Source organism: Camelus dromedarius, chromosome 1, assembly GCF_036321535.1.
Source record: "Camelus dromedarius isolate mCamDro1 chromosome 1, mCamDro1.pat, whole genome shotgun sequence".
Classification (NCBI taxonomy): Eukaryota; Metazoa; Chordata; class Mammalia; order Artiodactyla; family Camelidae; genus Camelus; species Camelus dromedarius.
The window spans coordinates 103,854,988-104,143,345 of NC_087436.1; the positions used below are offsets into that span (position 1 = coordinate 103,854,988).

Genomic DNA, 288,358 nt, shown 5'->3' on the forward strand with positions numbered 1-288,358 from the left:
ACAGACAGAAAGATAGCTAGATTGCTACCCTATCAGATTTGTTTCTCTAGAGAACTCAGACTAATACATCTTGTATGTTTAGCTTGGATGGCTTTGGGCAAGTGGTGAGAATTAGGGAAACAATTATGCCCCTTACCCAAAGTCACCCTTGGAGCTACCAGTGGCTGAAACTAAGTCCTGTTCATTGTCATATTTCACAGAGCACCTGGCACAGTCCACGCAGGAGTGGCAACATTTAGCTGTAGAATGACACCTGCGATGGAGGTTTGATCCAGAGAAGGACACAGCAGAGCAAAGCTGGAGAAGGCACAGCCCCGCATAGCTGGATCTCATGTAGGTTCAGTCCATACTATTACAGCAGGGCAATGCCCAAGACAGCCACTTGGTGGCCGGCAGAAATATTGGAGAAGAAAAGGAAATCAGCCTAGTGGTAACAGCAATTCCACTGATCCCCAGGAAACACACGACGGGTCACCCTTAGGCAAGCACTCCAAAAATTAAGGTAGAAATGTCAGTGTTATACCCAGTGGTGGTCAGACAGCAGAGCAAATTTAAGTTCTTCACCTCTCGAGCGCCAAGCTCTGTCCAAAGGCATCTCACCCATTAGCCTGCTGGTGTCTTGATCCGATACCCTTGAGATCTCTAAACAGCAGCTTTACAAGGGTAATTGAAAGGGTATTACTGGCCGTCTATTTACCATCTCTTGATCACCTAACACCATGGTACCTATTAGGATGAGCTAGTAGGTGCTGTACTAAAGGTGCCTCCGCTGGAAGCTTGGTGGCTGCTTGTCCAACAGGAGACAAACAGAGCAAGATTTCGTTCAAATCCTCTCATTTTGGACCAATCTTGTGTGCTAATTAATCATGATTACTCCATACAGTAAGCATATTTAAGGAGATTAATCTGCACTAGCCTCGGGCAGTGTCCTAATTAACAATATGCTGAAGCAGCGTTCTCCTTGTAAGTGTAAATACAGCACTGATGCCATTTGCGAGATAACAATATGACTATTAGGCATCCGTGCTAATGGATGCTGTACTGGCATATTAAAAAAGCTTTTTGTCCTTTGACCTCTATGCTTCATTGTCTTGGCTGGACGTCATGTACTGTCAAGGAATGGCAGAATATGTGCCTCAGCTTCTTGGGATGTCTTAATAAAAAAAAAAATTTTAAAAACATGAGTGTGGCCAGGAAAATATCACAGTCAGGAAGTCTTAAAGATCAATTATTCATCTGCCTCCACCAGGCCTTAAGATCTGAAATGTCATCATTGGTCCAGAGTTAAGATGGATGTGTAGATAATGTAGCTAATACATTTCCTTGAGACAGGGAACAACAAATCTGATTCCATATTGGATCTGTTTCTTTCACTTTAACCTTCGTATTCTGTTGCTTGTTAGTCACTAAAGGGCTGTTGCCTGTAAGTTTAAATTATACATAATGACCCATCTCTGGGAGCCCTGCCTCCCAGGTAATGAGCGTTAAGCTAAACTACCTTTGTTAGCTCACAAGAAACATCCTGACCAAGCCCATCAGTGAATGAGTGCAGGAAGGAAGAAATTAACCCATCCCTTCTGGAGGCTGACCAGAGCCAGGAAATGTTTGACTTTACTCCCTCCCTTTTTAATATAAAAGAAGCCTGAATTCTAACTCAGGGAAGATGGTTCTTTGGGACATTAGTCCACCATCTTCTCATTTGGCTTTCCAAATAAAGTCTCTATTCCTTGCCACAACAATTCATCTCTCAGTTTATTGGCCTGTCGTGCAATGAGCAGTATAAGCTTGGACTCAGTGACATCCTTATCTACTTTGTGTGTTTAATAGGGAAATGACATAGAGGCATTGCTAAGAATGAATGACCACCCACTCCTGTCCATCCAAGCTGCATGCAGCCTTGGCCTTCCTTTAGCACTATCCTAACTCCCAAACCTCCCTCTGTGGTTCACCTTCGCTACACCCCAGCAGTTTCTATTTGATCTATGATTCCTTCATCATAGAGAAAGAAGAGGAAATCAGGGAGTGCAGAAAGTCAGTGTGATCTCTTCACAAATCCGTCTCAGATTTGGCTTCATTTTCCCGCAGCTTCTGACCCTGATTCCATGCAAGAAGGAATCCTTTGCAAGGATTAAGCTGCAAAAAGGGAATAGGGCTGATAGTGACTTATGATTATTGCTTGTAGGTAAAGGCCAGAACGCTGATAATGGAAGAAAGCATCTGCCTCCTGATTCCTCCAAATCTAATGGGCAGAATGGATGTGAGATAAAGGAATACATTCCCGGGGCCTCATGTCTGTGGACAGGAAGAGAAGGAAAGAGAATTAGGCAGAGAAAAAAGTTGGTTTATGCTACCGTCTCAACCAAAGTCTCAGCTGACCCCACACGGAACTCTGGGGATAAGATGGTCCTTCAGATCAACGACTGGAAAATTACTGCCCTTCATATTTTAAAAAGATTCTTTATATATGTGTGTACATGTTGTTTTAGGGCAAGTTCCCAGGAAAGCAAATGCTGAGATGCAGGAAGCTCATTAGGGAGTGGTCTCAGGACCAACAAGGGGGAAAGGATGCGGAAGGAAGCACCATTTTCTAAGCCAATATTATAGATTTATTCACAGAAATCTCACGGAAAGCCTAGCAGGTGCCAGGACTATCCACTGAGGATACAAAAGTGAACAAATCTCCCTGAATCCCTGCCATCATGAAGCTTTAGCTTTACTAGAATTGAACCTATGAACTCTCTTTAAAATATATTTTGCATTCATGAAAATAAAATAATAAAGACATTATTAAATTAGTAATAATGGGTCCTATAATATTAATTTTCATTGAACTTTCTTGAAATTTTGGAGAGTTTCTTAAAATTTCTTTGAAGTGCTTGTAAATTCTATTTATTTTTTTCTTTGTCTGGTTCTCCATTCAAATGGTCAATGCCTTCCTGATTACGTGACTCAGAAGATTCTTTCTACCTCCTCCCTAGATCACATGCCTGTCAAATCTCTCCCACATTTTGGCTTTCGATTCCTCAGCTCCTGCTCACAGATGTCACCTGAATATCCTTCTGAGTTTGCCGGGCTTCATTTTCCTTTGTCTTCCCCAAGGACTTGCTGCAAAAACCTCCATCCTTCCTGTGCCATCTGCTTTACCTCCCCTTTCTGTTCCCAACTCCCAATTTCCTCCCTTTCTGATTATCCCCAGCAGAAGTGACTCACAATTCACACAGTTCTGCTTTTCTAGAACCGAAATTTCAAACAGTTACCAAACAGGTGTGCAGAAGTAGATTTAATTCCATTTTAGTGTATTTTCAAGTTAGAGAAAGATTATCGCTCTTGAATTTAGTTCAAAAAAAATCACAGGCACTAGTATGGAAGTAGTAGTCTTGTTTAATAACTGTTCATGTAAAAGTTATCTATGGCTATTAGTTTTATACAAGTTTGAGCTAAAAAAATTATAATAGCAGCAGAAATGGAAAAAATAATCTCTCCATCAATAGAAAAAGACATCCAGACCAGGACTCAGTCCTCGCGCAGCAGCAGTAGAGGGTGGGGGAAGGATCTTCCTCAATCTCCATCTTCCTAAACCACTCATAGCCAAATAGAATAGCATCAACAAGATGGGCTTAAACCAAACTGATTCTCCACCCTAGGCTGGGACCAGAGCTGAGTGAGACAGCATTCCTGAAGCACCTGGTCATGGAGGAGAGTAGAGATTGAAAATATGACAGGCTGATAGAAAATATAAGGAAGAATATTTGTTTCCCATGCCTCATGTTTCATTCCATGTTGTAAGGAGCTCCCTGAGGATAAATCTCCTGGGTCCTCTCTACTCCCAAATCCATTCTCAAAATGATGGGACAGGGAATGGGATGATGTATCTGACTGGTAAGTTTGGGACAATAAACTGGCCGGCAGATTCTAACACCCCTTCCCCCAACCCCTCCTTGTAATTTGAGAAGCATGCAATCTCCTCTATGCCTTCCTCCTCTATATCTGACAGGAGCAGGACCCCATGCAGGAAAGTCCTATATTTCAGTAGGGGGATACATTCAATTCAGGGGACAGTCAACTTCTGGTGCAGGAGCCAGGAACACTGGGAAATAGATAAGGTATAACATAAGGGGCAACAAAGCCTTCATGGACCTGCTGATGCTTCCGATGTTAAAGGGCACCCAACTTGGGGCCTTCGATGTGAGTTGTGCAGACAGAGTGGTATGGTCTTGTTGGTTCCTAAATGCTTATTTGGATTCACACAACTCTTTCTGTACAGTTGTGCAGTAGGCTTTAACCACTAAGGCCAGACAAGAGGCTCTAAGCCTCTTGGCAGCACAGATTATTATTGCTCAAGGTGGCCTCTTCCACATGGCAGATTCTACATGGAAATCTAAAGCAAAGTCATCTGGGTCTCATCAAAGGCCTGGGAGCCATGGACCTCAGAAAGGCAGAGGCCGTCGGGTCCCAGCCAGGAAGGGGGCTCACCCAGCATGGGCCATAAGGGGGTTAGGAAAAGAGAACCCCTTCCTTCTCCCCTCAGCAAATGCTTGTGTCTTCACCAGGCACAGAGGCTGCCTTAGGATGCAGGTTCCTCATGCTTGACCTTGAACCTTGCCTCAGCTGTCCCTGAGCAGGCATGATCTTAGGTCAGGCTCCCCAGGAGCAGACCCGAACACCAGGTTTCATGTACAAGCAATTAATGATGACAGTGCTTCCAGGAGACTGGTTAGGGATTCCGAGAGGGGAAGAGCCAAGCTAACGGGCCGTTTCAGGCTAGGTCCCAGCCTCAGTCTGAACCCTCAGTGCTGTTCTGGAGTGTAAATTATCCCGCAGAATTTGTCCTGGCTCAAAGCAAGGATGCTGGGCAACCACACTCCCCAGCACAAGTATGAAAGTTAGCACTTTTATAGTTCTGTGGGGATGAGCTGTGTCTCATGGAGGACCTGGCTCAGTTCTATGTAACTTCTGAGACCCATGTTGAAACTCTATTCTACTCAGGCCTTGAAAACTCCTCTGGGTAAAACTGAACAGAATAAGAAGCTGACAATATGAATTTGGGTGGGATGCAGACATACTAGCTGGATCTCCAGCAGCCCTGTGGTAACCTTGACAATGGAAGCCACACACTAAGGATGGATTGGACAGAAAGACAAAAAAAAAAAGTCTGGAGCTTCATGAAGCTGCTCCACCTGGTATGGACTCCCTAACTTTGGATTTTATTTCACAGGATAAAACTAACCCCCAATGCATTTAAACCCTGATAGTCAGCTCTCTCTTCCTAGCCATCAAACAAAATTCCTGCCTAATACAGCTGATGAACTACTTAAGGAATTCTTAAATCCAAACTTAACAGAAATGTTAGAAATCAAAATACTGTTTTACATTTTGATTTTGGTGTTTTGGGTGTTCAGGGATTGTTGCATGTTTAATTCCCAAAATTATGTTCAACATGTTAGGTATATATTCATTATTTCATTCACACATGTATTCACTCATTCCTTTGGCAAATATTTACTGAGCATCTGGAGCCTGCCAAGAACTGTGCTAGGCTCTGGGGATGTTACACAAACAGGACAGAGTCCCTTCCTCTAAAAAGTGCAGATTTAGGGGGAGAGGCAAAGCAGGGAGACAGATAATACAGCGCCAAGTGTCAAACATGGTGATAAATGTCTGAACAAAGAGGCTGTGGTCTCCCGGAGGAGATGGGTTGTTTCTCTGGTAGCTGGAGGGAAATATACAAACAGCAGCATCCTCGGCAAAAAGCCACGGAGGGGAAAACCACCATGTCTGTCCTCACTCAGCTCTGAGAGGCTTCCGAGTCATCAGCTGGGTGTTGCAGCTGCCCCTTCTGTTAGGAAAGGGACTCCAGGAGCGATCACACCTGTACGCACAAACAGTGAATAAGCTGAAGGCTGGAGGTGGGTGAGGGATGTGTCAGAGCCACCAGCCACACACGATCTTTCCCGTAGCCTCAGCTTCAAGTCCCTTAAAGGAACTGCAGACAATAGTTGTCCTTGAGAAGCCTTTGTAGTCTCCTTTTTCCTCTGGCTTAGTTTTACTGCGTCACGGTGGTATGGGCTTTTCATTTTTCCCCACGAAGATGCCCTGGGGAAATTTACCCCATACGATTAAACTTTACCCTCTAGCCACATTTAAGGTTTTCAAACCCATGGTGAGTTTGTATTCAAATGACAGTACAGTTAGGCCCTATGGTGAAGATTTTTTTCTGCATCACAGAAAGAATGTTCTTCTCTTGCCATGTTTCCTCTTTAAGTTCTTTGTTGCAAGAACTAGTTGTGGATGGTGAAGGCTGAGAAGTAGACTGTTGGAATAGACTTACCCAGGATGCAAGGAGGAGAGGAGAGGGAACGAGCCACGCTGTTTTTCCAGCCAGATCTTCTCCCCAGGTGGGTCCACTCCCCAACCAGTAGGTGGAAGATGGGCTTGTAGGGGTGCTGGTGGTGGGTCACACCATCCTGGTCACCAGTTAACATCATTGCATCATTACCCGCAAGGAGCAACCACACAGAGACTTCAAGCAGCTCTTTACTCAAACATTTCAGTAATAAAATCCTGATTCTCAGAATAGAGAGGGACAGCAAGGAGCATCGACAGTCATCTCTTTTATTTTATTAAAACGACGGAGAGCACAGGCTCTCGCACCAATTTTCAGAACGTCCCACTTGGTCATTCCCTGCACCAGCCAGAGCAGACCCCTCCCTAAGCTCATACTTTCTTTTTTCTTACCCTCCCTACTCCCTCACCCTTTCAGCTCTTCCTCGCCTACTGAAGTCTCCTGCCTTCATTCAAGTGAGGTTGATGGGAGTCAAAGCAAATGAAACAGCTGCCAGAAGTGAGATGCAAAGGACAGAGAGAATTCAGCAGAAACATGAAATGAGAGCAAGAGGTGAGTGGAAGACAAGGTAAGTTTCCCAAGAGTATGTTGGGGTATTAGGAGGCAATTTGGGTCTCCCACCCTCTAGGCTACTGGGATTCTGACTAATTTAACTTAATGGAAAAGCAGGCTGGGGATCTTGAGAATACCCAGGCAATTCACATCAGTGATACTCATAAAACTCACTAAAAAGACTAGTGCTTCTGGTTATGGTGTAGACAGTTGTCAGAGAGTATCACACCCACTTTAAGCTATTTAAAAAAAGGGCAAAATAAGCTATATGTAATATAATTTTGAAAAAAATGCTAAGAGCTGAAAATTCAAAGAAATCTAACTGAACTAAACTTTACACAGTGGAAAGCCCTTCCTCAGAGAAAAGACACCACAGTTGGTTTCATTCCTGGTAGAGCAATGAGAGGGGAGGAATTGGCAATAGATGAAGATGAAAAGAAACCAGACGAACTTTCTACAAACTTTTAATGGTCATACATGAGCCAAGGTTATGCATTAAAATCCTGAGGGGCCGAGTGATGGAATAAGTCTGCATCCATTTGCCAAAACTTCCTCGAGGCCCTTTTCTGAGTACATGAATGTACACACGAAAGTCACAGAGCAGAGCAGGAGACATCCCCTGTAGGGACAATCTCTGTTGTTCATCCCATCCAGTTTTAGGAATGGAAATTCGAGGCTCAGGGAAATGAGATTATTTCCCTAGCATCACACATCTAGGAAATAACAAAACCAGGATTCAGACACTAGTCATTCCTCTAGTGCTCCTTCCCCAACATTTTACCTGATACCTGAACCCCTCCATGCCTATAGGAGTGTTAAATTATTCAAAATTTAACAGAACTAAAATATGAAAATCTATAATCATGGTTGGATATTTTCATACTCAGTATGAAAAGAAAGGAGTACGGTCAGTAAATTCTAAGTAATTGGCTTAAAATACAACCCAAAACTCAGTAACGGATTGCTTCATAAAAAGTGACTCACTTAAATTACCTGAATAAATCATTTTCCCATCCATCATTGTAGCAGTTTAAGTTAACACAAGCTGCTCTAAAACTAAATGCCACGATCTCAGTGATTTTACTGAAGAGATGTTTGTTTTTCATTCCTGTGAAATCCAAAACGGTGTTCCTAATTGGTAAGCAATCTTTTCTGCAAATGACGATGCAGTGACCCATCTGCATCAAGCCAGGAAGGAGAAAAAACCTGAAGTATCACACACGGGAAATCTTTAAGGAGCAAATTGATGTGCTTGACATCACAGCCTCCCAAACTGTAACATGCATCGGAATGGCCTGGAGAGCAAGTGTGCAGACTTCCGGTCCCCGCCCCCAGAGATCCTGATTCAGTACGTCTAGGATGGGGCTCAAGAATCTGCATTTCCAACAAGCTCCCTAGTGACGCTGGCCCTGCTGGTCTTTGGACCACACACTGAGAAGCACTGGCATGATTACCTCTGCTGATATGTTGTTGGCTAGAACTCAGTATTGTGGCTACACTAAGCTGTGAGGGAGCATGGTAAATATGATCTAAACATATGCTAAGAAAGAAGACAAAATGGGTTTGATGGACAGCTAGAGTCCCTTCCACATGCCTCTTTTTAAAAACAGTGCTAACTTCCTATCCAGGCAACCAAGAAACCAGAAAATCAAAAGAGAGAGAGATTTATAATTGAAATTGCAAATCCTTCTCCTGGTCAGTCCTCTACCCAAGTAAGATTTCTCATTTAAGGAATCACAGTCAATTAAGAAAAGATCAATGGCTGTATTTTGAAACTCTGTTACTATATCCTAACAAATTGAGGCCAAGAATGAGAAAGGGAAATAAAAGCCAAGCAAAACATACACACACGCACACGCGTACGTGCACAAACACACACACACACACACACACACACACACATACACACACACACACACACACACAATATTAGCCAAGAAGACTACATTTGCGTACCAGGATCTGGCAAACCTACTCTTGCAAATAGAATGCTAATGCATCCTTAACTCTTGATAAAATATTAGCAGTGCTGTAGGTACATTCACTCATCTCCAGGAAACTGCGCTTAATGGATATAACTCCCTGACCTTTAAGCTTTTACTTATATTTTTCAAGCTGCCCCTGAGAGTCCTTATTCTGTTCCCATTTAGCCATTGGTCATGGGATAACAATGCTCTGTGATGTTAAGTAATTGCTCGCAACAGTCATCGCCCTCCAGGGTTTCTTTCTTCTCTAGAAAGATTGTGTCTCCAGGGTCAGAGGGACTGAGAGAGATCTTTAGTCTCTTCTGGCCTTCAGGCTGGAATGTACTTAAAAGCTGTCCCAAAGAAATAGAAATTTGAACTTCACTCAGTAACCCTTTCCAGTTTTCATCCACTACCCCTAGAAAGGAACTCTGCCTTTGTTTAATCAAAGGATGTTTCATTGCGCTTAATTTACTTTCCTCTCCTTTTGTCTTCGGGGAAATGAGATATTTAGCCACCATGATTTTAAGTTCAAGAGCCTTTTGAAAACATGGAGATCCAATGCATAAACTCACTTTATTGAGCACCACATATATGACTGACACAGCGCTGGGAGTATAAAAGTGGACAAGTCTATTAGCTGGAAAGTAGAAACTTATTTGTCAGTAATAACAAAATACCAACGTTTTCAAACAATATTTCTTGGCAAGAAATGCATTCCATAGTTTGTCTTTGAATCAACCTCAGAATAGTAGAGAAAATGATGTGTGACTGTGAAGTACCTCCTACTAGAAATCAACCAAAATTGAACCATCAGGGTCTGGAGGGACATTTTCACAGCCGTCTGTCAACTGGTTGTGATTGGCTGGACTAGATGGTTTGGAAGCCATCCTCAGCACCCTCCCAACCCAGTGCCACTGACAACAATTCCCTGGGTGACATCTTGGGTCAAGAACTGAGCTAAGCGCTACAGCAGGAACAAAGAAGGGCAAGACTTGGTTTCAGGCTTCTGGAAACTAAAAGAGAGGCAGTCTCTTTCAGGAATGGTGATTACGTCTCCCCCACACGTCACATCTTTTTGACTGATGGTGGCTGTGCTAAGTGCTATGTTGAGAATTATACAGCTTGGTCTAAGGTCAGTGAGAAATTACCAGGACTAATTAGCCATTTCTGCCAGGACACAGACTATGGGGGTGACAGTATGTTTTCCAGGTGTTTTCTTTCCCCATCTAGTATAGTAGACTGAGACTCTACCCAGATGGGGGAAAATTACTTCTCTGCCTACCACTTTCCATTATCGAAGTTTCCTGGTCCAGAGATCAACTAGCAATGGCTGCCAGGGGCATGGGCAGTTCATTGGCATTATCCAGACATATTTACCAACCCCAACTCCAACTGCATAACAGCTGTAACACCAATCCAGAGTTAGCAAATAAGAAGAGGCCTTTCTTTCCTGGTTGCCTGGATCAAGAAGCATTTACTTAGTCTGCAGGAGAAAACAGATACAGCACCCACGGAGGAGCGTAATGCTAATTTTATAGACTGATAATTAATCTACTTCTCTGATTAGCTCTGGGCAATTTTCATCACTCCTTTCTACTTTCAACCAAAAAGTAGATCTCCTTAAAGAGAACTTGTATTTGTCCACACAATGCTTATATTCATCCTCTGTTGCATGGATATGTTGAATGGATGTGGACACTCACAAAGCCAAGTTGGAAATTTGGATAGCTTTCTTTAATACAAAAGGTGATACCAGCCAACTTCCTGGGTCATCTAGCCCTCTAGATTCTGAGTAAGATTTTCTAAAAGGTTGTTTGGTTGCAGAACCAAACTGAACTCCATCACCAATTAATCTCCTGATTGAAAAAGCTATGTTCAAGATCCAGCCTGATCACAATGTTGTTGATTAAAACAAGGACGAGTGATTTTGCTCTATTAACAAATATCCAGGATTTTAGATGCAAACATTCTCACAATGAGTATAAAATAAAAGCTAAGGATCCTCTTCCTAGTGCAGGCTTCTGCTCCTAACTTTGGCTCCTACATAATACGAAGTAGGAAAAAACAGTAGTCTTGGTATTTTTCAAAGCCAGAGGCAACTATATCAAAAAGATTGTAAGAAACAAGAAAAACATTAGCAGTAGAGAGGAAAAGGCAAAAAGTTAACCGACATATTGTTAAAACTCTCTGGTAGAAACAGAGAATATGAAAAAAGTGAAGAAAGGATATATATTCTCCAGTACTTCATGCATACATCAATACCTTGTTAAGAATCTCAAGGTTTCTAGAATGTGGAAAAAAAAAAAAGCCCATTAAATCTACATGATGGAAGATGGGTTAAGAACAAAGTGATGGAGGAAAGTAGCTACAAGGTAGAAGTTCATCTCACTATTGAGGGAAATTCTTGATACAGTTAGTAATTGGGGTTCTGGTGAGGAAGCGTCAAAGAATTTATAAATAAGGAAAATAGGATTGGAGTTATGACTTTAAGACTAATGAAAAGGGGTCAGCGAAGAGGTAAGCAAAGTCAACCTAAGGAAATAGAATAACTATGCAACTTACTCCCTTTATTCAGAGGCAAATTGAACAAGAAACATTTTGATTGTGATTTAATTTCCTAAGTAGTCTCTAGCGGGTTGAATTGTGTCCCCCAAAAAGATATATCCAAGTCCTAACAGCCAGTCCCTGTAAATGTGACCCTATTTGGAAACAGAGTTTTTGTAGATGCAATTAAATTAAGGGTCTCAAGATGAAATCATCCTGGATTTAGAGTCATTGGATTTAATGTGTAGAATTTTGGACTCTACTGACTAGTCTCACTGGATTTATAATGGAAAGGAAGGAGAAATTTGAGGCACTGAGACACAAAAAGAAGGCCATGTAAAGATGGAGGCAGAGACTGGAGCCATACTGCCATGAACCAAGAAACACCAGGAGCCACCAAAAGCTGGAAGAGACAAGGAATGAGTGCCATGGGCCTCAGAGGGAATATGGTCTGGCCAAGACTTTGATTTTGGATTTCTGATCTCCAGAACTATGAGAGAAGAAACTTCTATTGTTTGAAGCCATCAGTTTGTGCTCATTTGTTGCAGCAGTCCTGGGAAACTAAAACATGGTCTGCTTTAAGGAAAGAATGAAGTGACCTAGGGACTCAGATGTGCAGCCCTTTAACAGTTACATACACCGCCACACATTTAAAAATTAGCGTTTGATTTCTGTACAGCAGTCTCATGCACTGGGTATATTAGGTGCAATTATGCTACAGTGATAAACAACCCCAAAATCTAAGTGCCTTAACATGCTACAAGTCCATCCAGGGCTGGTGGGGGATAGAGCTCTATAAATTCACTCAAGAGCTGAAAATTCACCCTGTTGTAGCTGTACTGTGTGGAATACAAGACCTCCTGAGCTGCAGCAGAAAAAGTGTGTATAGGAATTTCCCACCCTGAAGAGAAAAATACAACTTCTGTTCAGAGCCCACTAGCGAAAACTAGGCACATGGCCTTGCCTTACTGCAAGGACAATGGAAAATGTAGGCGAATAAATGAAATATTTTGTGAATATTACTTTTACTGCCACACTTTTGTAATGTAAATCCACATGGGTTAAAAAAAAGACTCTTCTTTTAGTAGACTCAACAAGGGAAACTACTAAGTTTATGAGATTGAAGGTTAGTTTTTAAACTGTAGAGAATTTCTCTTATGTTTCTTAGGGGTATACCAGATAGCTTTCTCTGGCCATATAACTATCCTTCTATTTTAGTACTGTGTGCAAATAAAATATTTTAAAATTATTTCTAATTCCCATAGTCCAAAAATACTGAAGAAGCTCCACAAGTTTCATCCCAAGTCTAGCACTGGGATGAGGTTAATTCCCAACATGCCACAGCTTCTGGCATCATGGAGCATGTGTGCAAGCCATCCCACCTGCCCTCTCCTCCCAAGTACTGTAAAATTTTCATTCCCTGGGATTCTCAAGAAAGAAGGTATGCTGGGATGCTGAAATTCTTGTCAATTGCAGGACCAAGACCAAGAAAAATTTTACGTCAAAACTTTACTACAAATTCTTTATGGAGTCTCTATTGTGACTTACTAAATGGAGTCAAATAAACAGAAAAGAATGTTTGGTATTCTGAATCATATAGTACCTAAGGGTCATCATTCTTAAGACGCACTACTCAGAGGGGGAAGCAAGAGAGAAAGACCATTCAGAGGGGCACAAACCATGGAAACTCTTCCAGATCTGTTCTCTCCTTCCAGAAATCACTTGGAGTCCCACCTTGCCTATTTTATCCAGATCTCAAGAGCCTGAACCCAATCCAAGTTTACTTCCCACAAATTTCAAACAATAACAACAAAATCTGGATCCCAATAATTACCACTGAGTATGATTTAGAAGAAAAAAGTCAACACTCTTCAAATTATGATCTGTTGCAATTTCCAGCTGAGGTAAACAAGCTACACAAACACAGACGTTTGCAGAAAATTCTTCCTGTGCTGGTAAAAATGGGTTTTAATCTGATGCAGGAGGTCCTGGTGAGACTCCAGTATAACATTTGGGTATTCCCTTAAGGGCAAACTTCCTTCTTGTTACTTAACTGTTATTTTTGTCTACAAATTGATAGGCACAGTCAACCTGAAGTTGGGATATAATGGGTGAATGGGGAATTGGGACCTCAGAGGCTGGTGCACAAAGGAGGGAAGCCAGGTCAGTTCCAGAAGGCACTGTCAGTTCCCTGTATTGATGCCTTAAGGTCAGAAATAAATGTCTTGCTTTGCAAGGGAATTGGCCTAAAGGAAAAGCAAAGGAAATTTCATTTAACTTACAGAAAACCATCCCAAAGTGGTGGATCATATTAGAAGAAATGCCATATGAAAACAGGAACTCTAGACACCTCTGCTTACTACCGTCATTCCATAGCGTCATTCGACACCACCATGATCAAGGTTCCAAATACTACTGCACAAAGCAGAGGAAACCAAACTCTGCTCCCCAAAGCCTGGCTAAACAGGTGACACTGACCTATATAATTGCTTAAACAGAACCATGAGTACTCCATGCATCAGTGGGTAACCTTCTCATGGTTAATTTAGACTTGAAAACAAGGCTCTTAATACTAAAGGTTCTGAACAGCCCTACATTAATAGGCATTCTTACTCAATATTGACTTAATGGAAATAAATGTGTTGATTTGTCTTCTCAGCAAATTCTGATGAGGGTTTGAGAAATCCAAATGATAATCCAAATTTAAATGACCCAGATTCATCTATTAGTAAATGATTACCAACTATCTATTGTGATAGACCAACCAGTGTCCCTCACTCTTATGTAGAAACAAGAGCCAAATCCTTTCGCTTTCATTTGATGATGTTAAGATTATATTAGTCTCACACCTGGACTGGCTAATGAGAACATTACATCCTCAGCTACCATGATGGGTCAGGGATGGATGGATAAGCAATCCAAGTAAAACCAATGACTTTCGCAGGAAACACAGGGCGAGACAGAGACAGAGAAACGGAGAGAGAGGCTCTCTTGTCTTCTCACCTTCTGGCCCAGATTAGTCGGAGCCAGATCGCCACCAGGAAGAGAGGCCTGAGCTAGCAACCATAAAAACAAACCTTGGGAAGCAGAACTGAAGGATGGAGAAATATCAGGACCTGAAAATCACCTGTGACATCAGTTGAGCCGGAATCCAGCCATACCCGAAGGTGACAACCATTAAACTTTTCAGGTACTTAAATCAATAAATTCCCTTTTTTGTTTTTTGTTTAAATGATTTGCTAGGGATTTTTCTTATTCCATACTGAAATAATAAGACTTACATAATTATGTTTCTAACACTGAAACTATCTTTAAAACACAAAACACATAGGCTTTTCCCACAAGAAATTTATAGATAAAATAGCATACATGGTACCCAAGAGCAGACAATCATTGTTATGAATTAAACAACCTGCCACTCTGATAAGTTTTCATGAAAATTAGGAAAATAGAGCCTGGCACATTATCGTAGTTCCATGGGAAAAGGAAATGGGGTTACCCAAGGTCCCATTTTTAATTCTGGCTACTGAGCACAAAAAGGACCTGTTCCAATGATGACTTGAGAATCTTGCAAGAGCAGATTTAGAGACCTTGAAACCTCCACACACCACCATCACTTCTTGCTTTATTGTTCCTAGTGCATGGAGCTTTAGGTTCTGAATTCTAAGCTCTTCAGAGTGAAGACCTTGGCATCTCAGCTACACAAAGCACAAAGAATGCCAGAGATGCTATATAAATTATACACAGCAGCAGTGATGAGAGGAAAGGCATTATGAAGAAATTGTACTCCTCAGAGTTTTATGAATGTAATATTTCAAAGTAAAACTAGAAAATCTGGGAAACAATGTGCACTACATAAGAGTGGGAATACCGGGGAGTCAAGATCTGTGTTTCTAACATGTTATGATTAACCTAGGCGTGGAAACCGAAATTTTATGATCTGGATCATTCTCCCTCCGTGGAAAAATGTCTTGTACTTATTTTTGTAAACTATATAGGAACTAATCTTCAGATTACAAGCCCAAATCTTTTCATGGAGCCATTTCTTCTATGTTCTCTATATTTAGAGAACTGGCATGTAAACGAATAAGATGAAAACTATACAACATTTTGAAAAGTACTCACAGTTTTGATGTTGTTTTTCAAAAAGTTGCAAAGATGTCATGTTACTTTTCAAAGTCTAACAAATAGAAAATGGCACAAGAGAAAACAGATCATTAGAGATATTTATAAAAGATAATAAAAAAGAGAGGTGTAGACATAAATTAATTGACTTTGCTATCCTCTGTCAAAAATTATTTGACATTTTCTCCTTCTATGTTCCTCCAGACCAGAGGAAAAAAAAAAGAGAGAGAGAGAGATTGAAATGAAATAATACAGATACTCAAAGGGTTGATATCTGTAACCTGTAAAATGCCCAAGTTACCACTCACTCCTTGTAACATTTAAGAAAGAAGGAAATTAGACTTTTCTTAAATAATAGCTTTGTTAAGATAAAATTCACATGTAACTGAAGTTCACCCTTTTAAACTGTACAACTCAGTGGTTTATAGTGTATTCACAAACTACTGAAACTTCAGGAAAATCTGTTTAGACATTAGCAATTTTTCCAATTCATTTAGGTTATCTGATTTGTTCGGCTTGCAAGTGTTCATAGTATTCCCTTATAAACTTTTTTTACTTCTATAAATCAGTAGTGATTTTCTCTCTCTATTGTTACTGATTTTAATAATTTGAATCTTCTCTCTCTTTTTGCTTTGTCAGTTAGCTTTAAGGTTTGTCAGTTTGGCAGGACTTTTCAAAGAATAAACTTTTTGTTTTATAGATTTTCTCTAATGTTCTTATATTCTTTATTTCGTTTATTTCTTTCTTAGTTCTTATTGTTTTCTTCCTTCTGTTTGCTTTGAGTTAGTTGCTGTCTTTTTGCTTTTGTTTCTTAAGGTAGAATTTAGGAAATTGATTTGAGATCTTTTTATATTTTTAATATAGATGGTTTAATATAGGTGATTTCATATACATGGCTAAAACTATCAAGCTAAGCAGTGATTTAGCTGTATCTCCTCTGTTTTGTTATGTGCATTTTAATTTTCATTCATCTCAAAGTATTTTCCAATTTTCTTTGTGATTTCTTCTTTGGCCCGTTGGTTATTTTGGAGTATGTTGTTTAATTTCCACATATTTATAAACCTCCCAAACTTCTTTCTATTATGGATTTCTAATTCCATTCCATTGTGGTCACAGAACTTATTTTATATGATTTAAATTCTTTTAAATTTATTGAGGTTTGTTTTATGGCTTAACACATAGTCTATTCTAGATACTGTTGGGTGCAGTATTTCATAAATGTCTGTTAGGTCTAGTTGGGTTAGAGCATTTTTCAAGTCTTCTTCTGTTTCCCTATTGATCTTAAGTCAGGTTGTTCTACCCATTATTAATAGTGAGTTAGTAAACCCTCTAATTATTATTATTAGATTGTCTGTTTCTCCTTTCAATGCTGTCTGCGTTTGCTTCATGTATTTGGGGGCTTTTTTCTTAGGTACATGTATGTTTATAATTATTATGTCATCCTGATGGGTTTACACTTTTATCATTATAAAATGTTCTTTTCCTTTAGTAACAATTTTTGTCTTAAAGTCTATTTTGTCTGATAATATAACTACTTTAGCTCTCGTTTAAGTACTGTGTGAATGGTACATAATTTCCACTCTTCTACTTTCAAACTATTTGTGTCTTTGAACCTAAGTTTGTCTCTTTTACACAGCATATACTTGGATCATAGTTTTTTAATCCATTTTGCAAATATCTGCCTTTTAATTGGAAGATATAATCCATTTACATTTAGGGCAATTATTGATAAAGTAGGATGCATGTCCACCATTTTGCTGGAATTTCTTCCTGTGTATTTTATGTCTTTTTTGTTCCTCTCTTTCTTTTTTGTGTGTTAGAGAGATATTTCTTGTATACTGTTTTAATTCATTAGTTGTTTCTTTTACTATATGTTGTGAATTATTTCCTTAATAATTGAGGATTGTGTTCATGAGGATTACAATTAATATCTTAACTTAAATCACCTCACACCAGTCAGAATGGCCATCATTAAAAAGTCCACAATGATAAATGCTAGCGAGCGTGTGAAGAAAAGGGAACCCTCCTGCACCACTGATGAGAATGTAATTTGGTGCAGACATTATGGAAAACAATATGAAGATGCCTTTAAAAACTAAAAACAGACCTACCATATGATCCAGCAATCCCACTCCTGGACACATATCCAGAGAAAATTCTAACTGGTAAAGATACATGCACCCCAATGTTCATACCAGACAGAGAAAGAAAAATACCATATAATATCACTTATATGTAGAATCTAAAAAAAAAAAAAAAAAGACACAAATGAACTTACTTACAAAACAGAACCAGACTCACAGACATAGAAAACAAACTTACAGTTACCAAAGGAGAAGCAGGTAAAGATAAATTAGGAGTTTGGAATTAGCATGTAAAAACTATTATATATAAAATAGATAAACGAGGTCCTACTGCATAGCACATGGAACTATATTTAATATCTTGTAATAATCTATAATGAAAAAGAATACATATAAATGTATAACTGAATCACTATGCTGTATACCATAAACTAAAACAACATTGCAAATCAACAATACTTCAATTAAAAAAAATCTCAACTAAATACAGTCTGGTTACACTAATACCAATTTAATTTCAGTAGTATGCAAAAACTTTGCCCCAATACAGTTCTATTCCCTCTGCCCTCCTCTGTACTATTATTGCCACACAAATCACATCTTTATACATTATGAGCTCACCAACACAGTTTTATAATTATTGTTTTATTCCATTGTCTCTTAAATCAAGAGAATAGTTACAAATGAAAATACACTTAAAATGTCTTTTAATGTAGTACATATATACAGTGGAATACTATGCAGCCATAAAAAGGAATGAAATAATGTCATTTGTAGAAACATGGATGGACTTGGAGGGCATTATGCTAAATGAAATAAGTCAGACAGGGTGGGGGAGGGTATAGCTCAGTGGTACAGCACATACATAGCATGCATAAGGTCCTGGGTTCAATCCTCAGTACCTCCTCTAAAAATAAATAAATAAATAAATAAATAAATAAATAAATAAATAAATAAATAAATAAACAAACAAACCTAATTACCTCTCCCCACCAAAAAAAGAAAAAAGTAAGCCAATAAAAATAAATAAATAAATTATTTTTAAAAATGAAATGTCAGACAGAAAGATATATACTGTATGGTATTGCTCATATGTGGAATCTAAAAAATACAAACTAGTGAATATAACATAAAAGAAGCAGACTCACAGATAGGACAAACTAGTAGTTACCAGTGCGGACAGGGAAAAGGGGTGGGGCAGTATAGGGGTGAGAGGTGGGAGGTACAAACTGTTGGGTGTAGGACCTACACCCAAGGATGTATTGTACAACATGGGGAATTTAGCCAATATTTTATAGTAAATGGTAAGTAGTCTTTAAAAATTGTATTAAAATTTAAAAAAAATTAAATTAAAAAAACAAAATGCCTTTTATATTTACCTAAATAGTTACCGTTATCAGTACTCTTTTTATTTATTCATGTGGATTCAAGTTAATGTATAATGCCCTTTATTTTGGCTCAAAGGACTTCATTTAGCGTTTCTTTTAAGTTGAAAATTAAATTGTAGAAATAAGACAACAGAATTGAATAGAAAAATAATAGAAATCACATTACATAACAAAATACAATCGAGATAGGTAAGTATTAGTACATAGTTGCCACTGTTTGCTTACTTCAGCATTTCTGATTTTTGATCTCTAGCAACGGGCCAGATATTTAGGTGGTGCCTCGTGTCACACGCCGCAGGTAACTGACAGATGTTGTCCCTGCGATTCCCAAATATGAGCAAATATGATTCTAACAGTCGGTAAGAGAGATTATATTACAATAGCATAGTAAAACCAAAATCTCAATGGCTTAACCTTAATCTTAATTCACACTACCTATCCGGTAGTAGAGTGAGGTGGGAGGATATGCAGCCGTCACAGAGGCCCAGGCTGCTGGAGGCTTCGTCCTGACAGGTGATTTCATGATCAACACCACCTGGGAAAGTAAATCTCTCATTGGCTCTTAAAGTTTCTACGCAGAAGCAATATCACTTCCACTCAGATTTCATTGGCTAAAACAAGTAACAAAGCCATCAGAGAGGTATAATCCTGTTACATATAGGAAGGAGAGAAGAGCCAGATATTTGTGACCAGCTGGACTGTCTACTGCGCTGAGTCTTATCGCTTTATTCTTTATCATGATCATCCTTAATTTGATAAAGACTACTGAGAGCTTTATATATATATATGTTAGTTTTCAGAAGGCTGCTTAGCAAGTAAATACAGGAAAACCCACCTGGGAGTGTATTAAATTCTAATCATACTCTGTTTATTTCCCTAAAGAAATTCTAGTCAAATAAATTCCAGTAGGAGAATTCTGAGTTCTTCTGTTAAAGGTGGCAATGACAATAACCCTGGGGGTATTGTAGCCTATAATATCATTTGGTAAAAAGGGTTTAAGAGGCTGAGATTCAGTGTATACAGGGAAAGGCAACCACCCCTCACTTCATCGGCATTCCCAGGAACAGGAGGCCTGGAGAAGTACCCGTAAAACCCCCAGCAGCTCACCCCCTTCTCTGCTCTGTGACCCTCTTCAACCAGCAGAACCACCCAAGTCACCCTCACCCTGCGAAGAACGTGAGTGGCACTCCCATTCTCCCTCTCCCCTCACAATCTAATCGGCCCCTAAGCAAGGAAGCTGACGATGCCTGAGGCAGGGCTTTAAAGAGAGCCCGGAACTGGGCAAACAGGACTGTTCTACCCAGAAAGTAGCAGAGCCAGATGGTGCCAGGCTCCTGGAATGCAGTTTCCTGCCCAGAGTTTGCTCCGGTCCGCAGTCGCCTCATCTGTTCTCCAGATCCTGCTCTAGGATCCCATCTTCCCATCTGTTGTTGATGCCTGCTCTATATGACCTTTACCTTCTCAGCCAGGGGCCAAGCCCCCTGGATGCATTTCTGGCACTGATACCTGGTTTCAGTCTCCTTAGGTCTCATGTCGAGGAAGGTACACCAGCTCCTCCCTCTGCAGTAATACAGAGTCCTTAATTCATTTTATCGCATGCAGGTAACAACTAGGTACAGTGCTCCTACTGAGTGTCACACACTGTTCTGAGCACTGGGGACACAGGTGCACAAGACAGAGAGGATTCCCACTCTCAGGTAGCATGTGTGCTGTAAACAGAGGAAATGTCAATAGGAGACAGGTGGCTGGTGGGGTGTCTGACCACTTAAGACAGGTGGTCAAGGAAGACCTCTTGGAAGAGGTGATACTTGAAAGAGGAGAAAGAGCCAACCAGGCAGCAATGTGGGGGAAGAGAGTGAGAGTGGCACACTGCGGGAGAACAGCCAGTTCAAAGGCCCTGGGGCAGGATTGAGCTGTCTGTGAAAAGCAGAGGGATCTTGTGTGGCTGGAGCAGAGGGAAAGGGGGACTGGCAGGGGATGAGATCAGAGAAGTTCCTCAGGCACCAGATGTTCTAAGGGTTATGATTTATATGTGAAATTGGAAGACACTCAAAGCTTCGAGCAAGGAGAGTCATTTGCACTGATTTGGACAGATGTATTTTGAAAGATCGCTGTGGCTGCTGTGTAGAGGGCACTGGTGGAAATAGAGACCTAGCAGGGGGCAGCCGGATGGGAGGAGCTGAGGGCTTAGGTGGGGTGCCCCATGAAGATGGTGGTCCTCCCTGTAGTTGACTCACCCTCGTGGAGATCCTCCTCGCTTTTGCCCAGGCTGCCACAGCAGCCTGTCTACTCTCCAGTCACCCCTACATCAAATCAGCTCTAAATCCCGCCTGGTGATGCATCCTGAACCACAGCTGTGAAGACACTGATAAATATCTGTCCATCCCCAGGCTCACTTCACCTTATTCACACATCCCCATCACCCAGTTTGAACTGATGAAATGCATCTGCTGGAGCGTCCAGAAAACCATTGCTTTTCTGATACAGATAATAAGATTCAAGCTGACACAAGATCTTTCCCGATTTTCACCTGTGGTACAGACACCATGCCCAGAGGTGGAACCACATGTTAAGGAAGGTGAAGCACGGAGCTAGAAGGGGTCTGGTTCCCGATGGCACCTTTGAGCCCCCAAGCAACCCAGACAGCCTACCTCTGAACTCTGCCAGCCAAGGAAAATAAACCTCTATTTGGTTACAGCACTGTGGTTGGAGTTTTGTTAGGAGCAGCAGACCGCGTGTCCTCACCAAAGCAAGGAGCTCAGGGAATTAATTCACCTGTAGCAAGAAGAGGCTTTAGTTCCAAGTGTATTGACCCTAAAACCAAAGGAGAATCAGGTTCTGGGGGAGAGATAAGTAACTACCCCGTGAGCGTTTTCAGGGACACAAACTCCTGACTTTCGGGAGGTAACTGCTAGGACCAGCACACACAGGCAGTTGCGCTGGTTGGAGCAGAGCACTGGACCAGAGCCCAAGGACGCAGCTCACCAGAGGGCTTCACTCTGGATGCCTGGCTTCCCTCCCTTAAGTCAGTGCATCACGGGAGCGCCTAGAGAAGTCTCCAAGCGTAAGCTCCAGAGCAGGCTCCCAAAGACAAACCCCATCTGTCAGCTGCCATGTATCAGAAGGGAAGCAGGTCTGGAACCCAGAGACAAGACTCGCCCTCCAGGATCCAAAAGACCCTTCGAGGTGAGACTGCAAGCGGTGATGGAGGCTGCGGGTCAGGCCGAAACAATGTTACAGACGTAGGGTGCTGGCCGAGATGCGCAGGCAGCATCCGAGAGGCCCAGCAGGTGGAGAAGGGAAGGTTTCTCAGCAGGGAGAGAGCAGCGTGCGTGCATCGGTAGGGGTCATGTTCAAATACAGATCCAGGTCAGCTGGTCTGGGGGAGGCCAAGGACCCTGCATTTCTAACAAACTTAGAGGATGCCGAGGCTGCTGGGCATGTGACCACACTTTGACTAATAGGAGGGGGAACCCAGGGTTAGGAATTGGAGCCCCACGGGGGCAATGAGGAAGCTCCTGGGAGATGTGTGTGTGTCTGTGTGTCTGTCTGTGTCTGTGTGTCTGTCTGTAGCTGTGTGTGTCTGTGTGTGTGTGTGTGCTGTGTGTATGCCTGTGTGTGTCTGTGTCTGTATGTGTCTGTGTGTCTGTGCATGTGTCTGTGTGTATGTCTGTGTATATTTGTCTGTGTGTGTCTGCATTTGTGTGTCTGCATGGATATGTGTGTGTGTCTGTGTGTCCGTATGTGTGTGTCTACATACATGCAGGCTCATATTTTGACAGTAAGGATCAGTTTGTAACTGGATAGGAATCAGATGAGTGAGAAATAAAGAAGGTCTAGTGTGAGTGGACACTCTAGCAATGGGCAGGTTGTCTAGGTAGAAACTTAAGAAATTCCTGAGAAAAGAGACTCCCTTAGGAGCCCTGCCAGCCTTCCTCACTGCAGCTCACAACTGAGCTCGGACCCTGGTGATGGCCTTGGTCTGGGGGCGCCAATGCACGGGCTCAACTCCCCCGACACCAGGCAGCTGTAACCAGGACTGACTGCTGGGACTGAGTAAGTTCCTGGGGTCCTTGGACTTGACACATGGGGGAAATAGACCCCAGAAAGGTCAACACATTCCTGCAGTAACAAAGCTGGTGCCCAAGCCATTTTACTGAAATACAAAAAGTGATTTGACCTCAGTCTGAATTCTGAGCTGGTAAACCACACAGATTGCTTACCTTTCTGATCAGTGAAAACAATAAAGCTATTTTCATTTGAAAGAAAGTAAAAGTGCAGAAAGGGCCTGGCATTCTGAAAATTGTTCCCAATTGACTGCAAAACCAAGCATGCCCATGTTCCTCCAAAATGTAACCTGGACCGGCAGCTTCAATACTCAAGAGTCACAAGAATGTTTTTGTTATTTGTTCTTAACTGTGGACAGGAAAAAAAAAATGAGTACGAGAAGAGGAAATGTAAAAGCTGGAGTGGGTTTGTCATCTGCTTTTTCAAGCCTGCCTGAGACTAAAGAAAACACCCTGGTCTGTTCTATCCGCCCTCCTGTTGCTCTAAGCTGCGCGGAGATAGTATTTGAATAAACAGAGCACAGAGAAGTGCTCCTGGAAGGGCCGTGTGTGCTGCAGGCAACGCGTGATGAGCCCAAAGCAGAGATATTTCGGGGTCAGAATCAAATCTGAGTGTCCTTTGAAGCCTGTATTTCCCTTCTCAAGAGTTTTACTTTTCTTCTTGTCCTTAATGCTGGCATCTTCATGGCTTGAGCCCCAGGAAGGAGCCCGCAGCTGCCCTTGACTCCAGCTGCTGGGGGGTCAAGCCCAGGTGGGGAGGCGCACCTGCTTCCTTCCCCATCTTCATCCAATGTGCTTCTGACTGTGGACTTAGCTCTGGGATTCCAGAGGTCCTGGCTGGTTCTCAGGAGGCATGTGTAAGAGTTTCTTCACAAGCAGAAGAAATTCCCTTCTTATTACTGGCGTAAATCCATCTACCATCCTGTCAGCAGAGAGCGTGTGCACGTCAGTCTCTGTGAAGGAGGGGGAAAAATTAAACTTTGGAACTTTGGTACGATATAGATAAGGAAAGGTTGTGGGAACGCTGGAGGTTTTCAAAGCAAATGTACTGAAAAGTGAAATGAGGTATTTTCAAACATTATTTCTTATCAAACTTGTAAACAGAACTGCTGTGAATCAAGGACGTGTTGGGAAAGCAGAGGTTAAGGAACTAGGGACTTGCAAAGTTTTCAATCCATTTGCTCTGAAGTTGCCTTCACCGAGCAACCAGAGCCTTGCCGCCTGGGGCTCTGGGGTGTCAACTGCAGGTCCTGTTAAGTACACTTCCTGGTCAGTCACAGCCTGGAGAAACCTGAGGAGGGCAGAGGGGCCTTCCAGGTGAGCAAGTCCGATAAGAACCAAAGGAACAGATCTGTTTTCGTATTTCCAAAGAATGTATAAAAGTGTTTGATGTTCAGCCCTTCTGACAATTAAAAAATTCAGGAACTCACCAGAAACATGTGCCCCAAAATGAAACCTAGAAAGAAAAAGTTAAAAGTGAAAAAGTGATACATGAAACGAAAGAATAATGAAGAGAAGGCACATGGAACAAGACTAGATTAGGAAGTCCTTCGGGCTGGAGAAGACGATGGGCCTGATGGAACCGGGAAGAAATCTCAGGGAAAAAAAGCTAATGGGGTAGGGTCCGTGCTCTGAGTTTAGCTCATGGTAGATGTCATTTCTCCAGGTTCCTTTGGGAGAGGCTGGTGGGGGCTCCAGGTACAGTAGGGTTGTGCTGTAGTGAAAAGAAAACTGGGTGGGAGGCTGGGGAGCCAGCCTCTAGTCCTGGGTGGTGAAACTTCTCAAACAGTGTCTATTCTAGAAACACTTACCGAGGGTCTGCTCTGTGCTGAGGACCATGACGGACATTAGGGTGCAGTGATGAACAGGACAGCCCCAGACCTTCCACTTACAGAGCTGAAGATTTAGAAGAATGATTTAAAATTTATATTTTTAAATACACACACACACACACAATTGCAGACAGAGTTGGAAAGGCAGCACTAGGAAAATATTTATCAAGGAGACCTGACCTGACCTAGGGTTTAAGGACAGTCTCCCTGAGGAAGTGAAGAAGAAGAATGGAGGATGAGTAAAAGAAAACGGAGGAGGACTTTTTTAAGTCTCTCCCATTAGGATATAAAAGCCATGAGGACAGAGGCAGGGTCTGCCATTGACCCATGTGTTCCTAATGCCCAGAACAGAACTGGCTTCTAAGAAATAGTCAATAACCATCTCTGCATGAATGACGGGGCCAACCTGGGTCATCCGCTTGTCCAGGGGGGTTGGTTTTAATTTTAGAGAGATACTGAGGGCGAGTGAGATGCAGTGTGTATCTGTCAAGATGACAATAAGAAACAGATTGTGCACTCAGTGGGACAACAGAGGAGAGTTAAATAAAGGGGCTGTTTACAAAGGCGCGGACCAGGGAGGGGAAACTGATGAGGGCTGACGCAGGGCCCCAGGTGTGGCCAGAAGCTGTCACTTCCCAGGCAGAGGGCATAAGGAAAGACAGTTTCCAGATTTTCTCACCAGTGTAAATTGAGGGCACGTGTAGGAGCAGAGCTGGGAGTTTTGGTGAGGAATGAACCCAGGAAAGGGGGAGCCCAAGGAGTCACCTCACTCTCCCAGCTCCCATCTCCTCTCAGTGCCTCCCATTGGATGAATCTAATCAGATGCCTTAGAGAAGGGAGCCCAGGTGATGAGAGTTCTGCAGCTCAGCCTCCCAGGCAGAGAGGCTGAGAAGGGCGCAGTATGGCTCTGGGGTGGTGGGAGGTGGGGTAAAGGGAAGTTACCTGTGCATGGTTTTTTTCACACCTTCAGAAACATACAGTAGCAGAGGAGTGATGCACCAGAGTGACACTGGGCAAACAAAACAACGTATTTCCACTGTGCATACAGATTTACAGAAAGGAGAGTCTCGTTTCCCATAACCTCCCTCTGGTCCCTTTGGAGCCCCGCCTTTCCTTTCTTCCCGCTGCCCCCGCCGCAGCCTCTCACTGCCCTCGGCTTGTCAGACATGGGAAACAGCATGGTGGCTACAATCTGCGGAATCATCCTTTACATGTTGGTGCTGCCTCGGGTTGTGATGCAGAATAAACTGGAGGCATGAAAAAGAATGGCGTTCTGAAATTCTTACTGAGCTCAAAAGCAGCAGGAGATGGTAGAACAAGAGATTTGAATTTCATGCCCTCCTTCACCTGGGTTGCAAGTTTTGAAAATGCAGAATTCCTGAAGTGCTGACCTTGGAAATGACAGGACTCAAGCTCAGAAGTTTCTAAAGGATTCGGGCTGCTCTGTATTTTCCCCACAGATTTGGGTGTCTGCTTTCTCAACACAGAGCCTGCAGACGTGGATGCACACATGCCAAAGATTCATGGAAGTTTTTTGTGTATTTGTCTCTTTGGCGTCTAATTCAGTGCTTTGCCCCAGGCTTCATATCACAGGCACAATCAAGTATTATCTCATAAAATTTTAAATATAGTCAGTGCTTAAAGTACTTTTCTTAGCATAATAGAAACTTGGGGTAGGAGAGACGAGGGGAAAAAATTCCCATTCAACCTTCACTGAGCTCAAGTGAGCAACAGCACTGAGCAAACCTGGCCCCCAAAGTTCCAGGCACCCCAAAGTTGTCATTTGCTGCAGCCTTTCCCATCATCATTGAAGACATTTCCCCATTGTGGACCACCCCTGCTGAAGGAGTTCTCTGTTCTACAATGTACATCATTAAAATCAAAGATCAATGCTGGGTCCTGGGAGGAATTTTGCAGGGCCAGTTCTGGTGCCCCTGAAAAATTACATGGCAGCAACTTAGAATCTCAAAGGTTTCTTTTTGCAGAGTTCACCCTCAGATTTCAGTAATAGCCCTCCACATAGGGTCTGAAAGAGCTGTCTGCAGGAACTAGCCACATGCTGGGCTCTGATAGAGGCTGCAAATGGCATTATTTTATTCTTTTTTATGGCAGAGTAGTATTCCATTGTATTAATATCCCACAACTTCTTTATCCAGTCATCTATCAATGGATATTTAGGTTGTTTCCATGTCTTGGCTATTGCAAATATTGCTGCTATAAATATCAGGGTGCAAGTATCTTTTCAAATTAGAGTTCCCTCTAGATATATTGGGCAGCAAATTTAAGAAGGCATAAAAAGCTCAGGAATCAAGATACATTATACATCAATGCATTATTTTAAAAAAAAAAAATCAAAACTGAGACCAAAAGGTCTATGATGAGCAAAATACCAAAAATTTAAATAAAGACAGGATCTGACCCTGCACTTTATGACTCCCCTCTCCTTACCTGTGTCCCAGGCCTGGTCCACAGTACACACCTACATGTTTTCTGCCAGTGGCTGCCACCCCCAGCCCTGCCATGTTGCCCAGGTGATAAGAACACGTCTACGTTACTCACTTCAGTGGAGTTTCCACCTTTTGTGATAGTTATGATGTCATCATTCAAGATTATATATATTGGATTAAATTTCCACTCCAGACACTGTGCTAAGTGCTCTACACCAGTGATTCATCTAATTCTAGAAGGTGAGGTAAGTGTTAGAGTCCACAAGTATAGAATCCAGGGCTCAGAGAGGTTCAGTAATTTGCCCCGCTCACTGTCAGTGAAAAGCCAGGGTTCCCACCCTGCCCAACTGATTTTGAGGCCATTCCTCCACTGTTGTACCACACTCCAACTCCAGCATGAGCCAGGCTCCAGTTGGGAACAGCTTAGGGGCCACCACGGAGTCTAAGCAGAATTCACCATGACTGTCCTCTTATCAATACAGGGCTGTGTACACTCTGCTCAGACCTCTCAACAATGGAGAATTTCTTGTTGTCAAAAAGACACCTGCACCCCAATATTTATAGCAGCACATTTACAATAGCCAAGACATGGAAACAGACTAAATGTCCATTAACAGATGACTGGATAAAGAAGTTGTGGTATACATATACACAATGGAATACTACTCAGCCATAAAACATAATAAAATAATGCCATTTGCAGCAACATGGATGGACCTAGAGAATGTCATTCTAAGTAAAGTAAGCGAGAAAGATAAAGAAAAATACCATAGCATATCACTTACACGCGGGATCTAAAAAAAAAGACACACGTGAACTTATTTATAAAACAGAAACAGAGTCACAGACACAGAAAACAAACTTATGGTTACAGGAGGAAATGGGATGGGAAGGGATAAATTGGAAGTCAGAAATTTGCAGATACTAACTACTATATATAAAATAGATTAACAAGTTTCTACTGTATAGCTCAGGGAAATACATTCTGCATCTTGTAATAACCTATAATGAGAAAGAATACAAAAACAACTATATGTATGTATATGTATGACTGAAAAACTATGCTGTACACCAGAAATTGACACAACACTAAACTGACAATACTTCTAATAAATTAATTAATTAATTTGGTGCCCAAGCGAATTGCTCACTCTTCCTCCCAAGCCCCGCGGCCGTTCCTGCAGCTTTCCACCCTGAGCCCCACTTAAGCAGGCCTCATGGGCTCCAATCTTTTCCTTAAGATCTTTCTCCCCAGGACCCCTCTGCCTGAGCTGAGACCCCCAAGACTCCAAACAAAACAGCTCCTGGCTTGGTGATACTTCACTTGATTTCTCTTCTGCCATCTTTTCTTTTTCTTTTTTCCTTTCCTCTTTGCCTGCTCTATTATGACTTTTACAAAATAAAAAAATAAAAAGCAAACTTTGGAATTGGAAGGCTGAGCGCTCTCCACTTGAAAATCAGCCCAAATTGTGTCATTACCCTGAGGAACCAGAGGAGTGAATGGAAACGAATACGGCAAATTCGCAATGAGTCGTCTTAATGCAGTAAGAGCCTTGCTCAAAGGGCCTGTTTTCCAGGTGTAGAGTGCAGCTGGCTGCCACTAAGCGACCACCAGGCGTGTTTGCAAAGTGCAGAAGCCTTAATCAGCATTACCATTAGCGTCTTCCTCGAGCCCTGGTCCCGCTGACTCCTCTCCCTCTGCAGCAGCCCTAAACGATGCTGTTAAGTAATTCAGGTTGAAGTACCATCATGGAGACCAATTTTACTAATGCACACACAGCAAACAGAGGCTGGGCTACTGTAGAGAGAGGGAGCTCTCTTTTCTTTTAAATCAGAGAACAAGAATGAGAATTACCAGTTAGGTTGGAGCCGCGGCCTCGCCATGGCTTCCCTGTGGATTAACATTTTCTGACTTGGCACTTTGCAGAAAGGTTACAGCTATTTGTTATGTGCAAGCCATGCATAGCGATTAGAACTGCTAAATCGCTTAAACCGGGACACTTGTGGGGATTTCAGTGCAGACATCATTGTCCTTGGATTTCTGATGACAGCTGTCACTCAGAATTGGCTGCAAAGGCCTAGATTTTGCATATATATGTATATATTTTCTGTTATTTCTTACCATATACAGTATTCTTGATTCCTTTCCCAATTAACGCTTCTGTTATAAATGTTTTCATTCTGAAAGTGAACAGTTACCTTGTGAAGTCTGTAACTTAGCAACTATCCAGCAAGATGGAGACCTAGTTCAAAGACAACACTTGGTCCTGTGTAAAGACTTATTCAAAACATGCAGAGTTAACAGGAGTCAGGAATCAACAAATGGCAATCCACGTAAGAACAAAGAAAGCATTTAAAAGGTAGGGGGCTAGAATATTCTAGAAACTGGTCAAGGGATCACTTTGGATAAAGCACCTGTGAAGTTCACACATGTTAAATCCAACAGTTTCTGATTAGAGCCAGCAACTGAGTTCCTAAGACACTATAAACCCCAGGACTGGCATTCTCTATAAAAGCTGTTCTCTTAAAACTATGACTTCCCAGTAAGAGCCCCCCATTTAGATGTCTCTGTGATTCAGATTTCCCAATATCATTTTGGTTATATATTAAGCAGACTCGGCTTGAGACCACGGAAAAGTAGGACATCAGAGAAGCATTAGATCACCCAGGCTACTTAGAAGATTAGTAATCTAAAAGGGCACACAAAACCTGCTTTAAAATGTCTTTGGCTTCCAGCATCTAACTTGAAACAGGCTTCCAGGAAGAAAAGATAAGGAGCTGGGAGGGAAGACATTAACACTGATGGGGGACCGCTATGTGTCAGATGCCACACCAGGCACGTCACAGAACTTCTCGCTTAAACTGGTTCAGAATGATGTGAAATCATCAATCCTCTTGCCCCTTTCCCTTAATTTTCAGAGAAGCTCATTCACTGCAAAGTACCTTACGTATCCAATTTTAATTACTCTTTTATTAGTTTGGATGCAACTGACAGAATCTCCATTCAAAGCAGTTTTGGCAAAAAGAGATTTGCTAGCTCAACTCCAAAGAAAAACGGAGAAACCAGACTGTGGGATGGGCAGAGATGCAGCCCAGTTTCAGGACGGCTGGAGCCTGGGGAGTGATACACCAGGATTATCTTCCTAAAACTTATCTCTTTCTCACTGGGTGTTGGTTTATTCGTCTTCAGTGCATTTGAGGGAAACGTGGCTCTCCCCCAAGCACTTGAGCTTGACATCACAGAGCCCCTTGATCAGGAGAGGAGCTGCCCAGCGTCTCTTACCTCAAGACTGAAACTCCCACCAAGAAAACAGTTCATGACAGACACAAGGCGCCGGTGGTCGCCACGCCAACAGGAGGAGAGCACTTTCTGGAAGAAGGGGACGGCGGGCAGCAGTCCTCTTAAAGTTCCCTACACCCATCCGGAGCGTCCTTCTCTCCCTAGTGAATGCCTAGTTTAATTCCCAGCACATGGCAGGCCTTCAGTGAATAAATACTGAATGTCAAGTATGAAAAAGGGGAAGTAAAAGGAAGGGAAGTGAGCAGAATAGACAAAAGGCCAGACTGACCATGACTCCAGTTCAAAGTGACATACCCTCCCTGCAGGTGAGCTCACTACCTACAAAACACATCGAGAGCCCAGGAGAAAGCCGCTGGTGTGTGTTCAGAAGCCAGGGAGCCTTTACCCTCAGCTGGTGCAGAGCTCTGACCACCCCAGTAAGGCTCTCTAGCCACCAGTGTTTCCAGGCTTATTTTATCTTCCCCTGCCATAATATTAGCTTTTTCTTTTAGCAGCTGGTCTGAGAATCTCTCCTCCAGGGAGAGACCCACTTTCGTCAGGCAAATTCTTTGATAAACGCACTCAGGGGCTCAGGTCAGTTGGTGCTGTGATTAGAGAATCAGGTGGGGCTGCTCTGCATGAGATAAGAAAAGTGACTGCTCTGCTTCTGAGAGGAGGGGAGGTGAGAAGGGAGGAGGGTGGGAAGGAAGGTGGGGAGGAAGTGGAGTGGGGGAGAGACTCTAAGTCAAGGGCACATTCAAAGAAGCCTGGGAAGAAAAGAGACGCGTGTCTCAGGGTGTGCGGCGCTCTGGGCTCTGCTATGTGAGCCCCTCTGTGACCCCAGCATCCTTTACAAAACACCAGCAGTCCCCACTCACTCACGGGGGTGGCCTTCCTGGAGAAGCCTGAGAAGGGAGGAGATTTCGTGTCAAGGTCAGCAGGGCACGCAAAGAGCCTGACCACGCGGGCAAAGGGGCAACCTCTGGCCTGGGCTCCCAGTGCCCACGTGTGACATGACCCGCACGTCGTGCCTTAGTCCGCACCTGCGAGGAGCCCGGCAGGGCACAGCGCAAGTGTCCAAGGTGAGGACTGCTGCCCTTCCCTCCCTACTCCTTAAGGGAGCAAGTCCAAGTTCTAAGTCCAAGTTCTAACAATTCCGCCTGGTAAGTCTAGCTTTGAACAGCTCCCAAGTTCCTGTCCCGTGGCTGGTTTTTCTGGCCTGAGGTCTCATGTGCTCCCCTCCCTGTCTTCTTCCTCCCTCCTCCAAACCACCGTGCTGTGCTTCCCCCTCCACCTCCCGCCCTGCATCTGGCAAGCTCCTCTTTATCCCTCAGATCTCACCCTCCCTGTGCCTTTTCCTAGGGAGCCTCCCCCTAATCTCCAAAGCTAGAGCCATGTGCCTTTCATGTGACCATGACTCCCTGACTTATTTCGAGCACCACCCTGAGCCCATTGAATCAGAACTACTTGCCACGTTTCTGCCTGTCTCTCCCACTAGACTGTAAACTCAGCGAGGCCCTGCTGTGTTGTTTTACTCACCACGGCTTCCCTGGCACAAAGCACAGCACCTGCCCCACAGCAGGTGCTCAATAAATTTCTGCTGAATGTGTTGAATAAATGATTGGATGAATAAGGCCCCCTCCCCAGTCCCTCCCCATCAAAGGCATGCAGAGCCTGCAGCCACAACTCTGCCATTAACAAGTGACTCTTATGATGTACCTGATGGTGGCCTCCATGGAGCAGAATACCTGCCCAGAGTCTGGGGACCCCCATCTCAGGTGAGTGAGGCTGGGAGAAAGAGGAGACTGAGAAAACTTACCAATCTGCCTCCTGCTACAGTCCACCTGGCCACCATGTCCAGAAAACATACATGGATCCCATGGGCACCAAAACTGTCCTCTCCCCGGGGCTGCTGGGTGACCACAGAGACAGGAGCAGGACCTTCTAGAAGCCTCTCAGATGTCCTGGGTCTCTGAACACATGAAACAAACAGCACGGTCCCCATTCTCAGTGAGCCTGAAGTCTAGTTGAGGAGACCGGACATCACAGAGAGCCACGGTCTGCAGAAGACGGCAGCAGGGAGAAGGCAGTGAGTGGTCAAAGCCCACGGGGGAGGGTCCTTCGGAGAAGGGCAGCGACGATCCCCCAGAGGACTCAGAAAACGGACAGCATCTGAGGAGACGGACAGAAGCAGGGACGTGTTGGGGACAGGAAGAACGGAAGGCAGAAGTGCAGACGTGGGGAAACCAGAGGACCCTCAGAGGCAGGGAGGAAACCATGGTGGCTGGAGCGGGAGACTGATTTCTAAAGAGGAGGAGAACCAGGAGCCCGGAGGGCTCGGATTGTGGGTGTCTGAGCTCCAGGTCATAGAATTTGAACCCTGACCCCCTAAAGATTTAGGCTCAGGTTCCCAGTGAGACAGAGCTTGGGGACAGTAATCCCGTCAAGGTGAAGGCTGTGCTGGGAGAGCGAGGCTGTGAGGGATGATGAGCGAAGCTCACGTGAGGCTCTTGTGGGAAGAAGGGCCCCTTCCCTCCTCTAAGGACCCGGCAGGGGAGACAAAGGTGAGGAGAGGAGTGGGGGGTGCGGAGAGGACAGGCTTAGGGCTGCAGCCTGAGCTAAGGAGAATTTAGCTTTATAGGAAATAGTTCTATTTTTCACAAGGAAAACTGTTTTTGTCGCACTTGAGTGATTAGAGGTAATAAAATTATTTAAAAGACATGAAAGAAAGCAGGAGCAAGAGATGAAGAGAGAAAGAAGAGATGAAAGATGAAAAAGGAAGACTGAGGCAGAGAAGGGAGCGAGGAAGAGGGGACAAAGGAAAAACAGGGCGACTGTTCTGTGCCAAGTGCTCTTAAAGGCATGAAGATAAAAAACAGACAAGATAGAGAAGTTTCCCTCCCCCACGGAACTTAACTTTAATGGAGCAGATAGATAATAAACAAGTTAGTAAATAAACAATTTCACTCCAAATAGTAAGAAGTAAGAAAAATAATAAGCTATCAGCGTGAGCAGACAGGGTTCCAGGTATCTTTCTCGGTATAAAAACCAACTGCCAAATAATATCTTTAAAGAGTAGTAATCATTTGTTTTTATGCCTAATAGTCATTTGGTTTGCACCAGCCTGGCCAGGACTCAGTGGGGACAGCCCATGTCTGCTGCAGGCAGTGTCACTGGGGCAGCTCGGGGGTGCAGGCTGGTCACCCAAGCTGTTCTCTCACATCTGGAGATGACGCCGTCTGGCAGCTGGCACCTTGGCTGGGTCGACTGGCTGCGGCAGCTTCACATGGCTTCTCTTCTTGGTTTCTCTCACAAAACGGTGGAAAGATTCCAAAAGCAAGGGTTCTGAGAGAGAGAGGTTGACACTATATTATCGTTTCTAATCTAGCCTCAGAGTTCATATAGTATCTTTTCCATTGCATTCTATTCGCAGAAGCAAGTCACACAGGGGGTCCCGTACTTGAGGGGAGAGGAATTAGTCTCCACGTTTCCAACGGAGTAGTGTCAAAAAGATGATGTAAGAGGCCAGCCTCTTACACCAGATGGTTAAGAAAGGGCATTCCAGAATCAGTCAGGGTTCTCCAGAGAAACAGAACCAAGAGGAGATTTTATATATATATATGTGTTTATATTTATATTTATATTTGGTGTACACACACATATATACATACATAAGAAGAGATGTTTGTTTCAAGGATTGGCATATGCAACCGTGCTAATTCTGCCAATTATGAGAAGTGGCAAGTCTAAAATCCATCAGGCAGTCTGCAGCTGGAAACTCAGGCAGGAGTTAGAGGAAATCCTGGAAGGTTCTGAGCAGAGTGGCATGATCTGACTCACACCATGTAAAGACGGCACCGGCTGCTGGTGGAGGGAGCATGCCTCCGGAAGGGCTACCCAGAGTTAGCAGCTCCCTGGATCAGGAGTCTGGAAGGAGGGGATGAAGGGGGCCGAGGTAGGACAGCTGATGCCTTCCAGGTCAGCTGACTGAGCAGTGTCAGCCGTGGAACAGGAATGAAGAAATCAAATTGGGGCTCCAATTCGAAGAAAGTCAGGTGTGAGATGAAAACTTCTCAGCTGTCTTGAATCCAAAAGCAATGGGAAGTTCAGGACAAGGGCTGGCTGGCTGGTTCGGGACTGCAACACTGTCTGGAAGGCTTTGCTTGGAAGTGATGGCTGAAACCATGGCACGAGGGGCTGACCAGGGGAGACAGGAGAGCCCGCAGTATCTTCCAGCGGCCAGCTCCTCACGATTATCTATTCATGACCCCACAGGGGATTCAAGGAGCTGAAGAAAGAAAAAGGAAACAGTTTGAAGAGAATACCTCTCCGTTCTCTGTCTCCCAAAAAGGCCACGTATGTGCTGAGATGTTAAAGGCAGTCCAGGAGAGGCTGGGAGGTGAGCGGCATGCATTACTTATAAGACTCCACTGAAATGTAAATTGAGGTGAGTTTATTGGCTCCCTTGGTCTTAAATGGAATCATGAAGTATTCATTGGGTCCAGCCAAGGCCTTTCAGATCTGGAGCTCCGCGAGAAATAAGCGGCATGCTAAGATTACGTTAATAAAAAATAAATAAATCCGTGTCCAGGAAACTCGTGCTTGTGCACTATAAAACTGCCCATTCTGTACATATTAATGTTTAATGTGTTTGTAAAAAGCAGTCGGCTTTGCCGAGCACAGCAACAAACCTGTCCCGCAACCCTCACTACTTAACATCTCAGCACGGCGCCTAAGTGCTCCGGGGGAGACCGGGCCAGCCGGGCCAGCCGGGCGGGGAAGAGGTGCTCTGAGCAGCACCTCATCTTCCAGATACATTGAAAAGTTGCTTGGCTCGGAGGAAACACGCTGGCCTGCTGCTGATGCGAGTTAGAGTCAAACTTTCAGCCACCTTCCTGTTCCATCGGCTGGCCCCACTCAGGGAAAAGGCCAGAGAAGTGCATGTCTTCAGAACAGAATACACAATGACTGGAAATCTGTTGAAAGAAGGACACTCTTTAAGGAAAGGTAACCACATCCAGATAAACAAAGTGTGTTTTAAGGGAGAAAAAAATACTATAAACACTCAACTCAGAGAAGCAAGAGTACTTTTTGGTTTAAGACCACGTATACCACCCCAGGTGTTTCCCCAGAAATTTCTAGAAAAAGTGCACCAATCGATCTGAACCATCGCTTTCCTAGGCTGCTGGGCAGCAGGCTGCACATCAGAGAGGCTGCACTTGGTAGCCGGTATGTTTTGCTTTGGGTCCCAAGTCAGTGCAGAGAAATCTCTGCTTCCCCTAAGCTGATTTGCAGTCAGAAAACACCTCTGAGCCCCATGGACCAAACCTCAGCCTTCCCACATGCCTCTGGGTTACTTTTCATCCTGAGGCACCACTTGGAACCAAACAGTGAAACGAGAAAAGACAGGTGCAGAGAACAGAGCTGACCACTCAGGGATGGGAATACAGGCTCAAATCCAGCATCAGGTACCCGCCTCGCTGCTAACTGCCCAGCAAACCTAGCGGGTCTGCAAAACTGGAGTGTGGACAACCGAGAGGGACCAGCTTTCAAGCTGCCTCGCGCTCCACGTCCTGGCAGTCAGCAGACCCAGTTTCCCTTCTGCCTGGACTGCAGGGCCATCCACGATGTCCTTGAAGTCAGGGACCAAGCTCTGGCAGAGAGAACGTAGGGGCCATAACAGCTGGGAGACACTCGGAGCTCGGCTTATGTGAAGCACAGGAGGCTGGCTTACCACCTTCCCACAGAAGCTTTGCTTCTCACACTCGGTGTTGGGGGTCGAATTGTATCCCCTCAAAAAGATACACTGAAGCCCTAACCCCTGGTACTTGGACATACTGGCAACTTTGACTTGAGGGTAAGAGTAATGATGTTAATGATAATGGTCTCTTCATCTGATTGAACTTGGACACTTTGCTTCCAACGGTGTTTTAGCGCAACTGTGGATTTGAAGCTTTTACTCAGAAATTTACATTTAGGAAATGTCTTTTTTCTCGAGGAGACGTTGGAAAGGTCACGGAGAGCATTAATGTGGAGCAAGCTGGTCCCTGCTGCAGGATTAAGGACGATCATCTGCAGAGGAGCGGGGACGGGCTGCAGGTGCTTCAGGTTGTGGACCTGGACTCTTTCTTTCCTGAAGTCTGACCTTCTCTCCCTCCCTTCCTCCTCTCCTGCTTTGTGACCGTCATTTCCAACTGCCCACACTGGCTTTGCTATTCAGGCCTCCAGGCCCGTGCCCATGCTCTTCACTGAGCCTGGAACACCTTGTCACTTGTCATTCTCCAAAGACACTGTTTGTCACCCTTCCTCCAGGAAGCTTTCCTGGATAGTCCCATCTAAGTGTCTTACCTCACACCCTTTGCATCTTGTGCGTAACCCACAATACTGTCATCACCTGCATGCCTGCGAGGGCTCCCTCTTGAGCCCGCCTCTGCAGCCACAGCTCTGGTGCAAGAGAAATTCCAGGTGAATGTTTACCTGGACTAGGGTGGGGATGGAGTGAGCGGTGTGGGAAGAGACAGAAGGATGAGGATGAGGACGGAGAGGACTCAGAGGAGAAGGACCAGAGCAGGACTGAGTTGGGCTCCTCAGGGATGAGCCTGGAATGAGCCTGGTTTTGAGTCATCTGACAATGACCTTTAGAACAGGGTAGGAGCACGTTTATTTAGGGAAGAAGCTGGAGATGTGTGATAACTAAGTGTTTCACTCTCATGAACTCATAGTTTGGCTTCGGAGATCTGCTTTTCCCAAACCACCTCACTCTGGCCTGCAGCAGTGAAAAATATTCTGGACCGTTAACCTCAACCATTCTAGAAATACCACGACTTCATGGAGCTGAGTCTGTCTTTGACTCTCTGGGATGGACCCCACTCCATGTCTTTCTGTGTCTGAACAAGATGAATGAATGAATGAGGTTCACCATGCAGGATGAACAACACCTGGCCCTAACCGTGAGCATAGCTGGGCATAACGAGCAGAGATTTTGGAGTCAGGCCAGTTTGCAGCTAACACTTCTAGCTGTGACCTTCAGCAAATGATAGCCTCTGGGAGCCCCCATTCCCTCAGCAGCAAAATGGTTGTTAGCAAGAACTGAAGAAAAATACCTAAAATTCCTTTCCCCTAACAGGTCCTTAATTCCAGGAGTCTCCTTCCTCATCCCTCCGTCCTCCCCTTCCTCCTTCCTTCATTCCTTCTTTGTAACTAGCATCTGCAGAACGCCAGCTGCCAGGCCCCGTGTGCTAGAGGCTCTCCTGTCTATCATCTCCATTAATCTCCTCCTTCCAGGTGAACTGTCCTCCGGGATGGGTTTGCTAGGGCTGCCACTGTCAGATCAAGGTGTGGGCGGGGCTGGTCCCTCCCACAGGCTGGGAGGGAGCCTGTCCCGGGCCTCTCTCCCAGCTCCTGGAGGATCGCTGGAGTTCTTCCGGTGCTCCTTGGCTTGTAAAGCACCACCCCATCCCTGCCTTCATCTTCACGCAGTGCCCTCCCTCTCTGTGTCTCTGTGCTCCAATTTCCCCTTTTTATAAGGACACCAGTCATACTGGATTAAAGCCCACCCTGGTGACCTCACCTTAACTTGATCCTGTTTAAATAGTGCATAGACCCCATCTCCAAGTAAGGGCACAGGCACAGCACTGCCCTTCATTCCCAGGGACTGGGGATTCAACACGATTCAACCCACTCACCTCCTAAAGATGGCCAGTGAGTATAGCCCTGGGACCCACACCCCTCCTCAGTCTCTGTCTTTCTCCCAGGAGCTGCCGTTGGTTAACTGTTCATGCTGAAGTTCAGGAGCAATGCAGTGTGAACAATCCAACCACAAGGAGACAGCCTGGGAGATTCTTATAGCATGTTTGGTTGGAAAGGGATCTTAAATATCTCCTTCTCTGATACTGCCATTTTACAAATTAGGATGTTGACATCCAAAGAGGAGCAGTGACTTCCTCAAGGTCAGACCACTGGATAGGAGTCCAGGTCCAAAACTCAGGCTCTGAAGCACCTGCAGCCTTTCCCCGCTTCTCTGCAGACAATCCTTAATCCTGCAGCAGGGAGCGGATCGCTCCACATTAATGCTCTCCGTGAATGTTGAGAAAGATGGTGTTTCTCAAACACAAATTTGGGTAAAAACTTTAAACACTCAGCTGCACTAAAGCACAGCAGTGAGCATAGTGTCCATCTGAAATCATATAAAGGGACTATTATTATTATTATTATTATTATTATTATTTCTAATAGTCAAGTCAAAATTACCAGGAAGTCCAAGAATGCCACTTTCCTCCCATGTCCAGTTTCAAGAAAACAACCCACAGAAATTGAGTCACAGTTTCGACCAAATACATATTTAATTCCTTACGTATTTTTTATATTTTGTTCTGTGCAGGACTGTTTACCTCGCTAATGATGAAATGAAATCTATTGTCACCAACTTGCTGGGGTTTTTTTTTTTTTTCTTTCTTTCTTACTCAGTCCTGAAGCGCCCCCTAGTGAAATGTTTTTATATTTATGAAGCTGAAAAATAAGCTAAAAAGATTTTCCTAGAGCTGAAGAGAATTTTGAAAAGAAACGGGGGCAACAGTGGGGATGGGAGAAATTGTTTCAAGGGGATTTGAACATGATTCTTTTAAAATCTATTTCAAAACCCTTTTCTATATGCTCGCTCACGCGGAATGCCTAGCAGGTTCGTCCATGAGACAGGACGTTTTCACCCACAGAGCATCTACCAGAGGAATCCTGCAAGCCTGCTTCAGCCAGGTAGAAGGAACAGCCAGCACAGCCTGACGCTGTGGCCACAGAGAAGCTAGGGATTCAGCCATTCACTCAAGCGGGTGCCCTGAAACTTCTGCCAACACTAGGGCTGTGCCTGAGCTAAAAACTTGAAGGAGCATCTTTCCAAGAGAGGAAATCTGAGAGTTATCCTTTGGTTATTTCAAGTTATGCAAACTTGGATTGAAAAGAGCATTTGATGGGGGTTGTGTGTGTGTGTGGAGGGGGGTATATGGGATTTCTCTGCAATAAAAAAAAATAATTAAGTTTATCAGCTAAATTTTTTTTTAATTTAACCCACAGGACTTGATAAAGCAAAGAAAACTCAAAGGAATAAATAGCACTAAATATTAGCTTCCTGCAGTCAGTAGTTTGCAACCCAGCCCCTGCATCAGTCACCCACAGAGCTTTTTAAAAATACCCATTTCCTTTCGCTACCCTCAGAGATTTGCATTTGATTAGTTTGGGGTGCAGCAGGCATTCGTCTTCTTTCAAAAGTTCCCCCAAAGCCAGCCTATGTGCAGCCAGGGCTGACGGACACTGACCAAGATGAAGGCCGTGGCTCAGACTCACCAATGCCCCTTCTGGGTGGTATCTGGGTCTCCTCGGGGTCCCCCTACAGACAGGAGGATAGGAGACAAGATGTGCAGAAGGGATGGGAGTGCCCCGTGCCCCAGACCCTTGTGAAAAGTCAATAAAGTGGCTTCTCTTTATGGGCTGGCTTCCCAGGGGAGTGGCTCTTGGGGGATTCAGATTCCCACAACAACTCAAATGATCTGGGGGATCTCATTCACTGGAAGGGGCCACATGACAACGCTGCAGGGCAGCCTGCATGCCAACCAGAATGTGATGCTGCTGGAAGGGGACTGCACGGGGACACCTGATGAGACAGCAGGAACAGCTGAGGGGCTGCAGCAGCACCAGGCAGGAAGGCTTCTAGAAAATGCAGGTTCCCAGGAATCTGTATCCAGAGGTAGGGCTGAGGGCCTCTGGATTTTATAAATGCTCCCCAGGGGGTTATTCAGCTGTGTTTTCAGGTATGCAAGCTGCCAGCATAGGAGAAAGAGGAGCCCAAACTTTTAATTCCAGCCGGTCAGGGTCCAAGCCCCAGCTCTGCCACTTATGAGCTGTGTGGCTGAGCATCAGTTGTTTGACCTCTCTGAGCCTCAGTTTCTCCATCTGTCAAAGTGAAATGCATATGCTTTCCTTATAGATGTGGGGTGAGGCTTAAATTTAAGAATGTGTGCAGGTGTCTGGCACGGGCCCCACGTGCAGTTGGGCTCAGTCAACAGCAAATTACATTGTTATGCTTCAGCCCGGACCAAGCTTCCAGTAGCTCAGAATAAGGCTCTGGACCTACTCCCTTGGGCGAACTACCTAACTTCTCTGAAACTCTGTTTCCTCATCATAAAATGGGGTAATAAAGATAATGATAAATGACACAGTTCTTTTCAGAACTTAATGAGTCAATTCATGGAGAACAAAGCTCTTGGAACTCTCCGGGCGCATAGTAAGTGCTCTCCGCTCTTTCCATGATGTCCAGCTTCGGGGCGTTTGCTCCTTTCATTAACCTGCTTTTTAAGGCCTCGGGAATATCCCACCTCCGCTTGTTGCCCCAGTCAACTGTAAGAAGCCATCAGAATGCAGTGGGATAACCCGAGCCTCTGCAAGTCAGTAGTCCCGGCTTCAAATCTCAGCTCCTGGCTTTAGTAGCATGTGTCCTTGGTTGTTTTCTAACATCTCTGAACCTCAGTTTTCTCATCAGTAAAATGGGTAGATAAGGGTCTCCAGACTTCAGAGATCACAGTTAGATACCCATCCAATGTAATCCGAGCCCCCATGCTATGGCTTCTATGGGATTCTCCTCTCTTCAGATTTCTTCACAAGCATCCCTCTGCTGCAAAAGACAAGCTACAGCTTAGCAGCCCCCATGCTCTGAGCAGGCGTCTCTTCTACTCCCCTTCTGCTATCCTGTAACCAAGCCATCACCCTCTCTCCTTTCCACTATGCTCCAAGCAGGGGACACACCCTCTTCCTAGTTCTCCTCCAAGCACAGGAGACACAGACTGTGGTGTCTGGTAAGTCTGGACTGAAGGTCTGAACAAAACATCAAGAAGTTTCAGTATTAAAAAGGACAGTTTCAAACAAGGCTATTAGATGTCTCTACTCCCAAAGTCTGCTCGCCTTGCCCCTTCTTGATGGGCTCCACTGAGAAAGAAAAGAGGGAAATTGCTTCTTGAAGGATGAAGGAACCAGGCAGATGCTGGGCCAGGTCCCAGGAGAGCTCCAGCGGTACCACAGCAACCCCACAACTGTGCACCTTGGTGGCTGGTCCCAGAACGTTGCCCTAGAAAAAAGCGGAGCCTCTGCCCAGGACAAGCAGAGTGAGGTGGCCCAGGGAAGGACCACTGCAGAGGGTTTGTCAAGGCCCAGCAGCCACGTGAAGCTGAGTCCTCATGGCTAGTGATGACCACTGCCTCCATGGGACCCGTGGTTCTGGTCAGTGTAGCAGAGGGCCAGCTCCTCGGCCACTAACTGCCCAGCCGGAGTAACACCTGTCCATGCAACAGGACTGCTTGGCATCATCAAACAGCCCCATGTGAATACATACACACCCTCCCAACACCCAAAGGAACTGTGAACCCAAAGGTTGGTAGGCAGGGTTATCTGGCCAGGAGATGGAGATGCAGGCAGCATCCTCACCTGTTTCAGAACAAACCTCTTTTAGGGGTTAGTGATCTTGCCTTTTGTCTGAGACCAGCTCTTCTTTCCCCATTGGACAGGGACGAGCAACACTGTTCTCAGAAAGCCTGGCAATCGTGTCCCCTTCGCCAGCCCACAAGGGCTCCACCAGAGTCTAGGCACTGCTTGGAGGAGCAGTGGGCACTCCCAGGAGGGCACCATTGCTCCAGGGAAAGGTGATTCCTCTTGAAAGATGCTGTAATGGTCAATAGAGGACACTGCGCATCTGACAAAACCTATAGAACTTTACAGCGTGGTGAACCCGGGTGTAAACCATGGACTTCAGTAGTAACAGTGTATCGGTATCAGTTCACCAACTGTAACAAATGCACATTAATGCAAGAAGTGCATAATAGGGGAAACTGGTGGAGGTGGGACCAGGAGTGCCATCTGTGAGAACTTGCTATACTTTTCTGTGCAATTTTTTCTACAAACTGAAAACTGCTCTGAGAAATAAAGTCCATTAATTAAAAAAAAAAAAACGTACTCAGATCTGTGAACCTCCCTTAGAATGAAAAGTATGGCCTTACCCATCAGAGTGAGAATCAGTTCAAATGTCACCCCAGCAAATCTAATCAGCCCTGCACCTCCCAGGACCCGGTGCAGTGGCCTCACCACCAAGACACCTGCCCCACGTACAAAGTCCCCTGGCAGTGCCACCAGCACTCCTTCCCTGTCATCAGAGAGCCCCTCCTTAATCGCTGCGAGCTTGCAATCCTCCCCCAAAGCTCGTGTTCAAGGGTAAATAAATCAGCCCAGTGGAGATTCCTGGTGGGGACTTTGATATTACATCCAGGCTGCTCCAGGGGCTGAGAATTATTTCCTCACAAAGGTGAATACTTTCTCCTGGGCTGCTTCTGCCAGCCACATTCCCCCTGCCTGCTCCCTGATGAATGTGTGCAGAAGACCACAGCCGGAAATTCTGCACGCCTCGTTGGGCGAGCCACCGGGAAATCTATCCAGGGCTGATGAGAGCTACATCCGCCCACCCCAACTTAGCCAATTTGTCTGACCAGGAAAAAACAAAAACAAAAAAACAAAAAAAGTTGAAAAGAATGTCCAAGTTTAAGGCAGAAGTTTTTCATATTATTGTGAAACGTTTAGTATCAAGAGTTATTTATCACCCTTTGTTTACTGCATTCTACTCTGGTTGCTAAAAATAGAGAGCCCAGTGCTCCCATTACCCTGAAGGTGGTTAAACTAGTGTTAGCAAAGCTACCAGGGGACTGAGTAGCAACCAAGGGTGTACCAGTAGCACAGCCAGGTGAAATGTTTATCCAGAGCCCCCAACAGGAGCATTAACAAAAACAAAACAACAACCACAGATCGTGACAATGAAGGAGGAAGGAAGACAAAATGTTTTTTTTTTTTAAAGCATCCCTAATATAAACACTTCCCTCTGTGCAGGACAGCAGGAGGAACATTCCCAGGAGATTAAACCCCTCTTTCACCTTTTGGGTTATCCCCTCACCTACTCCTTTCCCTCTGCCCTCAGACAATCTGGGTGGGTATAGGATTCTGCACTTTCTCGGCTTAGATGCATTTCGTGACAAGAGAATTCCAGCGAGGTACTTACTACCATTTCTTCCCATCATTCACAACCCAACTCAGGGCCTGGCCTGAGCAAAGAAAGATGGACATCACTGGGCACATTCCCAGATAGGGAGAGAGCAGCTCCTGCCATGTTGGTCCAAAACCTCTGGAGCATCTTTGGTAACATCTGAAACTGGCTCCCCATATACGGAGAGCAAGGAGGGACCCGAGAAAGAGGCAGCCACTCCAGAGTGGCAGGTGGAGATTTAATAAGTAAGAGGACTTATATATGAGACTTGAGCGCTGTAAGATGAATAGATCTCTGCACACTCCAGTCAGAATCTTATAAGTTTATCTAGAGTCTTTAATGGGGTTCAAGCACATGTGCTACCCAGGTGTTCTCTACAACACATTGCTCTTTGCAGTCTGTGTCCTTGCAAAGGATTTCCACTGTGGAAACAGTGAGCAGAAAGTCCATTCCAAGGATAGGTCTAGCTCATGGGGTCAACCTGCAGTCTTTTCCTCCCAGTGACCTCCTCCAGTACTCCATACATGATCCAGCTGTGGTAACAACCCAGGAAAGTGAAAGAAAGAGACAGATACAAGCAAGATGACTGATCTAGCTCTCCATCCCACCACCCTGTCCCAGTGTGGCTCTGCTCCTAGTGGCTGGGGAGGCCGATAACTCAGCTCATTGCCTGATGCATGGAGATCAGTCTAGACTAGCCTGTGTTTAACAGGCCTTCAGCCTTATTACAATTCCTCATATGCATATATTAAAGGAAAGTTTCTCAATTTGCAAAGAACCTCAAAACTAGGAAAGAGTGTTGATGATGCTTGCACATCGTGAATGTATAAATACTGCTAAATGTACACTTTAAAATAGTTTAAATGCTTGATTTTCTGTTATGTATATTTTGCCACAGTTTCTCTGTAAAAAAAAAGCATGACATGCATTAACTTCTAGCAGCTTTTGATTCCCTTCCAAGTCCCTTTTTGCCCTGTAATTCTTCCCCAGTCGCCTCCTTTGCCTGAGAAGAGGTATTTCTGAAGGAGAAGCAGTTGGCTTCTTACCAGGGGTGCTCGTACACTATTAAGAAGTCACCAAGACTCTAAAAGGCTGGGTTGAACTGGGCTGGACAAATGGGCATGATAGTAGCCCCTGGCTTTCTCTTAAAAATACTTGTAAACTGCTTCTTCATTTAACATACATGAAATTTTCTTCCTATCCCTTCAATATGATCTTCAGTATTTGCATAATATTCCATTTCTGGCTGGTTCGCCAAGGCCCCCAGGAATTCACCTTGGCTCACTCTACCCAGCTGAAGATCCTGAGAGTTCACCCTAGAAATTCCCCTCTGACTGGATCTTCACTGGCAAACATATTCATCCCTTTAGAGGGCATTGGTGGCTCCTTGTTTGCAACTTTAACCACTTGTTCAGGAAGCATTTATAGACATTGTTCCAGGACGTGGGCGTTAAACCAGAGCTTGGGCAAGGTAGGTACACCCAATATTTAATCAAAGAATAAAAGGGGAAAACCCTCAGAGGAAGCTGTCTCAGCACGCTGGACAGTTCTTTCCTTTGCAATAAATTCATCTGAGAATTGTACTTACTTAGCTCGAGCCATTTTTAAAGCTCATTCTCTTTTAAAAAGAAAGCGGTAAGGGACGTGTGTTTTATGCCATGAGACAGCTGCAGAAGTTTGTGTTTCCTTTTGCTCGGTGTTAATCTCCACATGCAAGCCGACGCTGCTTTCGCTGAGTCAGCGCCGTTCCTTTAAGTGACCTGATTCTGTAATTCCATTATTAATATTATGAAAATGGCTTTGCTCTACACTATTTTGTGCTATCAATGGAAAACCACAGTTCCAAAATGCATTAGCCTTTGCCGGCTCCGGCAGGATTATTTGCATCAATATAAACCGAGTTAATCATCGGCCTATTTGAATAATCGGTCACGTGGCTCCGCGCACCTCGCCGGGGTCTCAGCCGCGCCTCGCCCGCCCGGAGCCGCGGAATTTCATTTGGGCCCCGCGTTCTCCTAAGCACTGCAGATTTCCTGCTCGCTTTCGTGGCAACATCTTGCCATTTACTTTGCCACATTTCCTCTTCTTCCCTGACAGTGATGTAAGCCCGTGCCCAGCCCCCTAATCAGCAGGTCGGAGGTGGTAAATGGCACGTGTTAGACCCGATAAGCGGAAGGAGAGAAAGACACGTTCATTAGGAAAAATAACGAGCCCGGGCAGAATAAATGTCAGAACAGCAAAGACGCCCCTTACTTTTCACAACATTAAATTGCCTTTGGTATCTTAGGCCTTGAGGTAATATTTTACCGATTTACAATTTGCAGAAAGAAAATTAAGGCAGATGGGGATGTGGGGGGAGGGCGTGAAAATCAGATGCTACTAAGGGGCTTTTGACGCGTCGCCACCTGTGCACCGACCCGCACCTCGGCCTCCCGGGACTGTCAGGGGTCTCCCACTGCTGTTGTCAGCCATCAGCAGAAAAGTAGGGAGAAAAGAGAGGAGAGCCAAGAAATCTTTTAAAAATGCAAATCAGATCACTTTCTTCCAGGTAAAAACAAAAACAAAAACAGAAGTCAGCTGGGGGCTCACCAGAACTCACCTGTGTCTCCAGCCTAGTCCCGATGCTCAGCCTCTCCCCACAGACACACACTCTCCCTTCCCAGCCCCACTGCCCCTCCTTCTGCCCTGGGATGGGCCTCCTCTCTTAGAGCTCCCTCTTCCTTTGTAAGGCTTCACCCCTCTGGAATGCTTTTCCTTCCGTTTCAGATGATGTCACTTCCTCTGATAAGCCTTCCCTGATCCCTCCAAGAAGAGGTTGCTGCACCATTTTCTTGAGCACCTACAAATTCCCTTTGGAACACGCTTATTAATTTCCAGTGGGGGAAGCTTGGTCTGGGCTGAACATCAGAAAAGCAGGCCCTCTCCAAAACCTAAACAGGAGTCAAGCTAAGCTCTTGTGTCCAGTCACATTTTGCATGTCTGGGGGTCAAGGCTGCGAGTGTGGAGGTGACAGAGGAATATGCCGCCGGGCCCTATCCCATCTCGTTTTGCACAGATATTCAGCACAGTTGGGCCTTAAGTGCACAAAACAGGAAGTTGCCATCAGCGTTTTGTCAGGTGCTCTGGAAAGAGCCATCTTGCTCCAATATTCTGCCTCTAAATTCCTGGGCCCCATCCCACTGACAACTTCTTTTAATTAAAGACTGAAGCATATTATGAAAATTCTTAGCCCTGAAAGAGAGAGGACCACAAGGGAAAGAGAAACGAAACAGATGTATCTTGATGGACAAAGAGAGGAAGGGCCAGAGAAAGGAGGCCAGCGGCCAGAGAGGGTGAGCCCACAAAAGTGTGGGAGAAGACAGGGCACCGGGAGTGACGTCACCCCAAGGCAGATGGAAGAGTCCGGGTGTCAGAAGTCCTCTTCTGTGCTGTGTTGAATGGAGGTGACCATGTCTAGTGATGCTGGAAGGACCACCCCCAGGTGAAGAGGTACACAGAATATGACAATTACTAGGAGCCTCCAACTCTCCACAGCCTCTCTGTGACAAGGAACCACAGCCGGAGCTGACACTGCTTGGTGATTTCCATACCCACCCCTTCATCCTGTTTTCCCTGCAATCTGGTGACCAGGGCTAATGTTATCCCCACTTGAGAGACAGAAAATAGTGTCAAGAGAGCTTGATAGTTTTCAATCCCATTGATTTCAAGTGTTCAAGGTCCTATTTTTACAAGGGAAAAACACTTTCACTTTCTTACAATCCACAATAAGAAAACAGAAGATGCTTTTCGAAGGGCCATAAAAACTCTAGGCCAGGTTCCAGCAGCCACGATCCAGGACTATGATGTCATCTTCTTCCTTTCTGACTGTGCCCAGGCCAGCCCATTAGTCCCAGATCTCCAGTCTGATGGTGAATCTTCCAAAGACTCTGTTGGCACTCACTGCTGGCCTTGGTTGGAATTGCCCCATCCTAATGTCAACTTTTGTGCCTCTCATTTTGGGGCACGGGTTCTCTCAAATTCATTGGAGTTTCTTAGCACTCCAAGGGAAAGGCTACATTTGCCAAACCCACCAAACAAGAGTCACACTCTCTTCCCAAATGGGAACCTCCTTGCCTTACTGATTCTATGACTTCTGGACAAGTTTTTTAAGTCTGTTTTCTGAAAAATGAAAATAATACTAGTACCAGCCTCTTAGGATTTTTATAAATGAGATCACGCATGTAAAGCACTGCACATTCATATTCTGGAGAAATAATCCGTATGTGAAATGCTGCTGTCATCATCATTCACTTACCTTTGCAAAAATAAGGGTTTTCAAATAACCTTCTGCAGAATGAAAATCTGCTTCCAACAGTCTTTCTGCCTCTGTCTCCTCCTGTTGCAGCTGGAATCTTCTCTCAGCCAAGGCCTGCCCCCTCTACATTTGCACCAGTTAATAGTCCCAGCGCCGTGACTACATAAGAACCTACTGCTGACCTTTCAGTGTATTAAAGTGTCAAGGTTATTCCGCATATTGATGCTCCTCGTCTGTCATTTCTCTCCAACGCCCCTCCACCTTCACACATATACACCAGCTACTTACAAAAGAAAAAGGCTTTCAGAAGACAGAAAAAACATTTAATGTAATCCCTGTTCTATTCTCATGATTGCTGATACAGAGAAGTGCACTGGAGCAAATGTTTAAACCTATCAAAATTAAATAACGCGTTGCCTTTGTCTCTGTATTACCTGGCACTCAGGGGTCTCTGTCTAATAATAAAGGTTGCCCGCACTTTCGTAGTTCAAGTCCTGGGAAAGCAATCACTTCGTCAGTGCCCAGCGCCACCTGTGCATTCATTTATCTCCTAGAAATAAGTCCTTAGCAATTGTCACTTAAACCTGATTAGGATTGGGAGACAAAAGGAAACCAGGACTTAAATAGGTGGTGAGCTGAAATGTGATTCTATCGAACACACGAAATCATGAGCTGATGTGAATGTGAATAATGGAATATCGCATCAAGAGCTGTTAAGAAAAGGACTGACTTTGCAATGTTTATTTCTGGGAGGCCATTCAAACTCCTCTTTCCTCATACCTCTCCTCCTCAATTACCCACTTCTGTACTTGATTTGTTTTCCCTCTAAGATATAGATATAGGCAGGCATCATTCATTCTACCCAGCCTCTGTTGGGTCCCTCTGCTGTACCTGGAACTGTCAGCCACTGGAGACACAGAGATGAGGACGCCATAGTCCTGCCTTAAGGGACTCGTGGAACGTGCAGCCACACGTGGTGAGGATAACATATAGAGAGAGAGTGCTGGGGTCACAGAGAAGGAAGATTGCTGTTAACTTGGGCTCTCTGGGAAAGCGTTACAGAGAACACGTTTCAGAAGAGCTTTTCGGGCTGAGGAGTTCACCAGGACACAAGGGGCCCTGAACGTGGAAGAAAGAGTAGAGATTTGAAGGACGGAAAGTGCTTAGTGTTTTCATAGAGTGGCAAGCCCAACACTGAGGTTAAAAGGAAAAGGATTCACTGGGTTTTATATCAAGAAGGTTTTTCCACAAGTAACAGAAAGCCAGATCACCAGCAGCTTGAGCCATGAAGACAATTATTGTTTATTTCACAGTCTGTGGGCTCTAGATGGTTCCAGGGGTCATTCCGTGGCTCAATTAACGTCATCAGATAGTCCAACTCTGACAACTCTTCCCTTACCATCCTCAGAGCACTGGTCTTCCGCCCTGGTGCTTGTCGCCCCACGATGATGGCTGGTGCAGTAGCAGACATCTCACCCTCATCAGTGGTCCATGAAGGGAAGGAGAGGTGCGGGCTGAAAGGATTCTTGCATCAGAAAAGAGGAACTTTCCAGAACCATGCCCCACAGCTGACTTCTTCATAGGTCATGTGCCCAGTCCCATACCTAAGGGAGAATCTGAGTATTCAGGAAAAGTGACTATCTGGCAAAGGGAAATGGAATGGCCATGCCTGGATTAGATCAATCCTGATTCACCCCTGGGGAAGGATACATGGTTGGGTCCATAACTAACAGGGCTATGACTTTTTATTATTAACGCTTGAGACACAAACAGCATGAAGAGTTAACAACTCACCACTCAGCTTAAAAGAAGAATTCGTTGCCAACATGCCCCTTAATAGGATCCTCCCCAAGACTCCACCCCTCCCTTCTTTCTACCTGGGAGGAACCTCTGTATAGATTTTCCAGGTTTTTCATTTATTTGCATTTCTTCTTTCCTCTCCATGTATATACATATCCCTGTTCAATTAATAGAATTGTGACAGGTATTGAACGTTCATGTAGATATCATACTGCAAATATTCATTTGCAAATTGCTTTCTTTTGATCAATGTTATGTTTGTGGAATTAATCCATATTGATTCCTGTAGCTCCAGTTCATTCCTTTTCACTGCTATGTGAATTCCATTACAGATATGACACAATTTATTTCTCCTCTGGATGGACACTGTGAAGTTGTCAATATTTTACTATTATAAACAATACTTCTATGACCGTTATTTTTCATGTCTTCTAATGTATGTGTGTATGTGCAGGTGTGTGGGCATATATAGGTACACGTGTGTATATGTGTGTATACCTGCATGTGTATATATGTGTGTGCATATAGATGTAGGCATGTATATGTGTATATATTGATTCATTTCAGGTATATGTTGAGAAGTATCCTTCTGAGCAATAGCATTTACGTGTCTTTAACTTTACTGTTGCCGATTTCCAACAGCCGTGGATAAGAGGTCCCATCACGCCACATCCTAACAAAACTTGGTCCTATCAGACTTTTAATTTTTGCCAATCTGAAACAGCATCTCATTTTAGTTTTAATTTGTATTTCCTTCATTAATAATGAAGTTAAGCTTATTTTCATGTGTTTATTGGCAATTGGTGTTTCCACTTCAGTAAAATGTATCTTAACTATTTTGCCCACTTTTACTCACTTGTGTGTCTTTTTCTCTTTGATTTAGAGAAATGCTTTATGTATGCTGGGTATTCTTTATTTCTGCCTAACTTTTCTTAAAGGTATTTTTTGGGTGGACAGAAACATTTTTGTTTTGATGCAAATTGAATTTTTCAATTTTTGGTGTGGTTTCTGAGGATGGAGCATCATGAAATTCTTTTCTCCTTCAAGTTCATAAAGATGTCTTATTTCCTTATGAAATTTTTTAGATTTTTATGTTTAAGTCTTTCCACAGTGAGGGTCTTAACCCACATGATTCTAAGGATGTATTTTTCCCCATGGTATAAACAATTACCCATAAACAAATAATGTTAATTGAATGGTGGTGTTTTTTTTCCACTGAGCTGCAGCACCAGCCAGATACACATGGAGTGTGTCCTGGACTCTGATCCTTTGCCAGCTCTGTCCTGATACCACACTGTTCTTCCTACAGCTTCACAGTCTGTCTGGGAGCTGCAGGGACCCTTCCAGAGACGTCTGTTAGCAGAGCGTGAAGGGTGGAGGGGCCTCATTACCGTCGGCCCGCCCCAGACGGGCCGCACACCACGGGCTGCTTGCCCTGTGCGGCGGCCCACCAGCAGCGTCTGTCCGCTGTTCACGTGCACCGCCAGCAAAGGGCGGGATGTTTTGTGCTTCTTCGAGCTGAAAGAGTCACTTCCCGTTTGAAACCCCATCTGAAAGCAGGCACCCCCCTCAACAGAATGCATTCCGGGGATAATTCCAGGGTCAGAACTAGACATCACCCGACGGCTGCACGCCCCCCAGGAAGCTGTAAACCACGCTAAAGCCAAGGAGAGCCGCCGTGTGCTCGGGCTCCGGGCTCCGGGGCGCTGGTGTCAGGGAAGCAGCCAGAAGCGATGGGGGCTGGAGAGGAGCTTTAACCCGGCTCTGGTGTCCCCTCCTCCTTTCATGGGCCACCCAAGCCCACCTGCGCTCCGGACCCACGCTCATCCACCTCTTTCTTTTACCTGATCGTGCGACAAAGAACTTGTGGTTCTGCCTCTTCTGGGCCTCCCGGGCTGTCCGAACTCTCAGACTCTAATTTATTATTCGGATTTTCCCTTTCCAGGCGCTTACTGCTAATCTCGGTTCAGTTCTCCTAAGGAATTCCTGAATTCTGTTTATGTGTTTCTAACTGCTGTTTTACATGCCCTTCTATTTATGAGTATCTTCAAAACTGTTTTAGGGAAAGGGAAAAATCTAAATATAGATCTGATTTTACAGCTAAGGAGCTGCATCGCAGGGAGATGAAGCAATGTGTTCAAGATTTGGGGTGAATCTGGGGCTAGAAGTCAGACCACCAAAGCCCTTCCCACTTCTTTAGTCTTCCCAGCCTCCCAGGGGACATCTGGCTCAGGAAACAAAATCTCCAGTGGCCAGTTGGGCTAATGAGGACTTACTGTGTTCCATTTTGCTGAAGGCTGTCTAGGAAACCATGATAAAGCAGAACCTGGCTTCAAGGAACATGATACCCTGGTTCGTGTGCGTGTGTGTGTGTGTGTGTGTGTGTGTGTGTGTATGTGTATGAGTGAGAGAGAGAGTGAGAGAGAAAGAGGGGGAGAGAGAGGGGGAGAGAGAGAGAGAGAGATGCTGTGTATACCTGCTTTAATCATTCAGTGTGCATCTGAAACTCTGCAGGAATGGTGACCCCCTCGGGCCAATTCCTTTTTAATTCCTAACCCTCAGTGCTCCACCCAAGGCATGGGATTTTAAAAGCTGCTCAGGAATGGGGGAGAAAATCTTGACCCCAACTTAAAAGCTGTTTGCTCAGCAGGAACTCTCATTTTTCTATCAGCACAGAGACCTTGCCTGACAAGCAGGGCCAGAGGCCCCGTCCAGAACGCAGAAGAAAGAATTTCAGCAAATTGCGAACATGTTAGCTCAGGTGAGGATGGTCCCAAGGACGGGCCCGCTCAAAGAGCTCCGGAGCCCCAGGAAGACACTGACTGATGGAGGGCAGGTGGGTCAGGCCTGATGGGGACCAAGGCCTGGGTGGGCCCTCTTCACTCACGTGTGCAGATGCCCAGGGTCCCTACTCACAGGTATGTAACAGCTCTGACCTGGCAGCTCTCACGCTTGAGGGAGCATCGGAACCACCTGGAGAGCTGGATAAAGCAGCCTGTTGCCCCCACCCGAGAGTCTCTGGTTCAGTGCGCTCAGAGTGAGGTGGAAATTTGCATTCCTAACGTGTTCTCAAGAAAACGATGCTTCTGGAACACAACCCACGTGAGAATCATGGCTCCACTCAGTTCAATTAAACATGGAAAGATTCTCAAGTACATCAGAGGTGCCAGACACTGTGGGGACCGAGAACTAAATCAGGCACAGTCTATCCCGACAAGGGCCTAGGAGTCAAACACCTCCCCTGCCTCCTGCCAAGATGCTTCTTATGCTTTTGTGAGAAGGCTGTGTTTCCAAAACCTGGTTATTAAAAACAAAAACAAAAACAAAAACAAAAACAAAAACAAAAACAGAAAACCACCCAGGAAGCTTGAAAATATACAGGCTCCTAAGCTCCTCCCAGAAAATGTGGATTTAGGACATCTCTGATGGGATCCAGGGATCTGCATTTTCAATAAGCTCCCCAGGTAATTCTTATGATCGTGGAAGTTTGAGACAGACTTGATCTAACACCCAGTTTTCCAAAAAGCCCAGAACTTCTACTACAAGAAAGGCCTCAGTGTAACCCCTCGGTGTTCCCACTTCTGTTACTTATTATCTAGTACAAATAATTCTAAAATAAACTAGCTCTTTCCCACAAAAGGTCTCAAATACAGAGCCCTGGAATAACCAGGGGGAAGATTAAAAAAGGAGTGAGACCCAGGACAGGTGAATTTGAGCAGGCCTGGGTGGAAGGCATGAGATGCCGAGAGGGGTCCAGAGGTAATGGGGTAGACCACCCAGTGGCCACCATGCTTTGTAGCTCCTCCCACAAAGTAGAATCAATTTCTCGACTTCTTGAATCTGAGCTGGCCTGTGACCTGCTTTGATCAATCGAATGTGGCAGACTCATTCTAGAATGTGTCGAGGAGGTGGCATGACACGGTCAGAAGCTACTCTAGTCCTTCACAAGCCAGTAAGCCCCAGCCCACAAATGCCCGAGCAAGATGGGTCAGACCAGAACCGGCCTGCGGAGCCCGATCCAAACTCCCTGTGGGCTCCTGAGCTAAGTGGCTGGCTGTTCTTTTAGGCCACTAAGTTTGGGGTGGTTTGTTATGCAGCAAAAATTAACTGAGACAAGAAGAAGGCCAGGAAATGTCCAGGGACCCTGAAAGTCAATTCCATCATTGGAGCATTTTTGCCTTAGGCCAGATCTAAGTATTGTGTTCCAACAGTGTAATAAGGCCGCCTTCCGGCTTCCCCACTCCCCAGCCCCGCACCTCAAATTCAAAGATTTTCACTGAGTAGTGAAGGGGAAAATTCAGTCCTTCTAACATCTCAGATGTGCCCATTGCCCTGAACTCTACTTAGATAGGAAACAGCTGCCGTTTCACCACCATGTGTCTGCATTTCCATCTAAAAAGGTAAAGCAGTTCAGTCCTCTAGACACACACATCCAAGGAGTGTTATGCAATGTCTTGGGGATCATTGAACCCTGGAGAACCCTCTGTGCCCTGGGCTTCACACTGAGCTAACTAACTCTTAGCAAAGGGGGTTGCTGAGAAGCAGGTGGCAAAGTGATGGATGGAGAACCATCAGCAACAGCCCAGGGACCTGGCACCGGGGCTCCAGTCCCGCCTATTCTCATTGGAAATCTTGGGATAGGCACTTAACCTCCTCGCCCTGCAGGAATTGTGGTTGGATTTGCTCACCAACAAGCTTCTAAGGATCTGTAGAACAGGGGATGGAGCTCAGGTAAGGGATCAGGGCTGTGGTTCACAGAGCACTGGCTTTGTGGGGTTGCCACCCGTGCAGTCCTCAGGGCCCTGGGCTCAAAGAGCCCCAGGTTCGGTTTAATGCTCGGCTGCTGCCGTCTTTAGATGCTTAATAATTTTATCTTTGAACTTGGGTTTTGTAAGCGGAGTCCGATGGGAAAATGGAATGTGCACAGAGCAGAGGAGACAGACACACCATGCATGTCTGCCTCTGTGTCTTGCCGCCACATTCCCAGACAGTGTTGGTGCTCCCCACAAGCACAGAATGCGGGTGGCCCGTGATGTGGGGACTTCAGCAAGGCACATCTAGGACTGAATGAATGGGGGGGTGGGGCGCTGACAGCCCCATGGGGGCCATGCTTTCTGTTCAAACCAGAACTTGCTCCAAATAAGGCAATGAGTTCTAAGAAACAGTAACAACCAAGGAAGCTGCGATGGGTTGAGTCACATCCTCCAAGTTCATGTGCTGCAATCCTAACCCCCAGTCCCTCAGAATGTGACCTTATTTGGAAATAGGGTCACTGCAGAGGTAATTCGTTAAAATGAGGTCATACTGGAGTAGGGTGGGCCCTAGCCAGCATGACTGGTATCTCTATACAAAGGGGAAATTGATACGCTGACAGGCACGCAAGGAAAACGGCTTGCGAAGACTGGAGATGTGATGCCACAAGCCAAGGGACTGGCAGAAGCCGGCAGAGAGATCTGGAGGAGTGGAGCCTCCAGAGGGAGGGGACCCTGCCAACACCTTGATCTCAGGCTTCTCCCTCCAGAACTGTGAGATGATAAATTTCTGGGTTTTAAGCTCCTCCATTTGTGATCCTTTGTTACAGCAGCCCTAGCACAGGAAATCAGAAGCCACCACACCCCTCGTCCCATATTACTCTCTTTGCCAGCCAACCACACAGGCGGAAAATGATGGCCCAGAAAGGTAAGCAACTCATAGTCCCTTTGCCTTTCAGTCCTTCCTGGCTCATCGCAGCCAAAGCGAGCGCGTGTGGGTGGGCAGTGCATGGATTGAGACGGGAAATTTAAAACAGCTGGATTTGTTCATTCTGGTAAGAACGAAGTCTATATGCATGTTCAAGCTGCAAAGCATGAGTTATGTAATTTCGGTGATTATATGAATTAAATGCTCTTGTGTTTGTATTTAAAAGAGGCATTGCACAACATAAAGATGAACAGAAGTCTTATTAATAATTAAATTTTTAATTTTTCTTATAACAACATCAAAGAGCAAATATAGAACGGCACGACAAGTTAAAAAAGAGACCGCAGAAGAAAGGAAAAAGCTTTGTATGGTACCACCTTGAACAGCACTTTTTTTCCTGCTTTTTGAAGAAAAGGATGTACATTTTCCTTTTGCAATGGCCCCTGCAAATTCTGTAGCTGGCCCAAATCTAGAGTCAGCCAAGAGCAGCAGGAAATGCTATCTCTGCTCAGGTGCTCTGAACTTGTGGTTTTCCCCCAGCTCCCAAACCTGGATCTCCTAATACTACTTTTTATAGCTATTTATATACAGAGAGCACACACCCGTGCTGCATAATCACAGTGCTTGGGGGTGCAGAAATGTCTCCTTTTTCATTGCTCCCTGACACACCCTTAGTTCTCAAGAATCCATTTACCTCTGATGGAGGGGAAAAATGTGCCTATTCAAGGAAACTCAGTGACCTTGGAGTTTGAACTCAGTCCATTGAGGCTACTGTCCCTGTAGACTCACGTGCACACACGCACACACGCACACACACACACCTCCCCAGGGAGGGATTAAAATCTGGGAAGACATCCCTGGCTCGTCACTAGCATTTGTCCCCGCTGACTTGTTGAAATGTAAAATTCCCCTTTTATCTTCACCCTCCCGGCTTCGTCTGTCTGCAGATGTAGCTGGAAAGTTCAAGGCCGCCTCTGCCCCCCAGCGCACACAGCTCCTCCTGCATCCCTTCTGCTCACAGAGGCGCCTTCCAGGTCCAGGAGGCTGCCTGCTTTCACGCTAAAGGGCAGAGTTAAGTTGTTGTGACAGAGAATGAACAGCCCACGAGCAAGAATACTTATCTGACTCTTTACAGAACGAGTTCGCCAGCTCCTGGCCTAGACACACCGGCTGCTACTTCTCCTTCTTGTGGTTTCAATGCAGCAGTTATTTTCTCCTTTAGGATGTTTGCTGTCTCCTCAGGAAGCAAGGCTGCAGTCCTCTCTACTGTGCAGAAGCCCCCGGACGTACGCAGGGTTTCTCCCCACCCCTCTAGGAGGAGGGGGCATTCGTCCATGTCCCCAGATGGAAGTCCATCATTGTCTTAACCCCGGTGACATTCTCTCTGTTCATCCGTTACCACCAACAAGCCATCAGATCTTTATCACTTCTACAAAAGAAAAACTGACTTTATATCATGATGCACTAGCCACGTCTATTAGTTATCTATTGCTATGTAACAAATGATCCCAAAACTTAATAGCTCAGCAGAACAGACACTGATGATCTCGCAGTTTTTGTGGCTTAGGAACCAGGACAGGATGAAGCTAGGTGTCTCTGCCTCAAGGTCTCTCCTGAGATTGTAGTCCATCCTCCGCCGTCTGGCCTGCAGTCATCTCAAGGCTGGATTGGGGGAGAATGCGCTTCCACGCTCCCTCACGTGACGTGGAGGCTGGCTTCCCGGGGGGAAGCCCTCCGAGAGAGAGTGAGGAACAGCTCCCAAGACGAAAGCCTCTGTCCTTCCACACGCTGTTCTCCAAGCGACATCTCATCACTTCTGCCAAATTCTGTTCTTTTTGACCTAACGTGCTGTAGTCCATCTAAAGACGTGGCCTTAAAACCACCACATCACTCTAAGGCTTCTGACAAACTCTGGCTACAAAGTACCTTTTGTCAAAAATAAAACCAAAAGACAAAGCTCCTCATAGCCTGGGAGGATATTCAGACAATTGTGTCTACCATTAGCTCTCAAATTCCTTCAGATGCTTGTTTGAAAGCCATTCAGAGATGCCTTAATGCTCCCCTTCATCCCACTCCTATCCTGGAGGCAATAAATCCCTTGTGACCAAAAAGAAAGCGAGAGAGAAAAGAAAATAGTAAAAACAAAAACAAAAAAAGGAACCAGGAGGCAAAACCTTAGTGAATATCTTCTACTCTTATCCTACCAGACTGACTTGACAGGGCATTTTGGACATCTGAAATTTGTCTGTTCAGGCAAAGAAATCAAGCAGGAAAGATGAAGCAAATGCATGGAGACAGCCAGTACCCTGCACCATAAATCCTCTGAGGCCCCAAGCTCGTGACTTTTTGAGTCAACGTTTAGACCCACGTAAACATGTGCAAGTCATTCAGGAACAGATCATTGGCAAACACCAACTGAAGGAAATCAAAGTCGCTGTTCAAATGGAGTCTATTCTTTACACACGTGTATTTGCTTCTCTCTGGCTTGTCCAGGCTCCTTCCTCAACCCTACATCAGCAAAATTTCACAACATCTACTTTGAGATCTCAGCCTTGATTAAGACTGAAGTCAAGTGGTCTTCCAGCATCAAGAAGATGAGAAACATTTCTTCAGTTTCCTCCTTCTAAGAATAAGTACCAATTGTATGGGGGTTCCTTAAAAAATTAAAAATAGAGTTACCATATGATTCAGCAATCCCATTCCTGGGAATGTATCCAGAAAAAACAAAAGTGCTGAATGGAAAAGTTGCATGCACCCCAGTGGTCATGGCGGCACTGTTTACAACAGCCAAGACATGGAAGCAACCTAAATGTCCATCAACAGATGAATGATAAAGAAGATGTGGTATACATATGCAGCAGAATATTACTGAGCCATAAAAAAGAAATAATGCCATTTGCAGCAATATGGATAGACCTAGAGATTATCACGTTAAGTGAAATCAGCCAAAGAAAGACAAATATTATGTTATCACTTATATGTGGAATCTAAAAAATAGTACAAATAAACTTATTTTCAAAACAGAAACAGGCTTCACAGACATAAAAAATCAATACCAAAATCAAATTTATGGTAACCAAAGGGGAAGGGAGATTAGGGGTATATTAGGATTGTGGGATTAACAGATACACACTACTGTATATAAAATAGGTAAACAACAGGTTTTACTGTATAGCACAGGGAACTATATTCAATATTTTGTAATAAACTATAATGGAAAGGAGTTGAAAAAAATAGAATCTATGCATATATATGTATAACCAAATCACTTTGCTGTATACCTGAAACTAACACAATATTGTAATTCAGCTATACTTCCATAAAAAAATAAGCATTCAAAAAAAGAGTAAGTAGCAATAAAAATAAGAGCTACTGTTTCCTGTGTACGTACTATCACCTACTTTGTTAGACTGTTACGTGCGTTAGCTCATTTAATTCTCACCCTCATAACGACCCCACCAAAGAAATATAATTATCCCTTTTTTTGGATGAGATAACCAGCTCAGAAAAACTCATTTGTTTTTCGCAGTTCACACAGCTGTAAAACGGCGAGTCCAGAAAGCAAACCTGCGTCTGTCTGAGTCCTGAGTCCGTTCTCTTTACAGTAGTACCATTCGAGGAGAAAACCCGGTGCGCACATCTTCCTGGAGCACCTGTGATCTACAAAGATTCAGGGGGTAATATAATTTTCATATTAAAATGAATTATTACATGCAGGGGAACTTAATATGCATCGTTAAAATCAAATAAATGTCATGCCTTTGGTCTGTGCGTTTGGACCGCACATGGAGATCTCTGGGAAGATGGGTTTCCTCTCGTTTGCAGTTGAAGTTTCCTCCATAAAAGAGTGCAAGGAGCCCACTGCACCCTGCCACCTCCCTGCAAGTAAACAGACAACAAGTAAGAACAGCAAGACACCAGACGCCGTTTTTCGACTTTTTTGTCTTTAATGCAGTCTCAGTCCCTTGTGGGACTCGCGAGTGAGAGCAGATGGTGCTCTTTCCCTTCCTGCGCCGCCCCACCTTGTCTTCGAGTTCTGACACAACCCTGGCGAGATCCTTACAGGGGAAAGAAATGCTTTGATTTGCTTGTTGATTTCAAAGGCAAATCCCTGGGAAATGCCACGGCGCTTGTGTTCTAATTCACCTGAGGAGGTGTTTGTGCTTACTAGAAAACAATCTTTGCAACAGGAGCAAGCCAGACACAGATGCAGGGATCGGTGGAGGTGGGGGGACCGAATAGAGGAGCTCAGAAAGTTACTGATAATTTCCTGAGATGTACAAATGTGTCACACGGGAGAGGAGAGCTAAGGGAGTAGCATGGGGCCACGTGAAAGAGTACAACTCAGCAATTCAGACTCCTTTCATTGAAAATTCGGACCCAGCCTGAACTAATAGACAACTTCCATTTAGTGAGTGATGAGGTGCCACAGATCTGCACACGGGGACCACTTCTATTCCTCACAACAAGCCTTCCGGGTAAGAAATGTCATTTCCATTTTACATCTGAGTGAAATGAGGCCAAAGGCCCAGGAAGTTCCCTAGGTCACTGAGTTAAAAAGGAATAACGGAGCTTCCAGTCTAGGGAACACATCCAGGTGCTGGGAGGGTGGCGTGCGGGGCGGGCAGGGCATGGAAGCTCCCTCTTCCCATACACATCACGTCCATTTGGCTGTTCCTGAACTGTGTCCTTTATAATAAATTAGTAAACACTTGTTTTTAAAAGGGAGCAAAGTAAAACTTTCATCTGGAGTCTGGTTGTGCAGGGCCATCGTGACCGGCACATGCTACCCTGGAAGTGCCCTTATCATAATGGTCACCACATTCTCACTTCTGATATACTTGGAAAGCTCCGCCATCAGAGGTTTACACGCCCTTGGAAGGTCTGCGGAAGCCACTGCTTGAAGTCATCAACTCAGAAGTGTCAGGTTCATGGGGGCGATTCCTAGGAGCTCAACCAGAAGCTCTTACTAACCTCATACCAGCTTCCTCCCGCACTTCTGCCCACAGTCACCCAAGGACGAGAGCTTCGTCTTCTCCTTCACTTTCCAAATCTCACTCAGGTGGCTCTGATACACTCAGGTGGGCTGAATATACCCTAGAACCCTATGAGGAATTGTAGGGCATTAAGTCCTTGCTTCTTCCCTGAAACAAAGAAGATGGACAAAGAGGCCGCAGTGATACAGCCAGTCAGCCAAACACTAAATCGTCTATGCGTCACCCATATATAACTCCAATTTCTATACCTAGGACTATTAAAAGACTTTTTTAAAGCATGCCATTATTGAATTCTGAATCTATTTCTGCATAACAAACCAACCAGAACTTAGTGGTTTAAAACAACCACCATTTATTTGGCTCATAAGTCTCCGGGTCAACAGTCTGGGCTGTGTGCAGCTGTGTGTCTGTGGGCAGCTTCCTTCCAATAAATCAGAAGGCTCTGATTGTCAGCCGGTGGTTGGCTGGGGTCACGTCTCTCTCATCCTCCCGCACACTGACCCAGGTTTGTTCCCATGGAGACAGACAACGATCTCACAGTGGGAATAGAAGCTGCAAGACTTCTTGTTGCCCAGGCTCAGAACTGGTACAACGTCATTTCGGCCACATCATATTGGCCAAAGCATGTCACAAGGCCGGCCCAGAACCAGAGGGTATGGAAACAGACCCATCGACTGATGAGAGAAGCTGCAAAGTCACACTCCAATCGGGGAGACCCACGGAAAGTAGAGCATGCAATTTTTGCAAGTATCTGCAAGACTTTATCCAATAATTTTGGGAATGAGGGGTTCTTATAAACCCCCTGTGGGTCATTAACGCACGAAAGTGCATTCTGTGTGGTCTCCTGACAAAGCCCTTCTGGTTTCGTGTGTCACGTGGGCCTGGGGCACTGAGACTCCACCTTGGGAAACACCAGTCTCCTGCTGTGAATCCCCCGCCAGAATCCAGGTAGGTATCTGTTTCATAAATGTAGGGGATAAAATGCCACTGACAGGATAGGCATTTTTGTGGGGAAGAACGCCTTGTTCCGCAGCAGGGTTGACCAGGGAGATGAAGCTCCACGTGGTCCCTTCACCTTTGGTTTCCAAGCCGGAAAGACCACAGCCTGTGATCAGCACCTCCCAGAAGTCATTATCGCTTCCGAGACAGCTGAGCTGCCTGGTAACGATTCCTTGTGCTTACAGGATGCGTTTCCTCTGAGGAGTGCCAAGTAATTTACAACCACTTATTAATTAATCCTCAGCCCCCACATGAGATGAAGATGAGTTATTATGCCTCTTTGACAGATGTGTGAAGTGGCCAAAGGGAGACAAAACGACATCAAGCTTCTGCCCAAGGTCACTATGTTGTCAAATTCACTGGACCGGGTCCCGGCCCCTCCAGCCTCACCACTCATCCTGCGCAGCCTCTCCCGCAGAAGCCCGGGACTGCCTCGGGGCTGGCTCCAACCATGTCAGAAAAGGCTGAGTTTTTCGGATCAAGTGTGAGGCTTTTGCCATTTCATTTTGTGGGTGGTTCATTTTTTACAGTTCTGCTTTTGGTTTGGGTGTTGATGTGCACAGTTTTAGGTCAGCTGTTAGGTGTCCAAGAAGAAATTGGTTCTAAGTGCATTACTTTTGCATTTTGTTCGGACGTGTCACTTAGGGAGTGTGCGTGTCCTCCCCACTGAAAAAGGGAGCCGACCACCTCACAGAATGTGAAAGGGGGCCTGGGAGCGGAGTGGGGACGCGCGCGTGGCCTCTGCCGGGAACTCGCATTTTCACAGCCACCTCCAACTAGGAGACAAACGCCAATCTGCTTTTCTAAAGAGATGGAACCAACACTCGGGACGCTGGAGTGCACTTCCCTCAGCAGATGAACATGTCCACAGAAAAAGCCACCAGGTACAGAAGAGGCTTGGAGATTACTTTCAGGCATCCTCTCCAATTTATTTTCCAAGGGGTCTCTTACCTAAGTATGTATTTTTCCACACATACAAACTAAAGCAGCCAGAGTGGGTTTATTTTTGTGCCGGGAAGCAAGAACCCGTTACATCCAAAGGAGAGCTGCACAGCACACAGAAAACTCCGAAACTGTAAGGCGACTATCCCAGCGAGGAGGCAGTGAAAGCCGGCCAGGCTTCTGAGCGGCAGAAAGCCGGCTGCAGTCGCTGCTGGCACAGGAAAATAGACCACTTGGAGGACAGAAAAACCCGGGAGCCACTAAGGAGCAATTAAGCAAAGTGACGTCCAAGGTCAGTTTAATGGAAGAAAGTGTTGTAACGTTTGGAACTCTGAGGACAGCTCTTTGGATTTGATACAGTCAAAATTATGGCAACTGATGGAGCTCTTTCCTTCCTTCTTCACTGCACGCTTTTATCAAACGTTTATGGAGTATTTCGTTTGTTGAAAGCCCTGTTCTGGCACTCTGGAGGGATGCGCCGGAAGCCAGCAGCTTGCAGTAGGACACTCAACGACGTAACTTTCTTGAACCCCCTCCCGCTCCTCTCCCTTAAGGCCAGTGGGCCCAGCCTGGGTGTGGTGCGAACCTCCTCCTGGGGGACCAGGGCGTAAAGCAGAGCTCTGTCCTAGGAAGCCATCTAAGGCTTCCAGGAAGATTCAGATGCTCAGAGGAAGGAGGCTATGATGGCAGAGTTCCAGTTAGCAGGATTGCCTCTCGTGGGATGGAAGTGATGCGCCTCGTAGGGGCACCTAGGCTGCCTGGTGGCAGGCAGAGCAGGGCACAGGGAGAGGGAGCACGTCCCTGGGTCTGGGGACTGGCCTGAGCTTGCAGCCACTGGCTCCTATCAAGAGGTTCCAGCAGGACCACCCCAGTACACCCCCCAGTACACCTTCATATTTTCATTTCTCTCTTCCTTTTTGTCCCTGGGTCCTGAGAGTAATCCTGCATATCTGTGTATGACAGGCGATGTATGTCCTCACACAGGTTTTAACTTGTTGCTCATTATTGAGTGAAACTGATCTTCCACTTATCCTCCCCACCCGCCCCCACCCGCCCCCACCTGCCCTCACCCACTAAATCTCTTGATTATATTTCAAAGCCATATTTGGCTGGTTTAGATCTCATCTCTACCACTGCCAGGCCCTGGGTGAGAGACTTACCTCTCAGTCTCATCACATGACTCTGATACCTGTTTTACAGGGTGATGGTGAGAAAAGAAATGAAATAACTTATGTAAAGTACTTGACACAGAGTCCACAGTAAGTAAATGTTAATTCTTTTTACTCCCTGTTCCAACCTCTTCCGCTGTGGTCCCAGGCAATTTGCTCGACAACTCCATTTGACTTTGGTGATGGGCTGCTTTGTATAAAAGTCATTGACAAATTAGCCCTTTAAATTGATGAGGAATAATTTAAAGACGAAAGAAACAGAATCTACATTGACTAACGAAGGTAACAAAGAGAGAAATAAGAAGCAGGCCTTGGGGGCCCCGGATGGGGATAAGACGGAAATCAGCATTGATCTGCATATGCACAGTCACCAGGGAGTTCGAAACAGTCATTATTTAGTATCAACTTCTATAATTTCAAATATTTCCAAAACATTTATCGAATCAACACAAGAATATTTTAGAGGGTAATCTTCCAAAAATTTGCCACAAAAGAAACTCACTCTATATTTAAGGAGAAAAAAGGAAACGATAGAGGATAATAAAACAAGTTGCCATCAAAAGCGGATATAAATACAACATGGAACAACCCAAGAGAATAAACATGTGATGTTGGTAAAAGATTTGCTTGCTCTGGGTAGATCCTTGAGTGACTGCCAACATCCGTTTACGTGCAAACTAATAAAACATGTACGACAGAAAGTGCAAAGTTTGGCAGGCATCTGGGAAACAGCAGCCTGTGGGTAATGAATTAGCACATGCACTGGAGAAAACCCCATCTTTTCTGACCTCTTTGTAAATGAAGGATAAAAAAGAGGATCCTATAAGAAGCATAGAGAAATTCTAGCTGCTTACCAGAACAGTCTATTATCCAGTCTACATGACCACCAGGCACCTAAGACACAAAGCCCCAGAGAAGGATGAACCAACCCCTGAACTGTCCATCACCCCCCTACTGTGACCAGCTGGAGCAAAACCAGAAGCAAATCTTCAAACATCCTCCTGCGTTGAGCCCTGCTCAGCACAATGTTTCTGCAATTCCATGCTCTTAGGGAGAGAGTCGTATCTTCACCTTCATTATATTTGAGCCAAAGACACTTCGGGCAAATCAAAAAGAGATGATTATTCACTGCTTCCCCCCTCCCCCAGCAACGTCTTAGGGCTTAATTAAAGACAGTAATGACTCTGCGGGCAGAAAACAGGTTGGAATTCTAAGCCAGCTGCAACCTAGCAGGTTCCCTCACCAAGCAGGAATCAGGAAACACAGAGGAAGAGCGAGCCCAGCCTGGAGGTCACCACGCCAGGGGAAGGCGACTCCTCTCCAATTTTAAAAAGAGGCAGGAAAAGTATGAAGCAGAGACTGATGGTTCACAGAGCTGTGTCTGCGTTTGACCAGGGAGACAGGGCCACACAGAGGACAAAGGTACACACACAAGCAATCCAAGTACGAACCAAAACAAGGATGTCCTTGTTGGTGTGGTGATTGGGACACACACACACACACACACACACTCACACACACACTCATCAGAAAGTATTTTCCTTAAAGAGATGTCTGCAAATAAAAAACTGCGATTTTTCAGAGCAAATTTGAACCTGTCTGACCTTCTGCATCGGAGGCATCATGTGACCAACGAGAGCAAGCCCACATCTCGGACCACTAAGCGGGGCGCGCCAAAATGACAGACGGCGGCGTGGTTGCAGTTCTGGGTATCATGTCGGTGCCAGGACCCGCAGAATCCCCCAAACTGCCCTGATTACAATGCAGTAAGACAAACATAACAGATTTCATTCAAATCAACTGCACAATTAGGAGACAGTGTTCAATTTTATTCCATAATGAGAGTGGCTTTATTGTTGGAGCTACTAGAAAAACACAAATTGGCCAGATTTCTGGTCCATAAAAAGGCCCGCATTAGAGTCTGGAGGAATGTGAAGCTGAGAAGAGGAACTCTTCTGAAGATTTACGTGTAAATATAGTTAAAGCCCAAATCAGGGAAACTGGGCTATTTTAATACTGCTCTTCTTTAGAAAGATTTATACAAGCCTTTGAACTGAGCCCAACCATTCAGAGTTGATACTGTGCAGTGTTCTCAAAAACTTATCAAATATTAAAAACCCTATTTTGTAGAAAAACAACTCTTTACATGTTGAAAAGGCAGACATAGTTAAGCGAACTTCCTTTGTTTCCCACCAAGAAAAACTCAGGATTTTTTTTTCCACCTTTTACATTCGATGAAAGAAGATCTTTTCCTTTGTTGCAGAATCAGTAAGAAGCTGGCAACCTGGCAGTTTTTATTGCAGGCTTCCTGGACTCCCCCTACAGGATGGCAGGCTCTGAGCAGTTACAGAGCACAGTCCTGGGGACTGGGTCCATACTGAAAGGACGGAACTGGTCTCCAGGGGCTTCTGGTCTTGTTCCATAGGAATGACCGGCAACAACAGGGAACGTCACTGTGGTCTGAGATTATTGCTGCGTGATTTCTGAAAAAGGCAGGGATTTAGCTGAGCCTTGAAGCAGAGGGAGTATGCAGGTTGCTGCTTCCTATTTCCACATCTCTGCATACACTCTTCCCTCTACCTGGAACCCACTCTTCATCTCATCTTCTTGGAAAACTCCTATTGCTCCTTGAAGAATCTCAGAGTCTAAAGTCAGAGTGTCTTCCCACCAGCCCCGCTCTCAGCCCAGCCCTTCCCTTCCTGTTCCCTCCCGTCAGTCAGTCTCTGCAAATTCTGTCCGTACATGTGAGCATTGGACGGAGTGCAGGTGGAACTCAGGACTTTCAGACCCGAGGCAAGACGAGATTGTCCCAAGGTGGAAATGCAGACCTCATGCTTCCTATAACAAGATCCCCACAGCCAAAGGCTCTGGTGTTGAAAATATGTGCTACGTATAAAAGGCGACTTCTCTTGAAATTTTTCTTGAAACTAGAGTGCTCTCAGAATTCTACATGCACCACAGAAAGAGGATTTTATCTGCTCACATTCAGATATCATTTACCCAGCGTTTAGAGCCACTGAAATCCTGGACAAAAAGATAGTGAGACCCCACACACCTCTCTGAGAAATCTTTCAAAACTTCCTCCCACTCGGTGGACTGAGGATCTAACCAGCTGGACTGAGGCATTTAGAGAGCAGGAGAATTCTGCTGGGGAGACAGGTGTGTCCTAGCAGGCTTTGCGCAAGATGTACAGTCTTAACTTTGGTCCCAAAGGACACAGAAGGGAGGGGGAGGCGGAGAGGAGTCCAGAAGGGTGGTTGGGAGGAGCTGGAGTGCCTAAGTCAGGATCGGCCCCAGGGAGGGGCTGTACTGAGGAGGCTGCGCTCTGCCCCAACTTCGCAGGGGAGGACCCAGCTCACACTAACAGGGGTGCCTTTGCCTGAAAGCAAAGGCAGCTAGTGACCGTTTTTCTAGACATCTTACATGGGTGCTGCCAAATTCTACTCAAAAGCCAGACTCCAAGCACGGTGGGGAAAAAGGGGTATGCCTGTAGTGGAACAGAGGTTAAAAACCATCACTTGGATCTAAGATTCAAGGCATTTGACTCACGGGTGGGGAGGAGTCTGGAGCCACAGAGAAAGGCTGTCTCTCTCTCATCAGGGAGAGGTCACAGAAGACTGTGAGCACTGCCTATAGAATAAACCTGGGACGTGAGACAGGTTCGATCCCATGTGCCATTTCTGATGGAATCATAGCAACTGCCTGGAGCGCCTTGTTGTCAAGGACCCAAACTCCTCATTGCAGCCTGCAGAGCTCCCCGGGCACAGCCCTGCTCACCTGTCCATCTGCATTTCCTTCCTGCCGCTGCCCTCCCCTTGGCTCACTGTGAGGGAAAACATCCCCCGAGTCCCTCCTGTCCCTCAGTGAGGCCAGTGCCGATGCCATGTTGCCCAAGACAGTCCCGTCCCTGGGGCGGGGCGGAGGGGGGGCTCATGCAGGGCCTGGAGGACCAGTTCGTCAGGGAAACTGCAGCACTTGAAGGCTGGATGAGAGAAACCCTCAAGGAGTTCTTCCACCTCTAACCTTTTAGGATGTAATCAAGGTGATGACAACAATAAAGCTTAAATCCCACTCGGGTTGGTCCCAGGTGTAACTGATCATTTTATAAAAGGAAACTGCAGGGTCCCTGTTTCATGGTCAGCTGTCAAGTGGATTAACCAGGACTAAAAAGAGGGCACGTGGAAAACCCAAAGTACCAAAACCAAAGAATTAAATCAGTGAAATATTAGTGGATTGTACTTCAAGGTAAAATTAAATACTTAATATTTGGCTATCACATACCCAAGCAAATTACACAAAATAACTCAAAATGAAACATTTAATTAGCTGCTCTGAAATGGATTTGTTCTCAAACCATTAATCTAATTAACACACACAACTTCCCTCTCCCAGCACTTGCCTTGTTTGTGCATGAGGCCGGCCCACAGCTCATGTTCGTCTACCTACACACCTGTGCATCTCTAAGGGCCCCCTGCTTGTCGTGCAGACTGTTTTCTGCCCCCTTGCCTCCCAGATTTGTGGGTAACAATGATTATTCACAAAACAAGATAAAGAAATTGCTCCAAATGAGAAACGGTTGATGTTTCAAAGTGCACAGAGAAGGGGCTGTTTTTCCAACATGCACTGCAGATGTGGCAGCTGAACGCATGTGAACACACAAACGGTAAATGAACAGCCTGCATAATCGTGACAATTATATGTGGCAATATGGTCTGTTTCTATTAATCAACTCAGGAACCTCCAAGGAGGGAAATAAATAAATAAATAAATAGTCATTTTGTTCTTTTAAATACTGCAGCTTATGGACGCTACCTGCTTACTGATAAATTTGACATTACTGGAAAACTACTGCAATAAATTTAGAAACCAAAATTATTCCCACGAAAAATTATATAATTAACATTTTGAAGGCGGCGGGAATGGGGAAGAGCTGAGAAAATACTGGTACAATACTGTCATCTAGTGACAACTATAGGATACTACAGCTTTTTATTAAAAATTTTCAGATTGATTTATTCCTGGGATGGAAAATAAGCAAAATGAAAAGGTTTGCTCGTGTATCTGATACTGACAGGAAAAGGAGGCTTGGAATTCTAGACAGGAGATCCCTGCTATTCTTACAGGGCTTACATCAGAGCTCTTCAGACTTTTTTCACTTCTTTGGACCCTGGGGTATTTGGGAGGCTGAAGAGGAGGGCAGGGCGGCTGACCAGACGGAGAGGGCAGTTCAAGAGGAGTCACAAACACGGACTCCACCAGGCCGCCAGGCACCTGGATACACGAGCGGAGCCAGGCTCAGTAACACCTGGTCTTCCTTTCTTGGTTTTGTTTAAAGATATCAGGAAGTTTGTATCTGTGTATGTGAAATCTTCAGATGTTTTCATTTGGAACTTAAAGAAATTCTTTTAACTGTGCAGTGTTTGAGGGACAGCTCTGGTTCAAAGGGCAGCCAGTTTGTGACACTTGGCATAGAAGAAGATGGATTATTGGTGAATCCTGCCCAAAGGAGATAGGAAGAGAGGACCTAGGAGACTGTTACCAGCATGGAAACGTACAAAGAGCGATTTTGAGCCATTCCCACTAATGCCAGCCTAGTCAGGTGGGAAGACAAGAGTCTAACGTAACAGTAGCGTTAGCGCGCCAACTCTGGAACTCAAAGACTTCCGGGACATAGGACTTCACAAAATGTGCACAGGCTTCCACGTGCAAATGCGACAAGCCCTTTCCCCACCGCATCACGCAGGTGGAAGTGTCTACACTGCCGAATCACTCGTGTGTTAGGCCAGTGCTTTCTCCTAACCCTGTTTACAGCTCAGAGGTTTCCCCCAAGAACTGTGAACCAGGTGATGGGAGACACAGTGGGAAAGAAAGGAAGGAGAAGAAAGCTTAGGAGAAAATGACAAAGGCAGGGAGAAACACTGAAGAAAACCGCAGGGCTTTTGTTTCAATATTGTTTTCAAATAATTGCAATGAACAAGTTAAAAACTGTAACTAACTATGGCCACCATATCAAATAACCCAAATAGAGTAAAGCAAACTGGTATACAAAGTAATGCCAAGCTCTGCACCTGTCTCTATTGAGCAAATAAATAATTGCAGGCAAGTTGGGATGTTGCAATTGAGTTGCACTTTTCAGTTGTCTTGTACTCAAGTGCTCGCCTGTTCTGTGTTTTCCCTCTGGATAAAATAACCGCAGCTTTATATTGTAATAGAACAAAGAGAATTGTGACATATGTTTCATAATTTATTTAGTTGATTCCACACACATTTGCTAAACAGAGCGGGGAGGGAAGGACATTTCAAAACTGTTCACGAGAGCTGAGCAGGAGGCGGGGCACACACAAGTGGTCAGCGTGGGGGAAGGAGTGCAAACCCCTCTCCAACTTTCCCTTCCCTTTCTTTACTGGGTTTTTTTTTTTTTTTTTTTTTTGGTGGTCTTCTTGTTCCATCTGTAATAGAAAAGAAAAAATCTGACTCCATATTACATCTGTTCCTTTGTCTTTAACCCTGTGCTCTGTTTCCTGGGCTTAGTCATGCTGGTTCTGCACCTTTTGTAAAAAGAATGTTGCCTAGAGCCTGAAATACACAGACTAGCCCATTCTCAAGGCTCTGACCTCTAAGGGTATAACACTTTCTCATTCATATAAAGATAACAATTTGCAGAATAGAAAATAACACTTGTTTTGTTGGAGGTTTACAGGGACACAATGACCTGACATGGACAGTTACAAGAACACAGAATTCTGACACCAACAAGTTTGCAACAACCACACTCCCTCTTTTTTTTAGTATAAAAGGAGCCTGAATTCTGACTTGAGGAAGATGGTTCTCCAGGACATTATTCTCCCGTCTTCTTGGTCTGCCAGCTTCCCGAATAAAGTCATTCCTTGCCTCAACACCTCGTCTCCCAATTTATTGGCCTGTCGTGCACTGAGCAGGACGAGTTTGGATTTGGAAACACATCAATTTATGAAAACCAGGTGTTAAAATCTCCAGCTATAACTGTCGATTTGTCTAGTTCTTGCTTTAATTCTGTTTTTGTTTCATGTATTTTAAAGCTGTGTAGCAGGAGCAGCCCTACCTATTTAGGATTTCTGTGTCTTCCCGGTGAACTAGGTCATCATTCGGAAATGCCCGTTTATATGCAACAATAGTCTTTGTCTGGATGCCTACTTTGTGAAACTGATGCAGGCACAGCAGCTCTCTTATGCTTACTAGTCCATGGTATATCATTGCCCCTCCTCTTCTCACATTCAAACCACCTGAATACTTAGATTAAAATTGTTCCCCTATAGGTAGCATACCGTAGAGTCTTACATTTTTATGCAGACAGTTTCTGCCTCTTAAATGAAGAGTTTAGTCAATTCACCTTAAGTAATTAACATGATTGGGTTTAATTCTACTATCTTGCTATTTGTTTTCTATTTTTCCAGTCTTTCTTTTTTCTTCTTACTGTTCCTCCATTTCTCCTTGCTTGTTTTCCTTTGAATTAATCGAATTTCAAGCTTTCTATGTATTCGTTTCACAGAAGTTTGGGCAATATCTTATTCTTTCTAGCGGTCGCGGTAGGAATGACACTCTTCATCCTTACTCGTTACATCCTACAGAGGGTACCTATTGAACCTCGTCACGTGAAAGGTAAGATGCTTTCAAGAGGACAGTTCCTTTCTTGTCCCCTGTGCTGTTAGGGTCATATATTGGATTTGACATATTATAAATTCCAAAGTGCAACGTTACTTTTGCTTTAAAGTCCCATGTGCTTTTTTAAAGATAAAGTAAAAAAAAAATTGTTTTTTTATATTTATCCACATATTTATCATTTCCAGGGCTGTTCATCACTGTCTGTATATCTGTGTTTTCATCAATATCGTTTCTCTTTAGGCTCAAGAACTCCCTTTAGCATTTCTTGTAGTGCAGGTCTACTGGCAACAAATTTTCCGTTTCTATTTTATCTGAAAATCTCTTTATTTCATCATAATTTTTGAAGAATCTTCATGCTGGATACATAATTCTTGGTTGAAAGAGTTTTTTCTTTCCTCAATCATTTTTAAAATGTTCTGTTTCCTTCTGGACTTCACCGTCCCTTATGAGAATCATTTGTCATATGCATGATTGTTGCTGTTTTCTTTAAAGAAGGTTGGTTTTGTTCTACAAAGCAGCTAATTACTGGCAAATGTCTGGCTTGGTTTTATTCTTAAGTTCTATGATGCAGATGTCCTGGGGCAGATTACAAGGCTGGGCAAGGTTTTTAAAAATACAAATTATTAGTATGTGACATGATATTAAATCAATAGAGAGACAATCTCTCAGAGAAAATACTCAATTGACGAGAGAAAAGGGCAAAGGATTGAGTCCAGGAGAAAAAAGAAAGGCGAGCGTTACCTGAGAGCTAAATGAGGGGCCGTGCAGGGAAAGCAGCAGCCCTGCCTCGGCCGGGGCGCTTTTCCCTCTGAGGCTGGACATCTTAGGAATGTTCTGAATGGCTCTCACTGTCCTTCATCCATGAGTTTAATAAATCCTTGACACAGACTCACTTTTTGAAAATTTTACATAATCATTGACTACCTTCCTAGATCCTTGAGTAAGATATGAAAGCTAGAGAGTGATAAGGATCTCTTTTTTTTCAAGATAATAAAGCTTTGAGTCTGTTTCCCAATGTGAAAAAGAAAGCCATGAAAAAGAGATTACAGATACCACAGTAAAGGGAGACCATTAATGAGTCAAATCCCAGAAGAGGCAGGAGAGTATGAAATTCAAAACCTGAATGGCTGGGTGACCCTTGGTTAGAAAAATAATCAACTTTTCCTCTGATGGTGAAGAGAGAAAGGACAGTTGTCTACACAGATCATCTTGTAAGTTTAGGGACAAGAAGCTGAAGATGTTTGTACCAAATAAGCTGTCTGTTCCTGGGACGGAGGTTTGTTCCCGGGACTGAGGGTGTGGTGGTGCGGGAGGCGACAGGAAGACGTGGTAAGGACTGGGATGGTCACTGGGAGAAATGGGAAAGGGAGCCAACTTGGAACAACCTGGCTGAGGTGAGAAGGGGGTTGGTTGGCTACACTGCTCTCAGCGTGGGGTTTTGGGTGAGGAATCAGGGGTGTGTCGGAGGGAGCTCCAGGCGACTGCAGGGATGTATGTGAAATTCAGGGAGGAGAACACAGGAAAGCCAGGACGTGGCTGACGGACAGAGGAGGGGGCTTCTGTCCAGAGACCAGGCTCCATGACAGGCCTGGCGGGGCCGAAGGGAGCAAGGAGTCAGCAGCCAGGAGGCACAGGGTGAGGCCGGGGATGGAGTCTGCAGGTGGGCAGTTCCAGACGATGACGCGGTTTCACAAGGTGAGCAGCGCTGGTGCCTGACACTCAGGTAAGTCAGGGTCTCCTGTCAACCTCTCAGAAGCCTTTGGGGTGGGGTGTGGGGACAGGCTGGTAAATATGACCTCACTGAAGAATACGTATGTGACATGAGGCTCTCGCACACTCGTCAAGAGTAAGTTCTTTTTTCATAGGGCAGCGCCTTAGCTGCCCCAGATATTCTATGCAGGCCAGAGGCTGAAGACCACACGGAAGGGGAGGGGAGCAGATACCCGATGGGCACCCAGCGTCGGGGTGGGCCCTTCACGCACATCACCTGACACAGCAGTGGTGAAGGGGGCCTGGGCATCCTGACGGCTCAGACGAGCTCCCGGGCTCTGGGAGGATTCGTTACTTGCCCAGGATCACAGGTAGGAGACGTCCGGGCTCAAACTCAGAGCCATTAAGACTCCAAAGTCCTTTTTCTTAATCACTACAGCATAGTCTCCCGAGTGATAAAGAAACAGGATTCAGGAGGGGGAGAGAGGTGGGAAAGGCTCTTAATTTCTCAAGTGCCTCCCTTCCTTCCTGTACATTCAGGCACCTTGGTTTTTCCAAAGTGGGGAGGAAGCACCAGGTACCCTAGAATTGCCCTTTACAGGTAGCATGACTGTACGTACCAGTGTCCATAGGAAGAAATTAAGATAGAAAATATTGAGAATCCATAAAGCAAGGAGGCCTTGGAAATACAAAGAAGAACCCAGGGCCTTTGTATCTGTCGTTCCTGTTGCTCTGTCATTGCTTCTTTCGAGGTGTTCACTTGGCTCTGTCCCTCACTCCATTCCTGTCATTACTCAGTGACATTTTCATGACATTGATCTTCCCTGAGCACCCGACTGGAAACTGCCACCCACCGCCTCAGCCCTCCCCACGTGGGCACTGCCTTCATCTAACACCCATATTTCATTTGTTTATTGTATTCTCCACTAGAATGTAAGCCCCACGAGAGTGGGGACTGTTTTTCATTTTGTTGTTGTTTGTTTTTTTAATGTTGTATTCTCAGCATCTAAAATGGTTCCTGACACAGGGTAGAAACTCAGGTATTTTTAAATGTATCTCAAAGTCAGGCAAGTTCTCAATGACCTGTGGCCAACGTTTCTAATTCTTTACGTAAAATCCACTCCCCGCGCTTTGTTATCAGTGGAGTTGTGTCTGAGGGCAGCAGCACACCAAGGATAAGCAAGTGCACGCTCAGCCACTCTATTCCCCACTCTGATCTTCTCTAGCTGGTCAGGGCTGTGGGGCACAGTTCTGGCTGCTGTGCTGAAGAAGGTTCCTGGGCGAGGCTTCTGGAAAAGCACCATGACGAGGCCGCTTTGCTCTCACACTTCCTCCTGACTGGCAGGTGCCTGCGATGCTGGGGGCAGCTCAGGATGGATGAAGCGGGGAAAGCGGAGGAGCCCAGGCTCTGACGGCATCACAGAGCCACTGTGCCTCCCTTGGACACCCAGTGCTATTGAGAGAGGCGGGTAGGCGGGCTTCCTGACCCTGGCTGGTTAACAATGGAAAGGAAGTGCCCAGCTGATGAAAAGGCAGGACGTTTCTCTTATCCCACAGCTGGCTCCTTAAAATCCAAGGATGTTGCCCGGCATCTCTTCGTTCCCTCTGAAGTTCTGCAACCGAGCAGGACCCTGTGGGGCCTTCAAGGGTCAGACCCCTTCTCCGTGTCCTCCGCTGTAGCTCCTCTCTGAGGTACCCAGATAACAGCATCTTGTGTATATTTCCTGAGTTTTTCACATGCTTAAAACCACCACCCAAGGGAAGAAATGAACTACTTGATGACTGACAGCTCATGGCCCCAACCCTTCTGGAACCTAGGGGTTCATAGTGTGGATCGCCCTGTCGCCTCTACATGAACCAGTCAGAGGACTGTGCACAAGCTGACCACATATCCTGTGACACCCCTACCCTTACCTGGCCTCTAAATAGGCTTTGCTGAAACCCTTCAAGGAGTTTGGGGTTTTGGGGGCATGAGCCACCCCATCCTCCTTGCTCGGCCCTGCAGTGAACCTTTCTCTGCTCCAGACTCTGATGTTTCAGTTTGTTTCGTCTCTTGGTGCAGCTGGCACACGAACCTGCCTTTGGTAACAGTTTCTGCTAATTGCTTTTTGTTCCAGGGCTGAGCTCTGAGGGAGGAAGGTGCCTGTAGCAGAAAGTAACTATCACCACAGTGGGAATGAAGAGAAAGATGGCCGACCTTCTAACAGAAGCCCCACAGCCTGTCGGGCAGGGCTGTCTGTACTGGCGCCTTGGCTGATGGCCTGGCTCCAGCACTTCCTTCCCTGCTCGAGAGCCTCTCTTCCCTTCTTGCTCGAGCACCTTCCTCCCATTTCCCCTTCTGAGTAATAACCTGGCTGTTTGCTTCGTCCCTCTGCCTGTGCTGCATGAATTCTTTCCCTGCCAGTGGCAAGGACCCACACTGTGGTGGGCTTCCTGATTTAAGAGTCCCTCTTATCTGCTAATACTGTGGGGAAAACTAAAGCCCTAATTTTTGGAGCCATTGTTCAGTTGTGTTTTCTATGACTTGCAGCTGAATGCCGTCCAGTTAAAACCCCCAAGGTCAGGACTGTGCTCCCCACTTTCCTCCCCTCCTCGCAATCCGCTTGCGGGGACGTGGGTGTGCCTGCTCCCACCCAGCCGACCTGGTCGGCTGTGGCAGGACAAGTGAGGCCGAGCACAGGAGAGACTGACAGGCCGGCTGCTTTTCCTGTGCAGGCTAGAAAATCATGGGTTCTCTCAAATTTCTGTAATCAGAACAACAACAACAACAACAGATTCAGACAAAGTGGAGGAAATGAACTATTTCCCAAACGTGGGGAAGGCCCTTGGTTTACAGGCTAGGAATAAAATGCAGAGATGTACTAAGTGTTCCCTGATACAGCCAGGATCCCCCTTGGGAGATATTTTTAAAATGTAGATTGAGTCCCTAGCCTGGAATTAAAGAGACACTCCCAAGATTGGCCCCCTAAGCATCAATTGTGATGGCTTCACAGTGTAAAGGATGTTCTGGACTGACTGCGTCCCCCCAGATTCATATGTGGAAGGTCTAAACTCCATGTGACTATTTGGAGATAGAGCCTACGAGGAGGTAAATAAGGTTAAATGAAATCACAGAGCCGGCCCTGATCCAATAGGACCTGCGCGCTCTCCCTGCCCTCTCCATCTCTCTGCCATAGAAGGACACAGCAAGAAGGCAGCTGTCTGCAAGCCACGGAGAGGGCTGGCACCAGAACCTGACCCTTCTGGCACCTTGATCTCGAACTTCCAGCCTCAGAACTGTAAGAAAGTATGTTGAAGCCCGCAGTCTGTTATTCTGTGGCGGCAGCCCCAGCGAGTGCGGCGCCTCTCACCGAAGGTGGTGCCTGCCCTGCTGACCTCACTTCCCACGGCTCCGCATGCTCTCTCCAGGGTCCTCACTAGTCTCCGGAAATACCCTGCGCATTCTCACCCTTACACTTGTCTCCCTCCACTTGGAAGGCAAACTGCTATATACTGACTGAGTACCTGACTTAGCGACAGGCACTAAGGGGGAAGGTAAGGATGTATAAACCAATGCGTTTACCTCTGGACGCAATAGACAGGTGAAATAAATTTTAAAGATTCCTTTTCCCATGCTTAACCCTTTCAAGGATTTCCCACTGATCTCAGGATGGAGTCTAGTCTTCAGTGTGCTGCACAGTCTGGCCTTTCCTCAGCTCCCTCACTCGAATCGGCTGTCAGTTCCCTGAGCACACACCATCCCTCTCCTCCAGGAGTCTGTCTCCACGCGCTGTTCCCACCGCCTGGGCCATTCAGGGACCTGTTCTCTTGTCTGTTTCCTGCTGATTCTGCAAGGTGAGGCATAAATGTCCCTCCCTCAGCAAGGCCCTTCCTGCCCTTTAAGTCATACTCACACGGCCCTGTTTGTCCACAGCACTGACAACAAGGACGGTCATTTCTGTAATTATTTACGGATTTGTTTGACAAAGGAGTTAGGACTACGTTTCTCCTAGTTATTGTCCTGTGCCCAGCACTCAGCACGTTGTAGGGTCTCACTATATAATTATGAAAAGAGTTAAGAGCTAATAATATAAGAAATCACATGAATTCCCAGGTATGTGGAGTAGTGGCTAAACGCTGAGGTCGGGAGAGGGGGTAGAGTGCCGGGGGTGGGCCAACGGAGCCTGAGAAGAAATAACCCAACGCTCTGACACCGTTCCTATGAGGCCTATTCAGACAGCACTCATGATTCAGAAGCAGCTCCAAACATTCACAAAGAAAACAGACTACTCCATACCATCTTGATCTCTTCCTTCTTGAATCTGCATTACCAAAAAAAAAAAAAAAAAAAAAAAAAGATGGCCATACAGCGCTCATTTATATGGGGTACTTGTCTTCTAAGAAATCATTAAACTTGTGAATGCCCTTAACAGTCTGAAACTTGAGGTAGCAATAACGTGTTATTCATTTATCCATTTTTCAGGCATGTAATGTATTAAGTGCCTGAAGTTCCAGTTCCTGGGACTTCAAAGCAAGATAAGGCAGAGTCCCTGCTCTCAAGGAGTTCAGTTTATTGGGCACACGAGTAGACAGGTTGTCGTCATGCGATGTGATGAGTGCTGTAATAAATACAAAGTTCTGGACACTCACAGGAGTCGTCTCTCCGCTTCAGCGGGTGTACTGACTGCCTCCTAGAGATGCCTGAGCTGAGCTAAAGGTTTAGAGTTTGTGGCCCAAGAAAGGAGAGGACGTTCCGGCGAATGCAGCAGCCTGGCCTGCTGAGGAAGCTGCACGGCTGTGTGTAACTGGCGAGCTGATGTCCGTAACGTGAGGCATGAGGCCGGAGGAGTAAGCAGGGCTTAGAACACCAGGGTCTTTTGCTAATTTGTGCTAAGTTTATATTTTATCCTACAGGCAATGGAAAGGCACAGAAAGATTTTAATTGGAGAAAATCCATCCTATGGCTTAGCAAGCTCACCAACACAAGTGGAGGAAGGATGGTGGGGCCGGGTCCAGCTAGCTCTTTAAAGTTAATAAAATGAGAGATGAAGACGGCAAGGCCCCAGGGCAGTGGAGGCATTAGCTGAGATGTTCAGGGATTAAATGGGCAATATTTGGTGATTTGACAATAAATGCACTTTTCCCCTCCCAACCACCTCTCCTTTTCCAAGGTCCTGTGCCTGATCCTATTTCCAGGTTCGTTTTTCTTACCTTTATGTTAAAGGTCAAAGGCAACCTCTGGTTCACTGTTGCACTCAGGCTTCATTTTATCCATCCCCGCCCCATCCAACCTCCCTTTCTTTTAACTAAAAAAAATTTTTTAACCTTTTTTTTTTTTAATTTCTTGTCATTGTACGCTTTGGCTACAGATGCACTTCTTGAGGGTTCATAGATTTTTAAGGGAAAGAATCAAACCTGGATGGCTGGAATTTCAAAAATAAAACAAAAAAGCCACATTCTTATTGTAGAAACTTTTTCCAGTTCCTCAGTGCTGGTGCCCTTCAGTGATCTGATGCCACCACAACCCGGGGACCACAGATCAGTGAGAGTTATTTCAGAAGTTAACACTCTCACATGTGGGATATTAGCCCATGTGGACATTTTAGAACTAAGATGCTGCAATTAAAGAGGCAGTAGGAATAGACACGAGATACTCTTGCCAGACCTGTGACACTGGGATGGCTGCTATGTAACACAGCCACGTGAAACCACAAGTGGCTGTCTGAAGCAAGAGATGAAGAACAATTTTGACCCAGGTTAAAATTTCTTTGAGTCTGGCTTTACAGAGAAACAGAACCTGCCAGGCCACCTTGGCAGGACGGGGGAAGGGGAAGCAGCAACTCTGCAGCTGCCTGAAGGCCCAGGGTTCGGAACGGTGAGCCCTGGGATCCCCGCGTGCTCTGCTCTCACCCAGGGGAGGCGGGCTGCACGCCTCACCATGAGCTCACCGCCTGCTCCCTCACTTTGGGAGCTGATAAAGCATTGCAACATAGCCAGTAAAGGCTGAAACATAAGGATAATGGAGACTGGGACAGTCAATACTCTAGCTCGAGACAGGATCCTGGGCATTGTCTCAAACTCTGCTCGCTGTTAAGTCAGGATCTGGGCTGAGACCTCCCTCGCTGGGCCTACTGCAAACATCGCTATGGAGAGGACCCTTTGGGGGCCACTTCAGAGATGCATAGATAACGCCAGGAAAGCCCAGTCACTGGCCTGAGGCAAAATCCTGGAATTTGGCCTGAAGCCCACTGGATACCAATTGATCCAAGATTGGAACAGGCCCACCTCGGTAAATCTGAAGGCGTGTCTTTCAACAGACTCCCCTGTTTTAGGGCTGCGGGTGGGGTTGGGGGTTAGACAGATTTTTATCAGCACTAACAGGGCTTTTGTGGGATTGCGCAAATGCTGCTTTTCCATGGTAAACAACTTAGCCCCAAACAAGCATCCTCACAGCTGTTACCAAGTGCTTTGCTGGAACTCAGTAACTGCAAGCTCACTTGCTGGAACCGGACTACCAGTTGTTAGCAGAAGTCCTAAAATTCTATTGCCCTCGGCTCTGCTTCAGCCACAGCAAATCTCTTCATGTCCTCAGAAAACTAGCACCATTAAATTATCCTTCACTTAATACTTCTGAGCTACATAATCAGTCTCCCCATTAGCTCCCTTCTCACCAGCATCTGCTTTACATTTCTATTACTGCCCTTATTATAACGATGTGTATTTGATCTGTCTCCTCTATTAGATACCAAGTTCCTTAGGGCAGGTACCTGGCACGTTCCCTCTGTACCTCCAGAGTTTACCATGATGCTTGGTACATGGTAAACTATTAAATAGCTGCAGAATGGACTAAGCAGATTCTTACTGTCTCTTACCTGTAATTTTTTTTGGGAAAAAATCTATTCTGTCTTGCAAGACCTAAAACCAGATCAGTAAGACTCAAACTTAAATGTAGGTTTTCTTCACCTTACTTTTTAAAAACAAACATGAAAAATACATGTATGATTTAAAAAAAAAACATGGTTTTAGTTGGTAACTGAAGAATACAAGAATAGGTACACTTGAAAGACTACGTAAAAGATTTAGAAAAACATGAGGACTACAAGAACTTAATGGGCAAAAGACATGAACAGGCAATTCAATGAAACGAAAAATACATAATATAAAAAAACCTCTCCATCCATACCAGACATTATTTCCCTATTTAAAAAAAAAAATCTATTAAATTATCAAAGTTTCAACCAAATGGTAACTCAGACATTGATGGTATGAGTTAAAAAGTCAGTCATACACTCAAATGTCGGGGGGGACGACAAACATGGCTACATGGAGAAAGAACTTTCACATGAGTCACCCTCAAGGTGTATGTGAGACTGCGTGTGTACATGTTTACACATGTGCATACACATAAACTAAAAGCCTTTATGCTTTGCTAAATATATGTATTCTAAGGAATCAGAATGTTGATTAGAATTTATGCAGACTTCAAAGTTAACAACATGGTTCTACCACTTACTAGCTATGTGACCCTCAGCAAATTACTGATTTTCTGGGCTCAGTTTCCTCATCAGTAAAATGGTGATTTTAAAAACAAAAAAACCCAAAAAACCAAAAAACCGTACCTACCTTATGAGGTTGGTGTAGAGATTAAATGAAAATATCTATTAGAGTTCAGAACAGTGCCTGGCATACAGGGTGCTTAATAAATGTTAAATGATACTATTCCACCTATCAGAAATTTGGAAACAGACTAATGCTTAATAAAATAGTAATTTAAAAGATTATGGTAAATTAATTCAATGGCATATCATACAATCATTAAAATGTTGTTCATGAAGAGTTTTTAATAATGCTGTAGAAATGTGCATACTATATTAAGTGAAGAGACATACATATAAAACTATATGGTATGACTTCAATTATGTAAAATATATATCAAGAAATAGAAAATGATCTAGCAGAAAACATACCAAAATATTAAAAGCGATTATTCTGGGCGGTAGAATTTGATCTGCTTGCTGTTGTTTTTCTTCTTTGTATTTTTCTATCATAAATTATTTTTTACAATAAGGAAGGTATTACTTCTAAAAGCAGGAAAATACCATAGTTTTATAAGGTTAAAATAAGGTAACAAATGGGTAACTTTTAAAATTTATATTAACGTCCAACTCTTCATGTATAAACGATGAGACACAGAAATTACTGTGGCTTTTCAAACCCCAATTATTTTTCTGTTAAATTTACAAAAATAGAGCATTGTATCAATGCAAAGTAAATATTACAAGCTACATAACGTAGCAAATATCCCTTGGTTGAATCTGTTTATAAACGAGTATGTGAAATTTAGCACAAACAATGCATTCCCTGACATAAGACAGCCCACATTCTACTTAGGCCAGCCTCTCCCATCACCCACCACAAGTTCCAGAGTCCAGATGGTTCTGATCCAGGATTCCTTCTAACTGTGAACAAGTGGGGGCCTTGCTGGGTACTCCTAGAGCAATTCCTTCTCCCGGCACTACTCCACGCCCCATGGCTTTTACCTTTTCTGTTCATCAAACTAAGCAGTTCTTATCTCTTTTGCAGTTTTCAAAGGGAAGAACGCCTGCCTGGTTGTAAGAAAGAGAAAGAAGATAAGGTTTTCCTTTCACTCTGAAGAAACTTTCCACAACATTTTTCAATTCTTAATGCGTAATTTTCCCCTTCCTAAATGTCTGCTACTCAACTCTTGACCTTTCAGGTCAATGTAGCTTGTAATTAGTCCAAAACACTATGTTCATGTCAATTTTTTCCCTTACAACACTATTAAATACATGCATACCTATGCATATAAATATCATTCAAGACCTTAACAGTTTTAAGAGCAGTACTTAAGTACACAGAATTTAGGAGACTTTGGGAAACTGTACATCTTCTTAATAAAGTATTTCTTTGGAGCAAATTTCATCTAAACAGACTGGGCTGGGCATTATTTTAGGCATAAAGCTAAAAAAACATTCTAGCTAATATGTATCAGTTGCTCACTCAGATGTTCATCCACATTGCATTAACCAGATCATTTCAACTGAATTTTCAAAAGAAGCAGTTTAAGCAGAAACTCCCCAGATGTTAATGTACCTTGTTGCTCTGTGTGACAATGTTCACAGTAAAAGTTGCCGTCATAATAAGCTATCTTAACAAACCCCAAACTTTACAAATTAAAACAACACAATCTAAATGCACCATAAATTTATATTTGTTAATTCTGATATTAGAACATTTAAACATTTCAAACTACATAAAAATATGACAAACAATATAAAATAGAAAGAGATTTGTTGACAACTTACTTCCAACACATCACTATTTCCTATATTGCAACTAAGCAACCAGACAGCTTATATGACTCTCCAGAAAACATAGTGTTTTTAGTGGAGTGTTATCAACAAAAATCAGCACAGTCCCACACAATAATGTCTTCGATTTATTCTCTTTTCCACAGTACAAGTTTTTCACAAACCATAAATCCTTTGTAGTTACTGAGTCTGTAAACAAGTGCCTGAATCCCCACCTCTCCCCACCTCAGTATCAGCTTGTGAATGTTTTAAGTCCTTCAATCAGGTTTTAACTCGTCCACCTGGGTAAGGAATCAAGAGCCTTCTCTCTTTAAATTATTTGTATTTTATCATACAGCCTGCAATGCAGAAAATCACAGTGAAAGCCCTGGGAAAAACAAAACAACATGATCTTTACAGCAGGACTCAAAACTTTATGTTAAATGCATTTAGAGAAGCTTCCCATAATAAAAGCGTGGGTTTTCATTTCCAGAAATCAAGTCAATTAGAAACCCTAGGTTCTACTTAAAAACCCATTTTGATCTAAAAGTGAAAACAGTCCCCTATCCATAGTCGTTTTATAAACTCTATACAGTTTCACTCGCAGAGATTTTTTTCCAGTCTGGAAAACAGTAGTGCAATTAGTTTTACTCCTTTTAAGTTATTTTAGTCCAGGATGTAAATAGCTCTGTGGAAAGATAAGAAGATGCTCTGGTAAACAAGAAATTTTTGCAAGCCCATGCTGGCTTACTAGTCCATTAAAGCTTGTAAGTCCATAGTGGCTTTCAACAAAATGTTGTATATACATCACTAATAACAAAGCAGAAATAAATAGGCAAAAATGACTGTAAACTGTCTCATCTCTTAATGATTTTTCAGTAATAACTGGCTTGACAAATTGATTATATAGTCATTTAAATAAGCAGACAGTAGACAGTTGCCCTTAAGGACATTCCACTATGGCATCCAGTCTGGAAAGCCCCAATGGAATTACATTCCTAAACTTAAAACAAAACAGGAGTGAAGGGTGGGAGATAAAAGTTTAAAGATGCCACTTGAATGGAATTCCATCAAGTCAACCAGTTCACTTAGATTTCTTCTTAAAAAGGCTTTTGATTTTTGATGGCTTTTTGCTTTTCTCTCCATTGTGACAGAGGTCATGTGGGATGCTGCTTATCCTGGCAACACCTGGGGCTTCCTGAACTGGCTTGCTGTCGTTGCCAGCTGAGGAACACGACGTGTGGCGAGGTTTAGGCACCGGGATGCCACTAGAAAGCTGGTTCATGCTACAGGATTTCTCCAAGATGCCATTGTACACTTTGCTTGCAGGGCTGAAGATCATACTCTTAGTCTCTGTCAGACCTACACAATCAGGAGAACCCCGAGAGATATCTACAGTTATGGGCGAGTCGCCTCTGGATGAATCCTCTAGAGAGAGCTCATCTCTTGATATTTTTCGAGGAGACAACGTTTGGTATATCTCAAGGCTTGAAGGAGGGGACTGTTTCCTTCCAATGGAAGAATTTAAGGAGTCACATTCTGAAGCTGTGTCTGGCACTTCCCTGGATGAGATAGAGGTAAAGATAAAATTTTAAATCAGTAATGTTCTTAAGGGTACCAGCAGACATTCTTAATTTATTCTAACCAAAACAACTTCCCACTGTTTATCGAAATATAAAAGAGAGAGATGTTAAAATTCTATACACATTTTAACAAAATTACTACTTTAATATAACTTATCAAAACTCAGTGTTTAATTTTTAACATAAATCATGATAATGACATCTTTGAATCTAAAAAACATTGTAACTTTTAAGTTATACCTCTTTTAATTGTCAGAGAAATGAAAATGTTTGCATTTTATGGATTTTTAAAATCATTTCACCTACTTTCATGTTGTTTCAATACTGAAAATTTTTCTTTCTAAATCACAGTTGACATCATGTATTTGAAAAGATGAATTTTAATCACTGGCACTCCCTTTGTCAGTCATTAAATTGATTAAATATAGCTTCCTAATGAAGGAAGGAAAGAATATAACTAAGCTAAAATATAAGTCCTCCCAAGTTTAAAAGAGAGGGGAAGGATGCTGAGGGTGGGGAGTGGATGGCAGGTGAAAGGCAATGATATAGAGCTATTTTGGGGGGGGGAACATTCAATAAATTCTCACAAGTTTATTTCTTTGTGATACCCCTCCTCCCTTCTCTACAGTGGAAAGAAAAAATAAAGAGGACTGGGAAACTAAAGCTTACAACCCCAAAGCCAACACAGAGTAAATGCGATCAAGCTATTCCTTCAAAATACCTCAAACTCACCCTTCTTCCTGCGCCACCAGGCAGTTACCTCAACGGTTACAACAGCTTCCATTCTAGTTCTTCCCCCTTGGCTCCTCCTCTACACGGCTGGCTGTTAAAGCGGTTTCTACAAACTCAATCAGGGCACAGCACTCCCTCACTCAGCACTCTGCAGTGCTTCCTCCCATACGCAGGCTCAGATCCGAAGTCCTTGCCAAAGTCCACAACGCTCTCCACGGTCAGGTCCACGGTTATCCCTCCCGCGGCACGTCTGGCTATTCTCTGCCTCTTCCCACCATAGCCCGTCCTTGCCCCCGCCACACGCCAATCTTGTCACCCCCTCAGGGCTGCTGCACTTGCTATTCCCTCTGCCTCATATCGTCTCCCCTCCATTTCCACATGGCTTACCTCTCCATGTCACTCAGGTCACTGCTCAAACGCTCCCCCTCCAGAGACGCCGCCCTGAACAGCCCTACCAAAAGCAGCATTCTCTTTCCTCATAGTTAGCATCTCAGAACTTACCACTACCTAACATATTTTATATTAACTTCTTTATGGTCAATTTCCCCAGAAGAAAGGAAACTTATGAGGACAAGGAGTCTTATTAATTTCTGTATTCTCTGGAATAGTGACAAGCTCAGAGTGGATATTTAATAATTACGGGAGGGAGGGAGGAGGAAGGGAGGCTGGTCGATCTTGAACAACAGGGATCATGTTTTATTCGTTTTTGTATGTATCGTGCCTGAGATGAATAGTGTCCACTCTATGAAAGGAATGACTAAGAAGTGAAAAGTGGACTCAAGGTAAAAAGTAACTGGCAAAAGAAATTAAGATGGGAGAAGGAAGAGAGCTGAAGACAGAAGGGCAGGAACACACATATGATCATGATCCACCAGCTGGAAGGAGGCCAGGACTTGCCTCTTCCATCTTGGCAGCTCAAGTTATCAGCAAGTACCCAGCACACAGCAAGGACTATAGCCACATTTATACAGTGACTGAACCGAATACTACTCACCTTGGATGACCTATGATTACTAACATTCATATTATGACATGCATGTTTATTGCTTCTGACATGTATTTATTTTAATACATTTCAGATATACATATTAGATGGCTGAATGTAATCAGCCTTTTCTACGCACTTTACTCACACACATGTGTGAAGACTGTCTTTGATACAGTACAAGCTCTCAGAAGGTACAATATCCCCTGGGCAAATAAGGACTTAAGTGATGCTTTCATTTACTACAGTCACATCTACTGCGTAATTTTTAAGTGCTTTTACAGTTTGATGGTGGACAGTGCTAACAGAGGTTAAGAGGCAGTTTAGATAGAAGAAATGACTCAGAAATCAATCACTGGTGGGGACCTTTCTGCTACGCTTCTTTTTGGAGAAGATGTCCATTAATCACACAGCATATATCACTGTGAGGCTGCTTAGCTTCCAGAGCCAGAAGCTGATTTAGTTAAAATTTTATGAATTTACTTTCTATTCTGCTGTGTTGTTTGGCTGCTTTGTATGTGAAATTCTAACCTAGGTTTAAAATATTTCAAAAACAAGTTTCTAAAAGTCTAAATAATGTGTGGAAAGAATACTGATCTACACTGGGAGACCTAGATTTCTGTCCTGGTCCTGCAGTTAATCAGCTGTACAACCGTGGGCAAATCACTTAATTTTACCAGACCTCAATTTTCCTGTCTAAGTAAGAGAATTTAATTAATCTCTGATATTACTTATAGTTCTAACACCCTAACTCCAAAACATAATAAACTGAAATGCTGCTTCTTTTGCCTAACAAGTCAAAGTTAGAGTATATAATGGTCCAGTGCACCTTAAGATCGCCCATTTTTTCTAGAGCATATATTTTTTGGAATGTTCAACTTAACTGTATGCACTATTTATGTTATTTTCCTATTTTTCTATTTTTCCCATAGTGATGTGTAGTTGAATTCCTGTAAATTTAATGCAAGTATAGCAAGACCTAACTCAAGGTAAGGTTTAAAGGAGCATACGTGTGCGACAATACGCAGAACATAAAATATCAGTAAAGAGTAAATGCTTTTATTATTATTTTGTAAGGATTCTGGTGGTTCAACACTTAAAAGACTAAAATGGAGAGGAAGAAAAGTTTGTTGAATCTGAACTCTTCTCATATTTATGAGCTAACTGAATTTTTGACAGTGCTCTTTGAAATGAGGACCGAACATTTCCATCAACGCAAAGAACTCTCCTGGACAGCAGAGCTCCAGAGTTTTCCTCCTAATTTCCATACCTCACACACATTTAGTTCTGTCGGTAAAGCCATCTTCCTGGTAACTATAGCTGTACTCCAAAGACTAGACAAAAAAGCTAACCGTAAAGTGCTAACCAAGCAAAGCTGCATCAGATTCTTCAGCGGCAATGAGGACACAAACCTTGGGTTACCTCCTTAGGATATGTTATAATGATCGCTGGCTAATCATAAAATTCACCTTCACTAGTAGATGAAACAATTATGTGTGAAAAATGATTACTTGAGGCTGATGTTGACAGAAGAATCACATGACAGTCACCAAGGCTCATGCAGAGTGTCTAATCCATTCCCTTTGGTTTTATTTCTCTTATGAGAACAGACTTCAGGGCCACACGGCTACTAAGTGGCAAAATGAGAAACTAATGCCAGTTTTTCTGTCACTTAATACCATCTATTCCAAAGAAGAAGATGGTTTAGAGAGAGAGATCGCCAATAGCAACAGGTCTCACTGAGCACTGGCGTCCTCGGGTTGGACAATACACTGTGGCTATATCCACTTTATACAAAAAAAAAAACAAAAAACAAAACCTGTTATGAATATAATTTCTTCCTTCAAATTCCTGACATTTTCTTAAACTTTTAGTATCTGATACTGCCTGTTTGCAGCAAGTACTAGCACATAACAGAACAAATCACTAAGCGGCAACAAATATTTTAAAACCTGTCAGTTATATTTAATATTTCTTTGTGCTCAAGCTTATTTAAGCCCATGCCTTTATATTTCACATATAAAACTGTTCATAAGACAAGTTTATGTTCTGAGACTTGAGTCAGTTGTGTACAATGGCCTCTGAACAGTTATATCTGAAAATATCCTATGCCTCTGGTGGGCAGAATTCTAAGATGGTCCCCAGATTCCCAGCCCTGGTATACACACATCTTCTCTCAGTTAGTTATTCAATCAAACACTAATCTAGGTGCTGCTATGAAGGGATTTTGTAGGTGTAATTAGGCTCCAAACCAGTCGATCTTAATATAGGTAGATTACTATCCAGCTTAAGCCTCTTGAATTTGGAGAGATAAAGGAAATCAGAGATGCAAAGCAAAGGAGGGCTTTGCCAGAAGGGAAATTCTCTGCTGCTGCCTTTGCAGATGGAGACCACGTGGAGCAAGGAACAGTGGGCCCCGTCTCGAAACGGAGAGCAGCCCCTGAGCTGAGAGCAAGCACGGAAAACAGAACGTCAATGCTATAACCACATGAAACTGAATTCGGTCACAACCAAGTGAGCATTGATGAGGCCCCCCAAGCTACAGATAAGAACAAAACCCAGCCAGCAAACTGATTTTAGCCTTGTGAGCGGAAAACTGAGCCACACCAAACTTGGACTTCGGTGTACAGAACCGAGAGCTAATAAATGGGTGTTAGAAGCCACTAAGTCTGTGGTAACGTCATGCAGCAACGGAAAGTGAACACAACAGAGCCCTCCTCCCCACCCTCCTCCCACTGCCCAGCCCAACATGTACTGTAGTTAATTCACGGCTAATACCATTGCTTTTCAGCTGAGAAGTAAATGGCCTCATCCTCCTCTTCATTTCGATAAAGAGCAGGGCAACTGGACACTGAGAGGATATCTGGATCAGGGGAAGGCAGCGAGTGCTGCGTGTGCGGGGGGTGGTGGGGGTGCCGGGCGTGCGCCAGGGGCGCGGCGTGCGGAGGGGGCTGGGCGCGCTGGGGCTGCGGCGAGGCCGGCACCACGCTGCGGCGGGAGCGGCACAGGCTGCTGCTTCTGGCCAGTGATCCGGCGGGCTTAGCCATGGTCCCTGAAAACCAAGCATAAAAAAATAAACACACTCGTAAAATCCAGTGCTCCTTTCACGCACACTACAAACACACGCCGAAGGGAACTGACGTTACTACTATGTCAGCATTTAATCTACCTTTATTCAAGTAAGTAACTGCCCAAGTATTACCACCCTCCATCCACCTGTACCACTTCTCAGGAAAGTTAAGAAATAAAGGAGAGAGAGAGAAAAGAATGTAACACAAATGAAAACAGGTCTAAAAAATAAACAGAAGTACAAATACGTGAGGTTTTTTTCATATAAAAAACATCAATTCTTAAACATTTACAAAAGAGAATAAATCTTTAAATTTAAAAATCAACATAGCATATTTATAAGGCATCTGTACTTTGTTGCAAATCTTTTAATGAATTTTAATATTAAAAGAAGAAAAACACAGGTTGGATTTTTCAATGGCTATTTCTTGAGATAGCCCAACTTGTTTGAACTTTGAGAAATCTTAAATCAAGGATTATTTAAATATGGTATATACAGTTTTCCGAGTCAGGAAGAGTTCTGACCAAAACTGAGCAGACCTCAAGAGAACACTGACCACTGTGGAACTAACCAGAAGTCTTAGACTACCTTGTTCCTGCTACCAGTCTCAGTCTAGACCCACGCAGGTAGTAAACAAACTTCCTCTACGTGCTCAGATCTTCACTGGATGGGTATTTCATTTCTTTGCCTTAATTGAAACATAGCTCTCCTAAGAACAACCTTTCCAAGCTGAAGCTGTTCATTCTTATGCACCTCACCTCATGTACTACAGCATCAGATCATCAGGTTGATGGTCTTCCCACTCCCCAACACTGTCTGTACACCCTTACTCCCACATCCTTTTATAAAAACATGTTCCTCTGAAGCTCACATTTTTAGGCCACGTGTATCTTTCACTTCCACTTCATCAGTCGCTTCCTGGTCATTCTCTCTCTTACCAGTCCATCCAGCCTATCGTCAACCGGAACAATCTCCTCTCTGAGACGTACCCAACACCATAACCAACCGTGGTTTTCATCTCTTCTCACCAGACATGAGCCTCCACCCACTCTCATGCCCTGCCTCGTCTTGCCATCATTCAGAATTGCTCCATTTTTAAAATAATAAGTTTAAGACATCAATTTAGATTCTGACCACATTTCTACCTCATTATTTCACACATTCTGCTCCCTTTCACTGAAGGCTGACAGCCACCCCCACCTGCAACTTATAAGTAGTTAAATGAAACACTGAAATTCACTATATAGAAGTTAACTTCTAAGATAATAATTTTAACTTCTAAAAAATAATTTTTCATTCTAATATCAATAATTACACATGAAAGCATAGCCATTTACTATGACACTATTTTGCAAACTATATTTTCTTACGACAAGATAAAATCTGGTTTTCAATAAGGGAGTACCCCCTGCCACCAACAACCAAAAATAATAATTAATATATGAACTAATAGTTTTAGTAATACAGCAGTCAAAGAAATCTGACCACCATTCCCAGCCCCTAGTCACACACTTTAAATACCTTTAAACACTTCAATATGCTGAATAAAATCTAACAATAGTTTTAAATGCATAGCTGAGTTTGCAAGAAAGAAGACAAAATTCTCAGATGCCAAAGCAGAGGGACTAAAAGTCAGAGCTAACAGGCCTGTGAGTGACACTGGAACTGCTGTGGGAGGTTCTGGGTCTCAGTAATGTAAAGATTTGGGTTTTAATTTGGGGATATAAATGATGTCCTGAGCCCATATGAGGTAAGGAGAGGAATTGTGAGTGAGAGTTCTGGATAAGAGCCTGGGCCCAGATGGGCTACATTCCTCAATGGGAGGGTGTATTAGGGAAAAACTCTGATCAATGAGCAAGGGAACTTCCTTCACTGCATGCTCTCTGGATACAGGAGTTTTAAAAGGTTCTTGTGAAAAACTCAATACTCTGGGTATTCAATACTCAAACCCAATACGAGCTAACTCATACTAGCTCAAGTTTATACTACCCAAAAGGGTCTGTGAAATCTAAATCCAAAAGGTTAACCAAAGAAATGGTCCTGAGTAGGGGAAGCCCTTGAAACTACTGCCAGAAGCAAAAGAAACGACGTTGAGGACTACTCCTTCTCACTAATGCTTTCCATGGGGGAGGAAAAAAAGCAAGACCCTTTAAGATAGCTTACTAAAAAAACTATGACACAGGAGAAGGCAATCTAGTAACCAAACTGAAGGAACAGCTACATTAATCTATCAAGAACATCAAATAATACAATTATCCAAAAAAAGTAAAAATTAACGATGTTTAAAACCATTCAACTATAAAATAAAAATTGAAAAGTATGAGCAAAGATCAAGGCATTAAAAAAACAGGCAGAGTTAATAAAGACTCAAGGAGAACCAATGAAAACAGTCACTAAAATTAAAAATTCAAAGAATAGGTTGAACAAAATTAGAGCTGAAGAAAGAACAAGTACACTAGAAGGCAGACCTGAAGAAATTTCTCTGACTGCAGCAAAATTAGATAAAAAGAAAGGTAGAGATGTGTAGGATAAAATAAGATCCAATATATAAGTAATAGGCTAATACTAGTCTTAATATTTCTATACAACTAATATCCTAGTAGGCACGAATAGAGAGAAAATAATATTCAAAGAGAAAAATGGCTAATTTTTCCATTTCCTTAATTGAAAAAAAGATACACATCTTCAGATTCAATAGCACGCCAAATATCACGGAAAAATTTCCACACCTAATTAGATTATAGTGAAATCATATAACAAAAGAAAATGAAAACATCTTCTAAGCAATCAGAAAGAAATAAGAAATTACCTAAAAACAACTACCTGAACAGATTACATGGAACACTGACTAAAACTTCTCAACAGTAACAATAAGAAGCCTGAAAATAATGACAAATATTTTCAAAATACTCTGGGAGAAATCACTGCTAATCTAGAATCTGATATCCAGTTAAACTATTATTTTCAAGTGAGAGTGAAAATAAAGACATTTTCAGGCAACGACTGAGAGAATTCACCACTCCCAGCTGCTCAATGAAAGAACTTTTACTAAAGAATGTATTTTCAAAGAAGGGGGAAAAAAGGAAAGAGTAAAAAGCAAAATGCAATGATGAACAAAAACAAAACAAAACAAAACAAAATGCAATGATGAACAGAGAAACACATTAAGTATTTCCGAACAGTGACTGAATAAAACAATTGAAAAATGGCTTTTGCAAGAAACATATTAAAAGTTGGAAACATTTTAAAACTAGATGATAATCAAACTACACATATCAAAACTTGCAGATTCAGTTAAAGTGGTTCTTAGAGGGAAACTCATAGCCATAAAATCATACATTAAGGGAAAAGGGAGGGCTGAAAATTCACAAGCTAGGTGTCTAAATATTAAAAACAAACAAATGAAGTAAATTCCAAAAAAAAAAAAATAATAATAAAAGATAAGATCAGAAATAGAGAATATCAACAAAACCAACCAAGTTATTAGCTCTCTGTAGAATCAAAGAGTGAAATAAAATAGACAAATTGTGTCAGATTAATAAAGTGAGGAGAAATTAAAAGAAGATGTAAAGATGTGAGTTTTTTTTAGCCATATAAAATACTATGGACAACTTTAAGCCAACAAATTTTGAAACTCAGATAAAACAGACAATATTTTAGAAATACATAACTTAATAATCTAGACTTAGAACCATTATAAGAAATTGAATCAATAATTTTAAAATCTGTCTCCTTCCCTCATGCCAACACACAGAGCTCAATTTATAGGCAATCTCTTCAAAATATTCATGGAATAATCTGTATCTTATATTTCAGAATACAGAATAAACTTCAAAGCATATACTGAGGATTATTATGGGCCAGGGTCTGTTCTAAGTGTTTTAGGAGTAGTATTTAATTTAAATTACATGAAAACTTCACAAGATAGGTTACATTTTACAAACAAGGAAGCTGAGACTCAGAGAGAGTACCTCTCAAAAAGTTACACAAATAAAAAATAATGTTTTGTGAGAGACTGAAAACAAAACAAAATACTAGACAACATTACATATATATGTAGGAGTAAGGATAGGATAGGATAAAATGGACGAGTAAGGATTCAAACCCAAGGAATCTTGTTTCAGAGCCCAAATTCTTAAGTACTACATTGCCTCTGTAAGAGTAGGGAAAAAATTGAAATGGAAGAAAAAGGAGTATTCCTTGGTTTATTTTATGATGCTAATGTAATCTTGATATCAAAATCAAAGAGTGTCAGGAAGGAAAATTACTGAATAATTTAATGTATGATTAAAAATGTAAAAACCCTAAATAAAATAATATAGCAAACCAAATCTAATTATTGTAAAAACAGAACATTGTGACAAAAATAGCTTCACTGACATTTAAAGGAATGCATTTAAACAGATTAAAATTCAACACAATAAAAAAAGAAACAAGCAAATACCTCAAATTATACAGAATAATTTGGATATAACTGAATCACTCTGTTGTATACTAGAAATTAACACAACACTGAAAACCAACTATACCTCAATTATAAAAAAGAAAAAGAATTTGGTAAAGTTGATTTAAAAGAAAAACCATTCTTAGCAAAATAGAAATAGAGATTAATTTCCTTAACTTAAAAGTGATCCATGAAAAACAGAGCAAAAGAAAAAAACAAAACACTTTATGATGAAATACTGGACGCATTCTATTTAAAGTCAGAAACAGCATTCACCATTTGCCTGCAATCACCTTAGCACTTTAATTCAACATTTTACTAGAGGTCTTAGATTGGGTTAACAATTGGAAAGCAAAAAACAACTCATTATTATTGTCCACACAAAAAAATCCAAGACACTTGCATAGAAGAATTCAGTGTTTCTGTATACAAAATCAGTGTACTAAAATCAACAGCTTTTCCCTACATATCAGCAACAAGCAACTGAAGTGTAACTTTTTAAAGAAAGGTAACACAAGTAACTAAAAACAAAAAACAAAAAACAAGCTATACGGTATCTAAAAATTCAGTAGTCATCAAAGAAATAAAAATTCTAATAGCACTAAGATATCATATAACTCCCATTCAAGTTACAAAACAGATAAATCAGATCATTCCAAGTATTGGTAAGGATACAGGCAGACAGGCACTCTTAAAAACAGTTAAGTGTGTAAACTGACAGAACCATTCTGAAAGCAACTTGGCGACAACTAGTAAGAGGTGCCTTCCCAAGGACTTGGTGATCCATTTCTAGGTGTCTACCCAGAGAAACTCTCAAAGTTAGGAACAAGGAGATAAGAGATAAGGATGCTCATTTGCAGTATTGGTTGCAAGGGCAAAAAAGTAGAAAGAACTTATTTGAGAAGAAAAATGGATAAACTGTGGTTATTATTATAATAAATAAACAGATACACTGTGGTTAACTTATGTTAAACAGTTGAAGTGAATTTAACTAATTTATATATATATATAAACATGGAAATTTTCTAAAACATACCTTGAAGCAAAAAGAGTTGAAAAATGATACCTACAGTTTGATGACATTTATGTATATTTTTCTACAAACAACAGTTGTATCTATTACTTATATATAGATATATCTGCATGTAATAAAAGCACAACAGGCTTAGATTCCCACTTAGAATAGTGGGAAGGGGAGGTGATGTGTTTTCCTTTTCAGAGGAAAAGAAAGATGAATAGAGCAAAAATACTGAAATCTGTTTACCTTTGTAGTAGATGGGCAATTCATTTTCAGAACTTTTAAGCACATCTAAAGTGCTTTATAATAAGAAACTTTAAATAAATTACAACTACATTCCCACTATGAATATTTAGTAGATACTATAAAGGTAATAGGAAAACAATTATCATCTGTTCTCCTATCCACACAGAGCTAACACTTGATAATATGTTTTTTAATTTATACATAATTAAATATAGACAGTATTATTCTGAGTATGGTTTTACAATCTCTTACTTTGCTACTAATGCACCACAGGCAGGTTTCCTTGTCATTACTTCATACTTAGACCAATTACACACACCCATGGTGCAGATTTAGACCACTCAAAAGGATATATAATGGAGAGCCTTCATCCTACTCTAGACTCTGGTCCTACTGCCAAGTCTTTATGCTTTTATAACTAGAGTGGAGTATTACTTTTGTGCCACTGGGTGGAGATAGAGCTCTCGAAGTATACTCTGGCAAAAGTTATTTTTTCAGGGATAATAAACTCCAGCATTTCTAAAACATTATATTGAACTTAAAATCAACTCTTGTACCTTTTTATATTTAAAAGTTCACATTTCTCTGTATATCACAATCACTAAAAACTTAAATTATTCACATCTAGTGTTAAGTGTTTTATTTTAATGCACATATGGACAGCCTGTCCCACCAAAAAGTACTTACAGACACGAAAAGCAAAGTAAAGAACTACTTAGCTTTAGGGGATACATCTAGGCACACTTCGGATACTGAACAAGTACGGATTCTGAGGAGGAACTGCAACTCCAAAAAGCTATCATTTTCAAACAAAATCATATACTGATGAATCAGTGCTGCATATGGCAAGCTTAAGGACACATAATTCAATTAAACATAGGTTGCTAATATTCAAACAGCGGAGCTGGCCCAGATATAGATTAAACTTTGCAACCATCACTATCTTGCAGCACAGGGCAAGTGAAAGGACTGAGGTCACACGCTGCCAGTATTCACTGCATTTACAATCTGTCCTTCCGACCCTCCTCTTGTATGAGTTTAGTGTCTCCCCAGTCTGCTTGCATTATGTCTGCATTAAACTATATAATTAAAATCACAGAAATGAACACAAGCGCATAGTCACTGACTAATTATTTGCAAACTTAGGGCTTTATTTAATAACATTGTTTTGAAGTTAGAACCCTTCCTAAATCATAACTTTAGGAAAGCTGTAACAATGGGACAGAAAAATTCAAATTGGAGAATGCTCATATATCATGATTTGTCTCAAAGATGAAATTTCTGTGAAGTTTTCAACAGATCAGTGATTAAATTTTGCTCTCCATTCTTTGGACTCTTGTTCTATTTACACTGTTTCAAAAAGGTTATAAAGACTGAGAAATGAATCAGGCAGGTAATAATAGGAATAAAGAGCTTTTCAAGTGATTTCTACTACAAGACATATACCATTTTAAATTTAAACTCTGTAATGTTGCAAGAAGTCTAAATATTTATAAATAAATTCTATAATTAATAATATCTAAAATACTTAAATTTCACCTTCCTATCAAAATGTATTCTTTATATTGTAAACATTTTCAAAGAAGACAGTGTTTATAAAAGAATTATAATAAAAATTGTACATGTTAAAACCACCTTTGGGAGAAGCTCCACTTTCTAGCAACAAAAAAAAAGTACGTTTTCTAAACACAAACACAATTTAATTTTCTTTAAAGGTAAACCGATTTAGTGCTTCATGCGTCAAATACAGCAGGGTAATACACTTAATAAAAGTGTAGAACTGGGAAAGCAAAACAAAATACTATGAAACGTGCCTATTGGGAATGGCAACTCAAGTTAAAATAAACCAACTGGCTCAAAGTCACATTGTTCAGTGGCAGAACGAGGACTGGAACTCAGGTTTCCAAGGTCTTCCCTAATTTTTACTTTCTACCATAGATTAAGCTGCCATATGAAAGGATGTTCTCCCTCAAAGTTCAGCACTTCATTCATACAATTCAGCATGCATGATACGTTATTATATATATGTGTGTGTGTGTGTATCTGTGTGTATCACGCATACCTCACATAGTATTCTCAAACAGTAAACACAATAAACAACAAAAAGAAAAAAGAGACAAGAATGAACACAATTTTCATCATAGATTTCAAAGTAAATGATTCATAAAAGGCACGGTAGAAAGTTACTGTAAAACTGTGCCAGCTCTCTTTTTTGAACTCACCACTTACCAGGAAACTGTGACACTATTGGGGGAGTATCTTCGTCTAAATCATCGACTCCTCCAGCAATTGGATAGGGTGGAATGGAGACTCTGGGCATCACCACCCAGCTGTGATCAGAATACAGGGACGAGGTGAGGCTGGGGAGTCCCGAGTTATGGGCTATCTGAAAGCCACAGATCTTCTCAATCTGTTGCCAGCGAAAAAGTCGTTCTCGTAAACAAGTTGTCAACTCAGAGAGAGCTTTCCTGGAAAAGCCAGTACAGGGATTACTTGCTGCCTCCAAGAGCCTTGAATACATCACTGAAAAAAGGCAACTACATGAACAGGCCAGGGTAAGTAACCAGTTTCAAGAAATTACCCCCTCTTAGAATTAGTATAAAATATGTAAAAGTTTATGGTTAAATGACAAGTTAAAACATAAGTTGTCTATAAGTTACACATGTCAACACAGTAAGAACAGACAGATGGCTGCGGCAGCGCCTTACTTGGCCTCCAGGATCTTGTGGTCCACCTCATCCAGGGAGGAGCTGTGCGCCACGTGCAGGGTCCCGAAGACTGTGCTCCTCTTCTTCTTAATCTTCTCTGCCTAAAAACCCAAGGTGAGAGAAGTGAGACTGGGTTGGGAAAAATACACACATGCTAGTGAGGTTTCTTTTGTTTTGAATATATCAGTAATCATAAAACCAATGGAGATAATTATGAGCCAAGATATAGTCCTACCTTCCAAAGAAGAAAACAGATGAGGGAGAAAGCATGCTTTCCTAAGACAAACTTTGTTCTGGAGGCTTTCTCTCTTATTTTCATGAATCAAAAAAAGACCTGAATCTTCTATTAAAACCAGAAGAATAACATGAACTATAACCTACTGCAACGGAGGTGTTAGTGAGTGAACTGAGTTTTCTGTTGTTGTTCTTCTAGAAATCAGATCAAGACTCAATCTAATTTCACACAATTATTAACAGTCAGACATTAATTTCTAGTAACTACTAACCTGAATCAGATATGAAGTAGCAACCTAGAGGAGAAAAGCTCCGTATAAAACATTTATGATAATGATAATAGGGCTGATTTTTACAGGATATGAAGTTCATTCTGAAAGGTATATACTTCTCTAAATAAAGTAATTTTACCTTGCAGCCTAGGATTACAGGGTCAATTTATGCAATGAGTTCCAATTCATGAAAAGAATCTGTGATACTAAAAATTTTATTCAGATCTTTGTATCTCAACTGGTTAGTTAAACCCTCTAAGGAATTTCTTTAAGTTCTGAAACACAATTGAGTACCTCATCCTTAGCAATAGCTAGCTGCATTTCAGCATTCTGTCTTTTAATGTTGTAGTACTGTACTTCTACTTCATGCGTCAGCTGAAGCCATTTCTGAAGTGCATCTGGAACAGACCAGCTGCTTCTGAGTTCAAATTCTTTCTCAGCCTTTTTCAGAGCCATTCGAACCTGGGGAGGAGGGAGGAAGTAAAAGAGAGAAGATTGGGAGAGAAGGAGAGGGAGGGAGGAGGAGAGAGAGAGAGAAAGGGAGATGGGGCAGGGTTAGAGAGAGAGGAAAAAAATTCTTTTTAAAGGTATTTACATTAAGATTTCTTTAAGAAACTAAGATTTTTTTTTTTGGTACCATATTGAAAGAAAAAGCAATTTGAATTATGTTCTTTGCAAATATCTTTTAAAATCACAGTCTAAAACAGTATATTTCTAACATTAAAACTGAAGGTGAAGTTTTAAGTACATCTTAAACTTGCTAAGCAAAGTTGTAAAGCCAGAGGGTAGAGGCAGCTTACACATATATCTTAGGTTGCAATATTGCATTTGTATATTTTATAATAGCCAGACTCACTAAGAGAAAAAAAAATCTAAGACGTATACAAAACTGATTACATTTTCTCATAACGTATATTTTGTTCATGGAGTAGGACATGCAGAAGTATCCCCAACAGGGTGCAGACCTGTTCTGCCACCTCTTCTAACGTTCCCAGAGGGCCTCACTGTAATCATCTAACTAGACACTCACTTTCAAAAGTAATTATATCATTTTTAAAAGTTTTTCATGACATCTTTATGGCCAATTATTTCATACTGTTATGAGCATATCTCCTTATTACAGTCTGTTTTGTCACTTCTATTTAATTTTTTCCTGCTTCTAACATACCAGGAAGTAAATAAATTAGCATTTGCAGACCAAGTGTAAATTTCAAGAGACTAGATTCTGAGTGAGAGTCTTCTTGAGATTCTTTCATGGGAAACTATGAATAGCTTCAGCGTCAAAATGTAGAAGTTTTTCTTCCAGCTGCCCTTTAGGGGAGCCAGACAATAAACAGAAAACTAAAATGTTTAGTGTGTGAAGTGGTACTAAGTGCTAAGGAAAAAATTCTCAAGGAAAGTCTCACTAAGAAGATAACACAGAAGGAAGAGAAAACCCATTCCAGGAATGAGTCACCTGAAAACCAGCATGAGCTCAAGCTAAGGATGTGTACAGATACGTGATGGGTTTTATGGAATTAGGTACACACACTCAAGACCTGCAGACACAGTGATGGATGAACCACGGAGCATCCTGCTTCTGGAGCACCATAACCGCAAATTAATCTGCCCCAAAGTTAAGTAAGGTAACTAACACTGAATTCCTAAACTAACGTGCAGAAGAATGTTTGATCTGACCAAGCCTAATTTATTTAAATAAATCTTACTGTGTGCCAGAATAAACTAGAGTATTACACACAAATTTTTATAAATAGAACTGCTGTCAGATACCACAGGGGAAAAAAATGTAGAAAAATATTTTTTAAAACTCTAAAACTTAAAAAGAATCACAACCAGACAGGCAGTAGACAATTCAAGAAATAGATATTAACAGTAAGGGTAAAACAGCATTTACTCACTGAAGACAAACCCTAACATTACACTTGCCTGACTTGATTCTCTGTGCAACATGCTTGGGACAGCACCGTGCTTAGTGAGACAACTGGCTAAGCTGTGATATCCCTGCTGATCCCTCAAGAAGAGAGGACAGGAGCTCGGGTCCTGTGACATGGAGTTCTACACAACACTACAGAGCGCAGGTTGTTTTCTCACACGATTTTAAAGCTAAAATTCCTATACAGTTCTCAATGCTAAGGAAGTATACAGAGAATCAGAACAAATTCACTCATGTTCTTCTCTTTAATCATAAACATTTTCCTTAATGTTATGTTCACGATTTTATTTTCTCTAAAAGAGCTCAATAAACACACTTAACACAGAATTGACATGCTTCTAGTATAAACTGAGGCTGATCAATGTTTTGACCGACTGTCAAATAATGTCTCAAAATTTTAGAAATTCTAACCTTCCAACAACAGCAACTATTTTCTCTACTATTATTCATAAGTTTATCATTTGACCTGGATTTCAATCCTCACTTTGAATTACATTGTTATTTATAGGGAAATGGATGCAGTGAAAATTGAGTAATTAGTAGCTTTTACAAATGATGAATTATTAAATTATTTTAAAATGAGTCATTATTTGCATAATTTTTGTGTCTTAGGAATAAAACAGCAATAAGTAAAAACAGATCACAGAAAAAAAACAGTCTGAATATCTGAAAACCTGGCTTTTAGACCCAACTTCATGATTTATTGTATTTGTGACCTTTAGCAAGTTCTTTATTTTCTGAGGCTTATTGTTTCATGTACAACAGGCGTACTTGTCCTGACTTTAGGCTCCTTGAGTCTTTAAGAACGAAGTAATTTATGTGAAAAGTACTTAAACCACACAAAATATAAAGTGGTACTATTATTCACCCAAAAGCTTTTGTTCTATGGAAAATAACACTATATAAAATATGTACCAGATTTTCTGTCTTCTAACTTTGAGAAGCTGATTACCCTCCAGACAAGATACAGTAATGCTTCAAACTATGTGGAATTGTGGATTATGTGACATTACACATAAATTAATTTCCCAGTTAAACTTGCTTCTATAAACAAAGCTTTCAATAGTAGTATGGGAAAACATGGACTTTGGAGAAGACACAAGTAATCTTGCCTTTGCCACGTAATAGCATCTCATACCTACACATCTCATCTGTAAGTGAGAATAATACCTATGTATAGTGAGGATTAAAATTTATGAGCAAAATATTTGCAATAATATGCGTAGCATAAACTTCTGGCATACAGTGAGCACTCATAAAATTGTGTATCTTATTACTGTAATCATGTTGGACAGAATTCTTTTTAAATACCCAGTTCTCTCTTTTAAACCACTTTTCACAGACTCAGAATCTCATCAGGATTATTACATTTATGCTGGAACGTAGCATCATGGTAATCTTAGGGTCTACTAACGTGTGCAAGGTCTCTACGCCCCAAACCTCAGGCTTAAATGTTTGTAACTTTGGGCTCCTTCTTTGTATTGTGTCTTTTCCCTCACTGTGAGGCAGTCTCCCCAGAAACATTGCTATTAGTTTATGACTCTACAGAAGAATTCCTACTACTACTTTCTGATTTGTTTTTTCCCTGTCCACAAAGTTCAGAAAAACAGCTAACAAATGTCTTAGTTCAGCACTGGGAACAAACCAAGAATTGAAGTCTCAGTGGGAACAGGCATGGAGTTCTCACAGGAGAAAAGGAAGTAATATCTAATTCTTGGACACAGTATAATTTCAGCTAGGCTTTTTTTGTTAACTCCCTGGTTCTTTACTACATTCTGTACAGACAAGATTTGTCAGGTAAATAGGACCTGATGGCAAAACAGTCCTAGGAATCAACTTCAAGAAGAAATTCCTTACACGGAAGACCCAAAACCAGATGTCTGGTCTATGACAGAGAACAGTTAGCAGTTAACAAAAAAGAGCTGCACTCCGTCAGACAATCCTACCAAAAGTGACAATCTTAAAGGAACTAGTCATGTACACCAAACATTTTCTCATGAGTTGAAATTGAAACTCCTCCATTACATAATTCTTATTTCTTATTTAGCTCTTGACTGAGAAGGCAACAGTGCATAAAGCAAAGCGGGAGGCACAATACCTCAGTTCTTGGCCCGGCTTTACAACTGAGTCACTCCCTAATCTTGAACAAGTTTTCTCACCCTCATTTTGTTTCTTGGTTTCTTTATCAGTAAAGAAAGGGTCAAAGTCAGAAGCAGAGGATTAGACCATGGAAGCAGAGGTTGGAGTGACATGCTTTGAAGATGAAGGAAGGGGTCATCAGCCAAGAAATGCAGGCAGCCTCTAGAAGTTAGAAAAGGCAAGGAAACAGATCCTCCCCTCGTGTCTGCACAAGGAAGGCAGCCCTGCAGGCCTATTTTAGACTCTGACTTTGAGAACTGTAACATAATAAATGTGTGTTGTTTTAAGCCACTAAGTTGGTGGTAATTGCTTATAGCAGGATTAGAAAACTAATACACCTGTCTATAATTACCTATAATTCTCCCAGGATGCCTTCCCCCCGCCCCTGCCTTTTCTGAAGGACCACGCAATGCCTGAATTCCTTCTTGAGTAAATGCATAGCAGAAGCAGATCCTGGGAAAGGACACCTTTTAGACAACTTCAGAATTTGTAGATTATGTTCTAAAACCATTTAACAGGATTCAAATGATGTTTAATAGAGATTCTTAACATTAGATACAGTCTGAAACATATGACAGACGTTAAATGAACACTTTAAATTTACTCAAAACAATTAACATGGCAAGGGATAACACTTCATGAGTGAAGTGAACATGATGGAAGCTTTGCCTTTTAGTTGGCACTTCATTATTTTGTTATATGGACCTTGACCAATGCTAACAATATGAACAAATGACTCCTTTACTAACTAAGGAAGAGTATATGATGGAACCAAATGTAGGAGTTTGAACAAAAACAAAAAAGCTCCTCAGAGCGGCAAAACAATATCCTCACAAACACTTTTTTAAAATGTAAATACCTGTTCCAATTCCTGCTCTGCGTACTGACGTCTACTCAATTCACATTCAGCTCCCTCCCTTAGCTCTCTCAGCCGACAAGCCTCCTCCTTTGCGAAATTGATTTCATCCATCATTTTGCGCTCTAGATTTTGCTTTTCTACAGCAACATTTCTGTTTTCTTCCTGTGCCTTTTCAAGCCTTACAGAACAATAAAAATGAAAATTCCTCACAAAAGTTTCCAAAATTTCATTATTGTAATGAAGAATAAATATGTATCAAGCAATAAGATACATGTTTCAATCAGAATTCACAGCATTTTCTATTATTAATCTGAAGTTTGGACAATAAAAACATCAGGTGGCCTGCTACATAGCTATTTTGGTTATCTTGAGCTAAAAACACAGGGATAGCAGGGAGAGTTAAGAAATTTATAATGATTTAAATCATGTTAAAAATAAAATTTAACTACACATATAATTCTACCTATAGGTGATTTATTTCCACTGGTCTTCTTCCCATTTATTCCCTAGTACATTCCTTTAGAATAAATCTGTAATTATGACAATACGATACTTTTCTAAAAATATGAAATGCAGTGTACATACAATTCCTGATGTGTGTACCAACCTAAGTGTGTAAGCACATGCCCATATTACATATTCACAAACTGCACTTTCCCACATAAATAACAAGACTTACAGCCTTTTTTTATCTACTCACCTCTCTTGTAAATCCATTAGACTTTGCTCTGCAGTTTGTAGACTCTCTAAGTCTTTCATCATTTTTGCAACATGTTCTTTTGATGTCTTATTCTGCGTGTAAGCAAACCAGCACCCTCCAACACCAATTACTATAGAAACTGTGAGTATAAAATCTTTCATCCAGTTATGAGGAGGGCCTATGACGAGAATTACAGATGGTTAAATTAATCTTTAAGTATCATTTTAAAAAATCAACACACAGAGGCACTTACAAAAAAAAAAGTAGGAGATATCTAAAAACAAAACAGAACAAAATATGAAGATGTCCCATCCATATACAAGCTCAAGCCTTTTAAAAAATTCTTTCTTCAAAGAATCAATATGCTTATTATAACTGCCTGATATAGCAGACCTACAGGAGGGCAGAAATAAACCCACATGGATGCACCATGCCCCGCTGGTACAGGAGGCAGTAACAGAAGTCCTAGGGACCACTAAAAGAGCCACAGCGTCTCCCATCGTGTATATATAGTGAGAATGGCCCCCTGTGGGGTGAAAGGAGTGAGTCATGGAATATCACCATTATCATTCCAATTCCTTTCCTTCAGTCAAGTTAGGCAGCTGTCATGCTTTGATAAACAAACTGAAATCCTAATCATTCACAAAAAAGCATTTCCCCAAAGCAGGCAGCCATGTAACTGTGACTAGTCAGGGATTCTCAGCCGAAGGGGATTATTTTCCCCAGCAGACAGCTGACAATTTCGCTTGTCACTACTGGGAGGTGCAAGTTGGGGGTGTTCGTTTCTGGTGTCTAGTAGGTAGAGGCCAGGGATCTTGCTAAGCATCCAACAATGCACAGGACAATCTCTGTCCTGCCCCCTCTCTTGCGGTAACAAAAGAATTATCCAGGAATGATCCAGCCCAGACTGTGAATAGTGCCATGGCTGAGAAACCATGTGTTGAATGATCCTAACAAGTACTGTTTAAGGTGGCAACCTGCCAGAGAGACCTGGGTTACTAGAGAAACAACAGGATCGCCTTCCCTAAGGCACCAGGCATGACCGTGGCCCCCAGCACTTTCTACAGTAAGGAGCAAGGAACCAGGGCCTACTGTCTTCAGTGACACAAAACACAAAAATCAGCAAATAATTTCCTAGTCTATCCCTGACTGAGGGGCTCTGTGGAGGGAGACACAATAACTAACACAATACAATGTATGATTTGCTGCAAAGAGATTTAGTTTTTTGGTGAAAAACTGCCAGACCGCCCAGGCCTCCAGCAGGAAGATGTTTTGCACATTTGATGAGGTGAAGAGTCTACAGAAATGAAAAGTTCCCATGCTTACAAATCTAGGGTTAGTGTATGTTTCACACAGTGTGATAAATAGCCTGCTCTATGCCACAGACCCTCAAGGTTGCATGTTTCCAGAGTGCACGCCCTCATCTACAGTGAAAAGGATTCACTCTTCACTCTTTAGCAGAAGGTTAACGTTTCAAAAGGATTTATTTTTATTCTGCCTCTGACTGAGAGGTTCAGTGCAGGCTCTAGTTCAAATATGAGCCTTGTTCAGGCTGAACTATAATCACCAGAAATAACAACAAACAGATGGACAAGTCCCAGACTGTATAATAAGTACCACAAACTGGAAAAGATTTCAGTGAGAACTCCTTTAAAATGTATCTCTGTTCACTTGACAATGCCATTTTTATAAATCTAACGTGGGTGTTCCAACTGTAGGGCTCATTCACTCAAACAATAATTCTAAGACAAACACATTTAAAATATAATGCATCATTAACTTTTTAACTGGTTGTTTATTAAAACATTTGTTTTCAACATTCTTCGAGACTAGTTTTGTTTCTTTTCAAATGATAATACTGTTTGTCGTAGAGGGTGGTTTGTTCTTGAATTAATAAAATATAAATATTCCTGATCAACTTGTATGTAGAGACAAATTCTATCATTTAATTTCTATTTTCACCAATCATTCACATGAAAAAACTAGACAGAATCTCACAGAAGACAATCCCCAATAGATTCAACTGAAAACTTAGGACAAGGAAAAGGTTAGAAGGGGTATCATCTCTGTAGAATGCCTGGCATTTCAACAGTGTTCTATTTCCTAGGGTTTGTAATTTCTACCAACAGTGCATTTGCACTAACTCTCACAAAGGGGAGTTCCAGCTGTTTCATCAGCTGCTCTTCTAGCCTGAGCCAAAAAAGATCTACTCCAGTAAAGTCATGGAATCCATCCAACCACTCCAGTCACCCTTCTTAGGCAGGGGCACCCCCAGAACAGTATCACAGGAATATGCAAGTCTTTTCACGCCAAGAATTAAAATAAAATAAACATTAGTTTCCTAATTTATAATTTTTACAAGCCATTTTTCTTAGATTAATTTTGTTATTCCTTTTGAGCTTCTGAAAAATAAAACATTATTCCTCTAAATTGTGTACTCCTCGAACATTTTCCCCCAAAGCTTTCTGAAATTTGAAGTTAAATGAAATAAATATATTAAATTTCCCTTCTGGGAATAAAGTATTCTTGTCAAAGAAAACAAGTACAAGGTCTATTTTCCTTATACATATGACATAGCAATTTCTTAAATGTTCTTCAAAACAATCAAATAACATTCTCCGCCTTGTGCTTCTGCCAGGATAGTCTGCTACTTTGTACAGTTTTAAGCAGGCCTCTGTTTTCAATCTATATCAAAAAAATCCTTTTCCTAGTAATTAATGAAGTCAAGTTAGGATTTATTACCTCATGTCCTCAAGATGGTTTTAGACTGCACCATTTTTAAAAGGGACTCTTTAGTGAATCTCCAGTTATAATAACATCAACATGAACGCTACTGTAAAGAGTTTTTAATCTAGAAATTTAATTCTGAGTTATCAACATGGTTTTTCAACTTTTTACATCAGTAACTGGCTTTGAAAATTCCACATTCCATATTTCAATGACAGAAAATCTCACACTATAACTCTTTAAAGATAATATTACATTTCTTTTATATCTAACAGAAGATTCTTCTCAGTAGTCTATAACCACCTTTCTTACTTTTTTCTTCTTTAAATGATAAGTAGATGATCTGATTATTCTTTTGCGTCATAACTTGTAAGAGAGAATACTAACGTGTCAGAGGTCCGAACAAAACCACATCCAGTGCCTTGAGCTGAAGTTTCTGTCTGTGACTCCGGTCACTAATTTTCAACTGAGAGATCATAAATGAAGTTTCATGCACTGCTATCCTGTTCATTAAAAAAATACACATATATTAAATGAAAATATTTCTAGTATGCAAATTTAAATATTTGAGAAACATATTTAACACAGTTTACATATTAGTGATGAATATGAGCTCATCCATGTGTGATTTAACCCTTTATTACATGTATCAAACCTTTTCAATGCAAACTGTGCTGTGGGCTCTCCTGCATGTTAATAATTTAGTTGCTATACTGATGTTTTTGTTTCCTAAGGTTACTTTACACTCTAATTTACTATGATTTAGAAATTTACCAAATTCAAAGTATTTTATAATCATTAATTACCTCTGGCATTTTACTATCATTTCATAAACAAAAAGAAAATTGTAAGTAATTTACTTAATAGCAGACTTTTAAAAATCAATCTCAATTTAGATCATCTCACTTTTTAAATAAATATCTCAAACAACTTATACCTGTACATTCTAATATTTAAACCATTTAAAAATTAAATTCCCCTGAGGTCATAAATGAAAGCAGAAAGTCTTCTCTGGATGGGGGAGTAAATTGAGGGATTTACGTAATAAGAAGTATTAAACCATTTAATTAGCAATGAAGAAAATATGCAGGGTGCCAAAAGACACAGGTGAAATAAGGACGTAAAATCACTTTGTTTTGGATTTCAAATCCAAGTAGCCCAGTAATCAACAAAGATTTCTTAACAACCAAGTATGATGCCAATAAGGATTTTATGACACAAAGTGTAATAATAATAATTGTTAATAACAGCGACAATAAAAACAAGCATGTACTTATGGCTGGATCCTATGCCAAGAGCTTAATTAAAATTCAAAACAAAATATACAATATATATAAAATTGCCATTTTACACATGAGGAAACAAAGGTAGTGAGAGGCTAAGTAACTTCCACAAGGTTACTTAATACAGTAAGAAGTATGGCAGGGATTCAAATCCAAATATGTATGATTCCAATGACTGTACTCTGAGCCCACTACATTTTATTTAGGAAGATTTCAGAACTCTAAGCAAGAATAAGTTACAGAAACTTCTATGAGGCTTCTACAAAACTTTAGAGAGTAAAGAATTCTAACTTTCCCTTTTAAAAATGCCTTCCTTCATCATCTCTGCAATTAACCTTTCATGTATGCTTCTGTTATATTTTTCAGTTGCCAAACTGCCTGAAGGCAAAAACTACGTCTTATCTCTGTATCCCCAAACCTAGCATGGTGCTTGGCAAAAGTAGATAATTGATAAATGTTTGTATGATAGACGAATTAATGCATAGGGTGGATGCACGAATGAACAGCAAGACAATCAGTAGACTAAATTAAAGAAAGACAATGAGATGTAGTAAAAAGGAAACTATAAAACAGAATTTTATGCAAAGTTTAATATGAGCCCAGAGGTGGAAGCAATTCTACCTGAGTGGGTGAGGATGTCAGTGAAGTTCACACAAGTCTGTAAGGATTGAGGAGGCATGTGCCAGGTGAAGAGAGCCTTAGTATAAGCTCTGGTAAACAAGAATTACAGAATACAGACCACACTGTGAAAGGCTTAAAGATAACCATGACATAAAACTAACATAATTTTGGCTACCTTTGGCAGGTGTAACAATATTTTAATGTCACAGAAAGGAAACATAATAATGCATGTGTACATCTGGAATGTGTAACACATTTTCTTTCACATTCTTGTAAGTAGCTAATACATCTACAGTTACCCTAGAAAAAGCTCTGTGACTTACACAGTTGTTAAAGTTAAATGACATTGCCTCTTTAAATTTCCATTCCCTCATAAAAAGGCCTTGATGAAGGCTACTCCAGTCTCCCTCCCCCTCCACTGGAAAAAGCTCCAATGGGCTGCCCTGAAAGCTGACCTTCCACACTTGTAGCTTTTCTTCTGTAGTAACATGTTCATTATTCTTAAAACTGATCTTCATCAAGTGTGTGATGTTATCTAAATAATTCTACCAGAATTTGAGGTTATCTCTGATAACCTTTACTTAACCAAAAGAAAAGTGCCTATAACATTTATTGTCAAAACATTAAGCAGCCTATTTTATTTCACGTTGTTGTTATATAAAGAAACTTCTCAAAAGACAAAGTAAGAAAAATACTGGAAGTGCCAGGATAACATATATAACTTGAACAAACCTAATCCCACTTTAATGCTCTACTATCCTGTGTTGTTTTAACTTAGGAATTTGTCATATTTAAAAGCAAGAACACGATCGTATTTAATGTTTTTCTTCCTTCCAGCATCTAGGTGCACCATAAACATAAAACATACTCAATATGTACTTGTTGAATTGACTCTTATCTCCACAATTTCATCATTATAGTCATATGCACAGTAAAATCAGAAATACCTACCATGATGTTCAGAATACATTTAAGGAGGTATGAAAACTTTCAACTTGATCCAAAATACAAACTCTAAAGCCATAAAAGTCACTTAGTTAAATAGGATATGTAGGTAAATTGATTAGAAATACATTACCCATTTAATAATTAGATAGTAATAAAGGATTAGAGTCTTTTTTGATACAATAAACAATCCAGGAACATAATGGAACATAAGCAATCAGATAAGGCTCAAGCTCCAGTGGAATCAAAAAATTTTAGCATTCAAATCTATAAGGATTATTAGGTTAACTAACAGGGACTATTAGGTTAACTAACAGATTTTAAAAACATCATTAGAAAAGCAGTGACAATTAATTTCAGAAGTTAAAGGAATAAACTGGCATCCTATACTAGGTATCAGCTCTATCTGGATTCAAATGCTGCCTCAGGCAAAACATTTAACTTCTCTCTGACTTGGTTTTTCCATTCTGTAAAATAGGAGTAACAATGCACGCTTCATTTTAAGCATGAAGCTTAAGTGAGATAATACAGAGTACTTCCATGCAATACACATTTCAAAATGCTTGCAATTATTTACAATTATTAAACTTCTTTTCTTTGAGGTTTAACTAACGGTCACTAATATAAGTAGTTATCATTGTTATTAAAATAATACCAATTAAGAAGGCTCTGTATATTAATCCATTCAAATAGGTCTTTTCAAATAGATCTGTATCAAATGAGTAAGTTTTTGTTACACTTACCATGTGGCCAGAAGTTGACCCTTTGCTGTTACCTAAAAAAGACGCCCACCTTCTAAGTCTCAAAATTACTTTCCTTGGGAATAAATTTTTTAAAAGGCCTGATTATTTAGATAAGAAAAATAGATCAAAATTTGTAAATTCAGAACCTTACAAATATTAAAGAGAGGATATATTTGTATTTTCTTTGCACCCTTAACCACAGAAGTAACTTGTAGATCTGGCACTGAAAAGTAACATCGAGTACATAATTCTCCATGAGCAGGAAAAATACATTTGGATAATAAAGACACACCTGGGAAGCGTTGTTCCTTTGACATTATTGTCTCTAAAATTCTTCTCATATTGGGGTAGTTCAACAAATTCTATCAACCACTGAAGTGTGTCCTCAAGGGTCCAATTATGAACTGCAAAAGATAAAAGAAGAAGACATGTTTTAAAGACATCTGCTTACAGAATTTATATAAATTATATATGTATATTTATATACACACACACATATACAATTACTGTAACTTCAGGGGAAATAAAGATGTTAGACTGACTTTCAATTCAATTCAATCAACAGTAAGTAGTAAAATGATATTCAGTGTTTGATGAGAAGGGAAAAACAATGGGGACATACCTCCTACCCGTAAGGGCTTACAATCTAGAACAGAGAAGACACATAAAGGAAAAGAGAACAAAATATTAGCATGGTTAATTCTAACATAAGCATTTATGTAAAGTTTGAACAGGATGAAATAATCCATCATTTCCCTGGTTGTAGAAAACTTACGAGATGTATATTTATTCATTCATTCTTGTGTTTAGCCGTCCATCTATGTAACACTGTAAACCTTTCGAGTATCAGGTTCTAAGCACTGGGAATATGGCAGTAAATAAGATGGATAAAGTCTTTGTCCTCATAAAACAAATCATTTTGGGAGTGGGGAGGGGCAATTAACGAAAGAAGGAAGAAAAGGGGAAATTTCAGATAGTGATCATCTATTAAGAAAGAAATGAACGATGCCAGGGTAAGCCTCTCTGAGGAAGTGTTATCTGAACTGAGACCTAAAAGTTGCAAGGAGCCAACACTGTGATAATTTAGAAGCAAAAGTAATCCAAACAGGGGGGAAAGCTCATGTAAAAACCTTAAGATAAGGAATGAACTAGCTATGTTTGTGGGATAGAAAGTATTCAGAGGGGCCAGGTCACTGAAGACTTTCAAAAATTCTGGGTATTTTTCTAATTTCAATAATCAGAAGGAGGGGTAAATAATTCATGTTTTTAAAATATCACTATTCAATGTGGAGAATGGACTGTAGGAGAAAAGACTGAAAACAGAGAGATATAAGGAGAACATTCCTTCTGTAACTGTCCCAGCAAAAGGGACAGCCTTGAACCACAGTGCTAGGAGAGGATACGGTGCCGAGGGGTCAGATTCAAGACATATTCTGGGAAAAATGCTGTTAGATGTGTCAATGAAATGGATGGGGGCTAGTAGCTAAAGGAAAGCCCAAAAAAGCACAGAGAGTCGTACCGCTAACTGAGATAGGAGGTACAGACTGGGGAGGCAAGTGGGGACAGGTGATAGAGATCGAAAGTTCTGTTTTTAGACGTTTTGTTTGAAGTAAGTATTAGATATTTAAGTGTAGATATACACTAGCAGTCAAATATTCAAGTCCCGAGCTTAGGGAAGAGTGAGGTTAGGAACAGAGATATAAATTAGGAGTCATACGTATAGATGGTCTTTAGACTGAATGAGATCACCCAGTAGTTGAGAATAGCTATTAACGGATTCTAGGAGACTGGCTCTAAATCATAAAATAAATAATAGCTAACATCTCTTCTCCTGAATACTTATTTTGAATTAAGCCATTTATATGCATTTTTTCCTTTAAGCCTTAAAAAAAAAAAAAGGTATGAGAACTAACATGATTATCTTCATTCTGGAGAAGAGAAACTGAGAAGTTAACAGGACCAAGACAGTCAGCAGCAGGACTGGATCTGAACTCAGGCTAACTGACCTCAGGACCTGATCCTATGAAGTCTGACAGCACTAATATTAAATAACAGTAGACATAAAAACAAGCAGTTCAACGCGGAAGCAACTCAAACATTTCTGAATGAAGAATGCAAAGAACAATGATGAGTTTATCCAAAGGGAAGGATGCAAGTGGGCTTGAAAAAAGAAGAGCTCCATATTGCCTGCATTTAATTTGAGGGTTTGGAAAAACAAAAAGCTTACAGAGCACAGAAGAGGCCAAAGGAGAGTGAAGAAAACAAGTGAGTATAAAAGCAGATCTGAGAATCCATCTGTGATAAATCTGAGATAAGATCTTTCTGATAAACTATAGAAAATTATGAATTTACTTTTGCATGCAAAGCCAGATTTTTACAATCTGCATTTTTCATTAAGTGTTCTTTAGAAAAATGCTTAAATAAAGCATTAACAAAAATTAATTTTTAAATTATATATGGTAATTGGTAATTTTACACTGAGACAAAGCTTTTTTTTTTATGATCTCTCCTTCATGTGTTCCTGCCACAGCTTGGACCTGTGCCTAAGGCTGCTGTATCCATTTAGCCAAATAACTTAGAATAAATATCAGCCAAAGGTTTAGGCCCTGGGTGCTTTCCACTGAAATTAATACATTCAAAGCAGTCTTTTTACTCTTAAGTTTCTTCCTATTCAAGATGAACTGCATTGAGAATTGCCTTGTCTTGACTGCCAAGAAACCAACAGCGCAGCTGCACCTCACACACCCACACAGAAAGCTCAGCCAAGAAAACAGGATAAGATTCTCTTTGTCATTTCTATGGCTGTTCAACTGATCAACAGCAAAAGTCGCTGATCTAAACACTACAGTACATCAAAATATTCCCTCAATTCCAAATGAGCTGGGATAGAAAGGAAGAAAAATCAAACGAAAAAGAATAAATGTTTAAAGTGCCCAAATCCTCGTGTTACTGTATCTAGTAAAGAGAATATAAAAGTGGCCCCAAAGTAGTTATCTTTACAATGAATCTTTAAAACAACAAAATTCCGACACAGAGCATACAGTTTACTTTGGGGAGAGGTTCACTTCTTGTGCTGTTTGGTTTCTTCAGTGATTTAGTAAATATCTTGTCTTCTCATGACCAGGGCCTGTATTTTCTATTAGTTTTCTCTGCTCCAAATGCAATAATCATCTTTCAATTCTTGGGACAGATAATACTATGTCTTTCCTCAGGGCCTTTGCACATGCTGTTTCCTCTTTCCTTTTCTCATCCCTCTGACTCATCTTTGCCTATTTACTTCACTGAGCCTTCATATCTCAGTTTAAACTGTAATTCCTCGAAGAGTCTTCACAAACATTGCTATACAATCATATATCACTCTATACTTTTTAGGCATAGCATTTAACTAATTATAATTATTTATCTGTATGATTATTGCTGCAACATCTGTTTATAGCACTGAAGCATAAGTTTCTCGCTCACCATTCTAGCCCTAGAACTTAGGAAACAAAAGGCTCTCAACAGATTATCTGTTGGACCCCCTTGAATAAATGAAGACCATGTTGAATTGACAAGTGTGTTATGAAAAATCTATATCCACATTTTAGAGAGGAGATCCAAATAAAGAGAAATAGGAACTTGTTTGTGTAAGAAATTCTTGATGGCAAAGGAGTTACTCATTTAAGAATTATCCAGTTCCTCATCACCCGCCTCTCACTGCTCTTTCACTCGCGCTGTTGTTAAACAGCACGTCCACCAGAGGGGCAGGCAGAGAAGGATACGGCATTTCTTTTAAAAATATGTTTTATCTATCTGCAAAGCTACAGAATTGTCTATCTTCACATCGTTAGCTAACATCGTTTCTGCTAGAAATTGTGGCCAATGCTATAGGTTAGTGTCTCTGGATGATTTTTGGCAATTTATTCCAAGACCAATAGAAAGAACTCTAGAATGCAAATAGACCTGATTCTAGTCCTGGCTGTGCCACTAACTCACTATGGTATCACAGCCAGGTTATTTAACTGTGACTCAGTTTCTCAACACACAAAATAATGACTTTGAGCTAGACCATCTTTAAAATTCATTCAAATTCTGTTTTTAATTATTGCATTATAATAAACAAGATGCGGTGTTTAAAATACTGCTGAACTGTTAACCTGTAACAACAGATTACAGATTACTGAGAGGGGAAAAGTTAACTCTAAGAACTTCCAGGAAAGAAACAAAAATTGCTCCTGAAAATTTACTATGTGTTATTAAACACTGAGAGATTTGCAAGTTATTTAAAACAACCATTGTAACGACACTGTGAAGTAGGTACTTTTATCATCATATTGAACCTGTAAGTTTATGAAGGTGAAGTTCTTAATCAGATAAAACAGATTAGTAAACAGTCAAACCAGGTTTCAGACCAAGCCCGTTTCTTGAGTTGTTAACCACTGACCAATAACATTGACTCTTCAGAGTTGGGTAAGTGGTCCTGATAATCGAATCAGGCACTACAAGTAGATAGTTTATGCTCCACACTTGCAGCCATATACGCTCCTTTCCGAATCTGTCATGTTCCCCCATGCCCCTCCTTCCACCTGGAATGGCTCTCCCTTCTTCTTTCTTGGCCAGGCGTGCTCTTCCTTAGCCTTTAAGACAGATCAGGAGTTCCCTCCTCCTCAAAGTTTCCCCTATTCCTTCCATTTCCAGAATACAGTTGCTCTCCTTTGTGCTCCTGATCACATGTATATACATCTGCCATGAGATCTGCCACATACACTAATGGAACTGTTCATGCCTGTTACCCTCTGGATGGTGAGTTCCTAGAGAGCAGGAACTACTTCTTTTATCTAACCTGGTAATAGTTAACACTATAATGCCACATTCCTTTGATACAGGATTTTGCACTTTATTACACACTTTTACATGCATTCTCATTTAACACCCCCATAACCACATGGGAGAGACAGCGATTATCTCTACAGTCTGTACGGGAGCCTTGGCCAAGAGAGGCTATGTAATCACACATGTAGTTACACATGTCTAGTAACTGGGAGAGCTAAACACGGAATTCTAATCTTCTGTCTCCCAAGATCACTGCAAATATAGGTGGCTCCTGACTTAAATGACAGCTCACTATTTAACTTTAAAACTCAAAACACATTTTCTCCCAGAAACAAAACTTCCAGGCATATAGTACTAATAGTAATACAATAGTTAAACATTACATATGAACAATCTGCCATGGGTAATTACATTAATGGATTCAGGATTCCACTAAAGACATCAAGCATGCATCATGGCCTACTGAAGGCCTGGAGGTAGTAACATAATAGCCCAATGGAGCTATGCCAGTTCTTCACCATGGGAGTGACTTGAAAAGGGGCTCTAATAGCCTGAAGGGCAGGATTTCAAAGGGTCAGGGGGTTCAGAGCTGGAGCAGGGCTCTGGAGCAAAGGAAACAGTGTGGGACAGGGGAGCCTGGGGACAGGAGAGTAACTAGAACCAAATCTCCAGGAAATGAGGGGGCACACATTTATGGATTTTCACAGAACAGAGGCAAGATGAGAACTCTTCCATCATCCCTCTCCCTGGCTGCCATCAAAAGGGCTATTTCTGTAACTGGGAATGAGGTTCCTGATTCTACACCAGAACAGTTTCCCTTTCTTCCCCTTCCTACTTGCTACTGTCAATCCCACCAACATACAATTATTTTGGATCAGCATTTTAAAAAGATGAAAAATGATAACTAGGTCCAAAGAGAAAAAGCTTTTAAACAGCAGCAGGATTTGTAGTAATGGGGAAAATGAAGAGACAGGAAGGGCCAGAAATAGCCAGCAACAGAGAGGTAAAGAAACTAGCATTCCTGTGGCCATCCAGCTAAAGCAGCCTTCTAAAAAAGACTCATGAGTCATGCATAGGTACATCCTCAGTTGTACAAACTAGGTTCTAAGTAGAAGAAACACTCCAACCGAAAGTGATCTCTCCCTCTGCTGAATTTCTATAGTAAGTACTATTTCTACCAAATGGAATATCATATGTACTGCCTTATTTTGTAAAGATTTGCTTAATTACATCTTATGTTCCTATTATATTATTGTAAGTTTCCAGTAGCCCAGCATAAAGTTGCCATTTAAATATCAGCTGGATATATAACTGACTTTTTTCTTCTTTAAAGAATCTGTTTTGTTTTGTTTTTAATGGTGTCCACCTGCTACCCCACAGTTGTGTGAAAAACAAATACTGTTTTCACGATACCACATTTCAAAGCAACATTAGAGAATCCTTGACTCCAAAGGAGGATCACAGAGACCTACAACATAATGTGTAGGTGCCAGTTTACAGCTACGTTTGACAGAAGGATGAGAGGAGAATTTGTGTGTTTCCAGTCCATCCCTGCCTTAAGCAAATGTGAGACACAAACAGTGTGAAAGAGAAACTTCAAAAGATTAAAACATATGTATTTATTTGCACATTTCATCCATACAAGGGAATCTTATAAAAACCAATGCACCTAATGCACTTAGCCATATACTTGTACTATGTTATAGGCCTAAAAATACAAAATACAAAAAGCTTAGTGAAGTGCCACCATATCAGTTTTCATATGTTATATTTAATATAAATACATGCTGTCCTAAAAACCTTTAAAGATGATTTGTTAAATCACCTAAGAACTGTGGGGAAAAGCTAATTTCTAATTATAAAGCATTAGTGTGCGTGTGGAGACACGTTCATTCAGCAGAAGCTAACATTTCATGAGCACCTGGCAAGTTCCAGTAACTGTGCTAAATGAATTATCTCATGAAATTCTTTCAACAGCCCTATGAAGTAACTTTTAGAAGTAGTATTATAATCTTGGTTTACAGATCAGGAAGCTGAGGCTCAGAGAGAATGAGTAATTTGTCTAAATTCATCCATGAAGTAATAAGCAGCGGAGACAGGATTTTAAAACTCTGTCTACTGACTTCAAAGCCCCAACTCTTAAGCATTATGCTCCTCCTCCACTTCTCCTCTGCATGCTGAGAAAATTTCAAAATACAGCCAGATTCACAATCAGCTGTGTCACACCTTGGATATAAGACACACCATTTACATTTACTTTGCATTTCATTCCTTAATAGCTCTTCTACTCTTTGAAAACTGCTATAGCCTAAATTTATGATAAAAAAAAATTATGTTGTTCTTAATGTTAAGAAAGCAACTGGCATTAACAAGTTTCTTTTGGCAAACTAATATTTTAAAGAAATAAACTTCTGATATCATAATACAGTACTGTACAGTTAAATACAGTACAGTTAAATACACACTTGCTGCTTTCTACTGAAGTATGAAAACATCTTTATAAGTAATCAAAAGAAAAGTTTGGTAAGGGGGTCAGAAAGGAGAAAGAATAAACATTTTTAACAAAAAGTAACTATATTTAAAGATGGCCTATGAGATGGTTACTGAAAGAAGCTCTATATTTTGAAGCTACTGTGATATACAAGGTAAAACCTATTTGCTATTTGAAAAATATCTGAATTATTGGCATGTTTATGTGAAGTACTAATTCCTAAAATATAAGTGCACATCAGTATTCACCACTTTTCTTTTTTAATATAATTTTTTAAAATTTATTTTATTTTATAATCTTTTGGGGGGAGGGTTTATTTATTTATTTTTAGAGGAGATACTGGGGATTGAACCCAGGACTTTGTGTATACTAAGCATGCGCTCTACCACTTGAGCTATATCCTCCCCCCTCACCACTTTTCCAAATGCAATTTCAACTAAGAATTTAAAGTTACAGAAGCCTTTTAAATTCTCTTTACAGTGACGGACATCATTCATCATGGAAAAATGCAATTAACCTATGGTTCAACATGGCATTTGATGAAAAGCAACTTAAACTAAATGTAATATAAACACAAAAAAAGCTTCTTAAAACATAAAAGATGAAAAAAGTTTAAGCCTTCCACACTTCATCCTAACTCAAGCAGTTTATAGACTTTGTGGTGTCATTTCTGAGTGAGACTTTAGATGATCAGCTGCTCAGCACAATCAAGAGAGGCTTATCTTTAGAACAGTGCCAGCATGTGAGCGCCTCGTCTGCACGGTGGTCAGTGGGGCATGTCTCTGTAACATGGACTAAATTCCTGCAACATGCTATATTTGGACACCTAAAAGCCACACCCTGAACTTGCGAAGTCTAGATATTAGTAGTTGTACCAAAGAGAAATACACACTTCTCTCATGAGCTGCTTACCTTTTATCACACAAGAATTACATGCAATTTTTAGGCACACTAGCTAAATGTTGGTAAATGTCTGAACATTCAGAACTCAAAACTTACTGGGATTTTTCTCTTCCCAACAGCGGTACAACAGACACTAAGGGAAGGCTTTATTACTTTTTCTTCTGTAAACTGCAAGCTTATCATTTTAACAGAGTATGTTATCAACACCTCATTCTGTGAAGACGGTGAGAGAATAACAAAGACATTATCTTAAAAATAAAAGCTGGAGAAACACTGAGTCTCAAAATTGTATGACTGTTCTGAAGATTAACTAACAAAATGTACGTGGAAGTAACTCTTAGGAATGGCAGAAGTGCTCCACAAATGTAATTATCAACATAAAACAATAAATAAGCATCAGATCAGAAATTTTTCATAATCAAGTAATTTAAGGAATTTGCTTTCTTTATAAATAAGTCAACAAAACCAGTGGACTCAATGGCTATTAGGGTACTAAATGTTTAGTCAAGTCCTCCCAAATATCTCATTATGGTGTCATTGAAGATATCACCTCAGGGACAGAGCAGCTGAATCTCTGGTTTTGCATCTTCCCTTTTACACTCAGCCCACAGTCTTTTATTTTTTTTTAATTTATTTATTTTTTAAAAAAAACACTGAACTGCAAATAGAGTATTTCACATCAAATGAAGATAAATTCTTTAAGACAGACAATGTCTCCTATTCATTTCTATATTTCCAACACATTATACAATGCCAAAAATATAGCAGGCACTAAACAAATGTGGAATTGGCAGATGTTTCTGAGGAACTCAATTAATACTTGTTGGATGAATAAAGAATAACAAAATGATTTATTAACCAAGGCTGCCAGGAAAATGTCATCTTTGCATTCACTCTTTTCAGTGGCATTTCTGGATAAAGCAACAAACTTTTTCAAAAGCATTGCTAAGCTTCATAAAATGGAGAGAATGCTGTTTTTAAAGAATATGTTTAACAACAAAAATTATAAATTATAGCTTTACAAATGTTTGCTTTAATTTTATATTAATATTTCACAAATGTTCATTATTTTTCTCTTGGAATTTGCAAGTTTCTTCAGAAGGTTTTCTGTACAGGTGACTTGGGATTCTTTTATTCAGCAAATATGAACTGAGTGAACAGTAATTACTACTGGGCACTACATAAAGTAAACATAAAACACCAGAGTCAAGAAATTATTACCAAGACTACCAGAAAGCCTGATGTAAGAAGATGTATTGACTTTAAGAGGGAGTTAAACAAAAAATGAACACAAAGCCCAGCTAACAACTGAGTTTCTGCAGCTTGTCATTACACACCTTCATGTAAGAAGAGACATTACATGCAAAACCTGTTAATCCTTTTTCCTTCTAGAACAGAAATCTCACCAACTGCAATGGTAGAAGCAATATCAAGACAATTATACTCAGGAAATTTGTTTGATCTGCAACTACATATGACTTTTTCTACTACATTTAGCATTTAAAACTCTTAACAGTTCACAAATACCATTAGCTGCATTTATTTGGCGTATAGCATTTTCCATTTAAGGCTTCACCTAACTATATACAACAATGGTTTCACTAACTATTATTAATGTCAAAACAACTTTTAGGAAAAGTTCACTTGTTTCGTGAGTACTACTGACACAGTGATTAAAATATTAAAATACTAAATAGCCACCCCATTCACAGGGGACTTCCGTCAACAGCTGGAATTATGTGAGGAAAAAATGTGAATAATGTGCTTTTGTAATAAAAATTCATTCATAAAGACAGACTCCTTAACACAGAGTCATTGGATAGTGCTCACTTGACTTCTCTTCAAAGTTACTTTAATTCTCAAATTACCCAATGGGAGTGAGGTTCCATATGAGGATGGGAAAATAGGCTAGTGGTGAGCAGAGTCTGTATAATGAGGACAATGAGGACACTACAGTGGTGGATTTGTGAAGGCAGAGGTTCTAATGGTCCCAATAAAGCAGGCTCCTGAGTGAAGTAGCAGTCCAGTGGTGTCAAGGGACTAACTATGTGCAGGCGAACTAAGCAATTAAAAAACTAACACAGTAAAGATAACAGAGCTAGGTTTTTCAGTCAGTGAACAGAGATACAAACGGGAAGAGGTTAAGCCAGAATTAACCCAGTAGTGTTAGACTAGTATCAATGTGCATTGGTTATCAGGTATCAGTGATAACATGTGACTTTTAATATAGAGATAAGTAAATATAGGGGTGTGTATTTCTTAACTCTGTCCACTGAGAGGGCTTGGGAACAACACCTCAATAGCAATGAAAACACCCAGTGTGCAAATCTTGGTTTCTAAACACCATCTCAACTAGAAGTAACCACAACTCCTTGGGGAAATGATTGTTTCCAGGGCTAGGGCTGAGAAATAACCAAATGTGCCTGGAATATTTGTTTGTGTTAGAAAATAAGGATGCAAACACATTTAAAATACATACAAAAAAAGATGGAGACATACATATAAAACAAGATAAAAGCCAGCTTGAAATTCCCACAAGCCGTGTTTGGGCAATTTGAGGATCAAAACAATGACAGCAACAAACCCACTGAATAAAATAGGAATCCAGGAGTCCACACTGATATACATGAATAAATGCAGAAGATCAATCTTCAGAACAGTCGTAAGATTCTGAGATTCACTATGTCTCCAACTTCTACTTTCAAGATATGTCTGTTATCTACCACCATTTTCACAGGACAAGATGTTGATAATACACTCTGTTTAAATCTCTTCCTTACAATAGAGTGCAACTAATAAATAGAATGATGGAATTTGAAAAATTATAGTTTAGCAACTTTCAGAGTAAAAATTAATTCAGGGAAAAAACATCGATGATGTTAAAACTAGTGGGTGAAAGCGATATGAGGAATGTGATTTTGTGCCACTCACAAGGATACAGTGAAAAGAGCCATTTCTGTGACAGTCCAGCCCATAATGCCTAACATGGATCTCCTCGTATGAAAACATCAAACAAATCCTAATTTAGAAACAATCTATAAAATGACACGTTTGAAAATTACTGGTCAAAGACATGCAAGTCCAGGAAATACTACGGAATTGCTTCAGATTAAAGAGGACAAGAAAAGTAAATACAAGAGGATAAATACATTTAAATAAAACAAGTTACTTAAAAAAAAAACCTTTAAAAAAAGTTACTTAAAAGCTTAAAAAAAATAATAATAAAGAGGACTACAAAGCCAGGACAACTGGTTGTAACATATAATCCTAGATCTTTGGCTAAAAAGATCATTATTAGGACAAATGGCAAATCGGAATGAGGGTCTCTAGACAAAGTGTATGTAAGAGTTCTTCATTCTGGTCCTGCGAGTTTTCACTAACTTTGAAACTGCTTTCAATGAAGAAATTAAAAATTGTATTAATAATCTTTCCTTCTCTATTCTGTAGGTAGAGAGTTCTAATAATTGCTAACTTATTTATTACTTTGTAGTCTGTGGTTTTCTTCAAGAAACTATGGTAATCTTTTAACACTAAGCAAACACTAGGCCATTATTTGCTGTCAAGTATTGTCCTAAACTCTATATATTAACTCATTTAATCCTTCACACAGTCCTCTAAGGTGGGTACTATTATTACCTACATTTTACAGATGGGGAAAGCAAAGAACAGAAACATTATGGTAGTTACCCAAAGGAATGTATCTAGTAAGTGTTACATAAAGACTTGAATACAGTAAGTCAAGCTCCACACTTTCTTTGGGATACTGTCTCTCTAGGAAAAAACAGCTGTCCCGTGGGGTTTCTCAAGCTATCAGGATCTAAAAGATGAGAGGCCCTAAGTAATTATGAAGCCTCAGAATCCACAGAAAGTTTACTTGCTGTTCAATATCCATTTAATACCAGGTTGAAACGATGTAAGATCTTAAATTCACAATATTAAAAAACTTCTAGTATGGATTTATGATGTTATTTAGCAAAAAACTAAGAAACTAGTATAAAAATATTTATGATACCTTTTGAAAACTAGACTGCAAAGGAAGGCCAATTCTTCTCTTGATTTTAGCTGCATTCAGGAATAATCTGATATTTACGTAATTTTTTTAGGAACATGATGGTTACATTGGTTTAAATCACTATAACATTTAAACTTTACTATTTCTCTACTTTAATGGGCTAGAGCTGAAGTAACCGGTTTCTTTTCCCTCTTTCTTTTCTTTTTTTGGCTTTTCTAATTGTCTATTCAACAATTCCCAGTTGTATTTTTTTGTTTTCTTGCAATTGACTGATTTCCCAGATTCAGAAGTGCTTTCCTGTTTTAACTTTTTTTTCAGGCTCCAGCTATGCCAGTGGAGAAGAAAGTAATTCTGCTTACTTTGGTGAAACAGTGTTGGAGACAAATGAACAAGTTATTACCAAATAATTAAATTCAGAGTTCTTCTTAAACTATAAATTGCCCTCTTACACTTGTTATTCCATGCAAACAGAATACTTTATCTAGTAAGTAATGATTATTTATTTTAACGGAAGTGTGGACAAACCAAAACACACAGAAATGACTTCTAAGTCCTGCTCAACCAGTTTACTTGCAAAATAAATAAACTCTTATAGAAGACAAATACCACACCTATTTGTAGTTTACACATGCTTTCAGTCTACACAAATGCTACTAATAAAAATATTACACCAATTTGGTATTTCAGAGAATTCTGCTCCTTGCATCCTATTAATATAAAGGAAAATAAAAGATGATTGCAATGACATCGAATTAATTTTTGAAAAAAATACTATCCAAATTTTTCATTAAAAATATGAAAAATGAATACAGCACTTTAATTTACACTAAATAAAACTATCATTTCTTATGGTACCTAAGTCTTACAAAAGTATTCTTTTTCTTAGAATTGATTAACAGCAAGATATTACCCATAACTATTTATAATTTAATAAAACTCTTTTTTATAATTTCATTTAGTCTGCTACTGATTCTTTCTAGTGTATTTTTCATTCCAGTTACTGTGGATGAAACTGTGTTTGGTTGTTCTTCATATTTTTTAAATCTTTATTAAAAACGTCTAGCTTCTTGCTCTGTGCATCTATTCTCCTCCTGAGTTCTTTGGTCAACTTTAGGATCATTAGTCTGAATTCTTTCTCAGGTAGATTGCCTATCTCCTCATCACTTAGTTCCTCTTCTGGAATTCACCTTGCTCTTCTGTCTGAAACACATTCCTCTGCCACCTCACTCTGTCTAAATTTCTATTTGTATTTTTATGTATGTGGTAGGTAGGTTAGTTACGTTTCTTGACCTTGGAGAAGTGGCCCTCTGTAGATATCCTATGCATCCCAGCAGTGCACCCTCCTCTTGTCACCCAAGGGCCAGGGGCCAGCTGGTCCTGGAGTAGGGTCTGGCCTGCGTTTGCAGACTTGCTCTGCAGGCTGCAAGATCGTAGTTTTCTTGCTTCTGGTGTCTGCCCCCTGGTGGGTGAGGCTGGTCTAGAGGCTTGTGCAAGCTTTCTGGTGGGAGGATCCAGTGTCTTCCCACTGGTGAGTACAGCTGGGTCTTGGCCCTCTGGTGGGCAAAACCACATCCTGGGGTATGTCTGGAGGAGGCTGTGGGCAACAGTCTACTGATGGGTGGGGATATGCCCCCTGCAGTTAGTTGTCTGGCCTGAGGCAGCCCAGCTCTGAATCCTGCTGTTGGGTGTGGCTAGGTCTTGGTGCTAATGACCCAAGCAAGATGTCAGCCTCCAGAAGAGTACGTGCAAATGAATACTCCCCAGTATGTCCGCCACCATGTCTATGTCCCCAGGGTAAGCCACAGCCGCCCCCACCTCCCCACGAGACCCTCCAAGACCAGCAGATTAGGTCTGGCCCAGGTTCCTATAAAATCACTGCTTTTGCCATTGGTCCTGGTGAGCATGAGATTTTGTGTGTACCCTTTAAGAGTGAAGTCTCTATTTCCCTCAGTCCTGTGGAGCTCCTGCAATTAAGCCTCACTGGCCTTCAAAGCTAAATACTCTGGGGACTCCTCTTCCCAGCGCAGCCCCCTGGGTTGGGGTGCCTGATGTGGGGCTCAGAACTCTCACTGCTTTGTGGGAGAACCTCTGCACTATAATTATTTTCCAGCTTGTGGGTCACCCACCAGGGCGGGGGGTGTACTTGACTATACCTCGAGTCCTCCCCTCCTACCAGTCTTGCTGTGGTTCCTTCTTTATGTCTTTAATTATGGAAGGTCTTTTCTGATAGGTTCCAGTCTTTTTTATCAATGGTTGTTCTGCAGTTAGTTGTGATTCTGGCGTGTGCGTGAGAGGAGCTGAGCTCTGGCCTGTTCTACTCTGCCATCTTGGCTGCCTCGCCTCTCTTTTTGTAATTTCATAAAGGCATATCTTCCTCGACAAAACTCTGGATGCTTTTATAAACGTTATATTCATTGACTCTCTAATGTTTTATTTGTTCTTTTTCTCCTATTGAGAAGCCTCACTTGGTAAAATTTTATGAGTAACTCAAATGACAAGAACTCAAGGACATCATGAATACATCACACGGCAAAAACCTCCATATTCTTTTTGCAGTAAAGCAGTTGGGAACAGTAGTTGGTATTTTTAAATATTACTTAAGTGTGATGAATACTATTTGCCTTTAGTGGATATTTCGGTCATGTGACAGGAATCATCTATTTCCTGAATTTACATGTACTTGGGGGGCAATACTTTCTAGATTTCCAAACTAACTCAGAATGAACACCACTTAGTTTCTGCCACCTCAGATTCACTTCTTTGACCCTCCAATGATGCTTTTAAAAACACTTATGTTTCCTCTTGCACCGTATAGATATGTCTGGTGAGCCTAGGTGAATGCAGTCAGGGTTTCACCTTGTCAAGTGAAAAGAGCTATGCAGTAGTGAAAATCTGTAATAGCCACGCAGATTTTGGAAAGGGGAGAGGCGGAAGAAAATTTACTGTCCAGGGTTGAGGGTTATATTAGTTCAAATTTAGTTAAAATACCAAAATGGGATAATATATTTGGGAAATAATATCCTCTTATCATAAAATTCAGAGAGGGACCAAAAGAGGCCTGTCTATGAGAAAATCCATTCATAGTCCTAAAGTTTTAGACTGCAAGTGTCAAGAATATATCAGATTTTCTGAAGGAGTAGCTATACTTTATATCTGACCCATGGTGCCAGACCACACCCACCTATTTCTGAATCCAGAAAAACCTTTTAAACTTTTCTTCTACCTGCTCTTGTCAAAGTCTAGTTTCTCTTGCTCATCAGTCTGTTACAGTTGTTTGTCTACTAGGTACCCCTTTTTTCTCTTCTGAAACAAGAATCGAGATCACCAGGGAGAGGGGTCAGAGAAGGAAGTAATCATAGAACATACCCTGGAGGTCACACTGATAAGGTCTAGGCATGGCCACATGACGTAACCCAGTTACTTCCAGAAATTTTTATAACTAGATCAGGCAAGAAAGACTCCTATTTCTCTTTGATCCTGGGAAAAGATAAGTCTACAACTGCCAGCAGCCACAGAGTTAACCTCTAGGAAATGCAGTAGGAGGAAATAAAATCAAAATCCATAAAGAAACAGAAACAGAACTACAGATAACCAGAGTGGATTAAGCCACTGACTACATAGCTACACTTTACTTAAGTTAAATAAAGATAATTTTTAATTAATATAGATTGGTTTTCTCCTATGTCAATTATTTCTCAGCTGGGTCATTCCATTAATATATCTTCCATCTTTTAAAAAATAGAAAAATCCTTCCTTCATGTCATACCTATCTTTAGGTATCATAGTTCCATTTTTCTTCTCCTTCTGAAAGTCAACAATATTTGCTGTCTTCAGTTCCTCTTTAATCCACTCCAATCAGACTTTCACTTCCACCACAACAGTGCAACTGTTTCCGACAACATCACCACCAACCTTGTCCTCTACTTTGCCAATCCAATGGTGAGGTCTCTGCCATGATCTTATTCGAACTTCTGGAGCATCTGACACTGACTGTGCTCTTTCTTAAAACATTTCCTTCATGGACTTCTTGACCCCAGATTCTCCTGGTTCCCCTCATACCTCACCGGTCATTTCTTCTCTTTCTTCTTTCCTGGATCCTCTTCTGCTTCTTGACCTCTCAGCACTTATTCCTTCACTTCTTTGCATCATGATCTCAGGGGTTTTTAACCCTTTTTTTTCCCCCACTACTAATCTCCCAATTGAGCCTGTTTTTACTTTTCCCCCCTAACTGCCTCCATCTCCAAGAAATCTGAACACCACAGGTATATAAAACCCAGATACTATCCTTAATTTCTGTCCCCATCCTCATCAACTTCCTGAATCCAACCCAACAGCAAATCCTGTCAGTATTCTTTTAAACTATATCACAAATCAGACCTCTCTGCTACCTCCCTCCCACCAGGTCACTGCAAGAGCCTCACTTCCACTGCTGCCTCTCTCCCTCCAGAGTTTAATATCCACCCAGTCACTACATAATCTTTTCAAAAGATAGATCATAGATCACTACTTTACTCAAAACTCCTAAATGGAGCTAGACTTGCAATATAATGATATTATACTTATAATAAATCCTAAACTCTTTATTAGACCCTACAAGGTCTTCTGAGATCTGGCCCCCGCTTATCACTCTGATCATACTTGTCTCCCTATCTCTTATGATCTTCTAGCTATACCAGCCTTCTTAAAGTCCCCAAAATACTTTGAGTCTTAGCCTGGCTGATCTCTAAGCTGGAATATACTTCACCCAGACCTTCCTGTGGCTCAGTCTCTCTCGTCACTCAGGTCTACAACCAAACGTCACTTCTCTGGGAAGTTCTTCCTTGACTACTTTACTTAAATATCCCCCATCCTACCTGGTCACTGACTATGTATGTGTTACCCTGCTTAACTTTTATCATATTACTTATCTGTTGCAGCAGTCATGTGAATGTGTATATCTCTACACATACACATGCAAACTTGTTCACTATCTCTCTTCCTAAGAGAGTGCTAACTTCATGAAGGCAGGAAATCTATTTTGCTCAATGCTCTATCCCCTAAACCCAGAATAATGCCAGTCTCCAGGAAGAACTCAATTTTTGATGATGTAATGAATGAATGGAGCAAGTTAGTCTGACTTTAGTCACCTGCAATTAATAAAATCATTGATGGCAGAGTATCCTTACAAGAAATTTCCCATTATTTGAGATAATTTGAGTCCTCTCTTTAATCTTCCTCCACTAAAGAAAAACTTACTAAAACGGATAAACTGCTCAAACTTTAAAGCTATGTAGTAAAAAAAGAAGACATAGTATACTGTAATTTCAAGCCACTCAACAAAGCATATTACAATCAGTTATGCACAGGAATTCATTAAGCGTTTAGTTTTGTGATAAATTCAACTTCTGGTACTTAATAGAGCGCAGGTTCCATTAGAAACTAGAATGATTACTTTTTTGGGCATTCCTGAAAACCACTCAAAGAATCTAGGCACAGTCCTAAAACATATATCCACTAACTTAAAACTTAACCTTCCCTCTTTCAAAACCTTCTAATTACACATCTAAAAGAGAATGCAGTCTAATGCATGGTCAAATTCATGCAATTGAGCATGCTCATTAAAGACAGATGAGAAAAATTTAAACAACTATCAAAGCAGATCAATCTTCAACTATCTCACACTGCAATCTGGGATATGCTTACCTTTGCTAGGGTCACAGGCTCTGGATCAGTGGGTGTGCAGCTAACACACAGAAACCTATTATTATTCATTGTAGGAGAGCTGTAGCACTATCATTAAAATTCTGCCACAAAATATTTGGTACTGGTCAAAACACGGAAAATAAGGACGTTAGAATTCTAATTCTTACAATACATCATTCAGAAACTAGACAAGCAAATAAGAAAATTTGAAAGGTAAGGAATTCCTTAGGCCTCCCCTCTCTGATTTCTCTTCCATTTCCCCTCTTCCCAGCCCACCTTCAACCTTTTCCAAAAAGTTCAAGCTATTGTTTTAAAAAAAAAAAACTGTCATTCAAATTCTTCATAGGAAGTAAATTCTAAAGGATTTGAAAATGGTTAGTGACAAACCTGTGAGTCAGTACCATCTAGCAAAAGAAAATCATTCTGTCAATAAGTTTCTTGCCTTCAATTCATTTTTTATTAACCTAACAATACCTTTTCAATCCATAATCCAACATAATATCCATAAAAAAAATGCTGACATTTATTACATTAAGATGTACTAAGATGTAAACCCAATTACCAACTCCTATACATGGTGGTAGTACTTTTTGAACAAAATACTGCCTGAATTGAAAAGCTTTTTAAATGTTCAATTTTTTAAAAATGTCAGTAGAGTACTTCCCTTTTTCTTTAAGCATAATTAGATCTATCAGTTCTTAAGAAAATCCTTTACTTGATCATACTACCCATTTGTAACTACCAATTTCCTCCATCTTCTTGTCTACCCCTTAAATAGGGTGTTACCTGCTATATCTACTTCATATCTACTCATTCTGTTAAATCATTTTTTGTTGTGGTAAAATATGCATAACATAAAATTTAACATCTTAACCATTTTAAGTGTATAGTTCAATGGTATTAAGTATTCATATTGTTATGCAACCATCCAACTCCAGAACTCTCTTCATCTTGCAAAACTGAAACTCTCTACCCATTAAACAACAATCCCCTGCTCCCCTCCCCCTTCTCCCTCCCCCAGCAACTACTATTCTACTTTCTGTCTCTATGGTTTTGACTACTCTAGGTACCTCATATAAGCAGAATCATACTCTATCTTCCTGTAGTTGCCTTCTTTCACTTCACATAATGTCTTCAAGGTTCATCCATGTTGCAACAGAATTTCCTTCCTTTTTAAGGCTGAATAATATTCCATTGTATACTACATTTTAAAAAATCCATTTACCTGTTGATGCGCTTTTGAGTTGTTTCCACTTAAATCTTTTTTAAGATTTATTTTGTGTGTATATGTGACTCAACTCCCCATACCAATCAATGCTTACATTCTATTCTTCAAGGTTAATGATTTTCTTCTTGCAATATCTAAGAGCTTTTCTACAACACATCGTATTTCTCTATATTAGCACTCTTGGCCTCTTTTCATCTCTCCTCTCTCTATCACTCAATGAGAGATACAGAGAAAGAGAGAGAAGAAATGACTTACAAAGATTCATATAATATAAAGAGAATAAAACATGAAGGATGTCAATGGACAACAGAAACTGAATGAAACTAAGAGCATGCACAAAATATACACGAGATCCTTAGTAATAGTTATAAAAAGTAGACAAAGAAGGAAACAAAATCAGTCATTTCCTCAGGAGTACAACTATACTTATTACAGAGACTTTAAAAGTTCTTCATGAGGGCACTCAGCAAATACTCTGCAATATGGCAGATTATGCCCTCAACTCTACAACCATCCATCACTTCCCGAAAACTCTGCTCTATAGAATTCCAAGAAACTGTACCTTCTTTACTCACCTCTTATGTCTCTGATGGCCATTATTTATTTCATTAGCTAATCCTTGGTTTTTGTCTTAGCACTGTTCCCCGGGGGCTATTTTTTTTCCTTTTCCTTCTCTTAGTGACCTCTCAATTCAAATGACTTTAACTATCATACCTTTATGTGAGTGAATCACAACTCTATATGGTTAATTCTGTTTTAGAACACAGCCCTTAAGTAGCCATAGGCTCCCAGTGATAAACAACTATTTCATACTTTTTTTTTTAGCTGACTACGTGGTAAGGAAATAAAATTGATGATGGAAGTAAAAACTTAATTTCCTTCAATACAACTGACATTTGCTATTTCATTTTGTCATACTGATCTAGACTCTTAATTTTAAGCTAACTACTTAAGTAAGCAGCCGATGTTAAACACTCTGAATCCAAAGTATCTAAATGGCCCACCATTTTCAAAATCTTGGAAGAATTCACAATGATGCGAAAATAAAAGAGAAGCAGAAGACTGGCCAAATGTCAGAAGAATGCTTATGAAGGACCTCTTACTGAAGAGCACCTTAACCAGATGAGAAAGTTTAGACAATAAACATTATTTGCACTTAGTACTCTATTTGAATAAAGTAACCATTCATAGAGTGAAAAGACTTTTAAGTATGAGACACATATACACGTTAGGTGACTTACTCCACATTTTATCATACATGTTCCAGAATTATAGAAATGTTTAGAATTTTTAGAAATAAGTCATGTTCATATTCAAATTGAAATGGCTATCTAGTATCTTTGAAATCTTTATTTTCATTGTATTTTTAATTTGTATTATTTTTATTACAGTTGCCCTTAAATTGCTAAGTAATATTCAGTGGGACAAAACAAAACAAAACAAAACAAAACTCAAGTAAGCATAAGACTTGTTTGAAAAAATATTTTTGTAAAACTGACCATCTTTGAAGGGGAAAACACTAATACCAGTGAACATGTCTCTTATCTAAAAGAGCAGAAACAAAATATTTGTTTCACTTAAAGCAGAATTTAATATAGTGAATCTCCTGCAATAACATATATTTTAACAACCAGAACTTGAACCAAAGTCCCTCCTCTCCACCCTCTTCCCAAACCAAGGATTGGTAAAGCAAAATATAACACACATCCATGTGGAACTGATTCCCAGTTGGTGGGGTAAAGGAGGAAAGAATAAGATGTTCCAGAAAGTCTACTGTTTTCTAGATAGTCCATCACAATGAAAAGTGGACAGCCCTCATTTTTACCTTCTGCAGAAGGTTCTGTAACTGTACTCCAAACTTGAGGTATCCCTTGAGTCTGTGAACATAGCAGAGGAGAAATGTAGAATAATTCAGGTGTACAGAAAACCACAATATGGCAAATTCACAAACAATTTTAGAATAGTACTTCCTTAAATTATAAGAAAAGCTTCATCCTAAGATGAATATACAAAAGTTTGTTATTTGAGAAAAATGAGGCTCACAATATATCTAATTCATACGTTGACACAGAATACAGATTGTCAAATTTTCTAGAGCCCCAAGTACAGAGAGATGTGATAGGCAGTCGGTGTCTGCGTCCTATTCTGAGAGGTGGTCTCTATTTCAGGACAAAACCAAGAAACAACTATAAAGAAAGACAGAGCTGTCTCAAAGTCAAGTATCTTCTACAGATTAAAAAGGCATCATTAATCCCAGCAAATCAGTACATGCAATGACCCTAAATCTCTAAAACTCAAGTTTCCTGAAGTAAGAGGAAGGGTGTCAACAATAAAAGAGAAAGAGAAATAGGAATGAAGGTAACTAATATAATAAAAGCTAAAACAGTTAGCCCTGATGAAGGGATCTGAAATTAAGGGAACAGAGAGACCGAAATACTAACATGGATGATGATTAAGAAGGATTAGCAACTTATTGTGAGTGCTCCGAACTCATTCAGATAATCATATGCTAAAAGTAAAGTTATTTGATTATAAAGGAATAAGGAATACAGTTTATACAAAGTACAAAAGTCAGTTCTGATTAATACAGAAGTGTTCTGCAAATTGATCACGCAATTTACAAATTGATGAAGTAATCTTTATGGTACTCTTACGGCAAAAATGTACATTAAGCACACTTAAATGTTGTCTGATAGAATAAATGAACAATATGTTTTGTCACCTATTCACTACATACCAGAAACTGACTACAAGAGCCTTTTGTTAGTGGTGCAAATAATGACATTTGTCATTCTGAAACTAGATTCTACCTCAAGAACAGGCCTTCCCTTGTATAAACCACTTCCTGTGGACAATGAAAACCCAGTACCTCTATAGACGGCTAACAATTTCTCCTAGAACTAGAAGTATTATATAAAAGTCAAAAGTGTTAAAAACCTGAGTTAGTAAAACAGCATAAGCATTTGAAGCACATTAAGAGCCTTGAGTTTTTTAAATGTGCTATACTAATTATAAATATCCTGAAAGCTATTAATCTAGCAGAGTGCTTCCCAGTGAAGGGGTGACAAGAGATGAAAGGTAAATGTCCCTTTAAGTGCAACTAACTCCTCTTGCCTTACCTGACTTCTGCAAAATGATGTATTTCTTTTTCTATAATCCCACAGTGCCTACTACCTATCTCAACTACAGACAGGATCGCAGCCTTTAATTACCTGTCAACAGACCTTTCTTCAAATAACAGACTGTAGACAGGTGGAGGACAGAAACATATCCTTCATCTGTGTATCTTCAGTACCTGTGTATTTTCATTCTTCCCACTCAAGTCCACATTATATTAAATTCAAAGCTAGTTTTCAGGCCTATAGTGAATTCATTATCCTATAACTCTCCTATAGAAGGTTTTCTAAAACAAGACGCTATAACAGCTAACATTTAGTACAATGATGATAAAAATGTTAAAATACGCTACATAACTTCCCACACACACAGTAAATACTGCCAACCAATCATTTCTATAATAATATCCTTCTTTGCTACTGAGACCAGACACAGATCAAGAATCCTCAATAAAGTGCTGCTCCAGGCAACCACTACACTCGGTATTATCAGTAGAATCTTACTTGTCACTCTTAAAGCAGCTCATCAGATTTAATCAGCAAGGCTCACTAGTCTGGTCTCCCTCTCTGACTAGCCCCATTTCTACTATTCCCCAACCCAGATGCCTCTTCCAGCAGTATCAATCTCCAACATCCCCCATGAGCCATGTTCACATTTATCTGACAAGAACACTAGTACAAGGGCTAATCATTGAGCACTTGCTATGTGGTGGGCACTGCTCTAAGTACCTTACATGTATAAATTCATTTCATCCTTAACAATCTGATGTGGTAGACAACCTTTACCAGCATTTAACAGATGACAGAACTAAGACACAGAAAGGTTAAGCACTGCACGTTAATACCAAAAGACATACTAAATCAGTGATGTATTCTTAACTCATACACTAAAAAATCGTATTTCGGACTTGTAAATTGTGCTCTTTTGAGGGATTTAGGACTAAAGTCTGGACTTACACCTATCCATTTATTCATTTTAATGTGCTAACCTATATATCTCTTCTTTCTCACTTCTCTGTAGGAAAATTTTCTCTCTTTCAAAATTCTGCAGAAGAGTCATCAGCAAGAATGAAGACTTCCCCATAATAAATCTATTCATTCCTTTAAACTCCCATAATAGAACCACTTACCTAGCATTTAATCGACCCTTCCAGTATTGTTATTTAACAGTTCATCTCTGCACAGGTAACAGTACTGTAAGCTCCTGGAGGAGAAAGGCCTTATCTTATACTTAGTACTCCACTATAGTGACTGCCATGCATACTGTAAACATACAAACAAACATTGTGTTCATGGATGCCACAAAGATAATACTACTTTATCATCTACAAGGTCTATATTTTGAGTTACTCTTCTGATAATCCCAAACTATCTGCACTGATCCTTTTACATTTTTTTACATTCCAGTCTCATTGGAACCAATAGCATAGACCTAAAAAAGCTGGTAGATTTCATCAAGATTAGAGTTCAACTTAAACTTTCACACTCTGAAGAAAATCTGTATCAATATTAAGGATCTATATAAAGGAAACAGTCATAATCCTCCTTACTTTTAGAAACTTAACACCCATAGGTCAGGAATTCTTTTCCTTTATATTTCCTTCTATGTACCATTTACATTTTTGCTTTCCTAAACAGAAAGAAAACACTTTGGTCATTTCTCTAGAGCTAGGCTTTATATACACTTGAAAACAACCAGTATTAAATGCCTGCATTTTTCATTCTCTCAGGCAATTTCAGTTCCTTTAAATTTCTAACAACAACAAAAACCAATAATAAACCCCCTGCAAATTTTCCAAATGTCTGTTCAATTTGTAAAGCCCAAAATTACACAGTGACCTTAGGTAAGATAAGACCCGTGCTGAACAGGATGGAAAGATTACCTCATAGCTGTCACATGTTATAATAACTATTTAACTCAATGAGTTATCATTTTTAAAAACAGTACATTACTTAATCAGTTTTTTATCTACTGTGGTCCCTAAATCTTATACATAACCAATAATTTTCTATCTATATTTTCCTTTGCTAGGTATCTATCATTTAACTGCTGCATTCAATAATTTTTACAACTGATCCAGTTAATAGAAATCTGTCTGAAATCTAATACTAGTTTTTAAAATGGCTTTCATTTGCATTGGACTGTTGCCATATACAAACTAACCAAGAATTCTCACAAACACACACACACACAAAAGTACATTCAGGTCATTTTGAAGTTTTTCTGTATGAGATCAAGATCAATTTCTGAGGAACATAATTTTACTCTCCCCCCAATGACAACATTCCATAAAGATCTCAGGTACATTTCACTCTCCAGAGAATTGCACACTACAATCATGAGTATTCAGCCAAATATACCTGTCCATTTTATTGATGAATATTATAAGACTGAATCAAAAACCTTAAAAACTTTAGAGCTGAACATTTTAGTTCATTCAGCATTTTTACAAGATAAGTAAGTCAACACTTAATAAGTGCCTACCTGGTATGGCCAGGAATTATGCCAGGCAGTTTCATTACATTACTCATTTATATCACACAAGAATTGCATCCTATAAGCGAATTTTTAAATGTGCCAAACGTCTTAATCTTCACAAACAGAAGGGCCAGGATTTAAATTTGCATAGCTTGAAAGCCCACACACTTCCTGTAGTGTGCTACCTCCACTTCCAGCACATTTTCAGGTAACTGATGAAGGAGCTATAAGGGGGTTACCATTTATGGTCTAGCTCCTTATTCCCTTCCAGAACTCCTGGTCGACCCTAACAGCCTATGGCAAACACTACCTTCTGGGTACTATCCTACCAGAGAGTTCTTTAGTCCTTCCAGTGGGCTATCTCCATATCTGACACTTACTTCTATTACTGTACACATCACGTATGTTGCAAGTATTTGTTTACTTTGTTCTTCCCACTCAGCTACTCACTCCTTATAGCCCAGAGATGCATTTAGCTCATCTTTAATACTTAGGATCTAATGCCTGCTTAGTTCATAATAGATAAGCATGAATTAGCTTACCTGCAACTGGTAAAAAGGGATCATGTTAATATAAAAGTCACATCAGTTCACCAGTGACTTTTCCTCAGGTGTTATCATTCTACATCACCAAGTAACAGTAAATGAATACAAAGTATAAAGACCACCAAGACAGCAAACCTATGAACACGATATGTCTGCTCACCATTCCTTCCTCCTCTTAGTTCAATCTGGCCACAGCCTCTGTCTTAGAAATGCTTGTTGCTCAGCTCTTATTTTTGTGCATGTTGCCCTTCTTAAATTTAGCAACCTCAGTATCTCCTTCTAGTAGGTCATATTTACTTACTTTTTTAAGGTAAAGTTCTATAATATACTGTAGTATTTACTGATTAGGAATTTAACACATCTTTTTGTACCTGTGCTAGTATTTTTATTAATATTGTTAGTGTTCTGATTACAAACCTGCATAGGTTTTGAGTAGTCTGCTTCAACCCAATTTCTTCCATACACTCTTAATTTTTAAGTTCATAATTTTACAAAGTGCAAGTTTTTCAGGAATGCATATATTTCATTACAGCAGAAATGCTTGTACTCAAACTATTTGATGAACTGAATTACTGAGTATCCAATGCTCATCAGGCATTGTACATTCATTCAACAAATATTTACTGAGTATCAAAGTAAGTAAGGCACTGCTCTAGGCAATGGAGACAACAATGATGGGCAAAGTATGACTGCATGTTTGTGTGTGCAAACATATGTGTGTGTGCCTGTGCATGTATCTGTAATCATATTCAACTGAATTTTAAATTTAAATTAAATATTTAAATGACATATTGTTGCATTTTAATCTCTCTACAAGCAGTTTCCAAACCTTTTCAGAAGAATTTCTCTTTCCCAGGAGAAATCTTAAACAGAAATAAAATACACCAGATGAAACCAGAACTACACATTTATCATGACTTGTCCCTGAGACACCTCCAGGCTATGACTTTAGAACCACTGGTCCAGCAATAATGCCCTGCCTTTACATGAGCCCTTTAACAAATAAAGTGTGTGACACGGTAAAATCAATTGAGAGAAATGATACTAGGAAAATCAATTAGGTTACTGTAAAGCTTCTGGTAGCAGTTTATTTCACCCAGCGCTTCCTTCTCTTGCTGCTGTTTCAGCGGGATGCCCTAAGACTACTCCTCCCAAGCCCTGATCACCTAAGAAGGTTGTATGAGAGGCTGGGGTTAGGAGAAAAAGAAGCACAGAGCAGATAACTGAGGCCAATTCTTTAAAGACTTAGGGGGAAATCTTTTCACCATCACAATGGTAAAATTTTAGGAGGCAGGAATTAAGGCGAAAGCCTAGGGGAAAAGAGATATAAGGGGCTAAGCTAAAACCAAACAAACATTCTCATAAATCACAAAAGATTCCCAAAACACATGAGGGTGGGAAATCAAAATGGGATTTGAGGGCAGAATCCTCTCAAATTTGGGACAGAATAATACATAAAATAGACAAAAACTCTTCCCCACCCCTACTCTCTGAGACTTACATTCTCGGGGGGCCTGGGAGAGAAGGGAGATAAACATAACAAATAAGTCAAATGTATTGTATCTTAGAATGTGATACAGGACATGGAAAAAGTGTGAAGCTGAGGAAGAGAGATCAACAAGAGTGCCAAAAAACAAAGGCGGTGGGGAGGGTGTGGTCTGCAATTTTAAATGGAGTTGTCAGAGCAGGCCTCAGGGAGAGAAAAAGCACTGAGGTAATAAAAGAGTTAAGGGAGTTAGCCAAGAGGACATCAGCATTCCTGCAGCTGCAGAATAGTAAGGAGTCCAGCTGGGACAGAGCACAGTGAGAGGGACGGACAGGACATGAAAAGGAAGAGAAGAGGGTATGTGGAGGGCAGATCATGTAGAGCCTTACAGATCTTTGTAAAGATTCTGGCTTTTACTCTGAGCCAATACAGACTACGAGCAAATTTGATTTATATTTTAAGTAGATTACTCTGCTAAGTGAAGAACACAAGTATACACAGGGAAATCCCTAGGCAGCCACTGCAATTATCCAGGAAAGAGATGGGGGCTGAAGCAGGGTGGTGGCACAACAGGTAGTGAGAAGTGGTCAAATCTTTTCTTCTCCATTCAAACATAGTTAAGTGGGCGCCATTCAACTTACCACAAACCCCGAATTTAAAATACACTAGTAGCAACAGACTCCATGATGGGTTTCTCAGTCCTTTACTAATACCTACACAGTGCTGAGTTCTCATATAAGCAGACTGTCTTACTGAGTTTTCAACCATTCTAGCACTTTCCTGCATGAAATTTATACTCATTTATTCCTATTCCTACCCACGTTCATATTACACTAAAATGGTATGGGGAAGGGAAATGAAAAGACAGATATTTTTTAAGTTTATGTATCTTTCATTGAAGTCAGCGGTATTTTTTCCTTCTTTCTTTTTCTTCTTCTCGGAGTATTTCATCAGATGCCTCTTTTAAAAAGTGAAAACAAAAATGTAAACAAGCTATAAACCTTCTACATTAATAAAAATACTGAACATTAATGGAATAGTTTCCCAAATGTTACCACTGACAGTCTAGTAAACATTATTATTTCTTCATACTCTTACTTGGTAATCTACCCCCAGCTTCTTTTTAATCTCATTTCATTACTCAAATTTGCAGAGTAAAATATATGCTACAGGGGGAGGGTATAGCTCAGTGGTAGAGCACGTGCTTAGCATGCATGAGGTCCTGGGTTCAATCCCCACTACCTCCACTAAAAATAAATAAATAAACAAAACTAATTACCTACCCCCCCCTAAAAAATATTAAAATTTGAAAAAATACATGCTACAACATAATTGCTTGACTTTGATAAAAGATTAGAAACATTAGAAAAAGACATCTTGGTTGACTCTGTTACAAAAAAAAAAAAAGCTTAACAGACTTTTTTTTTAAGCAGTTTTCTAGTATTAGGGATCAAGTTAAGGTTTTAGGTCATACATTTTTCCGGCCCTAAACAACTGCTATGCATAAGACAGCTTGAGGACTTACAAGTTGAAAAAGGGATAAAATGTAAATTACACAACTCTATCATGCGCTATTAGAAAACTTCATAAAGGGTTTACTTAAGGAAAGGCTTAAAACTTCTGTGCCTTCTAAAGACTTTAGGAACTGTTTTCCTTAAGTGAAAAGAAAACTTTGGGATCCATATGTTTATTTGATAAATCTTTTACAATAATGCCATTTAACAGATGAAACAATGCTCTACAACTTTAAGCTCTAAGACATGCATTATCTTATTTATTCTAGTATAAGGTATTAAATTATCTGACAGGCTGACCCTCAATAAATCCTAAGAAAAATGAAAACCATATTTCAAAATCAAAAATGGAACAATTATTTACTAAAATATAAATATCCTCAGAGAAATGTTATTTGATTTTTTGGTTTTTTGCAATTAGTGAGTTAACAACAGTTAAGCAGGCAGAAAAGCAGCTGAAGGATCCAGATCACTAAAACAGTCTTACCTTCTGATGTTTTCCATCGTTTCCATAAATCCTCAACAGTTATATGCTTATCTTCTCTGTGCAGATGGCTGTGTTTATTAGTAGCATCTTTGTACTTCATATCTTCTCTGATAAACTATAAAGAGAGCACACTAAGTTAAGTATACTTAAATTCACTATTTTCTTCTTTATAAAACAGAAAGAAATAAAATTTGAAATCCAGTGGTTGGTGATTTTCAGATAATAACTGGTACATTGTTGGTATTTTATACTCACGTTATTCTTACAAGTTTATGAAATTTGCTTAATGCGATGCCTTCTAACCACAGCAACAACAGCAGTAAAAGTACCTGTTTAATGTTCATTATTTATCAGGTACTATTCTACATTATATGATAAATATGTCCTATCTATACACACACACATACACACACACACACACACACTGGGAGAGAAGTCATTTAACTTCATGACAGTTCTATAAGGAAAGTATTATGTATCACCGTTTTATAGATGAGAAAACCAAGATCCAAAGAAGTTAAGGAATTTGTCCAAAGTTGAAAAAACAATGAACATCAGAGATGAGTTTCCAACCCAAGCAGTACAGTTATGCTCAACAGCATCATATACTACCTCAATATTATACATTTTTACTAAATTTTTAGTGACAGGGTATTTCAGAACACAATAAATGCTAATCTCAATTTCTGCATCATTATTTCTATGTTCTCCTATCTTTTAAGTCATTATTTACAGCTCAATTACAGTGTTTAAAACTAAAGTATTTTACAAAACTGAAGTAGATCCTCTTAATCTTACTTTAAAATATATAGAGAGAGAAAACACTAAAATTTTCTTGCTACAAACCAACCTACTCTGTATTACTTCATTATATAAAATTCCTCAATTGCTCCCCATTGTCTACCAAATAAAATGCAAACTTCTTTTTATGAATTACATACCATTTCCCAACCCCATCCCTGACAATCTTTTAGGCCTTATCTTTTGATGCTTTCCCCATATTAACCCATTACTTTAATTTTATGAAACTAATACTGTTTTTTTTATTATTACGCTTTTTCTGTCTCAGTATTTCTGATGTTTCTTGTTTTGCTTCGCATCTTTATTGATTTTTTTCTGATTCCAAAAGTATAAGATCACACACAAGATTATTTCAGAAATCCGTAATGCAGAAAGTGAGAATCTTATATAGCCCCAAACCCTAAAGGCGTATTTTTCTGACTTTTATATACACACAATGAATATTATCATCAGACAAAAGACCAAATGTTGCTTTTGAGTAGAGTTATCCTCTACTGAAACTAAAAAAAGAAAAATTTTATAGTTGTATTAAAATAGAGAAAATCATTTCACTTTTCTTAGCTAAATAACCTTGGGTGCAAAATGAAGAAACAAGGTTTTAGGGAAAACACCACCACTCAGCATGTGGTCTGCAGCCTACTGTCAGTCAGCAAACTGACACCAGTGTACAGCATACAGACAAGTGGAGAAATTTCAGAATTTAGAAACTTTTATAGCAATTAGACAATGTTTTCAAAGAATTTGACTCAAGTAAGTGGCAAATGTACTTACCATGTAGGTCCTATTCATAATGAACTGAAAATGAAAAACCTGGCCCCTCACCACAGGTAATTTGAAAAGCATTCATCTAGAAGGTCTACTCTAGCACTTACATTTTCTGCTGTTTTAAACAGTGTCTTACTCTTTTTTTCTAAATGCCTCCTTTTAAAGTTATCTTTAAAGGGGCCTGCCTCACTGCCTCCACTCCTCCTATGTCTATTTCCCTATTTCTGCCCATCCCTCTTCCTCTTCCTGACCAATCTTTTCAGAATCCTGTAGATATACCTGGAAAAAATCATTGCCACTGAGATGCTCAGAAACTGCCCCTATTTTGGAATAGATCCAAGAGCTAGAGAGAAATTCTAGATTGAAAAACATGATGACTGAGAGAGCGGAGAGGAAGCCTGTCTTGGAAATGGTCCAGTCAGTTGGAACAAATGGAAACTGTTTCATTTATGTGATACATTTAAAAAAACAATGTCCTAGGAAATTCTTTTCACCACATGAACACAAAGAATCCAGAAGTAGAGTTCTGTGGTTTTAGGATCAAATATTTCAGAAAATAAAGCTAATTATCATATATAAACTGATGTCACATCCTAGCTACTGAACTATTTTTTTTTGAGAGCCCAGAAGAAGTGTATAAATATCTACCAAAATACGTGATTAACAAAATAAAATAATTAAGATATCAAAAAAGGAAATTTTAAAAAGCTTATAAAGATATCTATAGTGTACTTGCTTATGTAAAAGGACTGTCTGGCTCCTAAGAAAGTTGGGTGAAAACAGTAAATACACCAAATTATATTTTCCCTGGAATTATCATTTAAACATTAATATATACTTACTTCTGTTTTAAAACACAAGTCCCAAGATAACACAAAAATATATTCATAAAACATAAAAGTATATTTTATATCTCATCTATCTTCAACATCTGATCACAAAATATAATTAGAAAACACTACAATTAGAATCACTTTATATTGAAATGTTGGAAAATATTTAACTAAACCAAATACACTAAAAACCATCAGTGTCCATTAAACCCTCTTCCCAATATACTACAGAAGTGCAGAACACTGTGACTGCTCAAACTTTTCTAAAACTTTACAGAAAATTGTAAATTTTAGAAATAAGGCAGGCTAGTAGAGAAATTCTTAAAAGAATCACCTGTAACTGAAAACTCATGAGCAAATGACAAATACTTCTTATTCACTGAAATCCATGAATTAAGAGATCTGAAAATAGATTCTGAAATCCAATGAAGTAAGTCTTCAAATAATGTACAGCAAATAATGTAGAGTTCTTTGGGAAACATATCCTATTCTGCAAACCTACTGTAGAAAGCCTGAATTGATGACACAAATAAAGGAGTGCTCAATAATACATGACTACTGAATTATCTTTTCAAAAACATTCACTCAGATCTTCTGGTACATTATAGAAACTACATATTCAGTTTCAGAAAGTTACTTTTTATTTTGAAATACTCTCAAAAGTTGCATAACAACAAAAAGCTCCCCCTCACCCTCTGAATCATTTGAGAATAAATCATAAGCATGTTGTCTCATTACCACTGAATAATTCATCATGTTTTCCTATAAACATAATGTTATACTATATAGTCATGGCATGACCACAAAAATTAGGAAATTAACACTGATACTCTCTACTCCATACTGTCTAATCCACAGAACACATACAATTTCTCCAGTTGCCTCAATGATATTCTTTGTAGCAAAAGGATTCAATCTAGGACCATGTGTTATATTTAGTCCACATGTCCCTTTAGTCTCCTTAAATTTAGAATAGTTCCATCAGTCTTTCCTTGACTTTAATAAACTTGAAGGCAGTTACCTTTTAAATGATAAGCTGATTTCAGTTCCTTGCACCTGTAACATTTGCATTTTATACTTGTGTTTTATATTTGTGCTGTTATTTCTTGTATTTATTTTTACTGCTTATGTTTTAGGTTTATTGCATTTGTATTTATATTTGTATCTTGTATTTGTGCAGTTATTTTTTGATACTGCTTTAATAAAATCTGATACATACTAGTATAGAAATATTTTGAGACTCTATATTCAGCCTCTACCTCCTTCCCTGAGAACTCCTACCAACATTAGTGTGGATCTCTGAATGCCAGTCACCCCTCCTTTGACCTATCACTCACTGCTATGGCTATGTGATCAAAGGGCAGACACTTGACACAGAAGGAAACAATCCAGAGCCTGACCAAGATGAAAGGATTCTATCTCACAAGAAACTACAAATCAGACCATGAAACATTAGGTCACTTGGCCACGGTTCTGGATTTTTTGAGTGATAATGACACTCCGTTGAAGGTACCATTTTATGAGCGGTCAAGATGGGCCAGGTGGTGAGGGGAAGGGAGGAAGCCAATAAGCAGAGAGAGAAAATATGAAAGAGACAGACGTGAGCACAGAGATAGAAAGAAACAGCACAGAACAGCCTTGGTTCTTCACAAATTCCCAGTTTCAGTTCCTCAGAAGGCCTGGGCTACACAAACCTTGCCCTGATTTCCATGATATAACAATGATAAACCTGTGTTTCCCTTTTTAAATTTAAATACGTAATTTTAAGACTTCAAAACCCAGGAGAGGTGATTTATCATCACAGTTAAGCACTCGGACTCTGGAATCTGACAGACTATATTCAAAATCTGACTCCATTACTTATGTTCTCTTTTGCCTCATATTTTCTCCTCTGTACAGTGAGGAAAATAAAATTGTCTACTACACATGGTTATGAAGATTAAATTAAAATGCATTCACAGTGCATAGAAGTATGAGACAATAAGAGTATTTTGAGTGATTTTTATATATCAATGTGATTTCTGTTAAAGTGTAAAGCCTAAACAAGTGAGTTTCACCCTGACTATTTTGATTGGTTTAATACACATTTTGGGGAATATCAGACATTTATAAAGATAAGATTGACCAATACTCTTAAAGTACCATTTCAGATATTCTGAAACAAAATACACAACAGAGATGGAGAGGAAAACCACAGCCTTTTCACTGACAACATAAGCAGGAACTTTCCCAAGGGACACCTGTCATCAAAACAACAGTGTCCAAGGTCTGACATGTGAGCTGGTTAAAGCAGATGAGCTCCTTGAAAAAACCTGCAGGGTCTTCCTGTCTTGAAAATACTACTAAAATAGGTTAGTATAATGTCTCAGGGGAAATAATGCATAACAAGAAAGGTAACTACCATTATTCTCACTTTTAAAGATGAAAAAGCTAAGGCCAGGAGAGGGTTAGCAATTTATTCTACTTTGTACAGCTATTCAGGAGACCTAATACTGGAAGTAAATTTTGAAGAATTCCAAAGTTTATGTTCTTCACCACCATCCTAATCTAGATGTTCTATAAAAATGCATTGATTCCCAAACTCTCAGAAGTGATAACATGCTAATTAAGCATGAGCTGCCCATGTTTCTCTCTTCATCCCAAAATTGTTAAAGTAAACAGCACAATGGTTGTGAGCAAAGACTCACAGACCACACAGATATCCCAAATCTATTATTTGTTGTATGACCTTAAGTTACTTTATGCTCTATGCTTCTGTTTTCTCATGAGCAAAATAGTAATAAAAGTCATAAGTCAAAGGGTTGCAAAAATTAATTTATTTCATATGAAGTGTAAAGAATGGTGCTTGGGTATACAGTAAACACTCAATGTCAGCTATTCCATGTAAATCATTTATTTTTTTTTTGATTTTTGCCTTGATTTGCACACTGTATACCATTTCTTAAAGTAACTGAACACAGTCTGAGATACTACAAAACATCAGCTGATAATCACTGATCTAAGAATCAAATCTACAGAGAGCAGCAATTATCAAACTTGACTGGAACCCAGCACACGAGATGCCGTAACCAGTGTTAGTTAGAGGCTGGTACTGACATTCCTTGCTTTAGTAACTTTCATCTTTTCATCTAAGGTGGTGATGACACTGACACAAAAACACAGGCAAATTGGAATGTGTTTTCATGAAAGAGTGGGGGGAAAAGGTAAATTATTTTTACCTTTACCTTAAAAAAATTTCCTCTGATCCTAAATTCAAACATGTAAATTCTACGCTAATGAAAATTTCAAGCTAATCTGTTTAGTTTCTACACTTTAACACAAGCATAACTTTACACTTCTGCTCACCTCCTGTGAGCACTGCAGCACTCCGCAGTGAGCACTGTAACTCCCTGCAGTGTTGCTATAGTACCATTTCAGCCCTTAATCCCATTCCCTGAGCTTCCAACATCAAAACCCATCAGTCAATCCCCAGTTTACCTACAATAAATCCACCGATGACCTCCTTTCAATTCTGTTCTCAGAACAGCTCAAGAGTCAACTGGCTTCACAATTACTGTCAACACCATTTAAGACAGACCATGGCCTTTTTAAAAACAACTGTAGAATTTAGCCATTATTTATGACACTAGTGCATTGACTGATCAGTTGATAGAGATGACAAATGACAGAGTCAAACAACTAATTTACAAAGAAACTTGTAAAACACAGTGTTTTTATGAAATGAAGTTTGCCTGCCATTTGTTTTACAGAAACCAATGCATGATCTATATCATGATTACTCTTAAAGATTATTATTGATTACAATCCAAAAATCTCTAACAAAATTACCCATGATTCAACATCAGTCTGTCCACTAATTAAAAAAAAAAAAAGTACTGTACTGTTATTATAAAGAACACCAAAATAAGAGTCAAATGACTTATCTCCTGTGTTCTCATTTGTGAGGTAAAAACTACCTCATAAAGCTATGAAGATGAAGAAGGGAGCATAGCTTTACAAATATATGGTAAAAATTTGTTGCTTTTATTGGAGTTAAAACAGGTAGGTACCATGGCAACTAAAGACACCAAAGTCAAGTTTCGACCTTAGTCTCTGGCCAAAATCTACCATTAGAATTTGGTCTCAAATACCAGAGCTTTAAATACCCAAAGACTTACTTAAATGTCTTTCTTGCACATGAATTGTGTGATCAATACTCATAAGATGACATAAACTAATATCCAATCAGCATAACATCAATAATATATAAGGTGAGTCATTCAGATTTAACAATATGTGAAATTCTCTTTAAGTAATGATAAGCATTCAAGATGTAACAAATAAAAAATCTCCTGTTTTTTATTTGCTAAAATTTAGTAAGTCAGAACTTATACTTTCTGCCAAAATTAAATTACAGAGACCAGATTTACCATCCTTCTTCAAAACAACTAAAAAAAACAGAGAAAATAATGCACAACGACAGTTTTCAAGACACTGAACATCAGGCAACAAACTACAGTGATCCCTGGAAGACAAGAAACAAAGCATGCCCTATGACTGACCTAAATTTGTTCCTGGAGAGAACTTCCAGAATAAGGTGCAGGAAGAGAGAATCCAGGCAGAGACTGGCAGTTCTCTGAAGCTGAAGAGATGAAACTGGAAGGCTGGGGAGACCAAGGGAGGCTAGAGAGTCTAGGACTAAGTACCAGAGAAGCGTGAGCTGCACAGAGAGAGAAGCCTGGACATCTAGGAGGGGTGCCTTGGGTTTTAGCTGACTATTGATTAGCTCATGCATGCAAGGAAGCTACAGCAAGCCAAGGAAAAAGGACATGCAAAAGAACTGAAGAAAATCCCTAAAAATTACACAGGGCAGGGAATGGTGCTTGTTCCAAGACAAAGTGGAAAACCTCATAATTTGTGGGTCACCAGGTAGAATACCAAAAAGGATTTTGCCTAAGCCCTGGGGATATTAACCCTAGACTAAACTCTACATTGGCCCTACCTATAAAAGCTTGTAAGTACCAGCCAAAGGTATTAAACTGTTTCCAAGTAACTTAACTCTGTCCACAAAGCTTAAGAACATTTATAGGAATGCAAAATATTCAGGATCCAACAAGGTAAAATCAACAATGTCTGGCATCTAGTGAAAACTATCAAACATGCTAAAATACAGAAAAATAAAACCCCAAATGAGAGTAAAAGTCAATCAAAACCAACCCAGAAATGGCACATGTGAGAGAATTAGTGAACAAAGATAGTAAAACAGTTATTGCAGCTATATTCTAGGTATTTAAGAAACAGACCACAGATACAGAGAATGAACTAGTGGTTCCCAGTGGGGAGAGGGAAGAAGGGAAAGGCAATATAGTGATGGGGGAAAAAGGAAGTTAGGGTAAATACTAAGGCAGGGAAAAATGAGGAAGTTAGGATAAATACTAAGATGGGGAAAAAAGAAGTTAGGGTAAATATGAAGCATGTTAATGGAGACATGTAAGATTAAAAAAAAATTTGCAAGACCCAAATCAAAATTCTAAACATGAAAATTCCAATAAAATATATGAAAAATATCAAATGAGATTACTGACTGACTAAATACAGCAAACTAAAACATCAGCAAACTTAAATACAATAAGCATCAGAAAGTATCGAAATTAGATAATGAGCTGTGGGAAAACTTTAGACAGCCTAACATAGGTGTAACTGGAGTCCCTGAGAAGCCAAGGAATGACAAAAGATGTATTTGAAGAAATGATGGTCAAAATTTGTCCAGATTTTATTAAAACTATAACCCACAGATTCCACAAGGTCAATAAACCTCAAGACGAGAGACACAAAGGAAACTACAGCAATCTAAGTCATAGTCAAATAGCTTAAAATGAGAGACATAGAGTATCTTAAAAGCAACTTTGAGGAAGGGAAAAGGCACATTAAGTAAGGGGAACAAAGACAAGGAGGACAACACTTTTCATCAGACACCATACAACCCAGGGAACACTTCAACAGCACAAAGTATAAAAGAAATAACTGTTAACTTACAATTCTTACCTAGCAAAAGTATCTTTCAAATATGAAGGCAAAATAAAACCTTTTTCACATATACAAACACTAAAAGAGTTTGTCACAAGAAGTCCCATACTATTAGAAATGTTTTTAAAGTCCTATAAACAGAAGGAAAATGGTATCAGATGGAAATCTTCATAAAGGAATAAAGATTGCTGGAAATGTAACCACATGGAAAAGTATACGCAATTTATTGTAGGTCAATTTTACTCCAATAAAGTTGTTGGGGGAAAAAAAACAGCCTGTACAGGAGGTGTGGGAAATGGCACATTCATTCATCTGTGAGAGTACAAATTAGTACAACCTTTTTGGAGGGCAATTTTGGCAAGTCAATTAAAATGTTAAATGCTTGTTGTCTTTATCCCAGAATTTCCACTTTTCAGAATTTATCATACAGCAACACTCCCAGAACTATATAAAAAGGTCAAGAACTTTCGTTACAATATTGGTACCAATAATAAAAATTTAAAACTACTCAAACTGCCAACAGGAGAATTGTTAGACAAATTATGACACTACTATAGCAAAATTAAAAATAATTTTTCTTCATCATTTTTATCTTTAATAAAAAAGCACATTTTATCTGACATTTAATAAAGTTATTCCATTGAGTATGATTACCTCACATATTTTTCATACCGATTAGCTCCCTTATATGGCCAATATATTAAAAAACAAAATTACAAATTAATCAGAGCTTCTGAAATACATTTTCATATTCTCTCTTAACTTTTATCCTAAGGAAAGTGTTACCTAGATTCACCAAAGCACTGTTTGATAATTCCCAAGAACAACACAGAATTAAGTCAGGGATTCTCAGTCTTACTGAGATTAAAATTCTCATACAAGTTTATTAACTATATTTATTTTATAAAATATCTATTATATATTTAATTTACATCTGGTAATATATGTTGGGGTCTCTGATAAAACAGAGAAAGAGAGACAGAGATAAAAGGAGAGTAACATCCCTCAATCTCCTTACTCTTGATGTTATCATGGGAGAATATATAATACTCGGAGTTTTGTGGCCATTCCCAAACATGAGTAGAAAACCAACAAAAAGAAAAAAGGCTAACACAGAGCCCTGCACATCACTGAGCCTCTGAACTAACCTTGAAACCATCTGGTCTGAGACTTACCACAAATTTCAAAAGTTAAACTCCTAAAAATTGTTAAAACTCCTTTAATTCAGGTATTATACTATTTGCAGCCAAAATCATCCTAAAATATACAAACTTTAGATAACAGATCTAATTGATGGGGACCAGCAAGCTATAGAAGTTATTGTAAAAATATAAGAAATCACAAAATCATACTGGTAAACTGACTTTATAAGTCAATTGTCCAACTGCATATTATTATGTTTTAACAGAGACTAAGGGGTATGAAGCCATCCAAAATTTGTTTCAACCTAATTATATACATAGTTCTATTTCTATTATATAAGTTATAGGGGTACAATACAGTGATTCACAATTTTTAAAGGTTTTACTCCATTTACAGTTATTATAAAATATTGGCTATATTCCCTGGGTTGTACAATATATCCCTGTAGCTTATTTTATACATAATAGTTTGTACTTCTTAATCCCCTACCCCTGGACTGCCCCTTCCCCCTTCCCTCTCTCCACTGGAAACCACTAGTTTGTTCTCTGTGAGTCTGCTTCTTTTTTCTTATATTCACTAGTTTGTTGTATTTTTTAGATTTCACATGTAAATGATATCATATAGTATTTATCCTTCTCTGTCCAACTTACTTCACTTAACATAATGTTCCCAAGTCCATCCATGTTGTTGCAAATGGCAAAATTTCATTCTTTTTTATGACTGAGTAGTACTCCATTGTGTGTGTGTGTGTGTGTGTGTGTGTGTGTGTGTGTGTGTGTGTCACAAAAGACATATTTACTTGAAATGTACTGCTCAACCCTCAGGATCATTAAGAAAGCCAACCTCTGAGATCCCATTAACCTGCCATATATTGTAATTTTTAAATGTCTTTTTCTATCATTCATTGATTTTTTAAGGGTAGAAAAGAGAAAAGGAGTTTAAAATACTTCCATCACTGAGACTCAGGGTAGCAACTGTAATCCATTTCTTTGAATAAGACAATCCTATATTGGTAGTCAGGGAATGGTGGCCTGTTAGGGCTCCTAGTTATAGCCTACAGAAAGAGTTTAACTTCTCTCAATTACCAAACATATGCCAGATAACCAATGTGAAACAAATAAAATACAAAAAGTTGACTGAAAGAAAAGAATAAAATGAAAATAAGGGTCAGGCTAAACTATAAACCAACAAATGCCATAAGGGAAAGACATGGTACAACGTTACTCTGGCTTAGAGGAACAATAGAAAAAATTAAAAATAAACAAGGAAGACTTTATATAGATGAAGTTCTATTTCAGCAAAATCTAAAAATTAATCTTAAAAATGGGTATCATTTGACATGCAAAATGGAACAGGAAGAGACTGTGAGAAATTATGAGTGAAATGCCTCATGAGAACACAGGATGTGTACAAACAGCTGCCTGTCAGTAGTTCACTTTGGCTAGAGTAAAGAGTGTGTAAAGAAGCTGTGCAGTAAATAGCAATGGCTAAAAGAGCAGATTAGGAACTAACTACAGAAGATCGTGAATGCCGAATTAAGAAATCTAGACCATACTTGGTGGACTTTAGCAGTGATTCTCAAAGCATGGTCACTAGACAACAACGTCAACATCCCTTGGGAATATTTAAAAAGGCAAATTCTTGGGTCTAATCCCAGACCTACTGAATCAGAAACTCTGAAGATGGGCTTGGCCATTTGTGTTTTAACAAGTCTTCCAGGTGATTCTGATGCACATTTAAGTTTGAGACTACTGGTCTATGAAGACCCAGTCCAAGTTGAAAGGAGGCAGGGAATAGCAAAATACCATACTCTAAAATATTTTAATCAAGTACAAATGGTCAGAATTTACTTTAAAGGCGGAAAAGATGAGCGATGGCAAGACAAGTTGGAAAACCAAATAATAATAATAAAACAACAATTCAGAGGAGACAAGAAGGCAGAGAAAGACGAGTATGGAACATTAAGCCTGAGTTGTAGGTAAGAGTGATAACACCAATAAAAATAACAAACTTCAGGGGAAATAGTTTTGTAAGGAAGTCAGTAATTGGCTCAGCATGAGACTTCCTAAACAGGAAAACAAGAGATTGTTATGAATTTTTTTTAGAATTTAGGACACCAAGTTGGAGATCCCAGCAGACAAAATGTGAAACTGGTATTCAGGAAAAAAGTCAGAACTGAATATACACAGATAATCAAAGCTATGTACCTGAATAAAGCCTCCTAGAAAGTGAAAGAAAGGAAAGGAGAATCCGAACGACAAAAATCTTACGTAAGAGACTTCTGGTTCCCGGTTCTACATGCAAGGGTCTTGGGAGTCACCACTCCATTCTAACAAGTAAAAAGCTGAACAGACTGAAAAATAAACATCTCTTAGATCCATAAAAGAGAGGAAGACACAACAAACCCAGGCCCCTAAGCCTGGAGAGTTGACAAGCAACTACAGAGAGCCTCAGTTTACTAAAAGAGACTTAAGAGCAGGAGCTGCTGAGGGAACCAGTGCAGAGATAGGAAAACCTGAACTGTGATAAAAACAAGACAACAGGGCCAAAATGAAGTCACTTATGCTAAGCCCCACAGCACCAAACCAAGACTGACTTAATTATAGTTACGGTCTCTCCCAAGAACAGAATCCTAAACCAATAAATCAGGAATCACCTGATCAGCACTAGTGAGATAATCTGCCTGACAGACCCCAGTCATCCCCTAAAGGAAGGAGACCTTGCCACAACACAACCCACCTGTTTGTTGCTGGTGTAACTTCCGTGTCCGCTCCCTTCTGCCCATGAAAGTCTCTCACTTGGTACGGTTCCTCAGAGCTCCTTTCTGTCTGCTAGACGGGATGCTGCCTGATTCACGAACCACTGCATAAAGCCAGTAAGATCTTTTAGATTTACTCAACTGAATTTTGTTTTCTAATAGTATTGGTGGCAGCAGTGGGATCCAAAGGAAATTTCTGATGGCTTCAGGTACAACAAGAAACACAGGCACTGGTACCTGCAAACCCTTTTGAGTTCTCTTTCTCACTATTTCCAAGAGCTGTGGGTGAGCTCCTCTCAGTTCTAGATCTGCTCTCTTTGCACTGAGCTACCAATCTGATAGGCCTTCCAGTTTAGAGAAGGTCAACTTGAGCTAGCAGATGGTTGGTTCCACCTGGAACTCAAACTCCAGGCCCTTGGTTCAGTCCCCAGATTATACACTGTAAACTGCCAGTGGTGCCTACAAGGCCTTCTCTTCGCCAGGTTACCACTGGTCTCTTGTTAATGTGAACATGAAGCTGACGCTAATGGTAATCTCAAAAGCCAAAGCCACGAAATTGGGGGTCATGAGTTAAGTACTTAAAGACTGTTAGAGCAGTCACACCTAACTCTAGACTCTTGTGTTAAATTTTTAAGTTCATCACAGAACTGGTTTGACTGGGTCACTTGCCAACCTCAAGAAAATTTCCATGCAGTGAGGTACACCATAAAACACCACATGAGCCCCAACCCAACAGCATATCCCCCTTAAGTTTGAATTTGATTCCATGAGGCAGTGATCCAATGCTTAGCTGAAGAAATGGGATCCTTAAGTTCCACAGAGTTGAGCATGCCACTTTCTGGCATACCTGCTCATTTTATGTCTAAGAACTGTGGTCCCAGAAGTTGTAAATATGAACAAAAACGGCAAAATTTTACTAAAGACAACCTAGAATTACAATGGCTATTATGGGGAACACTCCAATCAGGTAAGAACACTCATTTAAGAACTACACTTGAAAGCAAGGGTGCCCAAATCAAACAAACAGGATAGGGTATCTATTTTAATTCATATGCAAAAGCCTCCGAAAGGTTTAAAGATTCCAAAATAGCTTCACTGAAAGATCTGTTGCAAAAAATCTATGAAAAATTATATACACAAGTGGTACCTAAAACAGACAGTAAGACTGACATGAGTCTTACCGCTCCCTTTTATTCTCCTTGTCCTGAGTACTCAGGAAATTGCCTTTCCACTCTGAAAAGACTATTAAACAGTTACTCTTTAAAATAAGGCCACCCGAGGCTGGAGGCAATCCTCTTCAAGAAACTTTCACTCCTTGGTCAAAGACCAAACTAAGGGCCATAGTTAAAGAATTTACTAAACTCAAGGGGATATCTCCAAAAGTTTTCTGAAGAATTTAGAATTCTATGACCCCGGTGCTGCCAGGTCTTTATCGACTTGTGCACGTGCTGGTAGGACCTGGTAAAGTCCAAAAATGCATGCATGAAGGAGAATGGCATAACCTCGAGGATGATTTCCGAGATCCTCAATCTCCAACTTGGTCCTCTCCTCCATAGAACAGAAAAAGCTCACAAAACAGCGATCGATCCTTTAAAAGCTATTCCTAGTCTTCCCTGCCTGCACTGATCAGTCTATTATTCTCACATGCAAACAGAAGAAAGATGAATCTGCGGCAGATGTGAAAGCCCATCTGAAAGCTCTCTTCCTACAGTATTCTGGGTTTCATACAGTAAATGATGTCACCTAACCTGCTCTAGCTGCCCTATTTGTAAATGGAGTATTCCCTGAGATTAGTGGATTCATAAAAAGGCAGAAAATAGGATGGGAAGCCACCAGTCTGACTGAACTCAAAACTATAGCTGGACACTTTAAAAAAAACTTTGAAACAAAAGTCCACCAAGCTATTAGCCTTACAGCTACAATAGCTCCAAAGCCAGAACCCAAAATAACATCTGAGCCTCCCCTGTTGTACACTCCTAGGGGGTCCATCATCAAAATGCAGGCCCAGTAATCAATGTCTCATTTGCAACCAACTGGGACACTGGAAAAAAGACTGTCCTCAAAGATCTTATGCAAATCCTTCAACATCGACTTCAATGCCCCCACATATATCCCTGCAGGAGGGCCCCCATACGGACCCCTCCTAGGACTGACGAGACTCCAAGGAACTCTCCAGTAAACTGCTACCATTAATTCCCATAGACAGCCACAGGAAAACTAAAATTCAAATTGATGGAAAACCTTTCCAAATTCTGGTAGATCCTGGAGCTACACTCTCTACTTTAAACCCCACTCCCAGAGAAGAACAAATCACTCAGAGTAAAAAAAATTTCTGTAGTCGGGGTATGTAATGAACAGTGTTTCTATCTCAACCAGTGAGACAGGATGGAAGGGGGCAGGGCACAGCCATTCAAGAAATGCTACAGCAATTAACATCAAAATGGTGAAAGATTCAACCCCCGGTAGGCCTTGAGGCTCAGGATGATGAGATATTTAACTTCTAGTAGATCTTGAGCTTCATCATACACCCATTGTAATATATTAACATGGTGAATAACACACCCACAGGCACCACGGCAATCCCAAGGCTAGCCACAAAAGGTAGAAGAGTGGAAAATGGCCAAATTCCTGGGAATCCCAGCCCCTTTCCCAGGCTACTTAGACTGGTCCTTCCACTTATTAGCATATGAAGCCACCAAGCCCATAAAAACCAGCAACACGGTGCCTCGAGGCTGCCCCTCTCTCTCCGTCTTCAGAGACAGCCCACATTCTGTCTAGGAAGTGTGTATCTACTTTTAATCTGAGCACCCAAACCCCACACCTCATGGCCTTTCTCTTGCCTTTCACTGTATCTGTCTGAATAAACCTACCTTCATTCAACTGTGGCTCGCTCTTGAATTCTTTCCTGCGGAAGCCAAGGACCCACACTTGGCGGGGCACGCCCCAGGGGCTCAACCGAGACCTGGGACTCGGCCCTACGCATGTCCCACATCTGTTCTCCTGCATCACCAGTACAAATGACTCTGAGACCTTCCCCTGAAAAACTTCCCTTTTTGCTATGTGATACAGCTCCAGTTAATCTTTCAGTAAAAAAATCCGCTTTCTAAATTAAAAGGGCTAATACGTTTTGCCTCCAATGGAGACCTCACCTTAGAATTTCCTGACCAATCTGAACCTGATTTTTTATGTTCTTTACAATTTGTCCTTGATACAGAAGAGTAAGAATTCCAGCAAAAGATCCCTAATTTAATCAAGGTACCCAACAATCTGTGGGCTACCTCTAATACTGTCATCAGAAGAGTAAAAGCATAGAACCTATAAAAATTCAGATATACATATATCTAAACCTTTTTCTAAATTGCCTCAACATCCACTAAAGCCCAAGGCCATATAAGGCCTCACACCAATAGAAGACCTAATCATGCAAGGGTTAATCTTTAAGGATGGCGATTTGTCCACAGCTTAAGTGCTATTAACAAGACAGCTCTTCCTCATTTCCCAGTTGTTCCAAACTCAAACAACCTTCTGTCGCAAATTCCACCTGACTCAAAATGGTTCACTGCTATGGATCTATGTTCAGCCTTCTTCAGCATCCCTGTAGACTCCACTCCGACAGCCAAACCTATTTGTTTCCACTTGGAACAATCAACAATATACCTGGATAGGTAAGCCTCAAGGATTCACTGAAGCCCTTTCTTACTTCTCCTAAATGCTCCACCAAGATGTACCCTCCAGTTCACCAGGAAATGAATCCTTCTACAGTACGTGGATAACCCTTTGCTATGCAAAACAGCATCCATAAAAAATTCCATTAATTTGCTGTAACAGTTCACTGAAAACAGAAATATACAGTCTTTGAGGAAAAATTATAATTATCTTGAGACCCTGTTCATTACCTAGGTCATAATCTAAACACTAGGAGTCCAGTTATCTCCAAAAAGAGTTAAACTAATCTAAAAATTTTGTAGGCCTACAACTAAGCAACAGCTTCATGGGTTCCTAGGCCTGCCTGGCTGTTGTAGACTACAGGTTCCTAATTTTTCTCTATTAGCTCTCCCACTCTGAATTTACTAAAATTTAGTCCCTGAACCCCTACTCTGGGATGATAAACCTGAGTAGGCCTCTATAAGACTAAAACAAGTGCTGCAAGAACCACCTGCCCAAGGGCTACCTAACGATGCAAAGCCTTTCACCTTATTTGTACATGAACAATGTAACCAAGCCCTGGGAATGCTCATGCAAGACCATGGTAATAAACACAGGCCCACGGCCTATTACAGCATCCAACTTGCTTCAGCTGTCTGTGTCTAGCCCAACTGCCTTAAGGCTATAGCTGCAGCTGCAAACTTAGTAGAAGCCTCAGCAGATTTAATCCTAGGAAATGACATTTATTTACAAACTCTACATCCTGTCCAAAATCTTCTTAATTCTGAATTGACTCAGCAATTCTCTTCAAACAGACTAACTTCTTATGAGCTCTTTCACCACCTTAATCTGTACGTTGAACACTGCAGTGTTCTTAACTGTTGTTACTACCTCCGCCTGATAAAGGCGGAACCCACGCCCGCAAGACAACAACACTCCATTTCGTGACACCAATTTACTAGATGCCCCTTTGACTAATACTGATCTAATCTTGTTTGTTGATGGGTCATACTACACAAATGAAAATGGGAATTTCCCAGCTGGCTAAGTTGTTACTATTCAAGACGAACTACTTGAGAGGGGAAATCTCCCACAAGCTAAGTTGGCCCAACAAGCAAAGCCCCATGCACTTACCAGAACATGCCAATTATCAGAAGGACAGACTGTTAATATCTATACTGACAGCTGATGTGCTTTTGGGTCATCTATGATTTGGGGATGTCATGGAAACAAAGGGGTTTTCTTACATCCATTAGGACTCCAACCAAAAATGGACAACAAATAAATGACGTTCTTGCTGCTGTTATCTCACCTTCTGAAACTATATCAAAATTGAGGCTCACACTGAAAGGATTGAACCTGACTATCAGGGAAATGCCCTAGATGACTTTCGTGCACAGGCAGCAGCAACAGAATCTGTAAAGGTGTGGCACATGTAGATAAAGTCCTTTCTGCTTCTGTAAAAACTGACCCCCTTGTTGCCAGACCTTTGTCATCCTAATGTCCTTGCAACATGGCAACAATGTGCTCCTGAATCAGAGAAACCATGATGGGCAAATAATGGTTGTAAAGTAAATGAATAGCTGGGGTTACAGAAACACAAGATGGCCACTTGGTTCTTCCTGGCTCCCTTGCAAACCCCATATTCCAGTATTTGCATTCCTTTACCCACTGTGGTGCAATTAAGATGACTCAAATTATGAATACACATGAGTGAGGAGACTTCCATAAAACTGTTTACCACCAATGTCTGACCTGGCAAGTCTACATCCTGGGAAAACTGTTTTTGTTTCCAGAGGCCTCAAACCTCCTCCCTCTAGACCCTTTGAGCACCTACAACTGGACTTCATTCAACTGTCACCTAGTATGGGTTAGCAATACGCTCTTGTTACTGTATGTATGTTCTCTGGATGGGATGAAGCCCTCCCTTGCCACAAGGCTAATGCCATCACAGTGGCAAAGAAACTGTTAGAAAACCTGTTTCCCACTTCTGTATACCTTCCACAATCTCCAGTGATGCGGGCACTCACTTCACTGGGCAAATCATACAAGCTTTAACAAAAACTCTGCAAAACTTGCTGAAACTACTGGATTCCCTTGGCCTAAGGGACTGCCTCTTGATCTTGCTGGCTGTTTGCAGTACTCCTTTTAGGAAACAAACTCATTCCACATGAGCTACTGGTATACAACTTTCTGCCAATCCCTTGTTATCATATGCTAATATGACCAACCACTGTAAGTCTTTCTTATGCTAAAGCCTATCATCAACAGGTTAAAAAAGTTGTTCCCAGATCCCAATTCAAAGGATCCTGTTGGTCACAGTCTAGAGTTTGGTGATTAGATATTCTGGAAATGGCATCAAGATAGCCCTTGAGCCCCACTGGGAAGGACCTTACCAAGTGCTCCTGACCACTGACACTAACATGAAACTCGAAGGCATTAAAACTTGGGTACACATTTCACAGCTGAAGAAGGCTACATCTGACATCTGGTCCTGTGCAAACACTGGAGACCTCCAAACCAGACTGACTAGGAAGAGAAGTAACCAACATTGAGGCAGAATGCTTCCACACAAGACACTGGATCAAGACCTCACACTTTAGCTAAACATGAAGCCTTTGTTTCTTCTCTTTCTTTCCTTTACTCTGGCATTGGTCTAGAAAGATAATGCCATCATCCATATCTCCCAGGCCACTGTTACGAGGGGTAACCTTTCATTCTCCTGGATTTCTTATCAGAAACTCCAATTTGTCCATGATGCTAGAGACCTCCTGGTGCTCCCTGTGACAAATTTTTCTTCTATTCCCAATGTCATCATAAACTATAAAAAATGAAGGAAGGGAGGGATGCAGGGAGGAAGGAAGGGAGGAACAAACTACAATCAAACCCTCTTAGAAGTCACTTACAGAGTCTGACTTTTATGGCCAGAACATCCACTGCTTTGTTTTAACTTTTCTCCAATTGTAATTGTATTTATCCAATTAGACACAAATACCTACATAAACCTGGTACATTTGCACCCCCCCATTCTTATGCTTATATAAATTGGATCCTACCCCAATTACAAAAGGATCTTACCAGCACCCGCATCTTTGTAAGGAATTTAGAACTTTTTTTCCTTCGGGCTAGATTTACTTCCCAAATGCACTGAAAACCTAACTGACCCATGGCTTGAACTGGCAAGTGCAATAATCCCTGTGAATGAATCCATTAACAGGACCATCTCAGCGGGAGTGGTCTGTGCCCCAACAGGAATCATCTTTGTCTGTGGTGGCTATCATTCTCCTCGGACCTATGAATGCCTAGATGGCTGGCAATGCCTCTTAGGTGATCTAACTGTACCCTTGACTGCCCACAATCAAAGTGAGACACCTCATTGGTCAACTCCCATGAATTTACATCATCAAGTTAGAAGGGACCTAAGAGGAGGCACTCATGATTCAGGATTCACTTCCTGTGGCAGGTTCATACTTCCCTGGTTAGGAGTGAGTACAAATGAGGCTATGATCAGGAACCTGTCCTTAACTCTTGAAGATAAAACAGAATATGCTGCAAAAGCAATAGCTGCCCCACAAATATCCTTAACTTCTTGGTAATGGGGTAGCTCTTGATTATCTTTTAGCTGAGCAAGAAGGTGTCTGTGTTGTGACCAAAACCAGCTGCTACACCTGAATTAACACTTCCAGGGAAGCTGAAACTCAGCTACGTAAGATCACTAAATAAGCCACTTGGCTTAAGAAAGTGACTTCTTTAGCAGGCTCTTTCTTTGACTTATTTGATTTAATTGGTTTCAGGTCTTGGGGAATAATCGTAACAGTCTCCCTGGTATGCTGTATTCTCAAAAAAGCTTTAAGTGCATGTCTGCAGTCACTAACCAACAAGCAAATGATCTCCGTAAGACTGGAACTTCAGAGAAGGAACAAAGAGAATGGCCTACTTAAAAAATGTGAACCAGAAGTCATGACCTGTGAATACCACACAGAGGATCAGCAAAAACTGCAAGAATTTGAGAGCATTAGCAGGCAGTTGCACTAATGCCTTAAGTTTTCATCATATCTCTTAGGCCAAGAGTCTGATCAAAAGGGGGCGATTGTTAAAAATAAGACAATAAGCCCATAATGGAGTCACTTTTGCTAAGCCCCACATCAGCAAACCAAGACTTAATACTTAAATTAGTTTCAGCCTCTCCCAGGAATGGAATCTCAAAACAGTTAAGCAGGAATTATCTAGTCAGCACTACTGAGGTAATCGGTCAGATAGGCCCCTAATGTCCCCTAAAGGAAGCTGACCTTGAGACAACCAATCTGCTTCCGTGTTCTGCACCTTTCTGCCTATAAAAGTCTTTCATTTTGTACAGCTCCTCAGAGCTCCTTTCTACCTACTAAATGGGATGCTGCCCAATTCATGAATCACTGGACAAAGCCAAGAAGATCTTTAAAATGTACTCAGTTGAATTTTGGCTTTTAACAACTGTAACTGATAAACCATTTTAAGCATTTTCAGAATGAAAGTAAAATAGTCCTTCAGTTTTAAAATGTTCTTTTTATCAGTTGTGCTTTACTAGCCTTATAGTTTTAGCCCTCCAGACCTAATAACATTACAAAAAGGCCAAGGGAACAGTAAAAAGCAAGTCATCAACCCTTGATAGTACCAATACTAGGTCATGAGGAATATCAAGCCAGGCCAGACCCAGCAAGGCCAGGACAGAAAGTCTAAATGAAATAATTAACAGGTGAAAATAGTAATCTTTAGGGCAAGGTAAGGTGGATCCTCCAGGCAAACTTAAGGTAACACTCAAAACATTAAGTCAATAGGATTCAAACCAAAAAGAGGGAATGAGGAGGTACAAGGTCCTAGTGAAAGAGCTGACATCAATATCTAGAGGTTTCCAACTAAAATTAGGTTATTAACAGAAACACAGTTCAAGAATGGACATAGGGAGGTTCTTTCAGTGCCCAGAGCTCAAAGCTGATCACAAGTTTTTAAAAAACAACAACAACAAAAGAAAAACTAACTTGGAACTGTGTCTCAACATTTTCTGGAGAGTGAACAGGAACTAGGATCCTGGGCTCTAACCCAGTTCTCCTTACATACACTATGTGACCTAAGAACACAATCTCTCTAAACCTCAGGCTCCTCATCTACAAAGAGGGATACCACCTGTCTTGCCTATCTCAAAAAAAAAAAAAAAAAAAAAAAAAAAAAGGCTGAAGATAATGTGAGACAATATAAATGCTTTATAAGCCATGATGTTGTAGTTGACATATGGTGGGGTTACCTGAGGATAAGAACAATTTACCTTACATGTCCCTGATATGGCACAATACCTTAAGACCACACAAAAGGTTTCTAGAGCAAAACAATCTTCTGAAGACCATGTGGTTAGTGACTGCAGCACTAAGTCCTGGGAGAAACTCTAACAGGCCGAACACTAGATAGGTCAACAGGGAAATCAAACTATTATACAAAATTCTTCAGATATGAAAATCAGGGAAAGCCAGTAAACTTACTACTAAAAAAATTATAAAAATCAATAAAAGGGTCAGTGAGTATTATTTTAAGTTAATATGGAAAATACTGTTAAGTTATATTATTTCTAAAGAATAGAGAGACAAAAAAATCACTTAACTCTAAGAAAAAGGAATAGAAAAATGCCTGAGTTATGTTACTAAAAAACAAACTATACTGCATAGAAAGACTTAAGACAATAAACTAAACTGAAATAGATCCAACCAAGCTTACTGACAGAATAAACCTTAGCACAAACTTAGATCAACTGAGTAACTTAGCAAAGTAGCAAAACACAGACAAAGGTGAGCCGTACAATAGAAAGCAGACTGTGATAAGACATAGCAAGGTAAAGGTACAGCCCCATTTGCCTGGGACACTCCTCATTTACACCTGTTGTGCTGGTGTAGTTACTAACAGCACCCTCTTTCACTAGTATTCCAGTTTGGATGATGAATTACATGGTCATCCTATCTATAATAATAATATAGGGCAGATAGAGTTAATGTTACAGTAAAGGTACAGTTTTATTTAATTCATTTGTGAAATGGGAATAAACAGATTCTGTACCCATCTGAACTCAGATTTTTTTAGAATATGAGACAATATGTGAAGTGTGCTAAACTCTCAAAAAATAAAAACTACATAAAGGCAATGCCATGCTGTGATCCTGCAAGTGTCCAGGAAAGGAGGGGGAGGAGAGGAGCAGGACTGGCAGTACGGTCAGACTGGAACTGAAGGAGTACAGATGCAGGCCGTGATGTGCCCTCCCGCTCCTCTGCCCCCTTCCAGTCTGTAACAGTATTCAACATGAAACTCTTGTTAAGGTGAATTAAAAATTAATGGAACAGGAATGGGAAACAATTTTTTAAATGAAAGTATAATTATCGGATGCCATGACTAAGGGAAGCAAAATAATTTGGAGGAAGGGGCTAAAATATTTACCAGTTGTAGCAAGGGTTATGGTAACTCCCAGAAAGAGGCAAGAAGTCCTGGGTTGAATGTTTCAAGGCCATAAAATAACTTCAGCAGTTTTTGGCTCTTTACAGACAGATCTCATACCATAGATCATTCATTCAGTTTATAAACTGGCTGATTTAAGAGCATTTATTTGCCATTTGAAACCATCTTTCCAGAGATACTGTTGTGGTATTTAAGTTCCTACAACAAATACCTATTTAGTCCAGCTGTAACTGAACTGTATAGCACCAATGGTGTTTTTCAAATGTCCTGTGACTAAGGAAGCATCAGGAAGACAGAACCCATTATAATAAATCAGAGATTCAAGGGGTAGAGGTGAGACAGTCTGGATGGTAAGAAAAGATAAGGTCTTCTGGTTTCTATGGTGGTTGCTTTCAAAGAGAAGGAGATACATGAATTAAAACACTCTGGGAGAATTAGTTCTTATCAAATATCATAAAGAGAAAGATAACAGCAGCAGCTGGTAAGTGAACTGGAAAAGTAAGATAGAGGAGGAGGTCCAGTAACTAGGTACTATAATTGTCAAGGCAAGACATAAGAGCCCAAGTACACGACTAAATAAATGCGGAAGAAGGTTAGAAAATTTAGAACTTAACAAATATTCTAGTTACATTTATATAGTTATAAAATGAAATTTTCTTAAAATCTGTCTCAATAATTTATACAGTGGTTCTTAACCTTTCTAGTCTACAGAACCATCTTTTAACAAAAGCAAAGAATCCTCTCCCCAGAAAAATATACACACAGCCCTGCTTTATAGTAATTGCACGTCCATGACTTCCTGTAGAACATACTAAGAAATTTTTAAGGTGGAACTTAGGCCAAAGTGAAACCACGAAGTCCAGGGACAGGAAATCATGTCTTCTGCAAGACATCACAGTAGCCAAATATAGTGCCTAAGATTATAAAAACTGTTACAAAAGTACAGTGCAAAAACAACAGTAAATTTATTAAAGTTCAAACTGGGCATCAGAATCATGGAAGGACTTGCTAAAACACAGACTTCTGGGTCCTACCCCAAAGTTTCTGATTCAGTAAGGCTGAGAATTCGCATTTCTAACAAGTTGCTCCTTGTCCCAGGAGCATACTTTGATTTAATCCTCAGAGCAATCTTTCAAACAGAACAACTTCTTTTTCATCAACTTCTCTCCCTTGAGGCCCAAAGATTTGGCTGCAGTGATCCACTTTGTCCTGTGGGTTCACTGCCTTTCTTCCCTCATTCTGTAAGCTAAATGCAAAAGTAGAAGAGTGCCCCTACCTTTTCTCTGCCTTGCTTCCAAAACTCATATACAGCCTCCGTATTATTTTGAATAGCTCAAGCTGCCGTTAAGAACAAGTGAACAGAGAAGAGGTAAGCAAAGTGACAGATATTCATGCTTAACAGAATTTGATGTGTTGTAGTATATCAAAATACTATGCACACATCCCAAGAGATGACTTCCTCCTAGATAAGAGAAGGGTGTTTCTTCCACAGGCTCCTTTATTAAAAGCCATTACTTCTGCAAGCTCTACAGATAAATAATTTGACACATTCCAAATAAAAATTAAATTTAAAAATCAATGGAATTTGCAGCTAAAATAAAAAATCATAGGCAAAGTTACAGAAAAAGATATTTTTCAAAGGAAGAAATAAAATGTAGATTTTAATCATTTCTTCTCTTATCAAAATGTTCCTAAAGTTTCTGCCTCAGTTATTCCCTGACTTTTTTTCTAAATTAGTATAAGTGAGTGTGACCTTTGCTCCATTCTTACAATACCATTTCTTACAAGAATCACAGTATCATAGCTAATTTCAGTCATGAAAACCAGAGTGATCACCGTAAGAGTATCAGTAACTGATCTGCTACATAGTTAAGAGAACTGTATCCAGGGAACAGCAGAAAGTAGGGAAGAATAAATATTAACATTATCAGTGTCTCTGGAACTTGCTTTTTTGAAAAAGTCTCACAGTTCTCATAAAAATGGAGTGAAGCCTATGTGAATGAAAACAGACCTTGCTTTATAATTCATTACTACAGTGGTCTCCATATTCGGTTGCCCAGACAATCTAGTCCAACTGAATTGGAAAAGTAAGGTGGAGAAATTTCCATTTACATTGAATTTTATCTCACTTTTAATGTATATTTTCGTGGTCACTTTAAAAAGACACAACTGGTATAATGGCATGCATGTATATAGAGTAAAAACATTTTTATGTACACATAATACTTATATACAGCTATTTTTATAGATTGTGTCAGGGAGGGCATAATGATGGAGATTAATGATATACATTAAAATAGAAAAGCAACACAGACTAGAAATCAAGAACATGGGTTCAAGTCTATTCCATCATTAATAAAGTGGCAACCTTGGGCACACTGCCTAACCTCCCTAAGCCTAGCTCCTTATTTGCAAATAAGATAATTACGGTATTTTGGGGGGCTCATAAATTTGCTACAAGGAGTCCATACCATGGTGCATGTAAAGTGCTTACAGTGTGGAATAGTAAATGCTAAATAACTGTGTTTTTATTTTAGTATATAAATCCAAAAATGTAAATTTGAGAAGTCCCAGAGCAACAATACTAAATTAATCCATCATTCTCAGTTTTGGCCATCTAACCCTTTTTTCTATGGAATAACTATTTGCATTCTTTGCTATTCTAGTTTTACACTTATTGCTATTAATTTCCAGAAAGAATTAAAGCCTGTTTTTATGGCATCATGTTATTAACTGAAGTATGAAACTATGAAATTTTCAGTATACAGGAAAATATCTCAGTAATTATAATTTAACAGCAAGGATTCTTTAGCACCTACTCTCTTCACCTTACCTCTGCCCTGCTTGTTCTTTAAAGTGAATGCCAAGTGACCCTTCAGCCAAGTAAGTTGCACTGGTACATTTGTGCACGTAAAAGCACTATGCAATAGATCATTTTAATCAAACTTAACATGCTTTAAAATGTTAGACATATCCTATTACAAAGATAAACATGAAAAGTCTTATTGTGGGTCACTTCCAAAATGAAGCCTTTTGAAGAAAGTTATATAACTTTACTGTTTTTATACTTTATAATTCTACGGCTTGAGAATTTCCCATCAAGTATCTCTAGCTAGCAAAGCATAGAAACAAATCACAGTAAGCAGCCTCTAAAATAGCCCATAATGGTCCCCACCTCCTCTTATTCATGCTCTTGTGTAACTGCCTCTCCTAGAGCATCAGCTGCACCTAGTGGCCCACTTCTAACAAACAGAATGACACAAAAGTGATGGAACGTCACTTCCAAGATGAGGTTACAAAAAGACTTTGATTTCCACGTTGTTGGCTTTTGTCTTTCTCCCCCCTCCATCAACCCTCGCCCTCAGCTCCCTCTCACTCACTGACAGAAGCCCACTGCTCCATAGAGAGAGCCACGTGGCAGCAAACTGGTATCTCCAGTCAATAACCAGTGAAAACCTGTGGCACCAACAGCTATATGAGGAGGTCTTGCAGTGGATCCTCCCCAAATCAGGCTGACATCTTGACTGCAGCCTTGTAAAAGGTCTAGAGCCAGAAGACCCAGCTAAGCTGCACCTGGATTTCTAACCCTTGGAAACTGTGAGACGATAAAACCATGAGTGGCTTACGTTTGGGGATGATCACTATGTTTGGAAGAATCTGTTACACAGCAATAGATAACTAAAACATAAGCATAAATTTTAACTTAGGAAACTTCAGTAAAGAATACACATAATTATTCCTTTTGAAACAGTACTCTATATAATTCAAAACTCAGAGATCCTATTTTCAAATGTATTTTCTACTATTTTTTTCTAACTCTCCTTTTGCCTACTTTCTTCAGTGCTTCTTCTTGTTTCCGATACAGATACATCTGTGTGGTTAAAACTAAGTTCTCTGAGAGGTGTATAGACAAATGATGACAAAGGTGTTTTTCAGGCAGAACAGCTAATACAAGAAAAGCTGAAAACACGGTACAACCAGATTTTTCACATAAGTTGGTCTTAAAGTCGGTTACATGTATCAAACCAATTGCTAAGAATAAAAACATTACAACTATTCCAAATGACATCAATAAAAGGGAAGAATGGATGAAAGGCAAGAAAAAGTAGAAAAGGGGAAGAAAAAAATGTTTAATTTAAAAGAAAAAAGGGGAAAAGTAAAACCAGAAAACAAAGTTCATATACACCAGAAACTATAATAAAATTTCCAGTCACAAAGTATGCAATAACAATATCAATTCTCACTGCCTCCTACTGCTGTGCTCAGGGCAACAAAACCTTTCAATATTCTTATTTAAATTATTCGCTAATCAGTATCTATACTTTCCAAAATATCTTCAATACTAACAGAACATGAAAACTTGAGTCATTACAGTTAATCTAAACAGGTCACAAATTCAGCATATATTGACAACTAATCTTTTTGATCTTGGACCAGAAGACAATGACCTAGAATGCAAAACCTTTACATCCTGTTCCTAATCTAAAACACCTCTAGTCCTCCAATTTCAATTTTAGACTAGCATTGGAAAATTGTCAAATATTTTTTCTCTTGTCTAAGTGCTACATACAGTATACACTTTAAGTGTTACCTTCTTGATGAGGCCTGCCATGACCATCCTATTTAAAATTACAACCATCCATTATCTGCCTGTCCTGATCCCCCTTCTCTGCTTAGTTTTTTGTTTAGTCTGCCTTCCCACAAGCCCCAACAGAATGTTAGCCTAATGGCTTTAAGATTTATATGAGACTTTGTCTGTTTTGTTCCTGATACATTCCAAGATCTATTCGAGTATCTTACATAAAATAGAGCCTCAAATATTAGCTCAATATTAAATGAATGAATAAATTAGAAAAATAAATGCTCTCATATGACCAAAAACAGAGGACTAAAGAGAAAAAAAGTAAGTTTTAAACCAGCATTTTCAAAATGCTAAATATTTTTCTAAATTAAAAAAGCAGTATCTCAATTAAAAATTACAAGAAATTAAGTATTTTAAATTTTTAATGAAGGTTTCCTATTAAACTCGTGAAGTTTCCTAATGATGGCTACTAGAGACTCGTAAAAGTACTATTATTTACGTATTTATAAGAGACACTTTAACAAGAAATGCAAATCAAGATGTAGCTATAATGAACTGAAGGCATCAAACTAGTCCAAGAGCTGCAGAATTAATAACCTATTTTTAAAGCCTATAATATACCATAGTCTCTAAGATTAGTCCTGTCCAATAGAAATGAACTGCGATCTACATGTGATTTGAAATTTTCTAGAAGTCACATTAAAAAGTAAAGAGAAACAAGTGAAATTAATTTTATATTATATTCCATGTAACCCAGTATGTCCATGATATTATTATTTCCAACATATAGTCAAAATTTTAAAGTTCAGATATTTTACATTTATATAAATCTTCAAAATTTGAAGTAATTTTACACATATAACACACCCCAATTCTAAGTGCTCAATAGACAAATGTAGCTACTAGTTACTATACTGGATAACGGACTTATAGATTCTTCCAGGTATTAATAAGATAGAGAAGCATACTATACTTGCTTTAAATATTAATGCCAGAACTACAGAGAGAAATATACTATCTTCTGTTTTTAAACATTCAAGTTCACCTATCACACTGACAGAATTCCAACTTCTTTTAACATAAGTTTTACCTTTTAACATAAAGTTTCTATTCTAACTTTTATTACAAAATATTTGGAATTCCCCTGAAATTTAAAAGACTCAATAAGAACTGCACTGAAGTATAAATTATCCAGCCATGCATGCTTGCTTTGTTTGGCACAGTGATAATGGTAACACTTCACACATTTGCGCATTTAACATTTGATGATAGGGTAAAAAGATTAAAATAACTTGTAATTCTAGGAACTATTATGCAATGAAATGCATTCAAATAGGCTGTCAAATATCTGCATAAGCTTACTTAATACCTCTCTGTCTATATATTATACACAATTTGAACAGATCTTTTCCATGAAGGTACTTTTTTAAATTGGTGTCACTTTTTTATTATAGTATAGTCAGTTTACAACGCTGTGTCAATTTCTAGTGTACAGCATAATGTTTGAATCATACATATGCATATGTATATTCTTTTTCATATTCTTTTTCATTACAGGTTACTACAAGATATTGAATATAGTTCCCTGTGCTATACAGAAGAAACTTACTGTTTATTTATTTCATATATACTAGTTAGTATCTGCAAATCTTGAACTCCCAATTTATCCCTTGCCATCCCCTTTCTCCCCTGGTAACCATAAGTTCGTTTTTTTGGTTTTTTTGATTGAAGTATAGTCAGTTACAGTGTGTCTATTTCTGGTGCACAGTACAATGTCCCAGTCATGCATATATGTACATATATTCGTTTTCATATTATTTTTCATTTTAAAAGTTATTTCAAGATATCGAATATAGTTCCCTGTGCTATACAGAAGAAATTTGTTTTTTATCTATTTTTATATATAGTAGTTATCATTTGCAAGTCTCAAACTTCCAAATTTATCCCTTCCCACTCCCTTTCCCCTGGTAACCATAAGACTGTTTACTATGTCTGTGAGTCTATTTCTGTTTTGTAGATGAGTTCACTAGTGTCCTCTTTTTTTTTTTTTTTTTTTTTCAGATTTTACATATGAGTGGTATCATATGGTATTTTTCTTTCTCTTTCTGGTTTACTTCACTTAGAATGATGGTCTCCAGGTCCATCCATGTTGCTGCAAATGGCATTATTTTGTTCTTTTTAATGACTGAGTAGTATTCCACTGTATAAATATACCACAGCTTCTTTATCTAGTCATCTGTCAATGGACATTTGGGCTGTTTCCATGTCTTGGCTATTGTATATGTGCTGCTATGAACACTAGGGTGAATGTGTCTTTTCAAGTTAGAGTTCCCTCTGGATATATGCCCAGGAGTGGGATTGCTAGACCATAAGATTAGTCTATTTTTAGTTTTGTGAGGAAATCTCCACACTGTTTTCCATAATGGCTACACCAAACTACATTCCCACCAACAGTGTAAGAGGGTTCCCTTCTCTCCACACCCTTTCCAGCATTAAACACAACCACATAAAATTTATGGGATGCAACAAAAGCAGTCTTAAGAGAGAAGTTCATAGATATAAGCCTTCTTCAAAAAACAAGAACAATTGCAAACAAACAACTTAATTTACTATCTAAAAGAATCAGAAAAAGAATAACAAACAAAACCTAAAGTCAGCAGAAGGAAAGAAATAATAAAAAACAGGGAGAAAATAAATAAAATAGAGATTTTTAAAAAACAGAAAAAAATCAATCAAGCCAAGAGTTGGTTCCTTGTAAGAGTAAACAAAATTGACAAACCTCTGGCCAGGCTCGCTGAGAAGAAAAGAGAGAATGAACACAAATAAACAAAACAGAAATGAAAATGGAGAAATTACAACCAACACCACAGAAATACAAAAAAATCACAAGAGAATACTCTGAACAACTATATGGCAACAAACTGGACAATCTAGAAGATATGGACAAGTTCTAGAAACATACAGTCCACCAAAATTGAATCAAGAAATAGATAATTTGAACAGACTGATCACTAGAAGTGAAACAGAATCTGCAATAAAAAACCTCCGTGCAAATGGAAGTCTAGGACCAGACGGCTTCACTGGAGAATTCTACCAAATATACACAGACCCTCATCCTTTTCAAATCCTTCCAAAAGACTGAAGAGAAGAGAATACTATCAAATTCAATCTATGAAGCCACCATCACCCTGAAACCAAAACCAGACAAAGACACTTCGAAAAAAGAAAATTACAGGCCAGTATCATTGATGAACATAGATGTAAAAAATCCTCAACAAAATAATAGTGAAGAGAATGCAACAACACATAAAAAAGAGCATACATTAAGATCAAGTTGGGTTCATCCCAGGGACATAAGGATAGTTCAACATCCACAAATCAATCAACATGATACATCATATCAACAAGAGAAAAGAAAAAATTCACATGATCATCTCAACAGATGAAGAAAAAGCATCTGAAAAAATTCTACACCCATTTATGAAAAACTCTTAACCTAAATGGGTATACAGGGAATATATCTCAACATAAGAGCCATTTATGACAAACCTACAGCCAGCATAATACTCAACAGTGAGAGGCTGAAAGCCTTCCCGCAAAAATCTGGAATAAGACAAGGATACCCACTCTCACCACTTCTATACAACACAGTATTGGAAGTCCTAGCCACAGCAATTAGACTCGAACAAGAAAAGGGATCTAAATGGGAAGAGAAGAGGTAAAACTGTCATTATATGCAGATGACACGATACTTTATGTAGAAAAGGTTCCACATAAAAACTACTAGAGCTCATAAAAGAATGAGGTAGCAGAATACAAGATTAACATAGGGAAAACAGTTACATTTCTTTACATTAGCGATAAAATATCAGAAAAGGGATACAAAGAAACAATCCTTTTTAAAACTGCAGCCAAAAAAATAAAATACTTAGGAATAAATCTGACCAAGGATGTGAAAGACTTAATATGTGGAGAACTACAAAATAATGATTAAGGAAATTAAAGATGACTTAAAGAAATGGAAAGATATCCCATGTTCTTGGATTGGAAGAATTAATATTGTTAAAATGGCCATACTACCCAAAGCAATCTACAGATTTAATCTACAGATTTTGGTTTTTTTCAGATATGTATCCAGCAAATTTTCTAGTTCTTCACAGAACTAGAAGAAATCATACTAAAATTTATATGGAATCACAAAAGATCCAGAATTGCCAAAGCATTACTGAAGAAAAAGAATGATGCTAGAGGAATAACACTCCCAGACTTTAGACAATACTACAGAGCTATAGTAATCAAAACAGCATGGTATTCATACAAAAACAGACACATCAATCAACGGAACAGAACACAGAGCCCAGAAATAAACCCACAGACTTATGGTCAATTAATCTTCAACAAAAGAAGCAAGAATATGCAATGGAGTAAATACAATGTCTTTAGCAAGCGGTGTTGGGAAAACTGGACAGCTGTATGTAAATCAATGAAGTTAGAACACTCCCTCATACCATACACAAAAAGAAACTCAAAATGGCTTAAAGACTTAAACATAAGACAAGACACTATAAACCTTCTAGAAGAAAACAGGCAAAACATTTTCTGACATACATCTTAAACAATGTTCTCCTAGGGCAGTCTACCCAAGCAAGAGAAATAAAAGCCAAATATAAACAAATGGGACCTAATTAAACTTACAAGCTTTTGCACAGCAAAGAAAATCATAAGCAAAACAAAAAGACAACCTATAGGATGGGACAAAATATTTGCAAATGATGAGACTGACAAGGGCTTAACTTCCAGGATACATAAACAACTCATACAACTTAATAATAAAAAAACAAACAACCCAATCCAAAAATAGGCAGAAGACCTAAAATAGTAATTCTCCAAAGAAGACATACAAATGGCCAATAGGCACATGAAAAAATGCTCAATATTGTTAATTATCAGAGAAATGCAAATCAAAACTACAATGAGTTATCACCTCACACCAGTCAGAATGGCCATCATTGAAGGTATTTTTGTAATTGTGATAAAATAAGAAATATATTTGGTCTTTATTGGCACAGAGGTCTTAAAACTCTTGGAATTTCCTTGGTGATGGACTGTCTTTTGCCCCTTTGATCACATCTGGGTTCCTGCTTATGAGATGACTAAGGTGGGGCCCCTAGATAGCCTCTAGGTGGGGCTGGTCACCACAAAGCGGTAGAGAACCGGAAATTTCAGTCCCACCCACTTGATCTATGGGAAAACTGAGCTCTATAAAAACTCTTGAATTTTGAGATTCTCTGGAGAGCTTCCAGATTGGTGAACATATCGAGGTGTGGGAGATGCTGGGAGAGCATGCCCAGAGAGGACACAGAAGCTATGTGCCCCTCCTACCACACCCTGACCTATATATCTCTTCCATTTAGCTGTTTCAGAGTTGTATCCTTTTTAATAAACCAGTAAACATAAGTAAAGTGTTTTCCTGAATTCTGTGAGCCATTCCAGAAAATTTTTTTAAATTGAAGTATAGTTGAGGCACAGTAATATATAAGCTACAGAAGTATAATATAGTGATTCACAATTCTTAAAGGTTATACTCCATTTATAGTTGTTATAAGACATTGTCTATATTCCTCATATTGTACACAGTATTTTTGTAGCTTATTTTATATGTAATAGTTTGTACCTCTTAATCCTCTAACCTTACAGCCCCTCTCTTCTTTCCCTCTCCCCATGGGTAACCACTAGTTTGTTCTGTGAGTCTGCTTCTTTTTTGTTATATTCACAAGTTTGTTTTATTTTTTAGATTCCACATATAATATATCAAAGTATCATATCATAATATCATATCATAAAGTACATGTCTTTCTCTGTCTGACTTATTTCACTTAGCATACTACTGTCCAAGTCCATCCAGTTGCTGCAAATGGCAAAATTTCATTCTTTCTTATGGTTGAGTGGTATTCCACTGTATGTATATGCCACATTTTCTTTATCTATTCATTTGTTGATGGACACTTAGGTTCCTTCCATATCTTCACAATTGTAAATAATGTTGCTACGAACACTGCATGTATCTTTGAATTAATGTTTTTGTTTTTTTCAGATATGCATACAGCAAATTTTCAAATCCAAAGAAGTTGTCATGGGAACCCCAGATTTATAGCCAGTCAGAAGTTTGTAAACACAGTTGGAAACTTGTGACTGGCATCTGAAGTGAGGGCAGTATTATAAGGCTGAGCCCTTTAACTTGTGGGATCTGATACTATCTCCAGGAAGACAGTCTCAGAATTGGATTGAATTCTTGGAAATGTAGTTGGTGTTAGAAACTGAAGAATTGGTTGGTGTCAGAGAACACCCCAGAGTAGTAATATTTACAACTCGATATATTAATTAATAGTAAAATTAACTTTATTACGTAGATTTTAAATATAAAGAATCTAGCCTTATTCTAGGCTCAAAATTAACCAATCTTAATAAATTCATAACTTCTAAAATGAGACTATCTAAAACTATTCCAGCTTTGAAAGCTGAAAGTGCACACCAGTCTTTCCATTTTATAATACTAATACTCTTCAAACTAACCATATATGCCCTCCCAGCCCCACCTCTCTTCCCCCCAAAAGAATCCCTCAGAATTAATATATTTCTTAATCTAAAACAATGCTAAGTAATGATTAGTTCTTCAAGTAATACCAAATCAAAGGAAAACTCTGCATCATCAGTGTAACAACTTAAAATTATATTCTTTCCTCACAGTACCATAAGATTTAATGTTAAAAGTTATTTCCAATTTAACTGATGAATACAATTATGAAACTGCACAGGGCACTCATCTATTAAACACTATACACTCTCAGAGTTGACATGGAGTTTGATAAAACTAATACTGTAAATGATCAAGAAAATGTAAAAAAATGATTTTATGAAATCTATTTAGTCTAGAGAATAATTTCTTTACAAAAAGTACCAAATATATGAACATAAAATTCTATTTATTCCATAATTTATGTGGATAGTAATAATGTGTGGAGTAAATAGAATTTATGTTAGAATATTTGATATTCAAATTCTTAACCAACTATATTGGCAACTAAATAAACGATTTAGACAATCTTGGGAGGATTAGAAAGAACAGTTAATCACTAATAATCCAGAGTATGGTGGGAAGTATAGCTCAGTGGTAAAGCAGTGCTTATTAGCATGCACGAGGTCCTCGGTTCAATCCCCAGGGCCTCCATTAAAATTGAATGAATGAATGAATGAATAAAACAAATTACCTCCCCCTCAAAAATAAATAAAGTACAGAGTAGTACTACTAAAATGATTTTACTCTGTGTGTGTGTGTGTGTTTGTACAGGAAGAGAGAGACGGAATGGTGATAATGTTGAGAAGATGAATTACCCAATATAATAAAATGACTCTCAATAAATGACAACTACCTTATGTTATTTTCCAGTAAGTAAAACTCCTGGTAATCCATCAATTTCACTTTACCTACTCTACTTTATGACCAATAGAATACATTTACATACTTCAAATACTTTCTAAGTTGGAAATAACATAAAACAGGACTACCCTGTCATCTGCAGTTCTTAAGTGAAAGAAATACACTTGACTATTTTAAACTGAAGGCTGTGATTCTGGTATTAATGGAATCATGCTCTAATCAAAATGATTAAACCACAACGAGAAGAGATTACTTCAGCAAATAAAAATCAGCTGATACAGAGATATTAAAAACGTATAGGACACAGCAAAGGCAGTGCTAAGAGGGAAGTTTATAGCGATATAGGCCTTCCTCAAAAAAGAAGAACAATCTCAAATAAACAATTTAACCCACCACCTGAATGAATTAGAAAAAGAAGAACAAAAAGCCCCAAAAAGTAGCAGAAGGAAGGAAATAATAAAGATCAGAGAGGAATTAAATACAATAGAGATTAACAAGACCATAGAAAAAATCAACCAAACCAAAAGCTGGTTTTTTGAAAAAGTAAATAAAATCGACAAACCTCTGGCCAAACTCACAAAGAAGAAAAAAGAGAGAGCACAAATTAGCAAAATAAGAAAGGAAAATGGAGAAATTACAACAAACAAAATAGAAATACAGAATATCATACAAGAATATTATGAAAAACTATATGGAACCAAACTGGATAACCTAGAGGAGATGGACAAGTTTCTGGAAACAAACTGTCCACCAAGACTGAATCAAGAAGAATCTGAACACTTGAACAATCCGATCACTAGAAAGGAAATAGAAATAGCAATTAAAAACCTCCCTACAAATAAAAGTCCAGGACCGGACGGCTTCACCAGGGAATTCTACCAAACATACAAAGAAGAACTCATACCAGTCCTTCTCAAACTCTTCCAGACGATTGAAAAGGAGGGAATACTCCCAAACTCATTCTATGAAGCCACCATCACCCTGATACCAAAACCAGGCAAAGACACTACAAAAAAAGAGAATTACAGGCCAATATCACTGATGAACATAGACGCCAAAATCCTCACCAAAATTTTAGCAAATAGAATCCAACAACACATAAAAAAGATTATACATCATGACCAAGTGGGGTTCATCCCAGGGACACAAGGCTGGTTCAACATACGCAAATCAATCAATGTAATACATCACATCAACAAGAGAAAGGACAAAAACCACATGATCATCTCAATCGATGCAGAAAAAGCATTTGATAAAATTCAATACCCATTTATGATAAAAACTCTCGCCAAAGTGGGTATAGAGGGAACATATCTCAACATAATAAAAGCTATATATGACAAACCTACAGCCAGCATAGTACTCAATGGTGAAAAACTCAAAAGCTTCCCACTAAAATCTGGGACAAGGATGCCCACTATCACCACTCCTATTCAACATAGTCCTGGAAGTCCTAGCCACAGCAGTCAGGCAAGAGAAAGAAATAAAAGGGATCCAAATTGGAAAAGAAGAGGTAAAAGTGTCATTATATGCTGACGACATGTTACTATACATAGAAAACCCTAAAAGGTCCACACAAAAGCTACTAGAGCTGATTGAAGAATTCAGCAAGGTAGCAGTTTACAAAATTAACGTTCAAAAATCAGTTGCATTTCTTTACACTAACGATAAATCAACAGAAAAAGAAAGTAAAGAAACAATCCCCTTTAAAATAGCACCCAAAGTAATAAAATATTTGGGAATAAATCTAACCAAGGAGGTGAAAGTATTATACACAGAAAACTATAAACCATTGATGAAGGAAATTAAAGAAGACTTTAAAAAATGGAAAGATATTCCATGCTCTTGGATTGGAAGAATCAATATTGTTAAAATGTTCACACTGCCCAAGGCAATCTACAGATTTAATGCAATCCCTATCCAATTACCCAGGACATATTTCACAGAACTAGAACAAATCATAATAAAATTTATATGGAACCATCAAAGACCTAGAATTGCCAAAGCATTACTGAAGAGAAAGAAAGAAGCTGGAGGAATAACTCTCCCAGACTTCAGACAATACTATAGAGCTACATTCATCAAGACAGCATGGTATTGGTACCAAAACAGACAATATAGACCAATGGAACAGAATAGACAGCCCAGAAATGAACCCACAAACTTTTGGTCAACTAATCTTCGACAAAGGAGGCAAGAATATACAATGGAATAAAGACAGTCTCTTCAGCAAATGGTGTTGGGAAAACTGGACAGCAGCATGTAAAACAATGAAGCTAGAACACTCCCTTACACCATATACAAAAATCAACTCAAAATGGATTAAAGACTTAAACATAAGACAAGATACAATAAACCTCCTAGAGGAAAACATAGGCAAAACATTATCTGACATACATTTCAAAAATTTTCTCCTAGAAGAAATAAAAGCAAGAATAAACAAATGGGACCTAATGAAACTTACAAGCTTCTGCACAGCAAAGGAAACCAGAAATAAAACAAGAAGAAAACCTACGGAATGGGAGAAAATTTTTGCAAGTGAAACCAACAAAGGCTTGATCTCCAGAATGTATAAGCAGCTCATACGACTCAATAAGAAAAAAATAAACAACCCAATCCAAAAATGGGCAGAAGACCTAAACAAGCAATTCTCCAAGGAAGACATACAAATGATCAAAAAGCACATGAAAAAATGCTCAATATCACTAATTATCAGAGAAATGCAAATCAAAACTACAATGAGGTATCACCTCACACCAGTCAGAATGGCTGTCATTCAAAAATCCACAAATGACAAATGCTGGAGAGGCTGTGGAGAAAGGGGAACCCTCCTACACTGCTGATGGAAATGCAGTTTGGTGCAGCCACTATGGAAAACAGTGTGGAGATTCCTCAAAAGACTAGGAATAGACTTACCATATGACCCAGGAATCCCACTCCTGGGCTTGTATCCAGAAGGAAATTTACTTCAGGATGACACCTGCACCCCAATGTTCATAGCAGCACTATTTACAATAGCCAAAACATGGAAACAGCCTAAATGTCCATCAACAGGTGACTGGATAAAGAAGATGTGGTATATTTATACAATGGAATACTACTCAGCCATAAAAACCGACAACATAATGCCATTTGCAGCAACATGGATGCTCCTGGAGAATGTCATTCTAAGTGAAGTAAGCCAGAAAAAGAAAGAAAAATACCGTATGAGATTGCTTATATGTGGAATCTAAAAAACAAAAACAAACAAACAAACAAACAAAAACAAAGCGTAAATACAGGACAGAAATAGACTCACAGACAGAGAATACAGACTTGTGGTTGCCAGGGGGGTGGAGGGTGGGAAGGGATAGACTGGGATTTCAAAATTGTAGAATAGATAAACAAGATTACACTGTATAGCACAGGGAAATATACACAAAATGTTATGATAACTCAGAGAGAAAAAAATGTGACAATGAGTGTGTATATGTCCATGAATGACTGAAAAATTGTGCTGAACACTGGAATTTGACACAACATTGTAAAATGATTATAAATCAATAAAAAATGTTAAAAAAAAAAAGATTAAAGAGTTAATATCTAATCAAATAAGTACTAAGAAAATCATTGTTAAGTTTTTAGCTAGAGAAAAACACTCTGCAAGTAATATGCATGATAGATTAGAGAGGAAAAAATTTATAGGTAATAATCTAGGCATAAGATAGTAAATACCTACATTAAAATAGAGCAATCAAATAACTAGAAGAGATAAGTGAAAAAGAAGAAAAAGGAATAAACTTTAAGTACACAAAATTTTATTTATAGCAGGGGTTGATGAACTATACAGTCTGACGTCATTTTTTCTGCAAACAAGTTTTATTGGAACACAGCATGCCCGTCAGTTCACCGACTATCTATGGCTGCTTGACACCTCAGTGGGAGAGCTGGGTAGACGCAACAGAGACCATATGGCCCACAAAAATCCAAAATATTTACTAGCTGGCCTGTTCGTTTCCTAAGGCTGCTGTAACAAAGTACCAAAAACTGAATGGCTTAAAACAACAGAAATTTACTCTTTCACAGTTCTGGAGGCTGTAAGTCTGAAATCATGTATCAGTAGGGCCATTCCTTCTCAAAGGCTCTAGGAAAGAATATGGTCCATGCCTTTCTCTTGGCTTCTCATGTCACTAGCAATCCTTGTCATTTCTTGACTTGTAGCTGCATAACTCCAAACTCTGCCTCCACTGCCACATGATCTTCCATTCCCCTGTCTCTTGTCTTCCCACATGGTGTTGTCCTCCCTTATAAGGACACCAGTCATGTTGGATTAAGGACACACACTACTCCAGTATATGCTCATCTTAAATAACCACATCTGAAATAACTATTTCCAAATAAAGTCACTTTCTAAGGTACTGGGAGTTAAGATTTCAAAATATGTTTGCGGGGGGAGGGGGGACATACTTCATCCCATAACTTGGCCCTTTACAGAAAAAGTCTGCCAACTCCTGATTCAGAAGTTTTTTTTAATTTTTAAAAATTGAAGAGAAGTAGGTCCACAAGTGCTATGAAGAGTGAGGGATTTCAAAGAAAAGTGTGATTTTGTTTTAGATAAACTAAGTTGAAAACAAAAGTAAGAGCTCTCAAAAGATGTCAGGCAGAAAGCAGCATACTTAGGTCAGAATCTGGATTGGCTTAGAGATGGAGGAATCCAGAGTAACCTAAAAATGGATGAATGTTCTCAAGGTAAATGTTTTACACAGCAGGTCAAAAACTGATCTTCAGAGAATGTTACTGTTACATAACAACATGATTAGATAACAATGTGATGGGAAGATGTCACCATCACACAACATTAGACAATAATGTAGAAAATAATGTAATTTGTACCATATAAACTAAAAGGGAAGCATCTCAACAGTGACAAATACAACAAAGAAGTTGAAGAGACATGAGAAATGATGAAGGAATTTGGTTAAAATGAGACCATAGTCAAATAAAGAAAACAACTTCTAGGCTCACACAGGCACCTCTTGTCTGTGTGGCCCACTGTTGTCTATGGCAGCATAATCTAATAAACCCCTCTTCTATTCTCAAAGAAAAAAAAAAAGAAAGAAAGAAAAGAAAAGCAAACAAATTCTATGAAGAAAACTAAGAGGGACACCAGACCAGGGGTAAGATGAGAATGCTTGAGAAATAAAGCATTGTTTATCTGCACAGTGGGTACAGCAGATTACACTGGTGCCCCCAGTAAACCACATCTCCTGGCACTCATTCCCTTGTATAATCCTCTCACACAGACTCTGAGCTTGGCCAAATAACTTGCTTTAAGCCAATCTGACATCAACAGGCACTGGCAAGCAGGGACATGATAAGCACTTTCACATGGAAACTTGCTTTCTTCGAACACTGCCACCGGGAAGCCAGCTGCCATGCTGTAAGGAAGCTTGAGCTAGACTCCTGAATGAGGAGAGGCCAAGTGGAGAGAGAGACTAAAGGAACAGAGGTCATGGGAGGTAGTCCCGCCTAGCAGAGTTTGCAGCTGAGCGCAACTGCCATAGTAACCTCAGGCCATATCCAAGGGAACGGAAAAGGTACCCAGCAAAGTCCAGTCAATCTAGAGAATCAGGAGAAATAACAAACTGTTGTCATTTTTAAGCCACTAAATTTTGGGGCGGTTTGTAAAGCAGCAAAAGGTAACTGACACAGTAAGAATAAGATTTATGTTTAAGAAACCCAAGTACATGAGACTGAGGATTCTTACAAAACTGGGAAGACTTTACAGACGTGAAAAAAAAATGTAAATACAAAGAATAAAATTAAAATGTAAAGAGAAAATCTAAAGATGTTGAAGACGAAGGAGCTGAATCACATGAGAAACAATGGGAAAATTTAAGATTAAAAACTCATTCTGTTTCAAGAGAATACCAGAGAAAAACTGACTCCACCTACTTCATCACTTTCATCCACTTCAATTCCACCATCTTTGTCATCATCCATTTGTTTATGTATTGTTTGAAGAGCTTCCAGACTAAATCTATCTTCTTCTGTGAAGCATGGTGGACTTAGTGACATGCAGGGATCTGAAACAGAACAAAGGCCAGTTACTAACTTGCCATCCCAAAACACAGGCTACAGTTAAGAGAATATAATTTAAAACAAAACCAACAAATTAAATTTCAGACTAAGTCAAATTAAAGAGGCTTTAAAAAGTCTAGTCTAGCATTCTTCATATCACAAGTGTAACATATAAACACACTAAAAATAAATAATTCAATTTAATTGCTATTAGTCAACTACAACTAGCACTAAATTCATTTTGTCTACATTTTTTTCACATTTTTAACCATTTTCTTCTTATCCAACTTACTATATTTATAAATGATTCTCCCCCCCAAATATAAACTTCCTCCTTAAAAAAACAAAACTAAACGAAAAATCAGAGTACAGGGTGCTATTTTTGTATAATCTAGTTTAATTAAATTGTAAGTCCTAGGGAAACATCACAAAGAATATAAGAAAAATAAATGTAGAATATTCACATGATCCTTAGAAACTTTTTTTCATTTTTCTATCTTAACAGAATCCAAGAGTCCATCCACATGACTTTTTAAAATACATAACTTCTTAGATTCAACAAGGAAAAACTGAATTTTCTAAAATCTTATTCTTCATGTTTTCCTTAACATATATTTACTGGCTAAACCTCTTCCAATGGGGAATCCTCACATTCAGGTTGTCAAAAATCAACAATTTAGAGAGTATGAGGTTTTTCATGGCTTCAAATAAGATTAGTAAGAATTACCTCCTGTTGACTCAACTAGTAAACAAACAGCCTATATATCAAAATGGAAAAGTACTGTCAAAACTTCACTCAATACTCAATCTGGCTGACTGGTGGGTTGACAAATTCCAGGAACCAACTTCTGTTCTACCAGGTCACTAAAATCATATACTTTTAAAATGTCATCACATCCACATGTATTTCTAGGAACAGTATGGTCTTAAAGTTTAAAGTGGTTATTAGTATAATAAAAGGGCTAGCCATAGTTTGGTTATCTCCTCAACAACAGTTAAAAATCTAGTTTATCATTTGGTCCTGTATGAACTGACTGACAAATAACTGGCCCTGGTGTCTTAGCTACCACCCCTCTAAAGTCAAGCAAGCAGACTAGATGTTTACAAAGCTCTACTGCAGCTATAATGGCCCGAGAATATCTAATTCTGTACTTATGGAAAAAAATTGCAAGAAAAGAAGACAGTCCTGGAGACCAACTAATAATTTTCTAAAAAAACAATTTAAGCTTATATTACCTACATGTTCTACTTATAGCCCAGTTTGTCAATTTAACATTTTTAATTCAAAACATATTTTTAATTACTCTAGTCTTAGAAGAGAAGGAAACGGAAAAGGAAACTCTAAAAAAATGGAAAATGAAATTATAAGTTACATGACATAAATATGTGTATACATAAATATTTAAAACTCTGATCAAGACTTGCTAAAATCAAAAAACTTAATAAGCATAATGGTCAATTATGAGCCCTAATACATAAAACATCCAGAACCCTTATATGCCTAAGAGTTACTTTACATGGATGCAAAGTAAAATATAAGCTCTCAGGCATTACAACAACATACGGTATAAAACGATCTGTGTACAACGTCTTACTGCCTCCAGCAGACCTAATTTTTTCCACATATTTTATTTTGCTAATAAACCTAAGCAGTGAAAGTATTATTACAACCAGTATATAAGGAAAGGGTCAGCATCACTCACTGACTGAATAGGCTTTGCTGTCAAACTCTAAGAGAAGTCAACAGTGAGGACTGTAGAAACCTTATAAAGTCCTATAAAAAAAATTAGAAGAAACATATGACTGGGGAAAGAAAAACTCATATAAAAACAAAACTGGTATTTATTTACTTAAGTGAACTTAATAACTCACTATCTTTCAGAGTCTACTTCAGCATGTGACTTCTTCATGAAGTATTTCATAAATATTAACTCCTAGTGAGTACTTCTTTCCCTGAACACCATTCCATCCATTCAACAAATATCTAATGAGCACCCAACATGTGTCAGGCCCTAGAAATACCATAGTGAACAAAAGAGATAAGAATTCCTCATAATACTTACAATCCAGTGGAAGAGATGAGCATAACAAGATAAGTAAGTAAAAGGCACAGCATGTTAGGAGTGGTAAATACTAAGGAAAAACAGAGCAAAGAGCAGACAATAAAATTCCCAGGGATTTGGAGTTTTCAACTGCATCTTTATTCTCAAATCATTCTTTAATGTTGTACTTTTGTCGCTTTGTGCATACAACTAAACTTACAAACAGGGACCAAGTCCTTCCATTTCTCACATATTCATAATACCCAGGACTTAGCTGGGCACATTCTGGACCTCTGATAAACTGTTACTTCATACATTAACTAAATCACAAAGTTCTAGGCTTCTGTACTATGCAAACCAGTGACAGGCATTAGAAATCAAAGAGGTAATAAGAGTATCCTGTACTCAAAAAAGTTCACAGTCTAGGGAGGAAGAAGGCATGCTGTTGGGTTAGGACCACAGATCCTACAATGAGAACATTAACTGTTATTAATGTGCTATGAGAGTGTTATGAGAGCACGGAGAAAGGGCACCTAATCCAGATTGGGAAAGAAAAGTCAGAAGTTTTCTAGAGGTAATCTTGGGGAATTTTAAAGGAACTATACTTGATGATCTTGGGAAGAAGAGAAAAGCATGCCTGGAAAAAGACACATCATATGTTCAATGGCATGAAAAGAACATGAGACACTCAGAGAAATGAAGTTAGTTAATATGTCTGGAGTACAGACAACATGTGGGAAAAAAAAAAAACAGATCAGGTAGGAGATTGGTAAGGAAGGGTCAGATCTCTAAAAGTGGTTTTCCATACTAAGGAATGTGGATTTTTAACCCTGAAAACTATGAGTAGCCCATAAGGGATTTCAAGGAGAGGATCAACAGAATCAGATTCCTTATAGAAAGATCATTCCAGTGACGGTGGAAAATAGGATGGAGGCAAGACTGCAAGGCACAGCTGTCAGGAAGTGCTTCAGGAATCCTGGCAGCACTCACAGTCCCTGTCCCCAGGGAATGGAGGAGGGAGATGATGAAGAGGCTCTAAGGTTTGGGGTTTGGCTGAGCTGGAGCAGCAAAAGGAAAGGAAAGGAGTTGAGGACATGGCAAGGGTGATCCATTTCTACACACAAAATTTTATTTCCTTTTGGTATAGTGACTTAAGGCCTAGAAATTTAACAGAATAGTGAGTTCTGATCTCCATTACCTGTTCTAAAGTCTTTTTCATTTTTTCTCAGTTGTCTCCCTTCTAGGTTAATTCAGCACAAATGATCATTTTAACTCAAAGTGGCTGATGCACATTTCTGTTAAAATATACAAACTGTTATAAAAGATCTGTGCATATTATGAATCAGGTATAATGGTTTCAAAGACAAATGCTAAAATACCAGAATTAATCTCCTTTGCCAATATCTTATAGACATCTTCCTTGGCTACCCAAAACACACCAATGCGCGTCATATATACCATAGTCAGAACATGTTTTTCATCTAAATGGAATTCCCTTGTTCATTTAAACAAGATATGGAGGGCCTGTCATGTGCCAGGCCCCGTGCTTGGCGCTGGGCATCCAATGTAACAACTAAGACAAGGTACCTCCTCTCAGTGCCCTCACCCTGTGTTAAATGCAACACGGTGTGATGTATCTTTTTAGCATTATTACACTGAGCATTCCTTTCTTTCCTCTGCATCAAGACCAGCAAGCACATTCCACTGAGAAAAACAGAATCAGCTGAAACAGAATAAGACTTAACCAAAGTCAGTGATCAACACCATTGTTAAGTTCTACCTCCTCTACTCAAAGCCACTCAATCTGATTCTGCAGAAATAGTTAATGAATTAAAATGATTTCACCTAATAAGAAACAGCTAATTTATTCTAGAAGCTAATGCTATTTTATGTACATAATGTAATCCCTACAACCCTGTGTGAGGCACGTATTATCTCCATTCTTCAATGAGCAAATGAGACGTATGAGTAACTTGCTTAAGACCACACTCCTAGAAATGACAGAGCTGGGATTCACATCAGTCTTGAAGATTCCAATTCATGTTTGAGTATCATTATAATGAACATAAATGGGTCAGTGTCACCAGTGTCAGTTAACAAAATAATGATGACAACAACCCCAGCACCTCCTCTAAAAATAAATAAATAAATCTAACTACCTTCCCCCCAAAAGAATAATTAATTTTTTTTAAAAAGTGGGTGATGGCCCAATTCCTGAGAATCCCAGTCTCTTCCCCAAAGTGGTTGGAATAATCCTCCCACTTATTAGCATATTGTTACCATGCCCATTAAAAACTAACAACCCCGTACCTCTCACACCTTCTGAGATGGCCCATACTCTGTCTGTGGAGTATGTATCTACTTTTACTTTAAACTAAACACACACACATCACCAGTGCCTCATGGCCTCTCTGGCCTTCTTAGACAGCCTACACTCAGCCTATGAAGTGTGCATCTTTCTGAATAAATCTACTTTTTCTCAAGTATGACTCACTCTTGAATTCTTTCCTGCGTGAATGAAGCCAAGGACCCTCACTTGGCAGGGCGCGTCCCAGGGACTCGCCTGGGACCTGGAACACGGCCATCTTCTCATAGCACTCATTTTCCTGCATCACTAATCAATAACTGCCTGACTGACTTTTACATGCAAGCAATTACATTTTTGGTGGTATCAGGAAAGAGAAATTAGATTTTAATAAGTGGGGTTAGAAAAAGAGAAAAAAGAACAAACCCAAAGAGGAAATATGATGAGCTCTAGGACCCACAAAGAGCAGTTTGACTAGCAGACTGGTTCTCAGTTGAGAGTGCTACTTAGTGCTCCTCCCTGCTCACCTACCCCCAGCTCACCTCTCCTCCCATCTGCCGCCAGCATTCAGTGGAGGGGTGGGGAGGCCAAGGATGTTAAGTAAGCACAAGGCACAGGCCAGTCCCACATAACACACAACTGTCCTGGCTGGCCAACAGTACTCCCCAGAGGGAGGAAGAAAACACAAGCAATTCATGGGTGGAGGAGCAGCAGGATGTGAACCTGGAAAGATGGCTTGGAGCTCTCAGTCAGTGAATGACAATGAACCAACAAACAAGAGTCTAAAAGAAGCCACTGTTCATGTTTAAGGGAATGTGACTTGATAGCAACTGTAACAGAAATCACAACTTATATTTTATGTAGTGCTTTCAAGTTCAAAATAAGCTTTTCCACATAGTTTTATTTTAATCTAGAGCAGAAACTATAGTCTCAGTTTACATGCCTATTACCAACAAATGCCTATTCCAATAGTCCAGGCAGGAAGTAACAACATAAACTACAATGACGGAAGTGAGGATAGAAAGAAAAGGTTAGGCTGAAGTGACAACTGAAGATGGTGAGAGAAAGCAGAAGAATATGACTGACATTTCAGGACTAAGAGTCTAGGTAAAACAAAGGTACACTTCTCTTCTATTTGGCTGAGTGAGACCAAACAACACAGAGTTGCGGAACGTGTCAAATGTGATTCCATTAAGCCTTTACTAGACACATAACTATTTATGTGATATTCTGTATTTTGTTGTCTAGTCAATTGGTACATGCAGGGAATACAATTCAGAAAGCTAAGAAAATAAGAGGTTAAGAAATAAATGAAGCTGGTATCTACAAAACAGAAACAGACTCACAGACATAGAGAACAAATTTATGGTTACCAGTGGGTAAAGGGGATAGGAAGGGATAAAATGCAAATTTGAAATTTGCATCTCTTGGGGAGTGATGGAAGTTTTAGCTATCTAGATTGTGGTGGTGGTTTCACTGGTGTATACGTCTATCAAAATTCATCAAATTGTACATCTGAAATATGTGTAGTTTACTGCATAGGAATCAATTAGAGGTGTTTAAAAAAAAACCATTGACTAATGCAAAAAAACAAATGAAGCTGAAAAAGTAAATCCAGTCATTAAAGCTAGTTCCTTCCTATAATATCATTAAGATCAGCAAATTATATGCAGAAAAGAACAACTAAGGAGAGTGAGCTGACTTTTAATCACAAACGAGTGACTGTAGCCCATTAACAATGTGCACATCATATACTGCCAAGAACTTGGCTTACCCTACTGGCAGCTACTTATGAGTCTCATGATTAGGATTTTCTTAATACTACCATTGAGAGAGAAGTTTTAAATAAATATTGTTTGTACTTAGTACTTCCATTAATAGCTCAAGCATTTATCAAATCAAATACTTCAATCTGAATATTCTGAGTAAACTTTCTCGAAAATCTTCAGAGATAATTGGTGTCATTTTTCACTAATTCAACAATCCAATTCAAACTCAAAAAGACAGTGAATAATGTCTTCCTCCTTTTCTGACATCCTCTATAAGGCAGTCTTACTTCTCTCATATTTTCAATGTCTCGTATATCACCAATGCCATGTGTACAGCAGGATTAATGTATGTTTCTCAAAAAAACCTAATAAATCAGTAATAAAGGCTGATGCATACTTTTTTTAAGAGAAGTAAGTTTCAATCCATTACCTAGCATATTTTCTGGTATATATTAGATATTGAAAATATGCTAATCTTTACTGAAAGTAAATTACATGCCAGAACAGCTGAGAAAGGGAAAGTTGTAACTGGCATACACGATGCTGTATCAGGATGCTATAAAAATGCAGGTGAAGGATTCTAGAATCTCTAGTGTTTAACTCAGACTTTAGAAAAGTTCAACAGATACAGGAGGCAAACCTCACCAACAGAGGGCTGAGAAACCACTGCCGATGTATCAAATTATGGCTTAAGTATTATACTGAACAGAAAATAAAACCCCTCTGACTGATGGCTGCCTCTTGGAGCTCTGAATCATTGACTGTTTATCAAGTACTTATTAATTAGCCTGACTCCTGTAAAAAGAATTTTCCCCTGATCATTAGCTAAAAATTTTAAAATTGCTAAGTTCAGTTATACCTTCCAAATGTTTTAAACAGACTATCTGATACAAACTCACTTACTCAGTTAGGTCCCTTCCCATTTTCCAGGGACATTTTTTAATTTATCATGTCCTGATTATTTCCCTCCCACTTATTCCCCCACCCTCACAAAGCATCTTGTCCTTGCCACCTCAAAAAGTTCCTGCTAATTTTCTCAAAGAGTCTTGCTAAAGGTAAGGCCTTTGCCTCATAACTATCTTAATATGCAATTCATTTACCAACACATCCTTCAACCCAAAAAACATCAACTTATATTCATAGTTAACCAATATATTCCTTCAATGTATATAAATACATGAGCAGGAATATTTGGGCAGCTGTATTCATCTCTATGTTCATTGACAGCTGCCTAATTTTTTCCATTTTGTTTTATACTATAACTCCCTAGAAAGCAATAAGGTATCTGTTTATAACCCTGTTGTATCTGTCACATGCAGGAAAATACTGCTGACTAGACTAGGTGCAAAAAAAAAAAAAGTAAACAAGTGCATGCATACACTTACCTACTGATTTTTTGGTTTCCCAGGATGCTATAAACACTAACATTTTGATTAGTAACATTATGTGCACAGAGTGGAATAGCCTTGCTTATTTTTATTTGTTTTGGAGAGAAGAATATAATTCAAAGTTACAACCAGAACATCATGAATGTACTTAATGCCACTGAATTATATATTTAAAAATGGTTAAAATGGTAAAATTTTATGTTATGTACATTTTACCACAATTTCTTACAAGCTATAAGCAAAACAGAAGCTATGAAGAACAAGATCATTAATACTCTCCTACCTATATCACCACTTGGGAAACAAAGAGAACGCTGCTGTTACCGCCCAGCACTGAGCCAGGAGCACAACACTGCTTCACTTCTCTCTCAGCACAAGAACTTAACAACAATCACAGAAAATAAAATTAGCATTGCAATTTTACAGATGACAAAAGCTGAGCATTCTGTAGGGGGAAGAAGAACTTTCAATTCATTCTTATTCTACCACTTACTATATAACCTCAGGAAAGGTATTTAACTTCTTTGCCTTAACTTCCTTATCGATAGAATGGGAATAATAGCAAATCTGCAAGGTTGCTGTTAAAATTAAATGAGATATCTACGTATAAAACACCTAACACACTGTGTGGAACATACTTGGAACATCATAAACAACACTCAATAGATACCTTTTACTATTATCCAGAAAGGTTAGGTGCCCAAGGAAATTAACTAATAAAGAGCACAGTAGGAATTCAATGCCAAGTCTCCTGCAATCTACTCTTCCTATTATATTACTATTACTTCAACAGATATCAAAAACAATAGTTTTTAATTAGAATCAACTCTAGTATCTTTTGGCTGCTCCCCAAACCAAATACACTCTAAAATACAAAGAGAGAAGATAAAGAGGGAGTAAGAGTATTTATCAGGTAGCATATGCCAGGTGCTCTGCTTGATTACCTAATTCTACTTCTCTCAACAATCCTCCCAAGTTGAAATCATGCTGCTGCTTCTCACAATACACAAGCCAAGACTCTCATCTGTGAAGTAATTTGCCCATGGTCAAAAATTTTAATCATTTTGTTGAAATTCATCCCAGGTCTGTCCAAATCCAAAGAAGTTTATTTTTCCCTTTATCCCACAATCTGTCAAAAGAGAAAGACTTCCTAGTTTTAAAAATATTCAAAAGAATACTCTGTGCTACATTCCCATCACCTAGAACATCACCTGAAACAGCAAATACGCAGTAAGTATGTGCTGAGTGACTGAATCAATACAGAAATGTAACGAGTGCTCATGGGTTAAGCTGGTTTATATTTATATTTGCCTAGCTTTAATTACACTAGAAAATTTTCTTTTTATGTGGAACAATCACATCAACTAAATGTAACCAATTCATTGAATATGACAAAGTACCAAGCACTTCAGCTGACAGCAACTCCATTCTTACAACTGCTAAAGCATCAAAAATTCTAAGGTCATTCTTGAAGACCGCTCTCACACACATTACATCCAATCTCAGGAAATGTTGTTTCTACCTTCGAAACACTATGTAAACTCTGCCCATCTCCTGCATGGGTTACTGTTTCTCACCCTTTAATGTCTTCCCTCCCCTCCTTTTATAGTTAAATCCACAGCCACTCATTGTAATCACTCCCTCGCAAACACCCTTAACTCCCTTACCATTCTCTCACTTTATTATCCTTGGTTAGCAAAGCCATAATCCTGAAACAAATCTAATTCTCCACCTACTGTGCATTTACACCTATGCTCCAAACACAGCTCATCACGATGCCTGAAATCAGTAACTACAGACCTCAAATGCACCCTAATGTTGCCAGGCAATCACACTGTAACTAACTCCCTGGCCTACTCACTCTCTCCTCTATTTCACACCTTCTTGATCTGCAACTCTCAGTGCCTTCTCCCCATCTTTATTCAAGGCAATGACTTTGCTTCCTATGTTTCACTGAAAGAAAAAAAAAAATTTTAATTAAACAACTGGAAGGAAAACTTCCATAAACTCTCATGACCCATCAAACTACCTCCCAGGGTCAACACCTCATACTGTATGTTTGACCTACTGACAGACATGAATTATCCCAGTTTCTCTGTAATGCCAATCCCTACACTAGTGAATTAAATTTCATCCCACTGAGCCCCTCAAGAGCACTCCTCAAAGTACTCAATCTTAACATGTCGCTCTCAACGGATCACTGGCATCAGAATATAAACATGCCTTTCCCCATCCTTAAAAAAAAGGGCAAAACACTGAACTCCACTTCACTACTTCCCTTTGTAGAAAATCTCCTCGAAAACATCACTAACTTACCATCTCGAATTTCTCTCCTCCTTTTCTCTGCTAAAATATACTCCATTCAGGCTTGTGCTCTCACCACTTCACCAAAATCATCCTGGTCAAAACCCCCAGTGCCCTCTACATTACTAAATCCAACAGCCAATTCTCCTTTCTCATGGTCCTTGGACTATCAGTAAGCATCTGTCACAGTTGATCATTCTCTTCTTTATCCAATTTCCAGGACAACATAATATTCTTGTCCTCCTCCCCACTGACTGATTTTTCTCAGTCTACTCTTTCAAGGGGGCATGCGGAAACTTTTGAGGGATCATGGCTAAGTTCGTTATCTTGACTGTGGCAACGGTTTCACTGTATGTATGTACACCAACACTTATCAAACTGTACACTTTAAATAGAAATCATTTATTATATGTCAATTATGCCTCAAAAAATGTTTTTATGAAAAACGGCCAGCCTTCCTATACTATTCTTGGTCTCCAAGATTGCTAAGAGATCATGAAAACAGGATTATTAAAGTTGTTTTTAGACCCTAGAGTGAAAATATCCTGGCTACCGAGAACAGTTAGTTCCTTTCTCATCCTTCTCTCAAAATAACTTGGATCCACCATTTTCAATCAATTACTTTCCTAACAAAAGAGAGAGTCAAATGGGTGGTGAAGAGTTTGACTTCCTACTGTCATCTATTATCATTACAGGATCAGAAATAATCTGCTACCTTCCTTGTTTTTATCCAAACATAATGTTCAAAATGTCTTTTATTATTCTTAGCACTTCTTGAAGGCCTCAGCTAAGTTTGGCTTTTAAGAATTATGAACATGGCTGACAGAGATCTGTGCCACTTTTTTATTTACTCCCAGTTATGTGTCCTATTTTCTATTTTTTCATAATTTTATACTTCTGTCTCAATTAACATCTACCTGTATCAGGTATTTCAATAAATACTATGAAGAAGTAATTTAAAAAGTAAAACAGTACTTGAAGCATACAAAGAAATGAATGCATTAAAATATTTTACAAAAATCAAGTACCTGTGTGTGTGTGTGTGTGTAAAACTGTTGAGCTAGCAAGACTTCATGGAAATTAAACATTCAAGGAGCCACCCTGGCTATACCACAACTGCAAGCATTTAGCAGAACCCATTAGCAATAACAGACTCATAGAGACATGAGTAGGATGGTGTCAGATTTGTGTTAGAATATTCGGGTAGCTGCAGAGGGTGGATTTGAGGACAACAGACCGGAGAAAGAGAGAGAAGTTATTTTATTATCCCAAGCCACAGTGTCTAAACTAAGGTTGTACTAACAGGGTGAGCTAGAAAGGGGAAGATTACAAAAATATTACAAGACAAGTTTTACTAATGCCTAGAACTCTCATTCATTCCACTATGGTATGCAGCCTCCATTAAACAGGATGTCATCAACCAGAAAAAGACCTTATTCATTACCAAGCATAAAACTATGTACCATTTTCCTTTGTATTTTTTAATTTTAGAGAAAGATACACATAGATACCTAAACTAAACTTCTGAATAATTAGAAACTAAAAACTAAACTCATATTATTATAACCTTTTTTTTGGCACAATTAACAACAGGAAGACTGTTCTTCCACACACAACCCAAGAAAACTCCACCTACTACATAGCAGATTGGAACACTGCAACAGGTCCCTTCTATTTCAGGATATGAGGAAAAGACAAGATGCAGGGTGGCATCAAGTAGATAGAATGTGGCCTAGAAGGACATGTTGTCAAAAAGAATTACAATTACTGCATTCTTCCTGCCTACAGAACTCAATCAGAAATTTCTAAGAAATGATTTAGAATGATCTGGAATGGAATGAAAGAAGTCATTCATAAAACAGTACTGATCATTTTAAGTAAAGTTAGCTTTGCTTCCTGAAATGATATGACTGGGTAGATCCTATACTGAAAAGTCTTATTGACATCATTACCATAATCCAGGCATAAATTAAGCTTTCATTAAAGAAACAGCTTTATCCCTAAAAGACATGATTTCTATCCTAAACATAGCTATACTCTTTAACAATTAAGAGCAAAGCTCTTTACAGATCAGCAATCTGAAGATGGTCAGAACCGAGTCAGTTTTCTAAACACAAACTTTCAGCTTTATTTTTGACTGAGAGGAACAACATCAGTATGTTATCTGATTATTAAAAGCTCAAATCCAGTTCCCTCTCCACCACTGCCATCAGAGATAACCTCATCACTGCCCCCCACCCAGGCCTTCCTGTAATGGTCTCCCTATCTCTAGTACCACCATGCTACAAATGTACCCCCTTTTATGGCCTCTTTAGAATAATATGAAGATGGTCACATCATCCCTCTTGCTGAAATCCTTCAGTATTTCCCAATATCCCAAAGAATAAAACCCAGTATCCACAGCACAAAATACAAGGCACATTCTGGTCCCTGAAGAATCACTTCACTAGTGATTAACCCCCTCTCTAAAGCCTTCCTGACCTCTTAACAGTTAGATATATCCTATTTCCTGCTCTTACTGTATTATAATCACAAGTAATTGTCTATCAACCCATACTTTCCCTAAACAATCACAGCACCACCAACTTTGACATCAGAAATGAGCTCTAATTTCAATTTCATTACTTACTAACCATGTAACCTTCAGCAAACCTCTTAATATCATTAGTTCTTAGTTTCCCCAGCTACAAAATAGCATAAAATATTCCCCCCTCAAGAGTTCTTATAAATAGCACTGAAAAACATAAGTAAAAAATAATACATGGTTTTAGAAAAACTGTAGAACTATAGTGCTGCTAACAACACCCATAAAACCTAAAAAGAAATTAATATTTATTATATAAAGGAACCGAACCATCTCTACGGAAGGTATAAGCCCCATCTTTGTGATGAGAATATATATAATGAGTTTTATTTAAATAAAATGTTCTGTTTTTCAGAGCAAAAAACTCACAAGCCATGCTAAATGTGACCTTCAACTTTAACTCAACCAAAATTATAATTTTATATAAACCTTTATTAAATCCTCATAGAAATTAGCATTTAAACAAAAACAGCACAGCCTCAGTTTCTAGAAACTTTTTATTCAAAGTAACTATTGACAAATCTAACATCTAATGGTATTACCTTTAAAAAATATACAAGCACGATCAAAATGACTTAAGTAAAATTTTTATAAATTCACTTAAAATATGGACATGTATTTTCTACAAAGACATTTGGGATTTTAAAATTACCTCCACAAACCTGGGCTCCTCCCTTTAGTATGTCCCTATGTGTCTCATCATTTGACAAGGAATAAACTTCCTGGGAAAGGAAGGGTAAGAAAGGAAGGAAAGAGAAAATTCTTAAATGAGAGCAGACAACAGGAACTGGAGGTGAGTATTAGCAACTGAAATACATGCTATACCTAACGAAGGAGAAGGGGGAGAGGAGGCAGCGCTGAGGGGAGGAGTGGGGTCCAGTCTGGGGTCTCCAGCACACCCCAGCAGTGAGCAAGAGAGGAAGAAGCCCCTCCCGGGGAAAAGACACCACAAAAATGATACAATATATTGAATCTTCAAAACTCAAATAACAACCCTTCCCACTATCAGTATCAACTCAAAAATTTGAAGGAAACAATTTTCTTCAAGACTATATTTAGTGAGAATAAGGACTTAAGTAGACAGATTTCAAGGAACTACCTCTTACACAGTTTGAAAGTTTTCATATTACATATAAAGTTAAATTTTACTAGAATTATACTAAAGTAATGCTTTTTAAAGTAAAATTTCAACTGAATTTCAAGTACAAAGTTATGCAGAAACCAAACAGGGCCTTACTTCTTACTGTATTACATAAATTTTAATCCCTGAAAAGTGTAACAAGGGTCTCTTTGTCTAACTTCTGGAGGAGAAAAAAAAAATCAATAACAACTCTGACTGCAGTTTTAATTACTGGTAATTTAAGAAACTGAAGTCTTAAAATTCCTTCTCCCTAATATCACTTGTACTTTTCTACCTAAACTCTTGGGAATGGTACACTCAACTACGCGCCTAAAGAAGTAAGTTTCTCTTAAGTACCCAGTATTTTATCTGAAGGAAGGCAAAATAAGAAAAGCCAGTGATTTGGGAAACAGGAAGCCTGGGTTGTGCAGACAACTCTATCCATACACTAATGGCTTTTATCTCCTGTAAAATGGAGGGATTCAACCATATCACAAAGGTTCCTTCTAACCAAAACCACACAAAAATATCACAAAAAAGAAAATTACAGGCCAATATCATTGATGAACATAGATGCAAAAATCCTCAACAAAACATTAGCAAACTGAATCCAATAATACATTAAAAGGATCATATGCCGTTGTCAAGCAGTCAAGCAGGATTTATACCAGGAATGCAAGGATTTTTCAATATCTGCAATTAATCAATGTGACAGACCACGTTAACAAAGTGAAAAACAAAAACCATATGACAAACAACAAAAATCATCTCAATATATAAATAAAAAGCTTTTGACAAAATCCAACATCCATTTATGATAAAAACCATCCAGAAGGTGAGCACAGAAGGAACATACCTCAACATAAACAAGGCCATATATGACAAACCCACAGCTAACATCAGACTCATTAGACTCAGTGGTAAAAATCTGGAAGTATTTCCTGTAAGATCAGGAATATGACAAGGATGCCCACTCTCATCACATTTATTCAACATAATATTGGAAGTCCTAGCCACAATAATCAGACAAGAAAAAGAAATAAAAGGAACCCAAATTGGAAAGAAAGAAGTAAAACTGTCACCATTTGCCGGTGACATGATAGTATACATAGAAAGTCCTAAAAATGCCACCAGAAAACTACCAGAGTTCATCAATGAATTTGGTAAAGTTGCAGGATACAAGATTAATATACAGAAATCAGTTGTACCTGTATACATTAACAATGAACTATCAGAAAGAAAAACTAAGGAAACAACCTTATTTACCATCACACCACAAAGAATAAAGTATCTAGGAATAAACATACCTAAGGAGGTAAAAGACTTGTACTCAAAAAACTGTAAGACACTGATGAAAGAAATTGAAGATGAAACAAACAGATGGAAAAATACACTGCGTTCAATAATTGGAGGAATCAGTATTGTTACAATAAGCATACTATCCAAGGCAGTCTACAGATTCAATGCAATCTCTATCAAAATACCAAGGGCATTTTTGACAGAATTAGAACAAATAACTTTAAAATGTATATGGAAACATAGAAGACCTCGAATAGATAAAACAATCTTGAGAAAGAAGAACAGAGCTAGAGTAATCATGTTCCCCGACGTCAAACTATACTATAAACTGCAGTCATCTAAGCAGTACAGTACCGGCACAAAAACAGACACACAGAAAATCAATAAAATAGGATAGAGAGCCCAGAAATACACCCGCACACTTTTGGTCTATTAATCTACAACAAAGGAGGCAAGAATATACAATGGAGAAAAGATAGTCTCTCCAATACGTGGTGTTGGGAAAACTGGACAGCAACATGTAAAAGAATAAAATCAGAACATTCTCTAACACCATATACAAAAATAAACTCAAAATGGATTAAAGACCAATGTGTAAGACCAGGAACCATAACAGTCATAGAAAAAAGCAAAGGCATAACACTCTCTGACATAAATTGTAGCAATAATTTTTAGATCTGTCTCCTAAAGCAAAGGAAATAAAACCAAAAATAAACAGTGGTTCCTAATTGAACTTAAAAGCTTTTGCCCAGCAAAGGAAACCACCAACAAAACAAAAAGACAACCTACTAAACGGTAGAAAATATTTGCCAATGATATGACTGGTAAGTAGTTATTATCCAACAGATATAAACAGTTCATATAACTCACTATCAAAAAAACCAAACAACCCAATTAAAAACTGGGCAGAAGACCTGAATAGACATTTTTCCAAAGAAGACTTACAGATGACCAACAAGCACATGAAAAGCTGCTCGACAACAGTAATTATTAGAGAAATGCAAATTAAAACCATAATGAGATATCACCTCATACCTGTCAGAATGGCTATCATCAAAAAGAACACAAATAACAAACGTTAGCAAGGATGTGGAGAAAAGGGAATCCTTGTACACTGTTGGTGGGAATGTAAATTGGTGTAGCCACTATGGAAAACAGTATGGAGGTTATTTAAAAAACTAAAATAGAACTACCATATAACTCAGCAATTCCACTCTTGGGTATACAGCCAAAACAAAAACAAATGAAAAAACAAAAGCAAGCAATTAAAAATGCAAATTAAAATCACAATGAGATACTACCAAACATCTCTTATTTAGAATTTATGGTCAAAATAAAAAATACCAACAGAACTAAATGCTGGCAAGGATGCAGGGAAATTGTACCACTCATCCTTTGCTGGTAAGAAAGTAAAATGGTACAGCCACTCTGGAAATCGGTCTGGTAGTTTCTTAAAAAGTTAAACATATATTTACCATATGGCCAAATCAACTGCATTCCTGAACATTTATTGTAGAGAAATGGAAGCATGTTCACACAAAACCCCAAACATGAATGTTTACAGGAATTTTATTTGTTATAGGTCCAAACTAGAAACAACACAAGTTTCCTTCAATGAGGGAATAGCTAAACAAACTGTGGTACATCCATACAGTGGAATATTACTCAGCAATAAAAATGAACCAACTATTGATAAGTCCAGCAATCTGAATGAATTTTAAGGGCATTATGCTAAGTGAAAAGGGTCAACCTCAGAACAGTTACATAATCTAAAATTCCATGTATATAACATTCTCATAATGGCAAAAGTATAGAGAACAGAACAGTGGCTGACAGGAATTCAGGAGTAGTGTGTTACTATATGGGGGGAGCCCAAAGAAATTCTTCTGTGATGACAGGGCAGTTCTATGTCTTAAATGTGGTGGTTATATGAATCTAGACATAGGATTATACCCAAAGACACTTCAAAATTTAAAAATTAATGCATATAAAAACTGGTATAGTTAAAGTCTGTAGTTTACTTAACTGTATTATATGATACCAATTTCCTGGATTTGATAATATACCAAATTTATATTTAAGATTTCACCATTGGGGAAAACTTTCAATTTTTAGATTGGAAGATTCAATACCAGGATGAGGATATAGTACCTCTTTGTAAAAGTTTTGCAACTTCTTGTAAGTCTATAGTTAGTTCAAAACAAAAGCACTGAAAAAAAAAATCAATCCAGGTTTTAAAAGGAATCAAGGTATCATTTGGCATAAGAAACTAAAATTTTCTTGTGTGGATCAGAATGTGGTAGGCAGAATTCTAAGATGTCTCCCAAGATTCCTGCTCGCTGGTGTATAAACCCTATATAATCCACTTCTCTTGAATGTGAGGATTTGTGAATATGACAGGATCTCACTATTGTGATAATGTTACATTACATGGCAGAAAGGATTTTGCAGATGTCATTAAGGTTCCTAATCAGTTGACTCTGACTTCACAGAGTTAATCAAAAGAGAATCTATTATGGGTGAGAATAACCTCACTCATTTAAAAAATCCATAAAAAAGATCAAAGAGACACAAAGTGTAAGAGAGATTCACTTGCTGGCCTAAAAGGAGCAAACTGCCATGTTGTGGAAAGAGCAACAGCTGGCCAAAAGACATCAAGAGATCAAAGACCTCAGTACTATAACCACAAGGAACTAAATTCTGCCAATAATCTGAATGAGCTTGGAAGAGGACTCCAAGCTCCACATGAGAATGCAGCCCAAACAACACCTTGACTTCAGTCCTGGGAGACTCTGAGAAGAGAACCCAATTAAGCCATGGCAAGACATTTGACCAATAAAAACTCTAAGATAATAAATGTATGATGTTTTAAGTTGCTGAGTTTGTGGAATATATAATGCAGCAATAAATATAACTAATACAATGAATTTGATGATTACTCCTCAAACATGCTTACAAAGAAAATGACCCTGGGGTAGTGTATAAAGCCAAAAATAGATTCACCTACTTTTTCAAACTAATTCAAAATCTGTCTGAATGTTAGGCCCTCATGTTCTGGCTGAAAGTTTCATAAGAACCAACTATCCAAAGAGTTCCATAGGTTGGGATTGCAACTCTAGCTAGCCCTCATAAAAAACAAGAGTAAGATGGAGACTTAGAACTGATAAAATCTGGTCAGAATCAAATTCCTGTTTTTCATATTTCTTATCCATATAGGGTTTTCAAAACCCAACTTAAGGCCTAACTCTTGCCTTTTCCTAGCCATGCTAAAAAATTTCATAAAAAGAGAGTATTTATAATTTCATACTTCCTGAGGTACAAAAAATTCTCAAGACAATCATGAATCCATGATAATCCTAAAGCATGGGAATTGATGATCTTATTTTAAAAATAAAGATACTAGGTTTTTTTTTTTTTAAAGAAAGGGGGATCATAAAGCACCTAGGAATATATAAAAACAGCGAGCAAGACCTTTAGGGAAAAAAATTATAAAACTTTACGAGAGCCATCAAATAGAAATATATACCAAATTATTAGATTGTAATATTCAATGTTATAAAGATATCAGCTATCTCCAAATCAATTTGAAAAAAAAAATCAATGCAATTTCAGTCAAATTCCCAATAGGTTTTTCCCCTAGAGCTGGACAAGCAGACTGTAAAATGTATATGAATATACAAAGGGCAAAGAATAGCCAGTCTAGAAAAAGTGAGGAATTTGCTATACCAAATATTAAGTCTTATAAGGTAACAGTAACTTAAAAACATTGAGTATTGTCAAAGCAACAGACAAAAAAAAAATCAGTGGCAAAAATAAAGAGCTCAGAAACAGATCCACACACATACAAACATTTGATACATGACAGAATTAACAAAGCAAACTGGTAAGGAAAATTCAAACTTGCAGAATAAATGGTTCTGGAATTGGCTAAGCATCCATATACAGAAAATAAAAATGGAAATCAGACACGATTCTCACAAAACACACAAATATCAATTCCTAGCAAATTAAAAACCTAAATTTGAAATACAAATTACACAGATTTGAGAAGATAATGTAGAATAATATCATCAGGGTAGGGAAGAATTTCTTAACTAAGATACAAAAAGCACTTAACAGTAAAAGAGCCTGGTTAATTTGACAATAGTAACATTAAGAACTAACATTAACACACCATAAAGTAAATAAAAAGACAAGCCACAAATTGAAAAGAGGTACTGTGATCGTGATCAAAGGACACAAATATAAAGAATTCCAAAAACACTTTGTAACAAAGAGTAGAAATATAAAGAATTCTAAAAACACTGTAAGAGGGGGAAAAAAAAGACCAATCCCAAAACAGACAGAAGACCTGAACAATTTCCAAGAATAAATCCATATAACCAACAATACAAAATGATGCTCTATTTCAATAGTAATGAGCATATTAAATGCACAAAACGGTATCATTTACACACCCACCACAGAAATTTTTTTAAGTGTATTAATACTAACATTGGTGATTCTAGGAAAGTAAACTGACACATCTCTTTTGGCAAACAATTAGGCATTACTAAGTAAAGATGATACCTTCTGATCCAGCAAACATCCTAATGACATCGCCTTGAGAAATCCACACAGATGTACAATAAGGGGATATTCAAAGAAGCATTGTTCATAAAAGGCAACACTAGAAATAAACAGAATGTTCAATAGAAAAACTGACTAAACTGGAGTATTCAAAACTTGAATACACTACAGCAATAAAAGTAATGAACTGAAGTACATACAACAAAATGAACAAAATCATACTTTTTCTTGAGCAAGAGAGACTACAAGTACAGACAATGATTCTATTACTATAAACTTCAAGACAAACTAAGTAATATTAAGTATATATATATATATATATATACAAATGGTAAAGATAAAAAGAAAAGGAAGGAAATTATTATTACCACAGAAATAATGACATTTTTGGCAGTAGGAAAGGCTGTGATTAAAAAGAAGGAACATGGGAGAAGGAAGTTTCTGGGGGTATTGATGGAGTTCTACCACTTGACCAATAGTCAAGGTGACCTTTCAGCCTGCCCTACAAATCTCACGAGGCAGTATAAGCAATCTTGTATTTTGTGTGTGTGTGTGTGTGTGCGCGCGTGCACATATATATTTGTTCTGATTCTCTGAAGAACCCTGACTGATACTGACTTGAGTACCAAGAGTAGTTCTAGAGGAACAGAAGCTTAAAGATGAGTTTTCAAAACCGGTCCTGCGGTTTATGAAATTGGTTCTCTACTCTGATTAGATTTGAAGGCACTAATGACTCCATTTCCAGCAAAGAGATATGGAAGGCACTAGTGGTCCATGATACAGCAATATAACCATTGGATACGACTCATCAAATACTTATAAAAACCAAGGTTTTAGGTGAACATGCAACTGATACCTTAGAACATTTGTCAAACTAATAATTACAATGAGATGAGTTGGTGACCCCTAACTGCTGAGTGAAGTGGGGAAATGAAAGGATAAGCCCAGCTCTCCATACGCCCAGCTCAAACACTAGGTAAGTGACCTGAAAAGCTTCTGTCTGCGCTGAAACCCTTATCTATTGAAGCCTTAGGGCTGAGATATCTGAAAACTAAATCCAGAGAGCCATCCTGTGAGTGGCTGAACTACAACACAAACGGAATTCCTGACCTCACAAGATACTGTCTGTTATAGTAAGGGCATTTGATTAGGAAGAAATGGGATCCTGCAAATAGGGATGGAAACATGTGGGCAGATCTCACTGAATCACTAAATTTTGCTGGACCTTCTTTGCAAGTAGAAGCACACCTTCTACCCTTCACTGAGGTGAACTATGCTTTGCATGAAGAATCTGTAATGACCTCCCCTTAGGTAGTTGCCTTGTCAGACACAGCTAAATTCTCCTCAGAACCTACACTGATTCTTTGCTTCTACACCTACAACTACAAGTCCCAGCTGACCCCAAAAGGTGCAATACAAAGTGTGACCCCTGGGAGATGTACAACTCAAAAGAACAGCATGATTTTTCCAATTTGTAAGACAGAAACCTGGGAAATACGTGTGAGATTTGATATTATGGATGTAGAATAGTATGAACAAAACAAAGCTGGATGAGGCTGAATTTACTGATAAGACACTACTAAGCAAAGATTTTAGATTTAGTGTTGCAGCTCAAGGGGTTAGAAAGGGCTCTAGTAGTTTGACTCGTTGGCTCGATAAAGCAGCAACCAAAAGGATACAATGAGATGAAGCTGAAATGTCAGAACTGCCTTGGTATAATGCAGCAAGTGGTATCCAAAGGCTCTGAGAAACAGAAATGTTAAAACAGTTTTATCATGTAACACCTGCTCACCCACCCCAGGAGGGTCCAGAAGACATACCTTTCACCAGGACTATCAGAAATAAATGTGTGAGGTGAGCCTCAGCATCACTGAAGAACTCTGTGGATGCTCTTCTCTGCGGGTCAGAAATTACAATGGGAACTGCTACCACTGAACAAGGATCCTTAAATGCCATGGGGATAACTGGATCCTGGGAAGGCAGGGGCCAAGGAGCAGAACTCAAACACCAAATACAAGGTGGACAAGGTTACCACAACGGACAGCAAGGTGAAAACAGTTATCAGAACAGTCTGACTCAGAGACCTATGTATGGCATTCACTAGTTGATCATGGTGCCTCTAGAAGAGAAACAGAAGGGCTGTCTACTAAATTCTTACTTGACCTATACAGGCAAAAGACTTCTAGATCAAGTGAACACAAGGCTAACTGGAATTGCCAAAACAAAGTCAAGGCCCCCCATTGAATTCTGAAACTTGAGCGAGTTTACAGACTCAGAACCTCTTGGATGAACAGGAGGATAGGTCCCCTTGAGGAAAGACCTTCCTACACAGCAAAAATTTCATACTGTTAATCTTTGTCCCAGCCATCCCCAAATGGATCTACACCCTTTTACTAGGGTGACTATGTACTGGGAAAAGGACATAATTTTTTCAGGGATATTTGGACCCTGGCTCAGAACTGATTCCAAGAGACCTAAAATGTCATTGTGCTCCATGTGTCAGAGTAAGGAACTACAGAGATCAGATAATTGATGGGGTTTTAGCTCAGGTCCATATTACAGTGGGACCAGTGGGTCCCCTGAATCCATCCTTATGGTTATTTCCCCAGTTCCTAAATTTGTAATTGCAACAGACATACTCAGCCACTAGCAGAGTCTTTACACTGGTTTCCAGACCTATTGGGATAAGAAAGGCTAAGTGGAGGCCACTAAAACTGCCTCTGACTTGGAAAATACTAAGCCAAAAGTGATACCACATTAATGGAGGGGCTACAAAGATTTGTGCCACCATTTCAAAGACTTAAAGAATGGTGGGTTGGTGATTCTGAACAAATCGCTATTCAACTCACCTATTTGGCAGGTGAAGAAAACAGATGGAGATTGACAGTGGATTGTCATAAACTTAACCAGGTGGTGACTCCAATCGTAGCTGCTGCACCAGATGTGGATTCACTGTGTGAGCAAATTAACACATCCTTTTGTACCTAGCATGCAGATAGACTGGCAAACGCTTTTTTTCTCAATATTTTTTAATAAAGACTACCAGAAGCAGTTTGTTTTCAGCTGGCAAGTTCAGCAATATATCTTCACTGCCTGACCTCAGGAGTTTATCAACCCTCCAGACCTATGATCCCAGGCATAATTTAGTTCTCAGGGATCTTGACAGACTTTTCCCTGAACAAAGTATCACACCCATTACATTCATGATACTATTCAAACTGGATCTAGTGAGCAAGAAATTACAACTCCTTTAGACTTATTGGTAAGACAACTGCATGTCAGAGGGTAGGAAAAAAATTGGACAAATATTCAGGGACCTTTCACCTAAGTGAAATTTCTAGGGGTCTATTGGTATGGGGCATATCAAGATATCCCTTCTCAGGTAAAGAATAAGATGCATTTGGTCACTCCTATAAACAACAAAAAAAGGACAGCAACCAGTGAGTTTCTTTGTATTTCAGTACTCCAGCCCATTGACCAAGTATATCAGTCAGGGTTTTTCAAAAATACAAAATCAGTGGGAGATATATACATTGTGTGTGTGTGTGTGTGTGTGTGTGTGTCTCACACACACAGGGGAAGAAAGAGAATACACACTGAGATTTATTTTAAGGAATTGGCTCATACGATTGTGGGGGCTGGCAAGTTTGAAATCTGTAGCACAGACTATTGGGCAGGAAACTCAGACTTAGGAGTTGATATTGCAGTTTTAGAGTCCAAAATTTGTAAAGCAGACCAGCAGGCTAGAAACACAGGCAAGATTTCTAAATACAATCTTGAGGCACAGTTCCTTCTTTCTTGGGAAATCTGTTTTTGCTTGTAAGGCCTTCAACTGATTGGGTAATTATCAAGGGTAATTTCCCTTACTAAGAGTCAACTGATTGTAAATGTTAATCACATCTATGAATTACCTTCACAGCAACATCTACACCAGTGTTTAACTGAACAACTAGGCACCACAGCCTAGCCAGGCTGACACATGACACAAACTTATTCATCACATCAGGAGACCTAAAAAGCTAGTTTTGAGTAGGGCCCAGAAGAAGGCTCTGCAATGATTCAGATTGCTCTGACACTTGGGCCATGTGATCCAGCATATCTAATGATGCCTGAAGGGTCGGCACAGAGAGAGATGTTGTCTGGAGCCTTTGACAGGCCTGTATAGGTTGACCACAGTACATACCCTTAGGATTTTGGGGCAAAGCCCTGCCATTCTCTGCAAATAACTACTCTCCTTTTGAGAAACAGATTTTGGCCTGCTACTGGGCCTCAGTAGAGACTGATGCTTAACAACAGGCCCCTAAGTTACCATGTAAACTGAGCTGCCCATCATGAACTGGGTGTTGTCTGACCCTGAAGCCATAAGATCAGGTACACATATCAGTACTCCATCATCAAATGGTGGTAGTATATACAAGATCGAGACCACACAGGCCCTGAAGGCACAAGTAAATTATATGAAAAAGTGACCCAAATGTCCATGGTATTCATCCCTGCTACATTATCTTCTCTCTCTTAGTCCACATTTATGACCTCATGGAAAGTTTCCTAAATCAGTTGAATGAAGAAGAGAAAACTTGGGCTTCATTTACAAATGATTCTGCACAATATGCAGGCACCACCCAAAAGTGGATGGCTGCAGCACTGCAGCCCTTTCCAGGACATTCCTGAAGGGTAATGGAAAAGGAAATCCTCTCAGGAGACAGAACTCTTAAGCAGTGCATGAGTGGTTGTTTATTTTGCTTAGAAAAAAATGGCCAGAGATGCCACCGCGTATCAACTCACAGGATGTGGCAAATGGTCTATCTAGATGATCAGGGACTTGGAAGGACACGATTGGGAAACTGGTGACAAGGCAATCTGAAGGAGGTATATGGATAAGCCTCTCTGAAGGGGCAAAAAACATGAAAATATCTGTGTTCATGCAAATGCTCACCAAAGGGTCATCTCAGCAAAGGATGATTTTAATAATCAAGTGGATAATATGACCTGTTCCGTACAAATTAGCCTCTCTCTTGGCCACCAATATCATTGTCTATTGGACTCATGGCAAAGTAGTCATGGAAGGAAGGAAGGTCATGTATGGGCTCAGTAACAGGGACTTCAGCCCATGATGGCTAACCTGCCACAGCCACTGCAGAGTGCCCAATATGCCAGGAGCAGAGATCAGAGATCAACAATGAGTCCCCAAAACGGCACCGTCCCCAGGGGGATCAGGCAGCTACCTGGTGGCAGGTTGATTACACTGGACTGCTTCCAACACAAAGAGGAAAGGTTTTGTTATGGAAACAGACTTTGTGGACACAGATTTGCCTTTGCTGCATCTAATGTTTCTGCTAAACCTACTATCCACAATTTACAGAAGGCTTATCCATCGTCATGGTATCTGACACAGAATTATTGCCTCTGATCAAGGAATTCACTTCACAGCACAAGTAAGCAATGGACTCATGCTCAAGAAATTCACTGAGCAGTTGTCTTAACATGTTCCCCATCATCCTAAGAAGCTGGTTGACAGAACAATAACAGAGACTCTTTTTTTTTTGAAGTATAGTTGATTTACAATGTTGTGGTAATTTCTGATGTACAGCACAGTGATTCAGTTAAAGACATAGATATAGATAGATTCTTTTTCATTATAGATTATTACAAGCTATTGAATATAGTTCCTTGTGCTATACAGTAAGACCCTGTTGTTTACCTACTTTGTATATAGTAGTTTTTATCTGCTAATCCCAAACTCCTGATTTATCCCTCTCCCTCCTCCCTTTCCCCTTTGGTAACCATAAGTTTGTTTTCTATGTCGGTGAGTCTGTTTCTGTTTTGCATATAAGTTCATTTATGTCATTTTTTTTTTTAGATTCCACATATAAGTGATACCATATATGGTATTTGTCTTTTTCTGGCTTACTTCACTTAGTATGATAATCTCTAGGTCCACCCATGTTGACACAAATGGCATTATTTCATTCTTTTTTGTGGCTGAGTAGTATTTCATTATATATATATATATATATATATATATATATATATATATATATATATATATATATATATATATATATAATGGAATATATACATTCCATAAATTATTTATCCAATCATTTATCAATGGACATTTAGGTTGCTTCCATGTCTTGGCTATTGTACATAGTTCTGCTATGAACACAGAATGGCTTTTTGAAGACTTAGTTACAATGCTAGTTAGGTGGCATTACCTTGCAGGGTTGGCACAGTGTTCTCCAGGAAGCTGTATATGATCTAAATCAGCAACCAATATACAGTGCTATTTCTCTCATAGCTAGGATTCACAGATCCTAGAATCAAAGGGTGAAAATGAGAGTGGCATCACTCACTGCTGCTCCAAGAGATCCATTAGCAAAAGTTTTCCTTTCTGTGCCCACACGACTTTATGATTTTATGCTCTGCTGGTCTATAGGTCTTAGTTCCAAAGGGAAGAATGCTCCCACTGGGAGATAAAATGATTACAGTGAACTGGAAGTTAAAACTGCCACTGGGAAGAACACTTTGAGTTCTTCCTCCCTCTGTATCAATGGGTAAAGAAGGGGACTACTTTACTGACTGGTGTGAGGGATTCTGATTACCAAGAGGAGACTGGACTGTTATTACACAAGGGTGGTAAGAAAGAGTAAGTCTGGAATATAGGAGATCCCTTAAGGTAACTTAGTCACCATGCCCTGTGATTAAAGTCAACAGAAAACTGTAACAACGCAATCCAGGCAGGACTACGAATGGGCCAGACCCTTCAGAAATAATGTTTTGGGTCACCTCATCAGGCAAAGAACCACAACTAGCTAAGGTGCTTGTGGAGAGCAAAGGGAATATGGAATGCGTAGTGGAAGAAGGCAGTCACAAAGACCAGCTACAACCACATGACCAGTTACAGAAATGGAAATTGTAATTGTTCTAAGTATTTCCTTGAAATTAATCTCTTACAATTTTACATATATGTATAATTTATTTAGTTATTTTTAATATTTAAATTTTAAATAATTAGTAATTAAAATATAATTTATTTATAGATACATATTTTCCTTCTGTTTTTCTTGAGAACTCTGATTGATATAATAGAGTCCTTAAAGATATTACGAGAAAAAGCAGCCATTTTTTGATTTGAAGAATAGATCCAGAAACCATAGAAGGTACTGAACGATTTCAGCTTTATAACAGATAATTTCTCATAAACCACAGCTGTCTCCTAATGGGAAAGGCTGCCAGAGAACCAGTGAGCTCCCAGTCCCTGAAAGCACTGGAGGAGCCAATGAAAGGGAGATGCACCACAGCAGTTCCTGTAATTAGCAGAAAACTTAAACATTAAGATTTGTCCATTTCTTTCAATTCAAAGGCTATAATTGTATAACAATTGTTCTGATTTTAGATTAGCAATGTAAAAAAAAAAACACCTCAACCCAAGCAGAAATTACTTTGACTGCCTCTCCTAGTCTCATTTATTAAAAACCAAGTTATCAGCTTCTGCTCATCTCACAAGTAGTTCCTAACAGGCTTCATTATTTGATGTATTATGCTTATCACAAGTTCAGATAAGGCTACATTTGTATCTCTGTAGTTCTTTCCAAACGGATCAGAACAAAGAAAGGGAAAGAAGAAAGAAAGCAAAGGGAGAGCAACTAAAAGAAAATTTAAAGAAATACTTCATATATTTGATCTCTGTTAACTCTTTAAATATTAACCTAATGGCTTGTAAATGGAAAAGAGACAATAAATACTCGAGGGACTATTATTACTACTACCAGAACCGTATTAGGCACTCACAACTGTGGAAGCCAGGCATTGTGTTTCCCATTTTACAAACAGGTACAAGAGGCCTAAATACCCTGCCAATCTAACAAGCAGCAGAACCAAGATACTCATACTGGTGTGACTGCAAAGCCTGGACACTTACCACACACTATAATTACTGAAATATGCGTATGTGTAAATTCTTAAATGTGTACGTGGCATAATGAATACAGTTTGCAACAGGTAAGTGAACCGAGTAACAACAAACTAGTACAAAATAAATAAAGCAAAAATTAAAAATTAAGTATTTACTAAGTACATTTATCTGCTGAACACAGGTAATAATTCGTTCTCTCCACCGCCTTTTCAAAATGAAATAAGATCCAGTTACATAATCAAGCAAAATCACTTGAAATTAGGTAGAGACAATGATATACGTTTAAGAGAATTGAAAAGTTTATACAAAATTAAGAAAGAAAGGTCAAAAACCTAATAAACTACTAAAGGAAAATTGGTTAAAGTGTGGATAAATAAAACAGATGAGGTGTTTATTTGTAATTATATCACCACATAAGAGGAAAGCTAAAAATCAGAAACAAGAGAAAGTCAATATAAATGAAAGCAGTATCAACCAGAAGAGCAAGAGGGAAAACTACAGTAAAACCTCTGTTTTAAAGGGATTGAGGACGTGGAGGTTAAAAAAAAAAAATTCAACTATTTGGTTTAGTGTTTATGCTATCCCATTACATCCAGCATTTGAAAAACTACAGTAAGTTTGTTCTAACATCCTAACTCCTTAAATTATGTAATATAGCATAGGTTTTTATGTTTTCACATCACAATAAAGTTTATGTTACAATGAACTTGATTTTCAGGACAACAGAACAGAAAGGCTTTCACTGGACTTGGTATCTGCGTGTAGAACACCTATACCACATCTCCCACCATCTCCACTGCTAGCCCCGGAGCTCCACCATTCTCTCCCCCACCGACCAACAAAAGCCTCCTAACTAATCTCCCTGCTCCCTGAGACTACAGCCCTTCTATAGTCTCATCTCAATGAAATCACTGAAGTGATCCCGGTACTACACAAGTTACACCACGGCACAACTCTTCTCAAAACCCAGTAGTGGCTCCCCATCTCAGTCAGAGAAATACCAATATCCTTACATCAATCTACAAGACCCTGTACATTCCAGCCTTGTCTACTTTTCTAATTTAATTCCCCAACCTCTCTCCACTGCTTAATCCACACCAGCCCAGGAGTCTCCCTGGAAGTTTCTCCAAAATCCAAGCATGCTCCATCCACATCAGGACCCATAACACCTGCTGTTCCCTCCACCTAAGGGTACTCGCATCACTGTGTCTTCCTTCCCTCTTCTCAAATGTCACCTATGCCTTCTCTGATCACTGTATACAAAACAACACATACACACATAGACTCTGCCCTGACACTCTTTATTCCCCTTACTTAATTTTCTTTCATAGCATTTATTACCTCTCAACTTGATATGTATTTATTTCTCTACTTCTTTACTATGTCTTACCCATTTAAATGTAGACTCATTGTTTTGTTTTGTTTTATTCTATTCATGCTCCAGTGCCCAGAACAATGTCTCAAAGTACTCAATAAGTATGTTGAATTAATACATTAGCCTTAAATTAAATTTTCAGTCTTCTCGATTATATGAATATGCTGTTGAATAGTAAAAGCTTTAAGCAAGAAAATTTGATGTACTTTCCTAATTCTCCTTCCATCCTTCCTACTGATTTGGTTTTATAACGAATATAAAAGGAAAGTGAATGTTCCACCTGTTGTATTTTTCTTGTTTTCCGCTCAACCACAAATTATGAGCTTTCAGGGTCCCAACTTCCTTATTTGGCAAGTAAGAGGAACTGGCCCATGGTAATCAGTTTCTAAAAATCTAGTATCTAAAAATCAGATTTGAAGCAAAGTTTACATGAATTTTTCAATAAACCATCATGAAATCTCTCAGTACTTAGGATAAGTCAACACTGTGTATGTATATATAAACTGCATATATGTACACCCTGTCTATAATCTGAGGTGCTAAATTAGCTACATTCTCATAATGCAAGTAACACTGGACCTTACATTTTGAGTTTCTCTGCTCCTGAACTCCGTAGTCTGATAAGCACAGTTAAACACTGCACTTATCTGAAAGCTCCTTCTGACTTCACCTAGGCAAAACAGATAGACCTAAAAAACAAATTCTCAGCAATGAAAAAAGATATCACAAATATCAAAGACAAATACTCTAAACGCTTTACTCAAAGGAGAATCCATCACACTACCAATAGTTATGACAACTAAAGCCTTGACACCCATCTTCCAGCCTTAGCAGATACCAAAACATTTTAAAAGTGTGTGTGTGTGTGTGTGTGTGTGTGTATACACAATGAATAAACTATGATGTAACCATATGTAGATGATTCTACATTTATATTGCATTCAGAAACAAGAAAGCTATCCTGTAGCACTGAAGTAGTGGTTAACTCTGGACAGAGAGGCAGACAGTGATTACAAGGGGGCATGAGGAACATCACGGGTGAAGGTAATATGTTTCCTGACCTGGGTACTGGTAATATAGGATCATTCACTTTGTAAAAAATAGCTAAGCTGTCCAGTGATTTTTGTGCCGTTTTCTGTACTGTTGTATTTAAGTAAAAAGCTTATGAAGAAATAAGGTTCAGCAGTTCAAGGCCATGAAAGCTAAGGCTGAATAGCTCTATACAACCAACAGTCCTGAAGAACACCCATGCTTTGGCAGAGCACACCAGTAACACTGTGCCTGTGAACCCGTACGAGCAGAAGACAGGGAAGTAACAAATTTTAGAAATAATTTGCTTCCAAAGTGTTCGACATAAAACAGGTTTATAATTCAAAGGACTTAAGCTGCAATTATTCAAGAGTCAAAAGAGTACTGGTTAAGGATTCGCATGCTTGTTGGCAGAATCCCATCTTTACCACTTGCTAGCTCTGTGAACATGTACTTAACATGGGCCTCTGTTACCTCACCTGGGAAGTGGAGCTCTTCTACCTCATAATCTTGTTGTGAGGACTAAAGGAGTTACTCCATGCAGAGCGTTCAGAAGAGCACGTGACACATAGTAAGTATTCAATAAATGCTGGCTCTCCACTCACGTGGGATACTTAATCTCCCAACGATGCTAAGTCAGCAGGGTGTTTCTACCGTAGCCAACTGACAGATGGGCACCGGAATGCAACAAAAAGCCCCTTCTTAAAATAACGTGTACAGTACTCTTTCTATAAAGCAGGATCATTAACTATTATTAGCTTTCTTTATATTTGAATTTCCCAAAGAAGTTGAGATAGTAGCAATAAATCATACTCCAGTCCCATTCTGGTTCTTTCTTAACCCTTTACTCCAATTATCTTAAAGAATTTTTAAAATAATCATTTAGAGCACTGAATCACCACAGAAAGAAACTGTAGGAATTTAAATACTAACAGCTAACACTTTGTAAGCGTTACTATGTGGCAAACACTGTGCTAAACATTCTTCCTACACTGATCTTATTTATTGTTTACAACAACCCTATTACGTAGGTATCTTGTTCACCTTGATTAAAATGGCACAAGTCCATTTTACTTCAGAGCCCATTTCATTTATCTCCTTCACCTTATTCTCTCACAATCCTTTTATCCCTTACAAGTCTTTATACACCCATTATCACAATGTTCTGTAGTTATACCCACTCTTCCTCATTAGATTATAAATACCTCAAGTCCACATTCCCAGAGCTGGCACAAAGGATGGCACACAGAAGGGACTGAGGAATGCTCTCCAGGAACCGGTTCATTATAAAGACGAGAAGTTGTAGCTCTTAGGCCCAACTGTGTTTGACTGAATTCTAGAGCAAGCATCTTCTCTTCCAAAGGAATGTAAACAACTCAGGTATCTAATCCCTTTTTTCCAATCCCATGTGAGGTAACCATACCTGGTTTACCGAGAGGGTTAACCGCTTCCCAGGTGTTAACCCAGGTGACAATTTGATAATCTTATTTTAACAATAACTTTTCAGAGAATACTGAGGATCCAATTGATGGGCATCTAATATGAAATTAAGTTATCAACATCCTATCAAAAAACACAATCTTGCAGATTTACAGTATAGCAACAGTACTCCTTCAATTACAAAAGGAGCATTATTTGATACAGCATTAAATCTCTTTCAAAAAATTATAATAAACACAGCAGGAAGTTTTCATTTTAAATTAACCTTCAAAGAGTCTTTTCATACCTTATTTTAATTACACAATTCTATTTCCACTACAGCTTGATTACAGAGAATAAATCTGTTAAATTGCTTTGCCCACGACAGTGTAACTTACTGCATATGGTCGGCATCACAATGTCTTAACATATGCTAGTACAACTCACACCTATGTTTCTACAATATGGTCTTCCCAGACATTGTGACACTCCCTCTATTTCCCAAGAGAAAATACGGCTAATCTACTGAGCACCAAATAATACACTATACAGCACAGGTATATACCTGCTGTGTGTGTATAATTTAACCTTTACTGTAACCTTGAAAGACAGAAATCACCATCTCCCTTTTTCCCCAAGAAAGAAGCTAAGGCACAGAAACTTTAAGTTAGTAAATGGTACACAGTTAAAATACAGCTTTACATTACTCTAAAGCCCTAGTTCTTCCCTTCATTCCATGGCTGTCTTCCATTCCCAACCCTCCCTCTTTCTCACTCTGCAGTTTTCTCTGATCATCAGTCCCCATGGCTTATAACACACACTGTTAGTCCCTGGAGTTACATATTATAGGTCAAGCCATAAAAGAGATGAATAACACAAACTTCAGACTAACTATGCAATTAGGTATCATGGACTTCACCATTTGGAAAGGAGTTAATATTCAAGAGAAACCTGCAATAGAAAATAAAGACAAGCAATAGTTGTAATACTCATGGTAATTTACCCCTCAGAAATTTGATTTATTAAATTCAAGAAATTCAAGAAACTAGGTTTCTGGATTAAATCAGAATTAAAAGGAGGGGGGAAAAACTACCAACAGCTGAAACTTCAACAACATTGGGGAAAAATGCAAGCACAATTAATCTATCAGAAAACTCATCCTTTTAATAATATCACACTTTTACAGACTCACAATAATGGAATGTCAGGAAAGAATCAGGCTTTACCCTCTCATTAGTTTAAGAGAAGAGATCTGTTGTCAGAACCACTTCAACGTCACAAAGGACAATGTGTTTAACAATACACAAAGGGGAAAACATTCAAACTCTAATAATTAAAGAAATGAAACATGATATTGCACCCAAAATAGCAAAGGTTCTTTTTCAATGAAAACACCAATAGCCACTCAAAAAACAATCCTTCCAGAAAGCAATTTGGCAGTAATATATGCAGTAAGAAAATATATATTTTATATATATACTGCCAAAATATACATTTTTAAAATCTTAAAATAGGCTAATAGTACACTTTGCGGAACATACCCTTAAAATCTAAACGCAGAAAAAGTTTATGAACATAAATGTTGGTAACAGTATTTTTAACAGAAAAACTGAAGACAATCTATTTAACAATGGGAATCTTTCCAACAATAAGAACATATAGATAATAAATGCTCTATTCCATTTAACAGTTAGGAAAAAGCTCTGAATAGGTAAGATTTTAAAAAGCAAGATGCAAAATTGCATTTAAAAGGACTGTAACTATGTAATAATACTTACTGTATATAAAAAAGAACAATGCCAAAGTGGTTCTGAGGGTGAGATTTGTTTTCTCTTTGATACACTTGTATTTTCCAAGTTCATAATAATAATTTAAAAAAAAAACTATATAAAAGAAGAATGAAAATTGAGATGGCACACCACCCATTTTAAGTATTTATAAGATCTAAATAAAAAGAGGGGGAATCACTTCTGAAATGTTTAAATTAGCACATATAGTTTAAAATACATTAATCATTTCCCTTAGCTTAATTCTGCTTTGGTTTTCTAGCCTTAGTGGGGGAAAGATCAAAATACAAATCAAGGCATTCATTATCCAAAAAGTTTTACAGATTACCTAAGACACCATTTAGGTAATATACGAACAAGAGAGACAAGGGTCCAATTCTTTAGGAGCTGACAATTCTATGGGTAAGTACAGAGAGTAAGTTAATAAATGTATTAAAATATAATTTCTAGCTCTAAGTGTATCTAAGTGTTAAAAGTGCTTTGTGTATTTACTGGGGAGAGGAAGGAAGGAGACTGATAGTATAGGTGGTCACCAAAAAAGGTCTTTCTGAGAAAGATACAAAACCAAAAACTAAAGTCGGCCATGCAAAAAGCTGATGTGGAATAGAGGAACAGTGAAGACAGGAAACCTCAAGTGCCAAGACTCAGAAACAGGCAGAGTCTGGCATATTTTAGCAGCAGAAAGGAAATCAGTGTTGGGTAAAAAGATGAAAAGAGATTAATATGGAGAGGTAGGCAGGGGCCAGAACAAGCAGGGATTTGCAGGCAAGGATAAAATGTTTCTATTTTATTGTAATTACAAAGGAAAGCCACTGAAGGGGGAAGGAAATGATCTTATGTGCATTTTTACAGGCTTTGGAGAGAACAGACTGGAAAGTCAAGAGCAGTAACAAGAAGTTAGGAAGCTGCTCCAGGAATCCGGGGAGGGGAAATGGGGACCTGGACCAGAGTGATGGCAATGGTGATACGGAAAAGTGGAGAAACTCAAACTGTATGTGGATAGTCAGAACCCATAGTATTTACTGACGGATGGTCTAGATGCAGTAAATGAGAACTCAGAACAATCAAGTATATAGCCCCTAGGAGTCTGGCTGAATCATTATTTATAAAACTAAAACTTAAGGTGTGATCCTAGTAATAGAGGAAGAGTTAAGTATATTATGAAGTACTATCAGATTAACATTATAATGTTTGTGGAAAGTTTGCTTCTCTTATTATCTAGAGGTTGTGGGCATGATTCTTAACTATTCAGGCCTTCAGTTTCCTAAAATAATTATTCAGTATTTCCTCAAATAATTACTACCAAAAAAAAAAAAAAAAACCCTACGGCTCTGATAGAGTTGTTGGAAGGATTAAATGTGAACCTATGAAAAACACTTAACACAATGACTGTGCTCAATAAATTAAAGCTGCCAGAAGTCATAGTGATGACTCTGCACCCAGAATAGAGAAGGGAGTCAATAAACATGTCGTGGATAAATAGACAGATAAAAGAAATGGTAGAGCAGGGATTTAAACCCAGGTCATCTGACTCATCTCTACAAAACCATGCACTCTACACCACAGGTGAGCAATGAAGAATAAAAACTGTGACAACCATTAGATTGTGAAATCAGCTAAGGAAAATGATGGAATCCTCAATAGAGACTTTTTGGTGCAAATCACACAACAATCCAAGGTCTAGAGGGTTTCGTATTATACACAGTCAAGGAGATCAACTAAAACAACTGGTAATTTCTGAATCAAAAATAATTGAAAAGCTTACTGCCTTTTCAGTAATTACTTTACTTAAGTAATGTTAATGACTCAACCTGAACGCAATGCAGAGAGAGCACAAGACTAGAAATTTAGTTAGACCATGGAGGGGTCTGGGCAGCAATTATCAATAGGAAGTCAAGACCCAGATAGGGAATACAAGTGAATACCAGGATAAGAGAACACATTTCAAAATGTGGAAAGAATTAGCACAGAGACATATATCAAAAACCAGCATTAGTCAGTGTCTGAGGGAGAAACCCTGACCAGGAGAAGTGGGTATCTCTCCCATCCCCAGGGCCCAGGCAAAGACCCACTGCTCCTGAGAGAGAGGGAGAAGTAAAAGCCCACTACCTCAGGAGAAAGACAAGAAGCCCACTTGGTCCACAATCACATACTGGAGCTAAGCAGTAAGCTACCACTGGACAGGAGCCAGGAAACTCCCTCTAGCCTCACTCCTCCCTCGGACACAAAGCAGAGTTTAGCTGTCACTAGGGGAAAAGGAAGACTTAGAAAGCCCCACTCCCAAGGTCCAGGCTCACAAGCCCTACCTAAGCCTGAAGGTAGATCAGGAGAACCAAGAACTTCTCCACTCCCACCGCAAACCTAGCGCACACACAGCATGCCCCTCGACAGTGCAGCCACGCTGCTGACAGCTGTCAGTGGTGTAGGAGCATTATTCAGGCCACACAAAGCACAAACAGCAACACTCCACTGGGCAAATGTGAAGTCTGTAGTGCGAAGGTGACAATGACAGAGCCATACCTAGCTCAACTAGTGACAAAACTGACTCAAGCTACCAAACTGACAGTCTAATAGAATAGTCTAATAGAAAAAGTGTACCCATTTCTGGACATACACAACATTTACCTCAGTCTCAACTGATCTATCATCCAATCAAAATTTATGAGACATAGCAGGGGAGGGTACAGATCAGTGGTGGAGCACGTGCTTAGCATACACAAGGTCCTGGGTTCAATTACCAGTACTTCCATTAACAAAAAAAAATTAAATAAAAACCTAATTACCTCCCCATCTCCAAAAAAAAGACCGATTAAAAAATAAGTATAAAAATAGATAAATAAAATTTAATTTTTAAAAAATTATGAGATAAATAATAAAGCAAGGAAAACAAACCCACTGTCAAGAGAGCAAACAACAGAACCAAACACAGAGGTAACACAGATGTTAGAAATGCCAGGCAGGGATGCTAAAATAACTATGATTAATACATTAAAAGATCTAGAGGAAAAGATTAATATGTTAAAGGATCTAGACAACATGTATGAACCGATGGAGGATTTCAGCAGAGACATGGAAACTACAAAAGAGAGTCAAATGATAATACTAAAATTAAAAAACGTAATTGCAAAGTTGGAGAAGTCCCTTGATAGGATTATCAGTGACCTTAAAACAGGCCAATAGAAATTATTCAAAGCAAAGCAAAAAGAGAAAAAAAAGGAGGAGTGCTTAAAAAAAGGGGGGGAGTACCCAACAATTGTGGGACAATATCAAACGGTCTAACATACAATTAATTGGAGTCCCAAAGAACAAAAATAGCACAAGAGAATTATCTAAAAAGATAAATGGTTGAGATTTTCCAAAATCAAATGAAGATAACAAACCACAGACCTAAGGAGGTCAGAAAACTTAAAATTGTGAAGTTATCAATGTCTTGAATCAAGCAAGTTAGAGGAAAAGTTTTCAACAAAGATACAGCTTGAAATAATTAGCTACTGGAGACTATGTATTTTGCAGATATTATAAAAATATTTTCCATTACCTATAAAAATATGACCTTATTTACTATCTCCACATAAAAATGAACTAGAGGAAAAGGATAAAACAGAAGCAAGATGTGATGAGACATGAAAACGACTTAAACTGTGAAGTATAACCCAGCAAACATGTATTAACAGTTTCTTCCCAATAGCCACCAAACAAATGTGGATGTTCAGACTATATTATTTTGGCCAAAAAAACTTATTTTTCAACAAGTACATTAAATTAAGGCATTTAGTTATGAGTTATAAAAACAATTATATATGAATTTAGTAAATCCTCTGGGATCATAATTCTAGTTTGTGATATTTCTACCACAAATTTATTTATGGTTTATCATTTTCACTATTGAAAACACTTGTGTGAGGGAAGACTGGAAAAAAAGAGGGATCTAGAGAGACTGACAATAATAAAGCAGGGAAAAGCCAGAGTTGAGACTTTTAAAGTGCAATCTTGAATTAAAAGAAACCTAGGTAAAGTCTACCTGGCCTTAAAAGTATTCCCATGTCTAATGGCTGGGAAAGTGCTAAGATCCAAAGACCCACTTAGGTGGTGGGAACAGAGCCAAATCAGAATGTTTAGCATCCTCATATCTCCTGATCCAAGGTTCCTACAGGCAGAATTCGAGTTTTACCAATATCCTGGGAATTACTGAAGATATCTAAGCTACAGTTGTGGAGATATTCAAAGACTTGCTAAATAAATTTACCCAAAACTTTTCCCATTTTATTTATCCAAGTTAATCAGTATGTCTGGTACCACTGTGGACCCTAAGAGGTAAGAAGCAACAATTCCATTAACAAACAAGGATGTCTAACTTTTCAATGGACTAAACATTAAGGAGCATACTAATATGCTCCTTAGTTTACATATTATAATCTAAAATGAGTTTTCGAGCATCTCACAAGTTATAGAAGGAAATTCTGAACACTTCCTTATAACAGAAGGACAATAAATAGAAATTCACTTTTCTGAATTACTAATTCAGAACATGCAAATGATTTTTTACTATGGTATTTTCCTTCAGCAAATATAAACATTAAATAGACTTTCATGTGTCTATTGATCCTTACTTCAAAGCTTATTTTTCCCATAAGATCTTAGTACTTCAATTTCAAATTGTGCTAGGAACATCTTAATCATGATTAGAAAGGAATTATCTATAAACATATTATGTCTTGCACTGGAATTTGTATTTAACCAAAAACAGCTGCTGTTTATCTAGAAATCTTAAAAAGCTGAATGAAGACAAAAAAAGACTTATTTATCTTATTATCTTTTATTTCCTAAGCAAAGCCTATTCCCATGTTGTTTCATTATAAATTTGAGGTTCCAGAATATCATAACAAGTTTTTATTCCTTTATTAATCTAGAATATGAAAAAAAGTCCTAATTATTAATAGTTAAATATACAAGGCTTATGATGAATAATATATGACTATCAGCCACATACCTGAAAATGAATTTTTAAAGACTTTCAAAATGTAAAACTAAATTTTCAGTACACAATAAAAGCTAGGTAATAATTTTATGATCAAGTTTAAGCAATCTATCGTTTATTTTTGTTTTGACTAAATTCAGAGGGCCAACATATCCGCATGTTTCTATGACATTTTAAAGTAGACTCCAAAGGTAAAATAAATTTTTAATTTAGAAGTACATATTAAGGCATACAATATGTACTGATTTTGGTAATTTTCTTTTTAAGACTCTACAAATGGTAGCAAACATACTAACATAGAAAAAATTAATAAAAGCTAAAATGAAGAAAAAGAAGAGGAAATCTGAGTAAATTCCAAGAGCTGCAAATAAAAATACAAAAACTGACAGAGGTATAGCAGGCTCAGAGGTATAGGCTCAGAAAAATGGATGGCCTAGTGTCTGCACACAGCTGCATCACCCAAAAAGAGGCTTCCAAGGAGGCATCAAATGTACAGTTAACCACACACCTTTAACAAGGCAGAAGCGTGGGCTGAGGGCAGAAGCCGGCACTAGGAGAGCAGATGGGGTCATGACAAGCAGGGGCGGCAACATCAAGCAAGGGGTGGACTGTGGTGGGTGAAGGGGGAGGGGAAGGGAAAGGAGAGGCAGGAGGGGAGGGGAATGGAGGGGCAGGAGGGGAGTAAAGGAAGGGAAGGAAGGGAGGAAGGAAGGTAAGAAGGAAGGAAGGAAGGGAGGGGAAAATGAGAAAAAAAGATAGATTCCATAAAGAAATATATCGCATATGGCAAAAACAAGACCAGGAGTTAACAGATTTTGGATTCTAGTTCTAGGTCTATAATATTGGATTAAAGTTGATTTTAGAATACATGTATTTACATATGCTTTGTATAAGACTCAAAGAGATTTATCATGACTTGTATAACTGATATTACAAATGAGTAAAAAAGATTGATAAATAAAACCAACATACCACCTAACTTCAGTTACAAAGGAATCAGTGAATACTGGGCTTAGTGGCAATCATAAAGTGTGGTGGTCACTAATCTGTCCAAAGACCACACCCTGTATATAGCAAAACCACAACTGCACAACAAGTAGAGCATTAAATGTGAAATCATGAGAGCAGAGACATCATTTGTTCAGTTCTCTGTATTTCTGCAGCACCTAAGAAATGTCTAGTAATTTAAAGTAGGCATTTAAATATTTGTTAAATAAATACACTCCCCAACTAAGCAGCACAGTGAAATCTCACAGTCCTTGCCTAATACTTACTGACTTTACTACTCTTAATTTCACATTAACTAGCACTTTTTAAATGTTTTAAAGCCTGTGAGATTACAAGTTGAATAAAATTCTATCCTTTTTAATAATTACATTGTTTTAATTTCCCTAAACTCTTTCAAAAAGATGTGAAATTATTAATTAAAGAAGAGTCCATGACTTAAGCCAACTGAATAATGTATTAATCATAACTGCTCATATGCTGCTTTATAAACCGCTTTATAAAAGTGAAAGACTGAAAGCTGATCCTGGAACATTTTTCCACTAGAAGTTAGTGGTCACAAGAAAAGATGTGCTACAGCTCTTCCCCAAAATATTTAACATATAAAATTTTGCAATACCAACAGAGACATGTTTGATAAGATGTCAGTGATTAAGTTATATGTATTCCACTCTAACTACCCATATATGTTAAAGTGCTGGATACTTTGGGATATTTGCAAACCATTAATCATTAAACAGATGTAAGGTAGCAATTGCAACAGATTACAATCAAAGGCAAAGCTTCAAGTCAGAAAGTATTTACAAGACTATGGTACAACTTTCAAGAGAAAGATACCAAAATAGATACCTCAACTGAGTTAAAAAGAAAGAACCACTGCAAAACAATGTAAGTAGACAGATACCGCCTATCAGAATTGTGATAAGAAGGGTATAAACAATCTATTAAGAAAGTTCCAAGGGGGAAGAAGTCATGTCTTATTGAAGATGACTCTGGAAAAACTTTACAGCAAAAGAAACATGGAATAGCAGGAACCATGTCAATTTCTGCCTACCATTATACCTCCAATTCTTACAACAGTGTGCTAAACACAGAATAGTATCAATATTTACTGACTGAATAAACATTTAGTTTGGACCTTCAGAGATTAAGAGGACACTCGAGCATGAGGGAAACATGTAAGGAAAGGAATAAAGGAGGAAATGAGGTGTGTTCAAAGAACAAGGAGTGGCTAATTTTGTTAGAGTGTATTTATGACATGCAGAAGACTAGCAGGAGTTTGTGTCCATTATGAACTTCATAACAAGTTTAAATTTAATTTAGTATAAATGGAAAATAATAAAAGTTTTATTAATGAACTAGTATATAAGAGTACAAGAGGAGTTGTAAGATTACTGAACTGCCTCCTCTAGCACAAATGATTCCGTTCAGGAACAGTGTGGTAGCAATAAGAATGGAAGAAATGGGGAAAAGGTCAAATGTAACTCCTAGAATTTTAGTTTGGATGATCAGAAAACAGTGGTATAGTTAATAGAAATACAAAGTCAAAACAAAGATGGTTGGGAGAGGGGGAGAATCACGTAAAGATTCAATAAAAAGATTCAATAAAAATCATTAATTCAGCATTTACTCCCTGTTAAGCACTATTTTACTGAGTCCTCACAACTCTGTGAGGCAGTTTTACTCTCATTTTCCAAATGAGGCAAAAGAGGTCAAGATGCTTCCCCAAAGCTCACAAAATAATTAACTATGTGTTATTCCTTCCCTTCTTCCTTCCTAAGAGAAATTCCATTTTGTTCAAATATGGGGCAGCAATGTGCTCAGGAAGATGGGCTACTCCACCAGCCCTAGGACAATGAAACACGGTTGATCTAAACTAGGGAAATCCTATTTCCATTGTTCAATAACCCAGGACTGACCAATGGGACATGAGAAGAAATATATTGAGGGCTTCTGGGAAAGATTACCTGCATTAGCATCACAGACGTCATTAGGAACCTTGAAGTTAACTATCTAAGAGTTATCCTTGATTCCTCCCTTTCTTTCACTCCTGTTTCCCAGTTTATCAGCAAGTCAAGTAGATACGAATTCCAAAATATCTTAACCCCTCCTTTTCTCCCACCATTCTAGTCTAAGCCATTATTAACTCTCAACTAGACTCCTAATAACTACTCCTCTAGGCCATCTCCCTATGGTCACTCTTGCTCCCAACAATTCATTCCCCAACAGCAGCCAAAGAAAAGTTTAAAATATAAATCATGGAGCAACTGGAACCCTTGTGCTCTGTTAGTGGGATTATAAAATGATACAACCACTAAGGAAAACAGTATGAGCTTCCTCAAAAAATTAAAAACAGAATCATATGATCTGGCAATCCCCATCACTGACTATATCCAGAAAAACTGAAAGCAGAATCTTGAAGAGATATTGTACATCCACATTCACAGCACTATTTACAACAGCCAAGAAGTAGAAGCAACCCAAGAGTCTGTCAACAGATGAATGGACATTAAGAATGTGGTATATACATACAATAGAATATTATTCAGACTTAAGAAAGAAGGAAGTCCTGTCACATGCTACAACATGGATGAACCTTCAAGGACTTTATGTTAAAACACATAAGCTAGTCACAAATACTGTATAATTCCACTTATGTAAGGTATCTAAAGTAGTCAAGTTCACAGAAACAGAAAGTAGAACAGTAGTGAATATGCTTAACACTACTGAACTATGCATTTAAAAATGGTTAAGATGGTAAATTTTATGTTATGTGTTTTTTCCACAGTATAAAACAGACAACATGCCAAACAAAAATCAATCAAATCACTTCACTCCCCTCCTTAAACTGCTTCCTATCACCCCTTGAATAAACCCCAAACAAGGTCTATGAGGCTTTGCACCATCTGGCCCTTCCCACTGTACAGCCAGATTGCATGCTCCTCTCCCCCTCCTTCAAGATGCTCAGTCAAAATGTTACTCTTTCATTTCTTCAAATAATTCAAATTCTTTCTTGCCTCAAGGTCTTTGTCCATCCTTTTACTCCTGAGCTGAACACTGTTCCCTAATTCTTCACAGACTTGGCTCTTTATTATCCTTCAGATGTCATCTTAAATGTGACCTTCTCAGAAGCCTTCCCTAACCAAACTATATAAAATAATAGATGTCCCCACACTATCCGCATTATTCTCTATGTCTCTTTTGTTCCTTGGTAGCATTTCTCGCAAATTAAAATACTGCTTTTTCCCCTCATCTTCCCAAACAAAATGCAAGCTCCATGGGGACAAAGACCTTATCAATCTTGTTCATCACTGTGTCCCCCATACTTATCATATGTCTGTAATATAGTCAACATTCAAATATTTACTGAGTAATTTCACATTAAGAGAAAAACACTCTGAGTCTGTTATTAAATATATATAAGAATATAAAAAAGACCTTAAAAAGACTGTGACTGGTGTTATAACTGTTATGCCTAGTTGCTGAGGCAGGTATGTTTTCCACTTTATACGTTTCTATATGTTCTAATTTTCCCATAATAAATCTTTATACTCAGAAATTAAAGATTTTTCAGACTGCTGTTACAACTGCTAAATGCTTCAGATACTTTAATTATAAAATAATAAAGGTACAAAATGACTTAAGTTAATAATACAACTTTTTAAAAATACCACAGTACTCCTCAATTGCACTGTCTACACTTAGTTTCATATTTCTATAAAATGTTAACTAATCTTAGACCATTAATGGTTATTTAGATCACAAGTGACTCAAAGTATGTCTTCTTACTTTTTTAAATGCATATAAACATCTTAACAATACTCCTCAATATATCCCAGCCCATTTCTACAATTTTCCTACATCTGTATCTACAGGTTTAAAAAAAAAAAAATAAGTCACCAGTAATTGAACACTTACACCTGCCAGACTCTAAGCACTTTATACCGATTAACTCATTTATACTTCAAACCCATTTTAGAGATAAGGAAATTTCGGTTCTAATAAGTTAAATCACCTACCCTAAATTACAAAACCACTGTCAGACTGGGACTCAAGCCTAGGAAATCCTGCTCTAGTCTAGAGGCTATGCTCTCAATCACACTGTATGAAAGCTGGAACAGACTTACAGTGCAAATAAAAATTTAAGATATAAAATGCCATGTTTCTTAAAAATTACATTCCAGCCTTAAGGAATATTCATGAAAACAAAGCACAAATAGGAATTACCCACTAACTGAGAATACCAATTTTTTTAAGTCATTTGTCTTAAGCCCTAGAAATTATACATTTTAAATGAATATTTTTTAAGATGTCAAAATATTTAATAGCAAAACTTCAAGAAGTGAAAAACTGGTTATTTACCAAAGATAAATGAAGAAGGAACTCATAAGATTCCTTGAACAATGAAGATCTAGAATTTAACATTAATCAGAAAGTTTAACTCTGCTACATCTCCAGCCTCATTTTCTAATTTACTTCCAATCACACCCTAGGTTTTATCATAAAAATCCTTGGCACTGAAGGATTTTTAAAGTATAAACTATTTGAGAGCAATCCTAATCTCCATTATATGGGATAATTTATTATGGAGATGACAATAACTTCACAAGGCTTCTATAAGGATTAAATGAGATAAAATATAAAAATGCCAGGCATGAATTTGAATCCCACATGCAAATATGGATGTTGGCACACTACAAGCAGGCTGACCACTGACTCTGCCATCCAGGGTATTTGGTAATTCACAATCTCCATCTAGCATTCTCAAATGACAATGTCTATGATCAATGTCATTTCCAACTCAGCTTACTCCTCTCACACCACTATAATTTTTCCTATCTGACAAACTCTTATATATTCTCAGTGAATACTTAACACTGTAAAGGAGGGGGGACTTCTTCATTAATAACCCACCTCTCTACATCAAAGTTAGGAGCTCTATCTTTGTAATTCTGTTAAATACAACACATATACTATATACCTATATACCCTCATAACAAAGTATCATCACCCTTTAAATTGGTATATCTCCACCTAGAAAACAAGGCAGGGTCAATAGCTTATTAATCCTAAAACTTCAAACATTTAATTTGGTGACTGGCACATAAAAGTCACTGAAGTTTTGTTTGTTCGTTTGCTTGCTTGTATTTTTTGTTTGTTTGTTAACGAAGACTAAAAGTAATACAAAAGAGTGAATGAAAAAGAACTATGTTCATTTATATTATACCTTGCTCCAAAGAAGGGGAAAGGGGAGGAGCTTATTTTTAATACTACAAATGTATAACAAGCACTTGTAATAAATATTCTAATAGATATTTTTAGAAAATGCAAGAATGCTACTAGATAAGCTACCACAGTCATTTCCTTTTAAAAAACAAATACACAGAAATTTGTTACATTTTTATACACTAATAACAAACTGTCAGAAAGAGAAATTAAGGAAGCAATTCCATTTCAATTACATCAAAAACAATAAAATATGTAGGAATAAACCTAACTAAGAGGGCAAAAGATTTATACTTAAAAAACTATAAGACGTTGATGAAAGAAACTGAAGACAACACAAGATATACCATGTTCCTGAACTGGAAGAACTAATATTGTTAAAATGACCATAATACCCAAGGCAATCTACAGTTTCAATGCAATCACTATCAAAATACCAAGGGAACTTTTCATAGAGTTAGAACAAATAATTTTAAAATTTGTATGGAAACACAAAATATCCCAAATATCGAAAATAATCTTGAGAAAGAAAAGCACCAGAGGAATCACACTCCCTATACTACACAGACTATACTACAAACTAGAGTCATCAAAACAGTATGGTACAAAAACAGACACATAGCTCAACAGAACAGGGTAGAGGACCCAGATACAAACCCACACAATTATGATCAATTAATCTACAACAAAAGATGCAAGAATATACAATAGAAGACAGTTTCTACCATAAGTGGTCCTGGAAAAACCGGACAGCTACATGTAAGAGAATGAAATCAGAACATTCTCTAACACCAATACAAAAATGACCTGAAAGCTGATTAAAGACCTAAGTGTATGACCAGAAGCTATAAAACTCATAGAAGAAAACAGGCAGAACACTCTTAAACATAAATCATAGCAATGATTTTTGGATCAGTCTCCTAAAGCAAAGAAAATAAAACCAAAAATAAACAAATGGGTCCTAATTAAATTTAAAAGCTTTTCTCCAAGAAACACAATCATCAACAAAACAAAAAGACAACCTACTGAACGGGAGAAAATATTTGCAAATGATATGACCAATAAGGGGTTAATGTATGCCATCACTTATATGTGGAATCTGAAAAAATAAACCACTGAATAGAACAAAAAATGAAACAGACTCACAAATATAGAGAACAAACTAGTGGTTACCAGTCGGGAGAGGGAAGGGAGGAGGGGCAAGATATGGGTGGGAAATTAAGAGATACAAACTATTAAATGTAAAATAAATAAGCTAAAGGGTATACTGTACAACACAGGGAATACAACCAATATTTTATAATAACTATAAGTGGAATATAACCTTTAAAAATTGTGAATCACTATGTTGTACACCTGAAACTTATACAATATTGTACATCAAATATACCTCAATTAAAAATGATAGTTATATACTTTTTAAATTATTCAATCCACTCAGGCAATTTTCAACTTTATACTGTTCTTGCAACAATAAAAATGGTCAATTTTTATGCCTCCAGTTCTTTGCATCATGTCTGACACAAAACAGTCACCTAAAAATGTTCAAAACCACATGTGTACACACACATTCACTTAAGTCTGACTTTCTCACTTTTAACCTATATGGTTCTTTTTAGGACCCATTTCAACAGACCTAAAACCAAACACTGGATGCACATCAGAAGGCACATTTAAGAAACCAACTTCAAAAAACAGCAAAGGATATCTATATCACAGCTGGACAAAGATTTAAAGTAGTTTTTTTTTTTTCATTTGGCACTCAGAAATACAAAAGAAAGAAATATCAAGGATTAACATGGTGTGAATGTGGGTGACAAAGTAGAAAGAAGAGTGGAAGATAACAGACAGCAGGGAAACAAAGGAAAAAGTATATATTCGTCATTAATGGAACAGTTAAGAGATTTATTGCTGGAGAATGGAAGTAAAGAAGAATGGGAATTAAGATTATCTATTACTCAACATCAGATATTTTTAAAAGGAAAGAAAAACAATAGTGGAAAGAAAACACGAGTTCAATAACATGGATCTGTGAAATGTATCCTGCACTGAATAGCAGGAAAAAATCACAAATAACTATTTTTAAAACATTTTTCACTTACTGAGAATCATTTAAGAAACAGTTACAAATCGCTCTCATCACTCTGGGGGTTTGTGATGAGGTTTCTTGGTATTTTTTAATTACATCAATAAGATATTCACTTCAAGGATTTTTAAAATTAAAAACCCAGTTTTTACTTAATTCAGTAAAATCATTTTTCAAGTTTTCAGTTCCACAGTATGTCAAGTTTAGGAAAATAGAGAAAGAAAGTGAAAATGACTAGAGGAAAAGAGTAAGTTACACAGAAGCCGAGATCCAGAAGCACACAAAAAAATTCATTTGTAAGAAACCACTGGGGCAGATACAGGCAGCTGGGTTCTGAAATGAATGTTAGTCCAAGTAAACTGTTCTTGTCATCCTCTGGTTTCCTGGTCCTGGGGTGGGGGAGTTATCATTATCTTAAGAAAATACTTGAGTAGTCACTATCAGAAATTCTACAACTAATCCTTAATCCTAAAGTTGTTTCACTTTAGACGAGATGGCTGATGAAGCCCAGGAGAGAGGAAATGACTCTCAGGACTGCAGCCATGATGGTTGTGCAGTATCACCTCAAGGGCCAAATGAAATAGTGCCAAAAGTCAAATCAATCATTGGCTTAGGGTTCCCCACCCTCAACTGAGAACTTTCCTAGTAATGAAGTTCTCTGAGGAGGAAATGTTCAGCTAGGCTAGAGGAACACAGACTAAGGACAGAGGCTTAGGAGAGAATCGCCTTTAAAATCAGCAACAATGAAACCAGGCAAGGAGACAGTTATTGAAGATAGGATCAGCAAGTGTCAAGGAGGACTGAATATCTAATACTTACTAACATAAAGATCTAGAAGACTAAGGAAAAGAACAAATCATTCAGATTTCGCTTTTGAAATCATCATCTACAGATCAGGTGTGAAATTCACACAATGAAATTCAAAAGTTAATGTTGAAAAAAATTATGTCAAGTACTCTGAGACACTGTTATTCAAAGCAGGGTGGGGTCGGGGGAGTTCAACTCTGATGCACTGTAATGTTAGTTCAATCTGGAAACAGTTATCCTTTGTTAAGGAATAAACATGCACTTTTAAATATGGATTATTAAAAAGTTTCATACACTTTGTAAATCCTCAAGTAAGTCCAATCATATATAAAAATAATTTTATATTAAATAGGCACATTTGAAATGAAGGAGACACTACAACAAGGTGTTTCCTCTTGCTTGTTTTCAAGGACTTGTACCACTTTAAGTCATTCTACAAACTCTAGGAGTTTAAAAGGTAAATTTCATTTTAGACTTCCTACAGATTCCTTTTAAATCTAATAACAAAAAACATTTTATAAAATTTCCTCTAAATATTTTCATAGCCACAACATCATTTGAACTCTCAAGACCTTGACTCCTATATAGCTTACTAAATGGCCTCTTTATTTATCTCTATTATCTCCTCATTTCCATCCACCCAGACTTAGCTTTCTCAAACACTGAGGTCATGTCACTCCCATGTTTAAAAACCTCAGGGCTTCTCAATCCCTGACAGGATAACAGGATAATAGATTTAGAACTCTACATTTATGAACAAAACATTCTGAAAGGTCAAAATACCTTTTTAAGCCTTTAGTTTTACCTTAAAATTTAAAGTAAACTTACATTTTCCCATAAGTTGTGCATGTTTAGTATTGTTAAATGTTTTAAATTACTATTAAATATCTAATGTTTATTTCCAAAATAACCTAGTAAAATGAATATGTCAAGAAAATTGTATCATAACTTTCCTGTGGCTTTCCATACTCCTCAGCACATGGCTGAATACCCCAGTTTCAGATGTGTTGACATTTCAATACATATGGAATAAAGTAGGTAATACTAAAGCTCTTGATACTTTGACCAAAACTTTTTTCTCCTTGCATTTCCCACTACTCTACATACACCCTATGCTTAACTCCAAAAAAAACTATAAACTAACTCCTTATTCTTGCTTATGCCTCCTCCTGGAAAGTCCTTTCACTCATCTCCACAAGAAGTCCTATCTGTACATCAAGGTCCAGCTCAAACCCAACCCTCCTTCAAGTAATATTCTTTAGTAGCCTTCCTTTTCCCAATATTTTGCAGTCTGTTATTCTTAATCGCAGTCTGTATAAGGATGCATACAACATACCAGTTAAGAATCAAAGCTTTGGAATGAGAGAAACCTAGGTCAACGACTGACTTTGCTACTCACTAAGTGTGACCTTGGGCAAGTTACTTAAGATCATCCTGCATCAGTTTCCTCATCTCTTATCTGAGGCTAGCAACTATCTAACAGAATTAATCTCAGAATCAAAAACAGTGATATATATATAAAGCACTCAGCACAATACTGACCACTAGTAATAGTTTAAAAAATATGCCTATTATTCCCAATAGACAGACCCACGTTTTATTCTCTTCTGTATTTTTTACTACTCCTACAATGTGGTAATCTGCATGTGCTTAATAATTGCTTAGTTGATGAAATCTGATCAATTCAGAAGTAATCTCCTAGGCAGTTCTTAATAAGGTCCTAATTCTGGTGAATATCAAAAAATGGCTTGCTAATCATACTTTTAGCTGTTAATTTTAACATTAACTTAAAGAGTACATACTTTAGCTACCATATGTACAAATACAAATCTCCATGCATCATTTTAAAAGTGTTCCACACTGCATTATTATCACTGAGTAGGGCAATATCCAAAATGTTTGATACAGTTATTCAAAACTCTAAATTAATCTAAAAACATTAGCATGTATCCAACCACAAAGGAAGACTTTAGCAAATTAGAGAATTCCTGTGTAGATCCTCCTATTGTTAAAATTAAGCTAAATCCTGAACCCACTTTTCCAGCTGGCCATTTGAGTTTTTCCTGTGCCAGGGGATTCCCAACAGAGACCAATCAGTTCTGCCATAGTATTCTCAAAAAGAGTACCAAAGGATGCAATGTTACCAGACCAGTGAGATTATTACTGATTCTTAAACTGTCAGAATAGACTAGATCAAAAGGGATGAGAGTATATTCTTTAATTCTGTAGTTAGCCACAGGAAAAAGAAAAGGCAACCTACAGCAATGGTGAAAAACCTGATGAAGAAAGGGACTGGTAAATGGTAACTACGGGAAAGGAAAAAAAGGATATAGCAGAAGACCTAGTCATCAAAAGGCGGCCTCAGGAAATCCTAAGCTAAATACAAAAAGGGTAACTTCACAAAAGAAACAACAGTTTCTATTACTATGTGAACTACACTATGAATTTAATTATTGTCACAATCAAAACACTTACACATGTAAATTTATCACAAAACATTACTCAAAGCAATAGATGCATGCTACACTCCAGCCAACTGCTAATTTAAAAAAAAAAAAGTGACATTTGCTGTGTAAATGTTAGGAAGGCAAGGTGATGAAAGGTGAAGCTTAACATTTTTCTAATGGCAATCACGCTCACGCGAGGTATTTGCATACAAATTACCGAAAGCCCCACTACACAGATGTGTTTAACGCTAGAGAGGAAAGTGGCTCTTCTAAATGAAATTATATTTTCAAACTAAGAATATTTTAAATTTCCATTGAAATTTTAATTATTCCAAAAGACATGTTTTAAAATATGCATTTTCTATGACTAGTAACAGCAAACTAGTGAAAAGTGTTATAGTTAAGGTAAAACCTTTACAAAGGCACTAAAGAAAGCATCATTAGTTCATTTTAAAAAAAGCAAATATTTCTAAAGTTAAAATTTGTTTTAAAAAAATTCTGAAACAATTACATGTAAGAAAAAAATGTTTTAATGTTTCAATTATTACAGAATTAAGAACTGTAGAATAAAGAATTGTGTTCTATATATATGTGCGATATATTTATGTATGTGTATATGTCTATTTCATAGACATTGCCCTTTCATAAACTATTTCTCAAGGACCACATCTGGATGAGATCACTCCCTACTGGGATCAGTTCATTACTTCTAAATCTGTTAGGCAAAAAAGAAAAAAAAAGTGATGTTTTGAATTATTAAAGCACTGCTTTAGATTATAATCAACAAGCCCTCAATCACCAATCCCTAACTTGCTTTAAATTTCAATTACTTTCAAAGTAAGAACTCTAACTATATATATATTATTAAATTATTAAATTATTGTTATTATTGAAATTATATATAACTTAAGCCCTTACTACATAGCATTGTAAATATTTAATGGTTTCATCTTTTCAAAATATTTGCAGACTGAATCTTGAAAGGGTGATATAAAAAAGGAAAAGACAATATAAACCAATATTCTTATGACAACAGGTCTGTTTATTTTGATGACTTGTCATACTCTCCTCATAATAACACCTGCTTGCTCAAAACTAAGCATGCAATAGATGATTTAAAGGCGATTTATTCTTAAAATACACTAAACTTCTAAAGTAAAACTCTTGAGAGGCAAACTTCAGTGGAAAAGAATGTTTTCTAGACCAGACAAGTAAGACGCAAACTTATGAAGCTTATAAAGGTAAGTATTTAAAATACTCATCTGTAGAGGAAAAGAGAAGATAAAGTGATTTGGGCTGTCATTTTTAGAGCTATCAAGAATTCACAGTTAAATGACATGTTTAATACAGAGCCAGAGAGAATAATTCTCTCAGAATTCTTACAAGAATTTTCCACTTTTAAAATTCACATGAAGCTTAGTTTTATTACTGATGCTCTCCACCCCATTTCTATCCACTAACACTGCTTAGAATATGATAACACAGTATTTTTTAAGTTCAGTCTATGGCTCTACTTCCCGAAGTGTATAATAGCAATAATCAATTACATTCTGGGTTTAGCACAACATTTACAAATGGAAACCATAAAAGAAAGCATTATTCATACAATCAGAAGAGTAGGAAGGAGTCCTGTATGGATCATAAAATTCAAAGAAATTTTCAATATGCTCTAACTTTACCATGGAATTTCAATTTATCTTTTCTCAGATACCAGTGCTATTGACTGTATTTACGTAAACTTACTAAAATGACCACAATTTAACTTGAACTTAGCGTAGTTTTATTACCTTAAATTTTAATGGAAATTTCTAACTAGTCAAAACTCAATACTCTAACAAGGAGAAACAATAAGAATATTAAAAATAAATTTCAGGGTAAATATCATTTTAGTAAACTTATTTTAAAGCACTATAGCACAAACTCATTTTTCTGTGATATATCAGACTTTTTATCCAGTAAGAATCACTTTTCCTCTTTCACAATACCATAAATAACTCAGAGGAATTTAAGTCTTCAAAAGGAAGGATTATAAACAGCTTACTAAAATAAAATTCCATCTGAAGTAATTTTCTTGAAATAATCTACACGACACCCATATACATTAGTGGTTAATAAATACTAAGTTTTCTGAATCATGTGCCCTTCTACCAATTACATATTGGTAAAACATTAGCCAATTATTTAATAACCAAACTTTTCTTTTCAAGAAACCAAGAGCCACACTCCACAGCTTCTAGAAACCCAAACAGTTCAGCTCCCTCCCTTCCTGCATGAGGCACTGAACCTTCACTTTATAGTTTTAGCTTGTTACTTCCCTAATAATCACCATAAGACTACTGAAGCATAAAACTATCCAACCTACCCTCTTACTCAAACTATATTATACTCCTAATACTGATCATTCTGTAATCATTTTATCAAAATTACCCAGAGGTAGGTTTGATGTTTCAAGCTCATTTAAAAGGGCTTGATTTATTTCAGGGTAAAGCAAATTAAATATTCTGATCATTATGTTCCATACATTACAACTTCCAAAGAGCTTGGAAAGTTTACCAACACCTTCCTCTCTAGAATAGTCAACATCCTGTCACAGAACCCAGAGAATAGCTGCTTTGCTCTAAAGAATATAGCTCCTGAGCACCACTCACAGCAGCTGTTAGTAACTTTCAAACGCCTGTTGGACTATCACTCTGGTTAAATTAATGAAGGGTCATTGTGTTCCGCTTTACTTTTCCCTTTTTATTCTTGCAATTAATCTAGAAAACTTACAGATTACTTTTAAAAATAAAGAAAAGTGCCACAAAAAAAAAGCTTACTTTAAACGTGGCCACTACTTTTCCAAAAGAAATCATTCCACGATCCCTTGATCATTACTTAAACCACAACCTATCAGTTGTACATGACACTGGAAAGCTTTAAGAGGAGTCATTTTTCCACCTAACCTTACCACACGTTTGCAAGTTTTCAATAATTTCAAGAACGTTCCATATTTTAAAAGATGCTGGTGCACCCTATCAGAACTGCGCTGCTCAAATACAAAGCACCAAATACCCTGCACTTGGTAAATTTTAGGTATATTCCTGGTTACCTGCTGAGATTTCTGTACCCTTTGTCACCCAGTGATGCTCCCACCAGCAAAACGGTCTTCCTCCCACCCCCCAAAAAATACACATTAGACTTAGAGGTTTCCGCATACTTATAAGGAACCACTAATACCACTAGGTATTAAGTCTCTCAAAGAATCCGCTCTAGCAGCCTCCCGTGGGACACTGTGCTCAGCGGGGCTTTGAACCTGTGAGACTCGCTGCCAGCTGCCTTTGCAAAAGCAGCACCAGAGGCGGACTCAATACCGCATTGCTGCTGCTGACTTCCAGCAGCTTAAAAAAAAAATCAGCCCAGTACCCTGCAGACCCTGCTGGCTCTTCTGCAGCACGGAAGAGAAACCACCGCATTGCTCAGCGTAGAACATCGCGGGGTAGACTTAAGGGCGGGGAAGTGAGTGCCGTCTAGAGGCTCAGCCGAGGGCGGAGTGTCAGGGGGGAGAGGGAAGGCGTCCCGAGTGCAGGGAACCGCGACGAAGCAGCTGCCGGGACGCCGGCGTCTGGGCACCCGGCTCGGCATCCCACACTGGCCGCGGCCGTCGAACAGCAGGCGGCCCCGCAGGAGTGCGGGCCCCTCCCGGGGATGGGGGTCCCGCAGCGCCCAGCCGAGCCCCGCCCTTCGCCCTCCCGGCCCTCACCTGTCATAAGCGCCGGGCCGTCGCCCGCCGCCGCGGCGTGAGTGGAGGCGGCCGCCGCGGCAGAGCCCGCCGCCCGCCGCCCGCGGAGGTGCCTGGGCACCAGCTCGCATCCGTCCGCCGCGCCGACCACCAGCAGCCCGAGCACCAGCAGCGCAGCCCAGCGCAGCCGCCGCAGCCAGCCCGAGGCCGGGCCGGGCGTCGTGGCGGGATGAGGACGCGGAGGAGGAGCGGGGGGAAAGCGCGGCGGCGCCCCGGCCACCGGCCACTCGCCCGCTCCGCGAGGCGCCGCCACCGCCGCCTGTGACTCCTCGGGCCGCCCCCGCCGCCTCAGACTCGAGCTCCTGCGGGGCGCCAGCCTGGTCGCGTCGGCACCGGCGGCCTCCGGAGCTCGGGTCCCGGCTGCGTTCATTGGTTCCGGTTATTTAAAAAAAAAAAAAAAGGTGAGGAGCAAAAAGGTACGGCGTCTTCAGGCCGCGCGCCACACCCGCGGTGCTGCGGCAGCGAGACCGGGATCCGCTGCTCTGGCGCCTCCAAACACCAGTCCCAGCGCCCGCGCCGCCGCCGCCGCCGCCACCGCCGCGGCGCATCCCCCCGCCCCCTCCGGCCCGCGCCCGTCGTAGTACCACGCTCTGCCCGGACGCCTCCTCCCCTCACACATTCGCTCGCATAGCAATCCCCCGCCTCCTTCAGCCTCTCCAACGCGCAGGCGCGGTGCTGCTGCACCGGGCCTGCGCGGCTTTGAAGCCCCGCCCCCCGGGGGCGTTCCTCGGAGGACCCGAGAGCCTTGAGGAGGTTTCTAAGGCTTTCGCGGAGCAGCGAAGATAGGGGGTGGGAGGGAAGACGGGCATGCCCCCCTCCCCCATTCACGCCCCCACAGCTACTCAGGCGGCGGGGGAGGGGGAGCGGGAACGAAGGGGGCGGGGATAAGAATACGGATATCCCAAATCGTTTGGGCGAGTTTTAGCCCTGCAAACGGCAGCAAAAATAATTGCGTGGGTTAGAAAACCTTGTAATCAGAAAAGCGGCGTCTCCAGAATTTCGGTATCGGTGGGGCTTAATAAGAGGCTAGCAGTGTGGAAGTGGAGGTTAGCACAGCGTAGGGTTTTACTTATTAAACACTTAAAGATCTTGCTACGTGCCAGTGTGCCAGGCAGTGTCCTAAGCGCTTTACAAATTTACACATTATAATTCTAGAAGTTAGGTGGGTGGTACCGTTTTCATACCCATTTTACAAAAGAGGACGCTAAAGCCGAAAAATGTCATTACTTGCCCCCCAGGTTCCAAAGCTAGTAAATGAGAGGCAGGTTAGTTGTAGCACCACTGAATGTAAACATTGAAAAGGATTTGCTCTAGCCTCCGACCCTCCTGTATTTAAACTTTAGCTGAACTCAACACCTCCAGAACAGCACCCCACCCCATGGAGTCTTTGCTGTCAGCTGAATAGGTTGACAGAAAAACGTGGTTCAGACTGGATTTGGCTTCACCTACCTTGACTGAAGCACCCCCCCCCACACACACACACGCAGGCATTCTCTCTCCAGTGGCACAAAATTGTTAAAGATTTGCAATAGGGTTCTTAAGCACAAAAGTCCTGTTTGGTATTGGGTTCTATTGTTGGGTTAGGGTTTTGATTTGGTTTTTTATTGGTTTGTTTTCTCAAGTCAAGAAGATACTCAAGTTACACTCTCCCAAAGAATTTCTTAGGCAGCCTAGCCAACATAACTATGAATATCACTGCCTGTGGAAGGGCAGATGCACACTTCAGAAAAGAATTAAGAATTTCTTTGAGGCTAATCAATCTATCCACAATGATTTCTTGACAGACTTCTTGGGGGCATGGTGTTTAGGTGGTATTTCTTTATAAGGCAACAGGGAGATTATATTTCCGCTGCTGAAAGGCACAGCAATCAAGTTACATATTTGCTGAATGTCCTCCTAAAGGAGATAGTTCTTCTAGAAAGCCAGCAAAATATAAAGGAATAACAGGCTTGTTTCTTGCTCTCCAGAAGGCAACATTTCATTCATTCAATATTAACTGAGTGCCTAGCATGTGCCAGGCAGAGTACTCAGTATTGGTGTTTCAAGGGGCATAAGAGAGACACTTGAAAAAAATCAAGTCAGTATTCAGAGATACAAGATAGAGAACACAGTTCCTGCCTCGGGAATCTTATAATCTTGCTTAGGAGATTAAAATGTACACCCATTAAACAATTAGAGGCTAAAGTAGTAGTTAATCAGTTGTTAAATTAGGCAGAGCAAACTGTTACAGCAGTAACAGCAGTATGAAACCACGAACAAATTAACAAATCACTGGGGCCAAGCCTCTTTAAACAAAGATGATATGGACTTTTTTCTTTCTTTTAAAGATAGATGCTGGCACTGAGAGGGTACTGGATTTGGGATTATGATTAAGTGTTTATTCCTCTCACTAGTGGAGCCACAAAGGAGTTGCAGAGATAAAGAACCTGCAAGCACTAAAGGGTCCCCTCCCAGGACAGGGTTCAGCAAGAAATCCTCCATCTCGTATCATCTTTGTCACGGGTACCAAGGTTTCCGACTGTTAAGTGAATGGCCAGAATGCACCTTCTTGCTGAACAAAGGTATAGTTATTACTCGGCATCTAGCAAAAACCTAGATGCAGAAAAGAGAAAGTCTGTTGGTTTGGAACCGAATCCTATAGCTAGAATTACAGATGCTCCAATTTGCAAGGCAAACGTAAACACAAGGTTCCAGTTGAGGCAATCACTTCCCTTTCTTCTCAGGTTTCCTGTTCCACCTCTAAGCCTTTGCTTTCCCTTTCCTTGCCTCCCAAAAGCTGTCTTCTCTCCTTTTCTCTTGCCAAATCCTATTCAAAATCCACTTTGACTCCTTTTCCCTGACACTCCTACAGCTTGGTTTATACCTCTTAACGTCCAAACCTCACGATTTACCATTTATTTACAGAATGCTTTTATTGTCTAATTTTCACCCATTCATGACGTCAAGCATCTGATAAGCTTTGGAATCAGATAAATCTGGCGGAAACAACACCACTTTTGAGCTGTGCGACCTGTAGACAAGTTAATCTGTCCTAGGTTTCCAGACGGGAAACTGGGGACCTTGTAATAAAGTCAGCCTCATAGGGCTGTTGGTGGCGGCGGGAGACTGAAATAACAAGTCAGCCTTTGCAGGTGCCCGGCACACAGGTACGTTGTCATCCCTGGGAAGAACTGGCCCCCAGGCTCTGGGTGTGTATTTTGAGCGTGTTTCGGCTCAAGAAAAGAGTATCGCACTATGCGTGGCGGTTTGATTTCATCTTCCGACAAATCCCTTACTCCGTGGGGCACGCCCAGCACAGACGCACACCAGGATCCGTGCAGCCGGCCCGTCCCCATCCCAGAAGCAAATCCGCCCTTCTCAAGAGTCCAGCTCCTTCCCCGTCTCCTTTTTCTCCCCCTGCTCCCCCAGCACGCCGCACAGCCCACGACGCCCCACCCTCACAACCCGGAGAACCGGATCTCGTCCTTCGCGCGAGGCCAGCAGCGCGCCTGCGCCGCCTGGCAGCCTCGCGCATGCCCGCTGTCTGCGGCCGCGTTTCCCCAGGTGAGCGAGCTCTCAGGCTCCGCGGTTCCGGGACGCCGCGCTCCGCTGCTCGCCCGGCTTCCGGCTCCCACGCCGTGGGCGGCGAGTCCCGGCGCCCGGCCGGCGCGCGGTGACGTCGCCGCGTGGGCGGGCTGGCGGGGGTGGGGCGTGGAGCGCGAGCTGGGGTGGAGGTGGAAGAGTGGGGAGCTCCAGCGTGTGGCCGAGAGGCGCTTGCTTGGTCCTGCGTCTCACACCGCCCACGGAGCCTTTCCGGTCCGCCTTTGACCCAGAGGACGGTTGCAAGTAGGATTTCTCGGCTTCGACCCCGGGCCCCTGGAATATTGGGTGCTGACTGAGCACTATCCGAAAGTTCGCTTGGTTTGCTCATCCTGGTTAAGCCCTTCGGAGAAATGCAAATCCTGTTGTGTACCAGCTCCTTGATGTTGTCCAGTTCATTCCCCACACAAGCTTTCAAGGGAATCGAGGTCCGGAGAACTTAGGAAACTCGTCTAAACTGATACTGCTTATTTGATGGCCCCAGATCCAAACAGTGAAGCCTCCACATATAAATATGGTTCTCAAATTGTTGAATAAATGAAAGCACTAAAGAAAAAATGACTGTGAAAGTAACTCATTAGCAAGATTCTTTCTTCCTAAAGCCAATAAGGCATGGAATATTACCCATCTAGTTCAGTGAAGGTGGTATACCACATCATAACATTTTCTCCTTGAAAGGAGGAAGAAAGGCTCTTAAAAGAAAATCAAAAACTCTTTGAGACATTTTAATGTATTAATAAAAAATTTTTAAAACCACCTAACAGAGCAAAAGCAAGTCAACTTTGCCCACATAAGCCAAGAGACTAGGGGGTTTGTGGGGTCATTCCTTTTATTAAAGAGGATGTTTGCTCTGTTACTACTTATTTGGCAGTGTTACATGAACATGATCACATGATATCAGATAAGCACAGTTTCTGTAAAAAGAGGAGTAGAATTGTGATGGAGATAAAAGAAGAGATACAATTGAAAATGATGAGAATTGCTTCATGTACACACAGATACACAGATGATTCCTTCAGTAGTACCAACAATTCTGAAAATGAAAAGGCAAATTATACAACAGATAAACCATGATATGCCTATGCTCCTGACAGCAAGTGACTGGAAAAGCGATTGAGGGAATGGAAAAACTTTGGAGTATGATGCAAGAGAATAAGCTTCTAAATCAGATGCCTACTACCCTAATCCCAAATCATTTAAAAAGATGTTTTTTTTTTTTTTAGAATTTAAAGCTTAGAATGATAAAATTTTTGCTTTCAGGCAAAGTATGATTCCATGGGCTCAAAGCGCCAGTCAAAAGTTTGTAACATCTGTGAGTTCTCAGACACAAAGCTGCTAAAAGTTTCAACACTTGAAGAATTTATCTAGGAGGGAATTACCTGCCCTCAATTTCAAAGTATACAGAATAGGACCATTTTAGAAAGAGATGCCATAGAACGCACATGAACAAGGACAAGAAAAAGTAGACCAGTTTTAAAGTTTCAAAGGGTTACCCACTTTCCTCTCCTTTTGTGGAAAATTCATCTGGAAACTGCAAATTTAAGTCCCTTTCTCATTAAGTTTGAATGAATAAAAAACATGGTCATAAGTACAGCCATTTGGAATCTAAACCCCTCATAAGGAGAGAATCCCCTGTATCTTGGTTCCAGGAAAGCCAGGTCCTCAGTGGAGGCTTATTTGAACTATGATGTCATTAAGAATATGGATTCTGGAGTTCACACAGCCATTTACTAACTGTGTGACTTTGGCCTTGTCACTAAACATCTTAATCTCAGTTTCCTCTTCTGTAAAAAGGTAATAATAATAGTACCTAGACAGGGTTGTAGCAAAGTGAAAATGGTTGTAAAGTTGCCTGGTGCATAATTAGCTATGATTATCTAAGCCCTTAAGAGTGTTAAGGACAAGAGCTTAAATTGTGCAAAAGAGGAATGTGGAAAGAAGGAACACAAGAAAAAATATGTAAGAGCACGTTCGACAAAAATAAGCTCATAAGAGTCTTTACAGGGCCCATGCCTCAGGGTACAGTCCATGGTGACATTTGAATACAGGTTCTCTAGAAAACAGAACCTGAGGTAAAGGCTTATATAACAATTCCTTAGGGAGTGCAACCCCAAGGAAGCAAGAGTGAGGGGCAAGGAGAGTGAGGCAGGAAAGGAGACAGGAAAAAAAAAAAAAAAAAGAATTCCTGAGTGGGCCACAAAGAGTGCTGGCTGTTCAGTCTCATGTGATTTCTCTGTAGCAGACCTGTGTGTGTGTGTGTGTGTGTGTGTGTGTGTGTGTGTGTGCGCGCGCGCGCGCGCATTTTAATATTGAACCACTTGGAAAGACCTCAGAATACCATATTATGATTTGAAAGAGCTAAACCTAAAATCTGATTTCTACCTAATAAGAAATGTGGTTGGATAAATGGAAGAAAGCCACAGTAATGTACACCCACTGGAGTAGAAATGGATGGGAGAGGATCTTTGGAAAAGCTAGTGGCTTATCATTGCAAAGTAAAAGAAAGAAGTAATAATGGCAACAAGGCTTCTAAGAATTTGATAAGTGATATTCAGTCTTTGGCTGCCAGGAAGCTTAAAGCTAAATTTGGTGCAAGATTTTAATAATCATATAGGATCTTAAACCCATATAATAGCTTACTCTTTCCTCTCAGTTTTTATTCCTCTGTTCTATCAAAATGATCGTTTTGTACATATACAGAGTGCTGAGGGTTCAGTGTGTACAATTCTCCTCTACTACACTCATTTTTTTTTATACTTTCATCCAATCTTAGAGGTTTAAATGCCATCATATTTTATTGACCCCCAGATTTATTTCTCCAGCTCAGAGCTATTGTGTGAACTCTAGACACATACTGACATCTCCACTCAAATGCTAATTGCATCTCCGGTTCACATGTTCAAAACCCATGCTCCTAATACTCTCCTCCAAACCTGCTTCTCTTATAGCCTCCCACTCAGTGACTGAGATCCTTTCTCACATTCCCACATCTAATCACTCAGCAAATCCTGCTGACTCTACCATTTCTCATCACCTCTGCAGCTACCACTCTGGTCCAAGCAGCAATCAGCTCTACCCTGGATTATTGCAATCACCTCTTAACTTGTTTCCATGTTTTGCCCACGCTCTCCCAAAGTCTATTCTTGGCACATCTGCTAGAGATCATGTTATTTCTCTCCTTAAAATTCTCAAACAGCCCATTTTGCTCAGGGTAAAAGCAATAAATGGCTGACAGGGCCCTGTGTGATGTGACCCTAATTGCATCTTTGGCCTCATTTCCTATTGCTCTCCTTCTGATTCAGTCTGCAAAGGCTTTCAGTTCCCTCACTCCTGGAACAAACTAGGAACAGTATTGCCTCAGGCTTTTGCATTTGCTTTTCCTTCTTTCTGCTTTTCCTTCTTTCTGCCTGGAATGTTCTTCTAACAGATGTCCACAATGGTTGTTCCCTCCTCTATCTCCTTCAGCTCTTTGCATAAATGTTGCCTTCTCAGCAGGGCCTTCCCTGACCACTCAAATTAAAATTGCAATCCTCACATCCACCCACAGATACTTTTTGTTTTGTTTTTGTTTTAGCTATTGGGGGGAGGTGATTAGATTTATCCGTTTTATTGTTATCATTTTTAGTGGAGGTGTTGGGAATTGAACCCAGGACCTTGTGCATGCTGAGCATGCCACTCTCCCACTAAGCTATACCCTACCCCCATCAGCCATAGACACTTTTTAACTTCCTTGCCTGTATTAGTTCTCTATAGCCCTTATCACTACCTAAAATACTATATTGTATTTACTTGCAATATTGTCAGTGACCCCCAGCGGTATGTAAGTTCCACAAGAGTAGGCATTTTATCTCCTGAGCCTAAAAAACTGCCTGGTGGAGTAAATGTGCAATTGATATTTGGTGAATATTAAATGAATCAATGACTAAACACATAGGTCTGAAACCCACGTAGGTATTTCTGCCAAATATTAAAAAAAGGGGGAGGGTCAGGGGGAGGTGTCATCCACATATGCTGATTACTCAGAGAGAATATACAATGAGAACAATAAACAGTTGAAATCAACCTTAGGAACAGGTAGAAAAGAGGTGCAGGAAAGGAACCTAAAAACTAGCAGCAAGAATGTGTAAGAACCAGGAAAGAGGGAGTAATAAAATGGCAGACATACTTTCAAAAAGTGTGGTTAGCAGCCAATGTAGCAGAAAGATTAAGTAAGACTAGCAATGAAAAGTGTCCAAAGAAATTGTTTAGATCATCTTACACTAATATATCCAACTTGAGATGGATAAAGCGTTGAGTGAAAAATCAGTGAAGAAATATGCTCTTGATGGGAATGAATTTTCTAAGCTCAAAATAAATTATATAATTTACAAATGTACTAACTGATAAACTTGACTCCATTAAGATGAAGAATAGTCTCTATATCAAAAAGAAGCCTGACCAAAATGAAAAGGCTAAAATAAACTGGGAAACATATGTGCAGTAAATTGGATAATGGGGAAATATTTTTAAATTAAAAAAAAAAACTCTTACAAAAAAGACAAGCAAACTTTTTTACAAAACAGAAACAGACTCACAGACATAGAAAACAAACTTACGGTTACCAGTGTGCGAAGGGGGTAGGAAGGGATAAATTGGGAGTTTGAGATTTGCAGATACGAAGTAATACATATATAAAATAGATTACAAGTTTCTACTGTATACCACGGGGAACTATATTCAATATCTTGTAACTTATGGTGAAAAAGAATATGAAAACGAATATCTGTATGTTCATGTATGACAGAAGCATTATGCTGTACAACAGAAATTGATGCAACATTGTAAACTGACTATACTTCAACAAAAAAAACATATACCAAAAAAATTCTTACAATAAGAAAAATCTTAAGATTCAAATATATGCATATATATATATATATGGGTGACAAACATGAACAGATATTTCACAAAAGTGGAAATATAAACAGTTGAAAATAGTCACTTGACTAACAAATGAAGAAATAGCAAACAAACTAGTGCTAAGATTTTTTCTCCTATTAACAGAGTTAAAAAAAAATAATTATGTGAATGAAACTGTAAAAAAAAATTGTTTATGTACTGTCAGTAGGCCTAACCAGACTGTCTACTACAGTCTATTTTAGAAAGCAATTTAAAAATAGAGTGAGATGTTCATAATAGCCAAAAGGTGGAAACAATCCAAATGTCCATCAACAGATGCAGAAATAAAATATGGTATATATACACACAATGAAAATATTATTTAGCCTTAAAAAGGAATGAAATTTGATACCTGCTACAATGTGAATGAACTTTGAAAACATTATGCTAAGTGGAATAAACCAGACACAAAAGGATAAATATTGTGTGATTCCACTTATATGAAGGACCTAGAATAGTCAGATTCATAGAGAAAGAAAGCACAGTGGTAGTTACTAGAGTCTGGGAAAGGAGGGGTGGGAAGTTATCATTTCATGGGTAGGATTTCAATTTGGGATGATGAAGAGCTCTGGAGATGGTTAGTGGCAGTGGTTGTATAACATTGTGGTATAGCTTATGCCACTGAATTGTACATTTAAAAGTAGCTGAAATGGTAAATTTTATTTATGTGTACTTTATCACAAAAAACAAATCTCAAAACATACATATAAAGAGCCTTAAAATGACCCAGTGACATCACTGTGAGAAGTTACTCCTGTGGGAATAAACCAAAATATAAGCAAAATGTTTATCAGAATGTATAATTGTCAAACAATTCTTTGGAAACAATAGTGGTCAAATAACTAATGGAACGTTCCTAGTAAAGTGGAAGTCTGAGACTGGGAATCATGCATGTCATCACTCCTCACTTCATCTCCGCCACCTTCTTATGCTTGGCACATAGATGACACCCAACAAATTTTGTTGAATTAATTGTGTATGGTGAAACATTATGTGTAAGAATATTAAGCATTTTAATGACATAGGAAATGGTTTGATATAATAAGTGAAACAAGCAGGATAAATCTCGTATGTATAATTTGATTGCAACTATGCAAAACAAGGATTCTTCTTATGTGAGATAATGAATTCCCTTATTGTTTAATTTAATCTGAGTTGAGGCTTTTTCTGACACCAGAAAGCATTCCAACTGATCCTCACGCCCACACAAGAACTTTACTCATCCAGAATTCCTCATGCTTTCCCAGAGCTTATTAAACGGAAACATGGAAAGTAGAAAAAGTAATGGTGCCATTAATAAAAGTTACCTATCAGCAAGGGTGAAACCGGGAAAATTATCTAAACCAAACACAAAAAAGCAACTGTAATATCATAAAAACACAGCTGGCAACAGACTTTAGGGTACAATCAGACAGTTTTATAGACTTCATAAGTTTTTAAGCTATTTTTATAATAATGGATATTTGTAATAATTATCTTGAGTCACTCATAACAATGCCTAATGTGTGTAATATATTCTGTTGGAGGAGACGGTGCATTATATAACACAGTTTAGAAAGATTTTTATTAAAATGTTTAAAACATTGAAAAGTTCCAGGACTTATGGGGGTAAACTGAAATTAAAGTCTTCTGGGAAACTCACTCAGCTGGAACTCCTCATTTCCCAATATTGTTAAAGAGAAATGAAAAGTTATTTTATTTGACAATCTAAAATTCTTGTGTTTATGTTGGAAATTGGGTTTTTTAAAAATCTGGAGTGCCTAATGATCACTTGGGATGGGGTGGAGGGCTTATTAAAAATGCAGTTTCCTCAATCTTTCCTCCAAAGATCCTAATATAGTGGGTCTAGGATGGGGCTTAGGTAGTGGCATTTTTAACAGACACCCCACATGATTTGGTCTGGACATTCTAAACCAGTGGAATCAAGCTATACAGACTTAATTTAGAAATTACTAGTGAGTTCTCTGTTTTACCAAGCCTCCGGCTCCGAACATATTAATGCTTGCTATTAAAAAGTAGATATTAATAGGTAGATAATCTCATTTCTTAGATTGAAGGAAAGTACTAACCTACCCAAAATACCTGCTGGATTTTTAAGGCAATTGTGAATCACACCTGTATTGACTTCAGTTATGATTTTATGATTCTGCTTTTTTAACTGAAGTATAGTTGATGTACAAAATTATATGTTACAGGTGTACGACCTAGTGATTAACAATTTTTAAAGGTTAGACTCCCTTTATAGCTATTATAAAATATTGGGCTTATTTTATACATTATAGTTTGTACCTCTTAATACCCTACTCCTAAATTGCCCCTCCCCCTTCCCTCTCCCCACTGGTAACCACTAGTTTGTTCTCTGCATCTATGAGTCTGTTTCTTTTTTGTTAATATTCACTACTTTGTTGGATTTTTTTTAGATTCCACATATAAGTAATGTCATACAGTATTTGTCTTTCTTTTTCTGACTTATTTCACTTAGCATAATGCCCTCCAGATCTGTTCATGTTGTTGCAAATGGCAAAATTTCATTCTTTTTTTATGGCTGAGTAGTATTCCATTATGTATATATACCACATCTTCTTTATCCATTCACCTTTTAATGGACACTTAGGTCTCTACCATATCTTGGCTAGGCTATTGGAAATAGTGCTGCTGTGAACATGGCGGTGAGGAGGGGTTGGAATGTGTATCTTTTTGAATTAGTGTTTTTCTTTTTTTCAGATATGTACCCTGGAGTGGAATCGCTGGGTCATAAAGTAGTTCTAGTCTCAGTTTTCTGAGAAACTTCCATCGCGTTTTCCACAGTTGCTGCACCAATTTAATTCCCACCAAAAGTGTACAAAGTTCCCTTTTCCCATCCTTGCCAACATTTGCTATTTGTGTTCTTTTTAATGATGGCCCTTCTGACAGGTGTGAGGTGCTATCTCATTGTGGTTTTGATTTGCATTTCCCTGATGATTAGCAACGTGGAGCATATAATTTTGTTCTTAACTGTAAAGAACTCTTGCTCTGCTATTACTAAAGTTTAAAGTTTGAGTTAACAATAGACCTTGTCGCAGAGTTCATATTTAATGTTGATAAAAATGTAATATATTTTGTTAATGGTCTTTGGTGTCAATACAACATTTTATGATAGTGTTTTCTCCAGGGTGCTTGGCACCATCTCGCCTTTCTCTGACTCCTTAAGTAGTTTAGTCCCAATATCTGGTACTAGATTTGTAGGATACTGGGAAAAACATGCAGTGAATATAGAAGTCTTGATCAAATGTATGCTATGACTAAAAATTTGAGGAGACATGAATATACTTGGACATGGCATTGATATTTTTTCCCTGAGAGGACTTAAAGCATGAAGCTTTAAATGTCACAATACTACTTACATGATGAATATAAAATAGTCAAACTCTTAGAAACAGAGGGTAGAATGGTGGTTGCCAGGGGCTGCGGGGAGGGGCCAACAGTGAGGGATTAGCCGAAGGGTGTAAAGTCTTCATTATACAAGATGAATAAGTCCTAGAGATCTGTACATCATAGCCTATTTTTTTTAGTTTTATATATATATATATATATTTTTTTTTATTGAAGTAGAGTCAGTTTACAATCTTGTATCAGTTGCTGGTGTACAGCATAATGCTTCCATCATACATGAACATACATATATTCCTTTTCATACTCTTTTTCACCATAACTTACTACAAGATATTGAATATAGTTCCCTGCGCTATACCGTAGAAACTTGTTGTTTATCTATTTTATATATAGTAGTATTTGCAGATCTCAAACTCCCAATTTATCCCTTCCCAACTCCTTCACACCCTGGTAACCATAAGTTTGTTTTCTACGTCTGTGAGTGTTTCTGTCTTGTAAATAAGTTCTTTATCTTTTTTTTTCTTATATTCCACATATAAGTGATCTCATATGGTATTTTTCTTTCTCTTCCTGGCTTACTTCACTTAGAACAATGTTCTCCAAGGACATCCATGTTGCTGCAAATGGTATTATTTTATTATTTGTGGTGCCTGAGTAGTACTCCATTGTATAAATATACCATAACTTCTTTATCCAGTCATCTGTTGATGGACATTTAGGTTGTTTCCGTGTCTTAGCTATTGTAAATAGTGCTGCCATGAACATTGGGGCGCATGTAGCTTTTTGAATTAAGGTTTGCTCTGGATATATGCTCGGGAGTGGGATTCCTGGGTCATATAGGAAGTCTATTTTTAGTCTTTTGAGGAACCTCCATACTGTTTTCCATAGTGGCTGCACCAAACTACAGTCCCACCAGCACTGTGTGAGGTTCCGTTTTCTCCACAGCCTAACGTAACGGATAAGTTTATGGTGCAAAATGCGGTGGTGTTTTCATGGATATATACTTATCTCCAAACTCATCAAGTTATGTACATTAATTAAGTACAGCTTTGTGTGTCAAAACATCTTTAAAAATAAAAATTATTATGTTAATGCTTTCCAAAAAAATTTTAATTCAGGAATTATTGCATTACTCATTATTTCCATTATATAATGTTTTTGCAAGTGGCAAATAATATTTTTTTCTGCTTCTCTTTCTGTTTTTCTTCTTCATGAGCTGTCTGTGCTTGAAATGAGCCTCTAGCCACAGAGATATGGGGTCTGCCTCCATTTTCTGTCCCTCTGGGCCCAGGTATCCCCAGAAAAGAGGCTGTTCCATACAAGATTCTGCTTTTTCTGGTGCCCATAAATTCTGTCTTATTTTTCCCTGCACCATCTAATCATTTACTGAGAGTCTCCAACATTTTATGCAAGACATAAAAAAATAGATAAATACATATACCCTGCTCTTGATTTGCTCACAGTCTAGTAAGGGAGACAGACATATAAATGAATAATCACAATACAGCATAATAGATATAAAAGCAGGCTATAGGGTCATAGGAAAAGGAATGACTAATTATTCCTGGGCAATTACAGAAAGGCTTCTTGGAGAAGGTAATATGGGACCTGGGGTTTGAAGGGGCATTCAAGAGGGACTCCAGGCCCATGTACCATGTGTGGACGTGGAGACGTGAGCGGGCCTGGGATGTTTGGTAGAACAGATAGAACTTGATGACCAGTTGGATATTGGATATTGAGCGAAAGGAAAGAATTGAAAACATTTCTAAGATTTCATTCAATCATTTAACAATTTTATTACCCACTCTGTTACAAGAGAGTGAGTAGATGATATTCCATTAACAGAAAAAGGAAATATATGGGGAGAAGCCGTTTAGGGGGATGAGATCAGATGAGAATATGTTGAGTTGAGTTGCCTGCAAAACCTCCAGGGGCACAGGCCCAGTGTGCCATCAGAAATGTGGGTCTGCAATTGGGGTAGAGCGTGGTCCAGGCTGAAGATGAATGGTAGGAGCTGTCAGCAAATGCAGGCCTGGACATGACCAGAGACACAAATTGGGGGGCCTGGTGAAAATGAAAATGTGGGCCCCCTTGTTCACAAAGCGGGAAAAAGATGGCACCAAAGTTATCAAATATACTAAGGTATTAAAATACAAAGCATTTTCCTTTCTTCCACAGTCTCTCAACATGTCATGGTGGTTTTTCATTTGCTATTTAATGTTCTTCTAAATAAATAAAAATTGTAAATCACTGGCATGAATTTTACCATTCATTTTTATATTGTGCAACGCTGGTTCTAAATGTAGATATCAGAATGGTTAACTGTTCTATGTATGTGGAGTCACTGAAATTATGCAATCCCTATTTCTGGCTGGACCCTGGAGGGTGCCCTAAGCTGACCAAAAGAAATGAACACTAGCCAGGTTCAGGGAAGTGAGGAGGAAGAAAATGTTCCCCCAGGCACAGTGTGGGCCCAAAGGATCTGGGGATACTTGCAGGGTGAGTTCAGAGCCTCGGAGGTGCCCAGGATTCCTCCTTGGGACTGGCAAGGTCTGCATGTACTTGAACCTGATGGCTGCCATGTTTCCACAGGCCAGCTGTCCCAACCCATAGCAGATAGGTGACCCTAAGCAGATAGTTCAACCTCTGTTCAAGGATGTGCTGGGTATTTGGATCAAAGATGGTGAGAGGTCAGCCAATCACCCACTGAATTTGAGCTGCAGTGTTGCCAGCCTGCAGTGGGAACAGCCTCCACTGCCTGACCTGAGACGCCACTGGTTGTGATCTCCACCCTCCTTGCTCCTGTGCTCAGATCCCTGCCAGTGTGGAGACCAGGAGCAGTGGGGAGCGGGGAGTAAGGGGAGAGCAAGCAGGACCCAAGGTGCAAGGGTCAGAGAGCCACGTGGCCAAGAGCCCTTCCCAGGGAGGCAGAGGAGAAAAGACTGAACTTAACCTGAGATGCCAAGCCCTCAGCACATACTCCTGTTGTCCTATCAGACTTCACTTGCAAAACACAAGTTCAAAGACATCAGAAGAATGTAAAGACAGCAGCTGCATGGCATGAAACCCCAAGTGTGGGGACCCTTTGCAATTATACTAATTGAAAACACTCAGAATCAGCCATAGGCTTATGACATTGCCCAAGAGGATAAGAAAATAGAAGACCAAGAAGGAAGACTGGGGATCCCCAACATGAGAGAGGTAGATGGAAAAAAAAAAAAAATAGAGGGAAAACAAGGCAGAGATGAACGGGGAGAGAGAGCTAAGCACAGGAGCCAAGAGAAAGGAAGGACCATCTCCAGCAGAGATTTCTCCTGGGAGGTCTACAGATAAATTTACTTGTTCCACAAGCATTTGAAAATGGGAAACATTCTCATAACAAAACAAGATTTTCTTCCAGAAAAAAAAAAAAGAGAGAGAGAGAGAGTTAACGACACCATGTCTACTCTCTGCCTTGGCCAAAATCAACCAGAGATGAGCAGCAGCTTCTCCCTTGAAGGGGGCCATTCCTGCTGCACAACCGGCTTCCCATGACTCACTCGGCTTCTGCATGTGCAGCCCTGCGGGGCCCAGCTTCGCCCAAGCTGCTGCTTACCGTGGGCGCCCGGATCACTAAGTCGGGTCTGCACAGGCTGTGCGATGCTGCAGAAAGGTCAGGTAGGAGGGGGCCTAAAAATAGGTCATTGGATTCGCAAGTAACATCTTCATCAGAACAGTCTGAATGGAGGGATGGGATGGGATCCAGATGGCAGTGGGTTGTGAAGTGAATGGGAGGTGATGAAGTTGAAGCAGCAAGGGGAGAGACTAAGTTTTCAAGCATTTTTTTTTTTAAATCATAAAGGAGGGTGATGGAAAAGTAGTTTGAACCCACCCAGCTATCCCTATTCCTCCCTCATCCTCCTTCCCACACGCTCACTATAACTAAATCAAGAAGGAAAGCAACATGACATAAAGCAAGATCTCCTTTTGAAATTTCACGCTTTAGGAAAAAAAATCAGTTCAAGACCAGCAGTGGAAATTAACCGAGATTTACTTCTCCTTGCTCGTGTCATATTCAAAGATACCAATCGTGAGTGTTTATGGCTTCGAATTGGCATTTAGAAAAATAAAATTAGGCTGTTTGAGACTAATTCAGAGGTTTTTTAAAAGGCCATTTTAAAACATTTTATCCTATAACACCATAGTGTTTTATGGGAAACTTCAGGGAAAATCTTTTATTTTTTTTAATATTTCAGAACCACATAGAGTTAAACATTTAGGTGCTGCTTTAAAAAGCCTAGAAAACTATTTGATAGCCCTGTATTTTTTTTTTAAATAACAGGTAAACTACTCAAAACCTAAGCTGTTGTGTGGAATAAGCAATCTTCTCCGTTTCAAGTGTTGAATAAACTAGTCTTAAAATAAATGATTTTATTTATTTTAAAACAAACGGCATCTGTTTCCACCTACTGCACCATTGTTTGGATGTTTTGCAGGCTTATTTTTCCACACAGAATGTGAATTAGAGGCTAGTATTTTATCATGAACACAGTAGGTTTGAATTTAGTAGGTTCTGCATTTTATGAAAGGTCTTTCTTGGGCTAATATACCCTACCCCCAGAGTGGAACTTCCCGGAGTTGTGAGGGCTGACCGATTCTTGCTTGGTGCTACTGAAAGTGCTCTGATTGGCTAACAGACTTCTGCAAGGTGATTTAAGACAAGTCCTGGAATCCTTGCAAAGTAATCAGATCTTAACCTTGGCTTCCGCCTGTCTAAGTACAGGAAGCCAGCTCACTCCCTCTGTGGCCTCCTCTCACCAGCTGTTCAGTGCGGTCTGTGGAGTTCACCAGGGAAAGTGAGGTCTGCAGCTTTCAACACTTAATGGTGTGAGTCGGTGAGATTTTGTGACTTTGAGCGGATGTCAAGTACATGAGACAAGTTACACTTTATTTTTTTAAAAAAAGTCTAGGGGGAGGGGAAAACTCTAATTCTTATACGTTTGTTTTTAATGACGTTATGGAAGGCAACTAGCCTTTATTTAATAAATTGCTAGAAGTCTTTAAGAAAAACCCCTCAGCATAACTTTAAGGGCCATTAATTTACAGCTTTGAGCACCGTTCTTTGATGCTAATGAATAACTTTGTCCTCCACAATAAGCAAGGCAGCGAGCTGGCTCTGTAGCATAATCGCAGCAGTTGGCCCGTTCTAGACTCGGATGAAGGCGGTATGGGGAGCTGGTGTGTGAGGCGCTGAGGGTGTGGGAAGGGAAGGGCTTTGCGGTAGGCAGAGAAACTAGATGCAAAAGAGGCCTAGCGGATAGTAAAATGGGTTATTCTCACTGTCTTATTTCCTCATTATTCAACCTCTCTCACCCTTAGAAATCTAGATTGTGTGCCTGCTACAACATTGAAACTGATATCTGCAAACCCCATGGATTTTTTCCTCAATCTTTACTCTTTTTAACACTTTGCATGAGGTGACAGTCTTGGCAAGTCTCATTTTTTATCAGGTTTTCTTCTCCCTTAACTTCTGTGGCCCAGGACTGTCCTGGTCCTCCTGCCACCCACGTTCCCGCTACTTCTCCACCTCCTCTGTCTCACCTCCCACCCACCTGCCTACGTGCATCCTTGTGGGTCTGGCTTCTCTACTCTCACCCTTGGTCATCTCATCCAGCACTATGTCTTTGGTTCTCTCTTCTGGGCAGATGACTACCAAATCATGTTCTGTAACCTAGACTCTTTGTCAAGTTGTAGACGAATGGCAGTGAGCAGCCTGTTAGAAGCGCTAGGAAATTGGAATTGAAATCAGTTGAGATCACAGGGGAAAACTCAAAGTCCCGTACAGATGCCTGTTGTTATTTTTGCCTTCCACAGCTTCCAAGTCACTTTAATTCTGGCCTCCTGACTCTCTGAATGCCCCCACTTTTCTTTCAGTTAAACAGGGAAGAAACTGTGGTGCTATCTTTGCTGTGTCCTCTCTCATTCCTCTCATCCAACCAAGTCCCACAGTCTCTAAATATGCTATTTCTGCCAGTTTTTGCATCCTGCCCTTCTTTCCAGCTCACCCCACCCAGCACTAAGCAGAACAATGTTCTCCTGCCCGGCTCCAGTCAGAGCACTTGGCTCAAGGCCGCAGTGAATCTCCCTGTTCACCAAAACCAGTGCAGACTTTTCTACCCAGTGTTTGAGTTCCTCCACTGCATGGGCCATTTATCCCTCTGTGGCTTTTCTCCTTGCCACTCTCCTATTCAATCACTACACCCCAGCCAGAGTGGACTATCTTCTGCTCTCCAAAAACCCCGCCAGGCTCTTCCAACTCTGGACTTTTGCTCATGGCAGTCTCTCCCAACAGAATGCCTTTCTGTCTTCACCCCCTAACCTGATTTCAAGGCACTATCGGTCTGGGTCTAGGCAGAGGAATAGAGACCACTCTAGGTATTTCAAACACAGGGAACTTAATACAGGGAATTGGTTTCAAAGATACTGGAAGTGTTGGGAGAGCATAAAGCTGAAGGAGTAAAAGAGAAGCCGCAGCTCAGCACCCTTGGTCTGAAGCCCCTCTGTCCACACCTGCCGCTGAGCTGCTTGTCTGTTCTGGCTGTGCCGCAGGGGCGCTGCCTGGACCAGCTGGAACTGCTGAAGTGATGCTGCCTCCGCCCGGGCTGCTGCAGCCTGGACTCCCCCCTGCTCTGGGGCTCCAACAACCACCTCACTCTCAGAGCCAGAGAAACGCTCTTCTTTCACTGCTGCCTTTGGATTTCCCTCAGGCCCAGCTCGAAAGAGAGCCTGGGAAATGTAGTTCTCAGACACTTGGCTTTGTCTACCTTAAAAGCAGAATACAGAAGGCCAGTTGGGGCCACGAGACAACAGGTAAATAGCTGGATGAGAGCCCCATTCAAATGCCGTATATTTCTTGTCACAACTATACTTTTGTAAAACAAACAAACAAACAAAAAAACAAATGCCACGCATTTCCTAATGTAGTTTTTTTTTGTTTGTTTGTTTTTTTACCAGAGGTACTCGGGATTGAACCCAGGACCTTGTGGATGCTAAGCATGTGCTCTACCACTGAGCTATTTCCCTCCCTACTCCCACAGCATAGTTCTTGATTCCTCATTTCCCTGCCCCTCTTCAACCTTAGCTAAAAGCAACGCTCCCTCTTCTGAATTTTGTCTAAATTTTGTTTGTCGAATATATATTGAAAAACCACTCTATGCCAGGCTCTGTGCTGGGTACTAAAAAGACAACCATGAGTAAGACAGACTGGGCTTCTGTTCCCTGGAGCTTCATGGAGTTTGAAGTCTCACTGGGAAGACACAATCAAACATGCCATGACGAGGTAGTCTGATAAGCACTGAGATGGGGGGTACATGTGTCGGAGCCCACACACGCATGGTGGTTAAAGCAAACCGGGATGGTCAGGAAGTGCTTCCAGGGGAAGCCATAGTCTGAAGCCAAAGAGGTGGGGGTAAGGGGAAAATGCACTTGATAGAAAGAAACCCACGTTCAAAGGCCCAGAGGTGAGAGAGAGTGCATCCTGTGTGGAAGGGTGTGTGCAGAGTGGCCGGTGTGGAGATTTCAAAGTGGAGAATGGAAAAGAGGAGAATGGGGAGAGACGGGGGCTGGAGGAGACAAGAGATGTCACATCAAGCAAGGTCTGGCAACCCACATGAATGAGTTTGGATTTCATCCTAAAGACAATGGGAAACCATTGAAGGTTTCCAGCAGGGATGTGGTACGATCAGGTATTCATTTTAGGAAGCTTATGTGGAAATACATACCCCCAGAAGATCTCTTATCTATGGCAGTTTTTATAACACAGGCTACCTTTTCCGACTGCCCCATCTGTCTTAAGATGCTTTAGAGACATGTAATCTCTAAAAAGCTCCTCCTTGCTTGAGATTTCTCAGTTTTTCTACTACCCACTGTATGATTTCATTTATCTGACATTCTGGAAAAGGCAAAGACAGAAACCAAATATATATAGACACAGAAGTCAAATCAGGGGTTAGGAAGGTCTGGGAGTGGCCAGAAGAGTTGACTACACACGGGCACAAGGGAACTTTTTGTGATAATGGAAATACTGTCTCATGATTGCATGTGTCGGTCAAAACACATACAGCTATACACTTAAATGGGTGAGTTAACTGCTTGTAACTATGCTTCAATAAATCTGACTTAAAAAAAGAAAAAAGAACATCTTTCCTTCCTACTGACTCTTGCACCTGCATTGCACCCCTGACTTCCCTGCTGTGCCCCCGCCTACCTTGGCATCTGTGAAGTCTGACGACCTCTGTCAACTTAAATCTTCTGTTATTTGACAATGTAAAGCCTCTCTTTGCTTGTCGCTGTGTGTGCCAGCACCTCTTACTTAAGCTCCTTGTGGACAGTGGGCAGAGCTTACTTACATTTTGGCTGTTTTTCCTGTAGGCAAGCAGCACACACTGAGTCTGAGGGGGTGTGTTGTCTAGAGGAATGATTTCAGTTTTGATGGGTTCTTTGATCGGCTTTTGATCAGCTCACCTCTGGCTCATCTGGGGCCCATCCCAGACCTTTCTCTTTTCCTCTTAGTTCATTTGTTCAAACCTCACTCTCTGATACTGTGCAGATATGAAAGGTTCTAACCAGACAGCATGCAAAACGAAATATTAAACAGGAAGATAAAATGACTCATTATTTTGAAAGTGGAAAGGAAAAGGAGGACCAGGGTTTCTACCATTTGCCTTGGATATGAAAGGAGCTACGGACTCTGGGAGCATCACAAAGATTTCATTTCTCCCCAGTTGGACAAGCAGCAGCTTGTAGCCTGGCAGACACTACCTGCTTGTGTTTGTCCTACCAGAAGCCTGTGATTCTAAAGGATATCAGGTTTCTAGAAAAAACAGAAGTCTACCTGTGGAGGATCAGGGGGATATTTCCCACCCAGAGTGAAGGTCTTAGGGTAGAAGGATTATTTTACTGTAGCTGTTTGCCAAAAACCTGGTTTCCCTGAGTTGCATGGAAAGACAAATCATGGTTTAAAGAAGCTAGTTTTATTTTTGTCTCATGCCCTGGAAAAATCTGACATGGGGAAGTTTTTCTTTTTTTTCAAGCTATGTCTTTTATTGATTTAATTTAATTTAACTTTTATTGAAGTATGGTTTATTTACAATACTACATTAGTTTCAGGTGTCCAACATTCAGTATTTTTATAGATTATATTCCATTTAAAGCTATTACCAAATATTGGCTATCTCCCCTGTGCTGTACTATATATCCTTGTTGCTTATTTATTTTATGCATAGTAGTTTGTATCTCTTAGTCCCCTACCACTATATTGCCTCTCCCCGCTTCCCTCTGGTAACCACTGGTTTGCTCTCTATATCTGTGAGTCTGTTTCTGTTTTGTTATATTTATTAATTTGTTTTATTTTTTAGATTCCACTTATAAGTGATATCATACAGTATTTGCCTTTCTCTTTCTGACTTATTCACGTAGCATAATGCCCTCCAGGCCCATCCATGTTGTTGCAAATTGCAAAATTTCATTATTTTTGTGACTGAGTAATATTCCATTATGTATATATACCACATCTTCTTGCTCTATTCTTCTGTTGATGGACACTTAGGTTGCTTCCATATCTTGGCAATTGTAAATAATACTGTGATGAACATAGGGGTTCATGTATCTTCTTGAATTAGTGCTTTCATTTTTTGTGGATATATACTCAGGAGTAGAATTATTGTATCATATGGTCATTCTATTTTTAGTTTTTGAGAAACCTCCATACTGTTTTCCATAGTGACTGTACAAATTTACATTCTCACCAATAGTGTCTAAGGGTTCCTTTTTCTCCACATCGTCACCAACATTTATTATTCATGTTCTTTTTGATAATAGCCATTCTAACAGGTGTGAGGTGATATCTCATTGTGGTTTTGATTTGCATTTCTCTGATGGTTACCAATGTTGAGCATCTTTTCCTGTGTCTATTGGTCATCTGTATGTCTTCTTTGGAAAAATATCTATTCAGGTCTTCTGCCCATTTTTATTTAGGTTGTTTGTTTTTCTGATATTGAGTTGTATGAGCTGTTTATTTATGTTGGATATTAACCCCTTATCGATCATGTCACTTGCAAATTTCTCTTTAATTCAGAAGGTTGTCTCTTTGTTCTGTCAATGGTGACACATGGAGTTCTTGATTTTAATTATTAGGTATTTAATATCACTCATAGCTTGCCCAGCATGTAGAAATACTTACTGAAATTACTTTTATTCTAACACAACAACCAATGGAATAATATGATTAAGCATTTTGTTTTTGCAAAGTAGCTTGAAATTGGTATGTATCATAAACCTGGCAGATATGGGAACCTTATTATTTTCATTCAGTAGCATATTTAAACCTTTAAGGCAAGGTTCAGCAAATTGCTGCCATGGACCAAATCTGGCTCACTTTTTTTGTTTGTTTGTTTGCTTTAAACATTCTCTCTCTCTCTTTTTTTTTTTTTTGAGGGGGTAGGTAATTAGGTTTATTCATTTATCTATTTTTTTAGAGGAGGTACTGGGAATTGAACCCAGGACCTTGTGCATGCTAAGCATGTGCCATACAACTTGAGCCATATCCTCCACCCTTGGCTTGCCACTTGTTTTTTATAAATAAAGTTTTATTGAAACACCAGCACTCCCAATTGTTTACATATTCTCTATGGCTGTTTTCCACACAACAGCAGAGTTGTATGGCTGTAGCAGAGAACACAGGGCCCAAAAAGCCAGAAATATTTACTATCTGACTCTTTACTGAATAAGTTTGACCACCTCTGCTGTAAGAGATAACATTTTCCAGAGTTATTTTCAGAATCCCCATAGGTCCCATAATCAGGCCTTACTTTTGAAAGGAAAATAGAAAGATAGCATCTGTCTGTGTTGTGATAATCTCTCTCAAAAGTACAGATATTTTGTTTTGAATATAGAATAGGAAAAAAGCTAATAAAATTATTGTTTGTTTTTCTAGAAAATGTCTTAGGCAAAGTTTCCAGTTGGCCCTCTCTGTGACATACAACTTTTATGGCCATGTGTTTGTGTGTTTTTGTGCACCTTCAGTAGTAAATAACATCTTATCAGAAAATGCAACTATTCTTAGACTTTTGGTGGGTTACTGACACTTTTGGGTACCAGTAAAGATCTAAAGAGTCTCTTTTCAGAGGCTAAAAATGGTCAAATGCACATATACTCAAACTCAGTGTATAATCACGAGTTCACAGAGGTCTGATGCCTGCCTATACGGTCCAGGTAAATTCCTCCTTTACCAACAGATGCGTCTCTATAAGCAGAACTCCAGGCACGAGCCAGTTTGAGGAGGGGGACGTGGAGGGTATCAGGCAGTCCTAGCATCCCGGGAAAATCACAAAACATGGGCAGTCACTTTGTTTCATAAAACTAAAGCCTTAAAGGGCATTTAGTCTTCAGATGCCAGAGTTTGGATACTGGTTCTACATGAACTAAAGTACAAACAAAAACCTTCTTGAGCCTCTGAATTGCAGAAGCTGCAATCTGGTGGTTAGGGAATTCCCTGTAACAGAAGGCAACTGCAGAGGTCAGAGGTGATAAATGTCCCAGAAATATGCAAACACTGCACAGCTCTGAGAGCTTCTTCAGGGCCCCACACTTAATTACAAGGATCTATCTCTTATCTCTTATTGTTTTGTCTACCCATTAAGATGCAGTGGAAGTTAGGTTTGCAGAAAAATCTCCTATGCAGAGATAGAATGTCACATACACTTAAGGAACCAGAAAGATAACCCACCAAATTAAAAATGGGAGCCTGGAACCCTCCGGTGAAGTATCCACTGGCATATTGCACCACAGTGCTCAGGAGTTCTAGCCAAACAAGAGTGTTCATCATTTGCATATAAGCTTTGTTTATTCACAGAAGGAACAGACCTGCGGATTTGCAAGTACCTGACAAGTTGAGTAAACAGCTGTGTGATCTTCCTACCAAATTCGAGACGTGAGATTGAGTGCTCCTCTGGTAGGGTCAGCTTCTTACAGAAATCTCCTTTGTGGCCCTTGGACACCCTAGGTTGGGAAGCCGTAACTTCCTTGAGATGAAATGGCCCAAATCACTGATGCCCTGTTCCCCGAACCCAGCTCCTGGATGGTTCCTGTATGGTTTTATGGGTGTGGAAGGAGTGCAGAAGGAATTGCAAAAGATAAGCTATACCCACCCGGGGAGCCCTGTCTCACCTGTGTCAGATTACACTGTTTGCTAGAATGATTCCAGGAGAGCAAAACCTCACCAGCTGGGTGCTTAGCCATGCTCTTTGTCCACAGGCATCACAAAATGCTGCGCAGCCCCAACATAGCAACAGGCTTTAGTCCCGATGAAGTGAAAATAAACAATTAAGAAGCATACCTGCTGCTAATAAACTTTCACCTTGGGTGCTTGGTGATTCATTCCTTAGCCTCGACACTTGCTCTCCTAAATCGTAGTTGTTTCTACAGGCATGTGGTCAGTTTATCCTTTTTTTTTTTCCTACATGAGAGGGAAAAAATTGGGGCATTTCCCACCTGCCAGTAGCAGTGTCCTTTCCCCTCTGCCCCTTGGTCTTTCCCTCCCCCTCCCTCTCTCTGTAAGATTGGAGACAGGTTACTAGAAAGGGGCTGGACTAAGAGTTAAAGAAAGTGGGGGTTGACTTGAGCTTCTAGAATGTTGAGTTGCCTGAGGCAAATCCTTTAACCCTGTTGTGTTTGTTTCTTCAGCTATAAAAAGAGAGCTTAGGAGGAGATGACTTCTAAATTCCCTTCTACCTCTGAAATGTGATTTTGTGATTGCTTTGGAATACCTAGGGACATTCAAAGAATCTTTGACTCCCACAAAGGGAACAGAGTCCCAGGAGGGACCCGGCTTGTATATTATTTAAACAACTGAATTGCAATAAGGCTTTTCCCATTAAGGCATTTGGTGCAGGCAAGTATTTTATAACAAACATCCCATGAGCTCATTTAAAGCTCCATTAAAAAGCAAATGTATTTTTCAAAGTGAGCTCCTTCTAATTAACGGTTATTTGAGATTTATATTTCCCTCCAGTCTTGAGTTCTGGGCATCTGTGGATGGATGCCCAGGCAAATGTAGCTCTCAGGAAAGATAATTGGTTTGCTAAAGGTTGTAGATACAATGACTAAGGGGTATAAAATAAATGGATTTATCCCAATCTCCCTTCCTGAGTTCTTCCCACTCTCCTGCATCACAGCCTCTCTCATTTAAAACAGTAATGTAAACGCTAATATTTGCTCAGCGTGTACTAATTGCCAACCACTGTTTGAAAGTCTAACGCTAAACACAGCACATATACTTGTCTAAGTCTCTAACATTTGTTAATTTAGCAAATTCTCCCTACAATCCTATAAGGTAGGTACTTTTTATGATCCCTATTTACCAATGAGGAAACTGAAGTGCAGAGAGGTTAAGTAACTTGTCCAAGGCCACACAGCTAATAAGTGGCAAAAGCAGGATTTGAAGATGGGGTTCCAGAGTTCACACTCTTAATTCTTTTACCATAGTACATTATACTGGGGCATGCACGAATTCGGGAAGCAATGTTTTATGTGAGAGGGGAAGACATTTTTTAAGTGTCATTTCATCAAGTATTTTACCATCCAAGCAAAGGCTAATCTAGAGATGATTTGGAATGACAAAATGGTTTCCATTAGATAATCTTTCAGCACAAAATCAACAGCTCCAAGATTATATGGAACAGCCAAAGATGTTTTAGTATTTTCTTTTTATTTCTGCTGCATAATGAATTTCTGAAAAAGCTGCCAGAAAGAGTCTATTTAAAACCAAGTTAGGGTTCACAGGTCAGGCTCCTTCCATTTAAGGCATCTGAAGCTACGTACAGCCTCGGAGGCTGAAATTAATTTCCCCAGGTGATGTAAATTAAGTCTACCCAGAAGGAATCATAATGGGCATCCCTTGTGTTCACACACATAGCCTGTGGATCCCTTGCCAAGCCCATTTTATGGAAAAGGAAACTGAGGCTTAGAGTGCTTGATAATTCTCCTGGGACCACATACTTAGAGCCACAGCTGAAGAATTCTGACTCGCAGTGCTGGGCAGTTTCCATCCTATTCTTTCAGCTCACAGGCATCAAAGCATCTGCCAAACTAGATCTTGGAGGAAACGTTTCGAAGTTCTTTGTTTTAAGAATCTTTAGATACGGATTTGCTGGATGGCCTCTGTCCATCTCGAAACCGAGTGAAATGGTTCCACCCTCAAAAACGTTTGCTTGGATTTCTGGCTGGGTAGGTGGGTATCAGCCTAAAGTTTTTGACCCAAACGATGAATTTGGTGACTAAGAGATTATTTGAATAGTAATACATTTAAAGCTGAGTATTTTGATCAAGTGAAACTGCAAACGAAGCGTTTTCCATTTTGGTGTTTATCATTTATTGTGATGGAATTTGCGATGCAGAGTGAAGGAAAGGCTATGGAACTGCATTCTGTGTCTGTTCACCAGAGTTATCATGGGAAGGTCAAGCCATCCTGGTTAAAGTTAAAAATTAGTTACCTTTCCCCATGATACGATTGAATAAGCACATTAACAGTTCATAAAAGGGGTTGTGAAACCTCCTAAGGGAAAAAATATGTTATGTAACTGTTTGAGGGGAGAGAATTGCCTGACCCCACCTCTCAGCAGGGGGTTGAACTGCCCTGGCTGGGAGGTTCATTCCTATTTCAAAACGATTATTATTTCTCTAGGAGGGTTTATCTTTTATTGCTAATAACACTTCACTCTCCACTTTCTCTGCTCTGTCCTTTCAATCTACGTCACCACCCACACCCAGAACCAATATAAACATCTACCCAACACCGCAGCCTTGGTCTTTATTAAAGTAAAAGCAGCACCATCTTTTCTGCCTACCAACCAGGTTACAAACCTTGAAATGTCATTATGCCTAGCTTTACTGGACTTTGCTGTTAGGGTGGTTGAATATCCAGCTGAATCCAATCTAACAAAATACATGTGGACGTCGACTGTAGCAATGACTCTCAAAGGTGAATTGAAGAGTCACAAGTGTCTATGATTGTAACAGCCCTACTATCTTAATAAGGATAGTCTCTTTGTTAAGAATTTAAACCGTGGTTAGTAGGAATGCATTCATATATATTTTTTTAAAATAATGTTCACCTATTATAACCAGACAGTTAGGGCACTGATATGTATATCAACTTTAAATTTTAAAGATACCGCACCTTTCATGATATAGGTCATTATTAAATATGGTAGTTAGGTTTCCAGGCAAAGATGCTCTAATACCAAATTTAAGTGATTAGGCAGACAGAACGTGAAGTTCTTCCTGTAGTGGGAATTAAATTAAACTTTTATAACAAAAGTATAACCTTCAAATAAAAAATTTTTTAAATGTGAACAGTCTGTCCTCTGTGTTCTTCCAGAGGCAATATAGGTGGGCTTTAGTCCCAGTTCCACACATTAACAAGGAGATTTACGCTAAGTTAGTTAACCCCTCTGCACCTTAGTTCATTTATAAAATGAACATAACAAAATAAGGTGATTCAGAGAGTTGGTGAAGATCAAATGGGTTGTTTCTATCATTTGTATCACAGTAAACATTCAATATGGTTTAGCTATTATTATGTTCTACTACTGATAATTAATGTTTATTGAGGGCTTATCTTGTACCAGGAGCTCTGTTATGAGTGCCTTGCTCATCTTACCTTAATGATGTAAAAATCTTACTTCAGTAGGTACTATTATCCTGATTTTATAGATAAGGAAAATGAGGCACAAAGATTCTGAGCAATGTTTCCAATGTCACACAATAGCTAAGTGATAGGGCTGGGATTTGAACCCAGAATATCTAGCTCCAAATCCCTTTTATTTAACTAGTGTGACCAGACAATAGCACTTCTCAAGTCATTGTACTTAACTCATGGCAGGTCAGTGATAAGAGAAAACTATCAGCAAAAATTGAAAGCCATGGGCCATGGGTGTTTCCAACCAAAATGCATCCACTTTTTCTCTCTTTCTTTCTTTCTCTCTCTCTCTCTTTCTTTCTCTCTCTCTCTTTCTTTCTTTCTTTCTTTCTTTCTTTCTTTCTTTCTTTCTTTCTTTCTTTCTTTCTTTCTTTCTTTCTTTCTTTCTTTCTTTCTTTCTTTCTTTCTTTTTCTTTCACCTACAGAAGATGTCATTGGAAAAATAACTAAAATAACTGAATAATGAGTTATTTCCTTATCTTTCCAATTACTCCTGAAAGAAAAGTAAAAGAATTCCAAATTTTTGGTTGTGAAGTGGTAAGTCAAGAAAACAATACAAATAGCAAACCAACATGAAGAAAATGTTCTTCTTGATGGTAATGAGGTAACAGCAACACGCAGTGTGTGTTGTCGTGGGGAGGACCAGCAGAGGTGCAGAGTCAAACAACCTTCCACAGGGCAATTTGGCAGTGTATTCCAAAAGCCTTCAGCAAGCATGCCCTCGACACAGCCATTCCACTTCTTGGAGTTAATTCCATACAAAAGAATGCATAAACATTTATTTAAACATTATTTATAGTAAAAAATTGAGGGCAACCTCATGGAAAATGCATTTTTTTCCTAAGGAAATGGACATGGATGTATGCAAAGATTTACCAACACAGACTAGTAAATAACAGGAAAAAGAAGAAAGAAAGGAAAAAGGGAGAGAGAGAAAGAAAGAAAGAAAGAGAAGGAAAAGAAGGAAGGAAGAAAATGACTTCAGTTGTTAAAAAGGAGGAATTAAATAAATTATAGTGTACCTGCAATAATTTGGAAGTCGTGTTGCAGGGACCTATAAATATGCATATGAAAAGACTCAAAGAACAGACCCTAAGAGGTTAGCAGCTGCAATATCAGAGTTGAACTAAAAGTGGATTTTGCTTTATTTTCTTTGTGTTTTCCAGATTTTCTGCATTAATCATGTATTACTTTTGTATTAGGGGAAAATAACAATATTATAACAAATAAAAATATTTATTTTAGTGTAATAATTTCAGACCTGTGTCAATCAAGATTCTAAACTTTAGGTGACAGAAAATCCAGGTCAAACTGCCTTAAGAAAAAGGGAGTCATTGCTGAACATGCCTCAGGCATGGTTGGATCAAGCTTCAGACAATGACGTGAGGATTTGATCCTTCTCTCACCATCTCTTTATCTCTTGTCTTTCTTTTCTTTCTGTTGCTTCATTTTCAGAATTGTTCTCTCCATGTGGTGGCACACATGTCCACAGATGTTTATATCCTCCTCCCTCAGCAAATCCACCAATTGCCTTTTTCATAAAGCTTCAAATAAAAGTCCTGGATCTAATTTTTATTGGCCATCTTGGGATGGTGTACCCATCCCTGATCCAATCAAATACCCCTGTAAATGGAATGCCACGATTGGTTATGAATGAGTCACATGTCCTCTGCTGGAGCCAGGAGGTGGGATTAGCTAGAATGGAAAGGAGTGAGAGTTGGGGAAATACGGTTCCCTAAGATACAATAGGGTTTCATGTTACAAAAAGAAAAGTGGAGTATGCTGGTGAGGTTAAAGCCACAAAAACAAAGAAACAAATTGCCCAGGGTAGCAAATTGCTATGGTTGTCCCACACCTCACATCCTCACACCAGACCAGGTGTGATCCAGGGACAGAGAATCTCTTTTAGTATTTTCCACCCAAGTCCTGTGATTGTCACCTCTCTCACTGGCCCAAATGGAAAGAGTATAAGAAGTATCAGTATTAATTCTTTAAATTCTTGGTAGAACTCACCAGTGAAGCCATCTGGTCCTAGATTTTTTTGTTGGGATATTTTTGTTTTGTTTTGTTTTGTTTTTTGATCACTGATTTAAGCTCCTTACTATTAATCGGTCTGTTCAGATTTTCTATTTCTCTATGATTCAACCTTGATAGGTTATATGCTTTTAGGAATTTATCCATTTCTTCTAGGTTGTCCAATTTGTTCGCACATAATTGTTTACAGTAGTCTCTCATGATCTTTTGCATTTCTGTGAAAGGACTTATAATGTCTCCTCTTTCACTTCTAATTTTATTTATTTGAGTCTTCCCTCTTTTTTTTCTTGGTAAGTCTAATTAAAGGCTTGTCTATTTTGTTTATCTTTTTAAAAATACAGCTCTTAGTTTCATTGGTCCTTTCTATCGTCTTTTTTCTATTGCCTTTTTAGTCTTTAAACCATATTTCATTTAAATTTTCTGCTCTGATCTTTGTCATTTCTTCTTTCCTACTAATCTGGGCTTACTTTGTTCTTTTTCTAGTTCCCCGAGGTATAAAGTTAGGTTGTTTACTTGAGCTCTTTCTCTTCTTTTAATGTAGAATCATTGGCCCAAATTGAGTCACGAACCCATCCCTGACCAATCCATATGGCCTGAGGAAGGGGATGCATTGATTGGTTTGAGCCAACTATAATTCATTCCCGGAGGTGGGGCTGAGGTCATTCCTGTCTAGACCAACAGTGAGAGTGAAAGAGGTGAGTATTCCCTAGGAAAATTAACACGGGGAAGGAAAGAATCTATGCTGGAGAGACGACCAGCAAATGTCCATCACACCTCCTTAGGAGTCAATGTGTTTCAATGCTATCTAGTCATCCATTTCTGAATAGGAAATATTTATTAAAACTATATCTTGCTTGCAGTTTAGTTGCAGGATATTGCTAACTTACATGACTAAATGAAGAAGCAAACACATGCCATGGGTCTTAGTCTCCATTTTAAGTCACTAAGTTATTATTCTTTTTTACTTGTTTTGGTTGGGGGGAAGGGAGGTAATTAGGTTTATTTATTTGTTTTTTAATGGCGGTACTGGGGATTGAACCCATGACCTTGTGCATGCTAAGCACACACTCTACCACTGAGCTATATCCTCCCCATCCATATCTCCATTTTAAACCTTTCAAATATGCCTGCTGTTATGCAGAGAGGTAGAGATAATCACAGCATCCTGTAAACTGCCCCGCACAGCCACAGGCAGGCAGCCTCAGTCCTCTTGGCTTGTAATAACCCAAAAATCGTTGTATTATTTTGTAATACGTATTTTCATGAAACTTTGTTTAGGGAAACATATGGGGCTTTGAAATGTCAGCAAGCTGGGAGGAAAGCAGGAAGTATATGGAGTTTTGTGCTCCTGTCTCTTTTATTTACAGAGTGGGTTCAAAGTCGTGCAGGGTTAGCCATAAAAACAAACAAAATGATCCATGCCTGCTTTGGATGACATCTGTCCACTCATGGACACTCATTAGCTTTTGGTTTGGAAAGGTTTGCAGTGGATGGCACGGGCTGGGAATGAGATGTTTTCTTTCCCTCTCAAGAAGGAAGTGTGCATGAATCCTTTCAGAGCCAGGTTCTTCTGTGATAAATAAATGTGCTCTGCCTGCAAGAGCAACAAGAAAACCTCGGCAACTGACAGCTTAAGAGGGGAAAACAAATTCACCAAGGCTAATGTCATTGCAAATGAGGGACAGCTTTGAAGGTGACGTGATGAAAAATGCTCTGCACAGACAACAGCCGGGCTTGGCATACGAGGTGACTCACTTTTCTGTTTTCCCACGTGGCAACTGCTGCAGAAAACTCCCCCATCTTGTCTCGCATGAGTCAACGGAATTCTGCAAAAGTGTCATAAAATGTCAGTGAAAACATTTCCTTCATCGGGGCCCAGAAGACGATGGAAGTGGGGAAGGGAGGGTCACAGAGGGAAGTGGTCTGCCTGGCCACCAGAGGTCTACCACACATAAAGAATGGGCACCCGTCTGGCTTGTGCATGACAGCAAACTGGGACAGAGAGTTCCAGCACAAGCCCGGCGAACCCCGCCACGGTCCCTGGCTCCCCGCCATGCTCATGGAACATCTACCACTAGTCAAGGACCTACGTTATCAGGCAGCAATGGACACTTCCTTTTTCTAATCTCTGACTTTTGCCACTACTGTTTTATCCTTTGGATTTTCTAGGTCCAAGACCTGGGTGTGATGAGATTCCAGGGGCCCATAAACATGGCTGAGCCCCCAAAGAAAACAATTATCAGCTCTAACACATACACGGAGCACCGCAAAACCTGAATTACCAAGTGCTTCCATAAATGCCCACAAAGCAGAGCATTATCCCAATTTCATTAACGGTTGAGTTGATTATTCAGAAAAATTTCATTACGTTTGAAGATCATTTTAAGGTTAGATTTGATTTCACTTCAAAAGAACTCCCAAGCATGCATGACTGCTAAGTCAGAGCCAATTGTAAATGAACTGCCGCACTTGCTGCCAAATGACTTCAAAAGCAAAATTATAATAGTCCTTTTAAAAATGTAAACCAAAATTATGTTTAATGTGGAAAGTAGGTGCATATAAATAGATTTTCTAAGATGGAAGTTGGGACCTTCAAGAGAAAGGGTGGCTAGGACTTGAAGACTTTTCGAACAGTTCAGAAGATGCTGAGTGTTTATTCACATGCATGCTTAAGTTCAGAAGACTTCTCCTCTGTGCATCACATTAGGACTCACGCATCCTTACCCCAAATGCAGCATGAGAGTCAAGGCATACAGAAATCTGAGTAAAGTGATTCCCGTCCAGTTAGCAACCGGTCAACAGACATTTATGTGCCAAGTATATTCCAGGAGATGTTCTGGGCACTAAGAATACAGCCATAAAAACAAATACATCCCTATACTAATGGAGCTTTCAGTCTAATGGGGCTAAAGACCATCACCAGATAAGGTAAACGTATAATATGTTAAGTGGTGGTAAGTACTAAGGAGAAAGAAAAGTACAGTGGAAAGTGTGTTGAAGGTTACAGTTTTAGACACAGTGGTAAGAGAAGGCCTCAGTGAGAAGGGGTTATTTGAGCAAAGTACTGAAATTGGAGAGGAGGAAAGTCAGGCAGATATCTGAAGGAAAAGCATTCCAGGATGAGGGAAGGGCAAGAACAGATGCCCAGAGGCATGAAATGTTTGGGTAGTTTGAGGAAGAACAAGAGGTCAGCACAGTTACAGAGAAGCAATCAAGGTGAGGACTAGTATTTGGTAAGGTCTGAGAACCCAAGTGGATAAGGCCTCATGAGTCGTGTGAGGAGTTTAGGCTTTATTCTGAGTGGGATGGGAAGCCATTGGAGGCACCAGCGTGACGCGCTCTGGTTTCTCTGTTACTGACCAGATGACCATGGCTGCAGCGCTGTGCACAGGCTGAAGGTGACAGGAGCAGGCGCAGGGCGATCGTGGGTTTTGCTGTTGCTACAGCCAAGCCTACAGTCATCTAGATGAGAGGCATTGGCAGCCTGGACCCGTGTGTGAGTGATGGAAATGATGAGAAATGATAAGATGCTGGATCCTTTTACATTTTACATTTTTACCTTTTTTCTGTGTGGGTGCTCCGCTCCTCTCTCCAGCATTCCCCACTCTGTTCAGGGGAAACAGAAGCGAAACAGAGCAGAAATGGGTTCTCCAAGACCCGGAAGCCCCAGCACCCCTTCCAGGTACTCCCAGGGACTGAGATTTCACCCCAGCTGCCTGGATCCCAGGCACCATCTCTGGCTCCCAGAACCTCCACAGGTCATAATCCTGGGAGAGGAAATAGACGGCCCAGTTTAGCGCAGGTTGCTCACAAACACTAAAGAAAAAAATTCAATTACTCTTTTCTTCAAGGAACCAGCTAGGCGCTGGGGATTTCTTTTGTCTTTGCTTCCAGCAACTGCTCTGGGAGGTCACAACCTGCCTTTGTTGAGCTTTGGCCTCCCAGACATACATTCCTTTGGAGATGCCACAGTCACTGTTTCCAGAAGCTCAGATGAGTTTCCTACATATGTGCTAACCCCTGGGCTTACCTTGAGCTTGGCCTCAGAAACGGCCTTACAGCGCTCTGCTCCCCTGGGGCCTGGGTCACCGCTGCCAGTAACGTACTGGTCTTCAGTCCAGGAGCTGTCAGGCAGGCTGGGGTATGGTAAGAGGACCAATATTGGGGCAGGGCTGAAAAATAAATTTTAAAATTATCAAAGTGGTCCATGATTGTTTAAAAATATTCACACAATACAATTTTTTTTAAAAGTCTAAAAGTGAAAATTCTTAGTCTTTAGGTGAAACCAATGGAAATAGCTTGATTGACAGCCTTCCAGATCACAGGTGCTTGTTGTAAACGCAGACTTGCAGGGTCCCCCACCTAGGCTACCTCTTAATCAGGAGCAGAGCGTGGTATGAATATACAGTTTAACAAGCTCACCAGGTGATTCTTATGGGCTCTAAAGTCTGAGAGGCCTACAGCCTTGAACTTTCTATTAACACAAAATGTGTGTGTATGACTATAGTTTTACACACACACACACACACACACACACACACACACACACATAGATTAAACATATACCTACATGCACAAAGGGGTTCATATAACACAGACTGAATGTAGCTGGGCTAATCTGACTCCACAACACATCACTGATGACCTGTCCATATATCAGAAGATGCAGCAATCATTCATATTTTTAAACAGCCACTTCCTGTTCCCCAGTAGGGATGGACATACAGTGTTTAACTGCCCCCTCCCCCACTGTTAGGCATTTGTGTTGTCTTCCCATTATTTGGAGCTGGTTTTGGATCCTTCCTTGGCCACTTGTAGCTGTGTTCCATTAATCAAGTGTTTAACTCTTTCATGACTCTCTTTTTCCGCTTATTCTCAGTCTCCCCCGAGGTTGTTCTGAGAGCTGAAGGAGCACCTGTAACATTGTGCCTGGCAGAGGATCAGTGATGAAATAGTAACTGACATTCAGTTATTTTTGGACTTGCTTCTAACTCCTGGGTCTAAAAACCTGGTATCTAGGACAGGCTTCCAGTGTTCCAGCTGGGGTCCTGCAGGGCTTCCCTTCCCCACATTTGAGTAACACCCCACAACCCAGAGACTCAGATCACTTTGGCTTCTACTTTGGGCCGCTGTACTCACCGCCATGGCACAAAGAACACATTTGATTCTACCTAGAAGGACATTTCTTCAAACTGGACTGAAGTTTCCTTTCAACATTTTAATTTGCTATAATTTGAGCCATGGAAAAGTTGCAAGATTGGTACAAGGATTCTTCACTCATATGCCCCAACTGTTAACATTTACCGCGTTTGTTCTGCAGTCACACAGACACATACACGTAGACACACCCAGACACCGCCCTGTGCCCCACACATACACATTTTTGTTCTGAATGTTCTGAGTGTCCATTGCCGCTGGGGTGACCAACTCCTCCCAGTTTGCCTGGGACATTGCTGATTTTAATATTAAAAGGCAAACATCTGGTAACTGATGGTCCATGCCCATCCTGGACTGAGATAGTTCTGAACCACTTTAATTGCTGTAACCCAAGGGGCCGAGTGGATGTCTGAAGGAGGTGAGGAAGCAGAATTCATGTTGTTCAGTCTCCTCCACTGCCTCAGAGAGTTCTGCTTCCTCTTCATCTTCTGTCTCATCCCTCAGGGCTTAGCTGATTGGCCCTTTCAGAGCACAGGAGAAGGATCTCATTTCCCCCTAAACCTGGCCAGTCACACAACCTCAGGAGCTACTATCAGTCCCAGCAGGAGCCTGTCTCAGCCACTGGGTGTCTGGGATTCAGAGGACTCAATCTGAGCCTTAGCAGAGCAAAACGTCATTCCAGTGTTTTCTTCTCCTCCTAGAAATCCATTTTTTTTTAAAGTTCACCTTATAGAAGTTACAGTAAGTCATATAATTTTCACAAATCTCATATACCTAGAACATAATAATGAGTAAGTTTAAGATCAAGCATTTACCAGAATTGATTGCACATTTTATTGTATGGTATCCTTTCAGGATACTTTGGCTTCAGAGCTTATTTCTCACCTGGAATTGTCACCTGCTGAAAGAATTTATTATTGTTTCTTAAATTAAAGGAAATAATGACTATAGTGCCATGGAAATACAAAAGTCCCACATGTGGGAGTTCTTTTAGTCCCAGGCAAACAGGGACAACTGGTCACCCTAGTTGCAGCCATGCTGCCCATTTACCTGTAAATACCTCAGTGTGTATGTACTAAAATCAAGGGCATAACCACTGTATAATTATCAAAATCTGGAACTAACTTTGACACAAAACACTATTCAATCTGCAGACCCTTTTCAGATTTGTCTATCTTCCCAATAATGCCCTTTATAAAAAGAAAATCCTGGGTCATATGTTGCCTTCACTTTTCACATTTCTTTTCAATTCTTCAATCTGGACCAGTTCATTTCCTCAGTATTTGTCCTTCATGGCACTGCTGTTGGTGAATATAGTCCAAATATTATGTAGAATGCTCCTCAGTAAGGGTTTCTTTGATGTTTTCACATGATTGAACTCAGATTATTTACTTTTGGCAGGAATCCCACAGAAGTGAGGCACATGGTGTTGATTTATCCTGTGACCAGTTGTCTTAACTTTGACCACTTGATTGAGGGGGGTTTTGCCAGGTTTCTCCCCCATAAAAATGACTATTTCCCCTTTGCAATTAATAAGTATGTTGTGGGGAGATATTTAGAGATTACGGAAATATCTTGTTTCTCATTAAAGTCTCTCACTTGTTTTAGTGTCCACTGATGACTCTTGATTGAACCAATTATTTTTATGAGTGGATACCCAATGATTGGACTCTATTTTTGAAAATGTTTAACAGGGGAGACTCTGCGTTAGAAGTGCATGAGTTTAAGGAGGAGAGAGACAAGTTTGAGATAATTACAGTACAATATAGCAATTGCTCTGTAATGAAATAAAGCAGGGGATGGCAAGCTACAAGCCCTCAGGGTCAAATCTAGCCCAGCACTTATTTTTGTAAATAAAATTTTATTGCAACACCGCCATGTCCTTTTGCTTGCCTGTTTGTCTCTGCAACTTTCTCACTGTAATGGCAGAACTGAGAAGATGGAGCAGAGACCGTGTGACCCTCAAAGCCTAACATATTTACTACCTGGCCCTTACAGAAAGAGTCTGCTGACCCTTGATAAATTGCCTGTGGGGAGGGCTCTCACATAGAGGGAACATTCATCTGCTCTGTAGGCCCTGAAGGGTACAGCAATTCTGAGGGGTTGGGAGGGTACAGCAAGTCCCACGCACTCCGGTCCTAGAAACTAGGAATGCGTAGGGCTTCCCCATTTGGGTTGCCACACACGCTGTAGAGGTGTCATGCCATGTCTTACCTAAAAGAGATTAATTCTGGTTTTTTATTTGTTTGTTTTTAAGTATGACTATAAATTATCAAGAAGGAAAATTATACCAAGTCACAGTTATTAAACACAATTACCATAATTAGCAGGATCAAAAATCTTTGCATATCAAAGTATTGCCAAGTCCTGTAAGAAGGTCCTGTTTATTTCTAGCAAATATTTGGTACAATAAAACTCCAGGGATCAAAAGAATTCGAACAACATTCAAAGCTGTTTTGGCACTAGATTTGGTAAAGACAAATAATAAGGGTTATTGGGAGGTTAAAAGTATCAATTAGTCATTTACATGTGAATTTGCTTTTATTTCCAGAACGTTTCTTGTTCACTAAAGCTCTGGGCAGGATTAAATTAAATGTGAGGCTCAGAAGGCTGTTTTGTGATAGGAAAAGGAAGTTCTGGCAAACCAATTAAGAGCTCAAAGTAACTTTATCTTGTTGATTGTTCCCTTGTATGGGGAACACCCATGTAGTGCTGGAATGACCAACTCCAGGAAAAGATCAGATTTTTAGGCCAAGTCTATATGATTAAAGCAAAGTAGAGAGTGAAATACTTTCTGGTGAATTTTGGCCACACACACAAAAATTGATCTAGATTTTTCTAAAGTCAAGACAACAATTTCTCATTGATAAAAACCATCTGTAGGAGAGTCCTGCCTGAGATAGCATTGGGGTGAGGTGGTAAAGAGAATTTAGTGAGTGATAGAGTTCTTACTAAAAAGTATTACTTTACACTCTAGGGAAGCGTGCAATTTAAAGGAGTTAAAGGAGCCCAAAACACGGGACAGAATGTGAAAGATTTGGAGGAATACAAAATAAAGCCCAGTTGATTATAGAATGACAGAAGATGGAAAAGAAAAAGCAGACTGGTCCTTGTAAGACTCAAGCACAGAAGCTTCTGCCTAAGACACTCACTGAAGGTGGATGATTAAAACAAGCTCAGCTTATGGTTACCAAAGAGGAAGGGATAAATTAGAAGTTTGGGGTTAATAGATACTCGCTACTATATATGAAATAGATAAACAGCAAGGACCTACTGTAAATTTAAACTGTATTTTTTTTTTTAAAACTTAAACTTAGGCATAAAGAACATGGACACATAGGAAGGAGAGAGGCCGGGGGCTTTCCTTTTTCTAGTCGCCTCTGGTCTCAGCACAGGGTGTAGGTGTACTTTGCTTTAGACAAAGCGTCATGAACCGGATATTTGTGTCCCCCCAAAATTCATATGTTGAAACCTAGCCCCAGTGAGATGGTAGTAGTTGATGGGTCCTTGGAAGGAACTTAGAGTTGGATGAGATCATTGGGGTGGGGCCCTCATGATGGGATTAACATCTTTATAAAAAAGAGGAGGAGACATGGGATCACTCTCTCCACCAGGTGAGGTTACAAGAAGAGGGCCATCTCCTTCTGCAAACCAGGAAGGGTCCTCTCACCAGACACGGGATCTGCCAAGAGACTTGATCTCAGACTTCCAGCCCTAGGAACAGTGAGAAATAAATGTTTGTCATTTAAGCCACCCACGTTGTTTTTGTTATATTGGCCTGAACTGACTAAGACACAAAGCAAATATTCTTATCCAGAAGAGTTGATGGGATATGCAGAGTAACCGAATATTCTAGTTTTCTAAGAATTCTTGAACTCTTTGCATTCCTTTAGTGTTTCCTGGTCATTTTAACTTTTTTTTTTTAATCATCATGGCACACTCCGAAATAGGCATTCTCAGTCCTTTTCTACAGATAGAAAACCAAGACCCTGAAAAGTGAAGTGACTTGTCCAAAGTCAGCCAATCCTTGCACTTCAGCCTCTTGATTTAAGACCAGTGCCTTTCACAGGGCACCACAGGGACTCTCTGATTTGTCAGCGTATTGGTCAGGGTGCAGCAGGAAGCAGCACTCGCTCCAGATGGTTCAAATTGAGAGACTCTAATAAACGGGCTGGGTATGAGGTGTGGGCAGGGGGCCGGGAAAAAACACGGAGTGGGGTGCGTCCACCTCCTGCAAGAGTCGGAAGAGGATACTCCCCCTGTGAGCTGAAGGAGGAAGGGGAGGGTGCCGTGGCCCCCAGCTCTCCGAGCGTGGAAGCTGTGAGGAGAGTTGGGCTGCCTTGCAGGGGCTGACCTGGGGAGGGAGGCAGGCGGTGCCAGAGGGGGGCACTGAAGTGGGCGGAAGTGGGGAGGAGACACCCCAACTTCCTCCTCCTCTTGTTCTCCAGCCAGTCCCCAACACCGGCCATCCGGAGGGTCAGCCAGAATGAGGCCGTCCGCATGGGTGGCCGTGAACATTGATTGACCTTGTCTAGTCTTTCTTTACTGCGTAGTTCTATGTATACAGATAGATAGATACACACACACACACACATATATTTATATATAATATATATATATATATATATTTGTGGATTCCAGAAAAATGGAAATTTGCCTTATATAAAATTTTCAAATTATTAATTAAAAAACAAAAGAATGGTGATTCACTTTGGAAGGGGGTCTCTGTCCTGGAAATGATTCAGCGCAGGATTGCCTTATATAGCAAGCAGCCTGGCCTTTACAGTCTGGCTTTGCTGACAAAAAGCGGAGCAGCACAGAACCTTCCTGACTGGCCTTGCACGCTCTGTCAAGGATGGGCCCCGAGAGTGAGGAGGACGGCGTATGCCCCGGGAGGCTGGTACCCCCTGGAGTGCCCAGGTTAGCGCAGTGAGGAGCCGTTTCTTGGAATTCAGTGGGGCTCTTCAGTGGTAATTTTGCTGGCAGGCATTCCTAGTCTCTGAAGGTCTGAAAACCACAGTTCTCAGAACACTTAACAGGAAGCCTCACCCACTAACAGAGGAAGCCAAGGAAGGAAGGAAAGATGGCAATGCTGGGGGAGGGTCAGCAGACGAGACAATAAGCAAAGTCACACGTACTGGGACGGTGTCTACGTGGTCAGAGGAAGCACCCCCATCCTTGCCTTCCTCACTGCCCCCCGCAAAAGCTCTCCTGGGTGCACTGCACGCTGCTGGCCTGCCTCATTCCTCAGGACATCCGTGCTCAGGGTTGTCTCTGTACCGCCTCCTCTCCGATTCCACTGCCCTGCTATCTTCGTCCTTGACAACTTTCAAAGTCCAAGTTCACCTCTTTTACAAGGAAGTCATTGTTGCCTTGTGTCCACACTGGCCGCCCACAAAGTGGTTTCGATTTCCTCATGATTCTCACCGTATTCCACCTTGTATTAGAGAAATTGTCTTACTCCCTTTCCAAAATTAAAAGCTTTTTCATTTACTACTCTTTCTTCCCCTAGTAATTCATCAAGTATTTTTTCCCAAAACCTACTCTGCATAGGTATGGGGCTAGGCTTGGGAATCTGAAGAGATGTCAGAGTTTCTGCATCCCGGAGCTTACAGTCTAGCGGGAGAGAGTAGACAATATCAGAACGGAGTGGTTTGGGTGCGAAGAAGAGGGTCATGTCACCCAGCGCGGGTGTGTGCTTCAGGAGGGTAGTCAGAGAAGGCTGCAACCTGGAAGCCAAGTGGGAGGTAGACTAATGAATGGTGGGGATGTTCCTGGCAGAAAGACCAGCATGGTACAGGGCCAGAGGCTTGAGATTGGAATATATTCCAAGAACTGCACATAATTGAGCACAGCTGGTATGCGGGAGTCAGGCAGGAGGGTGTGGTGGAGAGAGCACTGGGGAAAGGTGAAGCTGGGCAGTCAGCAGTGGCCAACTCTTGGAGGATCTTATCAACCTCGCTATGGAATTTAGACAGTTTAACCATGGTAGCGGGTGAGTGACCTGGATAGATGAGGCACTCAGTGCACTTAAGAGGTCAGCATCTGATTACCTGGTGTCCTAGGTTGAGTTCTCACAGAAGCAGATTCTGAGCCAAAGGTTCAAGTGCCGACAGGTTCACTGGGAGGTGATGCCAAGAAGGACTGTTAGGGAGTTGGGAAAGTGGGCTGGGAAAGGGAAGGCGGCCAACACAGGGAGCTCTGATGTGCAGTCGCTGCCCTGAGCAGCCTGGCTCAGACCCCTGGAAGAAATCGAAGGGCGAGGACTCTGGGGGACTTTCCACAGCCTCCCCCAGTCACTGCTTGAGGCTGCTCCCAAGGGCTGTGACACTGTGGCCCTGCTTGTGAGCACCTGCGGGACCTTGCACCTCAGGAAGCCCCCAGGCAGAACGGCAGAGAAGCAGCCATCAGATTGAGGATGAGAGGGCTCGGGCTGGCCCAAACATCTCACCCTCTGGTTATTCAGACAGAACGATTTGGAAAAACATAGTGAGTTTTGGAGTCAGGCAGGGAAGAGAAGGCATACCCATGGGGTACGTGAAGAGAATGGATGGAGGGATGATGGAGGGAAGTGTGGGTGGGTGAAGAGGCTCCAAGGGAGGGGCTGGCGTTGGTGGGTAGCACGTCAGCACTCTGGGAACCTCAGGGAGACCCAGCCTCCCCAACCTTCGGGCGGGACAACTCTGAGGCCCGTGGACACTGTTTTCTGGAGGTCTGAGCCGAGCAGCTCATCAGTGCTTCCTGTACCCACTTCTTCCCAATCCTGGCCCAACTCCCCACTTCCCTAAACTGTCCTTCTTTACCCAAGAACCTTCTCCATGGGAGACTGGGAGAGCAGGGTAAGTGGTTGCCCAAGAGGAGTGTGGTCTTAGGTAGAAAACTGCAGCCCTGCCCAGGAACAGCTAGACAGGAAGCTGAAGGCAGAAGCCCTGTGTCCTCTCTCTTTCTCAGTCCCCCAGCCAGGGCACAAGGAAACCCCAGTGATGCAATAAAAAAGTTTTCTGGGGGCACAGAGCTGGGAGAAGAGTGGCGGGCACAGCCAGAGTTCTGGGCAAAAGAAGAACATTTAGCACACGTGCCTCCCACCAGGACGTGGTGTGTCACCTACACTGCTCAGACTGGTGTCTATGCTGCTGGAAAACTCACCATGTCATGACAGACACGGCTTTACCCAACAGCGTCTTATATTTGTGAGCTCCTTATAGTTACGATCACTTTACATTGACCCGAGGCTCCTTTTGCCTCAACTGGGCACACTGGGCAGAGCAGGTGTCCATGCTCCCTACTGAGCCAGGAGTCCAGATTTTCTCTTTTGTTTCAAAGTCCAGCATTTGCTCCAGTACACTTTGTCTTCCCAGGAAATAAGGCTATTGGTGCTCAGCAATGACCACATTCTGAGTATTTACCAAACATCTTTGTAATTGTTTAGTGCTTGGAATCAGTAACCAAACTTCTTGACTCCTGGAGGTTTGTTTTAGCTTCTAGTATCTTAGTTCAATAATGACCTCACTCAAATTAGATGTGCCCAAAGGTAGTTCTATAGATGGAAAGTTTTCATCCCCACCCCCTGCCCAAATTTATGTGTTGAAATCCTAACCTCCAGGGGGATGATATTAGGAGGTGGGGCTTTGGGGAGTTTACTTCGTCATGATGGCAGAACCGTTAGGATGCGGATTAGTGCCCTTATAAGGGTCTGAAGAGACTGGAGTTGTCCCTTCTACCCTGTGAGGACACAGTGAGATGATTGCTGTCTATGAACCTGGAAGCAGGCTCTCACTAGACACCCAACCTACCGCACCTCGATCTGGAACTTCCCAGCCTCCAGAACTGTGAGAAATAAATTTCTGTTGTTAGGAAGCCACTCTGTCTATGTACTCTTTTAGCGGCCAGAATGGGCTAAGACAGTGGGGGTATCGTGTCTCCTTAGCTGTGGAATTTCATGTAAAATCTACTTAGGCAGAGGGAACTGACAGAACTAAAATGCTGAGTGCCTCCTATGCGCCAGGCAGCTTGTAAATGCCATCACTTTACAGATGGAGAAACCAGGGTCCAGAGAGGCTGAGTAGCTTGCTCAAGGTTACATTTCTAGTGAAGGCAGAGCCAGGAATGGAATCTATGTCTAACTGACTCCAAATTCCACATTCTTCTATGCTTCAATAAAGGTTTCCAGTGGATTATTGCTCAGAAAATTGATATTAGTTATTTTTAGGAACACAACACACAGGGTAAGATCTCAGAGGAATCATTTTTGGTAATTAGGTTTATTTATTTTTAGAGGAGGTACTAGGGATTGAACCCAGGACCCCGTGCATGCTAAGCATGCGCTCTATACCCTCCCCTCCAGGAATCGTTTCTGGGTCCTTAATGATAGCATGCTATGCTTCTTGCAAAGATGTGTCCTTCAGCCATGCTATCAGCAGTGGCTGGAGCCTGGGCTCTGGGGCCAGACTGCCATCATCACCATCTGGCTTGTCACTTGTCCCTTGTTCACTGTGTAACTTTGGATAAATTATTCAACCTCCCCGTGCCTCAGTTTCCCCATCACCAACGTTGGGTTAATAATAGTCCTTAGGGAATGTAATGAACATTAAATAAAACTCATGGTGTCTGGTGCAGAGTAAACACTCAGTGGAAACAACTGTGATTATTTTTATTAGTCTCCATTGTTCCCTGATATATTCTGTAAATAGGTCTCAACTTAGGACCTGGCCTAGAGAATGCAGGGGTTGATCTTAAAAGGCCAAGAATCCAAGATTCAGAAAGAGAAACTCACAGGGGCTGCATGCTCTTGTGTCCTGGGTGAACTGATAAAGTGCCCCGTGGATGGGAGAGAATAAACTCCCCCAGCAAGTGGCACATTGAAGGGTGGGCGGTTCTCATCAGAAACGTATTTTGGTCTTGGTTTTGCCAAGCCATTTTTATCTTTGCCAAATGAGCCCCTTGGGAAAATGAGGCAGCTCAGTATATATAAATAGCAAAGATTCGGGAGAGAAAATGAGAGGTTTCCCAGGAGAGGGCAGAGCAGTGGTGGCGGGAGCTCAGAGTCACGCTCACTCAGTACCTGGCACTCGGGGGCACTCGCTCAGTGATGCGGAACCAATGGATGGATTTCAGCCACTTTCGTTGTGGAAGACCTTCCTCCTTCCTTGGACAGACATCACTGTCTTGATGGCAAATAGTGGCTTGGTTTACGTTGGGCTGACCTTGGCTGAGGCAGGGTGGTTCCTGGTCTCCCCATTTCTACGTCCAGAGTGGGAAGGACTCTGGCTCCCAGCTGTATCTCCCGAGGGGACCCTGTCTGCCAGCGCCCTGAAGAGCTCCCTGGAATGTTACAGGGAAAAGAGAAGAGAAGCCTTTGCTCCCGCGTGGGAGTCAGTGTATGGGGGACTCGGAGCAGGGTGACTTTGAATTCCTCTCTCTCTCAGTCGGCAGTTTCTGGCTGATGTTTTAGTTTCCTAGGGCTGCCATCGCAAGAAGCCAGTTGGGTAGCTTACAACAACAGAAATTTCCCTCGCAGTTCTGGAGGACAGAAGTCTGAAGTCCAGGCACCAGCGGGGCCAGGCTCCCTCTGAAGGCTCCGGGGGGTGACCCTGGCCTCATGCCGGCTTCTGGCTCTTTCCGACACCCTTTGGCATTCCTCACATCTGTCCAGTCTCTGCCTCTGCCATCCCATGGTTCTCCTCCCTCTGTGTCTGTGTCTGTGTCCGTACGTATCATGTGGCCTCTTAGAAGGACACCAGCCCTTGGATTTAGGTTTGCCCTAATCCAGGATGACCTCACCTAGACTAACTGCATCTGCAGATTCTATTTCCAAATAAGGTCACATTCGGGGGCTCTGTGTGGACATGAATTTTGGGGTACATTATTCATCTCAGTAGAGGTGTCTTCTTTATGCCAGACACCCTGCCAGTTGGCCTGAATAGTAAGATGAGTAAGGCTCCCCGCAATCTCACACTCCATGGAAGGTGCCGAAGTAAATTATTGTAATTCCACGAGACAAATATGAGCTAACACCTTACTTTTATTGAGCACTTACTAAGTGCCTGGCACTTGTTTAAACAATGTACATTTTCCATAGATGGATGCAAAGAGAAAATGTATGATATATATATTACTAAGGCATAAAATATATTTTATATATAATATAATATATAAGTATATAAAACCATAAAGTATAATTTATTACATATATATTATTGAGCCATGAAAGAGAAGGAAATCTTACCATTTTCAATGCCATGGACAGAACTTGAGGGCATTACACTAAGTGAAATAAATCAGAGAAAGAGAAACACTGTATGATCTTACTTGTATGTGGAATCTAAAAAACTGAATTCTTAAATACAGAGAACAGATTGGTGGTTGCCAGCAATGGTGGGTAGAGGGTGGAGGAAATGAGTGGAGGTGGTCCAAAGGTACAAAATTCCAGTTATAAGATAAAGAATTTCTGGGGACATAACGTATAGCGTGGGGACTATAGTTAACAATACCGTACTGTATACTTGAAAGTTGCTAAGACAGCACATTGTAAAAGCTCTCATCACAAGAAAAAAAATGTGACTATGTGAAGTGATGGATGTTAACCTATTGTGGTACACATTTTGCAATATATACATGTATCAAATCATTATATCGTACACCTTAAATGAACATCACGTTCTATGTCAATTATATCTTAATAAAACAGGAAAAACATTTTTAATGTAAAAATTTTAAAATTTTACATTGAAACTCATAAGATCTTCCTAGCAACCCTAAGAATTACTGTTATTATCCCCATTTTGCAGGTGAGGAAACTGAGTTCTGGAAAAGCTGAGCAGCCTGCCAAATGTCACAGAGTTGGTCCCTTTGGCTGTGGCAGTCAGAGCTTACCTCTCTGCAGAGACAGCCTGTAAGCAGAGACCTGGATGAGCAGCAGCTGCGGGAAGGCTGGGGGTGACGGGGGAGAGCACAGGTGTTCCAGGCTCCGCTGAGAGCCAGCACCAAGGCCCAGAGTCAGGCCCAGGCTTGGAGTGTTCGCGTGTGTGCAGGTGGGAGGGAGGGAGGCTGGGGCTGAAACCTAGTGTGAGGCAGCCCGGGGAGGTGAGAGATGGAGGAGCAGGAGGCCTGGGGGCCTGATTTAGTCTTTGTCAAGGCCTCTCTGCCTGTGCATGGGCGTCCACAGTGTTGCAAGAGGGGAAGCTGGGAGACAGAGGTCTGGAGGAAAGAAACGGTGTGACAAGTCTTGGGATATGGGGGGGAGGGGACAGACAGCACAAGCTTGCATCCGGAGTGACTGTGACTGAGGCTGCAGGAAGGGAGGGGACAGGGCTGGAGTAGTGAGATGAGGAAGTACTCAGTTCAGTACATCTGCTAGGCATCCATGGGTCTCTGAAGCCGTGATGCTAAATCTGCATGAGGACCACGGGGTGAGAATCCTGCTGGCATCCACGGTAGGGGCCTGGGGCCACTTCTGCCTGAGGTCACGAGACCCTGGTTTCCAAACCTGGTTGCCCAGTAGAAAATCCTGGAGAGCATGTTCAAGATACAGAGCCCTGGGCCTTTTCTCAGACTCACTGAATCTTCATCTAAGGGAGTCCAGGAACCTGTAGCTTCTTTCCTAGGCTTCGTGTGGAGTTAAGTCCTCATAGCTTACTTTTATTAAGCCCCTCCTGTGTGCCAAGACTTTACATTCTCGCTTTTTTAATCTCATAAGAGGTCTATGAGACAGCTACTTTCCCCTCCATCTGTAACAGATGAAAGCACCAGGGCTGAGAACAGCTAAGTAATTCGCCTGGAGTCGCACAGCAAGTCCAATCAAGCATCTGTGGGATGAGGAGGTGGACCACGCGATCTCAAACTGTAAATTGACTGCATGCATCTCCTGAATCTTCACACCCTCTTTCTTTCTTTCAGTCGGGGGTGTTTCTCTGTTGCCTGTGGCTGACTTCAGAAAAGCAATCTTCAGCTTCTCGTCCTGAGTCAAGGTTAGAAAGTTTCAGCGGTTTAGCTGAGCTCCTCTCTGAGTAAATATTTAAATTAGGTTTAAATTTTTCCTCTTCAACCTTTCTAAATAAAAATAAATCTTGCCCTCTGGACTGTGTCTGCCACTTCCCGTTTATTTAAGAGCTCCTTTTACTAGTGCGGTGCTAGCAAAGTGGGGCTGTTTGTGGTCGAGGAAGGGGACAAGGGGCCCCCACGCCTGGGGGCTGACCTCTTCTGCAGCTGCTCAGCCAAAGCCGGCCTCAGTCCTGCCTGGTCATTGTGGCCGATCGGAGCCCCAGCCCCAGGCAGTGGGATAGATTGCCTCCCTGCTCTTTGAGGTTGCTCTGATTTAGCTGAGGTCCGCCAACTCCCCGCAGGTGAAAGACTGGGGAGAGAGTCCCACCCCAGACGGACTCTCAGAGGCCAGGGTAAATGCCCACGATTGCTGTCAGAGATCACAAGTTGTAAACTTTATAATAACACAGAAAAATGCATTTTCAAAAAAGGAGTTAGATCTCTGGGCCCTCAGAGACAAGTCCACTGAAAGAGTAGGTCCCATTGGATTCCATCTGAATTCATTTGAATCCACTGAATTCCAGAAAATTCCATTTCCTAACTCACCTCCCTCCTTCCCTTTATTTATAATATAGCGGCAGTTTACTGAAGATATGCAAGCGGTAAAATTTTCTGTCCAGAAGGACTTGCAAAATCAAAAAAGGAAAAAGAGACCTTTTCCTCTCCTCCTTTCCCCAAGCATCCTCTCTCTCCACTGTTCTGCCAGAAACCCACCAGCTTGCCAAGAGCCACCCAGGAACAGATTTCCTCTCTAATCTGTTGCATCTGCTCACCCACTCCTACTCCTTGTTAATCCCTCCAAATGCCCTGTTTGCCACAAATGGGCTGGAGACAACTGGGAGCGGGACAATGGAGCTGGTTCACGCGGCTCCAGCCACAACCTCATTTGTTCTGTTTTTTTCGGAAGCGCAGAGAGGCAGCCACCTTCACCTCCACCTGGCAAAGTCGCACTGGATAATTCTGGGTAACTGGATAAGTCACAGGGCCAGTTCTAAACTCTCAGGCTGTGAAGCCCAGCCTTTGTCATTTGTATGTTTGCCTTCATCCATTTCATGCTAATAACTTGGTTATATTTATCTGGGAATGGTTCCCATTCAAGCCATGGGAAAGTCTGGAGGCTTGGGTGGTATTTATGGTTCAGTAATTGCCTTGCTGTGGGGCCCTGGCTCGGGAAGTAATCCTCTCTGAGCCTGCATGTCTCCATTTTGAAAACAGGGAAATCTTCCATGCAACAGCTATCGGTCGGGTGCACTGAAATCTGCTGATAAAAGATAAATTTACTTTAACAGATAAATCTTATGATTTATTTTCTTCATTTTCTTTCTTTTCTGTTTTGGTTGTTCTGTAGTGCCCCCGATGCACCGTTGGTATCCCAGGCAACCAGTATCAACAATTTAGAACATATATCTGTTACGGAGGGGATGTGCGTGTCCCTCCAAATCCACAAGTTGAAGTCCTAACTCCGATTGTGATGGTATTAGGTAGGAGGCGGAATCTTTGGGAGGTAATTAGGATTAGATGAGGACACTTACCAAGAATCGAATCTTTCAACACCTTGATCTTGGATGTCAGACTGTAGGACTGTGAGAAGTAAGTGTCTGTTGATTAAGTTACCCATCTAGGTATTTTGTTATAGCAGCTGGAGCTGACTAAGACATTATCCTCCCATTATTTCTTCTCCATATTCATACAATCATCTATAAACATCCATGTACAGTTATACAGATACATGTTTAAGTTGTTTATCATTATTTTATTATTTTTATATTTTTGTGTATCTTGATTTTTGTTTTCTCCAACACCTGATGGAATCTCTCTTAATTCACTTGGTTTAGCTCCAATTTATTCTTTTTTGTTTGTTTTGGAGGGGAGGTAATTAGGTTTATTTTTTTTATCTTAATAGAGGTACTGGGGATTGAACCCAGGACCTTGTGCTTTCTAAACATGTGCTCTACCACTGAGCTATACCCTCTCCGCTCCAATTTGCTCTTTTTAATGGCCACATATAACTTTATGGGGTGGCAGAACTATCCTTTATTCAGCCATTCCCATGATCTTCACTTTGTTTCCAGGTTTGGGGTTTTTGTTTGTTTGATTTTACTACTGTTTATAATGCAGTCCACTTCCGTGTAAACACACCCTCGGGTTTGGAAGCTTTCGTTCCTAAGAGACAGATTCCTGGGAGTGAGATTTCTGAGTGAAAGATGTATGTATTTGTAATCGTAACAGATGTTGCTGTATTGCTTTCCAACCAGGCATGTATGAAAATCCCCACTTCTTTAACAGTAAGGGTCGTCGGTCTCTAATTTTCCCATCTGATCTGTGCAAACTGATGTCTTATTGTGATTTTGTCTCCTTGATTTCACACGGATTTGAGCCTCTTTTCACATACTTATTGGCCACCTGGGACTGCTTTTTTGTGAATTGCCTATTCATATCCCTTTCTCAGTTTTCTCTGCCTTCTGTTGTGATGTTTACCCCTGCCTTATATATTTGTTTTATAAGACTTTTTTTTTTTTTTGTATATTCTAGCTATTTACTCTCTGTCTGATCTTTGAGTGGCCAGTCCTCCCCAAATCCCCAATCTGCTCTTCATCTGTTCACTTAGTTTATGGTATCTTTTCCAAACGTTTCTCATTTTCATTTTCTCAAATACCTATGTGTCCTTTTATAGCTTCTGAGTTTCTGGTCTTAATGAAAAGGTCTTATCACCCACCCTAGATTTTGCATGTGATGTTCTAGTATTATTGTTGTTTTAATTTTTTACATTTAGGTCTTTAACCCACCTAGAATTCATTTTTGCATATGGGGTAAAAGAGGGGTCCATTTAAATTTTCTTCTGGCTGCATAGTCAGTTGTTCTAGCATCCTTATTTAATACCTAATTTTTCCCACTGGATTGAAAAATCACTTTTAAAAACATTTATTGAGATATAATTCACACACCACAAAATTCACCCATCATTAAGTGATTTTAGTAAGTTAATAGAGTTTAGCAATCATCACCACAATCTGGCTAAAGATCATTTCCATCACCCCAAAAATTTTTCTTATGCCTGTTCATCCTCTAGCCTACACAACCACAGGTCTGCTTTCAATGTCTATAAATTTGTCTTGTCTAGAGGTGAAAGCTCACTTTTGTCTTAAATGAAACTAAAAGTATATGGTTAGTTCCATTCAGGACTCTCTATTTTGTTCCATTGATTCATTTGTCTATCCTTCAACCCAGAGGAAATATGAGCAGACTATGAAAAATTTTTGAAAAGAAAATACAAATGTCTCTTAAAAGATGCTCAGTCTCACTCCTAATAAGAAAAAAAAGTGCAAATATACTATGCTGAGATACTGTTTTTCACCTCTTAAACTGGCAGTAATCCAAATGTTTTATAACACCCCGTGTTGATGAGACTCTGGGCAAACACATTCTCATTCATTTCTGGTAAGAGCATAACCCCTATGTAGGGCAATTTGGCAATATGTCAAATGCATATTCCCGGCAAGATTGTACTTTTGGGAAGTTATTCTACAGATATATTTTTATTAAGGAGAAAATGTGTGCATACACACACACACACACACACACACACACACACACATACACACACATACCTGCAACATTGTTTGTAGTAACAAAGTATTAGAAACAACCTCAGTTTTCAATACTAGAGGACTAGTTAAACAAACATGAAACAGCTATATAACAAAGGATCAAAACGTTCTTTTTAAGCTACACATTTCTTGGAGATTTAGCAAAAAACAAGGTTCAGAATGAGTAATATGCAACTCTTTATGTAAAACATAGGGAAAAACAAGATTCTGTATTTGAATCCACTTGTATGTATATAAGGAAACTCTGGGTGGGTGGGGGTGAGATGGACCTGGGCAGGTGTGGGACAAGAATGGGAAAAATTTTTTCACTGTAGAATTTTTCTCTTAATTTTAATTTAAATTTTTACCTATTTAAAATTTTCTCTTAGCTATTCTCAGGCATTTATCCTTCTATATAAATTTTAAGACAATTTTATCCAATCTCTCACCTTCCCAACATTGCTGGCATTCCAACTGTAATCGCGTTAGATTTGTATCTTAATTTGGGGAGGATGGATTTTTTTTTTTAATTATGTTATGTTCTCAACCAAGACTATGAAATATTCTTCAATTTGTTAAGATTGTGGCTTAGATACTTTGATGTTATAGTTAAATGTCCTCCTTATCATTTTATTTCTACAAAAGTTTTGACTTTATTGTGAATGAAACATTATTTCCTGTTTTGTTTTTTCAGGTACTTACTCAAAGAAGAGAGAACACATTCAATTCTTTTATTAATTCTAGTAGTATTTTATAAAATTGTCTTGAGTTTCCTAAGTATATGACAATATCATCAGCAATTAGAGATTGTTTAGACTCCTCCAACATTTATACCAGTTATTTAATACTCTTGTCTCAATGCGTTTATTAGAACCCAGACATTGTTAAATAGTAATGATGATTATGGCTTTCCTTTCAAGTTCCTGATTTTAATAGAAATAGTTTCAGGACTCTGCCATTTAAGTTAATGTTAAATTGAGCCATATGCAATTGTTGTTTTACAGGTCTGAAAGAATTGAACATTGGTGATTTCATATAACTCAATATAAATGTTTGCTCTTGGTTTCCACACCTCTTTTACCTAGTTTTTTATTAGAAATGGCTGCTAAATTTTATCAAATGTGTTTTTGGCACTCATTGGTAGGGTCCTATGATTTTTCTCTTTCAATGTTGTGGTAAACTGTTACCTGGGTGACGCCGATGAACCACACTTCCCAGTATTCCCACCCCTGTGGAGTTCTTCACGTGACTTCAGCCAGTTGGATATTAGCAAGCATGCTGCAGTCAGAGCTTAACAAGCACTTGCACAATGGAATTGGTCTTCTTGGAACACTCACCCTTAGAAGCCAGGAACTATGATGTAATAAAGATTAGGCTAACCTACTGAGTGATGAGAGGCCATGTTGAATGTTCTAGCCCCAGCTGAACTCCCAGTCAAAGACAATCACAGCATTTTGAGTGACTCAGCAACAGCCTGTGGGGCAGAACAGCCCAGCTGAGCCCAGCCAAACTACAGAATCACAAGCAATAATACATTGTTATTTACTGAAGCCACAGGTTTGAGGTCTTTTGTTAAGTATTAATAGATACTTGGGAAAATGTTGTAGGAATTAATTATATTGATAGATTTTCTGATACTAAACTAACCTTGAATTATTGGAGTACAAACTCAATCATGAAATTATTCTTCTGATTCATTGCTGGAGTCTGTTGGCCGATTTGTTTTCACGTTTTGCATTTATGTGTAGTTGATTAGTTGATTTTCTCTTTTAATATCAAATTATAGGACTTTTAACATTTTTCCATGGCCTAGAATTATTTAAGTAACATTTAATTATTTATTTTTAAAAGTTAAAATTCAACCACTATGCCATCGGTACCAATGGTGGTTTTAAAGTCACCTTTTCCATTTCCTCTACGGTAATTAACATTTGACTTTTCTAATTCTTTTATGATTAATTTTGATATTTTATATTTTGTTTCAAAAAATCATACATTTCCTTCATTTTTTCCATTATACATCCATTTATGACTTTTAATCACTTCTGTATATGTGGTGTGTTTCTTTTTTATTTATAAATGTAAAGCTCATAAAATCTATTTATTATTCTTTGAAAGTAATTCAGTTTTGAATTTATTTATCCTTTCATTATTCTGTTGATTTCCGTTTCAATAATGTTCGGTTTTGTCTACTGATTTCATCTTGGTAGTTTCATTTGGCTTATTTTCTTATTTAAAAAAATTAATTTCAAGCTCCAAAGAAGTAACAAAAAAGCTAGAAAAATATGAATAGCTAATCAATGATAATTCTTGACTAAAATAGGAGTTTTTCCTTCAAAAATAAATTGACATTATTAGTATAGAATAGAGATCAGTATTTCTTTTTGCACCTAATATGCATTCCCCCTTCCTTTTGGCAACAGCACATCAATTTTCCTTTGAGGACAACATCTCCCTCATCCTCAGTCAACAAGATCTCACCTCCAACCTCAAGGATGGAGGCATATGACTCTGGCCTAACTACTCAGAGCTCTGCATCTACCGGGCCACATGACTGGTCCAGGAAAAGTGACATGACCTAAGATGGGCCAATCAAATTTTCCCAGAGCCTGCTAGAACTATTAGGAAAGAGACAGACTCTGTCCTTCTGAGATTTCAGGTGCTGTGAAGCAAGAGAGTCTGGAACTGCTGGCATCTGCCTTTATTGCCACTAGAAAGAGCCTGTCTGAGAATGAAGTCAACACAGAGGCACACGGAGACAAAGAGGTGTATCCTTAATGACATCATGTCACGTCTGAGCCAATTCACCTCCTTTAAACATTCTAGTTATAGAAGGGAGTAAATCCCCACTTTTCGCTAGTGAGTTTGAATGGGACTCCTGACACACAGCACACGAGGAATCCTGATGGACACAGATTGTGTGGCCCCTGCATATCTCTTGGCAGAGAGGGGTCAATTCACCACTGGAGGAGTCACTCCACACACTTCAGGCTTTCCTGGCCACATCCCTCACTGGTTCTGACTCCCTCCCTCTTGGAAACACCCACTCTCTTGGCTTCTCCAGCCAGTTTCACATTATTTGGTTCTCCAAGTCTTCTGGTTGATGTTAAATGTTGGTAATTTTTAAGGATAATGGAGGGAAAAAAAAAAGAAAAACTTTTATTTAAAAGCTGGTTAGAGTTTGAACTTTTTGACTTGGGAGAAAGGCAAAATTTTGATTTTTAGTCACAGAACTACCTCCTTAATAGGCCCATTGCCTGGAAATGTAGGAAGGCTACAGACTACTCTGGCCGGAATAGTGTGTATGTGTTAGTGTGGAGGGAGAAGGAGGCCAGGAAAGGAGCTGTGTTCAGGGTACTGGGGGCCTGGAAAGACAGGCTATACAGCCAGGCCCTAATCTGAAGCCACTTCTCAGAATGGGGCATGTATATCCTATGAGTACTTGCAGGGCGATAGGAAAAATATAGTGTACTTTTTTGGGAGGGTCAGTTTTACTCAAAGATTTTGGAAGGATTGATTACTTGTAAATTAAAATAGATATTCTTCAGAATAAAAGGGAAAACTGATGTGAATCTTTAAGACTTCTAAGAAGTTTTATGCTTAGGGCAGGCTGCTTTAGCCAATGCACCTCCAACTTTCCGGTGACATACAAAAATGATGACATTTCTCCCATCTTAAGGAAAGCCCTTTCCTGACCCCATATTCTCCTCCAGCTGTGGCCCCTTTAATTGGCTTCCTTAATGGCAACACTCGTTCAAAGGGTTGTGTTTAAATGTACTGTCTCTCCTTCTCCTCATCCTGGTCTCTCTTGAACACACCCCATCAGTGTTTTGCTCCCACTTTGATCTTGTCAGGTCCCTAGTAGCTTCCATGTTGCTAAATCCAGTGGTCAATGATCTGCCCTCAGCTGAGGTGACCACTGCGGAATGTGATGTAGTTTATCAGCCTCTCCTCCTGGAAGCACTCTCTTCGGTTGGCTTCTAGGATCCCACATCCCTCTAGGGTCTCATCTCTCACAGTGGCCATTCCTTTTCCATCTCTGATGGTTCTTCTCTTTCACAGACCACGCAAGAGGGTGGGACAGCCCAGGTCTCAGCCCTTGGATGACTGCTCTATTCACATGATCTGGTATGGTGACCTCAGCCAGTCTGTATGCTGACAGCTCCCAAATTGCTGTCTACAGCCTGGACCTTTCCCCTGAATTCCAACTACATACTTGACATCCTCACTTGGATGTATCTAATTCTAATATGCATCTCATACCTAACACACCCAAAAAGGGAACTCCTAATCTTCCCACAATAAACCGTTTCTTCTCCCATCTCATTAAACAACAACTCCATTGTTTATATTTTTAGGCTTCACACTATGGAGTCATGATTGACTCCTCTTTTCGCCCCCACATCTGATCAATCAGCAAATTGGCTCTGTGTGCACCCCACATCTAGAATTGCCACTCGTTCCACCCCTGGTCTAAGTGTCCGTCATCCATCGTCTCTTGCTCACACTCTCTTAGGCTCCTAACTGGTCTCCTGGCTTCTGCCTTTGCTCACTATGGGCTATTTTTCAGCAAGCAACCAGAACTATCACTTCAGTACATAAGTCAGACCATGCCATTCAGTCCTCTGTTTGGAGCCCTCCAATGTCTTCCCAGTTCACTCAGGGGAAAAGCCAAACTCCATCTGATGGTTTTCAAACCTCCGTTTCATCTAGTGTCTTCTTTCTCCCTACTCAGACCATGCCAGTCCTGCTGGATTCCTTGCTGCTCCTCAAACATACCAGGCCTGCTCTTGGGTCAAATTTCTTCCTTCTGGAATTCTCTCCCTCAGCTCTGCACATTTCTTACTCCCTCATCTTCTCAGGTCTTGGCTTAAATATCACTTTTCATTGAGTCCTTCCCTGATCACCTTATTTAAAATAGCATCCTCCTACACCCACACCTGGTACCTACTATTACTCATTCCTAATTAATGTTTTCCTTATGCTTATCACCACTTAATGTACCATGATTTAACTTATTTATTCATTCATTCTGTATCTTCCTGTCCTCTAGTGTAAGCTCCATGAGGGCAGAGACTTCTTGCCTGCTTTTTCACTGTTGTATCCTGTGGTTCATTGCAGGTGCTCGGAAATGTTATTAGAATAAATTGTATCAATAATTAAAGAATGGATGACAGAGTTTGTTCTCTTCTATGATTATCACTATGGCTCTTCTCTAGAAAAGTTTGAGAGTCTCTGTGGGAAGCACCCAAGAGCCATGCAGGGTTTAGAGCAGGAGAGAGAGGGTAGTGACAAAGGAGGATTTGGGGGCAACTGTCTTGGGCAGAGTGTGGTGGATAGGTTTGGGGGTGGGTAGGGAGGCATGGGGAGGAAACTAGGGGCAGGTTGGCCAATAGGAGGCCATTTTAATAGTCAAGAAAAAACCTAATGATGACTTTGGCGTTTAAGCCTTTGTGACTGGGACAGAGACACAGCACTGCCAGGGAAATGCCAACAACTGGAGAGGGAGCTACCTCTGAGGCAGCTCAGTTATGACCTTCCTTCCTTCCTTCATATTTCCCAATAAGCAAGTGATTTTAATAATTATTGGAATGGAAAAGCAAACTATTATTTTTGCATGAATATCTTTGGTTGAAAAAAATTTGTCTCATCCATGCTCCATCTCTTTGAGGAAAGTGATAGGCTTTTGTTTTTCTTCAGGAAATATAGGAATGTACTCATAAATGCTTCAGTGTATTTTTCTACAATGCCATTTTTGCTCCCCAAATGCAAATTCTACAGCTGGATACTAAAAACATATTTTTAATATTATATTGGCAGTAATCTAAGAAATAAGACTCTGGTATAAGTGAAATAAGTCAGATAGAGAAAGGCAAATACTATATGATCTGACTTTTATATGTGGAATCTAAAAAGAAAAAACCCCAAAACACAAACTCATAGAAAAAAGGTAATATTTGTGGCTA

General features: G+C 39.8%; 1 protein-coding gene and 1 non-coding gene across 2 annotated transcripts; both read right to left on the reverse strand.

The window, feature by feature from the left end:
* Positions 1–82,115: 82,115 nt before the first annotated feature.
* On the reverse strand, positions 82,116–232,601 carry STIM2 (stromal interaction molecule 2). Its single transcript, XM_031436267.2, has 12 exons — positions 231,912–232,601; positions 178,590–178,720; positions 138,214–138,328; positions 109,751–109,862; positions 106,254–106,369; positions 103,140–103,317; positions 102,440–102,617; positions 97,803–97,970; positions 97,003–97,103; positions 96,524–96,762; positions 88,295–88,568; positions 82,116–83,778 (listed from the first exon to the last, which is right to left on the reverse strand). The coding sequence occupies exons 1-12, from the start codon at positions 232,318–232,320 to the stop codon at positions 83,301–83,303; spliced, it is 2,499 nt and encodes an 832-aa protein (XP_031292127.2). The 5' UTR covers positions 232,321–232,601; the 3' UTR covers positions 82,116–83,300.
* A 48,104-nt stretch (positions 232,602–280,705) lies between these two features.
* On the reverse strand, positions 280,706–280,778 carry TRNAS-AGA (transfer RNA serine (anticodon AGA)). Its single transcript has one exon. It is a non-coding gene; the product is annotated as a tRNA-Ser (tRNA).
* Between the last annotated feature and the right edge of the window lie 7,580 nt (positions 280,779–288,358).

Coding starts and splice junctions, on each gene's coding strand:
- STIM2 (XM_031436267.2), bottom strand. CDS start 232,320: ATGAACGCAGCCGGGACCCGAGCTCCGGAGGCCGCCGGTGCCGACGCG. Junction 106,370..109,750: donor AAAGGAACAACGCTTCCCAG/GTGTGTCTTTAT, acceptor TTTAATGAACAG/GATAGCAGTGCATGAAACTT. Junction 83,779..88,294: donor TTCTCAGCTGAAAAGCAATG/GTATTAGCCGTG, acceptor TATCTCATCCAG/GGAAGTGCCAGACACAGCTT.